The sequence below is a fragment of the Anolis carolinensis genome, chromosome 4 (assembly GCF_035594765.1).
Source record: "Anolis carolinensis isolate JA03-04 chromosome 4, rAnoCar3.1.pri, whole genome shotgun sequence".
Lineage (NCBI taxonomy): Eukaryota > Metazoa > Chordata > Lepidosauria > Squamata > Dactyloidae > Anolis > Anolis carolinensis.
This window is the reverse complement of record NC_085844.1, coordinates 167305286-167542607: the sequence shown is the minus strand read 5'-3', so window position 1 is coordinate 167542607 and position 237322 is coordinate 167305286. Positions and strand designations below refer to the sequence as shown.

Sequence of the window (237322 nt, the reverse complement as noted above, 5' to 3'; positions counted from 1 at the left end):
CTAACAGCCAGAGAAATCAGCCATAGCAAAGCATTTGAGGAAGCCATCTGGACACAGTATATTATTTGAGAACACAGAAATGCTGGACCACTCTAACAACCATCATGTCAGACTACACAGATAAGCCATTGAAATTCACAAGGTTGTGGACATTTCAACAGAAAGGAGGAAACCATGAATATAAACAAAATCTGGCCACCACTATTAATTTTTTTAAAAAAATCAGGACAGTAAATAAAGAACAACACTCAGAAGACAGGAATTCCAGACAAGAAACAATCAGGGCCAGCTAAAACCTCCCAACAACGGATTCCCCCAGGCAGGAAACAGCCAGGCCTTGAAGCTGCCAGGTCATTCAATGCTAATCAAACTGGCCAAATGCAACATTCACACTTGCCTCGGGTAGACAAGAGATCTTTCTCCCACCCTGAACATTCCACAGATATATAAACCCCACTTGCCTAGTTCCCAACACCTCACAACCTGAGGATGCCTGCCATAGATGTGGGTGAAATTTCAGGAGAGAATGCTTCTGGAACATGGCCATACAGCCTGAAAAACTCACAGCAACCCAGTAACTTGATTCTCTCATCAGCCAAGAGTAGGCCCATGCTTCCCATTGAGATGCTGGTAAGTTTATGCTGGTTAAAATTGTTCTTCATTTTAAATATTGCATTGCTCTTTCATGGTTTTTCTTTTGCACTACAAATAAGATATGTCCAGTGTTTTTAAAGTTTGAGGATCCCTGCTCTACACTGTCGAATTAATGCAGTTTGACAACACTTGAGCTGCTTATGGAATGCTGGGAGTTCTAGATTGGTGATGCACCAGCACTCTTTGGCACAGAAGGATGAGTATCTAGAAAAAATTACAGCTTCCACAATTACATAACTTTGAGTCACACTGTGGTGTCAAACTGCATTAATTCTAACTGTAGATGTGCCTCTGGAGATCTCGCCTTCAGGATGCGCATAAGTCAAAGTGGACTTTACAGTGGGTTTTTGATATCCACTGAGCTTTGGTTCTATGGTTACCCAAATCTGTGGGTGCTCACATCCCATAATATACAATGGCACAATAAAGTGTCCCCTGTTTAAAATGACTAAATCAACGTTTGCTTTTTGGAATAGTTTTAAAATACAGTAGAGTGTCCTGCTCACTTCAAAGGATCAGTCTGAACGCAGATCAGAGATAGCTGCTCTCAAATCCAATCTTTATTGAAGAACACATGACTTTGGAAAAGTCAAGAATGACCCAATGTTTACATACAATCATTTTTATCACCTCTGATGCTACGTAACACCACACGTAAATATCATCATCAATTCCCACCCCCAATATCACATTACTACCATTTTCACACACTAGACCAATTATAATTGTTTATATTTTCAACCCCAAGTTCCCAGGCATATTCTATCTTCTTCTGCCAGGTGCTTCTAGGGTTGTTTATGTTATGACTCCCAGTTCAGGGCTTGGTAATTCAGCCCTGTAACTGGGTTCCATGACATGGTGCCCTCCTTTTCTTCGTCCTCCTCTTCGGTTCTTCTTTCATCACAAATCTGAAACAAACCAAACAATAATTCTATGTGTCCATTTTGTCCAAAGTACCCCTATACTTTTTCAGTAAGCTACGATGGAATACAGGGTGTATTTTCCCTAAACTTTTTGGCAATGCCAACTGGAAAGTCACCTCGTTGATAACACCCTGTATTCTGAATGGTCCAATATATTTAGGGCCCAATTTTTTCGAAGGTAGCCCCAATTTGATGTTTTGGGTACTTAACCATACTAGATCTCCTTTCTCCAATTTATCGCCTTCCACCCTTTTTCTGTCTGCGAACGTTTTATACTTTTTGTGTGCTTCCTTTAATGATGCAGTCACTTGATCCCAGCATTCTAACATTTGATTTTTCCATTTCCCTGCCCCTGTTCTCTGTCCATTTTGGCAACTGGGGCAGAGGTTGTATTTCATACCCGTAAACTATTTCAAAGGGAGTTTTATTTGTTGCTGAATGTATAGTCGAATTAAAAGCTAGTTCTGCAAAAGCCAACCACCTAGACCAGTCATTTTGTCTCATGTTAGAATACATTCGAAGGAACTGCCCAAGTGTCTGCTGAGTACGTTCCACTGCTCCGTTTGTCATGGGGTGGAAAGCAGAACTTAGACTCCTTTCTGCTCCCAGCATTTCCAAAAAATTTTCCCAAAATCTGGCTGTGAATTGAACTCCTCTGTCACTGACCACTCTACTGGGACATCCATGAAGTTTGTAAATATGATTTATGTATAATTCAGCTAGTTTCTCCGCTGATGGTAATTTCGTCAGTGGTATAAAGTGGGCCTGTTTAGAAAATAAATCTAATACTGTCCAAATATAACGATGTCCTTTGCTGACCGGCAGTTCCCCTACAAAGTCCATAGCTACACATTCCCAAGGTCTGGTAGGTTCCACTACTGTTTGTAACAATCCCATTGGCTTCCCTCCTCTCGATTTATTTCTGGCACAATCATCACATTGAACAACATGATTCTTTATATCCTTCCTCATTCCTGGCCACCAACAATGTTTTGCTATTGCCTTTGTTGTTTTTGTGATTCCCGGATGACCAGCGCTCTGGTTATTGTGAAAACGCTCCAAAATTTTAATCCTTAATATTGCTGGGATATATAGTTTCTTGTTCACGAACCAAAACCCCCTCTTCTGCTCCCCCTTTTCCGAATTGGATGCGATCCACTGATCTCCCTCATAAGACTGTTTCAGTTCTTTTCCCCAATTATTTTCCCCGTCGAGTTCAAGAATAGCAGTGTTCTCTTTTTGTGTTTGCGCTCTTGTCCTGACCGCTAAACCCCATTGTTTATCAGAGAATATTGTCCCCTCTTTTGCTGCGGCCAGGCTTTCGTGTTGAGGCATGCGTGAAAGAGCATCTGCCAAGACATTTTGCTTTCCCTGGAAAAACTTTAATTGGAAATCGAACCTGCTGAAGTACTGCGCCCATCTAATTTGTTTGGGGGACAATTTTCGAGGAGATTTTAAATACTGGAGATTCTTATGGTCAGACCAAATTTCAAATGGGATTCCGCTCCCTTCGAGGAAGTGTCGCCAGCATTCTAAGGCTTTTAATATGGCTAATGCCTCTTTTTCCCATATGGGCCAACATTTTTCAGTTTCACTGAACTTCCGGGACAAATATCCACAAGGTTTTAAGTTCCCATTTTGATCCTTTTGCAATAGTACTGCCCCGTATGCACAGTCTGAAGCATCGCAATGGATTATGAAAGGGCTTTTGATATCGGGGTGTTTTAGGATGGGTTCTTCTGTGAAGCATCCTTTTAGGGTTTCAAATGCCTTTTGGCATTCCGGCGTCCAACTCAGTTTGGCGCCAGGAGCTTTCACTTTGGCTGTCTCCCCTTTTCCTTTTGTTTTTAAAAGTTCAGTAAGTGGCGCGGTTATTTGTGCGAAGCCTTTTATAAAGGATCGATAAAAATTTGCAAATCCCAGAAACGATTGCAACTGCCTCCTTGTTTGAGGTACTCCCCATTCTTTTAGGTCTGATACTTTAGACGGGTCCATAGCTAATCCTTCTGGAGATATCCGATATCCCAGAAAGTCAATTTGAGTCTTATTAAATTCACACTTGGATAATTTTGCATACAGCTTTGCTTCCCTTAGTCTTTGTAAAACTTCCCGGACCAATTCTACGTGCTTTTCTTTATCTTCAGTTACGATCAAGATATCATCAAGAAATATGAATACCCCTCGATATAATAATGGGTGCAGTATTTCATTTATGAGCTGCATAAAGCAACTGCCGCCGTTTTTTAATCCAAATGGCAAAATTTTATATTCAAAATGGCCGAATGCGCAAGAAAATGCAGTTTTCCAAGTATCCTCAGGTTTAATTCTTAATTTATGATACGCTTCAATTAAATCCAGTTTAGTAAATATACTCCCCTTCTTCAATACGGTAATTAAATCCTTTACTAATGGCATAGGGTATTTATTGTCCTTAGTAATTGCATTTAAATTTCTATAGTCGATACACAGTCTTAGGGAGTTGTCTTTCTTCCTTCTAAATAACACTGGGGCTCCTAGAGGAGAATTGGATGGCTTAATAAAGCCTCGGGCCAGGTTCTTATCAATATATTTCCTCAATTCCTCCTTCTCCTGAACAGACATGGGATATACTTTTGGTTTCGGTAAGGTTGCTCCTGGGGTTATTTCAATTTCTACTTCTACATTCCTCTTGGGGGGTAATTTACTCGCCTCTTTCTGATTGAAAACATCCACAAAGTCTCTGTATTCCGGCGGCAATAGCTGTGGGTCTATTTCGCCTGCTTCATCTCCCTCGTCCTCCTCTCCTGCTAATCTACTTATCTCCCATCGCGTCTGTTGTTCTTTAAACGCCAGGCTCTTCCCTCTCCAATCTACTTCAGGGTTTGCCTGTTCAAGCCACGGTATCCCTAGTATTACGTGGTATGAGGCAATAGGGGCTATCACAAAGGATATTCTCCCTTCCCATTTGCCTATTTTACATGGGACCCCTTGCATTTCCTTTGTAGATACTTCCCCAGCAGCAACTGATCCATCTAGCTGCGAAAATGCAATTGGGGAGTCAAGAAATGTCTGCTGGCATTTCAGTGCTTCTGCTAGTTCCGGAGTTATAATGTTCCTAGAGCAACCGCAATCCACGAATGCCCTGCAGGTGGCCCGATTCTCTAGCCCCGATAGGCAGATTGGCACTACTAGCATGCGTTTGTCTCGACTCACCAGCCTCTCCGGAGATTCTGGGGCTCGCACCTCCTCCTCCGCTCGCCTCCCGACTGCTGGCTTGGGCTTTGAGGGTTTTGGCGGCTCCCCCTTCCGGGCCCAACATTCTGCTGCTCGATGGCCCGTCTTCCCACATACAAAGCACCCCGGTTTGGGTTTGTTGTCATCTCCTTTGAAGGGAATCCCCGGCCTTGCTCCGGGCCTTTCCTGCTTCCTCGTTTCTCCTCGACCTCTCGCCGTCGGTCTTTGCTGGCCGCCGCCGCCCCTGAAACGCTTCACTTGGGCTAGGGTGGATTCAACGCGCCCTGCTAGTTGTATCCAGCCCCTTAGTGTTTCTGGGTCGTCTCTATGTGCCGCCCAACTAAAAATCTCGGGGCGTAGTCCCTCCTTGAATATTTCCACTTTGGTCACTTCAGACCACTCTGGTACCTTTTCTGCGAGATGGAGGAATTCCTCTGCGTACTCAGGCACCGTTTTGTCCCTCTGCTTTATTCCTTTAAGCTGGTCTCGAGCCCTCAATTGCTCCAGCCGGTCTCGGAACCGGTTTTCCAGCGCGGCGAGGAAGCGGGGCACTGACCTCAGGCACGGGTCGCTTCTGGCATGTAGTTGTACATACCAGCTGGCCGCTCCTCTCTTTAGTGTGTTGCCGATGGCCCGAACCATGCTTGCCTCGGAGGGGAATGTGTGTGCATTGTCTTCTATATATCCTTTGACGCTAATGAGGAAAAAGTTCAGTTCAGATGATTCCCCTCCGTATTCCAGTTTGAGATCTTCCCTCCTTTGCATCCATTCTACGGCCCGCTGCTGCTGTCTGGGAGGCATGGGGAAGGGTTGCATCGGGTTTCCTTGGACGGCTCCTTTTAACACGCCGCGCCCCACTCCGGCGGTCGTCCTGCGCGGCTCCCGAAATTCTGCCGCTGCTGTCGGTCCTTCCACCCACCCGAACTCGGGCCTCGCTGTAGCCCCCGCATCTCGCCGTTCCTCGCCGTACGGCACATTCTCCTCCCCTTCCTGGATCTCCGGCTCCTCTCCGCCTTCATCTGCTAATCCACTGGACCCAATTCCTCGCCCCAGTGGTCTGGACGCCCATTCGGGGGGTTGGAAGCTGGACAGGAAGTTCTATTGGAGTCGGTGGTCTCAGAGTTCCCCGAGCGTGCTGGTGCTCCACTTCGCGCGCCATTCTGTCCCGGAACTCCAGTTCCTGCCAGTATTCTTCATCCTCCTCACTCCTCGCCGCCATGGGACTCTGCGTTGAGGCGCGCTGGCCTCTTTGGCTCCAAACTCCTTCCTTACGTGGCTCTGTCTCGGTGCCATATCGGGTGGGTTCCTTCTGGAGATTTTCTTCCAACAGTGGCACCAACCTCCCCACGGTTTCCGACAGCCTGGATAAATTCGTTTCCAGGATGGATAACCGCAGGGCCACGGTCTCCGGCATGCTTCCTCCAGATCCCCAACTGGTTTCTGCCGCCGCCGGAACGCCTCTTCCTCCTCTGGGAATCCTCTGGGTCACGCCGTCCGGCTTGGGGTACCCCGTAGAGGAAGCTATGGCTTGCAACGTCTCTTCCGCCAACGGCCGAGCTCCTAGCAAAGGCCTCTCTGCTCCGTCATGGCTTTGATCTCCTTCTCCACTCATTATCACTTCACTGCGAATTCGCAGGAGGGTGAGAACGGGATTCTTGACTTAATTGTCCTGCTCACTTCAAAGGATCAGTCTGAACGCAGATCAGAGATAGCTGCTCTCAAATCCAATCTTTATTGAAGAACACATGACTTTGGAAAAGTCAAGAATGACCCAATGTTTACATACAATCATTTTTATCACCTCTGATGCTACGTAACACCACACGTAAATATCATCATCAATTCCCACCCCCAATATCACATTACTACCATTTTCACACACTAGACCAATTATAATTGTTTATATTTTCAACCCCAAGTTCCCAGGCATATTCTATCTTCTTCTGCCAGGTGCTTCTAGGGTTGTTTATGTTATGACTCCCAGTTCAGGGCTTGGTAATTCAGCCCTGTAACTGGGTTCCATGACAGTAGAGTCTCGCTTATCCGTCATAAACTGGCGGGCAGAATGACGGATAAGTGAAACTGATAGATAACAGGGTGGGTGCTTGCTCGCCCACCCTCCCACACTTACCAGGCTGGGTCCCAGCAGCAGCGACAGCAGCACTGTGTGAGTAAGAGAGAGAGCGAGTGAGGGAGGGACTTTGCCACCCTCCTTCACTCGCCCGCCCTCTGTCCCTCAGCTCCTTCACCACGCCAGGTCCCGGCAGCACCGGGGCCCGGCCTGATGAAGGAGCGAGCAAGGGAGGGCCTTTGCCGCCCTCCTTCACTCGCCTGCCCTCGTCCCTCACTCACTCACCCGGCTGGGTTCCGGCAGCACCGGCATCCAGCAGGGTGAGTGAGAGAGCGAGCAAGCGGGGAGGGCATTTGCCTCGGTTAATACGAAGTGTCAGATAAGTGGAAATCAGATAAGCTGGGGTCTACTGTATTTTCAAGCTGTGAACCATTGAATCTGGGTACAGAGTAGATACAGAAGGCCCGCTGTATCCACAGTTTGCATTGAAAGTTTTCACATACGTTAAACATTACAAAGACAAGAAACAAGGAAATGATAAAAAACTGAAATACAGTAGAATTAAAATTCAAGAATACAAAGAAACAATAAAGAGAAAAGGCAGAAAGGCAACTTTTGGTTTTCCTTTCCACATGTACTTTCATGCCTCTTTCACTGAAATTGACTGCATAGTCCCCTATTTCTGAACATCAGAAGCAAAAGTTGCCAAATCACTTAATTTTTTTCTCAAAAAAATCTATAGGGAGTTTCCAATCTTTGAAAAAGAGTTCTGCTGGCCCCTTCTCTTATCAAGCTAGATAATTTGTCAATTTCTGCTCAATCTATGAGCTTCATCAAGCATTCATGCATGATTCTTGTGTTCTTGTGTTCCTTCAAGCAGTTTCCAACTTATAGTGATCCTATATGGTTTTCTTGGCAAGATTGATTTAGATTTGCTTTTGACTTCCTCTGAGTCTCAGAAGGTCTGACTTACCAAAAGTCACCCAGTGAGTTTTCATATATTGAAGAAATCATTCCTTTTTAAGCTGCATCTCCATCATTCTGAGGAGAAGAAATCTGATTTTGATTGAATATTAATCTTTAAAATGCTTTGCATCAGTGTATGTATTTGAATCTATTTTTAAAGCTTCTGTTGTGTATCCCCCACAATAAGGCTTGATGGTGAATAACAACAAGAAAGGTGCTTTGTTTTGCATTTAGAGCACATGGGATCGTGCTCAATGTCCATTTCTCATCTCAAGCAGGCACAATTTTTTTTGCTGTATTGCGTACTGCTGTCTGTAAGTACAGTTAAAAGAGCAGATTTTGCTTGTCCTACTGGATCAGACCAAAACTTCCATTTAATGCCCTCTCTCCTTGGCAGCCAAGAAGTAACATATAAAAGCAATAGCCCTAAGGAAAATGCAGATTTAATAGAACCTATAGAAATGATCACAATGCACAAAAAGTCATAAGAATAATGAAAGTATCTGGTATTTGATGGATGGCTGTGGATGATGTGGGTTATAGTCCATCAGCAAGCATCAGGTTGAGGATCACAATTTTAGAAAAAGGAGCATCACAAAGGATTACTCGCCTAACTGAGAAGTAAAGGTGACAGTCATTTTGATGTTTAAAGTGCTTCACCTGATACTTTGGAGGCTGTTTTCCCTTGGACAAATAACAACAACAATTGTTTCCTTCATCTCATCACAGCTTGGGGTGGGATTCAACTTACCCAGATAAAACACAGTACCATTAAAATACATTTATTAAAATACATATAGCACAAGGATTGAAATACAATACTAATAATGTACATTTCAATTTCATAGTTTAAAATTGACTGGGTAGGCCTGCTGGAAGAAATAAGCCTTTAATTGTGTCATAAATTCTAACAGGTCATTTAGCCATTGGTTCTTTTCCAGCAAGTCATTCCACAGTCTTGGGGCAACCAATGAACAGATCCTCTGGGTGATCAAAGGTCATTTTTTTAAATCAAAATTCTGCTGTTTCCATATTGAAACCATGTTGGGATAGCTAGCTTTTGTTGCTTTCCATTACTTTTCTGTTGCTTTCCGTTTCCTTATGTAATCGTTCCACACATCTGTGGATTTATACTGAAACATTTAATTCTAGCTGATATTTTTCCATGCTTTAACTATTGTAATTTGAATTAATTCTATGCCTAGATTATGTTTGATAAAAATAAACATGTTTGACCAGTAGATGGCACCATCCCTTTATGAAAAGTACCAACCTGTCCAGCTTGGAAAAGCAAAAACTTAGGCAACAGCTTTTATAAGGACTAAGGACAGATGATCTCTAACCATATAGAGCAGGATTTAGGGCTGCAAGGGGTGCCTTGAATGGTATCAATGTGTGAATTTCAGCCCCTCCAGCCTAAGGTTACCAATAGTTTACTTGGAAGTTTGAAGCCAACCACTTGTTCTTTTTCCATGTCCTTCTTGGCTGGCTAAGAAAACCAGTCTGAATGGTTACATGCGGATGGAACATGTTCATGCTTCCTTGGATGGGGACTGTCCTAACTCGACTAAGACAAGTTTCTACTGGTTTTTAAAACCGGTTTGGATTCCACAATCCTTCATAATTTACCAGTCTTGAGCAGATTGTGGCAATAAATCCAGGCCTTCTTGGAAGAGTTGGATCCATTCTCCTTTCTACTCTAGATTCAGATCTGGTTTGCAGACGGCAGCAGCTTTGGTGGATAACCTATCCAGGGAACCAAACAAGGTTTGTACCAGAGGAGGTTGGGAGTCTCGTAAAAGCACTCACAGAAATGTCCATCCCAGGCATTGCCTGCATATTAGGAGGAGGATACAAAGATATTTCACGCTTTGGAGCATTTATAAATTAAAATACCAGTTACAAAGCATCAGGAAATATCCTACACTACTTTAAAAGGAAATGCTGAGCTAGCTGAGGCCAGCTAGGTGGCATTCCTATTGACTAGCGTGCACCTGCCTTATCCACAGGTGTTTGGTTCCAGGATTCCATATGAATATGAAAAAATGTGCACAATCAAGTCTATATTATTAAATGGTGGTGATGTGGACATCTCAACATCTCCCGGGAGCACATAAAAGGGTTTGCATTGGCTGCTGGTCACACCACTGCTTTCCCTCACAAACACACACAACATGAATTCACTAGCTGCAGCAAGACTTGCAGTGGTTTGTGAATACCCTGGGTCAACTCTTAAGTTTGCTCAGCCAAAGTCATTCCATTGCAATAAATGAACAATTCCAATATTCCTTTGGAACCTTTTCTAATGGGTTTGTGAATTTCTCACTTTGGTGTATATCTTAGGCTCATCTTTCTGGCAATTCCTTTTTTTGCTTTGGCCCTGCTCAGAAATGGCTTTTCTCTTTTGGAGCTCAGACTGCCTTGACCATGCTTCTGCTTGCTCTGAGACAATGTGTACACTCTGAGACTGGTTCATTTTTATGGACAGTGGTACATGGTAGATTGAAATGGGACCTCTCCTGGATCGGTCACTGTCTAATGTTAGAAGCTGCACACATTCCTGGAGAAAGGTTATCAGACCACAGTTATATATGCCTTACTTGCATCATGATTAAATTGGTTCTGTGTATCCATAGATTCTGCACCCACAGAGTCAGCTGACCATGGTTTGAAAATATCCCCCCTAAAATTTCCCCCCAAAAGGCATACTTTGATTTTGCCATTTTATATAAGGGATGCCATTTTACTATAGCACTGTATGTGATTTATATCAATGAGCATCCTGGACCAAACTTCTGCAGTTTCCCGGGGGCCTACTGCATCAATAAACACCTCTTAAGTTCCTAAAAAATTGTATTTCTAAGGAGATTTTAAAAATATGTTGGACTACAACTTTTAGAAGCCTACAGCTGCTACGTTGTTTCTAACTGGGTTTTTTATTCTGTTTTATGATACTTTGTATGCATTTTAATGTGATTATATTCTATGATGTTGACCAGGCTCATCCACATGTAAGCCGCTCCGAGTCCCCTTGGGGAGATAGAGGCAAGATACAAAAATAAGTTGCTGGTGTTGTTGTTGTTATTATTATTATCATCATCATTATTACAGCCAATTTGATGTAAAAATTGTTCTCTTTTCACATACTGCACATTAATCATACAGATAATAATGGGCAATCTTAGGCTGTTGCTTACTCAATACTGATGGAAATAACAGGAGACTATAAGAAAATTATGTACTCCAGAAATATTCTTGCTTACAGCATTTGAAACATTCACTAGAAGCCACTCTAAAATACAGGATTCTCAAGCAAGAAGATGTGCTAAAGTAGAGGCATATAAATAGTCCATCACTTTTTATTATTCTTATAATGAACATGATGGTACAGCAAATGTTGCATTTTACTTTCCACATCCTCAATAAACTTTTACAGCTGTCTTTATTGTGCAGGGATATAAATATAATACAGAATTGCATGGTACTGAACTTAAACCAGCAGCAGGATACATTTTGTTCTTAAACACGAGTGTCAAATTTCCCTGTGTTTGGTTCACGAGACAGCAGATCTTGCCTCAACCTTTTTAAGAGACATCTGTCATTGTGTATATAGACATTAACACTTATTATTTCCATAGCACCACTATTGTTATTTCTAGCATCCACTGAGGCTTCCCGGAGAAATGGGGAATGCTTATTTCTTCCATCCAATGGAGGCTCTTCCTACACTATGAAAAGCCTTGCTCCCCATGGATAATGACTGTAGGGTTGTTACTCAGAGAGACCTTTTTATTTATTTACTACATTTACATCCTGCCCTTCTCACCCTGAAGAGGACTCAGAGCGACTTACAAATTATATGTACATATAATATAATATAAATATATAAAATAGCATATTGTGCTATGCTATTATTAGCATAGGACAATATTAGCATTACATATTACTATATTGTATTATACCACTATACCGTAATATTAATCGTAATATTACATGTAACATATAATATGTAATTAATTATATTATATTGTATTATTATTAGTATATTGTATTACATTATAATATTATTATCAATATAATATGTATATACAATATATTATATTACTAGCATAGCACAATATAATAGACCTATAGGACCATGCAGGATGTTTTGATACTAGTTTGGCCATCTAGACCCAGACAACAAAGCCCATTAATTTCAGTAAGACCTAGATGCAACTAACTGTGAACTTGACCACAATGATTTATTAAGCTTGTCTAAATATGTCAGAAACATTATTTCTTCACACATAGCTTTTGAGTAAGTTTTTGAATGAATCAATGCATTTCAAAGTGTGAATAATCCTAAATTTGCATTATAGTACCAGCACTAGTTTCATGTAGGTGCCAAGGCATGGCTTGTTAAAACCTTTGAGGCCTACGTGATTTATTCTAAAATGTTAAAGTATATGGTTTTCAACTTTTAAAACTCTTTTAACTTATTAGTATGTTAAATATATATATAATAATAACTTTATTCTTATACCCCGCCCCATCTCCCCGAAGGGACTCGGGGCGGCTTACATGGGGCCAAGCCCGGACACAACAATATAAAAGCAAAACCATAAAACAGATCAATCAACAATAAAACATCAATATATATTTCAGTCTATTAACATTTTTGAAATTTTATTTAATATATTTACATATCTTTTAACATTTCACAGATAATTAGTGTGGACAAGTAACGTTAGAGTATGGTCAATACGGTAAAAGTTATTAATAAGAAAGGACACACAAGTTAGGAAACTTGCTCTTCCTTCCACCTTAACTCCATTTCTGTCTCATTCCTTGGTTTTCTTCATTTACATACAGTTTTCTTCATTTACATATCTTGCATTCAGTGTCCTTTGTTTTGTGACTGATTACTGATAAACATGAGTTAAGACAGCCTGCATGGTGTACAGTATTGGCTCAAGTATTGGGTTAGGACACTGGGAGACGAGGGTTTGAATCCCTGCCTGACCGTGGAAACCTACTGAGCGACCTTGATCAAATCACACTCTCTCAGGCCCAGAGGAAGGCAAGGACAACCCTTCTCTGAACCAATTCTGTCAAAAACTGATGATAGGTTCACCCTTCAGGTCAGGATAAATAAAATATTACTTGAATGCACACAACAGCAACACATGAGTTTAATTTGCAGATTTGACCACTGAAACATTTATAAGAGGATTCTCTTTATTAGAAGGAAAACAGATTAATCATATGGAAGATATGTTTCCTTTAATTTTTAATTTGACCCTGCTTTGCCAGTAGCTGACATTTATTTCCTACCCTGTTTTACCCTGGGAAGAATATGAAATTGGCTGGTATCTTAAGTGGACATTCAGCTTTAATACAGGAAATTCTGAAGCATTACATGTTTTTTTTCACACACAACTAAAAAGAACAGGACAGCAGAGTATACTTCTTTCCTGTAAGGAATTCATATAAGGAAGATTGATCTAGAAGGGCATCCGGCATGGATCTATGCTGACTACTTTTCCTTGGGCCGACCTGGAATGGCCAACACCACATTGGCTCAGGAATGGTTTAGATTGCCATCCCATCTTGGCTGCTGTGGAGGTGAGAGGGAGTCCTAACTATCCAGTAGTGGCAAATCTGGTTCGGTGGTACCGATTGTCCACTCTTACTGTTCACTCCTATTCTCCTTGTTGCAGTGCCAGTGGGCATGAATGGGTCATGTCCATCACTCATGATCTGGAACGCAAGATTGATATGGGAGGAGAGAGGGGAGGAAGCACCCTTTGCTTTCTTCCCTCCCGTCTGTGATCATTTTGTTGCTCCAACCAGCATTAGTCCAGGAGATGAGCAACTGACAAAAAGAATGGGAGGGGATAGTGAATGCCGTTCCATGTCCCTGGGCGACCCAAGCCTGGAGAACATGGGGTGGCTGTCTAAACAGTTGTGACCAGTTCTATCAGAACAAGCCCAATAATTCTGGGCTCTGGTAGAATTACTCCATGTCAAACATGATTTATAGTACAATATGATGATTTCTTTTTTTTTTTTTGTATGTGGCAAAACACTATTGTAACAATATTGTAAACAGGGCTTAAGTATGCAACAACATTTGTTTTATTTTAGTAATTTAAAAAGAATCTAGGCCTTATTTAAGAGAATCAAAACTCTTCCTTGCATGGTGAAGATCATTGGTGCCATATTTTATTAGAATCAAATTTATGTAAAGATCAGCATAAGCCATGCTTCATTATACAATATCAATGGTACCATGCAGAGTTGGGCCGGGGGGGGGGGGGGGCTACATATTGTGGTTGATTCACAAAGGATGCCCCACAATTTCTGATATAAAAAGCTGACAGAGGATGATCCTTGCCCACAGGTTTCAGTGCCAAAAATAGAATTGCTTTTATCACTCCCTGTTCCCTGAGTTTGACTCATCCTATGACTTTGATGTTCCGTGACTAGTTCTGAGGAAGCCAGTTCCCCTCCCACCTCCCTGATGCTGGATCATAAAGTATACAACCAAAGGAAACATGGAGGTCAGATATTTTATATCCCTAGTCTATGGCAAAACTTCCCTCAACGTGACTTGCAGATGGTTAGATGCCACGAATACATTTACCTGCCATTCACCAATAACCTTCCTAGATGGAAGTTCTCATACAAATGTCTTCCATACAAGAAGCAGAGAGGCATGCTCCTGGACATCTTACAATTGTTATTAAATTCTTAAATCTAGGAAAGTTATAAAAATTAGAGTTATATGGAATTTCACATCCTCTTTTACCACTTTTTATTCCTCAACTTCCCTTGCTAACTCCTTACTATACTTAAAGATTTATCTGCCAAAGTACTACATGCATACATGTGAAAGTGATGATCTATTTAGCATCATGCCCTCCAACATTCCCAATTTGACAGGGACAACTCTAATTGATTCTCCATCATCCCACTTTTTAGCTGTTTGTAGAAGGTCCCAATTCCTCTCTCTTCCTCCCACTTTCCCCATTTGTCCCCCACCGACTTCAATTGCTGTATGCTGAGTTAAAGTATAAAAACAATTTGCACTCAGGTGCTCAACAGGAGAAAAGTAAAGGATAGAATCATGCCTTTCTCAATAGGCTCAAATAAAAGCAAAGTGCTGCAGCCTCTCCTAGTTGGTGTATTCCTCTTCACCGATACCTTTTACCATCTTGATCATAGTGATAAGTTGGAAGGTATGTAGAAGCCCAAACAAATACCTAGGGTATACCTGAATTTGAAATTTGTGAGTGAAAATAACAAAAAAGCTTATTAAGATTTGTATGTCATCTTGTTTGCTTTCTGTTTTCCTACCTTTTTTATGCAGTGGAGGGGATTATTTTGACTTTGTACAATCTATACTGCTTCATATTTGCATAGAGATATCTCAAAATCCACCCCCCCCCAATCAACTGCCTTTTTTTCTTTGCTAACCTTAGTGAGATGTCACATGGATGCATTTGTATGATATTATGTATGTCTATAAAATAGAGATCATAAGCTTTATAACATGTACATATAAGGAAAATTAGTATTAAAAACAGGACAATCATGGGAGTGAGGGGAACGAAAGAAATATGATCAAAGAGGGTTCCTCTTGATCAAAGGTAGCCCTTGTTTGTCCGTGGTTCTCAATCTTGATTTCTCAGATACAACTCTCAGAAGCTCCGAACATGCTAATTGAGTTTTCTGGGAACTGAAATCCAATAATTTCTGGGATCCATATTTGGCATCACTATGGAATGCAGAAAAAGAACAAATGAATTGAACGGTTAAAACATGTGGTTTTTTCCCTAAATTTAGCCTATTGGTGGTATTCTGCATTAGTAACCTAAGAACTGAGAGGAGGGAGAAATACAAAAATATATAATGTGTAGCAGGAGATTGTATGAATGCAAACATAATTCTAGAAAATTGCTACAACTTTTATTAAGAACAATAAAATTTAGTTTTCTAAAAATCATGACAATTTCATTACGATTTTCCTAGTATTCTATTTTACCTTTGAATTGTAAACATGGAGTTCTCAAAAGGGTACTCCACAGCTGTGGTTTTCAGACTTCAAATGCCAATTTTCCTTATATTTCCTTCTTTTTTTTAATTAGAAGAATCTGTATTTAAGACAAGACAGTAGGACTGAGGTGGAAGAACCATGCTACATTAGAAGGAACTAATGCCAAGAGGAAGCATGGAAAGCTTCAAAAATAAGCTAGTCCTCTGGAGAAAACCTGTCTGATTTATGATTATGATCTGCAGTGTATCAAAAGGACCAGAGCCGGTAAAATAATAGCAAAGTGTACACATTAAGCTGAAATATAACTCAGTCGGTACCTCATCATTAAATCCAGCTGCCAGGAATATTGATTTATGTTTGAGCATGTTCATTTAAAAACAATAGACAAACAGAACTAGGTGGAAAATTTCCTGGCCTAGTTACATCTAATGAAATTTTTAAAAACTCGTACTTAAAATAATTGAGTGATATTTAAATATTCTTTGCCTCCATCTATTTTTATATGACATGATTATTCCATAGTAGGCTGTATACATTTTACATTGTCCCTGAGAGTGGATGCTTTTGAAGTCAGAAGTTGATGCATATGATTAATGCTACTATAGGGAGGGCTTATTAAATATTTTGTAATGAAATACCTGTGCTTTTCCTACCCATGATATTTAAATGGTATCTGTAAGATTTGCTATTTATTCCTTCATTTGACTGTCTGTTGCCTTTATGGAAAAGTCCTCTCAAGTTGCATCCTATCTTTACTGTCTTTTACTTTTGTTTATATCAGAAAAAGTGGAATCAAATGTATTTCCTTTTGTCTGAGAAATTAATTTCCATAAGAGTAGATCCCCATCAAATGAATGTTTTAATCGCTTAATGTGCAGACAGGTTCTTCTCACACATTTTGTGTATCTAAGTACAAACTATGGGTACCTCTATGCTGTAGAATTAATGCAGTTTGACAACATATTTACTGCCATGATTCAGTGCTGTGGAATCTAAGAGCTGTAGTTTGGTGAGGCACCAACACTATTTGGCAGAGGAGGGTAAAGACCTTGTAAACCTACAACTCCCGTGATTGCATAGCATTGCACCATGAGAGTTAAAGTGGTGTCAAACTGCACTTATTCTACAGTGTAGCTGCACCCTATAGCTCCTGGGCTCGTCTTTGGAGCAATTGTCACTTCTAAATTGGGAAAAGGGAGTGGTTGCCCCCAAACCTTCACCCAGCAACATGGTCTTTGCATTCTGGATGCATTAAAGTTTTCCTGATCTTTTTTCAAAGGGAGCCCCCTGATATACAGAACAGCTTTAAACAATACATTGTAACGTTTACTAAAGTAGCCTTCCTCAACATGGTACAATTCAAGGGAGACTGAGATTTATGGGAATCATGATGTAACATGCTTGGGCTGTGCCAGTCTGGACAGGACTGAGATGAGTTATAAACTAATACATATCTAAAAAGCAACTGTTTGTGGACTGCAGTAGATTGCCAATCTGTTTGAGCCCATTTTCTCAAAGAAGGGCACAGTTGGTAGATCAGATTAAGGTGCTGAAAACCACTGCTGACCACCTTCATCCCTTGACACCTAAGACCATTGCAGGATCCTGTTGAATTCCAAAACTGAAGATCTTGTTCTTTTTTATAAATAATTTTTATTAAGGTAATTTTACAATAAAGAAGTGTGAGGACGGGGAGGGGGATGTTTGGGGAGGGGGAAGGGATGTAGGAGGGGGAGTGGAAGGGGTCTAGGGTAGGTAAGTAAGGGGAAGGGAGATAAATGGCGTGACTATCTTGTTCTTAAGGAGCAGACCAACCCCACCCAAAGTATGTTGGACACTCCCATCTTAGGTCAAGAGAACTTTCTTTTGTCAGGACTGAGCTCAGTTTGTCCTGTGACATTTATAGTTGCCAGATATAAGGGCTTGACCCTGAGATTCAGGACCTGGACTTTTTCTTCTGGTCTTCAGAGGAAGATGGAGACATCTCAGGGCAATAAAATTGCTTTGAAATTTATGTATGCATTTCCCTCATTACATAAGCATGGTGTTTTGTTTTTCAGTGGCTACTCTGTGCAACTGTGGCTGGTGTTTAAAACATTATGCTTAATGACATTAGCATGGCTTTGCCTTGTAACATCCCTTTGGTACCATCATTGGGGACTGTTCTCTGTTCTGACTCTGAAATCTCAAAACCTGGGAGCATTTAGATCTGGCAAGCCTAGCAATGGCACCTGTAGCACGTATTATGGTCTCTTGGTGCAGCTCAACTCACCCCTCATACTAAATCCAAAGAACAAGGGCATCTGGTCAATAATAGTGATCTATATGAAAAAAAATGTTCCAATAGTATATAAACAACCTTTTCGCTTCTCTGTTTGCTCCCTGTCATTTGTCCATTCTGGTTTTATTGTGCACTCCTGCTGGGTTTGTCTTGGGTTTATTTGATTAACATTTATCGTCATTGTTTTATTGTTAATTTGCATCTTTTGTTTGTACACTGCTTAGAGAGTTTTAGTTACTGGGTGGCTTTTAAATGCAATTTAAGACATAAACAAGCAAACATATGTCTCACAGGAGGTCTGTAAGTTTAAACTGTAGTCATCTGTCTCTATCTTCCTTAGCTTATTTCCCTCTCAAATTCTGGTGGGGTTTTTTTCCCTTTCTAATCCATGCCAAGAAATAACTCCAACAGTGTAGGCTGTTCTTCTCCCCTGGCAAAGATCTGTGGACCAGATGCAGACAAGCTATTTACCACACAAACAAAAGGACAATTTATGTGAATAATACAGGGAAAAATTGACAGAACATGACAAAAATTGACGAGGGAGAGAGCCTTCTCCGTGGTAGCCCCCTGGCTCTGGAACTCGCTCCCCAGGGAGATCAGGCAAGCCCCCACCCTGGTAGTATTTAGGAAGAGCCTAAAAATTTGGCTCTTCCAGCAAGCCTTTGGTTAATGAACTCCCCATTCGGCCATTTCCTCATTTACTGCACTTTATTCTGCCGTACCCATACCCGTTTACAGTTACAGGGTCCGCCCTACCCAAGTTACCCCATTGTCGATGGCTGTATTCATTCAACTACATTGTGACTCAATATTTACACACTGCACTTTACCCAGTTCATTTTTATCCTTTTACTTGGGTGCCAAATCCATGTTTTAATACGTTTTTAACATTATTATTTCTTTTGTTTTGTTTTGGAATGTTGGATTTTAATAATTGTGTTTGCATTTTGATGTTTCTCTATGTTTTATTGTTTTATCTAGGCTTGGCCCCATGTAAGCCGCCCCGAGTCCCTTCAGAGAGATAGAGGAAGGGTATAAAATAAATTATTATTATTATTATTATTATTATTATTATTATTATTATTATTACATATGAAATGAAATTATTAACCAATTAAGTTTTTAATTATTTTAATTGTGCTATTGATTAAAAATAATTGGTAAAATTAACAACTGAATGCCAAGATTCAACTTAAATAATCTTTTAAAAAGAAATTTGAGCAAACTTTTATAATAAATACATATCAGAATAAGCTGAATTTGGGGAAAAAATCTTTTATAGAAAAAAATGTTCAGAACATGCCAGACAGCATAGCCTGTGTCGCTTCTTGTTTTACACCAAAATTGACTGTAGGCTACTTAGAACTTATATATGTGTGTGTGTAGGAGTTGTAGTCTATTTCTAAAGTTTTCTAATTAGTGAGAGTAATGTTGTCTCTCTTGGAAAAATGTTTAACCTGAAGTATAGTGTAGCGGGAACAGTAAAATGAGCTATCTGTTATAGAGAGTAGCAAATGAATGTATTTTCTAAGCCTTACTCACATTCTAATGGCTCTAAACTTTCCTCAGATGTAAGCACAGATTCATACCATACTTTGTGTCTGAATGAGAAAAATGCAGATCAGTTGTGAATTTCTGTTATCACATAGATAAGAAATTGTAATTTCCTTGTTCTGAATATTGTGCCTCCATTTCAAATTAGGTTTATTTCATGTATTATAGAAGAGTGATATTTTTCTGGTCAACCAAAATGCACAAAACACAAAGTTTTTGAAGTGCAACTGGCTTTTTCATCAGGCCAAAGATTATTTAAAAAAAAACATACAGCAGAAAGGAAAAAGTGACATTGTTGGAATCACAAACCTAAATTTTGCATCAGATGTTTTTATTGCCCTTTGTCTGGGTTCCATGAAAGGGTCATAAAAGGAGTGGCATCTGTGTGCATTGAGATCAGACCAAACCAACTGAGTAACAACAATGACAATGTCAGATATAAAATACAGGCCTATGGTTTCTATATTATTTTTTATTTCTTCTGTGTGACCAAAAAAAAACATCTGGCCAGATGAATAAGCCAGTGAATCATCAAAACCATGCATGATGTGTTTTGTGGATTTTGGTTGGCCAAGTAAAGTGTTGCACTTTAATGGATTTTATTGTATAGGCCTTTCAGTCAGGGGGGAGGAAATGTTGGCCTGCCAGATGTTTTGGATTACAGTTCTCATGTGCTAGACATTAATCATACCGGCTGAAGCCTTGGGGAGTCAAAGTACAAAATGTCTTTGTAGGGCTGTCTAGTCCAATCCTCTTTCATGCAGGAATACACAACGAAAGCACACTGAAAAGATGACCATCCAACCTGTGTTTAAAGACCTCCAAAGAAAGAGTCCATTATCCAAGTCAGTCTATTTTACTACTGAACTGTTTTTAAAGTCAAGAATTTCCTTCTAATGTTTAGGTGGAATCTATTTTCTTGGAATTTGGTTTCAGTAGAAAGCAGATTCATTCCATCTCCTACATGGCAACCAAATATTTTAAAATGGCATGTAACATTGATAACTGAACATATTCAACTCTTTAAGTTGTTTATCACATAGCTCAATTTCCATACATTTGACCATCTCGGATGACCTGAAACTGTTCCAGCTTGTCAATATCTTTCTTGACTTGTGGTCAGAATTGTAGGCAGTATTCCAGGTAAGATCTGACCAATACAGAACAGAGTGATACTATTATTTCCCCTCATCTGGGCATCATGCTCCTATTGGTTCTGGGGCCACCACTTCACATTGTTGACTCTTGTTGTGGTCTATTAAGACACCTAGAGCTTTTGCATATATAATGTTACAAGTCATGTTAAACGTTCTTCTCCTATTCTGCTTCTGAAGACCTTAGAGCAGGGGTCCTCAAACTTTTTAAGCCAATGACCAGTTCATGGTCCCCCAGACTGTTGGGAGGCTGGACTATAGTTTGAAAAAAAGACATGAGCGAAATCCTATGCACACTGCCCATATCTTGTTATGCAAAAAAATGAAGGAACAATATAATATTTTAAATTAAAAACAATTTTAACTAACATAAATTTACCAGTATTTCAGTGGGAAGTGTGGTCCTGCTTTGTGCTCATTAGAGAGTCAAGTTAATTGGGATTGTTGTGTGCCTTCAAGTCGTTTCAAACTGAGGGCAACCCTAAGTCTAATGTTTAGGGTGGGGGCCGGGTCAATGACCTTGGAGGGATGCATCCAGCCCACAAGTCTTAGTTTGGGGATCCCTGTCTTAGAGGTTTCGAATTGGGTAGAAACAAAACTGCTTAATTTGATGAGGGCATTCAGTAGGCTTCTTACATAGATTTACAACTAAACATTCACAAGTCATTATAGGTTGTATAATTAGTGGTGGCAAATTTACTGTATATACTCGAGTATAAGCCTAGTTTTTCAGCCCTTTTTTTAAGACTGAAAAAGCCCCCCTTTGTTTATACTCGGGTGAGGATCCTGGTTGGCTTATATTTGGGTCAGCTTATACTCAAGAATATATGGCACATTTATTATTTTTCTCTATTATTATTGGTATTATTACATTTATTATTGTACTCTATTATTGTTGCTACTATTACATTTATTTTACTCTATTTTTTTAATTATTATTAATAATACATTTATTTCACTCTGATCTTATTATTGCATTTATTATTTTACTCTATTATTACTTGTATTATTTTCCTGTATGTATTGTTATTACCTGTATTATTTTACTCTATTACGATTAAAAGGATACATAAGCACATTTACATTGAAGAAGATGAAAATAATGATTTAATCAGAGTTGGACAGTCTTATCTTAAATTAGAGCTTGATATAAATATTCAAAAACATTTAACCTACTGATGCCTCAATTAATGTAATTTTGTGGTATCTATTTTTATTTCTGAAATTTCCCACCCTCGGCTAATACTTGTGTCAATGATTTCCCAGTTTTCTTGTGGCAAAATTAGGGGCAAAATTAGGTGCCTCGGCTTATATTCGGGTCGGCTTATACTCGAGTATATATGGTAAGTCTTAACAGTGCACAATGTAAGCTCCTCAATGCAGTGAACTTCAGATGTGTTAAACTACAGTCTGGCTTGTTTGTTGCAGCACATGGAGTTTTAGACAAAATCATACTACACTGAGGAAGGCTACCACCAAAAGGTGTGATAATCTACTTGGCATTCTTCATCATTGCTGATATTGAGAGGAAAGTTGAAAATTCTGGGCAGCACTGAAGCTAAAATAATGCAAGTGTGAGCAGAGACATAGCATGCATTTCGTCTTTTAGGTTTCTATAGTGATTTGTACTAATGAAATGTCACAATTGTATAGACTAAAGGTGTGTTTTATTATCCTGCTGTAACTCATAAATGGAAAAACATCATAGATCACTCCTTTCAAACTTGCTTCAGACTTAAAACTTCAGCACTTTGAACTGAAGTTTTGCCTGCTCCAATACATGGTCACAGCCAAGAAACCGGTTCCGCAGGATGCAGTATTCAAGCCAAAGGCAGACTACCAGACAAAGTATCTTCAATTTAACCAAAAAATCTCTGTGTATAATTGAGCAGATATTGAACAGCCTTGTGCAGCTGAATTGTATGTCCAATGTTGTGAATCATCAGCTACAGTCTTTTGTATTCTGTTTGAAATGGAGTTTCCTATGTAATTAGGGCTGTCAGGTTTTAGAGTGCCAGCTGAAATCTCAGGATCTGTAGGTAGATAGCTAAAGCTCAGGGCGAGCAGCACTGGAGAAGGAAGCAAAATTTTGTGTGAGCGGAGGTTTGAGCTGGGCATTAGAGCTGTGTAAATTTTTCAGTCGTAAGATCAAATTTGTAAAATTCGTACTTACAACACAATATCTGACATGTGGGCGTGGCCTGTGCCAAAACTTAAGCATTGAAATTTACCCAATACTTTTTCGTTTGAACTTTGCAAACCTCGAAAGTCTCCCAAAGTCAATTTCATGTTCAGCACAAACAAGCAAAGCCAAAAAGGCTGCCATTCCTCTTTAAATTAATGGCCTCTCGCTATTAGGAAAGGGAAGCAAGAAGGAGAATGCAGAGTTTGCTGAGAAAGGGACTGAGAAAGCACAGAATTCTGGGGAATGTAGTTTGGGAAGGCAAGGAGCCCTGTGCTAGAGAATTCAAAAGGCCTTGCACTAAATTACATTTCCCAGGATTCTGCTCAGCATCAGAAAGTCCCAATCAGGATAGGGGAGAGATTTGCTCCTCTGTAGCAGCAGCCAGACAAATTGTTGAATCTGCAAAGAGGAGGACTGACAGATACTTCTAGTAAGTAAATCTCTGTGCTGGGCTGGGAAGAAACCCCCAAATCAGTGGTCCTCAACCTGTGGGTTCCCAGGTGTTTTGCCTACAACTCCCAGAAATCCCAGCCAATTAAGCAGCTGTTAGGATTTCTGGGATTCGAAGGCCAAAACATCTGGGGACCCACAGGTTGGGAATCACTGCCCTAAATGGAAGTTCTATTGGTTATTTGGCTAATATGAGAGACATTCAATGAAATAGCTGTTGTGGCTTTTTAAAAAAGTTTTTGTCAAAACCTTGTTTTAAAAATTCCCTAAAATTAGTAGATGTATGAATATTTCTGAAAATTGGGGGAATGAACCCCTGTTATCTTGTGTCATTGTATAGAAAATTCAAAGAGGTGGCTCTTATATTTTTTTAATGTTGTTTATAAAGAGTTTGAAAATTCCCCTAAAATCTGTGGATAAGTGAAAATTTCTGATGGGCTAAAAGTGGCAAAAGAGTTCTATCATTGTTTTACCCCAAAAGCTGAGAGATAAAGGAGCCCCTGAAATTTCCCCACTTGCACAATTACTATAGCAAAAAAGTTATGGAATTTCATTACTCTCATTATAGTAACACATTTTCACTAATGATACTTTAGAAGCACTTTAGAACGGAAATCCCAGTGCTCCCTAATTTTGTAATGAGTTTTGAAACATTTTATCCATCGATTGCACAGCCCTAGTGGGCATCCATTCCCACCATTTCTAACCAGCCCCATGGTTCCCTAGCTGAGCACAAAGGGGTTTGTCTGTGCACCAAAATGTTGGGAGTGAAAGGAAACTATAGAGATGGGTGATACATGTATGTATTTCTAATCATTGTGCCACCTGGATCGAGATAGTTCTTGAGTCTTCTTGTTGTATTAGCAGCAATATAGAGCATTGAAATGTTGTGTAAGGCCATAGGAGGAAACACAGAGAGTATCAAGATTTTCCTTAATAGCGATTCTGGTCCTACTTTACCTCACCTGGTGCTTCCATAGATAATACCTTTTTCTGCACACAATGGATAACCTGCCCTTTAACATAAGCTTTCCTATAAACAATCAAAGGCAACACCATATGTAAACATCCTTGCAACAAGTATCTCCTCATTCCTTAAGTATTACATTGGGGACTCACCCCACCCTTGCTTGAGAATTAAGGCTCTAGACTACACGCGAAGAGTGGTATCTCTCACGAGGGAAGTGGCATCTTCATCTGTCGCTTATGGTAGTTTCAAGGTGGATGGGAAATAATTTGATGTTTGCTCTACAAGGAGGGGTAGAATGAATTGGTCCAGGGGTAGGGTTATCAGTCTGTTGTTCTCTATATCTCATCATCATCATCATCATCATCTAGACCCAAAAGAACATTTTACAAAAAAATGGCATACTTCTCACATAATGCACTGTTTTCTACACAAAAAAAACTTTTGCACAGTTATGTTTTTTTTGGTTAAAAAGAGTCAATTATAAGGCATCTTAGGGCACTTGACCATTCTCTTGACATGTTGCCTCAATATGTACAGAGATAATATTTACTGATGACAAGAATGCATCTCTGTACTCTAGTCCCAAAAGTCATCATCAAAGATTCCCAGTGACTTTATACTGCTACAGATACATGACTATACAGATAGTACTTGAAAGGCATTGCTTATTACATCCCATCAGTGTGTCTTTCTTGAACTACAAAAATGTACCTGTCGATGGAAAGGATTACATCTCCCACTGGTATAAGATATTAGTGTTTAATGCTAGCCCTTTTTTAATTATTGAGAAGTTCTTGTCTTTCAGTACATTTTTGTCCTTACAAAGAAATTTAATTTTATAGTCAGCAGTGACTAGACTCTATCCTCACATTTTGTAATGAGATGTAAAATAAATTCCCAAGACATTGTACACCAAAATTGAACAGATTCACTTCACTAAACTTGCCCTTCATTTTATGTGCTTCTAATACAAATTTGTAGCTGTAACCCATTTTTGAAAACGATTTGAGGTGCTTGATAAAGTCAGGAAGATCTGCTGATTTTTTGGCCCAGAATAATCTTCCACAATGAAAAAGATATTAAAACCAATCAGCAAGAAGTCGTGCCACTTTAATTCTATTTTTTACCTTTTCATTACTGATCTTTTATATGTTTGCCAGTTCTGGTGAATTTATTGCAATGATGACATATAAAATCATCCCTAACTGATGGATTGTATTGGAGCAGAGTAAGGACTCTTTTTCTCCATTGTTGTAGACTTCTGCCCAGAAGCTTCTGAAGTTTCCCAAGCCTCGAGAAAGGGTTTAAAAATCTACAAATTGGCAACTTCTTATTGGTTTGCGGACGTGACTGGAGATTTAGGTAAAACAAGATGACATTAGCATATAGAATGTAGGTTTTCATATGTAGGTTTTCATCTCCCTATTGCCCAGGTTGCTCCTGCAGAATTCTGGGATTTGTAGTTTAGAACGGGGCTTTGGAATTCTCAGCTGGAGAGGTCCTGGCATCCCTAAACTACATTTCCCAGAATTCTGCAGGAGCAAACAGTGCAATAGGGAGACCAAAGCCTCCATTCTATAATGCTAATGTGATCTCATCCTAGTAGAAACTTGAATCCTGCCTGTAAAATTGCTGAAACCAGTTTAATGTACTCCCCTCCACAATCAGCATACAGCTCCATTCCCATCCTTCTGTCTACATTCAAGTCCCTTGTTTTGTTGCTTTCTTTGTAGTATTTGTGAATCTTGATTATATATTCAGTTTGGGATAGTTTTAGCATGTGGCCCAGATAATGGGCCTTGGGTGTGTGAGCTACTTGAGTTATGTCTGATTGAGGGACAGGCGGTCCATCTCACACATGCAGCAGTTCACACCCAGACAGAATTTTAATCCATTATTCCAAAAGTATACCCACCCAGGGCTGGATAGGCAGGCTCCCATCAGTGAGCAGGTGGCCTGATCAATGTCTGCATCCGAACCCGTGCTGGAGTCAAGCTGCTATAGCTGTACAGTCTGCTCTCCAAATTTGTGAGTTTGTTTTGCAAATTTGATTTCTCAGATTTAATATGATCCCTAGGAATCTCTGGGTCCTCCACTGCAACTATATGGTCATTTTTTGCTGGAAGTTGATCACGGAGTTGTGCTGATAGACCTCGAGATTCCTAAAGAGAACACCTTCCTGCAGAAAATGACTGTACAGTTATACTGGAGGACCTAGAGCAGTGGTTCTCAACCTGGGGTCCCCAGATGTTTTTGGCCTATAACTCCCAGAAATCCCAGTCAGTTTACCAACTGTTATGATTTATGGGAGTTGAAAGCCAAAAACATCTGGGGACCCCAGGTTGAGAACCATTGACCTAGAAGTTCCTAGAAATGTGTTTTCTAAGGTTAATATAGTTTTTTTTAAAACAAAATTGTGGCGATCCTGTGCCCCTCACCTCAGCAAATGTGGAGGGGTGACTGTAATCAAGAAAAACTTCTGGCCCTTTTTATCCCAGCAAATTTAGTTTATGTGATTACAGTTGGCCCTCTACATCTACGCCTGCAGATTCAACCAACCAGGGATTGAGAATATTTGGGGGGGAAAGCAGTGCAGGGCATCTCATCTCTGTGTTGTCGAAGGCTTTCATGGCCGGGATCACAGGGTTGTTGTATGTCTTTCGGGCTGTGTGGCCATGTTCCAGAAGCATTCTCTCCTGACGTTTCGCCCACATCTATGGCAGGCATCCTCAGAGGCATCCTCATACCTCACAACCTCTGAGGATGCCTGCCATAGATGTGGGCGATACGTCAGGAGAGAATGCTTCTGGAACATGGCCACACAGCCCGAAAGACATACAACAACCCCATCTCATCTCTCTCTAAGCCACTCTGGTACGCCTCATGAAAGGACTGTGGTGAAAGCAGCTCCAGTGTGCTCTCCTGCTGAGACTGAACACTGCTGAGGTAGAATAGAGAACAAGATGGAGGAAGAGCAAAAATAGGGGGGGGGGGGCTTGGACAAGAACCCCAGGAATGTATGGTAGACTCAAGCTTGGCAGAGGTCAGGGAGCCACTCTGAGATCTCTTTCCTTGGCAGCTGGTCCTTTTGCCACTGGTTGTTATGGCTTGGATTTGAGAATCCATGGATTTTGGTATCTGGGGGGAGTCCTGGAACCAATGCCCCATGGATTCTGAGGGCTGACAATATTGTAAGTGGTGCTTCGATTGCCGCTGAATCTACAATAAAATTAAAAACCTCACTAGACCATGAAGGAAATAACCAAACCTAGCTAAAAGAACAACCAAAGGATTAAATCCTTTATAAAGTGATTGTCTAATAATCTAGAAGTCCCCGTGTAGACAAGTGACTAATGTGGCTATTTTCCATTAAATAGCTAGTCTGGAAGCAGTTGCAATCTAAGACCAGACTCATGCAGCTCGTGTAGGAGTGGAACATGAAAGTAACTTAATCTATTCAGATTAACATCTCCTTTAAACAAAGGGTTGAATCCAGACTTTGTGACACTTTGAGCTATTAATCCAGCTAAATTTACAACTTTTGAGCTGTGATTAAACTGTTGTTGATTTCAGTGTATAGACTCTAAAGATTAAGTCTGGATCCAGCCTATCTGCTTCACCTGTCTTTAATTAAATAAATGTTCAAGACCATTAATAGTTTTCATTCTTTTAAAAAGAATAATACTAATCTACATAATGACATCAGATGCTGAAACTCCAAGCTCTCATTTCAGCTTCTTAAGGATGGAAAGAATATTTTGATAACCCAAATCCACTGATTCTAATTTTAGGAAAGCCAGCTTTGCACCTTACATACCTAATACATTAATAGATACACAGTAGGTATTCAAATCACTTTACTAATTCACATAAAATTCTTGCCAATATACAACACCACATACAAAATTATAACTTTTCATGTGGAACAAGTAGCATATCTTTGGTAAGGAATGCAGCTTCTCCTTATATATACACACACATTCAAAGAACTACAGGAAATGAATAAACATTTACAGTAGTCAGTATTTGATTTTACCCTGGTTAAGAATCAGTCTAAAAACAAGACAGGTTACTCCGGGTTGTTGTATGTCTTTCGGGCTGTGTGGCCATGTTCCAGAAGCATTCTCTCCTGACGTTTCGCCCACATCTATGGCAGGCATCCTCAGAGGTTGTGAGGTATGGAGAAAACTAAGCAAAGAGGTTAATATATATCTGTGGAAAGTCTAGGGTGAGAGAGGTCAGTGTGAATGTGTAGTTAATCACTTAAATTAGCATTGAAAAGCTTATCTGCTGTCTTCTTCCTGCCTCTGGGGCATCCTTTGTTTAGAGTCGTTAACTGCCCTTGGTTGATTCATGTCTGGAAACCCTCTGTTTTCAGAGTATTGCTTTTTATTTACTGTTCTGATTTTTGAGTTTTGTAATACTGGTAGCCAGATTTTGTTCATTTTCATGGTTTCTTCCTTTCTGTTGAAGTTGTCCACATGCTTGTGGATTTCAATGGCTTCTCTGTGTAGTCTGACATGATAGTTGTTAGAATGGTCCAGCATTTTTGTGTTCTCAAATAGTATTCTGTGTCCAGGCTGGTTCATCAAATGCTCTGCTATGGCTGATTTCTCTGGTTGAATTAGTCTGCAGTGCCTTTCATGTTCTTTGACTCTTGTTTGGGCGCTGCGTTTGGTGGTCCCTATGTAGACTTGTCCACAGCTGCATGGTATCCGGTAGACTCCTGCAGAAGAGAGAGGATCCCTCTTGTCCTTCGCTGACCGTAGCATTTGTTGGATTTTCTTCGTGGGTTTGTAGATAGTTTGTAGGTTGTGCTTCTTCATCAGCTTCCCTATGCGGTCAGTAGTTCCCTTGATGTATGGTAAGTACACCTTTCCTCTGGGTGGATCTTTGTCTTGACTCTCATGGCTTGTTCTTGGCCTTGCAGCTCTTCTGATGTCTGTGGTGGAGTATCCATTGGCCTGTAGAGCCCAGTTTAGGTGGTTGAGTTCACCTTGGAGGAGGTGAGGTTCGCAGATTCTTTGTGCACGGTCTGTCAGGGCTTTGATTGTGCTCCTTTTTTGACTTGGGTGATGGTTGGAGTTTTTATGAAGGTATCTATCTGTGTGTGTAGGTTTTCTGTAAACTGTGTGGCCCAATTGTTGATTGGGTTTGCGGATGACCAGAACATCTAGAAATGGCAGTTTTCCTTCCTTTTCTTTTTCCATGGTGAATTGGATGTTTGGGTGGATGCTGTTAAGATGGTCCAGGAACTTGCTGAGTTCTTCCTCTCCATGGCTCCAAATCGTGAAGGTGTCATCTACGTATCTGAACCAAACAGTTGGCTTTTTTGGTGCTGTTTCTAGGGCCTGTTTTTCAAAGTATTCATGTGATCCCGGCCATGAAAGCCTTCGACAACACAGGTTACTCCGTTTGCTTATTAGGCAAAATGTTACCTTTGTTTCTAACTTAATTGACCAGAACCCCATTGTGAACCACTCATTCTTGTAAGCATTTGTATAAAATGATAAGCTGGAGATAGACTTAAAAGCTATAACAAAATGCAAAGTTAAAACACAGGGTTTTGCTGCTCAATCATAATGGCTTCTCTATACTACAGTGACTAATGTTTGTTGTGGTGTGGTGGATGTTTTTTAAACACCTGGTGTGTAGAATGAATCATGCAAACCCCAACTGTCCTCAAGTAAATATTTTAATAATCTGGCCAAAGTTTAAGAATGAGACTTTAAAAACAAACACGCAAGCAAACAAAACCTAACAGCAATCCTTTGCCCATGGAAACTCTGTGTCTATCCGTATCCCAGAATGTATGAGAATGCACTGCCAAGAATGAGTCTCTCTGCCTCTTTCGATTGCACAGGAGGTCAAAATACCTGCACTTCACATGACAGAACATTTGCCTTTCAGTTTATCCTTCTTCCGCTGTTGCTTCGATTTCTTACCATCCACCTGGAGGCTTACACTTCTTCGCTTCTCCAGATTTAAAAGTTCTTGGAAGAGTTCTTGAACATTATAGTTCATTTTGGCAGATGTCTCCATGAAGGAACATTTCCACTTGGTGGCCAGGACTTCTCCTTCATTGGCATCCACCTCTCGCTGGGTGTCATCACTCTTGTTTCCCACCAACATGATGGGGACCTTCTGGATGTCTCCTTTGATCTGACAGATTTGGTCATAGATTGCCTGGAGCTCTTCAATGGATTGCCTGCTGGTAACAGAGTACACTAACATGAATGCATGGCCCTTGGAGATGGACAACCTCTGCATGGCAGGGAACTGGTGACTTCCAGTGGTGTCTGTGATCTGAAGGGTGCAGATGTTCTTGTCACAGCTGATCACCTGGCGGTAAGTATCTTCAACAGTTGGGATGTATGTTTCCCTGAAGGTTCCCCTTACAAAGCGAAGAACCAGCGAACTCTTACCAACACCAGCAGCTCCAAACACCACCACTCTATAATCGTTACTTTGTTCTGGCATGTTTCTTGTTCACTTGGGAGCCAAGGAAGAATCTTAAGTGTTTACATACCCCCTTGGAGAGTAGGCCTGTTGAGGAAAGACATCAGTTTAGGTACCAGAAAAGGTTCAAACATCCATCTGAAATTGAGAACAATTTTCCTGCCTTATAAAGCTGACTTATCCCCAACTGATGCCATCCAGATGTATTTGAATATAATCACTCTCGTCAATATTGCTCAGGTTACCTGGAAATGATAGATGTTGGCATCCAATCAGGCAAACCTCTGGTTTCTCAATCCATAGGCACATATCTATTAGCAGTGAAATATCTAATTTGCTTCTCCATCAGGAAAAATAAGACTATAATTGTCCATCAATGATTCTATTATTCTATCAGAGTGGAAATCAGCCAGCTGTCTGTGCCGAAGCAACAGAGCACCCAAACTAGTTGGCACCTGCCCAGGATCACCCTTTTCTATTTTCCAATTTCATTTGTTTTCAATTTCTGCTTCTGGGGTGGGGATGGAAGAAAGTTGTCTGCTAATCCCATGGTTCTGTTGCTTCCATTCTCATTTCATGCACACGCCCACACTGGCTCTCAAGAAGCAATCCAGCTGCATTACTCAGAATGACGGATGCAAGTGAATACGTACAACACATCATCACAGCTGCAGGCAAGCAAAGAAAACAGTTACCTGCCTTGGAGTCAAAATGACTGCATCATGAGCCTCCTGGAGGAAACAAAGAATGGGCACAAGCCTTTTTAACCTATAGTGTGGTTTGACCTACACACAATCCAGACTGTGAGTCTGTGAAAATGTAACTTATTTTAATCACACACTGTTTCAATTTTTATCGCATGCAGGAATTTGACTGCATGCATAAAAAACAGTAATGCACACGTGCATACAAAGTATCTCTGTTTTCTGGCTAGGAATAGCGACCAAGACCTAAACTTCTGTATGTGTGTGTGTGTGTGGGGGGGGGGGGGGGGTATTGGATTTCAAGCAGAGTCAGCATCAACCAGTTGACTTAAAGTCTCCAGCCTGTTGCAAAGGCTTCAGAGGGCAAGTGTGGACCTCCATATTTCTTTTGGTATTCTAACTCTCATAACCCTGCTGGCTAGGGCTGCTGGGAATCCAAGGCAAGCAATAGCCTGAGAGCCATGCTCACCATTCCCTGAACTAAATGTTTGTTTAATACTAAAATACTTATATTTCACGCTATCCAAGGATCTTGGGCAAGCTCACAATTAAATCATCAATTTAAAACAATAAATAACAAAAGTTTAAAGTGTTAGATAAGATAGATATGAAATGCAGTTGTCCCTCCACATTTATGTTTTTGACTTTTGCAGATTTCATTAAATCAAATGGATTCGATTTAAATGTTTTCTGTACAAATTTCTAGGTCCTCTAATATGATTCTGTGGTTAACCTTCACTCTTATTTTTACCCAAGAACACATCTCTAGGAATCTCTAGGTCCTCCAGTGCATTTCTTTGTCAACTTCATGATACAGTCACATTGGAAGACCTTGAAATTTCAAGAGATCCTCTCTCAGGTAAAAAAAAAAAAAAAGCAGTTTCTTCATTTACAGATCTGTTTTATTTTTTACTTTCATGGGGGCTCTGTGCCCCTATACCCAGCCAATGTGGTGGGCTGATTGTAGTCTTCCAACTTTAAACACGGTAGTTTAAAACCCACCAAAACAATATTTAATGATACAACCATAAACATGTACAGTCTGGATAAAATTAGTTTGGCTTGAAGTTGTTAGAAAAAAAAAAACAAGTACTAACTGGCCATGGGAATGAGTTTAACACTAGTGTCAATCAGGCCTCCAGACTGAAGGAATTCCACAACTGGGATGCAAGTTGTGGGATGTCCTCTCACAATCTGTTTTCCCCTAGTGATTTCTGTTCTAAGCTTTTTGCTTAGCGTGGAAACATTCTTCGGCCTTCTCCTATCCAAATATTAATCAGGGCTGACTCTGAATCAGGTACTTCAAGATCAGAAATAATCTGTTGCCTTTATTTGCAAATTACACTGTTATTAGGTTAAGACAAAAGAGTGTGGCTATCAAGTCTCTGCTTCCTTGAAGTCATAAGATCTCAGGAGATTTTTAGATTTCATGACTGTAAGACATTGAATGCATATTCTTCATCAGAAAACCACAATTTTCAGAATGTTATTAGAAAGTTTTTCAACACACTATTCGAATTTGGTAGTAAATTTAATGTTTGTAATATCTGTAGTAAAATTACATATTATGGAAACATGTTAATTCCAATATTAACAAACCACATAAGCTTCTACATATTACAAATACAAAGTTACATCAAAGTTTTTTTCTGATTAGAATTTTTCTGCCTCTGCCCCCACTTTATAATGTTTACTCACATGCCATAAAAATGCTAATGATTTTGGGGGGAAACACTATCTATGCTAAACTGAAGGAGGATAGGATAGGAGAAGAAATCCTATCATAGGATAGGAGAAGAAATCATCTGGACTGAGAAAGCAGGAATGCAAGCAGCAATCCTATGAAGGGAGGTGAAACTTGTTATTACAGTGTTCAAATGCTGGATAAGGTTCACTTGTTGAATGTTTCCTGCTCAGGTAGCTGTTAAAGGTGCAAAAGAGCTGCTCATTCCCTTAAAACAGTGGTTCTCAACCTGTGGGTCCCCAGATATTTTGGCCTTCAACTCCCAGAAATCCTAACAGCTGGTAAACTGACTGAGATTTCTGGGAGTTGTAGGCCAAAACTCCTGGGGACTCACAGGTTGAAAACCACTGCCTTAAAAAATTGCCAGGCCATTCAAGTATTCCTTAGATCAGGGCATCAAACTCATTTTCATCAAGGGCCACATCAGCCTTATTGTTGCCTTCAAAGGGCCATTGAATCCATGGACAGAGAATCCAGGGACACAGAAGAATAACTTTTTTTTTTGCATAGTGGTTGGTGTTCTTTTGTTTTTAACTGGAGGTAATGGGAATTGTAGCCCAACATCACCTGTGGCTCTGAGGTTGGGAAAAGGTTAAAGGACATTTTAAAGTCAGACGTCATATCCACTTGTCTTGTATCTAAATTCAAACCCCACTATCCTGACTAAACAGAACCAATTGCAGCCTTCCAGATGTGGCTGTCTCATAACTTCCATTAGATCTAGTTATGATGTCTAATTATGAGGACTATAGGAGTTGTGGTCCATCATCTGGAGGGCCACATAAAATGACATGGGGGGCCGGATTCAGGCTGCAGACACTGAGTTTAACATATGTGCCTTAGAGCTTCTGTATAATTCCACAATTATCCCATCTGTGGCCAAATCCTGGTGTCATTTTTGTCCCTTTCTCTCCAAGTTCTAACCCTTCTCCATCTGGAAATATGACCACAAGATTAGATTCATGTTGGATCTAGCCAGAAGCCCACCTAGTCCAGCATTCTGCAGCCCTGGTGAGCAATAATGCCTGTGAAAGGCACACAAACAGGTAATGAGAACAGTGGCACCCACCTACATATAGTATTCCTCAGAAACTGGCATTAAAAGATGAACTGGCTCTGTTTATGGAGAAAATGTATTGTTTGCATTACAGCTGTCACAAATCACTTCATCCTTCATTAGAAGAACTTACCATAGCCAGAAGCTGTTGGACACGATGCAAAGAACAAGCAAATTCAAATGCCAGCTTAGTCAGTACCATGTTGAATAACACTGGCTAAGTTACACCTTAATAAACTATAATAATAATAATAATAATAATAATAATAATAATAATAATAACAACAACAACAACAATAAATAAATAAATAATATTATTTATAAACCTTCTAGGAGTCTATATGCACTGTGGAATCATGGCAGTAGGACAATACCAACCATGGCTCAATGCTATGGTATCATGGGAGTTAAGTTTTCGTAGGTCGTCCACTGTCTCTCCTAGAAGGTCATAGTGCTTCACCAAATTACAACTCCCAAGATTGTATAGTATTGAGCCATAGCAGTTAAAGAGTCAAACTACATTAATTCGGCAGTGTTGAATGCACCCATAGGCAGAATTCCCCAATGTAGTACTCATCAGATGTTTTGAGCTATAACTCCACTTTGCTTACCATTGACCTGGAGTTTGGAAGGCACCAGATGGGGAATTCTGTTTTAAGACCACCAAAGATTAATTGTCTTTCTAATACAGGAATGGGCAACTGTATCCCTCCTGGTGGTCTTAGATACATTATTGACAAGGTTGACAGGGAATCTAGGAGTTGAAGTCCAAAATAGTACTCGTCTTAAGGGACAGGAAAGGGAGGAAAGCCAGTGCAATGGTTTGAGCATTAGTGTAAAGCTCTGGAGACCAGGTTTCCAATATCTGCTTGGTCATTGAAACCCATGGGTGAATGTGTGCCAGTCACATTCCCTCAGCCCCAGAGGAAGGCAAAAACAACCCCCCTTCTGAACAAATCTAATCAAGAAAATCCCATGATAGCTTAGAAAATTGCTTAAAAGCACAGAACAACAAGAACCACAACATACAGAAGAACAAAGGTTCCCACTGTCTGAACTAGCCAAAAAATTTCCACTGCCAGTGGCTTGGCAGAGGCAAAGGGTTTTACTTGCTCTCTGACCTATTTAATGGACTGATAATTGAAATTGGGAGGGATCTCCTGCGTACAAAGAAGGTGCTTTATTCCTGCACCTTGTGCTCTTACCCTGTAGCATAGGAGCAATCCTCGGCAAAGAACTGCTCAAGACAACAGCTAGTTAAATATTCCACGCTCCTGCCTTTTACAACACCCAATTAAAGTTTCATTGAAATGCAAGGGGAGTTTCTTCCAGGTAACTGTTGCTTAGGACTGTGATGCAGAGCTGTTCTCAGGCACACGCATGTTCTCTCTCACACAGGCATGGCTGCGAATATGAAATCTGTGTGGCATGTACGATCTGGATCCAGAGGGTTGGATTAGGGCTCTGGGAGACCAGGGTTCAAATCTCCACAAAGGCAGGGGAACTCTTTTGATGACAGGGCAAGTGAGGCTTGCTCTGGCTGGATCTACACTGCTATGTGATGCAGTTTGAAGTGCGTTACGATATAGTCAGTGCAAAGATAAAGGTAAAGATTACCCCCCTGGTATTAAGTCTAGTCGTGTCCGACACTGGGGGGTTGATGCTCATCTCCATTTCCAAGCCAAAGAGCCGGCGTTGTCCATAGACACCTCCTAGGTCATTTGGCCGACATGACTGCATGGACTTCCTGCCAAAGCTGTAACTATTGATCTACTCACATTTGCATGTTTTTGAACTGTTAGGTTGGCAAAATCTGGGACTACTAGTGGAAGCTCACCCCGCTCCCTGGATTCGAATTGCTGACCTTTTGGCCAGCAAGTTCAGCAGCTCAGTGGTTCAACCCACTGTGACACCGAGGGCTCCGCATGATATAGTGTAGACCCACCTAATACAGTTCAGTGCGGTTCAAAACTGCATTATGTGGCAGTGTAGATCTAGTCTCGACCTTAGAGGAAAATAATGACAAACCACCTCTGAATCAATCTAGCCAAGATCCCTTCTTTTCTGTGTGTGTGTGTGTGTCAGGAGACCTTTAAAAACTGCAAGTCGCTTCTGGTGTGAGAGAATTGGCCATCTGCAAGGACATCGCCTAGAGGACGCCCGGATGTTTTGATGTTTTTACCATCCTTGTGGGAGGCTTCTCTCATGTCCCCGCATGGAGCTGGAGCTGACAGAGGGAGCTCATCTGCGCTCTCCCTGGGTTGGGTTCTAACCAGCAAACTTCTGGTCAGCAACCCAACCTTCAAGTCATCCGTCCTGCCGGCACAAGGATTTGACCCACTGAGCCACTGGGGGCTCCTGCCAAGATCCCGTGATAGGGATGAAAGTGAGTGGTGACTTGAAGGCACACAATAACAAAGTGTGATTTTACCCTAAGGTTGCCCCCCAGATATGACTGGCCTCCTGCTGCCATCAGGTTATGGCAGTGGAGTCCCAAGATGCCTGGTGAGCTACAGGTTGATCATTTGGATGAGATCCGAAGTCCAGAGGGTGGGATTTGGAAGCAGAGGCTGGATGGCCATCTCTCCATGCTGCTTTGGTTTCATGTCTGGGTTGGACTGTATGGCCATTGGGGTCTCTTCCACCTCGACGAGGGACTCTAGGTGAGCCTCTTCAAGTGAGCATCCCTAGCACTGCCTGGGCAGGGATATTATTATATCCCTGGATGGAAGGCAGAGTCTGCCCGCAGCCTCCATCCTCCACCAAGCCCTCCAAGCAGGAAGGGAAGAAAGCGCCTGAAGTGTCCCTCCACCGCCCTTCAGCCCAGGTCCAGGAGGGCAGGCCTCCCAAGTAGCCCCAGAGGTCGGGGCGAAACGCCAAAGGCAGGGCTGGCTTGGGCAAAGAGGGGGACGGGGGGGGGGGCGCCCCTTCCTTCCTTCCCTCCCTCCCTCCCCCTCCCCGTCCCCGTCTCTTTACCTGGCGCTCCGGGTCCGCCGCACGGCTGCCTTCCCCACCAGCCAGGCGTCACCGGCGGAGGCGTGCCCAGGAAACGCGCTTCTCCTGCTCCTTTTCCTCCTCCTCCTCCTCTCGTTCTCCCTTTGAGCCCCAGCCCGGCGCCCATTCAGCAGCGGCAGCGCCTCCAAGCCTCTCTCTCCTGGTGAGGCTGCCGCCCAGCCCGACTCTGTCGCCCAGACCCAGGAAAGGCGGTGCCACGGAGGCATCCTCTCCTCCTTTCAGCTCCCCGCCTCTCTCTCAAGAACAAGACTCAAGGCGGCTGACAACAACACTGGGAAAGAATACAAGATGTCTCTATGAATGCATAAAACCTAATCCAAAGCCATTGATAGCATAACTGAGATTTATCAACACAAACGCCTGCGCACAGCGGGACTCCTTTGCCCACTTCACCCTGCTGAGGGGAAACGGTTTCATAGAAACAGAGAGACTCCAAGGGCAGCCACTCCAAGCAGGGAAACACAATCCAAACATTCCCAACAGATGGCCAGCCAGCCAATGTTTCAACTTCACTACACTCCGAGGCAGAACCCTGGTGGCGAAGTGTGTTAAAGCACTGAGCTGCTGAACTTGCAGACCGAAAGGTCCCAGGTTCAAATCCCGGGAGCGGAGTGAGCACCCGCTGTTGCTCCAGCTTCTGCCAACCTAGCAGTTCGAAAACATGCCAATGTGAGTAGATCAATAGGTACCGCTCCGGCGGGAAGGCAACGGCGCTCCATGCAGTCATGCCGGCCACATGACCTTGGAGGTGTCTACGGACAACGCTGGCTCTTTGGCTTAGAAATGGAGATGAGCACCAACCCCCGGAGTCAGACATGACTGGACTTAGCATCAAGGAAAACCTTTACCTTTACTTTTTTACACTCCGAGGCAATACCCTACAGAAGCTCTTCCTAATATTTAAGTGGAATCTCCTTTACTACAATTTAAATCCATTGCTCCAGGTCCTAGTTACCAGAGCAGCAGAAAACAAGCTTCCTCCCTCCTCAATGTGGCATCCTTTCAAATATTTAAACATGGATATTGTATGTGGATTATAATAAGTTCTTGGTGGTATGGGCATACCAAGCCACCTTGTCTGTCTCCTGAGAAATCTGTATAAAGACCAAGTAGCCACGGTAAGAACAGACCAGGGAACAACAGACTGGTTCAAGATTGGGAAAGGAGTACGGCAGGGCTGCATACTTTCACCCTCCCTACTATTCAACTTGTATGCAGAACACATCATGCGATGTGTGGGACTTGGTGAATCCAAGGTTGGAGTTAAAATTACTGGAAGAAACATTAACAACTGGCAAATAAAAGGAGAAAACGTGGTGGAAGTGACAGAATTTATATTTCTAGGCATGAAGATTGCTGCAGACGCAGACTGCAGCCAGAAATCAGAAGATGTTTACTTCTTGGGAGGAGAGCAATGACCAATCTTGATAAATTCAAGAGTAGAGACAACACATAGGCAATAAAGGTCCGCATAGATAAAGCAATGGTATTCCCCATAGTAACCTATGGATGCAAGAGGCTGGACCATAAGGAAGGCTGAGCGCAGGAAGATAGACACTTTCATTTCTTTCTTTATTTATTTGCAGTATTTATATTTCGCCCTTCTCACCCCGAAGGGGACTCAGGGTGGATCACAATGCACATACAATAGCAAGCACTAAATGTCATGGGACAAACAATGTATAGAGACAACCAAATATAGACAGAGACACAAAGGCAATTTAACACTCCAGCTTTTGGCTTTGTGAGAATATGTTCGATTCCGGCCACAGGGGGAGCTGCTGCTTCATCATCCACTGCAACACCGAGTCCTTTGATGGAAACTTCCTCCTCTTTCCGCATACTGCTGGAGATTTTTATGGCATAGTAAATTAGTTAAATCAGCCTCCCCGCATAAGCGGTACCTATGCAACAGTCTTTCAGCTGCCTAGGTCTAACAGCAAGCTGGACTATTTATGGTCAGGAGCTTACCCTGACCCGGGCTGGCTTCGAACTCATGACCTCTCAGTCAGTAGTGATTTATTGCAGCTCGTTACTAACCAGCTGTGCCACAGCCAGCTTTTGAACTATGGTGTTGGAGGAAAATTCTGAGAGTACCTTGGATCCCAAAAAGATTAAACCAGTCCATACTCCAGGAAATAAAGCCCGACTGCTCATTGGAGGGAAGGATGTTAGAGGCAAAGATGAAGTACTTTGGCCACATAATGAGAAGACAGGAAAGCTTGGAGAAGATCATGATGCTGGGCAAAGTGGAAGGAAAAAGGAAGAGGGGCTGATCAAGGGCAAGATGGATGGATGGTATCCTTGAAGTAACTGTCGCATTATTATTCCATTAAAAACATCTGCATTCACTTGCCAAAGAAAGTGGCAGAGCGGAAATCTGAAATGCTCCAAAATCTAAAATTGTCCACATGGGAGGCAGAAATAGTTTCACTTTTTTGTGATGGTTCAATGTACATAGCATTGTATTGTGTGAATAATACAGTAGAGTCTCACTTATCCAACACTCGCTTATCCAACATTCTGGATTATCCAACACATTTTTGTAGTCAATGTTTTCAATACATTGTGATATTTTGGCACTAAATTCATAAATACAGTAATTACTACATAGCATTACTGCATATTGAACTACTTTTTCTGTCAAATTTGTTGTATAACATGATGTTTTGGTGCTTAATTTGTAAAATCATAACCTAATTTGATGTTTAATAGGCTTTTCCTTAATCCCTCCTTATTATTCAACATATTCGCTTATCCAACATTCTGCCGGCTCATTTATGTTGGATAAGTGAGACTCTACTGTAATATGAAATATTGTTTATGAAACTGCCTTCAGGCTGGACGTATAAGGTTGGAACAAAACATAAATGTGTAGAGTTGGATCCCATCTCCAAGTTATTGTATTAGGTAAGAGTGAAGATTTCCCCTTGACATTAGGTCTAGTCGAGTCCGACTCTGGAGGGTGGTGCTCATTTCCATTTCTAAGCCGAAGAGGCAGCATTGTCTGTAGACGCCTCATGTGGTTGGCATGACTGCATGAAGTGCCATTACCTTCCCACCAAGCAGTATCTATTGATCTACTCACATTTCCATGTTTTCGAACTGTTAGGTTGACAGAAGCTGGGGCTAATGACGGGAGCTCACCCCGTCCCATGGATTTGAACCACAGACCTTCTCGTCAGCAAGTTTATTTATTTATTTATTTATTTGAAATATTTATATTCCTCCCTTCTCACCCCAACGGGGATTCAGGGCAGAGCACAACATATATACAGCAAACATTCAGTGCTGGAACATAAAATAAACCACAAATATACATAAACACTAAAATCAGTTATCTTCACATTAAAACCATTATTTTAATCTGCTGTGCTACCATGGGCCCTATGATATTAAGTATATGAAAATATTTGAAATTTGTTTTAAAATTTCAGAATATTCCAAAATCTAGGTGATACGTTTCAAAACTCAAGCAGAAAAGGTTTATTAAATGTGCTGCCTGAGGCAAATGGCAAGTACCCTTTGCCTACCATTGCTTCTTGAGCAAACCAATATGTCGAGTGGCACAAAGCAAATGATGCAAACACATGTGTCCTTTTCCAACATTTTCTTGTTGGTCATCACCCCATCATTTCCTCCTTAAGGCATTGCTTCACTTTGCTCTATGCTAGGTCCAGCTCTGCTATTATGAAGAGATTTAAATCCCATCCAAATCCAGGCTCCATAATTGGGGTGATGAATTCCTCTCCTTCATTAGTGATATGTTTTTTGAAAAAATAAGCCAACAGGAAAGGAGGCTTTTACAGCTTTATATTTAAAGCAATGATCTTTTCCCCAACATAGGATGTGGGACAGTAAAATAGTCAATCAAGAACAGAACCTATGCACATGGCCAGGTAATGTCTGGACTTCCAGGTATCATTGGATGCAAGTTTAAATCACCTTTAGCCAGCATAGCCCAGACTTGGGGATGATGGGGATGGCAGTCCAGCCACATCTGGATAGTCACACATCCCATAGTAGTAGCTTTAATGGTGAAATTTCTGTTTTGAATGCAACTACTGTAGACAGTCCTATACAGTGCAGCAGATATATACTTGGCCAGAGTGTTATTACCTAAAACTGAATATATGACAGAATACCATTATAGCCCCCAGTGGTACAGTGGGTTAAACCGCTGAGTTGCTGAACTTGCTGACTGAAAGGTCGGGGGTTCGAATCCGGGGAGCGGGGTGAACTCCTGCAGTTAGCCCCAGCTTCTGCTAACCTAGCAGTTCAAAAACATGCAAATATGAGTCGATTAATAGGTGGGAAGGTAATGGCACCCCATGCAGTCGTGCTGGCCACGTGACCTTGGAGGCCTCTACGGACAACACTGGTTCTTCGGCTTAGAAATGGAGATGAGTACCAACCCCCAGAGTTGGACACGACTAGACTTAATGTCACGATTAGACTTTACTTTTACCTGTGACAGTACACGATTAAATTACCTGGTTTGTGGTCCCATTATACCATAGAATCATTTTTGAAAACCGGCCGGGACTTGCTGTGGGTGGGGTCAGCGAAAGAGCACTCCCCACCCAGGCCATTCCTATGAAGACACTTATCCCTAATCTGTGGCAGTAAAATGAACCCTCATAAATTGAGGCTAAATTCTCCATCCGTTTACCTGATGGGTCCCCTTGGGAGCAACATGTGGACTGCATTCGGGGACCATGTTGTTTCACCATTGTTTGTGGTGACTTGGTCTTGGAGGGCCACTGCCTCATTTTATTACATAACAAATTCAAGTGTAAGGTCAAGTTCAAGTTCACGTGCAAGTTCAAATTTATATTCATGTTCTTACATTTGGTTGGTAGATCACACAGAGATTGATTGGTAACATATAATAAAAGTTGCCCATAGCTGACCCACAATGTTGTGTTGTTCATTGGTGGGAGGGCAAAAAAAAATTATTACTTTTTGTCCTGAATTTTTTGGAATTCAGTGCCACTGCCAGAGAGTTTATTTTCCCTTGACTCATATGCATAATTATAGATTTGAATCTAAAAAGCAGATCTGTGACTTGGTTTTGTCATGTAATTGTCTGAGTATTGGACTATGACTCTGGAAAACAGGGTTTGAATCTCTACTCGACCATCAAAACCCACTTGTGCTCTCTCAGCCTCTGAGGAAAGCAAAGGAAAACTCTCTCTGAAGAAATCGTACCAATAAAACTCAATGATAGATTGGTCTTAGGAAATGACTTGAAGGTCAGAAATGACTTGAAGGCAAACAACAACAACAGCAAGAACAACTAGGCTTTATGTGGATATGTTTTCCCGCATGTATTGTTTGGGCCAGCAGTATTTTTTGCAGTTACTAAAAGCAGTTATTTTAGTTCTATTTTCCCTAGAGAGTAGGGATGCTGCCTATATAAATTCCTCCCCCAGCCACAGTAGAAGAAAGAAAGAAAATGAATCATTTCAAGCACATGAATCATTCCTTACGGAGCAACTTACACATTACAAAGGGAATGTCAAGATCTAGCCACTTCATTTTAGAAAAAGAGATGCTGCATCTACGTTTGTCATTGCTCATCCTTATTTTTAGACTTGGTGCCAGGTCTCGTGTCTTATTCAGATTGCTACCTAACTGGCTCTTCTTCTGTTCCTTTCGGAGCACCCTGATATGCATGTTATTATATATGTTGACACAGCTGGCATAGATGCTTTAATAACACTTTTGTCCAATCCTGGTACAAGCAATACTGAGCTAGGTGGGCCAATGATCTACTCTGATACAAGGACATCTTTTTACACTTCTAAAAGTATAGAAGAGAATTATTTCTACTTTCTCCCCCTTTCTTTTAAGATGGTTTGTATAATAAAATAAATTTAATGCATAAGAGAAAGTTGGGATAGCTACTGTCCTTTTCCATCACTGAAAGATCTGAGAAGGAGAATAATAAAAAGACAAGATCCTACAAATTTTTAATCCAGAGGGATTCTAGTTAAGGTGTTATCCAGCGTTTATTCACATGGAAGTAAGTATGGAAAGTGGTCTATGTGGAGACAAACATACCAAAAGCTAATTTTTTATCGTGTCAGAAGCGAATTGAGAATATATTGCAAGTTGCTTCTGGTGTGAGAGAATCGGCCGTCTACAGAGACGTTATCCAGGGGACGTCTATGAGAGGCTTCTCTTATGTCCCCACATGGGAAGCTGGGGCTGACAGACAGAAGCGCATCCCATCTCGCAGATTCAAACTGCCGACCTTCAGATCTTCAGGTGAGCAGTTCAGCTGGCACAAGGGTTAAACTCATTGCTCCTCACCAGACGCTATTGAAAATGCTGGACTCCAATGTGTCTAAAGACTCAAAATCTAGCAACTATATATACCAATGCAACATGTGAGATTCTGTAGTCTAAAAAAGGAAACTTTGTCAAGCTTTGTTGATAAAAATGGATGTTGCTCCAACCTTTTTGAGGAACTCGTGGACAATGGGTGCCCATGTTCCAGCAGTCATTGGGGTGGCTAAAGTCAGTGTTGAGCACAGTAAGAGGGCTAGACCCATTACTTCTCTCTTTTTGCTACCTTTATCTCTCTGTCTCTCTTTGTCTCTCTCTCTCCTCTCCTCTTTCTCTCTGTCTTCCTACCCAGCTGGCTGACAGAGAAGGGGCAGTTTGGTTCTTGCAAAAGATTCTTGAAATCAGTCTGGCCAGTCCTACCATTGATGGTTAACTTGCTGATTTCTGCAGTCAAACTAAGGCAACACATACTGGTTTTCACAAGTTGAAAAGCCTCTTCTGATATGTTGGGAATCTAAATGAGATCAATAATCGAAGTAGCCCCAAGTCCACGCAGAAGAAGTCCAAGGGCATTAACAGCTCAGAAAGTAGGAGCATTAAAAAGATTTGTCCACTAGGGTACCAGGCAGAGCAGGATTCATATTTAAGGGTGCATTTATATTTAGAATCAATACAGTTTGACATGGCTTTACAAGGTCTTTAGCCTTCTCTTCCAAAGAGTGCTGTTGCCTCACCAAACTAGAAGGTAAAGGTAAAGGTTTTCCCCTGACATTAAGTCTAGTCGTGTCCGACTCTGGAGGTTGGTGCTCATCTCCATTCTAAGCCGAAGAGCCGGCATTGTCCGTAGACACCTCCAAGGTCATGTACCAGCATGGAGCACTGTTGCTTTCCCACCAGAGCAGTACCTATTGATTTACTCACATTTGCATGTTTTCAAACTGCTAGGTTGGCAGAAGCTGAGGCTAACAGCGGGAGCTCACCTCGCTCCTGGGATTAAGGCTAACAACAAGTTCAGCAGTTCAGCGGTTTAACCTGCTGCGCCACTAGGGGCAGGATTCCATAGCACTGAGCCATGCAATTAAATTGGTGTCAAATTGCATTAATTCTACAGTGTGGGTGCACTTGTAGAATTCTAAATATTGCACTCAGTGGACTTATTCTCAGTTAAGCATTCAACTCCAGGCTCCTCTCTTTGTTTTAGGCCCCTTCTACACTACCAGATAATCCAGGTTATCAAAGCAGAGAATCCACATTATATGATTTGAACTGGATTATTTTAGTTTACACTGCCATATAATCCAGTTCAAAGCAAATAATATGGATTTTATACAGCTGTGTAGAAGGGGCCTTAGTTAATCTGCTCAAGGCTTCAGCATCCTCATGAAATTGCTGACAAAGCAGGCCTGAAAGAATAGAAACAGATCAAGGACATCATGATTTATTTTCAATATTATATTTATAGATGACTTTGGAAAGATGTCTCAGAGCAACTGCTAGGTATTATAGTGAGGCGCAGTGTTATAGAGCTTGTTTGGTTACCTAACAGTCAGAAAGCCACATTCATATAAAATAGCTACACCGTCTTATAAAAATCTTGCACACAACTGAGGGCTCTTCCACATAGCCATATAACCCAGAATACCAAGGCAGAAAAACCCACAATATCTGCTTTGAACTGGGTTATCTGAGTCCACACTGCCATATATTCCAGTTCAATGCAGATCTGGGATTTTTTGCCTTGATATTCTGGGTTATATACTGTGTGGAAGGGCTCTGTGACCTCAGGCAGGGGAGGGGAGAGGACTATATGTAGCTTACAAATTCAGGAAATGCATGCATTTTCTAGTAGTTCAGTGACCAAGAAATTGCCGCAATATGGAGAAATCAAGGAAGCACCCTGATCCAGCAAAGAAGAAATACACCTATTTCCTTTGTAGGACCAGGACCCAGCAGCATCAGATTTACATTCTAATGATGCAAGAATTAAAGCTTGGAAAACCAGTAAATATTCATAGAGCATGGAAGTGAAGAATTTATGATTGCATGTTCTTCTCTTCCCTTTCCACTCCTTCCGCTTTTCTTTTGTGTTTTTAGATTGCAAGTCTGAAGGAAGGATTGTCTTGTGTTGTTTTTATCGATACATAAGTCATTCTGAGAGCCTGTGGGCTGCAGGAGTGCAGTATAATTGCCCTGAATGAAGGAAGGAGCCTATTTAATTATACCTCTGAGAGGAAGCAGTGCTTGGTAGTTGACTTTCACACTCATCCCATACAAAAAGAAGTGGAAGTCTAGCCTTGGGGAACAAATGAAAGGCTTCTGTTTGTATTTTTCAGCAGCAGACGTTTCTTAAAGGAATCAGCTTCCTTCACCAGAAGACAATCAAGCACATCAAGGTAGAGTCTTGAGCAGAAGAAGTTGATTATTATTGCATTATTGGATCCTCCAGTTGGTGTAAGACTGAGATCTTCTTCAGTTTCTCAAGGACCCTCTGGTTGCTATCTCCAACAGGAAAAACAGCTGTACTTAGCGAGATGGCAGTGAGTACTCAGCTGCTCCCGGAAGGCCCAGATTAATCTTGCATGTTCTTATACTGAACAGCTGCAGACTCACTGCTACTTATCCCACTGCTCTTCTCTCTTCTAGCCTCCGGGCATTCACAACTAGCCAAGATTACCATTAGATCAGTCACTTTCAGAAAAGTTGGATGGGTTTGTTCTCAGAACCAGGATCTTTGTTTTTGTGTTTTCACTTTCCAAAACTTTTAGAAACAAAGCCCCACCCCACCCCCACACACATGCGTATGCACACACTAAGTTCAGGAACAGTTATATTTTTGGACTAGAGCTTACAAAATCTGCAATGAAACTATCAAGGCTTGTTACCTTTTGTTCTAGTAAAAGAAGATAGCATGTTAAGTGGAAGCACAGTAGTCAGTGACTGGTATGAAACAGAAAGCTCTAACTTTCATTTTCTTCAGGATATTTTCATTTTTTGTAAGGAAAGATATCCTTCCCAAGTAGTCATTCATCTAGGGCAGTGATTCTCAACCTGTAGATCCCCAAATGTTTTGGCCTTCAACTCCCAGAAATCCTGACAGCTGGTAAACTGGCTGGGATTTCTGGGAGTTGTAAGCCAAAAACATCTGGGGACTCACAGGTTGAGAATCACTGATCTAGGGCCCTTTCCACACAGCTGAATAAAACCCCACATTTTCTGCCGTGAACTGGAATATATGGCAGTGTGGAGGCAGAGATTTTGGATATTAGACAACTTTATAGAGCAGTGGTTCCCAAGAACTAAAATATGGTCTGCGGCCTCACTGTTACTACAATGTTGCAACAAGAGCAACTGGTCTTGTGAAACTCTCTTATAGTGCTAAGGCAACGGGAGGTGAGAGGCTGACCACACACAAAAGGCATGGCCACAAGCCTCCTGACTGCTGCTTCTCCTCCTCCTCCTCCTCCTCCTCCTCCTTCCTCCTGAGCGGAGTCATTCCATGTGGCGCCTGGAAGCGGGGGTGCCTTGGTGTATTCATTTTTAGGCCTGTTCCTGGGGTTATTTGGGGTCCTTATTCAGAAAAATGCATTGGATATCTCTAGATTATTAAATATGGTTTTCTGTGGGTGAGCAGATGGCGACTACTGGATGGGATATATTCTGTATCAGAAACTAGAGCTGCTGTGGTCTATCCAATGCAATTTTCTGAATCAGAACCACAAATAATCAAACTGAATCTAAAGTTGACCAAAAACTGATTCGTAACACTTTTGGTACTAATGTTGGAGAGTGGTCTCTGGTCAAAGTTGCCCCTGGTCAAAGTAATCACTGATCAAAGTGGTCCCTGGTCAAAAAAAGGTTGGGAGCCACTGTTATAGAGAGACAGATTGGGCATAGATCTAACATTAGAAATGAGGGTACCACAAAACCAGTTGTAGACCTCCTTCAACCTCTCAGACCTCCAATTAGAAGTTCTTGAACATAAAAATGTTAAAGGGATATTGAACAGAGGAAAAAACCTGAAGAATGATACATCCCCAAATTCTAGTCTCTTAGCTGTGTTTTGAACAACGGCAATTGTTTCTTGGCACACTACATATTTTCAAATACTTCATCACAGCTACAAACAGAAAATGCTTCTTCTCATGCCTGCTTTACATCAATATTTTACTGGTCACAATGTAGGACTCTCACATGAAGTCATTATTCCACAGCAGTTGTGCAACCAACAATAGTGGCTACATTAAATATGAGCACCCTCACTATCACATGTCTCTCCATTTCAGCAGCTGTGCCAATTTGCCAATCTATGATCCTGTACTCATACTTTGGTGTAAGATGGTCACGAGACCCACTCACACTTCCAGTGCTCCATGATTTTTAAAGCAATTTAACACTTGGCGGTATTGTGGTGATAACTAGGACTGCAGATAAGAGGATCTGTGTCTGGCAAGAATATGCTAAACCAGATAGGCCAGGACAGAGAAACCAATTCACCAAGTTGTAGACAAGCCACAGAGGTTTATAACGATTTGACCAAAAAGGATGAAGGTACAGCAATTTTCCTCAAAATGTACAAGCATAAAGCATACAGAGAAAGCAAGATGTCTTATACAGTTTGACAGCTATTCAAAACTTCCAATACCTTCCTTGATTGGCTGAGAGAGGGGCCGGCATGAATCCGCGCTCTAATTGGCTGAGAATGCTGCTGATGTTGCCACCTTCAGGTGGGGATTCCCTTTTGTGGGGGAGTGACAGCCAGGGATTCAGCTGCTCTGAGTCCGATTCGGAGTGAGAAGGGCGGCGTATAAATGTGGCAAATAAATAAATAAATAAATAAATTCACAGGCTGGGGAACCAATTAGCTGGTGGGGCGTCCCCTGGGAGGAGATGTCATTTGTAAAGATAATGTTTACAGAAATGAAAATGAGTTCTTGATTAGCTCCACTGTCCAGTTCTGCATTTAACAAAGATATGGGCTTCTGCAGACAAAGACGTGAGACTCCTAAACAAAAAGTGATGATTTTGGGCAATCAAAGGTTGGGCTGTCAGTAAAGAGGTTATATACATCCTCTGAGCCTCTGGCTTATCCAGGCTGACATAGGAAACTTTATCTCTGTGTACATAAACAATGGGTTTTTCATTATTGTCTGTCTGGGAAATAGCCAGAAGGATTTGCCCAACCTTTCTGTCCAGGAGTTCTCAGCTGGGTTATAGGGAGGTGTCTGTCTCTGGGCTTATCTTGCTACATTTTATAAATGAGTTCATACATTTTATATATTTAAAAAACAAATACAACACACAGACAGATACAAGTAACACGGAAAGTTAAGAAAAACAGATACAGTTTACCAAAGGATTAAAACAATAAAGTCTTGGGGGAGGGGTGAAACTGCTGCTAGTCAGTTCCAATTTCCACTGTTACAGATCAGAGAAAGTTCCAAAACGTTTTTTTTAAAAAAATAAATAGAAATAATATGCTCATTGCAGAACCCTTGGTAAACTTTGCTTCTTTATGGGGGATCATTGTGGCCTGACAATAGTATGGTTAATTAAAAAAATAAAATATTACTAAATAAGATATTACTAAAAATAAAAAATACTGCCCCAAAAAGAGTGAGAGGGAACGGGGAGAGGAGGAGAATTCCACCCTCAGATGTCACTTCAGTGCTGCCAGAAGCAGAATGGTGCTATCATACTGGCTAGATGACAGGAACGTGGCACAATTGGTAACTTTTGATGAGCCTTGCCCATCAGTAGAAAGGGACAGTTATTCATAGAAAGATGGCACACTGGCAATGGGATGCACATGAAGTTGTGTTTCAATGCCAATTGGCCTCCTCTGCACAATGAAGTCCATACTAAACAAGGCCTTTTTTCAATATTCATATGTTTATCTGCTTATTTGTGTAAAACATAACACCACCTTTGCCCTGTTGACCTTTTTACAGCTATTGTTAGATTGAACAACATGTTTTGCATTTCATTGCTGTCCCACATTTGTATATGTGTATCTGTCTAAAGTAAAGGTAAAGGTTTCTCCTTGACATTAAGTCTACACATGTCTGACTCTAGGGAGTGGTGCTCATCACATTTCTAAGCCGAAGAGATGAAGTCAGCCACTGTTCTATATTTAATATAGCTTGAAATTAAAAATAAATGAATTGTATAACAGCACGGGGAAAGAGATTCCCACCTACTGCAATATTTCCTGATTCATCTGCAAATGTCACAAAGTCCCAGCAGCTGAGAATGAGTTCATCAAAGGCAACAAGATAGTGAGAGGCAACCCCCAGCTCATGCTGGAACAAGAACAGGAGGTAGTCATCACCAGGGACTGATCTAAGTTTGCAGTCAGTTTGTGCCAGAGGGGCTGTTCAGATCTATTCAAACCCACGGGAATTTACCACCAACGTCAATGGGATTTATGCTGAAAGGAGCTATTTTGTTGGCTAAGTCAGGCACCGATCTCTATTTAACTGAGGGAACTGCTTAGGATAGGCAATTTGTGGCCCTTCAGGTGTTCTCAGACCCTAAACTTCCCAATTGGTGACAGTGGCAAGAACTGATGGAGTCCAGCAGCATTGAGTGGGTGGCACATTATTTCCCCCCAGAATATGGCCTTCATAACCTTATATTATTTCTGTCTATACAGCTATTTAATTTGCTCTTGTTGCCAGCATTAGTCTATCTATTGTGTCTGCAAATTACAGCTGTAGGAGAGAAGAGAGCTGCAGGAATTACAAGTTGTTCCTGTGAATCTTTCATCTATGTCAGCATGTCAATCCCAAATAAGCTTTTTTTGCTGTCATTAAATAACCACTAAGATACACATATGGTGAGAACGAACTGAAGGCACCTTGATTCATCCTAATCTCCTCCTTCCTTTTTCAGCCCTTCCCTATTTTGTCACATACATGGAGGGCATTAAAATGAAGATTCACCCTTTTAGATGGGTTCAATTACACACAATATAGATGGAGAACATGATCAGTCCCTAGAGCATTATGGGTAGCTGGCTGGGTTACATTTGAACTCTGGAAAAAATTCTGATTTGGTCTCCGCCGTGTTGACTTGTGGATTCTGGGTTCTTCAGTAAAAAATAAAATCTTTCCCAAGGTCTGAGCCACATGTTTGAGTAAGTCCAACCAGAAACAACACCAGCGTTCAATTAGTCCAAAGCATTTACCATAACACAGGCATCAGGGGAACATTCAGATGAGAGAACTAGCGGTGTAAAAACAATCTTTCAAAACACTTCCTTAATGGTTTCCTCTTCAGGATAAACACAGCTGTTAGTCTTAATTTCTAGAACAGACATAGATTGCAATTTCAGAGGTATCAGCAGAAAGTTCTGTGTAGTTATATGAACAAATTTGGGATTTGCCTCCATGTACCTTAAATGTGCCATGGGATTAAGCCCAAATCCCTCAATGGGATGAGAAAGGACCCATATTTCCATTTCGCCTTCCTGTCCTGCTCTTCTTTTGACCATGGAGGAAAGCAGTGTGACAGCGAGAGCTCTGAAACTCTGGTCAGGATCAATGCAGATTAATGCACTTGCTGGCATCCTCCCCAGAGAGCAGGCGTACATAACCATGGTGACTGAAAGCCTGTCTCTCGCCCGCCCTTGCAACTGAGAACATTTCCACTTGTTGGCAGCGGCCTGCTGGCAAACCCCACCCTTCTGATTTACACGCACATGTGCGTTAACATGCCCTCCCATACGGAGTTACTGATGAATTGCCTTCTCTCCCCATGGGTCTGCTTTGCTGTGTGCAACCAAAAGACAAGCACATCAGACACCAGTGGCTTCCCATTCCCATTCCAGTCAGTTGGAAAATAGTTAATATTCATAACTATATCTTTAAGGTGGAAGGCAATGGGGAAGAAAATTAAGGCATTGTCCTTCCACATGGAAATTCTCCCTCTCACAAAATTTTCCTTCAGCTAGCATTGCAGTAACTTAAAACTTCAGTTGGAAATTTAGAAACAGATTTTAGGAAGGAAGGAAGGAAGGAAGGAAGGAAGGAAGGAAGGAAGGAAGGAAGGAAGGAAGGAAGGAAGGAAGGAAGGAAGGAAGGAGGGAGGGAGGGAGGGAGGAAGGGAGGGAGGAGCCAGAGCTACCAAGGGGATGTGAATGCAGTATGACACAAACAAATCCCAAATCCGAGGCAGTGACTGCTGGAAATTGCAATCTCCCAGGCCTTTCACTATTTATTTGTTAATGTATATATTTGCTAACCTGTATTATATGTGTATGCTGATTTGCCAGTTTGACTGTACCGCTTTGGTATGGGAAGGGTTATAGACATGTGATTGTACTGAGCATGTTCAGACTCAGGGCTCCATTTTGTATTTAGTATCTGCTATCCCCTCAGTGGAGATGGATGCCTGTCTGCTTTACACCTCAGTTAGGACTTCAGTAGAGAAGTATGACTTATGGACTACAGTGAGTACAACTATACCTAAAGACTATGAACTATTGATTAAGAATGATACCCTGTAAACTCAACACACAGAGAACTACATCTTATCTATAACTGAACTTTAATAAGAGATGTGCCTATACGGTGAATTAATACAAGATGTTTGTGGGTAAACAAAATATGATATTTTCCAAATAAGACTTTTTTTAAAAAAATCTCTGAGTGCATATTTTAAGCTAAGAAGTTTCAAAGGAGTGTATATCTTTTGGGCAAACTGCAATTATAGTTGCAATTTCAACTTCAAAGAAACACCCATCCTCTGCTAACCAAATATATTTTTGTAGTTGCAAGTCTTTGTCCTTGGCAGTTTAAAGACATGATTCTTCAGTCTAACAGCTGAGTTACCTGTGTGCCATTACATGAATGTTTGTGAATATCACTTGTTCAAAAGACTGAGTTCTAATAAGGTCATGCTTTTCTTGACTGGTGGTTTTCAAAAGGTGGTCTCCACATGTTCATGGACATTTGCCAAACGGATATGACATCTTTTTTTTCCTTTTCAATAAGGTTATGATTGCCATTTATTTCCAAAGGGATATTTGCCCAGAGATCGAGTGCAGTTATTTCCAATAGTTTATGCAGTTTATTTCCAAAACATAAAATACATAGAGCAGAATTTCAGAGCTTAGCAGGATTCTGCATCAGGCAAAGATACTCAAAATAATACAGGACAAAAATGGTGATTATGTTAGTCACAGGCCTACATTCTATCTGAGATGTTGTGACTTCTGATAGTTTAGAAAACACGTATCAGGTGCATACAGTCTTGCAATTATAAACGGCCCTTTAAAGGTAACCATTGTAGGACTCCCTTCAATACTAGAAATTGTGAAGTGAAGGAAAGAATGGGGAGACAGGATCCCTATTTGCATAAAATGCCCTCATCCCCTCATAGCTACATCCTTGTATCTTCTTCTTCTTCACCATCACTCATTTTCTGTCTTGGAAATTGAACTGTATGTGATTGTAATGGAAAAGAGCCATGTTGGATCCCCCGGAGGTAAGAGAGAGTGGCTGTTCCAAGACACTAGGGAACATTATTGCATTTATTTACACAAAGACCTCTAGAATACAGATTGTGTTAGCATTCTTTTTGAGGGGAAATAATGTTGGAGACTTAAGCAGCTTGTGAACCTCATCTTAACTTTTATATAGGTTAAGAATCCCTTCCTAGGTGCCCAAAATAATAAGACTCTAATATGTATCATGAACGTGTGACATCTTGTTCCTATCCTATAAATCATCAGCAAGTAATCTGCTCTTGGCTGAAACTATTCCCTTGATTTCTAGGGTTCATATTCCAAGTGGTACTGCTTATGTAGCTGAAGGGGTCTCGACACATGTATGGAGCAGATATATCTGGTCTGGGGGAGCACCAAGGTTTGTAGAACTAAAGTGTAGGAAGGAAAGAAAGAATGAATGTTCAGACAATTGACTCCTGTGACAGGTAGGGAATATAAAGTGGGGTGAGGGAAATGGAATGAGGTATCCTGGAAACTGGTGTATGTGTGTCTAGAAGGTGTTTTGAATAGGAGCATGCTTATACCTCATTTTGTTTCAGATCACAGTAACAGTTTTCTAAAGTCTACAGCAATTTTCCAATAATGATGTTGAGTCATTATTTAGAAAGCTGCAATTATACATGGAAGGTGGCTTACTAACCACTGCTATTTGGGGGATAAAATTACTTCCTTGGTTCATAGTGTATCCTGTCCCTTGGGGTCAGTAACAATAATGGCTTGGCACTAATGGAAACCTATTAAGTCCTGTACACAGTACACTAATGTTTTGCAGAAACATCAAAACAAGCCAAGAAAAAGTGACCACAACAAATGTACAAACTACAATATGTCCTGTGTTTTGCAGTTACTTGTTTGTTTTGATTCTTGATTGTAAAACTACACAGGTGTATTTTATTTTAAATTTTTCAAGGATACAATAATTGCTTCTGATTCGCTTTATTTCTTTTTTTGTAAATAGAAAGGTAAAGGTTTTTCTCTGATATTAATTCTAGACATGTCCGACTCCGCAGGTTAGTGATCATCTCCTTTTCTAAGCCGAAGAGCCAGCGTTGTCCATAGACGCCTCCAAGGTCATGTGGCTGGCATGACTGCATGGAGTACCATTACCTTCCCGCCAGAGTGGTACCTATTGGTCTACTTACATTTGCATGTTTTCGAACTGCTAGGTTGGCAGAAGCTGGGGCTAACAGCAGGAGCTCACTCTGCTCCCTGGATTTGAACCGCCAACCTTTCAGTCAGCAAGTTCAACAGCTCAGTGGTTTTTGTAAATATAAAAAAAAAGCAAGAGAAGACTTTCTTTTTATGACAATGCAGGTTCTCCAAAAGGTTTTGTGTGAATAGAAGGCAGCATAAAAATGATACCTTGCACAGATTGAGCAAATTTCCATTTTGTGGACAATGACATCTCCCAACCCTGGTAATGTGTAGGTTTTATGGCAGTGGGGCTGTGAATCCATGGAGCCGATCCTAATGTCCCAAAAAGGTTCAGCACCTTGGATATCTCATGTAAGGGTTCATACTAAAATCACAAGAAAGTTCATTGATATACAGATGGCTCTTCATATTGATAGTTTCTGTATCCCTAAATTTAGCCAATCTCAAAAGCCAAACTTGATTTTGCCACTGTGTATAAGACACTGTTTACTATGTCTTTGAACCTCCACCAAGGGCCCATTGTATTGCTATGGAAATCACTAGCCACCACTGCCTCTTAGAATCCCCAACCAATGTTTAGTACAAGGGAGTAACTTTTCCAAGTTCTGCATATTGCATAGGTGAGATTTCAAAGGGAGTGTTGTAATATTTAATAAATCACCCCTAGTTAAGTTTTGGGAAATCACTAACTTTCAGCTTCAGCTACTTTACAGGGCTCTTTCTTTTCAGGATACACACCATGCAAAAATCTGTAACTCTTTCAAGGAATCATCAGAAACAGAACATGGAAATGGTCATTAGCTTAGAAGGCATTCAAAGAGAATTAACCACATTCATTGAGACTTGCCACTTCATCACATGTACAGTAGAACCTCAGTAGTCCGAGTTAAACGGGCACACCTCAGTTCAGTCAACCTGGATCATTGGATTACGAGGTTTATTCCATGGGTTCAAGCAGCTGCTGAACGGAGAGGGTTCCTCTCCCTTTGGCAGCCGCCTGGACCCAGGGAAGCACGAAGCGTGCCAGCATTTGGGCCAGCCATTGAGCGGGTGAAGGGGGAGGGCCGCAAAAGCCCTCCCTGTTCACCCGCCCGCTCGTGCCTCGGCTCCTTCGTCACGTCAGGGGCCGGCATTACCGGCGCCCAGCGTGGCGAAGGAGCCAACCTTGGGAGGTGCCCCGTGCGTGTTGCTAGGTACCTAGCAACACACACACCTAGCCAGCCAGTGAGCAGGTGAACGGGGAGGACCTTTGCGGCCCTCCCCATTCAGCCGCTCAGATTGCACAGAGGCTCAGAAGAGCAGGGCTCGGACGAAGGGTTTTTACTGTACTAAATTCTACTGAATGCTACGCTTAAAATCCAGGAAGCCACTGCTCCCAACACATTAGTTTGGCTTCAAGTGTAGAAGAGAGCATTCCTTGTGTATTTTTAAGTGTGGTGGCCAGCAGTCTTTTTCAATGTTTCAGAAGGTGCTGGGGAACTGGATTTTTGAAATCATCTGGAAGTTCGGTCTTTTCTGAAATGCAGTGGCCTTCATTGGTCCCAGGTTGAAAATGTGGGAGGGAGGGTTGTGGGAGGAGCTAACCCACCCACCTCGGTAAGGTTCAAAACCTGGCTGCAGTAATGCTTTCAAGCAAGTATCCAGATCTTTGTGATTCAGAAGCTGGATTTCATTTTGCCCACATCTGTGTCAGGCATCCTCAGAGGCAAGTGGGATTGTTGCAATTGTCACATCAAGATAGAAGTCCTTGGAAATAAGGCTCACTGAGTTCAATTAAGTTCTAGTGCCTTTGTTCCAGAAGCATTATCTCATTATTATCAGAGGCAAGTAGGAATTTTGCAACTGGCCACCTTGGTTTTTCCTGGTAGTAAAGCTACAAAACATATGTGTTGGGCTTTAAATGCACGTTTGGTTCCAGATAGCTTTGCCCTTGGGAAGACTCAAAGGGAAACCCTGTGCCCATGCCTTCTAATAATACAACTAATAACACCATCTAGATTCTACACTGTACAAGAGGTTCAAAGAACAGCTTTTCTAAAATGTCAGATTTACAATTGCAGTTTACACAGACTAAGAGGCTGCTCTCTGCACAAAAGAATAGATACACAAATGTGACATCAAAAGAAGCATCTGAAAAAAAAATCCAACCCCTCAGAGCACTTTGTCCCTGCCATTCGAGTTGTCCTTCCTGAATGGAACTTCAAAGACAGCTTTGCAATGTGAAACACTTGAACTGCCATTCCCCAAAGTTCAACTTCACCTCCTGTGGCTTGAAGAAAGGGAGTTGAAAAAATACCCTTAAAATTACATTATGGGTAGATTCCTGTTGCTTACTGTAAATTAAAGTAGATCTATTAAATCAATGGTTCCATGGTAAGCCAATATATAAATAAATTCCATTGATTCAATGTGCCTACTCTAATGGAGGGGGGGTAATAATGATTGTAACAATCCACAAGGAGAAGCAGGCAAACAATAAATGATGTGTGCACACATATATAATTCAATCAGGGAGCTTATCCCGCTTCCCGAATTAAACCACTAACCTTTTGATCAGCAAGTTCAGCAGCTCAGTGGTTTAATATGCTGCGCCACTGGGGGCTCCTAGGCATACCTTAATGAGCCATATCCCACCCTGTTCAGGATCCTTTATCTAGTACACAACAGCATGCACTTTACAAGAAAGGAAGATAGGTGTATTTGGATTTAAAAAGATGGGTTATAGTGCAGTAGGAAGGACATTATTTCCTTATGGATTTCCCCCCTCTATTCACAATAAATCCTCCACTTGCACCAAATGAAAGATAACTTGTAATTAGGATGCTATACAAACCTTCTGGGCGTTTTATTTTAAATATAACTTAGTCAAACACTTGATTTAGAACTATCTTGGGGATCCAGCAATGCCCAGGTGATTTGAAAAAGACATTGCTTGTTTTGGGAAGTTTAGTAATATCTCTGAATGTAGGGTGAACTACAACTCCCATACGTATGTTACGTTAGTCACTAAGATTTCTGTGTGCCAAGTTTGGTCCAGATCTGTTGTCAGTTATGTTTCCTGCTCTTTGGATGAAGGTGAATTATTCTCAGATCCCAGATCAATCTTCCCCAAATCCCGCATGTTGGGTCTGTGTGCCAAGTTTGGTCCAGATCATTGTTGGCTGGGTTCAGTGCTCTCTGGATAAGGGTGAACTACAACTCCCAAAATTAAGGTCAATTCTCAAAAACCCCAGCAGTATGTTCAGCTGGTCATGGGGCTTCTCTGTGCCACGTTTGGTCAGGTCCATTGTTGGTGGGGGTCAGTTTCTCTGGATGCAGGTGAACTATAATTCCCTTTCCCCCAAACTTCTCTAGTATGTTCTACTGGTGATGGGGAGTCTGCGTGCCAATTTTGGTCCAGGTCCATCATTCGTGGGGGCAGCAGTGGCTTCTGGAAGTGAGTGAAGGTACTGAAAATCCCACCATCCGTGGCAACCTTGGTCTAGATCTATTGTTGGTTGGGTTCACTATGCTCCCTGGATGTAGGTGAACTACAACAACTATATATCAAGGTCAATTCCCCCCAAACTTGGTCATGGGGGTTCTATGTGCCAAATGTGGTCCAGGTCCATTGTTGGTGGGGGTCACAGCGCTGTGTCTTGATGCAGGGTGAACTACAACTTCCAGCATGTTGAGTCAGTCCCCCAACCCCCTCCAGTATGTTCAGTTGCTGATCAATTCCTGTTTGCTGTGCACCATAGAAAAGAGTAGGAAAGAGTTAAGGGAGAGGATGTGGGCGGGGATATGCAAATTCCACAACAATGAAGAGAGTAAGGAACACTGAGATGCCTGCCTGTGGTGGAGGAAACACATAAAATCTAAGATGAAATTATCCTCAAATTAAAGCACTTCTTGGTTGGTGGACCGTAGTGTTTGGGGAGGACATTGGCAGGGTTTGGGCTATGTGTTCATGGCGCTCGCTGTAACCTGCAATGTCACTGGAGGGAGTGCTTTTGGTGGCTCCTCTGCACTGTGGGTTATAGCTGTTTGTGGAGGCAGGAAGCTATCTGTGTAAGTGTACACCTCTGCCATATACACATTTTCACTTTTATTATGTGTATAGGTGGGATGGCTATGTATGGCCTTCAACTTCCTATCATCCCTTTTCAACATAGCAAATGGCTGTTGGAAATCAATCACAATCAGCAAAGGTTTATAGTCCTCAACAAGGATTAGCCTCCATGTCTGCCTCCCCCCATTTCTTCTGCTTGTTAGATTGGTACTTCTCAGGGACATACCTATTTTTATTTCAAGTATCTAGCGGCTGCGTCCTGCATTTTTTTCTTCTCCTGTAAACATGGAGACACAAGATGTCTCCAGAGAGATAGTTAGATAACTAGGCCTTAACTCCCCTATATTGAAATTTAGTCCTTTTAATAAAGTATTTCGTAATTTTTAAAGTCTGTCTCTGCTCCTGTATTGCTGAAGTTCATTCATCCAATTGCCATGCTCAAGAAGCTTCTTATTTGCTAAAACAGTTGCTGTTGATTTCTATTTCAAATGTTTTCCCTTCTTTTGAAATTACCCAACAATGGTTTTTTTAAATATATTTTTTATTAAATTTTTGCAGTGTTACAGAAAAAAGGGGGGGGGTAAACTAAGGGGAAAGCTGTGGGGGGAAGATGGGTATGGGTCACTGGTTGGGAGGAGAGAGGGGGAAAAGAAGAAAAAAAACTGAATAGAGAAAGAAGTAGAATAGAATGGGGCAGCAAACGAGGGTAAGGACCATGACATTCCCCTTTCTCTGTTTTAAACAATGTTCTGTGTGTGGTGGTGGGGGGAGGATCTGAGATTTTCTCTAGATAATAAAACCTTAGAACCATTCACTTCCCTGAAACAGATTTACATCTGTGAAGCGAGTATGGTGACAGCACTGCAGTGGAATGCATATGCTTTCCAGCAGATGTCAGTATTATCACAACTACCAGCATACTCTCTCTTCTACTTGATGTCAGTCTGAAATGCAGCAACATGTTTCTTTGCAAAAGGAAGTCAACAAAAGCCACAATGATGGTGTATTTTAGTCACAGCATAAGAAAGAGATGATCTACAGGATTCCCCATGCTAGTTGGAGCATTTATTTAAAAAGGAAAGGAAAAAAAGTTATCAAAGTACACACGCACAGCTGTACGCACAGCTATACCTTTCAGTTCCATGGATTAATGCATCACACAAGTAAACAGTGTTTTGTAGGATATATAAAAGGATTATCTACACCAAAAATACTTGTTAGTGTTCAGGGCTTCGCTCTCTCACACACACACATACACACAAACACACATGTACATATAGTTCAACTTCAACGCTGAAATGCCCTTTTTGTACCAAAACTTTACAAAAGGCAGTGCTACACTAGATTAGAAAAGAAATAACATGTTTGAAGTGTGAAAATACTAACAGAACTGGCTATGTATAATTTCAAGAACAAAAACTGCTCTATAAGCACTGGAACTGTGGGGTAAAACCTTGACTTGGGAAGCATGTGAAGTATTCGGATCTGTTTCCCAAGAATATCCATAGCAGCAGGAGCAAGAGATGTGTTGATAATGAGCGCTGGACCCAAAGGTCATTCACTCATCCTTTCACTAGGTTATCACTTTCTTATTGTTCTCAAGATAAAGTAAAGGGTGTTGTGAAAAAAAAGATCAGATCTAATGCAAGCCCCTTCCCCAAATAAAGATACACCATTAGTGAAGAGTATTTCCAGTTGCTCTTTCCCGATCACTACCATTTTGTAGAAGTGTACTTCAATGCTGGAAACTTCAGAGATGACTTCAAACATATGCTTGCAGGAAAGTAACGTCATTATTCTGTGTTGCGCTTTTGCAGTTTTGTGCCCAATTAGTTCTGCTTAATTAGTTACTCCTGGGCTTCCTTACGAGCCAGTTTGTAAACCTCTGTTGGTCCATCCACGTGGGTGATAGTGGTAGTAAGCTGAAGTTCTTCTCCGCTGTTTACTCCAAGATCACCTGAAAACAAAAAACTAAGTCTTAAATATAAACACAGTCCTGGGGTAGAAATAAGACAAGTACTCCAAAGCTTCAAGGAAAAAATTAGGTTTTGAAGTAGTGGAGGAAATTTAAAAGTTTCATTAAAATATAATCATCACCTTTATTTATATTCTGCCTTATCCCCCCAGAGGTAATTAGGGCAGGTTCCAAACATTAAAGGCAAACATTCAATGCCCAAACACAACAACAATACACCCATAATAACGAAAATTGACAACCCAACATATAAAAACAAATTATGACTTAATAGCTAAAATTAAATTAAAAATGCAACCTGTTATATTCAAACATAAAACAAAACAACAAACTTTTTTTTCGTGTCAGGGGCAACCGGAGTTGCTTCTGAAGTGAGAGAATTGGCTGTCTGCAAGGACATTGCTCAGGAGACACCCAGATGTTTTGATGTTTTACCATCGTTGTGGGAGGCTTCTCTCATGTCCCTGCATGGAGCTGGAGCTGATAGAGGGAGCTCATCCGCGCTCTCGAACCTGGCAGCCTTCAGGTCAGCAACCCAACCTTCAAGTCAACAAACATCGAACAGAAGCATTCCCAGTTCCTTGGGGGCAAATAGGTTGATCATTACTCATGATGTCTATTGAGCTGGTGGGGCGAACAGGGCACAAATATGGATGGTGGCGATTAATCAGAGGTTATAATAGTAGTAGTACCATTTATTCCTCCTCCTCCTCGCAAGCCAGTGAGCAAAGGTACGCCCTCAGCTGTTCTTGAAATGGAGCCTCCGGTGACTTGAAGGTTGGGTTGCTGACCTAAAGGCTGCCAGGTTCGAATCCCACCTGGGGAGAGCGCAGATGAGCTCCCTCTATCAGCTCTAGCTCCATGCGGGGACATGAGAAAAGCCTCCCACAAGGATGGTAAAAACATCAAAAACATCCGGGCATCCCCTGGGCAATGTCCTTGCAGACGGCCAATTCTCTCACTCCAGAAGCAACTCTGGTTGCTCCTGACACGAAGAAGAAGAAAAAAGCTGTTCTTGAAGGCGGGGGGGGGGGGGGGGAGGCATCTTTAACTCCTTAAGAAGGAAGTTCCAAGTGTATATTGAAAGTATACCTTCTTCTTTGGAGTGCTCAGAAAGATAAACTTTGAGCAGTTTTGTTACAGTTCTCCAATGCATTTAGGAACACTCAAAAGCAATAGTCCAGGTAAACTCAGATAATTTCTAGTGGCACAAGACAAGGATGCCCAGTATCTCCCCTTGAGCGTTTCGCGAATCTAATCTGGGTCAATGTACTTTACCATTATAAGACTATGCAGATGATGTTCTTACTTCTTTGATAAACTACTAAAAGAAAATCTCTGACTTAAAATAATCAATGGTCTATATTCTGGTTTCCTAACAAATTCACCATGATATGATTAAATGTACCATATTGCAGACATACACACACACACAATAGATTACACAAATGGTAATCTATTAACCATTTTACAATGCTACCTCTTTAGCTTCAGCTATTTAGGGTAACTTTTAAAAGACCTCCATCAACACATCCCACAGAAATACAATCCCATTATCTCACAGATGGCAAAAAAAATGAAACCCTGGCACCTCCCAAAATTCTCCATCCTTAGTCTCATCTCTTAATCAAAATGTTCCTAATCTCCAAATTATTTTTCCTATTTCAAAACACCCAGATTCAAGCATTGGCAGGTGCCCAGAAGCAAAGATCCTATTTTCCAAAATCAATGTGACACATCCACTTTGATAAAGATAGTTTGGCAACTTCATATATCAATTCCATATTGTATTTTCACACCTTCCAACTAAGCCAATTTGTACAAATACTTAAGGAACAACACTCCATATGGTGGATCACATCCAGAACATGGTATCTGCTGAATCTCTCTTCCTGTTGTCACAAACTACCAGGCACACATTGAAAAAGATTACTAATCCCTTTTTATATACCTCCTTATCTATCTGGCAAAACCTGAAGCACATTCTTGTTCCTGACCCCTCCCCATATGAACTTTCCTCCTACACTGACATTTTCAGATGCTGGAAAATTTACTGTGATGGCACACTGGGGTTAAAGGGAAACTATAATGTCTGGCTATTCCCAGTGGCTATCAGTATACCCTCTGATGTACTTCAGTTCTTTAAAATAAAGACTCTTGAGACAGGATAAAGTTAACCAAAATAAGTTTACTGGAAACAAAAGGCAAAGTTAACTTCAGTCAGGGTTCTTGAAAGGTGAATCAAAGTAATATATTACAAAGACAAAGTTTGTTGGTTGAACTTAGTTACATTGGTAATAAATACTTGACTATATTTGTATAATATGAGGTAAAATACTTGACTATAATGGTGGTAAGTCGGTTATAGATATAATACAGAACTAAGATGGTAAAGTACAGAACTATGGTGAAGTACACTATGCTATAATAGTGAATACAGTAGAGTCTCACTTATCCAACATAAACAGGCCGGCAGAATATTGGATAAGCGAATATGTTGGATAATAAGGAGGGATTAAGGAAAAGCCTATTAAACATCAAATTAGGTTATGATTTTACAAATTAAGCACCAAAACATCATATTATACAAAACATTTGACAGAAAAGTAGTTCAATACACAGTAATGCTATGTAGTAATTACTGTATTTACGAATTTAGCACCAAAATATCACAATGTATTGAAAACATTGACGACAAAAATGCGTTGGATAATCCAGAAAGTTGGATAAGTGAGACTCTACTGTACTAGGCTATAGATAAAGTACAAGCTATAATGGTAAGTACAGGCTATAATAACTATAGAGTAAAATAATCTAAGCTATGTTGGTAAAGTACTATTTTGGTGGTAAAATACTGGACTTTGCTATGGTAAATTAAGGTAAGGTACCTGGTTATTGATGGTAAAATACTCTAAGCTATATTGGTAATATATGTGCTAAGGATGCCTGTCTGGATTGCCAAGGCCAAGGAACCAAGACAATTTCTAGCCTTCTCCACTAAACTTCTGACACAGAATGAAAAGGAGGGGAAAGCCTTTCAGGCAAGCTCTGAGGGAAAAAGGGCTAAACCAACTGAGCCAGGCCTCTAGGGGGTTTTTAAACTCCACCCCTAAAACTAAGTACAAATGGAAAAATCCATACCAAAGGGAGAACCAAACAAGGAAATTAAGCAGAGGAGGAAAAAAGCTAGATCAAGACATCACATTTACACAATTCAAAATCAGATCCAACACCACTATCTACATGGAAAACATAAAGTGTTCTGAAAGGACACTACACAACAGTGCTTCTTCTTTAAAAAGTCTCCTATAAGAGAACACAGATATCATTTAAAAAAGAGCTCTTTGATTATGGAACATTTCATCCTCACAGACCAAGGTTTACTGTTAATCTTTTCTTTCTCTTTGTTGTTGTTTTCTCCCTTTCCTTGTTATTGGCTGGACTATTTTTTAAGTACATAAATGATGTAAACATCCAATGTACTATTAGTACCTATACAAGAGCTAACCAAATGTTCAATAAAGTTAAGGTAAAAAAGTATTATCAAAGTTGGAAAAACATTAAATACCCAATTCAAGGAGTTAGACTCTAAATGATAATTCCTGCATTGAAATTGGATTTGTTATCCAGAGCACAACTGTACTGATCCATAAAACAAAGCAGCCTTTCCCATCTTAAGGCTCCTCCAGGATTATAAGACTATCATCCCAAGCCACTGACCCAAGCGGCCTAGAGATGATATGACGTCAAGTCCAAAATGTCTAAAGGAAGCACCACATCAAATACTGCAAACAAGACTATACACACAATCCCAACAGATGACTTGAACAAACTTGTTCAGGCTCAGGACAATACATCAGAGTATACAGATGAGTAATAAATTTGCATGACTAGAATGGGAACTAGATTTCTTTCCCATTCCCCATCACATCCATGCCGCTAAGTCCTCACAATATGGGTCTCCTCCAGCTACACTGAGCAATCCTCCAGCAATCCCATACAAGGCCTGTAATCACAGATGTCTCCTAAACACAGAGAAGTCCTCATTCTCTAATTATTGGTTTTGAGACTCCAACCAAGGTACAGCTGTATCAAATATCTTCTCACCATTTGATTGATCTTCACCGTAGTTTTTGTGTGAAGGAGCATACAGGAACATCAAGGCAAAGACATAAAGATTCCACATCCCATAAATCCCTGTGAAAAAGGCACTGTTCACTTGAACGGTGAAGTCGCCCCATTTCCAGTGCCCTTCGGTCACCTACCCAGGAGGAAAAGTACAAAAAGTGTGAAATATATATCCATAGACTAAACAGAAAACATCAGAAGGCAAGCAAGAGTCCAAACATACATATGATTTATTATTTCTTTCCATACAGGAAATCATACATCCTATATTTCTTATCCCTATTCTGACATGCATGGCTTTATTAGTTAAAATTGCTTCCTTAGTGATATAAAGACAAGCAGTCACAATAAATGTGCAGTTTAAGTAACACTCTTAGGCAGCTTCTTCCCATTCCCATCCAAGATGGACATCAAGAAGTGCTCATCACGTTTGGAGGGGGGGAGGCAAACCCCCACATTTTAAATCAAGAGGCTCCTCTTGTTGATCCTGCCAAGACATCAGCGAGGCACCAAACCATAGTAGCACACATACCATCATGTAGCAACAACTGAAGAAATGCCCCATCAAGCTAGTTTAAGATTACTCACCTGACTGACAATGAAGAATATTACCGTCATGGCTGCACAGGCTAAGGTAATCAGCATCAAAAACTTGAACCTAAAAATCAGCCCCTAAGAGGAGAAAAGCAGAAAAGTGTGGAAAACGCAAACTAAAAGCATCTTTCAAATACTTAAATCCAGCTCAGGCCCTATCTACACTGCCATATAATGCAGTTTCAAACTGCATTATATGGGAGTGTACATGAGGCCTACATAATAACATTGTTGGGGCTGATTACTTTAGCAAGAAATGCCACATATTTTATGGCTCCCGTTTAACAATTTTCAGTAAATTGTATTGACAAGTCATACCTATATAGGCATCAATTCTTGGAGTAAAAGATACAAAAGCACAAGACTATGTTGGTGAACCCTGTACCATTTTGTTTCTATTCCCAAAACTTATTTCTAAATGAAAGTGAAGGAAATCTGAGAGAGAAGAGGGATGGGCGGTGATTCTCTAGCCAACTGTAGAACTAGCAACCCTTGTGACAGCATATGTATCCTCTTTCATAGAGACAGGAAGATGCTTGATTTTCCACTCAGTTACTTTATAAAACAGTAGTCTTTACCTTCTAGCTAATGTCTTCTCTGATGGAGACATCGGTGGCTAACCCATCTGCAGGTGCCCCCAAACTCCTTCCTACTTAGTAATATGGTTCTATAAATTCCCTTCCTCAAATGCATTGTAAAGCTTGCCTGAAACTTTCACCCAGCCCCTCAATAGCCGTGGCAGTGTTTATTTTAACTGAATGGAAAAAGGTTGACTCCTGGAAGGAATCTTTTTAACAGCTCTAGACGTTCTGGGGAAAGATCCATCCTCGCACTGAAACTGGGTAGCCAACCAGCTTGGAGATGGCCTGGCCTCTGGAGCCGAAAGATCTCTCACCTCATAATGAAGCCTTCGAGCTTTGGACATCGCTGGGAGGCTGGATTGCTTGCCACTAATGTTTCTGAAAACTTGAAACACCATAAAACACAGCAGCAAGAAATAGAGACAGAGGCAGATTCCAGCAACGATAATAAATGCCATCTGAGAAGTACTGTTAAGAAAACAGCTATTGCAGTAAGAAGAGACACAAATAATACCAGGTAAGTCACTTGGCATTGCTCAAAGAAAAACTGTTCTGTTTTTAATGAGAAGCTTCTATTTATAATATATTTGCAAGTGGGCTATGAAAGCATTAAAAAGGCACTGTTTTGTGTATGCCCCAGACCTCATGTGCTCCTGGGCTTTCGGTTCCTGAAATGCTATTGTTGTACAATAAAATATTGAAAATGTTTACGCAAATTGAAAACAACAACAACAACCTCAGATGGAATGAAAGATTAAATGGGATTTTAATTTACTTTAGTTGGGATCAGCAACTGGTTTCAGACGAATGAGAAAACATGCAAGACAGATGTCTCAACCCAGGTTTAGACACCAGTTAGGCCCTGATATGCTTCTCATCCTCATTACTCAACAAGCAAAATCACATATCCTTATGTGTGTGTGTGAATGTACTACACAGAATATCAAGTAAAAAGCATGCCAAATAATTTTTTTCTGCTATAATGATACCTCTAAATTCCCTTAAGGTAGATTCTGTAGGAAAGTACCTTTAAATGTTATTGTTGAGGGATTCATAAATCATGATTAAAGGATGGTCCAAATGCTCCAAAATTTTAAAATAAATTCAGCAAGCCCCTGCACAGAAAGCAGTCCTAGCTTCTAGTCTCCTTCCCTTCCCCGCATTACAAAAAAAACAAAAACAAATCAATGCCCTCTCTGATGCAAAAGGCAAAGGATACAGCCAGTTCTGTGCCAACATCTGTAGCCCAAATACTATAGAAAGGGTTTTTTAATTGCACCCCTCTGAAAATGGAAGAGAAACAAGAGAAAAAAATTATTAACAACCAAAGTATAAAACAAAGCAGAAGTTCCCTTTACAATCTGAGTCTTTTGATGGATTTTATTTGAAAATGTTTTCGGTGTTACAATATGCTACTTTCATTATATTCCAACTTGGCAGTATAGTGCCTCTGTGGCCCATTCAATCTAAACAAAGTCTAAGCATTTATACGTAGGTAGCTCCATTTACAGGGGGTAGAAGGCAAGATTGCACCCTTTTGGTTCTGCTGACAGAAGTCATTCCATTGGATCTTGGCCCATGTCTGCTTCAGGTCCTATGAGGAGTCTTTGTGAGGAATCAATTTCTACCAGACACCAGAAAGTAAGAGGACATTGTAGTAATGAAAGACAAAACGTGTTATAACAGACCTTGCAGGGAAAATCCTTTTTGAACTGCAATGTACAGAATCAATATGTCCACTGTTTTTGAAGAACAGTAAAAGGCACAGAAAGTTCACTTGATGCATAAGTCGGGGGCAAGTTTTGGAATCAAAATTATGGATTTTGACATGACCTGTCGATAAGTCAAAAGTCATTCTGCAAAGAGGGCAAAGTACCAATGCCGACTTAGAGGGCCAGCCATTCCTGGATGCTAGTGTCATTTCCCAATCCAGGCATTCATAAAAACCAGAAGTGGTATACAAGAGGAAGTTGGTGGGTTCCTTTAGGTTCTCCTGGGATGAGCTATGCTCTCACCTTTCACTATTCTACTCAGAGAAGAGGAATGCTACTTTTTTATTAGAGTTAAGGTGCAATACTATGACACATTAAAGCACAGAGGGAAGGAGTTATAGATGTGACACCATAAGTTTGATGGCAGCCACACATCTTGAGTAACCAGTTCTTCCTTTATACAAGTGTTAATTGGAAATCCAGTGCAACTTCAGCTCTCAAGGCCAGACTATAATGTATGACCTGATCTAAAACAGAGAGGCTACCTGTTTATCTTAAGGTAAAGGTAAAGGTTTTCACCTGACATTAAGTCTAGTCGTGTCCGACTCTGGGGGTTGGTGCTCATCTCCATTTCTAAGCCGAACAGCTGGTGTTGTCCGTAGACATCTCCAAGGTCATGTGGCCGGCATGACTGCATGGAGTGCCGTTACCTTCCTGCCAGAGTGGTACCTATTGATCTACTCGCATTTGCATGTTTTCAAACTGCTAGGTTGGAAGAAGCTGGAGCTAACAGTGGGAGATCACTCTGGTCCCCGGATTCACATCTCCAACCTTTCAGTCAGTAAATTCAGCAACTCAGATGTCTAACCCACTGCATCTGTTTTAAAGTTCTTACTGAATTTTAAAACAGTCTAGGAATACCACCTTCTCTCACTTTAAATAAGGAGTTTTTAAATTTTAATGACTGGTGTTAAGAATCAAAATGAAGCCATTTGATATCAAAATTGAAAAGCAAGGATGCCATGATTCTGTAATTTAGGTGTTTGAAAGTCATTACAAAGGCCTAGACCAAGTGTTGTGCAGCCACTATACCAGTGGTTCCCAACCTGGGGTCCCCAGATATTTTTGGTGTACAACTCCCAGTTTACCAGCTGTTAGGATTTCTGGGAGTTGCACTATACTGACAGTGAGATGTTACTCCCCTTCTCTTTCCTCGTTGTCCCCTGCACCCATGAAGGTTCTCCAGCCTTACATGGCAGTTTTTGGGTACATGGCAATTTGGTCGGAAAAGGGGGTTACCAGCAGACATCTAGCATTGGATAATGCCCTGTAAAAGGCAACAGGCTTGTGAAACAGGATGGCTGGGTTCATATAGAATCTCCAATATCTAAATGTTATTGTATGTAATGCAAACAACAAACAATCTTGGTATTTTCTTATTATTTTAAGCCCCTTCATTTTCTTCTTAAAACCAATCATATTAAAATTAAAAGAAGATTATAAAAAGGAAGCTCTGCAAGATACCTCTCACACATATCAAAGACAAAGAGACAGAAAGATCCCACAGCTATTGGTCCAACTTGTTTCCAGTAAGATGAAAAATGATTTCGTTCACTCTGGTCCTAAAAATTTAAAAACGGGGAAAAAATCAAGATGATTAGCAAATATGTGACAACACACAAAAATAACATCATTTTACAGGATAAGCCTTCCTTATCTGGAATTACAAAATCCTCATGATCCAAAATTGTCCACATGGCTGAGATAGTGATGCCTTTGCTTTCTGATGGTTTAATGTATGAGGGTTGAATGAAAAGTAATGCCTCCACCTTCGTAACTCCTCAACAGATGGCAGTACTGGTATGCTGCAGGTACTGGCTTGTTCAGTAGACTCCTCTACAGTTCCATTTGGCGGGAAGCCTTAGCATTGAACGGTTGGTTGTGTTGTTAAAGTGCAAAGTATGGAACTCTGCGCAGAGGGTCAATCAATGCGACTTAAGCAACATGCAGTCATTGAATTCTTGACAGCAGGAGGTGTCACCCCAAAGGAGATTCATCGGAAAATGTAAGCTGTTTATGGTGATTGTGTTGATATGAGTACTGTGCATTGTTGGGCAAGTAAGTCTAAAGATGTTGAGGTGGGAACATCTGACTTGTGTGACAAACAAAGAGTTAATAATAATATAATAATAATAATTTTATTTTTGTACCCTGCCACCATCTCCCCAGAGGGACTCGGGGCGGCTTGCAGATATAAAACCAGCATACAGTCATATCAAATACAAAAACACACAAATAAATTTGAAAGGCATTAAAAAAATCACAATAATTATAAAACACATGAAAAACACAGCTGTCACGGAGGTCCCGTGACAGTAACCACTGAGTTTCACAAGCAAAAGGTTGACAGATTGATTCAGGACGATCGCTGCATCACTCAGAGAGAAATTTCAAGCATAATTGGCATTTCACAAGAACGTATGGGTCACATTATTGCTTTGCTTGGCTATCGGAAGATCTGTGCACGATGGGTACTGTGAAACGTTGGTTGCGGAAACAATGTCGACTACTTCCATGACGGCTTCAGAAAACTTGTTAATCGTTGACAGAAATGTATCCAATTGTCTGATGATTATGTGGAAATGTGAATAGTGGTAGTTAATGAGCACATTCTAAGGACTATTTCTGTGTTTGATTTATTAAAAGATTTCCATCTAAACCCAAGTAACGAAGGCGGAGGCATTACTTTTCATTCAACCCTCATACATAGACTTTATTTTGTTCTCAAAAATATTTTAAAATATTGCATAAAATTATCCTCAAGCAATATGTATAAGGTAGACTTGGGCCTCAATTACAAGATTATACAAATACAGGGATGCCAACATTCAAAAGGATCCATAAATCCGAAATATTTCTGGCCACAAGCATTTTGGATAAGGAATACTCAACCTGTATTCCATGTGTATAAGGAGAGAGCCAGTAAAACAAGCAGTAACAAGGTAGAATAAGTGTTAACAAAGCACATCCACTAATTACTAACCTGTAAGTTGCTCGGAGCCTTTGTGGCTGAAGACTGGAGTGTAAATACTACAATAATTTCCCCAAGACAAATAAAGCATGTTTCTGAGGAACAAGAAAAGTCTTGCTCAAACAACATTATGTCAACCATTTGGTATGACTGTACTTACCATCATATGCTCTCCACAGAAGATGATCCAAAAGGAGAGAAGCATAGCATAAAAGACTCCTTGGCGAATGTCTCCAAAAAGTAACATCCACGTCCAGTCAAATCCAATAGAAAACCACTCTACTGGGATGTTTATGAAGGTCATGGAGATCCCAAGAGCAAAAATAACTCTAGAAAAGGAGTAAGATGTTCAAATTTCTTCCTTTCAGATAAGTAACCATTGCAAAAGCTCATGTGATAAAGGATAAAGACACCAGCTGTTCCTAGTCAAATTAAAATGTCAAATTAATTGTTGGTCCAATTAACGCCTGTTTCTTCTCTCCCCTCCCCCAATTTTTATGCAAAATTCAATGCAAGATTGGTCAGCAAGGTCTACTTTAAAAAGATACTGCTCTCTTAAAACTGCAAGCCATCAGTAAAAGGGATGACCAGCCAGGATCTGTCAAATTTCTGGAATGCTTGAAGGATTGGGGGAAAAAGGTGTGGAAAATGTAGCCTGTGCATAATGTGGGGCTTCCAATGCCATTTGTGAGTCTACCCAAAGACCCCCCCCCAGTCAGGGAGAGATGTAATTGTTTTAAAAAATTGTTTCCCCAATATCTAATGCTTCCCACAAACTGTCTTTGAGGGCAATATTATCCATTTAAAATAGGATAACTTTATTGTCATTGTACTATAAAATTAAATGCTTTCCCTAGCACACATCAAAAAACAACACATCCATCCCTCCACACTCCCATCACCATCACACAGCCGCCAATGCCACATCAATACGAAGTCGTAGAGTTTAATATAGTTACAGCTTTAGGATAAAAGCTATCTCTCAATCTGGTTGTCCTTATCTTTATCATCCTGTACCATCTGCCAGATGCTAATAATTCAAAAAATGAATATGCTTGGTGAAATGGATCCTTAAGAATGCTCAGATTTTTTTAAGGCTGCAGGACTTACAAAGTTCTTTGAATCAATGGGCAATCAATGATTCTCTATGCAGAAGTGGTGACCCTCTGGAGCAGGGGTCCCCAAACTTTTTAAACAGGGGGCCAGTTCACGATCCTTCGGACTGTTGGAGGGCTGGACTATAGTTTGCCACCAAGCAATAATAATAATAATAACAACAACAATAATAAAAAAGAGAGTTGGAAGGGACCTTTTGGGCCATTGAGTCCAATCCCCTTCTGCCTTTGTGCACCGAAAACACAAGCAAAGCATCCCTGACAGATGGCCACCCAGCCTCAATGTTAATAATAATAATAATAATAATAATAATAATAATAATAATAATAAGGATTTTAAGAGAAGAAGAGACCCCTTGGGTCATTTAGCCCAACCCCCTTCTGCCCTTGTGCTGTGGGGGCCGGATAAATGGTCCGATGGGCTGCATCTGGCCCCCGGGCCTTAGTTTGGGGACCCCTGCTTTGAAGCATCTTCTATCTGCCACTGTACAATCAGCAAACCATATACAGATGCAGTAGGTTAGGACATTCTCTGTAGCACAGTGATAGAAAGTGAAAGCAGTTTTTTATTCAGTAGTTGGTTCCTTAGAAGTCTCAGGTAACACAATCTCTGCTGGGACCTCTTAACCAACGCTACCTATGAATGCCCCAGGTGAGATCCTCCTTAATAGTGACTTAAAACTGGCCAACTGCTCCACTTCATCACCATTTATGACCAAGAGCTGAATTTCTGGTGTGTTCTTCCTATAGTCCACTATGGTCTGTTCCTGCTATAGTCCACTATGATCTCTTTGGCCTTATTGATGTTAAGAACCAAATTATTATCCCTGCACCATGAGAGCAGCTGATCCACCTCATCCTGATAGTCAAACTCATCTCTTTCAGAGATAAGCCTTACCATGGTTATATCATCTGAGAATTTGGTAATGATATTGTTCATATGTGTACAAAGTATAAAGCAGCGGACTCAACACACAGCCCTGTGGCATCCCAGTGTTGAGAGTGAGAGCTGAAGAGGTATGGTTACCTAATCTAATCCTCTGGAAACGTTCATAATCCAGGAACAGATCGAATATGACAATCCAAGATCCATAAATTTAGACACCAGTCTATGTGGGAGGATTGCGTTAAACACGGAACTAAAGTCTGTGAAAAGCATTCTCACATAGTTCCCCCTTCATTCCAGGTGGGTCAGAGCAATGTGGAGTGTGATGCCTATGGTGTTCTCTATCGATCTATATGCAAGCTGATGTTTGTTCAATGTGTGTGGAAGGCAAGAAATAATATGTCTGCAGATCAGTTTTTCAAGGCACTTCATGATGATGGAAGTAAGTGCCACTGCCATTTTACTGCACTTAGGGTTCTTTTTTGATAATCTCTCATTAGGGGATCTCCCAGAAAAGGCTAGATTCCAAAAGATAGCATAAGATGCTCTGGCCATTATCAAAAGAGGACAGGATCCTCCAAGTGGATCATAGAGATTCTCCTGAGAGATGGACTAGCCATTAGCATTCAGAGAGCAGCCAATCAATTTGAAATAAAGCCTGTCTGGGCTTGAAACAAGCGAGGAAAGCTATTAAAAGAAATCTACCATAAAATAATGAATTGTTCCCAAAATTAGCCAGGAGGGAGTGAGGGGTAAAAATAAGGGGTGTGGTGTGACTCTACAGGATCCTATTCAGGATGGTTGGTAAAAGTTCCCAACCCTTAGCACCTGACCACTGTACCTCAGAGAAGTGGGCCTACAACCAAATGTTGTAAGACAACAACCTTCACTATTTTTTACCATCATCATACTGGCTGGAATTGCTGGAAGACAGATTCCAATAACATAGAGGGTCTCAATTTTCCTATACAGGCAGTCCCCAAGTTACAAATATCTGACTTACAAACGACTCATAGTTACAAACAGGGGTGAGGCAACAGGAGGTGAGAAAAAGCTACTCCTAGGAAGGGAAGTTCGCTCTTAGAAGAATTATCATAGGGAAAAAGTGTATCCACTGAAGCTTTATCACCAATCCTTGTTTCAACAACCCAAAATCTTTGAAATCCAATTGTCACAGGGACAGAAAGTAGGAGCCATGGTGGCACAATGGGTTAAACCCTTGTGCCGACTGAACTGCTGACTTGAAGACTGGTGGTTCGAATCCGCGAGACAGGGTAAGCTCCCGTCTGTCAGCCCTTGCTTCCCACGCAGGGACATGAGAGAAGCCCCTGGCAGGATGGTAACACATCTGGGCGACCCCTAGGCAACGTCTTTGAAGACGGCCGATTCTCTCACACCAGAAGCGACTTGCCTCAATTAGCTTCTGACACAATTTTTTAAAAAGGGACAGAAAGTGAGGTAACATCTTCTGAATAGGGGCACAGACAGCAAAACAAACATGGGTGTTAAACCATCCCTATGTTATCCAAAACTAAATGGCGTTACACTTCAAAATGTGCCTGATCCAACGAACATACAAATTCAGCTTAAGAACAACCAACAGAACTGATCTCGTTCATAACCCTGGGACTGCCTATACCTATTTTAGGAGTTTTTGAAAGAGACTACTAATAATTTAGAACATTTATCATGTAGATATTTTACAGGAGGCTAGCTTTTTTTTTACAACAAAGGTTTTAAAAAGTCATTTAAACTTCTTGTCATCCTAGCACCAGCCAAATGCAACCATTTCTTTCCCCCCTCTTTTCAAATACATAGGGAATCTCATGGATTTTGAAGTCTACAAAACATCTGGGATTATTTTTGCTCACTTTTCCAGGAGTACAGGTGGCCGTGTCATCTGCGTGATCCGTCTCCAGTACCAAATCATGATAATGAGGATACTAGGTGTAAGGAAGGTCTTCATTGCAAACCATACCTTTGTAAACCCACCATTTTGATGGATACCCTGCAAGTGACAGCAAAGAATTGTCCTATTATTCATACTACCTTGTAACAACCCTACAAGATTTAAACAACAACTGTGTTGGGGAGAGGAGGAAAAATGGGTACCATTTCAATATTAGATGAAATGAGTAAGAGGATTCCTTAAGACCATTGTATGAATCAAAATGAGAACACTATTCCTCCCTATTGCAATTTAGGGTAAAAAAATAAAACTCTGAAGTTTGAAACGTTCCTCTTTGAGTTACAACTCCCAGAATGTCCAGACTATGAAAACAATATAGAAAGATATATGGCAGAGATAACCAATGAGAATATTCACAGGGAACATGGGTGGATCTGTTTAAGGGCAGACCAAGCATGTAATAACAAGGACTACTACATATCCTTTCTTTGAAAAACTTGGGTAGTATCTGTAGTATTGGTTGGACTTCTGTAGAACAGGGAGGAGCAACCTTCTTCCCCCCTTACAAACCCCCATGTGTCCCAGAATCAGTTCTAGAGATCTTAGTTAATAAAATATAAAGCATGGAAAAGTCATTTCAGTGCTTTTTTGCATGAACAGAATTTCTGCCAACTTTTTAAAACAAATCCAAAACACTCTTGACTTTGTATCTATTTTCTAATAGAGTCCATCACAAAGGTTCAGACCAGGCTAATATACAATATTAAACACTTAGTAAATGAAAGTTAAATCGCCCTTCCCAACACCTATTCCACATGAAATAAAATTTGGACACTTGAATTTAACTGTGTTAGACAATACTGTATAATCCCTGTACCCATGGGACCAGAACTTATGGTTTCATTTATCCACATCTACAGCATTTTCAAGGTCCTATAGTATGATTCTATGTTATTCATGGGCTGGAAATCCTTCATTCCAATAAGGTTCACTATTATCTTGCAGTTTCACATACCCAGATGAAGTTTGGGAACTGTAACCTATTTTCATGTTTTAAGGAGGAGACCAGAGACAAAGTGAATACATATTTACCACTAGACGGATATCTTTTATTTCACCAATTCCCACATTGATGCCCTTCTTCTCATTCACTGGAAGACGAATGTTGACAAGATAATACTTATGAGCAACAGTTCCAATCTCCATGAATGGCAGTACATCGCAGTCATAAAACTTCCCTTCATGCTCGTGCGTCTATTGAAAATCAGAGAACAGGAAGTCATAGTAGCTGACATCAATTTTCAAGTGTAAAACTGATTTACATCTTTTAAAATACCTTACATTTTCCAAAATGGCAGAATTTCCCCCCCTTACTCTTCATTAACTACTTAAGTAGTTAATGTAGTTAATGGGCTTGGGCTGTGGCGCAGGCTGGAGAACAGCTGCAATGAATCACTGCAATGAATCACTCTGACCAGGAGGTCATGAGTTCGAGGCCCGCTCGGAGCCTATGTTTGTCTTGTCTTTGTTCTATGTTTAAAAGGCATTGAATGTTTGCCTATATGTGTAATGTGCTCCGCCCTGAGTCCCCTTCGGGGTGAGAAGGGCGGAATATAAACGCTGTGAATTAATTAATTAATTAATTAAGTTAAACTAAACAAAAAACAAACATTATTAGTTCAGCAATGAGATACAAAGACAAAGAAGAGAAATAATATATAACACATGGAATTAATGCTTACTCTTCTACAGTCTATCTTTCACATGCAGGGAAATCTTTACTCTTTTGTCAATATGGTACAATAATTAGGAGAAACATGCCCTTGCAATTCTCATAAAAGAAGATAAACCATGAACATCTAGGAGAAAATCTATCTATACACATAATAAAAGTGAAAAATCTGTATGTGTATGTGGCAGAGGTGTCCATTTAAACAGACAGCCTCCTCCTTCATAAACTGCTTTAACCCACAGTGCTGAGGAGCAACCAAAGCCCTTCCTTCAAGGACATTGCAGGTTACAGCGAGCCACATCCTAGTGTTCCTTTCTCTCTCCACTGGTGTGAAATTGGCATCACCCCGCCCACTGCCTCTCCCTTAACTCTTTCCTACCCTTTCATATGGCACACAGCAACCAGAGAGAGAGGGGAGGTGTTTGGGGAGAATTCACCATGGTTTCTAGTAGTTGTAGGGACTGGGGTGTATAATTCACTTGCATTCTATGAACACTCTGAACTCACCAACGATGGACCTGGAACTAACTTGTATTGTAGTTCACCCACATCGTTATGTATTTTCTAATGGGAGCATTTATAACAAACAAAATCAAATACTGTCTTTTTTCTAATAAACAGTGTTACTAATTAATTAAATGATATTATCTAACACCCCCAAACAAACAATGCCTTTTTCAAAAAAAACCCGGGCCCCACTGGGTACCCAAACTAGTACTATATAACGAAAACCCACAGGTCACCTAGAAGAGGAATCCAGGGCCGAAAGAAAGCAATGCTGGAGTAGAATAAGGTTATGAGATTTCTGCAACTGCTTTGCACCTAGCAAAAAAACCCTATATATTTCACAAACATTAATGAAGCATATTATCTCTTCAATACAATGTTTGAGAGAGAAGTCTCCCTAATACCTATTTCTGTAAACCTCTTTAATCTACTGTTGACTGCAGTCGGAGAGCTCTTACTGAAAAATCCAACTATAACCTTCTATCAGAAGGAGCACAGTGAATATGCCTCCTTTTATGAGCTAACAAACACATCTTGATTTCAAGAAAAATCTTGCCTTCTCCTTGCATTTCCCTTGCTCTTATATGGTGACATCCAAACAGCTTTACTCTAAACATCCAACCCACATTTGTACTTCAACTATGTTCAAAAGCAAAAATGTACATAACACCAATTCATTATTAGAGCCAATTTTTAAAAAGATATCCTGACAATATCAAATATAACCAAGGAACCTACTTTTGGAGCTCCAAAACTACATTTCAGCTTCCGGGTTTCTGTTGCATGAGACATTTCTTCCCAAGGGCCACCCATGACATCACGATATGCCAAAGACACCTCAAGTGTAACTTCAGCATTTTCTTCTGCAGAAGAAAACATCAAACTTTTAAAGGAAATATAGTAAGTCTTTAGAGCAGCATAACCTTGTAATGCTTGACAATTTGCAACCATGCTGTAGTCTAGAGAACTGAAATCACATTATATCCAAGTGAATTAGACACCCCCCCCCCCCCCACACACACACACACTCTTTGCAGATGAAGAAGAGCCCGTCTCTCTTCTTGGATTAAAGAGTTTGGTTCATCAACCTTGTGGGAAAACTTACCTATCAAATAAGAGTATCAAAGGGACAAGGAGATGGGGATAAATTTGCTTCAATTTGGGATCCACTTATTATATACACAAAATTTGGAAAGCACGTCATATGAACCTTCAGAACAACAGCATTTGAACTAACCCATGTTAACTGTTCACAATAGGAAAAGGGACATATGAATATTATGTTTGGACTTGCTGATACTGAACTGACGTACAGAGTTCAATTGAGTTTAATTTTAATTGTTCATTTTTAAATTTTGTTTCTATGTATTTCCCCCCTCAATCTGTCTATTTCTAAAAGTTGTAATAAAGAGGCTTTAAAAATAAGTGCCCTACGTGATACCAGAGAGCCACACACACACACACATTCACTTTGTATGAAAGGATCCCCCCCCCCCCCCCCCAGTTTTTCAATGCATCAGAATAAAATCTGTTCTTGGGGGTGGGTTCCATTTGAGTTATTTTAGATTTAAGCCCTTCTTGCACAAAAATCCCCAAGTTCTCAGAAATATTCTATTCCTATAAACATTCCACTAATTCAAATATTTTCGACAGAAGAAAACTATGACAAGTTACTCTTGCTGAATTCATATTCTGAACTGACAACAGCGACACATTTCTTCCTCTTCTGACTGCAAAGCAAGAAGAACATTTTTGAGTAGTCTCTCTGTGTTCTTGATCGCATATTCAACTCTGGACAGCATGTCTAAGGATATACACTCCCAGCCCCCAACTCTTCAGATTGTTTTTTATAAGAGTCCCCAAATGCACATGCTTGGTGTATATGAAAACCAGTGAATGGTTTAAAATTATGGCCTTGGCTGCAATTTTCATACAAAGCCACAAATACCGCTTCCACTGGAGCTAAATATAGCTCATCATCAAGATCCAACTTCTCCCTGCAGCAAGCAGCTTCCTATTGATATTTTAGTTGCAGGTGTGAGTGCCATGGGTTGCTGAAGACAACCACTCCCCATTGTTTTGTTGTATATTTCTATCCTGTAGACGAGTAAGATGGCATCTTTGAAGTTCTACTGATCTACACATTTGACATTGTTTTCCAAGTTGTAATTTTATTGGGATTATGTGGAGAGATGCTCATCAAGAGTGCTGGGAACAGGCGTGGAAGGATTTTGTGGTTCTGGCTTGGTATTTATATCATGCTTGGAGGTGTTTCCTTTCTTATGCAGTACAGCAAAGTTGTTCAGTTTCTCCCCTTTTCAGTATATACAACTTGCATATGTCACATTTAAAATGGAAGTTCCCAAGATGAAAGTCACTGTGTTTTCATCTGGCAGGATAGCCTCCCTATCTATGGGGTAATATATTTCTGGACTTACCATGGAAATGTGAAATAAATGACTTCTGGTAGGCTTAAGGCCTAAAGAGAATTGCATCTCTTGATTCTACGATTAATTCTGGCATAAGTACACCATAGCTGGAGGATCTAGAAAATGCTTAAAATGCTTCATGCTGAGAATGCAGCATGAAGTCATGATCGCTATAATCCGATTGCCGAAAAACTTAAAAATGGCAACTGTAGTGGTAAATTTTTCCTTCTATTGGCTAAAAGTTCCAAACAGAACGCACAATTCTACAACTCCTTTTCCCTCCACAATCTTTAGGAAAGGAGAGAAACCATGCACCCCCAATGTCTCTACACAAAACGTAACTTTCTAATAGTTAAAAGTCTAAAATGTTTTTTTCTGGGATTTTTTTTGGAGGGGGGGGGGTTCTAGCTCTCACAATCCTTCATTGGGAAGATAATTTTCCAAGCTCTGGTTACTACCTTGATCCATTTATAAGGTTCACAAACTGGCACCTTTTCTTTGGTGCCTCCCCCTCCCCCCAGCCATATGAAATGCTCTTCAGTGGATGGATGCACATGCACCTGATTATTTTTAAGCAAGACTTTCATGACTGGATTTTCCAGGCAGACGAATTGCTCCTTTTAAAATGTGTACTCTTGCTATTATAAAACTTAAAAGTAATATTTATTGATATCTTTATGATGGTTCTACTGCAATTTGGTTACTTTGGCTAGTTTTATTTTACATTTCAGTGCTTTAAAACATTATCTTGTAGAAGGTTTCAAATTCCTGACTCAAAAAGAGGCAACGTGTGCCCCTTGCTGCATGACAAGCCCATCAACTCTACTTGGAAATCAGACCCTTTTCTAAATGATGGACTAGTAGTTTTAAAATAACGGAGCTAAGTTATAAACTGAGAATCACTGAGCTCACATCTCCTTAAATGTATGGTGCTCTATTGCAAAGCCCTTTCTTAATACTGATGTCTAGAGACAAAGCTACAGCATGGTGGCAAAAAGACAAGGGCAAGGAACTATTTTTCTTTCACAAACAATGTAGCTATAATAAAGCTCATCCTTCACTCTCAATCTAGAAAGAGAAATAAAAAGGGTGATGTTCTTTTCTCTTCCTTGGGAGACATTTTTGCTTCTCAACCATTATAGCTCTTTATTCTGGGCACTTCGGTAACTCACTGCAATATAGTTTATCACAGAAACATTCATCTTTGGTCAGACACGTTAGTCCTGGTATTTTGGAATACAGCACTATAAAAACATACACATCACCTGCCTCTAAAACAAAAGCAAACACCGCTTTTGCCTTTATTATATCTATAAATGCCCTTGAGGTGTTGCAATTTCTCACACTGGCTTTGTTTTTAGCTGCAAAATCTTGGCTCTGTATTTAACAAATACTTCACTCTCTCCTTGCAGATTAGACTCAGATACATCCAATTTCAAAGACCTTTGTTTATACCACAATGATCTAAAAACAGAAAAACTGTTCAGCACAAAGGTAACACTTGCTGCTGCTTTAAATACATTTAGACTGAGGACTTAAATGCTTCATTCAGACTGAATCATAGCTCAATTCAGATATCCAAAGAGCACCTAGACAAGTTTTCCTGACACAGCACTGTTTCTGCAGGTTAAAATGCACTGCATGTAGAAAAGATGAAAAAAAACCCACCAAATATTTATATAAGATTCTAATTCTCTTAAGAATAAAAAGGCTCTAGTTCCCCAAATGTTGCTGACCAGTCCCAATTACCATCAGCCCCAATCAAAGATGATGGAAGCTGCGGCCTAACAACGTAGAGGAGAACCGCAACTCTATACTTAATGATCCTGTTAACCCTATACAAAAGCAGTGGCTAATTTCTCTCTGTTATGGCATGTCTGAGTTTGCTGTTATCTTCCTTAAACTGTAATGCCTTGTAGTGTATTTATTTGAAGTGAGGTGTGACCAAAGCAAAATAGAGTGGAATCACTACTTGCCATCTGAACACGGTACTTCTACGAAGAAAATGAGAAACCCCTTACATTTGTGAAGATTCCACAATACTGGGGCTATTTCCTCCTCATTTTAAAGGACATTGGGTGGAGTTTTATGATTATTTCCAGAGATAGAGAGCATTTTGTGAGCACCTGGCATTTACAATCTGGACAAGAACTCTGAGAGTGTCCATGCCCACATCCTGCTAATTTGAAGTCACAGACTGATCTTTGCACTCAACTGCAGCCTGGAAAACTTAAACTTTTCAACTCTCAGAATATCTCATTACCAGCAACGAGATTCTTAGATACGTAGTCTGGAAAAAGTAATGCTTTCCCAACTCTGATTCAGGCTACGTTCCTCAGACAAGAATAGCAGGAGCTATTCATAAAATAAGGAACACAAAAGAACAAAGGGAGATCGCTGGAGTTCTGACTCATTGAGAGGAATAAGCTTGCTTACAAAATCCTGGAGTACCCTTCCTTGTTTCAGAAAGAGCCTTTTGTGCAGCTCCATGTCTTTCCGTTGCAATCGAGATTCTCTCATACTCTCTCCTGTGCTCCACCCCCTTCCATTCTCCTTCACTGCAGTCCCATCTAGTCAAATGTCAGGTTGCCGTATACAAACATTCCCTTTGAAAAGTGCACCCATTGCCTGGGTGACTAAGCCTTTTCAACAGCTGTGTTATTGCTGGAAGACGGTCAAAGTTATTCACAGGATATTTGTTTCATGAGGCTTGTGTGAACTGTGACTTGTTGCTGCATCAATATAAAACCGCAGATGCATTTAGAAATAGAACACTTATTCAATTGGAAGAAATATTCACAACATTTCACTGTTGAAAAGCAAATGAAAAGCCAACTACTTTAAAATGACACTAAGAAAGGTATTAAACCAGTTTAGCAAATACAAGATGTTTCAAACAAAGGATTATCATAAGCCATTGGCCAGGATTCAAGCAGGAGTCTTCTATAATCACCTGCTGAAAAATAATTTAGAATAGTTTTTAAAAAAATAAATAAAATAAAACTCCAAGAATCTTCCAGGTGGCATGGGCACTGGCTTAATCCTCCTTATTGCCCTGTACTTTTCCATTTCTGTTTGCTTGGAAATCAGAAGCACTACTTCACATGTTACCAACGCCTAGTGGGGACTTTGCCTTTGGAATTTATTTCCCAATATTGATGATGATACCCTTTTAAGCATCGGACGAAGACCTTTTTTTCTCCCAGTCTCCCTTAAATAAAAGACATTTTAATCTTAAGCCACTATAACGATCTCATTACTGCATTCTAGGATGCTGACTGATTTCCTCTGTTGTTTTATTGGCATTTACAGGACTGCTGGTCCTTTCAAGAGTATTCCTGCTGAATCAATGGAATTTGCCTATGTGTAAATTTCTCTTTTAGCAGCTAACTCACTAGTCCTATGTCAACTGAAATAAGCAACTGGATTTTGACCACAATGACCATGATTTTAATGTTTCCATCATTTTACTGTAGCCTTTTGTTGTTCAAAGTGTGATTTACAAGTAATAGTTAAATTTATTTTTAACATGGTTCCTCGTGATGAGCCATCTCACAAAGCAAAGATAATGCTGGGTGCATTTAGGAGAAAGAAGCGGAATTGCTCACTCCCACACTTCATGCTTCGAACCAACATAAATATGCTGCCCAACTAATAAAGACTTTTTCCTTGCTGTCAATCTACCAACTAGCACAGAAATAATTTATTCACGCACATAAATATTATATTAATTAATTTTGTTCGCAGCAATAACTGGATCAACTACAAAAATATTAAGTCACTGGAAAGACCTCATTTCCATAAGTATGCATAACAAATGCATCCTTCAGAAAGAAAAGCGCAGCACCCTTCAAGGTCGCTAAAAACATCAGTCTCCAAGATGTGCTTTAGAGCATCACAATCAATCTGCTTTATCTTGAAGGGAAAAGAAAACCACTGCAAAGATTTTTTTTGGAGGCATCCTGCCAAGACTGGGAGTATTCTTTCACTGCTAGAAAACCCTTTGCTGCTCTTTAAAGCAAGAATTTATAAAGACTCAACAGCATTACTGCCTAGTTCTTGGATTTCTGCACTATGCATAGTAAACAGTAATTAAACTGTGGTGAAACAGTGACTTAAGCCTCCCATTATCTTCGCTTGGTGATTCAAGCAGCCAAGGGATGCTGGTCAAAGGAAGCAATGGGAATGAGTCAAGCATATGAGTCACTATGGCCATGTTTATTCCATTGGTGTCCCCCAATCCAAGCTTTCTATATATGCCGGCAGACTCACTCTTTGAATTCTAATGTCAAACACCAAAATAATTCCACCCACAAGGAAACAAATGTGAAAAAAGTGGCTGCACATATTTTAGGTTTAGGTTTCTGATTGTGTATGATCTCCCCTGGAATAAAAATAGGAGATTATTACTAAAATATTGAAATGCTAATTGAAATGAAAGTGATACATTGGAAATTGATATTAAAAATATAGATTATAGGAATCCTAATGGATGCAAGTAACATGCTGAAGTAGACCAGAAGTCAGAAATGCACACCCCTCCAGACATTGTTGAAGTGCCATTCCTTTCCCCAATGCTAACGTAATTAATGATGTGAGATTCTGGGAGTTGCAATCTTTCAAATAATTAAGGACAGCATATCTGCCTCTTGCTATAAATCCTTTAAGGCCTATGAAAACACAGGATCACTAAATTACAAAAATAAAGCATGAACACAAACTTCATTGCAGAGGCACAAGAGGAATTAATGCCACTCATGCAGAGTGGCAGGTTGTGAAGTATCTGAACATCAAAGATACGATAAAAATGGATGGCAAAGTCACCCCTGTCCAGAAACAGAGACTGTGTCAGGGGCCAAAATTTCACACACAGAGGTCATTTCCTAAGTATAGTCTGTAAGATTAGCTATTATCACTTACAAGTTACAAATGAAGTCATTCAGAGCAGTGTGAAATAGTAATTATGGCACTGGGATTTAGGAGATCAAATCCAAATTTTCTACAAGCTAAGAAACACATTGGGTGTCCTTTGACCAGCCACTGCCAAAGAGATGTCCAAGAATGGAATATGCTATCTCAGAGTGTAAAAGTCTTTCTCTGGAGATTTTTAAAAAGAGGCTTGGATAGCTATCTGTCGGGAGTGCTTTGACTGGTTGTTCCTGCATGGCAGGGAGTTGGACTGTATGGCCCTTGTGGTCTCTTCCAACTCTATGATTCTATGCTTCCACTTCTCCCAATGCATCCCAAAGAAATGAGAAAAGAGTTGGCTGCTAGAGTGCAATAGAGGAAAAGTAGGTCAGATATATAACTAATAAATAATAAAGAAATCATTCTTTTGCAGAATGAGAAGAAGATCTCACCAGATCTCCAAGTCTTTCTGTTCCACACATATGAATGCTGTTGACCTTGATGTCGTTGCTAGTCTGATTTGCCTTTCTGGCACGTGACAATTACAATTAAAGCACCTAGAAAGAGATATAAGCAGTATTCCATACAACTGGTCAATACATCCACTTTGGTGGGTTCGTTTGGGCTAGTGTAACCAGCCACTAAACATATTAGGAATGGATAGAAGCAATGGTAAAAACAAATCCATGGTACTGGTATCCTGAGTTTCATTTACCTATGTGTGACAAAACACATCCTCTCTAAGTGTTTTCTAGGTCCTCTAGAGCAACTCTTTGGTATTCTTGGACTAAAAGCCTTAATTTAAATAGGGTTGACTATTATTTGTGGTAACATGTACGCTCACAAAATCTGGGAACCCTTGAACTCAGAAGCAATCACAGCTCCCTCAAACTCCCTCTTTCCTCTCAATAACTTATCTCTATTCCAGTTTTTCTCTGTCTTTCTCAAATCCACACTATCTCTGTCAAAACCCAATCCTAACTGGTTCTCATAGAGAAAAGCCTCTGCGTTGGTTCCTTTCTTTTCACCCACAGCTCCACTTCACAGTGGTCTCTGATTAAAGCAGTAGTTCTCAATCCGGGTCCCCAGATGTTTTTGACCTTCAATTCCCAGAAATCCTAACAGCTGGTAAACTGGTTGGGATTTCTAGGAGTTGTAGGCCAAAAACATCTCGGGACCCTAGGTTGAAAACCAGTGGATTAAAGGTTTTCATGTGTCTGCCTTCCACCAGACTTGCCCACCAAGTCCCTTCACAGCGGGACTTTAGGAAAGTTACTATTTTTCAGTGTTCCAGTCTTCATGGCTTTCAAAGGTCAAATAAAATATCCTTTACATTATGTAACATGATTTTTGTTCCTGGGTTACAAATGTTATTTCCTAATTGGTTCTATCATAAACAATGAAAAAAGTTTATTAAACTGGAAGAACTCACAACCTCTGAGGATGCCTGCCATAGATGTGGGCGAAATGTCAGGAGAGAATACTTCTGGAACATGGCCACACAGCCCGAAAGACATACAACAACCCTGGAAGAACTTTGTTTTTAAGGGACATCCTGCAGCACATTTTGGTATAGTTTTTCAATGGATATGTATCTCATAGAGTCTCAACCAATTCAACATAATTTGTAGCAGCCACAGAAACAAAGTTTCTGAAGTATAACAACTACAGTAGAGTCTCACTTATCCAACATAAACGGGCCAGCAGAATGTTGGATAAGCGAATATGTTGGATAATAAGAAGAGATTAAGAAAAAGCCTATTAAACATCAAAATAGGTTATGATTTTACAAATTAAGCACCAAAACATCACGTTATACAACAAATTTGACAGAAAAAGTAGTTCAATATGCAGTAATGCTATGTAGTAATTACTGCATTTATGAATTTAGCACCAAAATATCATGATATATTGAAAACATTGACTACAAAAATGCGTTGGATAATCCAGAACGTTGGATAAGTGAGTGTTGGATAAGTGAGACTCTACTGTACTTTCAAAGTAAGTATCACACAATTAAATACGAAATAACACTTTCAAACCAGGAACAGATTTTTTTCTAATTTTGTTACATAGTGTCGTTATACATTGTAAAGCAGAGAATAATTAACTGGAAAATATTTATGCACTGATGGAAAACAACAGATTCTAATATTGCAAGTATCAATGACTGACATAAAATGCTAGGAATGGCTCCATGAAGTTAAAAGGCATAACCAGCTTAAATGACAGTATCATTTAAGGAAGGGATGTGGACAAAGATAGTTGGCGCACTGGGTGACTAATGAAGCCTGCAGAGTCAAGAGAGCTGCCAGAGTGAGTCGAGGCTTGGATTCTAGCCAGTCTGTATTGTCATTCAGCATCTAGAAATGGCAAAGGCAGGGCAGTGTTATAGTCACTCAAATTAGAGTAAGAGAGTCGAGCCAAGAATGATCTCAAAGATGATTTTCATCTTCATGTTTCTCCTTGACAACAAGAGAAAGTTACATAGGGTTTTTTAGTCCTTAAGGCAGAAAGGGAAATTGTATTTGGGACTGCTGATATCAGATGAATAGTGAGTCTATTACCACGATGACACCATTAGCAGCAAACTTCAATTCAGGGATAACAAAATAAAATTTTAAAAACTATTTTAAAATTTATCTTCATATCTCCTGGGAATGAAGAAACGCAGCATCTCAAAACCATCATATTTTATGAAATGAAAAGATTTAAAAAACTGAATCAACACATGCATAATAGATTACAATTCACGAAGCATGTGCAACATGCCACATATTTAAGTACAAGAGTTAGATTACCATAAGTAAACTAGAAATGAGAACTTTCCCTTCCCTCACTGTTTTAGACTACCATGTCCACAATCTATGCTGGCTAGAGCTTATGACAGATGATATCCAAAACATCTGGACAGTCAAACATTCCCCAATCTGAGCCCCCAAAACACAATCCAACCACTACACAATTATGGAGGCAGTTATTTTCATTCTTAAAGTTTTGATTCTTGAGATGGGATATTGTTATTTCAAATGGAAATGTGTCCTTTGATCTCTAACAAAACTATACCCATCAGCTTTCTCAAGGGCGCTGAGATTATTCTGTAGAATAGATGAGCTGCCTCTCCCACTGGCCACTTTAGCTCCACTAGTCAGATCAGAGCCTAACAAAGGGAAATATAAATATGAGATGGCAGCAGCCCTACCACTCACAACCCCAGGATGACTTGCTTCAAATTATGGGGTGAGTACAGATATCCAAATAAATTTAGGCATCTAAGATTTAATCGAAGGAATAAATAAGACTGCACAATTTAATATGAGGAGCAGGTACTCTAGCAACCCCCAATCACCTCAAATGCAGTTTTAGTTCTGGCTCTCATATTCTCTCTCACACCCTCTTCATGGAGTCACATTAGTGTTGCCTTGTTTGTGACAGCAGAAGGATACCCAATGCAGTCCAGGCTACCAAAAGGTGTTTTGGAGGGGAGTTATCACCTGTCAACTTTTGAGATGATAACTACTGAAAACATAATGAAGACACAATGAGACAAACAAGAGAGAGGTTGGCAGGTGAAGAGCACCATGACAGCAGAGATGCAACTATGCATTTTGTACACACTGGAAGAGTGAGTGTGAATAAACTGCGCTGTGGGAGTCTACAACGTTTTTCAGGGATTAGAAAAAGATTCACCTCAATTCAGCAACCAGGAGAAACTATGGAAAAGTGCATACCTTGTAATTTAGAGTGACTTTCTTGGGCAATATGGAAGGGGATTAGAGGAAGTCTAGAAAGGCTTTCAGTCAGGGCAGTCAAACAGTCTCCTTCCCCAGGAAAGTCCCTAAGTGGCTCCAGGAGTGATGTCTTGATCCACAGTGTTTCATCATTGTAAAATAGTGCAAAACAGTGGCATGCGAGTTCTTTACTTTCATTAACATTTTAACATTCATGCATACTTTCCATCTTCTATAGTGATACAATTAAGGGCAGTTTTTTGAGATACTTACTAATCTGGTTGTCAGTCTTGAAAGCAATGTCCATATGCAAAATGTACAACATGAACTGGAACCAAGGACTCATCTCTTTGTTGGGAAGTGGCATGTGAACTGAAAACACAATGTTGCTGGCTTCTATGTGTCTGCCCATCGCTTCATCCAGATCCCTGATTTTTTCACACTGGTTTGGTCCCCAGGGCATAAACCATTTGTTCTTGTGGTGGTTTTTCCGCGTATCTATGCACTTTATTGCCACATAGGGCACAGCAGTAGTCGGACTTGGAGCTGAAAAAAAATATACACAGTCAATCCTCAAGGGTGATTTTGCCCATTCCTTCCTCTGAAATATAGTCTACAGCACATAAGTTTCCACTAGTGGTTTCCCACCCAAGAACTAATCAGGGCTGACCCTGCTTAGCTTCCAAGATCAGATGGGATCTGATGCTTTAGTATATTTAGGCTGCTAATGCTATACAAGAGAACATTAGCTCACACCACATACATTAAAAATTCATCACCCCAAAACAAAAATAGTCAAGCAAAATCTTGTGTCTATAATAATAGCATAACCTCATCTTTAAAGTTGCTGCCAATTCTGCAGTTAAAAAAACCCAACTCTCAACAAACAGATCCAAATGCTTTCTAGAAGAGTTATAAATGCCCAACAGAAAATCATTTCCTCCAAGCATGGACTCTCTAAGGACACCGAATTTAGAATTATTTTTCACATCACATGAGGAACAATCATAGATGGTGGCAGCTCTCTTCTAAAAGTCATTCCTCATGATGAAAGCAGGGATGAGAGCGTATGATTCAGTTAATGATTGGAATGAAGCTCCTTGTCTCTAGCTGGGGGGAAATATCTGGCAACCCCATTTTGCATTTTGACTAAGAGACTCCTGATCAAATGTTCTTATGCATTCAAGGTGCACTTTCTTAGAAGAGTACCATCCTTTTCATATTTTAGTTCCTCTGGTGTTCATACAATAGGTATTTGCATAATAATATATTTGGAGTATGTGCCTGCTTCTCACATTTGCAGACTTTCACAAACATATCCGCAACTTTGTATTAATACACCTTGTTGCACAGTCGACAGACAGTATGGAGGTATTTTAAACCCTAACACACATAAATGCCTTGCACCATATCTTAATAGTCTCTGAAATTCCTTGGCCGACCATTTCTGCTGTTGTTCTATCAAAGATCAAAGCCTTTTAAATTAAACAAGCTCTTGGCATAGAAAATGGGTTGCTATTGTTTATTTGTTCAGTTGCTTCCAACTTTTTGTGACCTATGGACCAGCCCACGCCAGAGCTCCCTGTCAGTCGTGGTTCAAGGATAACATCCATCTTGCCCTTACAAGATTGCCATTATTCCTGCTTTATGGCTGTCCCCCCTATAAGAAGTGTTTATGTGTTGCTCTTCTGTCCACCAGCACTCCCAAAACTATGTACAATAAAAATGAAAACATGGTTCAAACTATGTTTAAGGACAAATTTAAACGTTAATTTTAAAAACCAAAGGCTATACAGATTACAGGCATATCAGAGTTAACAAAGCTTTATAGAAAGAAGTTTATTTTTACAAAGTCTTATGTCTCTGTCTAGCAAGAAGTTTTTAAATAGCCTTGGTACCGGGAAGATGGAGAAATGTAAGCTGGGTTGCAGAATCATGTCTAGGGTCAACTATGGGATAAATGTTGTGCAGGGGGAAAGCAAGAGTCTACTATAAGCAATCCAGTTGGAGCAATGTATATCCCCTTTATAACACCCAAGAGAAACAGCAGCCTATGGAATCATTTACTGAGCACTTGTGAACAGAGAGGCAGAGAACCCTCATCAGCTACCACTATCGTGTTAAAAAGGTAAAAGGTAAAGGTGAGGGTTTCCCCTTGACAGTAAGTCTAGTCATGTCTGACTCTGGGGAGTGAAGTTCATCTCCATTTCTAAGCTGAAGACCTGGCGTTGTCCATAGGTCATGTGGCTGGCATGACTGCACGGAGCGCCGTTACCTTCCTGCCAGAGCGGTACCTACTGATCTACTCACATTTGCATTTTTTTCAAACTTCTAGGTTGGCAAAAGCTGGAGCTAACAACCGGAGCTCACCCCACTCCCTGGATTCGAACTGCCAACCTTTTGGTCAGCAAGTTCAGCAGCAGCTCAGCAGTTTAACTCGCTATGCCACTGCGGGTACAGAAAATAAAGTACAGAACTATTAACACCAAAATGGAAATTACTAGAAAAGTGGAGACTGGTATTGGTGGGGAATCATTCTAGAATAAGTTCTGGAACAAGAGTTGAATTGGTGTCTGAAAGATTCCAAATGTTTTTCTTTACTCACACAATGCTCATTCATTTATTTTTTAATATTCTTTCATTTCATACATATATTTAGTTCCAAATAAAAAGTCCACTGAAACAGTTTCAAGCTGCACTTCATTTTGTGGTGCAGAAGCCTAGCTCTACTCTTTCCGCATTATTTCTGCCAATGTTTCTGTAAAAGAAGTAATGCCCAGGAGAACATCTACTTCATTGACTGAAGTTCGCCTCCAATATAGTTATGAGTCCTCACAAGGAGCTCAAGAGAGATAAAGGCCACTTCATTGATTTTCATATTTTAATTATATTTGTTTACTACCATGAAGCTGGAAAGCCAATTTCTTTAATTTTTGGAAGAAAGGAAGGGAATAAATGTAATCAATTAAATAAATTCTAAAAATCAAACAGGTGTAATGAAAATCATGGCCATATAAATAAATTTAAGATGCTGTTGAATCTGTGCCATTCAGAATAATCAGAACAGGATTAGGGAAACACAGGAGAGATTCTACTACAGTTGGATACACAAAACAGCCACATGGTTCTCAAAAGGTCAGTAGCAATGACAGGCTCCACACATCCTGCTTTTTGTTTTGTCCCACAGAGCACGTACTTGTATCAGTAACTCTGGTCAATTAGCTGGTCCCATGAGCCTCTTAATCCTGCACATCAAGCAATGACCTGCTCCAATGAACCAAACAAAAGTATGTTCCTGGGCCTCCAGCCCACCACAGGGTTATTTTGCTTGCAGTTGACAGAAGGACATTCAACCAAGGAATAGTTATTGATTGAAGCAAAATCACTCCATACCTCACCTATATGCACCAAAACATACATATAACATATGTACACAGTCAATGGTCCATAGATTTTGGCTTAGAAGCCAATTGTCCTGGAACATTTTCCTTTTACTGAGTCCTCTGATTCTTTCATAGCACAAGACTTGGTATTAGACCTCTAAGTCAGTACAGGTAGTCCCCAGGTTATGAACAAGATAGTTTCATTTGTTATTAAGCTGAATTTGTACCTAAGTCAGAACAGGTACATTTTTAAGTGAAACTCTTATTTAGTTTTGGATAGCGTAGGGAAAGGTGTCCACCACTGAAGCATTTGTTTTGCTGTCTATGCCTCTATTCAGAAATCCATGCTTCTTGTTCCATATTCATCCAACTGATTTTGGAAAACTCGTTTCACAAACATTATATGTAAAGAACACAGATTTTGGAAAGTTTACTTCTGGATTACAAGTCCCAAAATCTCCAAGTCAACCTGACAAACAGATAAAGAGATGCCAGAGCTATAGTAATTTCTCCAAGCTGTAAAAAGAAATGGTTGTATTCTGCCTGGCTCCCAAGTTAAACACCACATTCTTGTATTTGAATAACATTGTTTAGCATAACACTGCAATTCCATTTAGTCCCTTGGTTGTTGTTCCAAAGAGCCCCACATTTCCCCACACTTGGTACAGCACTCTTTTCTACTGAATGGGGTTGGAGCCAAGCCAAGGAGCGGTGCTTGCCTAGCACACAATCCCTGACAAATAGTAACATACATAAATGGTCAGGTTTTCACAGCTGTAACTTTACTTGGGAAGTTACTATGGGCTGCTAGTACAAAGTTAAGACAAGACATGAATTCAGAGTGGCGGGACAGGAGGAGTTAACATTTTCTGTAGGGCACCATTTGTTTAACTGCTTCAAAAACAAAAGACCTCACAGAGTTTTATCTCAAGAGCATCTCTGGAATGTCTGGCTCTTCTTAATGCCTGGATTCAAGTCATTCATGCACAGGGATGGTGGTAACCTTCCCCTTTAGATGTTGGATGGTTTGTTAGGCAATAAAACTAAAAGCTGCTTATTACAGTTCAAAGCAAATGTAGGCAGAACAAAAGACTAGGGAAGTAGAGGGCAGGGAGAGTCCAAATGTCTTTTGAATACAGACAATGTCTCCAACGATCCAAATAACAGAGGCTGCCTTTCTTAGTACTGCTTGCTCTCTGGTGTTCCATATTTCTGTTAGTGTTATTTGAACATAACCAAAATGTTCAAATTCAGGTATTTTGTTCACAATCTTACTGAGTTCTCCATTTTGCTAAATAATGGAATCTCTGTGATTCATTGAGAAACAACTCTGCAATTTATTGAAGAAGAACTTTGCCACTAATACACGTTTATATATCCTTAAAATACCCTTTTCTTTGGCAAAATAAGAACACCACAAACACACATCACTAGTCTCGCTTTTCCATGTAAATGATGGTCATTAAGACGGTTACACTGGGAAGCCACCATAACATGAGTTATATAGTCTACTGCATTGCAGAAAGATGCCCCTGTTCTAGAGTGGTATTATAGTCAAGTTATTTCACCTTTCCTTAGTTGTAATTCAACTGCAAATAATATTACTTGGAGGGAACGGAGGCATAATTTGATTGGCATGATAGCACACATCAGGTTTTGTTAGTTATTTTTAGACTTTATTCATTTATATCTCACGTTTCCCCCAATATTGGGACCCAAACACAGTTTACAAAAGTGAAATTTGTTGCTGTGTGTCTTCAACTCTAAAGTGAATCTATGATAGGTTTTTCTTGGCAAGATTTTTTAGGTGAGGACTTGGGTTTGCCTTTGTCTTCCAATGAGGCTGAGAGAGTGCAACTTGCTGAAAGTCACCCAGCCGGTTTCTATGGTTGAGTGGGGAATCAAACCCTGGTCTCAAACCATGGCACTATGGCGGCTCTCATACATAGGTAAAATACATAAAAAGCTCTTGCTAAATTATTATTCTTGTAATTATTAATACTATTTTAATATCACTTTTCTCCCAAAATTGGAACTCAATATTGCTCTTTCTCTTTGTAGATGAACTGAGAAATCTCTTCCATTCATTTAATTAATATGTAAACAGCACTTTATACAAAGTAGAAAACTTCAAAAACCGTGTGACCAGAGAAGCACTGGATTTTTAAAAAATGCAAAGGATGCCTATGTACATGTCCAGCTCTCCTTATCAGTCCACGTAAAAGAGGCAAAGAATTAGTGAATGAACTTTAAGAACTGCCCACCTTAGCTACTTTTCTGTAATAAAATAGATTTTGAAGTGAGACTTGTTCATAGGAGGCAACCTCATTCTGTATGATCTTACATATGAAAAGGAAGCCAGAATTTTGACTAAAACCAGAATATTATAAGTCTTGGCATTTTTCACTATGTTCACAACTAGCCAGAAAACAGTGGTTCTGGAATGAAAACCATGTTCTTCTAATTGAAAGTTTCTATGGGCTGGATATTTATTAGCATCCATAAATAAAGAAGCCCTATTTTGTTCATGGATTATACTGAGAGCCAGCAAAGTACAGTATGTGTTTGGCTAAAGGTGTGAAAGTGTTTGATCTTTGTTGATTTACATTAACCCAGTTTCATTCCCTTCTCCCACAAACACAGACAATGTTTCAGAAGGTCCCCAGACCCTCCAGACCAGATCTGAGATGTGATAAAAGGCTGCAGGGGTAAAGGGACCACTTCTCATCTTCTGTGGATGGCAAACAAAACTCAAAATGTTTGCCCGTATTTACTAGGAAGAGCTGAAGGACGACATGAGATTCAGTCATTTGCCCCAACTCAGAAATGCTCATGGTTGCTGTTAGTTTCTTAGGTCTCTTGTAAGCATACTAACAGAATTCTTATTTCTTACTGTATGTTCCTGCAAGATTAGTTAACTCAGATCGAAGCCTGAATGTTAAGAAGACACTTGCCCTGTAGCAATACATTTGGATACGGCAGGCAGCTCTGCCACAAATTGGAATGTTATAGCTCTCTAGCACTTTATCCCCCTCAACCAAACCCGGCTGCAATGATTCACAGCCCCCAGGCCACAGATGTGGAAGAAGCAGGCTTTCTTTAAGAAAGCTGTGACAAGAGCAGCTGCTTCTCAACTTCCATCCAAATCTATTTTTTCCACTGTTTGAGATTCTCCACTTGGTTCCAAAAAATAAAGACCACTTACGCTGCATCAACAGCCACGGGGGACTCAGATCTTTTTCTACCTCAAAGTTTAAGCTTGGAATAGTTGTGATCATAGGGAGAAGAGAACCTTTTTGTGGTTGGGAGTGGAGGGGTGAGCCTTCTTGTGACAGAAGACTGCAAAATCCCAGTGTTGGTCCTATGATCAAGCAGAATTAGGTAGTCGATTTGAGATGTCAACATCTGTGTTATCACAAGAGCCGTCAAATTGTACAAAAAAACAAGGAGAACAGGTACTTGTGGGATAGATGTTATGTGTATGCATACATCTAGGCATATAACCTCTGGGCCAAAATAAGTGGTGTTTGTGTTATGTGCTGTATACATTAACACAGCAGAGGGAACAGTTTGTCATTATCCCTCAGGCAGCAAATATCTTTTACCAGTCATCATGAGAATAGAAGCAGGTTCCTCTGACTAGTTCCCTTTAGCTTTTCCTGGGATCCATGTCTAAAGTACAGCTTACGATGCAACAGCAGCTATACAGCTCCATTGTTATAGCTTCCTCCTGATTTAAAATAATGCTGAGAAGTCATAATGCATCACATATTTTGAGAACTAGTGCTTGCTGTATACTAGTGACACACAAAACATAATGGTCTATTTTTAAGCTTTATACAAACTCGCAGATTTTTTTTAACTCAACAGTGGCAACCAGAATTTCCGCCCTCATTTTCCACAACTCTTTTGGTATTTCAGATTATTTCCTGACCCTTGTTTCACACCCCAGTGGGTTCTTTAGAAAAATCTCAATTGCATGGTGTCTACACTGATTAAAACTTGAAGCCTATGACCTCATGCGATGTTAGCGACTCCCATGCTCCAAGAGCATTCTGCTTTTCTGTCCAATTACTCCCTTCTGTGCAGAGTTATCGCCAACAAATGAGTGCATACAATGGGCTTCTGCTTCATTACACTAACCAACAGCAGGATAGGAATAAACAAGCTAATTTATCATCCTAACCTCCTCTCCTCGCAGGCTTAGATCTCAAGAACCACTCTCTTGTTTGGGAAAGAATTTAATAATCTGCTAATGTGAAACTCAATAAAATTTTAGCACTTCAACCAGGTTGCTACTAGCTATTGTGACTTACCTTTAAGGTAGTTATTACACAAAAAAGCTTACAACAAGAACAACCCCTATGAATCTACCGAAAGCATTTTCTGAATAAACACGTATAGAACTATAGCATCGTTAGGAGTTTTGATAATTGAGGTGTACCTGTTCCAGTTATGCAAACATTTGCAAGTTTATATATGGGCAAGCAAGTACTATGTGTGTGTGTGTGTGTGTGTATATATATATCAATCAATCAATATCAGAAAGGCATGAGCAGGCAAAGATGCAGTAGCAAATTTTGTATCTATTTTAATACACTACGTTCTAAATCTACTTGGTAGCTCCTGAAAGGCTAATTCATTGAATAAATATAATTACTGAAATGTTAATTTAACAAGTTCCAAAACCCTAAATGACTAGATTTAAGCCAGGGATGGAACTATGGATCTTCCAGACATTGTTAGATTGCACATTTCAGCAGCTTTAGCTATCCAGCCAATGAGAAAGAATATAATCCAACATCTGAAAATATTTTGGAAATCACATTCAATGAAGTCCAGGATTATTCCATCTTTGTTTCTTTTCAGTGGCAGGTGACTTACATAAAATGATTTTATGGCTCCATATTGCTTTTATTCTTTGTTTTAAAGTAATGTTTTAACGGCTTTAATGTTGCCTTTAACTTTAGTCTCATTTTTTGTGATTTTTAACTATATCTGTTTTTACTATAATTCTCTCTATTTTGTAAACTGCCTCAGTTCCCAATTTAAGAAAATGGCGCAGTATGAGTGGACAGATTTGAAGAGTCATGTAATTTCCAATTCTGATTTAGGACCAAATGAGTGAGACATTTTGTATAATTCCTAATGCACCAGAGGTTACTGCAGGTAATGCATATGTAATGTAATATCTCCCAAATCTATCTAGAAAGAAATTTATCTAAACAGGATAAAAGTTATACCATCACAGATGTTGAAGATTGCTCACTAAATTGAAAATTAATATACTACAGTGTTAACTGAGATCCAGAATGGTGCAATGGTGTTAATATTGAATAAGGTCGGACGTTGGGAGACCAGTGTTCGAACCCACACTCATGGAAATCCAACTGCCCTCAGAAAAAGGCAAGGACAAACCACCTCTGAACAAATTTTGCCAAGAAAACCCATGACTGATTCCCCTTAGGGTCACAGGAAATTGTTTGAAGCCACAAAATAGCAAAAAACAAATGTGTTTCAACATATGTGAGTTATTAAAGGAGATCAATTAATTGGTATCTTCCCAAATTAAATTAAGTAAACTAATGATTTAATTTTTTTCTCTTTTTTATGTCAGGAGTGACTTGAGAAACTGCAAGTCGCTTCTGAGGTGAGAGAATTGGCCATCTGCAAGGACGTTGACCGGGGACAGCCAGATGTTTTTGATGTTTTTACCATCCTTGTGGGAGGCTCCTTTCATGTCCTCACATGAGGAGCTGGAGCTGACAGACAGAGCTCATTCGCACTCTCCCCGGATTCGAACTGGCAACCTTCACGTCAGCAACCCAAACTTCAAGTCAGCAGTCCTGCCAGCACAGCGGTTTAACCCATTGCACCACCGATCACAAGCAACAATTGAATCTACTTTTCACTAGGAAGAACAAAATTAATCACCACCTATTTGGTTTATGGAAGGTCTACCTTATATCATGCAGAGACAAAACTGCAGAAAGAGGGAAACAGCAATCAAAGTAAAATGTGATTATATTTTATTCTTTTGGGTCTTTTTTGTTCCCTCTTCACACACTGCCAGCCTTCCTGTGAATGGAGCAGGCTATAAATAGAAACAAATGAGCATTTTCCAGAGAGAACCAGGAATATTAATAGAAGAAATGAACAAGGTAAGAGAATATGTTACAATATATGAGTTTCCAGATTCACCATCAAGATGTACTTACAAAAAAATCTAGTGCAGTCTATCATATAGTTCAACTTCAAAACCATGGCCAAATGTTTTGATTCAAACTAGATGAAAAAATGTGGTCACAAAAACACTGAGATTGCAAAAAGCTTCAGGGAACAGTAACTGTCTGTTTACTTCTACTCAACAATCAACCCACCCACATTTTTTTCACATTTTACCATCCTTCTTAGACAGGTTATGTGACTTGAGAAAGGACATCACAGCCAAGATCAGTGAAAAGTAGAATTCAAGTCCCAAATCCTTTTGTTTGGGAGGAACATTAATATTTTTTTTGTTCAGAAAGGAAACTTGATCCTTCTGGAAGACTTTAGAGTAGAAAGTTTTTACAAATATGGACAGTAATCGGAGGACCACAAACGTAAATAAGAGCCACATATTGTCCTTCCCATTCTAAACCCATCCAGTTCCCAAATAGATAAAATTTGTTGATAGTAGGAAAATATGTCAAATTTAACTCTAGGTAACAACACACTTATTACTAGTTTAGATAAACTGTTTTATCCCTCATGCTGCTTACTGTCTTATACAAGCACTGGGGATGACCCAATGTTACGGTATTTACAAGAAGAGTTCCAGCTGTAGTTTTACCAGAATTTTACAGTGTCTCTGATCATGAGCTGGCCACTGTCTCTCTATAAAACTAGTATATTGAGATGGTAAACATTTCCCGTCTCTCAGGCATAATAATCTATGTGCATCTACTGCATAATGCCTGAAGGAATGTTAAAGCATTTCTGGTATGCACCCAAAGCCTTTTCATCTCAAGGAAAGCATTTCTATCTTGCCATAGTTAGAAAATAGTTAGTTTCAGGTGAGATAGGAGAAGACAAATGCCTTCCAAGTGCTCATATCAGTCAAAACCTTTAATTTTAAAATGAGATGGTAAACTGGAATGCTGATTTGCTTTTGAATTTTGCCATGAGACTAAACAAGATTTAATCTGGATCTGCCATAGTTCAGATTCATGATACACCTAAAGGAGTATAAACGTCTTCATAACAGGATTTATGAAGAAAGCAACTTTTTGCTTTCAATGTGAAAAGCAGTTTGTAAGTCTTTGTTAATATCAAGGTATTAATAAGTTTTAACAAAAACATTATTTGCTGGGAAAAGTAACATTTTTACAATAGACTACACTGTCAGAAGGTGAACAATTCAAAGAATGATGCTATTTTCGTGGGCTCAAAACCATTTATGCTTCTGGTATGGAGGGAATGCAGTAGCGGGAAGAGCCACCTCCACTGATCAGAGGCCACAAGGAATCTAATATGCTTTACTATGAGACACAGTATCTTATCATATATTCCTCACCTACTTAAAATAGAGGCTTGTCCCCAAGAAACTCCTTTTTCCTGATATATTTGCCTATTCATTTTCAAGAAAAGCCCTTTACAGAAAAACTGAAGTAGATATTGACTTTCTTTACCATTTCCTCTATCCAAAGACCTATATCGGCATTTAACAACTTGTAAATAAATGATGCTCTTCAGATGTTTTGGACTTCAACTGCCATCATTCCATTGGCCATACCAATGGAAACTGTAGTCTGAAACATCTGGAAGATGCAAATGCTGGAAAGGGATGATCTATGCCATAACTGCAAACTCAATTTTTTCAAAAACAGGAGGCAATGCATCTGTTGTTGTTGTCTGCCTTCAAGTTGTTTCTGACTTACAGAAACCTTAAGGTGAATCTATCACAGGATTTTCTTGAAATAATTTATTCAGAGGGGAGCTGCCTTTCCCTTCCTCTGATGCTGAGAAAGTGTGACTGAAGCTAAGAGAGTGAAACTTATCGTTTCACTCTCTTAAGGCAATCATAAGGCACTTTCCTTTTCTGCAGTGCCTTCCCAACAAAGCAGTAAATCCAAGTAACTTAAGCATTGACAAGATATATTTAGAAATCAATTACTAAATTACTGCAATTTACAAAAGATAACTGGAAAGATGAATAAATCTCTATCAGCAGTATGAATCAACAGTAGCCACACAGAAGGCTACAAGAAATTGCCTTTTCAGTAGCTGAAATGCTATTGCAGAGCTGTTTATCAGGAAAACTTGCCAAGCCTGCTAATTGTTCAGATTTAAAAATCCAGTCAAAACTATATTTTATTCTGCCAAACTCTGGGGCTGGACAGACAAGTACATTTATCATCTGCCAACTCTGGTAACTGAATTGTGATCTATACTGTCCCCTCCCCCTTGTTGCTGTTGTTATTTTAATTGCCTTTAAAGTCCCCTTGCCTTCAAAACAAGTTTGTTTGAAACCCAACAACAAAAAATAAATTTCGAATGTTAATGAACTCAATAAGTTAACTATCCACATGCCTCACTGATGCAGAAACTTCAATTCAATAAGGTAAATTCTCTCCCTAAAGAATGTAGCTTAGTGTTATCTTCTGGACTCCCTCCATGCAGAACATGCCTGATTTAATTCTAATCTTCACAAACATTGAAGAAAAGAATGCTACTTGAAATCCTCCCAGTCAGTGTTGCCAATAATGGGCCATCTCAACGAAAGGTAACGTCCTATGTTCTCCTTTCTCTCTGAATGATGCCAGCCACCACTGGGAAGATGGCTGTTTTCTTTACAAGCTACTATCCCTGTGCATTACTGAGGTCAGTCAGTATAAGTACTGCAATTAATGATAGGACAGAACAGCATCAGGAAAGAATGGCGGCCGTATCATTTTGTTGAACATTATTACAATGTAGTGAAAGAATCAGAACCAAACCATGTTCTGTTGTCCAGCCAAGGGAATACTGTGGTTCACTACATAATAGTCAATAGAATTTTATCTGAAAACCTCAGTATAGTGTTCCCTCACTACTTCGCGGTTCGCTTTTTGCGGATTCACTGTTTTGCGTTTTTTCAATAAACTCAAAGAATATTATAAATCATAAAAAGTTACAATTTACAGCCTAAGAAAGGGAGGAAGAAGAAGCTGAAGGGAGAGAAAAGGAGCCCAAGTGGCAACAGGAGAAGGAGGCGATTTACCAACACACGGTTGGTTAATAAAGACTTAAAATAGTGTATAACGACTGAAATAATGTATCAATATATAGCATTCCTACTTTGCGGATTTTCACTTATTGCAGGTGGTCCTGGAACCTAACCCCCACGATAAGTGAGGGAACACTGTATTCAAAGCAACCCACAAGTTGTAGACACATTTCTGAAGAATGTGTTCACAGTGCAGATATACTGAAACAGGAAGCCTGGATTATATTACGGCAGAAAACAGTGAAGTCACATAATCACTATGCTTAAATCCGGGAAGCAGGAACCCTTGGTTCACCAGATGTTTTGAACTTCATTTCTAGAAGTTCCAGTTAGCATGGCCAATGGTTTAGGATTATGGAGGTTCCAAATCAATGATACAGAAAATTGCCAGCTTTTGAGTCGTGCTCTAGAGGGTCCATCAAGACACCTTAATTTAGACATTTTAGCAAACTACTAGTATTCCTTACTAAATGTGCAATCTATTTTCATACATAAATAAATCTACATACAGAGGCCAGCCACATTAAAATAAGGTGAGATAAACATACTAGTTTTATCCTTGAAATAAAAAGTATGCAGAGTTTGTTATAACATGTCTCACATTTGCCCATAACAGCCTATTAGTGGTGTCTGGCAGACTCATGCTTGTCTAGTCTTGGAGAAAGTATTTGCAATATGAAAAACACCTTCATAATCAGAAATATCACCAGAATCAGTGGCTTACAGACAGACTCATCAAAGATAGTAGTTATTTCTGTGAATCAGAAGGGTTGGAGAATCCTTTTTGAGGCCCATCTACATTGCCATATAATTCAGTTTCTGAATTAAGATTATCTGCTTTGGATTTATATGGCAGTGTAGGTTCATATAACCCAGTTCAAATCAGATAAACTGGATTCAGAAACTGGATTATATGACAGTGTAAATCCAGCTTGAGAGTGCTACTATTTACCTTTTAGGAAAAAATGCCTAGAACATTTTTCCGAATACAGTTAGCCCTTGATGTTACAGGTTCAGTCACTCACAGCTTGAAAATATGGAGAAATGTTTTTTTAAAAAAATAAAAACTTTGATTTTGCCATTTTATATAAGACAGTGGTTCCCAACTTTTGGGCCTCCAGGTGTTTTAGACTTCAACTCCCACAGTTCCTAACAGCTGGTAAACTGGCTGGGATTTCTGGGAGTTGAAGTCCAAAACACCTGGAGGCCCACAGGTTAAGAACCACTGCTGTAGACGGTCCATGTTTTGCAGGCACATAGCAGGGTTGGGAGGACAATAGCTTTATAAACAAGCACCTTGATATCCCTATGTTGGGAACCACAGATATAAGGGGTGGCAATTTGACACTGTATATCAGGGGTCCCAAACTTTTTAAACAGGGGGCCAGTTCACGGTCCCTCCGACTGTTGGAGGGCCGGACTATATTTTTTTTAAAAACTATGAACAAATTCCTATGCACATTGCACATATCTTATTTTGATGTAAAAAAAACCCAAATGGGAACAAATACAGCTTCAATGTTAATAATCATCATCATCATCATCATCATAAAATTAATACAGGGGGTTGGAAGAGACCCTTTGGGCCATTTAGTCCAACCCCCTTCTGCCTTTGTGCACCAAAAGCACGAGCAAAGCACCCCTTAATAATTAATAAAATAATAATTGGCAGAAGAGGAGGGAACTTCCACCGCAGGGGCTGGATAAATGGCTATGATAGGCCGCATGTGGCCCCCGGGCCGTAGTTTGAGGACCCCTGCTGTATATAATGAGATTTTATTTATTCATTTATTTATTTACTGTATTTATATACCGCTTTTCTTACCCCTATGGGGATTCAAAGTGGTTTAAAACATATTGGCAAAATTCAATGCCTAACATACATGTAAAACCAAAGCAAACCAACATTTAGACATGAAAACATAGAATTAAAAACACCTAATATAAACATTAAAATCACATAATCCAAAATCGTAGACCGGGGCCATTTTAATTATCAATTGCACATATTCCCTATTTATTTATTGCACTGCACTGCTTTACTGGCCAAAAGCTTGGTCCCACAACCGTGTCTTTGTTTTCTTTCTGAAGGCCAAGGGGGAGAGGTACCCACAGATTTTTGTATTACAGGGGTCCTAGTAGAAGCCTCCAACTGCTACCAAAGGGCCACTGTACTCAGCAAACTTTGGAAGACTAGCTTTCTAGAAATTTCTCCTATTCTCTTTCACTGTAGGCAGTGCTACTTGAAGTGTTGTCTGAAGAAGTAACTGCTGGTTACTAGAAAATTCCCAAGAAAGAAATGATTGTACCCAATGGGCACAAATATGGCCTTTGTCCCGAGCACAGTGGAAAAAAATAACTGCCAACCTTCTCCATCAGATAATCCAAGAAGCACTTCTCTACAGAAGGGGTTAGAACAGGTATGGTTTAGAATAGGGGTCCCCAAACTAAGGCCCGGGGGCCACATGCGGCCCATCAAAGCCATTTATCCGGCCCCCACAGTGGCGGCTCCCTCCTCTTCTGTTGAGGAAGGCGCGTGTGTACCTTCCAAAGCTTTGCTTGTTTATAATGGTACTTTAATTATTATTATTATTTATTTAATAATTAATTATTAAGGGGTGCTTTGCTAGTGCTTTTGGTGCACAAAGGCAGAAGGGGGTTGGACTAAATGGGCCAAGGGGTTGCTTCCAACCCTCTTTATTACTATTATTATTATTATTATTGACACAGTATAACACAGCAAACAAGATAGATATGCTGGATTTCATATCACAAAATCACAAGTCGAACACCTCCCAAGTGTTTAGGACTGTGTAATATTATTATTATTATTAACAATATTGAAGCTGGGAGGCCATCTGTCAGGGGTGCTTTGCTTGTGCTTTTGGAGCACAAAGGCAGAAAGGGGTTGGATTAAATGGCCCAAGGGGTCTCTTCCAACCTTCTTTATTATTTTTATTATGATAATGGTGATGATATGATGATGATGATTATTGAGGCTGTATTTGTTCCCATTTTGTTTGCTTACTTCAAAATAAGGTATGAGCAATGTGCATAGGAATGTGTTCACAATTTTTGTAAAACTATTGTCTGGCCCTCCAATGGCCTGCGGGGCCGTGAACTGGCCCCCTATATAAAAAGTTTGGGGACCCCTGGTTTAGAATCTCCCTATAATTCCCAGAAGCTCTAGAAAAAAGTGGCAGTACAATAACATCTGGAGGGCCACACAACCCTCATACTTGATCGACTGCATTCTGAAAAGGTTGGTCCTAAAGAAAGTCATGAAGGGTTTATCTGGGAAGGTTTTTGTTCTCTCTGTTTGGCAGCAGCTTTGAATGGGCACATTATGTGAATGCAACTGGCAGTTTAAGTGCTGCTTCTTAATAAATAAAACAAGGGACAGATCTGCCCATTTGTGAAGCAAAGCAAGGAGTAGCTCCTGGGACCTATCATTTGCTTATAAGGTGTCAAGCAAGGATGGTGAGCACAGAGATAGCAGAACAATAGGCACACATTTTGGAACAGCCGATGGAGGACACTTGTAGAAGCTTGAAACAAGGGAGGAGCAGGCTAACGCAGGAGTAAGCCTCAAGGTTGGGAACTTTGGAAATAAAAGGCAAAGCAGCGTGCAGTATTATTTAGTTCTACCTGAACACAAAACAATAGAAGTTTGGGGAAATTGTTGCAGTAACTGGACCTTGGAAAATTGAATGCTGCAATTAATCTTCTTGATTAGCACTGAAAAACCTTGCAGCTTCAAGGCCTGTCTGCTTCCTGCCTGGGGCAATTCTTTGTTGGGAGGTGTTAGCTGCCCCTGATTGTTTCATGTCAGGAATTCCCCTGTTTTCAGAGATTTGTTCTTTATTTACTGTCCTGATTTTAGAGGGTTTTTTTTAAAAAAAAGTGGTAGCCAGATTTTGTTCATTTTCATGGTTTCCTCCTTTCTGCTGAAATTGTCCCCATGCTTGTGGATTTCAGTGGCTTTCAAATAAAAACCCTTTTCCAGGGATCTCTGCAAGTGATCTTTCCAGAACCATGGAACGGGAGTATATTGGAGGAGAAGAGCATTAAAAAAGAACAAAAAATAAGGGCCCCTCCCAATGTTTAAAAAAATGCTCAGCTTGGGAGGCAAACCTATGCCAAGTTTAACAAACAGCAGCGGCGAAAATGTTGGGAGAGGGAAGAATGGAGGAAGGGGAAGAGGGGGAAATTGCGTTCCAAACTCTGCAGCCCAACTCTCCTCCCTCGCTGCCTCTCTTTCTTTTTCTTCCTTTCCTTCCTTCCCTTCTTTCTGCTCCAACCCTTTCCCCGCCTTTGCTGCCTGAAATGCAACCTAAAGAGAGGCAGCCGAACAAAAAACCCAGAGAGAAAGAGAGCCGCAAAACACCGCGAAGTGAGGCACAAAGCACACAAACATTCCTTTCGTGGGCTGGAGCGGTTCCTATTATTGTTGTTATTGGGAGAAAGTGGGGGGGGGGGGGAGAAAGGAGGAGAGTAGATCTTGGAACTGGAAAGAAAGGAGGAGGGGGAAGGAAAGGCAAGGAAGCTCAACTTTCCAACGCCGAGCTTCCTCGCAGGAGCCAAGTCGCCATGCTTCGAGGGCTCTCTTTTCTCTTTTCCCCGCAAAAGAGAGCCACCCGCAAACTTTTCTCCTCCTTCCCTGGAGCAGGGGCGGCACAAAGAGGGCTCTCGCTGCAGCTACAAAGCCAGGCTCATTAGATCACCGGAGGAAGGAGACGAAAGCGAGTGGCCCAACAAGAGGGAGAGGAGGAAGGGAAAGTTCCCCGGGGAAGGCTTACCGATCAGACCTCCCACCAGAAAGGCGACGACTTGGAACACCAGCAGGGTCGCCCCGACAATGCAGAGCTTCTTGGTGCTCATGTTCTCGATAATTGCCCCAGCCATGTTGGCAGAAGAAGAAGCAGTAGCCTCGGCTCTCAGTCTCCCTTCCTGCAAAAGTTGAGGCTGCAAGGGATGGAGGAGGAGGAAGCGGCGGCAGCCGTGGCTCAGCAGTGATTGCCCAGAAAAGCCCTCCTCGGCCCGGAGCTGAGATTGTGGCCAAGCGGCGCCGCATGTGGCCGCTTTCAAGGCGGAGGGAGGGGCCTCAAGGAGAGAGGCCCGCCCCCTCCCCCCTCCCCTCCCTCTCCCTCCCCTCCCTCTCCCTCTCCGACTGAGCCCTGCAGCCGCAATCGGCGCCCCGCTCTCCAAGCCCAGGGAAAGGCTCTGGCAGAACAACTGGGAAAGGACGCCACTCCGGGAGGGTGCCTCAGGGACCTTGGAGAGTTGAGCCCCCTTTTTTTTCGTGTCAGGAGCAACTTGAGTCGCTTCTGGAGTGAGAGAATTGGCCGTCTGCAAGGACGTTGCCCAGCAGACGCCCAGATGTTTTGATGTTTTTACTATCCTTGTAAAAGGAGCCCCGGTGGCGAAGTGTGTTAAAGCACTGAGCTGCTGAACTTGCAGAAGGAAAGGTCCCAGGTTCAAATCCCGGGAGCGGAGTGAGCGCCTGCTGTTAGCTCCAGCTTCTGCCAACCTAGCAGTTCGAAAATATGCCAATGTGAGTAGATAATAAGTACCGCTCCGGCCACATGACCTTGGAGGCGTCTACAGACACCGTAGAAATGGAGATGAAGACCAACCCCCAGAGTCAGACATGACTGGACTTAACGTCAGGGGAAACCTTTACCTTTACCATCCTTGTGGGAGGCTTCTCTCATGTCCCCGCATGGAGCTGGAGCTGATAGAGGGACCTCATCCGCACTCTCCCCGGGTGGGATTCGAACCTGGCAGCTTTCAGGTCAGCAACCCAACCTTCAAGTCACTTAGTCCACTACGCCATCTGGGGGCTCCTACTTGAGCCCTGAAAGGAAGGAAGGAGGACAGAAGGATGCCTTGAAAAAGAGCCCACGGAACCCCTCGGATTGTACTTCGCCTTCCCATCCATGGGATTGAAGACTGCTGTGGAACTCCAAGGCGGAGCTTTCCAAACATTTTATCACACATTTTATTTATTTATTTATTTATTTCCATCATTTCTATCCCGCCCTTCTCACCCAAAGGGACTCAGGGCGGCTCACAATCTGGCAGAATCCAATGCCAATATACAATACAAAGGATTAAAACATGGGCAACTAAAACAGTTAAACAGATTAGCAATATACAAAAAATAAATTTGGAAGAGACCACATCTAGTCCAACCTCCTGACATGCAGGAAACTTCATGTTGGTGGCACACTTTTTAGAGGTGTATCGTTTTCGTGACACAGTAATTCAAGCCCCTCTAAACACCTTTGCAGAAGCATAGGAGAAGCTCGGCTTCCCATTAAACATCGAGAAAATAATAATAATAATAATAATAACAACACTTTATTTATTTATTTATATTCTGCCCTATCTCCCCAAGGGGACTCAGATCACAGTACACGTACACAACAAACATTCAATGCCATTTGGAGACAGGACAGAAAAGAGTAAGACAAACAGAAGGAGGTATGTAGTCTTGAAGTCCAGTTTTTTGGTGCCCTGGAGGTTGAGGTTGTGCTCAGATTCAGTCACAGGAGGTGCTGTTGCTTCATTCTCTATGACAAAGAGCCACCAGGACTTCCTCCTTCCATCTTCCTCTTGGTCACCGCATTTCTGGTCTTGTTCTTTATGATGTCGTAAAATACCTCCCCCGCAATTTGCGGTACCTAATTTCTCTACTTACAGCTTATAAGCTGTTTTCGAACTGCTTAGGTAAACAGTGAGCTGGGCTTGAGGTTGGGCGCTCACCCTGACTGGGCTTTGAACTGGCCACTTTCAGTTGGTAGATCTTGTTACTGCTGGTGATTTACCAGCTGTGCCATAGCCCAGCCCAAACCAAAGTGCTCTTCCAGCAGTCACCAGCCAATTCCTCTGCAATGCCAGGAATACAGCTTAATGGTGTAATGTTAGAAAATGTTGACCACTTCCACTACCTTGGCAGCCACCTCTCCATAAAAGTCAACATTGACACTGAAATACAACACTGCCTGAGCTCTGCAAGTGCAGCATTTTTCCAAATCAAGCAAAGAGTGTTTGAGGATCAGGACATCCATAGGGATATCAAGGTGCTTGTTTATAAAGCTATTGTCCTCCCAACCCTGCTATATGCCTGCAAAACATTTACTGTCTACAACAGTGGTTCTCAACCTGTGGGTCCCCAGGTGTTTTGTCTTTAAACTCCCAGAAATCCTAACAGCTGGTAAACTGGCTGGGATTTCTGGGAGTTGTAGGCCAAAATACCTGGAGACCCACAGGTTGAGACTCACTGGTCTACAGATATCACACTCAAATCCTGGAACGATTCCATTAGCATTGCCTCTGAAAAATCCTGCAAATCTCTTGGGAAGGCAGGTGAACAAATAATAGTGTGCTGGAAGAAGCAAAGACCACCAGCACTGAAGTGATGCTCCTATGCCATCAACTCCGCTGGACTGGCCACGTTGTCCGAATACCTGACTACCATCTCCCAAAGCAGTTACAATACTCCCAATTTAAGAACAGAAAATGGAATGTTGGTGGACAGGAACAGAGATTTAAAGAAGGGCTTAAAGCTAATCTCAAAAACTGGCATAGAAAAGGCACAAATGGAGAGCGAATGGAAGAAATGTGCCAAGAGGAAGGCACATCAAGCCAACCCTGACCAGGACCAACTTCCAGCTGCAAACGGATGTTCTCACTGTGTATCAAGAATAGGGCTCTACCATCACCTATGTATCCACTGCCAAGAAGGCCATCATACTTGGACAATGAGGGATCGCCTAAGTAATTCAGTTTTACTTGCAAACTGGAGACTAAACCAACCCTTTCTAAGAGAGAGAAACATATGGGAATGTATAAGGACACAAAATTTCTCAAGAAAATCGTTCACGTATATTTTTAAAAAATACTTGTATTTGCTTGAGTTGAAAGCATCATTGAATCTAATGCACATCTCCATTTTCAAAACCCTGAAACCAAAAAAAGTATTTGCTGACTAATGCAACACACAGCAACTAAAAGTGCACTCTTAGGACCTCTTCACACTTGCCTATTTTTGGCGGCAGCGATGGGAATTTGTAACTTCAACCATGGAGCCTGATGGCTCCCATCACACCCTGGAGATCTACTTCTGAGGCGGCTCTGTGGCTGAACTGCTGCTGCCACCAAAAAGAGTTTCAAATTATTGCAACCAGATGCTTCCCCCAGTGCGCAAACAGCCCCTGGCCTCAGTCATTCACAAGATGGAGAACCCAAAAACGTAATGAAATATTTTCCATTTTGCAATGTTACTGTTTTAGAATTGTTTATGGCTCAAAATGGTTAATAAAAACTGATAACTCACCAAACCATTTTTGTGTGCTTGTTGTCATTGTGTAATTGTTGCCATTGTGAAATGCACTGCTTTGAAATTGGGTCTGTTGTTTTAAAACACTCTGTTCCTTTGGTCCCACTATCTACAGATTTGAAGACCATGGAGTAAAAGAAGCACCTGCTCTTGTCTCCAGACAAAATGCCCCCAAAATAATTCATTTGGGCCCTTATATATACTGAGAATGTGAGCTGATTTGAAAATAATGTAATTTATTACAAAGTTATTCCAGAGTTTCTGCACACACACCGCCCCCCCCCAAGTTGCAAGACGTTCAAGTATGTAAAAGCTACCCAACAATACACCAAATCACTGTTTCTTAAACTGAATCCTGATCCCAACTGAGATTCTCTTAGCTTAATATCTAAAAAAAAAATTGGCCATAGTAAAAAGCTTCTGAAGGCTTTAGGAACAAAGTGCAGTGTTTACAGTGGACCCTACAGAAAATGCTTCAGTTGTACCACACCAAAAGGAAACCCATCTTGTTTAGCAGGCTTTTCAAATACTGATTTTTTTTATCAGTCTATGTTTGATTTTTGTAAGTACTTTATATACTGTACGTATATATCCGGGGTCACATAAAAATTTCTTAGGCAAAAGGAGTTCCAAGTGGAAAAAATGTTTAAGAAGCCCTTCACTTGAGTACAATGTCTCATCCTCAGAGGAAGGCAAAAGGCAATCCCCCTCTGAACAAATCAGGACAATAAATCCTTGTGATAGATTCCCCTTATGATCTATAAGTAAAAATGACATGGAGTGCACTACAATACTTGACATTATCATGAGCACTATCACAACTATGTAAAATCTTGGCAAAGGCTGCCCATCAAGGTACAGAACTATTATCAATACAGTAGAGTCTCACTTATCCAACGTAAACGGACCGCCAAAATGTTGGATAAGCAGATATGTTGGATAATAAGGAGAGATTAAGGAAAAGCCTATTAAACATCAAATCAGGTTACGATATTACAAATTAAGCACCAAAACATCATGTTATACAACAAATTTGATAGAAAAAGTAGTTCAATACACAGTAATGCTATATAGTAATTACTGTATTTACGAATTTAGCACCAAAATATCACGATGTATTGAAAACATTGACTACAAAAATGTGTTGGATAATCCAGAATGTTGGATAAGCGAGTGTTGGATAAGTGAGACTCTACTGTATATTTATTATGCACTTTTCCATCCAAAAATGTTCTGGTTGCATACAGACTAATACCAACATTTGCTATAACATATACAATCAAACCAGATGCAAATACAGTAAAATATTGTGCTATAGAATAGGGTCCCTGTAAGCATATGTTCAGCATAGGAATTTATGGTCAGTTCCAAGAAAACAAGTGACTTAAAGGGACACACAAAAATATTCACTCATTCTCCCTCTCACCAAGTGTAAGCCTAATTTGAAACTGTAGTCAGAAACTTCGCAAATCTACTCCAAATAACACTGTCATCATTGTCTCACTCATTCAGTCGTTTTCGACTCTTTGTGACCTCATGGACCAGTCCACGCCAGAGCTCCCTGTTGGCCGTCATCGCCTCCAGTTCCTTCAAGGTCGAGCCAGTCACTTCAAGGATACCCTCTATCAGCTCCAGCTCCATGCGGAGACATGAGAGAAGCCTCCCACAAGAATGGTAAAAACATCAAAAAAACATCTGGGCGTCCCCTGGGCAATGTCCTTGCAGACGGCCAATTCTCTCACACCAGAAGCAACTCAGGTTGCTCCTGACACGAAAAAAAAGCAGTCTTATAAAGAAGTAAACCTGATTACTCACTATAGGATCAAGTTCTGAATTAATGAGCTTGGAACTGAGCCACGCATACTTACCATTTTTAGCAGAAGAGCTAATTGATAGAAAGTTTATGATTCTCAGAACTCAAGACTAATGTTACATCTCTCACAGACATTTTAGGCTTAGCCATCCAAACATTTAAAAAAACACATTCTTTGTTCTACTGTGAAGTTTCCATTTGGGCAACAATGGAGGAAAGTAGTCACTTCAGGAGGAAGGATGTTTGAGGCACAGCACTCTTTCAAAACATGACTAAATTAAATCAGAAAGGATCCTTCCAGTCCCACCTCTTCATTTGTCTAATTTTATTGAAAGTCTGGAGATATTGTTAATAGTGACTGATTAAAACTGATCTTTCCAAGTAATTTGGTCTTTTAATGGATTTTGCCAATACTACAGTTTGGAAACCCAGCTATGCTTTATTTTTACTTGGAAATACCAGTCAGGACCAATACAAATACAGCAAAATACTCCAGAATATTCCATAAACCTCTTACACTCAGATGGAGGGAAGGGAGGCAGAAAAACCCAAAACATTGGTCAGACATTTGTGGCTAACCCACTCCCAAAGCAGAAAATGAAAACTGAATCTGAGAAATTCAGTCTGTATTTTCCATCCTGAGGTTCAATTGAAGTCCATACCTCAAGATTATAATATCCGACCTAATGTTTGGACTTTTCTATCTCTCCCATTGCCTATTTATATGGTCCACTTATGATGAAAATCTTTGGAAAACTCAAAACTTTGTAACCTGTGGCATTTTTGTTGATTTGATATTGGTACAGCTCAGCTGGAGCTCCTGATGATGCAGCGGGTTAAACTGCTGAGCTGCTGAACTTGCTGACTGAAAATTGCAGTTCAAATTCGGGGAGTAGAGTGAGCTCCCGCTGTTAGCCCCAGCTTCTGCCAACCTAGCAGTTCAGAAACATGCAAATATGAGTAGATCAATAGGTATCGCTCTGTCAAGAAGGTAGCGGCGCTCCATGCAGTCATGTCGGCCACATGACCTTGGAGGTGTCTATGGACAACGCAGGTTCTTTGGCTTAGAAATGGAGATGAGCACTACCTCCCAGAGTCGGGCACGACTAAACCTAATGTCAGGGAAAACCTTTACCTTTACTACTGCTCAGCCATGTTTTGTTGTTGTTGTTGACCATAATTCTTTTAAAAAACACAAAAAGAAAAACAGGCTATTCTTTTTTTTTCATCTAGTTCATTTAAAAATTCAGTCTGCATAAATGTTGTTGGTACTTGCCAAGAAAAGTATTGACAATATGTTTTGTGCTGCAAATATCATTAAAATCCCTGCATTAAGTTGCTAACTGGACATTGCTGGATTCTGCTTTTGTTCAATTAACTACAACTAGAGCTGAAAAAATCAGCAGACATTTTTCACATCAGGGAAATACTATCACTGCTAATGTTTATATTGTTAAAAAGGTGGGCAGTGATGAGATGTCAACTCTTATTCATACGCAGGAAAACTTCCAGATGCCCTTCTCACTTTAAAATGCACTGTTTCACAGTTATTCAAAACACTGCCCACTGCTTCACATTGTTTGCTAGAGATTCTTGGAGCGTCTTATGGCAATATTTTTGGTGAGTCAAATATGGGCTGGGCAGGAAATCCTTTAACTGCGAGTTGATGATTGCAAAGGACTCATATTCATACTCCAAGAAGCTGTAGGGATGAGAGATCAAATGCACCCCACCCTAAAAATCTGAAATTCAAACTTAATTTGCTCCTCTAAAAAAAATTAAAACACATTCTTAGATCATATCTGTCTTGCACCCAGTGATGGTACTGATATCTGAAGGCCTGAGGAATTGTAAGAGAGGGGTATCTGTATTTCTTGCCTGGATTTCCACCCAAATTGGATGCTTAAGATACTGTCATTGGATACTTAAGACTATTGTGAGCCTCTGCATATATAAACCTGCCTGAGCCATAAATACAAAGCCTTCAATTTGAAATAAAGGAGTCCATATATTTGAAGTTTCTGTTTCAGCAGTCAGCAATCTCTCAGCCCAAGTTAGATACTTGTCTGAACAAACGTTGGCTGGTTTTATCAGATCAGGCATGGAAAATGTCTACACAATGGATCTTGATTATCATCTTTGCCAGGGGGCCAGCCCAGCCTCCCTTGTCCGGGAAATGCCTGGGCGAGGTGGCTGAAAGGTGAAATCCTCTGAAACTCGTCTGGTTATATTCTGACACAAATCATACACATTGTGTGTGTTTGTATGGGATAGAAATCATACTAAAGGATACAAGGTAGGCAGAAAGTTGAAATAAAATATACAGTGTATTGAAGCGTTGAAACAATATAACTTGTAGAGGAGTTGCTGCTGGTGGTCTGTTTTCGATATCCTTCTTGTGGAAGTCCAGAAAATATTTTTTAAAGATATAAGAATTATATAATTATATAATATCCATACTCCAGGAAATAATGCCCAGCTGCTCACTGGAGGGAAGGATATTAGAGGCAAAGATGGAGTATTTTGGCCACATCATGAGAAGACAGGAAAGCTTGGAGAAGAGAATGATGCTGGGGAAAATGGAAGGAAAAAGAAAGAGGGCCCGACCAAGGGCAAGATGGATGGATGTTATCCTTGAAGTGACTGGTTTGACCTTGAAGGAGCTGGGGGTGGCAACAGCTGACAGGGAGCTCTGGCGTGGGCTGGTCCATGAGGTCACAAAGAGTCGGAAGCAACTCAATGAATAAACAATAATATAATAATTATATTTTTATTCTTATGCTCTTGGAGAAACTATAAATAATTGCTAGGAAGGGGTATCGTGTTCGACAACATTGTAAATGGATTTCAGGGTTCAAGGGGAGAGATACTCACAAAATCTAACTATCTACTTATCAGCTATAGTTAATAGTGAAACTCACAATGAAACCTGGGATTGGCTCTTTAAGAATAGTAATTTAACATACAAAAGGATGATGTAAGACAGTCTCATTTTCAATCATGTATTAATTAAAAATTCTAACTTTAACCCCTTTAGATGCTGGGTTGAATATTATCAATGGATTCGACAGTAAAACAGAAAACAGACCTCATCACTTAATCCCTCTATTAAACAGGCTGAATGAAGTATGTGAGGCAAAAATTGCCATTTTCATCTTTTAAATTCTCTCTAATTTTCTGGTACAGTAAAAAAGGACTAAAATGAGTTTCCAGACACTTCCACCTTTTCAAGATTGATACCTTTCATAATAATATAGCCTTAACAGAACTCATATCAGTAAGTGTTATGGGATTTCACAGTGTGGGGATGCATTTGTTTGGGAAGGTTTGAAATGCATTTCTCTGCTGACAGAAATAAATGCCCTGTGAGGAAAGAGGTGGTCTTGAAGGATAATGATGTGAACACCCCCTGCTGCTAAGAATATGAACAATCCATTCCAGGGCTTTGTGCATTTTGCTCTATCTCAGCTGCCAATATGAATTTTGCTCTTTACCTCTTCTGGCGGATTCTTCCAGCACACTAACGTTATCTCACTCTCGCCTCAATTAAGCCACAGACAGTTATCTCACCCAAGCTCCAAATACAGAGACATGCTGGATTATTTGTATCACTGCTTCGACTGAGCCAGACCAAATGGAAATGTAGTGAAGACAGAACAGTCAATGCTAGAGGGAAAAATATTACAGATCACATAGGACGTATATTACACTGGTTCTGAAATCTCAGCACTGGCTGCTGATGAACTGCTGGGCCCAATCCAAGGCATTACTACAAGTGTTACTGTGTGTAAATGACTTACAGACAGACCAAGTACTTGCACAACCACCTTCCCTACCACTGGTACACTAGGGAATCTAGCACAAGTGACAGACTGTTCTCAAGAGTAGTGCCTCAGTTATGGAACTACAGACACATCTACACTGACCCTTTATTCTGGGCCAGCTCAGAGTGTACAATACTTTATCCTAAATGCAATTGAAACAAGTGACCTTGTCACACAAGCTGTCTGAATGATGCAGTCTTGTCGTGTCCTGGCAGCGCTCATGTAGGGGGTGTAAGAACCTGTTGCCCCACACCCCACTTCGTCGCAGCTTTCCCCCTGCCTCATCACATGGGGGGAAGCCTGTTTGCAGCAGCTCAACCCATATCTTCTAATGGAAAGACGGAGGGCCCGCTGTTGTCCGCCACCACAATTTTTTCGGAGGCAGTGGCAGTTCAGTCACAGAGCCACCCCAAAAGTAGTTCTCTGAGGTGTGATGGCAGCTATTGTGCTCTGTGGCTGAAGAAGAAAAACCCCATTGCACCGCCAAAAAAAAAGAGGTAAATATGAAGAGGTCCCATGTTAAACCAACAACAGTCAAACCAGAAATGACAAATTTGATTTAAATACTGATAATCAAAGTAAACAAAGCCAAAGTAAAAAAACCAGATAGGATAAAAAAGAGTGACCAATAGCTCTAGGGCAGTGGTTCCCAACCTGTGGTCCGTGGACCACCAGTGGTCCCCAAGAACTAAAATATGATCGGCGGCCTCACCATTACCACACCAGTTGCAACAAGAGCGACTGGTCTCACAAAACCCTCTTATAGTGCCGAGGTAATGGAGATGTCAGGAAGGGAGAGGCTGACTACCCACGAAAGGCACGACAACAAGCTTCTTCTCCTCCTCCTCCCTCTCCCTGAGCGGAGCTGTTCCATATGGTGCTTGGAAGCGGGGGCGCCTTGGTGTTTTCGTTTTTAGGCTTGTTCCTGGGGTTATTTAGGGTGTTGATTCAGAAAATTACATTGGATAGACCACATCAACTCTAGATTGTTAAATATGGTTTTCAGTGGGCAAGCAGATGGTGACTACTGGATGGCACATGTTCTGTATCAGAAATGAGAGCTAAAGTGGTCTATCCAAACCAAACCAAACCAAACCAAAAGTTGACCAAAAACTGATTCATAACCCTTTTGGTCAAAGTGGTCCCTGGTCAAAAAAAAAAAAAAAAAAGTTGGGAACCACTTCTCTAGGGAATGATCCTTTTAATGCTGAGGCAGATCAAAGGAAACTAAGGTTTAGATAGGAAGCATGCTGATGTGATGTGCTGGCCAAAACCTAATAGCTCTAATCTAGATGGTTCTGAATGATGTACTGCACAGACACAGGTAAACCCGTTTGTGTGGCCCATAGAGGCCATGAAGAAGAAATAAATATAATTGGAATTAATTTGCACATTTTCTCAAAATTTACCATAGGCTTTTGCTGAAGAGCACCTTCTAATGTCTAAAATGAAGTTTGAATGATGGTTCCTTGCTCACTTTGTAGCGCTTGGTTCCCTTCAACTAGGCCCCTTGAAACTCCCATATCTGGAGTTTCTGGATCAAATTATGTGTCTGCAATTAAGCAGATGAAATAATAAGAAGACTGAAGCAAGTAACTGATTTTCATAGTTAGGAGAGGTGGATTACATACAAATGAAAATGGCTACTTAATAATTGTCTTGAATATCTACAGTTCAAACATTTTTAGAGAGCAGAGCCAAAACATCATCTTAAAACCTTGGAAAACTCATGTCCAGGAAATATATTAGTTCCACACTAATTCCCAAGTCATCCCACTTCCCTCCCACAAATCCTTTGTGTCTCCAAACATAATACACACCCACACATTAGTTGATGATGTGGAAACTATGACATTACATTTAAAAAAGAAATAAATAAATTCTCTCTTCATTGCATGCTCAAAAGTGGCCAGTGAAGAAACCTAATACATATAATTGCCCGTGGATGGACATCTGACAGCAAACTACAAAACAGCTTGGGGAGTTGTTCTCCATTTCTTATTTCAAGATGTCTGCAACAAATGTCAACATAGCCCAAATCAAGCAAACAAAAATTATTTTGCAATTGGGAGGGGTTTAAGAAAACTTTGTGATTCATGCAAAGCCTTGAGTCATACCCCACTTCTTCCTTCATAACATTTGCTAAACTGCTAAAACTTTAAAAAATATTGTTGTTCTGGAAACAGTTTTTACATTGGCGGAATTATACTTTAAGGTTTTTGTATTTTGGCATTGTATTACTTCATTATATTATCATTTTCTATGCTTATATTTTGATCTTCGTGTTATGAGGACATGGTCCAGAAAGGCTGCTTATAAATACTGCCAGATTGTTAACTGTTTTGAGTAGGACACAATAAACGTACATTCACTTCTCAAATAACTTTCTCAATCCAATAAAAAGTTTCAGGTTATTATTTCAAATAGGTTTTCATAGTAATCTACTTGACCCCTCCATTCAGCCTTATATGACTTGTTTCTCCTACACTGACAACCTGAGAAGTTGGACATGGGGCTTCTTTGTGCCAAGTTTGGTCCCAGTCCATTGTCAGTGGGGGTTACAGTATCAGTTACAGTATCAGTGAAGGTACTGCAAGTCCCATTACCCATGGCAAGTTTGGTCCAGATCCATCGTTGGTCCAGTGCTCTCTGGATGTAGGTCAAATACAACTCTCGTAAATCATGGTGAATTCTCCCTAAACCGCTTGTTCAGTTGCTGATCAATTACTCTGTTAACCGTGTGCCAAAAGAAAGAGTAGGAAAGGGTTAAGGTAGAGGTAGTGGGTGGGGGTCATGCAAATTAAGGAACCATGATGTATCAATTCTGGAGGAAAAACAGAACATCTAGGATGAAATTGTCCCAGCATGAAAGCCTTCACTTGGGGGGGGGGGGCAGAATGGTGTTTGTGGAGGACACGGGCAGGATTTAGGCTACATGTTCATAGTGCCCACTATAACCTGCATGTCAAAGGAGGGAGGGCCATTGGTGTATCCTGCTTAGTGGGAACTATAGCTGTTTGTAGAGGTGGGAGGCTGTCTGTATAAGTAGACACCTCCTCCACATACACACATACATATTTTTCACTTTTATTATGTGTATAGGTTATGTATATAGATGTGATGACTCTGCAGAGAGACACAAATTGCATTCTTACACAGATATTTGAGTCACACAGAACTCAATAAGGTTTACTTCCAGATCAACTCATAGATTTTGATTCAAGATGTTAACTGGAAATAACACCTATTGAATTCATTTTCATCTGAGAATTCTGCCTCATGGATCATTGATACAGCTTTCATATTTACTCTTGAAATACAGGTACATGATCAGGAATAGTTCTACCGTTGCATTAGAAAAAATTCCATCTCCAATGCAATGGTAAAACTATTTCTGATCATGTTTCTGGTGCTTGTTCAACAGCAGATCCTTCAGCGTTAATCAGCGTAACACAACAACCTGTTAAAAAACCTAACATGTTACCTTTCGGACCCCTTATTAAGGGACAAATCTCTTTTGAAATGGGTTGGATCTACACTACCATATAATACAGTTTGAATCTACATTCTATGGCCAGCATAGAGTATATGGGTCTGAAGTAACCATATAATGCAAATTCAAACTGTATTATATGACAGTGTAGATCCAGCTATAGTTAGAAAAATGTGGTCTAAAGTTAAATAAATGCCATTAAATAGATTAATATCTGAATCATATGTAACTATGACCCATTCTTGAATGATATATTATTCTGATAAAATGAAAGAAAAATTAATTTGACCATTAAAATATGCAGCTAAATTACTACAGTGAACAATACATTCAAATTTTTGAGATTTTCTTTATTTCAAACAAAACAGCTTTCATGGAAATTAAACAAAATGCCTAAGTTGTTTTTATAAAAAGGCATTTAACTACAAAACGTATGAGGTTATTGTCATGACTATGGCATGCTCCTGTGAAATAAGCTAATGCATAAAGTAAAAATAATAATAATGATAAATCCCTAATGGAGTTGATCAAGCAAGATGCCTGGCTTATGGAGTCTGGCTCTGGGCAAATAATATGACTGGAGAACATCAGCATTATGCACAGCTGAATTGCATGGCTAAAAAAATTACTGGTTGTAATGAAAGGCACATTTAGAGTGTCTGAGTTCCTCCCTCCCTCACCCCACCTATATGCACTAAATAAGATAGCTGCATATAAGAAAAACAGACTGGAAATGTTTAATTAAGGGTTGTAAATCCTGATGAAACCTTAACAGAAATATTCAGATTTTTACCATTTATAGAACAATTTCTTGCTTAAGACAGTGAGAGTAAAAACAAAGGAGCAAAAGGAACACCACTGCAAATATTTGAAAAATAAGTAATGTTTCATCAAAGGAAAAGGAACCTCTGTGGGAAGAACCAGATGCACTCTATATAGCGGGAACTCGCAACTATTAAACTTTTGTAAAGGGCTTGGCAGTTTTAGAAATGTTAATACTGTGAACTGTTGCCTTTTAGTAGATGGAAAACCTCCATCACTCCATGCTATAAACAAACTGATCGTAGGACGGAAGTTGCATTCCCCAAGTCTTAATGGTTATATTTCACTTTATAAAACTCCAAGTTCTTGACTAGTTCCTATCTGGATCAATCAAAATAAGTGGGACTTAAACTACTTGTGGGTGACAGCCCTAAGTGGACCATCAAATGCATATATTAAGTTGCCTGATTATTTAAATTGATGGGATTAATGTAGAGGTAAGAAATAATTGACACTATGGTATGGAAAACATATTTTGTAGATCTTCAGACTCATCCATGAAGCCAATATGGGTGAGCTTGTAGTACATTACACTCTTTTAATTACCCATATTGGCAAATATAATGAATAAAAAGCATAGGAACTTGTTTTCTATCTCACTAAGAAGTACTTTACTGCTTGCTAATTATTTCTTCTGTAAAATTTCACACACATATTTACTCATAGAAAATCCTGTTATATTTAATTGGCTTACATCCAAACTGCTCTCTCAAAAATTACGTTAAATTCAAGTATATTTTCATTGGTGGTATTATTATGAGCAGACAAATACATCTCACAACTAGGGTTAGAGATTTGACAGGGCCCAGAACTCAAAGGATAACTTGTGAACTCAAGACAAGTTGAATTCTCCCCAAGTACCGTATACTCCAGGACAGGAGAATGGTGTAGAGTTACTCAATGAAGCTAATTCCCTCTCTGGAATGTAGCAGCATAAGTAACAAAGATTGATAGTGACAGGGCTGCTTTCATGTCGCACCATCATCTGCCACCAGCTGTGCAGCAGAAAGAAAGAGCTCTCCAGAATTCACAACTTCCCCATTCCAATTATTCCGTCCTTTTCCTGCTGTGAGTAAATGAATAGTGCTAAGTATTGGCAGTGTGATGGTGCAGGAATTTGCAGATTTTTTGCAACCCCCTGGGGGCCAAACATACAGAGAGTAAATAGCCAGCAACCAGTGCTAAAATAATAGATCTAGGTAAGCAGAATATAGATTGTGATTATACAGGGTTACATATTAGTAGAGTCAAGTGCATGAAGTAAGGATACAAAACTTCACTTAATTCCCATGTGCAACAATGAATAATTTCTCCTTTTGGGAAGCAAACAATAATTTTTGCATATATTCCATCCCATCTCCCCCACCTCTGGTTATCTATTATTTTTTGTGCCAAAAGCAAGCTCTAAAACCAATGTGTTAAACAAATCTGTTTATAACTCTTCACATCTCACCCATATTTTATTCTTTGCTCTTAAAGCCCCACAGCTTTCTATGTTCTCTCTTTTAATTCCATTATCTTCCTAATAAACTTTTGCTTGCAAATAATAATAATAATAATAATAATAATAATAATAATAATAGTGCGGTTTTCTGGCATTGTATATTTCTGCCACTTCTGTGACTGTTCATTTGTATTTTGATTCCGTAGCCCACTTGTCGATGGATGTCCAGAATCAGCAGCATCCACCGCAGTCCTTTTTATCTTGGGCGACGACCGAGCCAGTATAGACTTCGTTTTGGTTTGATTCTCCATAATGCTAATGGGTTAGGTGCTCTTAGTTCCTCAGCTGAGACCTCTCTGGCTTGGTTGGACCTGCCGGTAGTTACACTACCGCCAGCACAGCTCTTAGCATCATGGGAGCAGTTAAGCCCCCCCGCCACGACAAGGTGGCACCTACGGGGGGGGGGGGTGGGGGGACAAGGTGGCACCTATGGGGGCCATACTTGTCATAAGATATACTGCTGGCATTATAAACTGGACACAGGCGGAACTGGACAATTTGGACAGAAAAACAAGAAAACTCATGACCATACATCATTCACTGCACTCTCGCAGTGATGTTGACTGGCTATATCTGCCTAGAAGATCAGGTGGCAGAGGACTCTTACAAGTAAAACAAGCAGTCAAAGAAGAAGAACATGCCCTGGCAGAATATGTAAAGCAAAGTGAAGAACCTGCTTTGATTGAAGTCAAAAATCAGAAACTTCTCAAAGCACAGTAGACAAAAAAAAGAAAACCGCACTACAAACTAGAGCTGACAGCTGGCACAACAAAACATTGCATGGAAAGTTCCTTGACAAAATTGAAGGAAAAGCTGATAAGGAGAAGACCTGGCTATGGCTCACGAATGGGACACTGAAGAAGGAGACAGAAGGCCTGATCCTTGCAGCCCAGGAGCAAGCCATCAGAATAAATGCAATTAAGGCCAAGATCGAAAAATCAGCTGATGACCCAAAATGCAGACTGTGCAAGGAAACCGACGAAACCATTGATCATATCCTCAGCTGCTGTAAGAAAATTGCACAGACAGACTACAAACAGAGGCACAACTATGTGGCCCAAATGATTCATTGGAACTTATGCCTCAAGTACCACCTCCCAGCAGTAAAGAACTGGTGAAATCACAAAAGTATTGGAAAATGAGCACGCAAAGATATTGTGGGACTTCCGAATCCAGACTGACAAAGTTCTGGAACACAACACACCAGACATCACAGTTGTGGAAAAGAAAAAGGTTTGGATCATTGATGTTGCCATCCCAGGTGACAGTCGCATTGACGAAAAACAACAGGAAAAACTCAGCCGCTATCAGGACCTCAAGATTGAACTTCAAAGACTCTGCCAGAAACCAGTGCAGGTGGTCCCGGTGGTGATGGGCACACTGGATGCCGTGCCAAAAGATCTCAGCTGGCATTTGGAAACAATAGACATTGACAAAATTACGATCTGTCAACTGCAAAAGGCCACCCTGCTGGGATCTGCGCGCATCATCCGAAAATACATAACACAGTCCTAGACACTTGGGAAGTGTTCGACGTGTGATTTTGTGAAACGAAATCCAGCATATCTATCTTGTTTGCTGTGTCATAATATAACAACTTTATTTTTATACCCCGCCTCCTTCTCCCCAAAGGGACTTGGGGTGGCTTACATGGGGCCAAGCCCAAGTGGTCACAGACATAGTAATAAAAACACATCAATTTAAAAACAGATCAATAAACATAATAAAATCACATTAAGATAAAACCTGGTTTAATAAAAAACCCGAAGAAGTTCATAAAAAATGACCTGGGCCAAAGAAAGTGTATAGTGAAGAATGTAAACTAGAGAAAGAAGTAAGTAACCCAGGGATATTATTATTGGTAAGGGGCTTGGGATGAGGTAAACATAGGAACTATTTCCAACTAAAGGGGTAAAATAAAGTGCAAAAGAGATGTTATCAATCACCAGGATGAACCCTTACATGAGGGCAAGGATCATTCATCAAAGGCCTGTTCGAAGAGCCAAGTTTTTAGGCTCTTTCTAAAAGTTAGGAGGGTAAGGCTTGCCTGATCTCCCTGGGGAGAGAGTTCCAGAGCCAGGGGGCCACCAAGGAGAAGGCCCTCTCCGTCCTCACCAACCACGATTGTGAAGGTGGTGGGAGTAAGAGAAGAGCCTCCCCTGACAATAGGAGAGGCCGTGCAGGTTCATAGGGGGAAATGCGGTCACGAAGGTAGGTGGGTCCCAAACCATTGCTTTGTAGGTGATTACCTGCACCTTGAATTGGGTTCAGAAAATAAACGGCAGCCAATGGAGCTCCTTGAACAGTGGGGGTTCACCGCTCCCTGGAATTCGCTCCAGTTAATAATCTGGCTGCTGAATGCTGTAGTTTCTGGGCCGTCTTCAAGGGCAGCCCCACGTAGAGACTGTTGCAATAATCCAGTCCAGAGGCAACCAAGGCATGGACCACCATTGCCAGATCTGATTTCACAAAGTACAGTCGCAGCTGGCGCATGAGTTTTAGCTGTGCAAAGGCCCTCCCAGCCACTGCCAAGATCTGAGCTTCAAGCATTAGCGCTGAGTCCAGGAGGACTCTCAAGCTGCAGACCTGTGTCTTCAGGGGGAGTGCGACCCTGTCGAGCACAGGTAGCCACCCTATGTCCCGATCAGACATTCGACTGACCTGGAGAACTTTTGTCTTGTTAGGATTGAGCCTCAGCTGTTCGCCCTCATCCAGGTCAACACAGCGGCCAAGCACTGGTCCAGTATCCGAGGGGCTTCCTTGGATTTCGATGGAAAAGAGTAGTAGAGTTGGGTGTCATCCGCATAGAGATGGCACCAAACTCCAAAACTCTGGATGATCTCACCCAGCGGTTTCATGTAGATGTTATAGAGCATGGGGGACAAAATAGAACCTTGTGGGACCCCACAGGTCAATGGCCAGGGGTCTGAGCAGGTGTCTCCCAGCTTCACCAACTGGGAACGGCCTTCCAGGAAGGACTGGAGCCACAGCAAATCCATGCCCCCAAGGCCCATTCCAGAGAGCTGTCCCAGAAGGATACCATGGTCGATGGTATCAAAAGCAGCTGAGATGTCCAAGAGAACCAGCAGGGTCACACTTCCCCGGTCCAGTTCTCTGCGGAGGATATCCACCAAGGCGACCGTCTCGGTACTGTACCCATATAAATAAAACTACAGTGGTGAAATTGCTAAATTTTCACACTACTGTTAGGCTATATGTATATTATTATATTTACACATTTATATTACATTTTGATGATTCATTTGCCCTTCCTTCTCCATCATTATATGTATCCTATTATGGCACAATATCACAGTGCTACTGTTGAGTGATTTGAACTCTGATTAAATCATGGGTTCGGGGCCCCCAGCATGTCTCAGTCAGAAGACTAAGTTAGAGTTTATTCTCAATTGCCAGAGAGGATGTCAACAGAGAAAAAACTCCAAAGTACTGGAATACCACAATTGCAAATAATTTTAATTTCGTTTGACAGCTATTCAAGAAACCCGTGCCAGCTCCTGACTGGTTCAGAAACTGTCTGGCTAGGACCAGGTCCTGAGTGACTCAGGACTCCATAGGACGTCACTGCTGGTTGGCTTTTTGTGTGGTGGGAAATTTAATAAGCTGTCAGTTTATTTTGAAGAGTTAGTTCATTTATTGTATACTACAAGAAAGTAGAGGAGAAACCTTTGGACACAATCGCCATGCAGGAATACAACTGTAAAGCGACTTCAAAATCTTAACAGGTCACAACTGAACAGCTATTGCACTGTAACAGCAAACCATTTATATAATTATGTCATCTGCAGATATCAAAAAGAAAATCCAATAGGATCTTCTAGTTTTAATACAGTTATAAAATTCTTTACATTTAATTATTGTCCTCCATTAGATTTTATTTATTTATTTATTTGCAGTATTTATATTCCGCCCTTCTCACCCTGAAGGGGACTCGGAGCGGATCACATTGTACACATATAAGGCAAACATTCAATGCCATATAACATAGAACAGAGACAGAGAAAGACGCAGAGGCAATTTAAACCTTTTCCAGCTCCCAGTTTCCAGTTTCCTGAGGGTATGCTTGATTCCGGCCACAGGGGGAGCAGCTGCTTCATCATCCACTGCTACGGCAACTTCCTTATTCCAACGGCGGCTAGATGATTTTTTTTATGGTGTCATAAATTAGCCTCCTCACATATAAGTGGTGCCTAAATTTTCTACTTGATAGATGCAACTATCTTTCAGGTTGCTTAGGTTAGCAACGAGCAGGGGCTATATTTTATTTTTAATTGTCGGGTGCTCACACCGACAGGGGCTGGCCTCGAACTCATGACCTCTTGGTCAGAGTGATTTATTGCAGCTGGATGCTAACCAGCCTGCACCACAGCCCGGCCCCTAGATGAAGATTTTAGTCATCACAATTTTAAAGAGAAGAGTTGAAATACCCTAAAAGTACATGTTTCATCTTATTTTATCAGGGTCAATTCTGATTAGTCCTTGGATGAGCTAGCCCCCACAAATACCAGCTGCTGTATATATATTTCAGAGAAAGGAACTGCAAAAAACACATCCGAGTATTCCTTGCCTAAGAAAACCTTATGAAATGCATAGGGTCACCAGAAGTCGACAGAAAACTAGATTAAATTTGAACCTGTGTATAGCCAGTCTTCTGTTCTTGAAATCTTTCTGGTTTTATAATAATAAGGGAGATTTGATTTATTTTATTTTATTTTTTTTACTTATTGAAGGGGTGAAAAGTACACTGAGTAGCAATAAAAGTAAACTCTGATTTGGCTGCAAAATGTCCAGACGCATGAAGTGTCTTGAGGAACTCACTTGTTCTTTGTTCTATGCATTAAAGTAAGTTCCAGGTGTTACATTAAACATCTCAGAAAAGTCTGCACCCGGAGTTTTCCTATAGTAATTAATGTCCAAGATGGTGACTGGCCTGGGACTCTCATTATACCCTTTAGGTTTTGCCAGATCTGGTGCAAAAGTGCTATTTTACTGATGCACTATAAATATTCTTTTTAAAAAGAGAAGTGAAAGATTTTTTTTGTTCTCATATATGACAGAATGAAAAAGAAATTCACATAAGGCTGGGAATAAACTGTTGCAGCTATCGCTGAAAACTATCAGAAAACAGTTCCAGTTAACACAAGTGTTATTTGGATGTTTGAGATAAACTTGAGAACTACAGTAACCATGTACATACCAGCAGAAATACTACACGTTTATATCTTCTGGGATTCACGTTTTTTCCCCCTGTGGATCAGATTTCTTTCTGTGTAATGCAGCTGGGGATTCCGGTTTGTTTATGCTCCTTCCGTACTGTATGTATGTTCAGACTGTACTTTTAAAATAGTTTTATCAGCCAGCCTGAAGAATGAATAAGTCATATTTTATGATAAAAATGTTCGAGCAAAATAGTCCCATTTAAAAGACTCCTGTTGTTACAGACTAAAGAATTTGATATTTTGAATGGTCCATGGGCTTTTTGGATACAGCAAAATAGAGCTGTGTAGCATACTGAAAAGAAAACTGCTGGTATCACTAGGTATAAGAGCAAAGGTTAAAACTGTACAGATGATTTCATTTTGTCGCATTATCCTCTTTTTTCAGAGGTTCAAAATGTTCTTTTCCTAAACTAGAGGCTCTCTGCTGAGCCTGGCTGGTATTCTGAAAAAGTACAAAACCATACAGAAAGGCAGACAAAAGAGGAAGAATCTTCCACATCAAATTGGGGGAAAGCCTTCTGACCCACTTTACTGAAGGAAGATTTCTAAGTGCTGCAAAGAAACCACAGGTGACCCTTGTTCAGAAATAGTTCAAGCCTACATTTCTATATAATGTATCTTATATGCTTCAGTAAAGCAACAGCTACATTTTAAGAGCTATCTTGCAGAGTTCTCACAATTCTTGTATTCCATTACATTCCACTTCAATTGGCAAGATCCCTGCAGAGTTGCCTCTGGCAATTCCTGGTGAACAAATGCTTCTCTTGCTATGAGTTCATAGTGTTAAGCTTACCTGAGGACGATTCAAGTAATGCACAAATGAGCACATTACACATAACCAGAAGAAGAGGAAAATCACTGAGATCATTTCTTAGATAAATAAAAATGCCTTAAAAACTTAACAGCCTGCTTCTTAGAATTCAAAGATGCAACATCAGATTGGAAAGGAACAGCAGAATTGGAATAGATCCACAGCATCACACTATATTCCAATAACATCGTCCACTATTTATATGGTTAATCTACTCACCTTTACTTTAGACCAGGGGTCCCCAAACTAAGGCCCGGGGGCTGGATGCGGCCCATCAAAGCCATTTATCCGGCCCCCACGGCACAAGGGCAGAAGGGGGTTGGGCTAAATGACCCAAGAGGTCTCTTCTTCTCTTACAACCCATTATTATTATTATTATTATTATTATTATTATTATTATTATTATTATTATTATTATTATTATTAGAAACACAACAAGATGAGTCTACAGCAGACACTCTGCTGGCTGTTGTACTGGATCACACGTCGGACACTTCCCAAGTGTCTAGGACTGTGTGATGTATCGGCGAATAATGCGTGCAGATCCCAGTAAGGTGGCTTTCTGCAGCTGGCAGATGGTAATTTTGTCAGCACCAATTGTGTTTAAGTGCAGGCCAAGACCTTTAGGCACTGCGCCCAGTGTGCTGATCACCACTGGGACCACCTTGACTGGCTTGTGCCAGAGTCTTTGTAATTCGATCTTTAAATCCTCATATCGTGTCAGCTTTTCCAGTTGTTTCTCCTCAATCCTGCTGTCACCCGGGATTGCAACATCGACAATCTATACTTTGTTTTTTAACACGATTGTGAGGTCAGGAGTATTGTGTTCCAAAACCCTGTATTATTATTATTATTATTATTATTATTATTATTATTATTATTATTATTATTATTAACATTGAGGCTGGGTGGCCATCTGTCAGGGATGCTTTGCTTGTGCTTTTGGTGCACAGAGGCAGAAGGGGGTTGGACTAAATGGCCCAAGGGGTCTCTTCGAACCCTCTTTATTATTATTATTGACACAACGACGTTGTATGACACAGCAAACAAGATAGATATGCTGGATTTCGTTTCACAAAATCACAAGTCGAACACTTCCCAAGTGTCTAGGACTGTGTGATGAATTTTCGGATGATGCACGCAGATCCCAGTAGGGTGGCCTTTTGCAATTGGCAGATCGTAATTTTGTCAATGTCTATTGTTTCCAAATGCCGGCTGAGATCTTTTGGCACGGCACCCAGTGTGCCCATCACCACCGGGACCACCTGCACTGGTTTCTGCCAGAGTCTTTGAAGTTAAATCTTGAGGTCCTGATAGCGGCTGAGTTTTTCCTGTTGTTTTTCATCAATGCGACTGTCACCTGGGATGGCAACATCAATGATCCAAACCTTGTTCTTTTCTACAACTGTGATGTCTGGTGTGTTGTGTTCCAGAACTTTGTCAGTCTGGATTCGGAAGTCCCACAGTATCTTTGCGTGTTCATTTTCCACAACCTTTGCAGGTTTGTGATCCCACCAGTTCTTTACTGCAGGGAGGTGGTACTTGAGGCATAAGTTCCAATGAATCATTTGGGCCACAGAGTTATGCCTCTGTTTGTAGTCTGTCTGTGCAATTTTCTTACAGCAGCTGAGGATATGATCAATGGTTTCGTCGGTTTCCTTGCACAGTCTGCATTTTGGGTCATCAGCTGATTTTTCAATCTTGGCCTTAATTGCATTTGTCCTGATGGCTTGCTCCTGGGCTGCAAGGATCAGGCCTTCTGTCTCCTTCTTCAGGGTCCCATTCGTGAGCCAGAGCCAGGTCTTCTCCTTATCAGCTTTTCCTTCAATTTTGTCAAGGAACTTTCCATGCAGTGTTTTGTTGTGCCAGCTGTCAGCTCTAGTTTGTAGTGTGGCTTTCTTGTACTGGTTTTTTGTCTGCTGTGCTTTGAGGAGTTTCTGATTTTTGACTTCAATCAAAGCAGGTTCTTCACTTTGCTTTACATATTCTGCCAGGGCATGTTCTTCTTCTTTGACTGCTTGTTTTACTTGCAAGAGTCCTCTGCCCCCTGATCTTCTAGGCAGATATAGCCGGTCAACATCACTGCGAGGGTGCAGTGAATGATGAATGGTCATGAGTTTTCTTGTTTTTCTGTCCAAATTGTCCAGTTCCATCTGTGTCCAGTTTATGATGCCAGCAGTATATCTTATGACAGGTATGGCCCAGGTGTTTATGGCCTTGATGGTGTTGCCTCCATTGAGCTTGCTTTTGAGAATTTTTCTGACCCTTTGTGTGTATTCTTTGCTGACCACAGTTTTCACATGTTCATGCTTGTTGTCCAGCTGTAATATGCCCAGATATTTATAGGCCTCTGGCTGGTGACACCTTATTTTTTGGCCATTGGGCATATTTATGCCCTCACTTTCAATTATTTTTCCCTTCTTCAAAGCCACTGTCGAACATTTGTCCAAACCAAACTCCATGTTGATATCAGTGCTAAAAATTCGGACAGTGTTGGTCAGAGACTGGATTTCAGTTTCCGCTTTCCCATACAGCTTCAGGTCATCCATGTACATCAGATGCGAAATTTTGTGAGAATTCTTAGATGTTTGATAGCCGAGATTTGTTTTTTGTAAGATTGTTGACAGAGGGATCATGGCAATAATGAAAAGCAGAGGGGACAATGAATCTCCCTGGAAAATTCCTCTTCTGATGTTGACAAGTCCATAGCTTTCATTTCCAACGAACAGTTCATTTTTCCAGTGCTCCATCATGTTTTCAGTGAAGGTGCCAACGTTTTTACTAATCCCGATGGCGTCCAGGCACTTGATGATCCAGCTGTGTGGGAGTGAGTCAAAGGCCTTTTTGTAGTCAATCCACGTCATGTGAAGATTAGCTTTTCGGCTCTTACAGTTCTCCAGAATCATTTTGTCAATCAATAACTGGTCTTTTGTGCCCCTGCTTTTCCATTTGTTGCCTTTCTGTTCATCTGGCAAGATGTTTTTTTCTTCAAGATAGTCTTGAATTCTGTCAGCTATGATGCCAGTCAGTAGTTTAAACATAGTGGGCAGACATGTTATTGGCCTGTAGTTTCCTGGTGCTGCTCCTTTTTCTGGATCCTTTTGTATCAGGTATGTTCTTCCAGTTGTTAGCCATTACCCTCATTATTATTATTATTATTATTATTATTATTATTATTATTATTATTAACATTGAGGCTGGGTGGCCATCTGTCAGGGGTGCTGTGCTTGTGCTTTTGGTGCACAAAGGCAGAAGGGGATTGGACTCAATGGCCCAAAGGGTCTCTGCCAACCCTCTTTTTGTTGTTGTTGTTGTTGTTGTTGTTGTTGTTGTTATTATTATTATTGCTCAGTGGCCAAACATAGTCCGGCCCTCTGTTTAAAAAGTTTGGGGACCCCTGCTTTAGACAATGTCTTTTTTCCCTACTTTTGTCCCTCCAGGACCATCAACCAATCTTAAAACTGATCCATGCCCATACGATTTGCCTTTCTATTGCTATTCACACATATAACCTGCTCAGTCAGATTTTAGGCACTTCACTCCATGCATTACTTCTTAATAAGCGTATGATGCCAACTTCTTTCTCTCAAGCTAAAAGGTGCTACAAGTACTGCATAATCCCAGATAAAACTGTTAAAGGATAACTGCAGCTAAGATGTATCAGAAATGAGGCATTAATGGCATGGTATTTACCCCTTTCCTGTCTAATCAACTGCTCATGAACTCAAAGATTAAACTTCTTCAGGCTGCATCAAAAATTGAAAACAATCTGATGTTAACTTTGAAAAAATCTCATGGAAAATCAGCCATGAATGAGCACAACAGATTTTTCAGTCATGGGTGAACATTGGCCATTTTGTGTTGTCGAAAGCTTCATGGCCAGAATTACTGGGTTGCTGTGAGTTTTCCAGGCTGTATGGCCATGTTCCAGAAGCATTCTCTCCTGACATCTATGGCACACATCCTCAGAGGTTCTGAGATCTGTTGGAAACTAGACAAGGGAAGTTTATATATCTGTAGAAGGCCTAGGTTGGGAGAAAGAACACTTGTCTGATTGAGGCAAATTGAATGTTGTAATTGGCCATCTTGATTAGCATTGAATAGCCTTGCAGCTTCAAGGCCTAGCTGCTTCCTGCCTGGGGGAGTCCTTTGTTGGGAAGTGTTAGCTGCCTTGATTGCCCCAAGAAAGATGGGAGTCGTAATCCAACACATCTAGCAGACATCAGGTGAGAGCAAACTGTAGCTAGCAAAAGGTATTACTTTAGACTAAGAAAGCTATTTTCTTACAAGAACAAAAGGAATTCAGGCTAGATGCTTCGAAGTCGAAGATGCTTTAGCCACTAAACTAGAACAAGAGAAATCCATTAATGTCATGTTTTTCCCCTTCAAATCATAAGATGATTGTTATTGTGTGGGTCAGAGGCCAGCCACTTTTTATTCCAAGTTCATAATCATATTGTGCTTCAGGTATGAAAGAGATAGATGAATTTGGAGACTATTAGCAGAAATTATGCCCTACACAGAAATTATGAGCACATCTACTAGATATCAGAAATATAATGGAATGATAACACATTATGGATCAGAATTTTAACAGCAAACATGCTACATCTGAACAAAAACAGAAGACTCAGGATTTCAAATCTCACAAAAGTAATATGTTTGCAATTCCATATCTTTTACCATGAAATTGGGGTGATGGTAAGGAGACTGTACGTCTAACAATGTAAAGATAACTGGACCACAATCTCAAAGAAGAATATAAATAGAAGAATATACTTAAGGAGAAAAAAATGGCCATGAAACGGGAAGTTTATAAATTAGAACATTGGTGAAATTCAGTTGATCCCCCCATGACTTTATTTATTTATTTATTTATTTATCTATTTACAGTATTTATATTCCGCAGTTCTCACCCTGAAGGGGACTTAGGGCGGATTACAATTCACATATACATGGCAAACATTCAATGCCATTAGACATGCAATATAGAGAGAGACACAGAGGCAATTTAACATTTTCCAGCTTCATGAGAGTATGCTAGATTCCAGCCACAGGGGTAGCTGCCGCTTCATCATCCATTTGTGACACTGAGTCCTTATATGTCGTAAATTAGTTAAATTAGTCTTCCCGCATAAAGCGGTACCTAGAATTTTCTACTCAAGAGATGCAACTGTTTTTCAAGCTGCTTAGGTGGGCAGTGAGCTAGGCTATTAACGGTCGGGAGCTCAATCCAACCTGGACTTCAATCCCATGACCTCTTGGTCAGTAGTGATTTATTGCAGCTGGCTACTAACCAGCTGCACCACAGCCTGGCTCCTTTACTGATCTCAGGCACTAGTCTGAGACCTGGAGACCATAATATGAAGAAACATTAATAGAAATAATACCGTAAACATTTATGAACTCATTCAACAATTTCATATAAATACTGAAGAGCATAGAATACAGAAAGGAAACATGCAGAACACAAAGTTATAAACCATGGCATTAAATAGTCATTTCCAAAATTAGGAAATTGTTAAAACAGTGTTCATTTTCCCTATTCTTTACAAACATAAGAATGCCTTGCAGGTAGGAAAACATCTCATTGGTCATGTACACAGTGGTCCAGGCAATCATACCTCTCTCCAAATACTGTATCACATTAAAGAAAGCCAATACATGAAAAAATCAGCATGGATAATAAACCACATGATGATGCCACTTTGTTCAATATATGTATATAATGAACACTTCACATTTTCTGGGATTAGGGTGCAAGGTCCCCACAAAAATGGAAAAGCCACAAATAAAAATCAGAGAGAAACTCTCTGTAGGAATTTCTAGATCCTCCAGAAGAACTTCATCCACTGGAGAACCTACAAATGCCTAGAGAATGTCATCTCCAGGAATCTGTAGGTCCTCCTACACAACTCTGTGATTAACATCTGCCAGAGGACCTAGAGATTCCTATAGAGAACATATTAATCAAACGTGTGAATCATCAAATATGCAAAAGTCAAACACTCAAAGGAAAACAAAGAGAGAAATGGAAGAGAAAGAAAAACCAGACATCATCAGAATTCAGAATAGTGGATATTGCTGCACTAAAAAGGAACTGTAAAAATACAGCTTTTCAGCTTTCATGTAAAAGATAGTGACTTGGGATTGGATATTGCGTATTTGTGTTAATCAGTTTCATTTATTGTATTAATTGTTTTAACTCATAAAGAAAGAGCAAGAACCATTTCCATTGACTTGATTTGCAACCTGCCACCCTCCATTCCTAAGATTCAGTATTTGTATTTATGTTAACAGGCCAACCACATCTGTCAATGCTGATTATATACTGGAAAGTCAGATTGCCACATTCAGTGTTGTTCACATTTTGTGTACCAATCTAAGAGTATTCATATGAAATGGTACAATTGGCCCTCTATATCTACGAATTCAGCCAACACAGCTTTAAAATACCTCCTCCCCACAAAAAAATAATAATTCAAAAAGCATATTTAATTTTGCCATATGTCAAGCATCATGCAGATGTGTAGGCATGCCTCTCTGTAGACTCCTGCTATTTCACACATCTTCAGGCTCATTCTGGCATTCAGAGGTGTGTGTGTGTGTGTGTGTGTGTGTGTGTGTGTGTTTGCCATTTCATATAAGGGATGCCATAGTACATAATGGAACTTAAGCATCTAATATTTTTGGTATCCGCAGAGGGTTGTTAAACCAAATCCCAGCAGATACCAAGGTCTCACTGCACCTGGACTAGGATGCAGTTGTAGAACTGTAGCATACAAATTGAGACTGTTATTGATAGGCAAAGAAGTTAGTAAAACAGATACTAAAATAGCAGTTTCTGACAGGATTAGGAAGAAGTGTAAGGTGTTCACCAAAAAGAAAGGGATGAGAGGAATATATATATATATATATATATATATATATATATATATGTGTGTGTGTGTGTGTGTGTGTGTGTGTGTGTGTGTGTGTGTATATATATATATATATATATATATATATATATATATATATATATATATATCTCCCCCTAATGCCATTATGAAGCGAAGTGAAAGGATAACCTCCTTAAACATTGTCAGCTATGCAATCATCTGAATGTTCTACCATAGATATATTTCTTGAATGTGCTAATTTTCTCCCTGTAGGCCAGTGGTTCTCAACCTGTGGGTCCCCAGGTGTTTTGGCCTACAACTCCCAGAAATCCCAGCCATTTTACCAGCTGTTAGAATTTCTGGGAGTTGAAGGCCAAAACATCTGGGGACCCACAGGTTGAGAACCACTGCTGTTGGCACATGTGAAAATTTTAGGATTAATAGCAGAAATAGGAAAAGTAAACTAAGGGAAGTATCTTGAGACTGGTAATATGCTATGCTTCTTTTATGCTTCTTTTATGATTTATGGACTTGGGTAAGTACTCCTCTTTAATATTTTATTAAAATTGTTTTATATAAATGTTGGAAATGAGCCTGGAGCATAGGGCTGGCACAGTGAACAAATAGTAATAAATAAGTAAAGCATGTAACTCCTTGTCCAGGCATCATATTTTCAGCCTTGAGTTGGACTGGAGATAATTGCATAAACTTACATATATCTAATATCAGGTTTACTCTACACAGTCTGCAAGATTCTAAGGCACCTATCCTTGCCATTTCTGTGTTGATGTTTATTTAAAATAAAATCAATTACTTCTCATTTCCAGAATACAGGCAGTCACCGAGTTACAAATATCCAACTTAGAAATGACTAATAATTAAGAATGTGGGTTAGACCACAGGAAGTGAGAGAAATCTACCCCTCAAAAGGGAAATTCACTCCCGAAAGTTATCATGGGGAAAAGGTGTCTTGACAGAAGGTCTTCACCAATCTTTGTTTCTACAACAAGCCAAATTTTTCAAAATCCAATTATCACAGGGACAGAAAGTGGGGTGAAATCTTCTGAACAGGGGCAGAGCCAGCAAAACAAACACTGCAGGGGTGTTAACCCTTCCCTATGCTATGCTATCCAAAGCTAATACATAGATATATGTATTAGGCTAGAGTTACACTTAAAAATGTACCTGACCCGACTTCATCTTAAGAAGAAACTTACAGAACCTATTTTGTTTGTAACCTGGGGACTGCCTGTACATGTGGTACAATATATTCCCCTTGTCATTTTCCTTCAACTACCCCAATTTTCTGATCTATAACATATTTCTTTCAACTCTGTCAAGCATTTGAGTGCACAAAGGAAGCAGTTTCGTTTGAATGTTAATTACGATAAGTAGAGTACTTTTGACTTACAACAAATAAGAGCTGTTGTTGTTTTAGAAGAGTTTTGGTTTTTCTCAAGATAATCGTACAGAACTAATTAAGACATGAGCTTTCTAAGCAATTATTTTTCAGAAGGGTGGTGAAGTGCCTTTGGGTATTATTTAAACACATATAAATACACAGAAACAACCCCCCACACCCCATAAAGAGAACATTTCTATGGAAATCTCATTTAAGATACTATAGGTAGGATATTGCTAGACAATATCCTGCTTCCTTTGTGCTGCCAGTAGTTTTTTTTAAAAATGAAATCCTCTTCTAGAGTTCATAAATAGGCAAAGAACTATCTGCAATTTTGTTTGGGCCACAAATAGATTTTTAGTGCCTTACTCTGAGTTTGTGAGAGGTTGTCTTTACCTCAGAGCAAGCAGCAAAGCAGATTAGGCTCCATTTCCCCACCTCCCCTGAGAATGGCGGCAGGTTGCAATACTTTACTGAGGGAAAGAAGTGTCTCAGCTCTTGCCTCCACTGCTCTTCCTTTCTCTTTGCCCCTGGGTTTCCTCTGTTGTCTCCTTCTCTTACAGAGGGAAAAACGCCATTCCTTTCCCTCATTTGTGAAGAGAAAATTAAGCTTCGCTATGAAAACCCCACAACAATTTCATGGTGAAGCTGCACTTCTCCTTTACTAGAGAGGGAAATGAATAGTAGAAAGCTGAGGATTTTTCCCACCGGCAGAGAAGATAAGAAGCAACCCAGAGACAAAGAAAAAAATAAGAGTGGCATAGCCAAGTTTCTCCCTCACAAGCAAACTTTTCCGAGTTGGCGGTATGGCCAGCAAATGGGAAGGAGACAACAAAGGCAAAGAGAAAGGATGAGTGACAGAAGCAAAAATTGAGGCTCTTCTTCTTTACTCTCTCCTTCTCCCTCTAAAATGGCTAATCCAGGGGTCCCCAAACTTTTTAAACAGGGGGCAGTTCATGGTCCCTCAGACCATTGGAGGGCCTGACAATAGTTTTTTTTTATAAAACTATGAAAAAAATCCTGTGCGCACTGCACATATCTTATTTTTAAGTAAAAAAACAAACGGGAACAAATACAGCCTCAATGTTAATAATAATAATAATCATCATCATAATCATCATCATCAAAATAATAAAGAGGATTGGAAGAGACCCCTTGGGCAATTTAGTCCCACCTCCTTCTGCCTTTGTGCACCAAATACACTAGCAAAGCAACCCTTAATAATTAATTAAATAATAATTAAAATACAGTTATAACCACAAGCAAAGCTTTGGAAGGCACGCACTGGGTGGAGGTGGGAAAGGTGCGTGCGGCACAAGTAAGGAGGGGGGAAAGGTATGCACCTTTCCCTCCTCCCTCGCCCTGTACGTGCCTTCCTCGGTGGCAGAGGCAGCAGGAAAGGTGCATACGGGACGAGGGAGCTGCTGCCATGGGGGCCGGATAAATGGCTTTGATGGGCCACATGTGGCCCGCGGGCCATAGTTTGGGGATCTCTGGGCTAGTCTAATGTTAAACTTTAACATAATTTGGAGCCCAAGATACCAACTTTCCTAATTAAAAGTCCATCATTCCTTAAAATGTAATCTCCGATCCCCACTACTTCAACAGCATCCCCAGGGCCACGTTTCTAACTGATACCAGCACTTCCAGCATCTTCATTGGATCTATTGGTGGTGTCCCCTTTGTCACTAGTTTATTTATTTATTTATTTATTAGTTACAGTACTTGTATCCCACCCTTCTCACCCAACAGGGGACTCAGGGTGGCTTACAATAAAAGCACATATATAAAATAATACAGAACATTCAATCAATTAAAATTAGTTAGTTTGGTAAGTTTGGTGCATACAGAAAGGAAACATGTAGGGATAAAACACCTGGAGGAGGTAATGGCCAATTCCAATTGCTTATCTGCTGTAGAGCTGAATGAGAGCTTCCTCTCTAAGGCTTAGGCTCAGAGCCTCTGTGAACCTCAACAAAGCATTGTGAAGGCTGCATCCGCACCCGGGGCACACGTTGGGCGGCCTGTTGTAACCGTTTCAGCAATCTTCCTTTACAGAGGATGTGCACAGTTCCTTAAAGGAAAGAAGAACAAATAAAACATGAGATATCCTTGGATACCTGATATGGGTGTTTTCCAGGAGACAAAATATGAGGTGGAGCTTTGTCTGTTCATTTTTTTCCTGAGGCTAATAAAACAGTTCTTATAAATGGAGTTTATGGAAATTTGTTGTCTAAAAGCAAGAGCAACTTTGATACACATGTTCTGGCTAACCAAATATAAATAACTTTAAAAAAATTATTTAGAGGTTATAATCCACCTACTTACTAACTTTCAACTCTCAATACAAAGCATGACTTGTTTTGTCTAGCTGATAGCTGGCCCCTTTAAACTACAGAATTACGGCACTATGATTCCTCTTTAATTGTGATGGTTCCATCCTGGCAGTTATTGTTTATGGAGTTGTATTCAGAACCTTCATCCAGAATTAATGAATCATGGAACAAAAACTTTATGAAAACTCATAATTAGATTTAGGCATTTCCATATGTAACTAATGCATTGTAATTTTGCAATATTTCATACAGTACTTACAGAAAATATCGAATACTTTTACAAGTTATACTAAGCTAAAACAAGTAGGAGTAAATGGAATATTACCCTTTCAATGCCTGCTTGTAAGTGTTATCCAACATGAAACTGTTCCATAATGAAAGCACCAATTATACACCACTAATTAAATGTTGCCTTTCTCTACCAGGTTCAAAGAATTAAAAGTGAGAATTAAACCAGTAGTTACATCTTGAAAAAAAATAATTAAGAGGAGACTATGGTGTACATAACAAAGATACATAATAAAGTCAGCTACTTCACCTATGCAACTACACCCAATACATACAAATTATTACTTACTTGTACTGGCATGAGAAAGCACCATGGCACATTTGGAAAGAGAAGGGAGAAACTGTCTGAGGGCTCTTCCAGATAGGGCCCATATACCAGCCCTGTTGTATTTTTACAAAAGCGAATTATTGCCCCGAATTCTTGAAAGGCCCGGTTCTAATGGGGTATGGACCCTGTAGGAACTCACTCCCGGATAGTCCTGGGACTACCCAGGTGTCCATCCCCACAGCCCACCTCGGTTCTTCAAGCTTCCAAAAGCCCAGAGAACCAAGGAGGGCACCCCCAAAGCCTAAAAAATAAAGGAAAACTTACTGGGTCACCATTAGGTTTCTCTGGAGCCCTCTTGGTATGTACCAATGATGCACCAGGAGGCAGGGGAAAGTCGCTCCTGGTTCCCCTCCCTCGCACCTCCCGGCATGTCATTGGTACATTCTAGGAGGCCTGCCCAGGGGCATCATGGTGACCCGGTTCATTTTCCTTTATTTTTAAGGCTTTTTGGGGGAGAGGGGTTGGGTGGCTCGATGCCAGCCCAAAAGTTTTCGGAATGGCATGGGGGCAAAGCCCATTTTTTCCCTGGGGTGTGGGGAATTTTTTATTAATTAATTTTTATTTACATATATTAACAACTTACAGTTAAGCAGAACACAAAAGAATTTTACAAGCACATAACCCCACCACCAAGGCCTGAACAAGTATCATTTCCTTTACCATAAGATTTATAAGTCAAGCACTGAACAAATGTCATATCCAAAATTCCTGACTAACAAGGTTGTATTGTTTTCCTTTTTCACTTTTTAGAACATATTTAATAAAAACTGACCAGTATAAATCAAAATCGGATCTGTTAGTTTCTCCTCTGAACACCCTCATTTCCACTGATAATTTATAATTTAAGGCTACATTCCATACCTCTCCATACCATGCTCCCAAGGATGGAAGGGTGTGGGAACTTAAACTCACTTTGGAGCGAGTTTCTTTAACCCACTCTGAAACAGGTTTAACCTACATCTGGAAGCGAATGTCTGTAAGAGTAGTTCCATTTTACTCTCCCTGAACAGATTCTGTTCCAGATGGTCATTTGAACTTAAATATGTGCAACTCTGTTTCCCTGTCACTCTTTGTGTCATGTCTTCTAAATCTTCTTTGTTGACTTGTTTGATTGGCAGCACATGCATGCTGGTGTTAGGATAACATTAAAAAAATATAATCACACACACACCTTCCTGGGCACTAAATCCTCTTGAAGCTGCTTCAGCTTCAGCAGACACTTACAGAACCATACAGGAAGATTACTATTCTGAACAAATATATAAATCAGGAAAAAAACTCTACAGGCATATCTATGCTATTTTCAAAGTGGCATAGAACGAAGTGAATTCAGTGTATAGGTGATTAGTTTGATAATCCTGGATCTGCTTTGAGACTCAGATGGTAATTACACTCACCGCAGAGGTTGTTCTCAAACCAGTTCCAAGATCCCCTCCATAATGCACGTGTGCATCAGTCACATGCTGCAGGTATCTGCACAGCGATTTGCATTCTGCAGAGCTGATTTCACCATGCAATATGATGTATGTTAGATCATGCTGATGATACATTTTGGACTCTATTTCAAAGTATCCATCAACTTTTTATCTTTGTTTAAAGGGCTTAAAGTGTGCCACAGAGTGCTTTCATGGTGTGTGCTGTATAGCTGCTGCACTTTGAAGATGCCTCCAAACTGCCAATGCAGATGTGCCCAAGAAAATTGGAAGCAACAAATGGATAAGGCCCATTCTGTCTGCAAAAATGAGACCAGAAGTAGATTGTATTACAGAACTAGTAATATAGGTCCTTTCGACACATTAGGTCATCAGATTTCCCATTTCTATGATGGTTGTGAAAGCTGTATAGTGAAGAAAGCTGATAGGAAGAAAACCAACTGATTTGAAATGTAGTGCTGGAGAAGAATGGACTGCTAAAAAAGACAAATAGTGTAAAAGAACAAGTCAAACCTGAACTTTCCCTGAAAGCTAAAATGACTAAATTGAGACTGTTGTACTTTCAACATATTGGAAGACATGACTCATGAGAAAAGGCAATGCTTGTTAATAAATGAGGCAGTAAGATACACTACATTAGAGAGACTCAATCAAAGAAGCTATATACTTGAATCTGAAATACCTGAACAGAGTGGTAAATGAGAGAGTGATTTGGAGATCTCTCATTAATAGTGTCATCTTATCAGCTAACAACAACACATACATTGGGTGTCCCAGAATCAATATACATGTTGGGCAAGTGAGCTTTTTAACAAAAGACCCTCCTCATAAATGTATAGCAAATTATTAGCAGCAGTGTGACCCAGCACCAGTAGCCAAAAGTGATAAAAAGAACAAAAATACACAGAACAATGTTCGTTAGAAGGCTTTTCTTTATAGAAAAATAATATGGTTGCACTATTTACAAGAACAAGGTTTCTAAAACATGAAGTTATTTATACACTTCTTTCTTTGCTTCCACGATGGGCTTCTTTCTCATGCAGATAAACAGCTTCTAACTTCACTCTTACAGAGTCCTCTTACAACAAACTTACACAGGAGTTTCACACAGTAGCTTTACACACAGCAGCTTTCATATGCTGCGTCTTTACACATAGCGGCCTACTTCACACAGAGGCCTCCTGCCGCTGTGACTGACTAACACTGTGGTCTACCTCATACTGAGGCATTCTTTCACTCCTCAGGATGACATTAGCTTTAACGGCAACAGACTTCGGCCTACTCACTTTTCTCAGAGCGATGCTAGCTTATTTAACCCTTTCAGTGCTTGACTCACATTTCTGTAATTAAAAATACTTAGTTAATTTTTAATATTTCTGACAATACACACCCATAACCAGGAGCCCCCCAGTGGCGCAGCAGATTAAACTGCTGAGCTGCTGAACTTGCAGAGTGAAAAGTTGGTGGTTTGAATCCAGGGAGTGAGGTGAACTCTCACTGTTAGCCCTAGCTTCTGCAAACCTAGCAGTTTGAAAACATGCACATGTAAGTAGATCAATAAGTATTGCTCTGGCGGGAAGGTAACGGCGCTCCATGCAGTCATGCCGGCCACATGACCTTGGAGGTGTCTATGGACAACGCCAGCTCTTCGGCTTAGAAATAGAGATGAGCACCAATCCCCAGAGTCGGATTTGACTAGACTCGGTAAAGGTAAAGGGGCAAATCTTTACCTTTATCTTTGGAGACTAGGGTTTAATTCCCTCCTTAGCAATTGAACCCCTTGGGGCAATCTTGGGCAAGTCACACATTCTCCATACCAGAAAACTCCATAATACAGTTTGCTTTAGAGTTGTCATTTCTTGGAAACAACTTGAAAGCATACAACAGTATTAATTACTAGTGACTGAAATTGAGAAAGAAATGCATTTTTAAAATACCGACTACAGCTATCCATATGGTTCTAATTACTGTATTTAGCTCTTGCTTTTAAGTGACGCCAGTTTTACCAAACAATTGAGCAATCCAGGTTATAACTCTGAGCATATTCACCAATGATTGAGATTTCTTTTGATTCTGTACAGGAAATAATTTGTGGTGATGTTTTAATTTATTTTTCTGTCTCAAGAGAGGGGAACATTGTTTACAGAAGTGCCATCAACTGGACAACAAAAGGAAGACCAAGAAAAATTGTCAGGAAGTTTTCCTTAATTAGGAGCTAATCTGGAGACCTCTGCAGGACAGTTAAGAAAATGCATGTTGGATTGCTGGATTTTTCCATTGTGCCTAAGAAACATATTTAGAGGTAGAACTGTTGGCTGTCCAACAAAATATAATGAATTCCCAAACCCACAAGTAGCAATATCTTTATTTGGCCTACTTGGGCTATCAGATGTGGGAACAGCATGTTTTTTCCTATGGTGCCAGGGTCCAATACATCCATCCATCCATCCATCCATCCATCCATCCATCCATCCATCCATCCATCCATCCACCCACCCACCCACCCACCCACCCTTCCTTCCTTCCTTCCTTCCTTCCTTCCTTCCTTCCTTCCTTCCGCTTGCTTGCTTGCTTGCTTGCTTCCTTGCTTGGAAATTACCACAGACCAACAGCCAGGGACCATCCAAAGTTCATCACTTTAAGTAACCCATGCTATAAGATAATCAAAGACAATATATCAATGTATTGGTAGTAGTAACATGAATAAATAGTAGTCTTTAGAGTGTCACAAAGCTCTTTTTCTGTTTTAACAAAGGACCATGTCTAAAGAGAGGTGGAATTGTCTTCTTAGAACCTTAGAACCTATGGAGGGGGAGAAAGTGGGGGAAAGTGGAGGGAATACTCATATATTGTTCCCTATTTTTGAGCTGCCATACCTTTCTGTCTTCAGGTTTAATGAACTCCCTATATGCAATGCTGAAAGCAATGGGTCTTACTTTTGAGTGCAGTAGGCTCTGCAAATATTGTAATAAAAGCTTTTGTTACTTGAGATAATTCTTCTATAGGGATCTCTATACCCTCCAGCATGACTCTATGGTTGAAAATGATCAGAGATTGGCTCTGGAGGACTAGATGTGTTCTGGCAGAAAATGATCATAGAGGCATGCTGGAGGATCTAGAGATTCTAAGATTGAATCTACAGGATCTGATCCCAGATTATCTGCTTTGAATTGAATTATATGAGTCTCCACTGCCAGGTAATCTGGGATCAAATCCTGGGATATAGAGTAGTGTAGAATGAGCCTTCGGCTCCTGTATAAAATCCAGATTGAACGGGATTATATGGCAGTGTGGACTCAGATAATCCAGTTCAAAGCAGATATTGTGGATTATCCGCCATGATATTCTGGGTTATATGGCTGTGTGGAAGGGCCCTCAGAGAACATATTAATCAAATTCACAATTTCTGGAAGAAGCTGATCAAAGTGTCACCCTGGAGAACCTAGGATGCACATCCATTGTGGTTTTAATGTGTTTTGACCCCACTTGAACTGCTAAGGCTCAATGTTATGCAATCCTGGGAGGCGTGGTTTGGTGAAGCATCAGCACTCTTTGGCAGAGCAGGCAAAAGATCTTGCAAAACTACAACTTCCATGATTCCACAGTATTGAGCCATGGCAGTTAAAATTATTTCAAACTGCAATGATTCTACAGTTTAAGTGTACCCAGAGAGAACAAATTAAATCCACAAAAGTTAAACCTGCAAATGTAGGAGGCGGACGATACATAATGTTTTTATTTATTTATTTATTTATTTACATCACTTCTACCCTGCCTTTCTCTCCGAGGAGACTCAAAGCGGCTTACAGTAAATAGGCAAAAATTCAATGCCCAAAAACAATGTAAAAACAACAATTCATATAAAACAATCTACAAAACAACAGTTCATATAAAACAGATACCATTACAAAATAAAATCACATTATATAAAATTTTAAGAATGTCCAAGATTAAAATCCATTCATCCAGAATCCTCAAGTCTTCGTACAGGTCATGTAAACTCCATGTTCTCATTCATTAAAAGCTTGCGTGCACAACCATGTCTTTAAGGCTTTCCTGAAGCCTAGGAGAGTTGTTTTTCAAAGGGTGCTCACGTTTTTGAAAGATTAAATTCACATAGCAAAAAAACTGAGTGCTGTAGCAGGTGAAAGAATCATGACAAAGGGCTAGTTTTGGGAACTCTGGGTGCATCTACATGAGATGTCCCCAAACTAAGGCCTGCAGGCCGGATGCGGCCCTCCAAGGTCATTTACCCTACCCCTGCCCTAAACAACTTGAAGGCACACAATGACAACAATCCTAATTAACTTGACTATCTCATCAGACAAAAGCAGGCCTACACATTCCATTGGAATACTGAAATTGTTCTTAATTTTAAATATTGTATTGTTCTTTCATGGGTTTTTTTTTTGCACTAAAATTAGATATGTGCAGTGCACATAGGAATTCATTCATGTTTTTTTCAAGCTATAGTCTGGTCCCTGCAAGAGTCTGACGAAATGTGAATCAGACCTTTGCTTGAAAAATGTGAGAACCCCTGATATACACCGTAGAATGATTGCAGTTTGGCCCTATATTAACCACTATGACTCAAATCTATGAAATAGTGGCAATAGTGGTTTGCTGAGGCATCAGCTCTCCTTGGCAGAGAATGCTCAACACATTGTAAAATGATGACTCCCAATGATGAGGAACTGGAAAATATAGATTTTAGACATATATTGTATGCACATTAGAAGCAGTGAAATGTAGAAAAATCATGCTCTCTCTGTACCAGACACAAAGAATGTGCAAGGGGTCTGTGTGAATGTACAAGCTGGCAGGATAGGGAGAAGGGGGGCTGTTATCTATACGTACATTCCATTAGAGGGAGAGCGGACTTCTTGACAAGGCAAAAGTAGGCCCCTGATTGATGTACTATAGCTGAGCCGTAGTTATCTGTAACTTGTTACAGGCTTTTAGAGTGCTTAGACAGGAAACTGTACCCCTGTTCATAATCTTAAGAAGTATATTACTTCTGCAGGAAGACCTCACTATTCCTTTGTATTTCTTTCAATTACATGTCTATCAAAAGCGAAGGGATGTCTCCATTTAATACTGGGATTTTTGTTTGGTTTTGAAGCTCAGAGGAACACTGGTGTCAAACTGCATTACCTCTATAGAGCAGGCACGGGCAAACTCCGGCCCTCTAGGTGTTTTAGACTTAATAATAATAATAATAATAATAATTTTATTCTTATATCCCGCCCCATCTCCCCGGAGGGACTCGGGGCGGCTTACATGGGGCCATGCCCAGACACGACAGCACAAATCAGATAAAACATTAAACCGAGCAGTAAAACTTCAACATGATTAAAAACAGTCATAAAAGTCAATATACACAATAATATTAAAATCCCGATTTGGGTCAAAAGATCCAGGCCAAGGTGCAAAGCAATATCAAGTTATCAAGGAGGGATAATTATACAGCAGGTGTAATACTTAAAGTGCTGAATGAGTCCAGTAGGCTGTTAGGACTTGCGGAAGTTGAAGTCCAAAACACCTGAAGGGCCGAAGTTTGCCTGTTCCTGCTATAGTATAGGATGTGTCCTCTGAGGCTGGATATGCACTACCATATCATCTAGTTTCTGAATCCAGACTATCTGCTTTAATTACACTGTTACACAAACCGGGGGAAAAAAATCTCTTTCTGGCTTGAAAGCGATTTCCTGTTCAATTGTGGGTACTTACTTTGAAAGTAGTTGTTATACAGTAGAGTTTCACTTATCCAAGCTAAATGGGCCGGCAGAAGCTTGGATAAGCGAATATCTTGGATAATAAGGAGGGATTAAGGAAAAGCCTATTAAACATCAAATTAGATTATGATTTTACAAATTAAGCACCAAAACTTCATGTTATACAACAAATTTGACAGAAAAAGTAGTTCAATACACAGTAATGTTATGTTGTAATTACTGTATTTACGAATTTAGCACCAAAATATCACGATATATTGAAAACATTGACTACAAAAATGGCTTGGATTATCCAGAGGCTTGGATAAGTGAGACTCTACTGTACTTAATAAACTTTGTTCTTGTGGCTGCCACAAAGTATGTTGACTTGGCTGACACTCCATGAGATATTCAGGTCCAGGCTATTTGGCTAATTCGGGTCCTGGCAATTTGGCTGACTGCACCTCCTTGTACGAACCTGCCTGGGCCCTGAGATCTTCAGGAGAGGCCCTTCTCTCAGTCCCACCTCCATCTCACGCTTGGTTGGTGGGAACGTAAGAGCGGGCCCTCCTTCTTGGTGGCTGTCCCTCGACTCTGGAACTCCCTGCCCAGGGAACCCAGAATGGCTTCCTCCCTGATGTCCTTCCCACGGCAGGCTAAAACCTTTTTATTCAGGCATGCTTTTAAAGATGAGTCAGGGGATGCAGTGGTTTTTAACTTTGGATATGTTTGATGGATTTTAACTGAGTTTTTGGAATACTGCTTGCGATTAATTCTGTTTTAATGTCTGTATATTTTAAATTGGATACCAATGTTTTGATGTCAAGCCGCTTTGAGTCCCCTTTGGGAAGATAAGGCGGGGTATAAATATAATAATAGTAACACTCATGGACAAACGATAGCAAAACGTGCTGCAGGATGTCCCAGACAAAACAAAATTTTGGCCATTTAATAAATTTTCCCCATTTTTTAAAATGACAGAACCAATTAGGAAATGACATTTGTGGCTCTGGAACACAAATCATGTTACATAGGGTTACATGAGTCTAGGGGCCCTTTCACACCGCCACATAACTCAGAATATCAAGGCAGAAAATCCCACAATATCTGCTTTGAGCTGGAATATATGGCAGTGTGGACTCGGCCTTCACACACAGCCATATAGCTCAGAATATCAAGGCAGAAAATCACACAATATCTGCTTTGAACTGGATTATCTGAGTCCACACCAACATATATTCCAGTTCAAAACAGATTATGTGGGATTTTATTCCGCTGTGTGGAAGAGGCCTCAGATAACCCAGTTTAAAGCAGATATTCTGGGATTTTCTGCCTTGATATTCTGGGCTATATGGCTGTGTGGAAGGGCTTTGGGATATCGGAGTCCACACTGCTATAAAATCCAGTTCAAAGCAGATAATCTGGATATAGATAATCTGGATATAAGGGGCTGAGGAAAGCATAATACAGTGGAGTCTCACTTATCCAACACTCGCTTATCCAATATTCTGGATTATCCAACACATTTTTGTAATCAATGTTTTCAATATATCATGATATTTTGGTGCTAAATTCATAAATACAGTAATTACTACATAGCATTACTGCGTATTGAACTACTTTTTCTGCCAAATTTGCTGTCTAACATGATGTTTTGGTGCTTCATTTGTAAAATCATAACCTAATTTGATGTTTAATAGGCTTTTCCTTAATGCCTCCTTATTATCCAACATATTCGCTTATCCAACATTCTGCTGACCCGTTTATGTTGGATAAGTGAGACTCTACTGTACGTTGGCCAGCCTGGTGTGAACATGGGAGGCTTCTTCACTCCTTGAGGGGGGAAAGCGAGGCCTATGAATCCCACTCTGTCCGCTGGACTGGGGCCTGGAGGAGAGAACTAGGCCGAGGCGGGCCTCCGCTCTTCGGGGCCTTTCCTGCCCTTCGCCTGGAGATGGCGCCCACACCCTCCTCCTCAGTGGGAGGCTGGCTGGCTGGCTGGCTGGCTCCATGGGCGGGAGTTCCAGGCCCGTCGGAGTTGAGCTGAGGGGCGGGAAAAGCCTCCTCTTCTGCCTGGAGAAGTTGTCACTCGAGTCTGGCGCGGCATAGCCCTTCTGGGAAAGTCAAGGCCTCGCAAACGGTAAACTTCGGAGCTTCCCTTGAGGCGGAGAAACTCGGGGGGAAAGTGTAGGGCTGAGGGCAAAGGCCTCGCGTTCCTGAGGGAGGCCCTTCCCCCCCTCATTTCGGGATATTTGCGTGGGTTTCTCTTGGCTCTACTGCAGGCATGGGCAAACCTGGGCCCTCCAGGTGTTTTGGACTGCAACTCCCACCATTCCTAACATCCTCAGGCCCTGCTTAAGCGGCTGAGGGGGGAAAGGAAAGGGCCTGAGGCTGTTAGGAATTGTGGGAGTTGCAGTCCAAAACCCTTGGAAGGCCCAAGTTTGCCCCTGCCTGCTCAACGCGGTAGAATTAATGGTAATTACACTGGTTTCAAACTGCATTAATTCTAGAGTGTAGATACAGCCCAAGAAAGGAATTACTACTTCAGTTTATAGTAACCATGGCCCCATCTACCATGATCATTTAATGCATTTTCAAGAAAGTGGTTTTGCAGTGCAGATGATTACATAGGACATCCTGGAACCAGTTTGAGACCCAGGTGGTGATTCACAAACCACAGACGACTGATGCACTTTAAGGACTTTCTTTGGTGTGCTTTTGTGGGAGTTTGTTGTCTGGCGACACCACAGTTTGAAGTTCACATCAAACTGCATTAAATGTATATATTGTAGATATTTTAGATGGAGTTCCATATCCCCTGTCGTTCCCTCCCTGCCCTGGGACTCAGGTCTTGCAATTTATGGCCCTGGTTTCTTTGACAGTATATCCATCCATGTGTGTCAGACTTCCAGTTTCCTGTGGACTTACGGCAACCTCACTAATTGCTTAGGGTTTTCTTAGGCAAGGGATCCTCAGAGGTGGTCTTACAGCCTACAGCAGTGACTATTTCTTGGCCGTCTTTCTGGCGTTACAGAAGATTCTTCTTCCTAAAAGTACATTGCTTCTTTCAGGGCTGCTACACCCAGGGCCCTTCTACACAGTCATATAACCCAGAATATCTAGGCAGAAAATCCCACACTATATGCTTTGAACTGAGTTATTTGAGTCCACACTGCCATATATTCCAGTCCAAAGCAGAAAATATGGGATTTTATTCAGCTGTGTGGAAGGGCCCTCAGATATCCTGGCTAGGGATTTCTCAGAGTGAAAGTCCAAAAGGTCACCTTCCCCCCATGCACTGGAACCGGTCTAGCATTAGGGGTTGAGAAGGGACAAAGGTCAGATATTTCTGTCTTCAAGTCACCTGTTGACCGTATCAATTTCACAAGGTTTTCTTACACAAGGAATCCTCAGAAATACAGACCATCTAAGTACTAACCAACAATGACCCTGCTAAGCTTCCAAGAACAAACAGGATCAAATGCCTTTAGATCCAGGGCCCTTCCACACAGCCATATAACCCAGAATATTAAGGCAGCAAATCACACAATATCTGCTTTGAACTGGATTATCTGAGTCCACACTGCCATAGATTCCAGTTCAAAACAGATAATGTGGGATTTTATTCAGATAACCTACTTCAAAGGAGATATTCTGGGATTTTCTGCCTATATGGCTGTGTGTACGGGCTCTGGGTTATCAGAATCCACACTGCCATGTAATCCAGTTCAAAGCAGATCATGTGGGATTTTATTCAGCGGTGTCAAAGGTGCCTCTATTTACAATTGGCCCTCTGTATCAATAGATTCTGGACCCACAGATTGAACCATCCACAGCTTGAAAATAAAAATGTGAATGACTGACAGAGTTTAGGAATCTCTTTTTTAAACTAATCTCATGGTTTATCACTTTTCTGAAGCATTCTGTCTGAGAATTCTAAATTTGCAAAAGACTAATTTGAACGAATACATTCGAAGACTTCTATCTCTTAGAGGTTGTGTACACATTCGGAAAAAACCAAAATGTTGAGGTATTTTTGTTCTGTATTGTCAAATTGTAAGTGATAAGATTCTTGCTTAAGTGCTCTTTCGCAACTTTCCCACACATAAACTTCTGTACATATAGAAACAACTGTCCAAATCCAAATGCTCCATGGTTGTCTGCCATAGTGACAGGAGAGTGACCCAGGCCTGATCTATCCCCTTTCCCCTGAATTGGTGAATACAGGAAAAACAGATGTGTGGACAGCAGACCAGTTCAAATTAGAGCCAGCCATATTGACTACACTCACCTTGAAGTGCAAGGTTGCTTCAGAGTTTTACCTGAAACATTCCCAAATTGTCTGAATAAAAATGTCCTTTGGTAACTGGTAGACTACCTAGTGCCTGGATGGGTGTCCAACTCCTTTTCATAGAGGGCCAAATCAGCCTTATGGTTACCTTCAAAGGAGCATTGAATCCACCGGCGGAGAATCAGTGGATACAGAGGGCCAACTATTTTCTTGTTACATAGTGTTCGGTGCTCAGTGTTAATCCAGTTTTGGTCCCTGCATGTTATTAAATGACAGCTCCCATCACCTTTGATTAGCTGTCATGCAAAGAGGGGATGGTGGGAATTGCAACCCAATAGCACCTGTAGCACTGACGTTGGGGGATGTTAAACATTTTGAAGTCAGACATCATTTCCACAAGCCTTATATCTAAATTCATACCCCACTCTCCTGAATTAACAGAACAAAATGCAGCTTCCAGATGTTACTGTATCACAACTCCACCAACTCTAGTTGTATGTGTTGTCGAAGGCTTTCATGGCTGAAATCACTGGGTTGCTGTGAGTTTTCTGGGTTGTCTGGCAATGTTCCAGAATCATTCTTTCCTGACGTTTCGCCTGCATCTATAGCAGGCATCTTCAGAGGTTGTGAGGTCTGTTGGAAACTAGGCTATTGGGGTATGTATATCTGTGGAATGTTCAGGGTGGGAGAAAGAAGTCTTGTTTGTTTGAGGCAAGTGCGAATGTTGCAATTGGCCACCTTGATTAGCATTGAATAGCCTTGCAGCTTCAAATCCTGGCTGCGTCCTGCATGGGAGAATCCTTTGTTGGGAGGTGTTAGCTGGCTCTGGTTGATTCATATCTGTTTTCTGAGTGGTGTTCTTTATTTACTGTCCTGATTTAAGAGATTTTTAAAATACTGGTAGCCAGATTTTGTTCATTTTCATGGTTTCCTCCTTTCTGTTGAAATTGTCCACATAGTTGTGGATTTCAGTGGCTTCTCTTTGAAGTCTGACGTGGTAGTTGTTAGAGTAGTCCAGCAGTTCTGTGTTCTCAGCTAATATGCTGTGTCCAGGTTGCTCCTCAAGTGCTCTTCTACGGCTGACCTCTCTGGTTGAATTAGTCTGCAGTGCTTTTCATGTTCCTTGATTCGTGTTTGGGCACTGCATTTGGTGGTCCCTGTGTAGAGTTGTCCATAGATGCATGGTATACAGTAGACTCCTGCAGAGGTGAGAGGATCCTTCTTATCCTTTGCTGAATGTAGTGTTTGTTGGATTTTCTTAGTGGGTCTGAAGGTAGTTTGTAGGCTGTGTTTCTTCATTGGATTCCCTATATGGTCAGTTGTTCCCTTGATGTATGATAAGAACAGTTTTCCTTTGGGTGGATCTTTGTCTTTACTCTCATGGCTTGTTCTTGGCCTTGTAGCACTTCTGAACATTCCACAGATATATAAACTCCAATTGCCTAGTTTCCAACAGACCTCACAACCTCTGAGAATGCCTGCCATAGATACAGGCAAAATGGAAAGAATGCTTCTGGAACATGACCATACAGCCCGGAAAGCTCACAGCAACTCAACTCTAGTTGTGATGTCTAATGAGGAGGAATATAGGAGTTGTATCCAGCATCTGGAGGGCTCCATAAAATGACATGGCAGAGTTGATTTGTCCCGTGGACTCACATAACCTTATGAAGGGGTAGTTGTCCCTAGTAGGGAATTCCAGAGCTTTTACTAAGAAAGTTCTCCATCACTGAAATGAAAGAAGGACTTTTCCCCAAAAGAAACCACAACTTGGACAGTCTTTTATGGGAAAACACAGTCCTCTGTGTTAACTGGGAGTCAGACTTTTCCACTTAAGTCTGTAATCTTTAATCTGTTTTATGACGTTAATGAGACATGCCGCATTATCACAGGATATCTACGTCCTACACCACTGGAGAAATTATACTACTTAGCCGGCATTGCACCACCTGACATCCGCCTGGAAGTAGCAGCCAACAATGAAAGGACCAAGGCATTGACATCTCCGGCCCACCCCCTGTTCCGATATCAGCCAGTACGCCAATGCCTTAAATCAAGAAATAGCTTTCTTAGCCCTACAGAGATACTTGCAGACACACCTCAGCAAGCGAGAGTCCAAAAGTGGCAGGTTAAAGCCTGGAATCTTAATCAGTGGCTGACGCCAGATGAGAGACTCCCCTCTGGGCACACAGAAGACTGGGCAACTTGGAAGGCACTGAACAGACTGCGCTCTGGCACCATGAGATGCAGAGCCAACCTTAAGGAATGGGGCTACAAAGTGGAGTCCGCAACATGCAACTGTGGAAAAGAGCAAACCACAGACCACCTACTGCAATGCATGCTGAGCTCTGCTACATGCACAATGGAGGACCTTCTAACAGCAACACAAGAGGCATTCCAAGTGGCCAGCTACTGGGCAAAAGACATTTAGTATTAATGGCAAGGTTTTTTTTCTTAAATCCATTACAACTTGTACCCTCGGTTTGCTCTGACACAAGAAATAAATAAATAAATTTATGACGTTATATGAAATGCAGTCAATGTCTGCTCCTTTTCATGGGTCTAGTAATAAAAAGGAAAACAAATCAAGACAGAATATCTCCAAATTTACCAGTTTATGTTTACAAATATTCATGTTCAGTAGAGTCTCGCTTATCCAACATAAACGGGCCGGCAGAATGTTGGACAAGTGAAAATGTTGGATAATGAAGGATTAAGGAAAAGCCTATTAAACATCAAATTATGTTATAATTTTACAAATTAAGCACCAAAACATTATGTTTTACAACAAATAGACAGAAAAAGCAGTTCAGTACATGGCAATGTTATGTAGTAATTACTGTATTTATGAATTTAGCACCAAAACATCACAATGTATTGAAAACATTGACTACAAAAACATTGACTAAGAAAAGGCAGATTGCATTGGATAATACAGAAAGTTGGATAAGCGAAGGTTGGATAAGCGAAGGTTGACTACTGTATTTGAAGAGTTAGCTGCTAGATAGTTGAACTTTTGATATGTACTGGCTTATCCTTTACAAATTCAGGGTGTACATGGAATAGGGATTTTAAAAATAAATCATCCACATGTTTATACCATTTCAGGGTCATGTGGAAGCATATTGCTTATACCCCACTCTTCCGATATCTACAGTGTCCTTTATCTACATGTTGTGCCCCTTTATTTTGGGCTTCCAAGAACAAATACCAGGAACTTTACATGAGAAGACAGAAAACATGGAACTTACTGAACTGTGAGGATGGAGTAAAAACTGCCAACATGCCTCCAAGCAACATGATACACTGCTCCTCTGTGAACTTCAAAACAAAAAATGAACAACAGCAAACAAAAATCCCAGTATTAAATGGGGACATCCCTTCCCTTTATAGACATGTATTTGAAAGCAATTCAAGGAACAGCAAGGTCTGCATTCAAAGGTAAAATATTTATTAAAAATTACAACCAGGGGTACATCTACACTTTAGAAATAATGTAGTTTGACACCACCTTAATTGCCATGGCTGTGGAATCCGTGAGGCTGTAGTTTTATAAGGTTTTTAGCATTCTCTGCCATAGAGTGCTGGTACCTCACCAAACTACAACTCCTAGGATTCCATAGCATTAAGTTATGGTAGTTGTGGTGTTAAACTGCATTATTTCTGCAGTGTAGATGAACCCCAAATTAGTCTTTTGTTTATCCAGTTCTTTAGGAATAGTGTATTCATGTTAAGATTCTGTAAAGTAGTTATCCCAGATCTTAACCCATGGCTTATTCTGTTGGTTTTAAGTGAGCTTTGCTGATTTCAAGTGTAATCACTCTGCAAATTTTCACTCTGCATATTTGACATTTATTAAACTTTATCATATCTCCAGAAAGGGTTAGAATGATTTATCAGCTTATGTATAGTTGATATTTATTTTGTAGAGGAGGGAATGGTATTTAGAGCAACATTAGATATAGGTAACATACTGTAACAAACAGGAGCCCCCTGTGGGACAGTGTGTTAAAGCGCTGAGCTGCTAAACTTGCAGACTGAAAGGTCACAGGTTCGAATCCAGGGAGCGGAGTGAGCACCCGCTGTTAGCTCCAGCTCCTGCCAACCTAGCAGTTCGAAAACATGCAAATGTGAGTAGATCAATAGGTACCGCTCCAGAGGGAAGGTAACAGTGCTCCATGCAGTCATGCCGGCCACATGACCTTGGAGGCGTCTACGGATAACGTAGAAATGGAGATGAACACCAACCCCCAGAGTCGGACATGACTAGACTTAACGTCAGGGGAAACCTTTACCTTTACCTTAACATACTGTAAAGGCATCTAGTTTGATTATTTCTTTCAAAGTTTAACTGCAATATATTTTGCATATACTGTATTTGAGAACTTCCTAAAGCGTATTCCCCCTTTTAATTTTGAATGCAATTATATATGGTGACTCATGCCTTTCTAAAATTGTTGACACTTTTGGTTAATTGGTAAGGCAATGACTCACCAATTTTATGGATTACTGCTGGAGAACCATATGGCAACAGTCCAAAAGGCTTTATGCAAAACTATTAGCATAATCTGAAAGAAAGGTATTAAAGATGAAGTCATGACTGCATGTTAGAGCTTTTTTTTAGTTTAATAATTTCCACAATGTCTTTTGAGGAAACTAAACTCCAAACATCACATAATGCAATCTATATACATAAAAATGTAATGTTCGTTTTACTATGGAGTAAACAACAAAGCTACTGAACCGAATCACACCAAATTTGGTCACAAAAGACATAGTCATCCAAAATATGTCTTTCAATCAAAAAAACCCTAGAAATATAGTCAAAATTACTATGAGGAAGAGCTTTTCTCCCCTTAACTGTTAGTTAGAAAAGTTGACTCTGCTGCCTTTAGCTCCCCCCCCCCCCCCGCGCAGCCTTTAGGCCCCGCCCCCTTTTGTCCTAGCAACTCCCTCAGCCAAGATGGCGCCCAGGACACAGGCAGTTAGGCCTCTTCAACACAGCCTATAAAATACAGATTATCTGATTTGAACTGGATTATATGGCAGTGTAGACTCAAGGCCCTTCCACACAGCTATATTACCCAGAATGCCAAGGCAGGATAATCCGCAGTATCTCCTTTGAACTGGATTATCTCAAGTTCACACTGTCATATAATCCAGTTCAGTGTGGATTTTATACAGCTGTGTAGGAGGGGCCTCATATAATCCAGTTCTAAGCAGATAATATAAGATTATAAATATAATATGTAATAATTACTGTGGTATAATAATACAGAACAATATAATCACTAAAACCAGGACAGTAAAGAAAGAGCAACACTCTGAAAGCAGGAAAATTGGGAATTCCAGAAAGGAAACAATCAGGGCCTGCTAACACTTCCCAACAAAGGATTCCCCCAGGCAGGAAGCAGCCAGGCTTTGAAGCTGCAAGGCCATTAAATGCTAATCAAGGTGCCTAATTGCAGCATTCATACTTGCCACACCGAGACTATTAATTGCTCTTCAAACTGGCCAACCAAGGATTCTGCAAGGTAGAAAGCGGCCAGGCTTGCAAGCAACAAGGCTATTCAGTGCTTTCCAACCTGATCAACCAAGATTTCTCCTAGGTGAAAAATCCCCAGGCTTAGAAGCCATGAGGCTACTGAGTCGCATTCAACCTGGCAAGGATGCCCTATGTAGAAAGCGGCCAGACTTTTAATCTGCAAGACTATTCAGTGCAATTCAAATTGGCCAAAAAATCATTCCCCTACAAAGGAAGTAGCCAGGCTTCAAAGCGGGTCTTTGATTGAGGGTGCTACTCCAGCTACTCCAGAAAACAGCCAGGCTTTGAGGCTGCAAGGCTATTCACTGGTATTCCACCTGGCCAACAAATGATTCCCATAAGCTGCAGCAACGTGTGGCCGAGCACAGCTAGTAATGGTATATTAATCCTGTTTTCAGGTGGACTCCCATGATAGCAACAGATCTTAGGGCACAGACAAAGAAAGTGATCAAGCAGTTCTACTTTTCATCAGCGAGTGATTCCAAATGTGTCATTTTCTTTTATTTGTCAAATGAATATTGAAGTAGCAGAAAATTATTTTAAGTCTGGCAGAAAAGAAACACTTCTGCTCATAGTATCAGTAAAGAAATATTTTCATGCTTTTACAGCATTTATATCTACACTGTATAATATTTTCCCAAATTTGGAAAAAAAAATCTGTAGTTCATACTTACACTTACATCTCCAGTTTAAGCAAACATTTTATTATTGCTTTCTTCCTGGTCTTTAATTACATATCCCTACCAAAAGTAAAATTTTGGTGTCTTGGTTTTTAGGCTTGTTCTCGGGGTTATTTGAAGTATTGATTCAGAAAATTGCATTGGATAGACCATATCAGATATGGTTATTGTGATTTTCTATGATGAAGGAAATGAAGGCTGGTATATGACATATGTTCTGTATCTCTAAAACTAGAGTTAATAGAGAAAACTGGTAACATTTTTGGAATCAGAAGGTCAAATATTTCCCAAAACAGGTCTCACATTTAAAGCACCAAAGTATGTGTTGGCCAATGTAATGTAATTAACTCAGCAAGGTTGATGAATATCTTGCATCTCTTTAGGTTAGTAGCTTAACCTCACTATTTTCTCAGTAGATGTAGGGTCATTGATATATGCACTGTGTTAGGTTTTAAGCTCCTTATATGTTGGAACTGAGCTTTATTGAGCCTTTCATTTTAATATCAGGTACTCAGAATTGCTTGAGAAGTTCAGTAAAGGAGGAGGGGAAAATGCAATATATCGTCACACCCAGAAGAACAAAAAGTTGCTTGTTCGTGAACGCTTAAGGATGCTGCTTGATGATGAACATTTCCTTGAGCTTTCCCCTTTTGCAGGCCTAGGTATGCCTTATGGGGATGTTCCAGCTGGAGGCTGTCTCACTGGTATGTTTACATAAGGGGAATTAATGATAAATATGGTTATTAACAATACTGCCAACGTCACAGCTGCTTCATTCTTACTTAATGGGGATAAATCAGTTTTAGCCTGCCATTGATAATTATGTTATTTAATTTATATCCTACTTTTTCTGTCAAGGAACTTAAACAACTACAGCAAATTAAAACGAAATAAAGCTAAAGGCTATATTATATAAAAGTTAAAAACAGTAAACAAGTCTATTAAAAGCACAAATTTAAAACACCAAGCCAGAAGAATATTATTTGTTTTCTGTTACTGTATGCACTGGAATACTGAATTGAAAACACAGTGGACTAGATCTCAAGTGCAACAATTTGAAACCCAGAAAGACTATTGTAGACCAAGCTTGACTTGACGTTAAATATTAAATGAATCATTTCTGTTAGACCTTAAATCTCATAAATGTGTTTATGGTAATCATCCTTCAAGATAAGAATAGTACTTGTAAAGTTCATTGCATATTTAAAATGTAATTTTTGTTACAATAAGCAGAACTAATTATTTCTTTGGGGCAGATGATATTTCTTAGTATAATTAATGGTTTAAGTGATGTGCTGTAGACTAGAAACAGAGTGACACACTCATGTCCACAGCTGATTACATCCCAAGTCTTTTGCAGCATATAGAAAGTTCTAAACTGCAGAAAACCTGATAAGACAATTACAGAATGTTTCCATGTAAATCATTTATTATGAATATGATAAATTGTGATTTTTTTTCCTCACTGGAAGATCTTTGCAACATTCATCCTGAACTTCATTTCAGGAATTGGCAGAATATGTGGGATTTGGTGTGTTTTCTCAGCAAGTGATGCAACAGTGAAAGGTGGGACCCTTTTCCCAATTACAGTAAGGAAACAACTAAGAGCTCAGGAAATAGCAATGCAGAACAGACTTCCATCTATTTATCTTGTGGATAGCGGAGGAGCCTTCTTGCCACTTCAGGTAAAAATATGTTCTATGAAATAAATTCTAAACCTTAAGTCATCAAAATGATTCAATTTAATGTTATTTCATTTATTTATTAAAGTTATATCCTGCCTCTCATTGTATAAGATCCAAGGTGACTTATAAGCATTTAAAAACTGGATTGTACACAATTTTAAAAAGAATTAAACAACAGAATTTAAAATTCTTTTAAAAATTTAATTGTTTTTAAACAATTAAAAACACAATATTGCAATAATGTTAAAATAATACAAAGCAGAGTACAGCCTTCTGTATTTACTGCGCATAGAACCCTACAGAAGTGAAAAACTGCAAATAAAAATTTACTATTTTTACCTGAAAGAATACTTCTCCAGGAATGTCTAGGTCCTCCAGCACAGTCCTATGGCTAACTCCTAGTTGACAAAGTGTTACTTAGATTAGTTGTGATATGAAAAATGGGTAAATATGAAGTGTGATTAATTATATTGTACTATTGATACAGAGTTGAGTTTTGAATTAACTGTAACACTGAAACTCTTGTTCTTCCTTATTCCTGTATTGTTAGGCAGAAATATTTCCTGACAAGTCCCATGGAGGTCGAACTTTTTACAATGTGGCTATGATGTCTTCATTAAGAATTCCTCAGGTATAACAGCATAATAAGTGGTCTGTTTTAAAATGTCTATTCCAGTAGAATTTAGAAAAATAGTTTATAACTGTTTAATCGAGTATTTAAAAATATTTCCAAAGGAATATGTAGCATCTTACATTTGAATTCTTTTTTTTGCTACAATCCTTTTACCTGATATGATTTAGAAACAGTATGATTGATAAAACTATAGTTATTCATTTAGATCTTTGTTGTAAGCATGTATACATACTTTTATATAAGTCTCTGCAACACACATCAGAAGTATAGTCAATCAGTTATATCAGAAATTCTTCCTTCTGATGGCTCACTATATAAAGAGCAAAATGCAATTCACATTCAGAGGGTTGTTACATGTTTGGAGCTGGGCACCTATCCACTTTCAGTATGTTACACTGACATTTTTTACCTTCAATATTTTAATTAAAAGTTTTGACAATAAAAACACGCAAAACAATACTTTAAAAAAGACTAGACAACGATTGCTTAACAAACCTGCATCTCTACATATAAATCTAAAACTACCAACATATACAAAAAGTGGATTTCCAGTTTATCCTTCATTGGTTTCTCTATAAATTTAACATTTTTTTCTTACAGTATGTTACCCTGGCATGATAGTGCTATCACTTCACAGCAGGTAGTGCCACTAGAAGAGCCTTTGCCCACCTCCTAGAATCCAAGGCGGGATGATATAAATCACAATATATGAGTCCTACGTATATGGAAAGAAGAAATGTACACAGTATACCTAACTTACCTAGAGATCTATCCTTGCTTTACAATTTGAAATGTACTCTTGATGCTTTTGATATATCTGTGTGTATATGCCTGGAAGTTATGACGACCCAATGAATTTTGTAGGGTTTTCTTAGCAAGGACTACTTAGAGGTTCTTTGGCTAGTACCTTCCTCTGTAATGCTCCTAATCCAGGGACTAACAAGTTCTGACCCTTCTTAGCTTCCAAGGATCTGGTGTTTTTAGGATATGTATTCCTTCCTAAAATAAAAGTTTTGATATACTTTTTTGATGTTTCCTTGTAGTGATGAACAAACCAATGGTTTTCATAAGAAGTACTATATGTTTTGAAAATCTACAACTAAAGATTAGCTTTTACTTCCCGTTTCCTCTTTCTTAACCTGTGTGTCCTCTAGGTGGCAGTGGTGTGCGGTTCTTGTACAGCAGGAGGTGCTTATCTTCCTACAATGTCAGAAGAAGCAGCTATGATAGATAAAATTGGCACCCTGTTCCTTGCTGGACCCCCTTTAGTTAAAGCTGCCATAGGAGAAGACATTAATTCTGAGGAGCTGGGAGGAGCCATGCTGCATTCCACGTAGATATTGGTTTCTTTTTCTCTTTATGTTGATTGTACTGTATCTTCAAGGCTTCTATTCTCCATCACTAACTTTCTCTGTTTCCTTATGCAAACAGGTTTCTTTTTATTCTTGGTCTTGGGTTTTTTTCTCTACTGATTTAATTTCTATTCTCTTGTCACTTTTATTACTAAATTTCTCTCTTATTTCTTCTATTTTGCTGGAGGGGATACACATTTTCCTCATTTTTATCTGCCTCTGTAACACACTTGACAGCAACCACCTGAACTTATTCTTCTTCCTCAGTGACACACTGTGCAACAGTCATCTGAGTCCCCATATTTTTATTCTTTCCTCAGTAAGATGGGCAGCCGCCACAGGGTTTATGTTCTTATTTTTATTGGTTTTCTCCTTTCTTCCATACTCTGAACTTCCTTAAATCCTTCAAAATAACTGGAGCAGATGAAACTATTTCTAATTGGTAGTTAGGAAATTTTAAACTGATGGAAAAGGGGGGAAGGACTAATGAATCCAACAAAAAAGAATGTGGTTCTGCCATTCCCTTCCATTCTCTTCCATCCCAAGAATGCCAAGTTGAACCCAGCCTGCTTTTCAATTGGAAGGCAAATGCCTCATTCAGGAAGATTTTTCTTAATTAATGTGCTTTAAACTATGTTTCTAAAAACTTTTTAAAAATTATGTGAGTTGTGATATTGAAATGTGAGTTTTCAGCCTGGCTGTGAGTTGCTTTTATGGGGAAACAGTATATAAATTTAAGAAATGTAATTCTAGACATATTTATGTTCTTGTTTGAAAGTCTGAAAGCCTTTCAAAGAAGCCATACTAATTTGCTATATGCTGTGTTCCAGAATCTGGAAAAAGGCTGATAAAACCAGTAAGAGACAATAAAATTGCTAAACATCATGATCATATAAACATATAGATTCAGCACATTTAAAAAGTCAGTAAAACAATAAAATTAATTAATTAATTAATTAATGTGTGCTTAAACAGGAATTTCTTTATCATACAGCAGAATAGGTATCAATTTAACCTGCCAGGGTAGTTTCTCATCTCTCCATAAATTCTGCTTCTTCTGTAGTTAAAATAAATAGTTTTTTGAAATAAATGATCTAGCCAGATGCACAAATGAGTAGGGTTTTTTTTTAAACCCCAAATCACATTAATGTCTCATTATAATTTCCCTCTTTTGATTTATTTTTGTCTTTTCTGTGGTTCATTGTACCCTTTGTCATACATGAATGAAATCTGTCTTTCAGGATCAGTGGGTGTGTTGATTATTTTGCATCTTCAGAAAAAGAGACATATGAATGTATTAGAAATACTATTTCCATGCTGAATTATGATATTCCTGCAGAAGAGACTCTGGAGTTTGATAGTCCCTTGTATGATTCGGATGAACTTTTGGGCCTTGCGCCACAAAATTACAGCTGCACTCTACATATAAAATTAGTAAGAAAAGCTTTCTTTTTTATATATGTTGCATGACCGTAGTTTGGAGAGTATAAACTCTGTAGTTTCATAATATTTTAATATTGAGCAATCATTTCAGACTGAAGGAATGTATCCATCTCACTTTCCCCCTCTCTTTTTAAATAGCTTGTATTATTTTTTTACTTCTCTTCGCACTGTTTTATAGATTCTGAGTCGTATGATCGATGGTAGTAGATTCCACGAATTCAAAGCGAATTATGGAACAACGTTAGTAACGGGATTTGCCTACATAGAAGGGTAAGTCTAAAATTTAAAACAAACAGACTAGCTTGCTTGGATATTGTATATGCAGAGCCAAGTGTTTATAGGCTTATTTTGAACTACTTAGGAAGCAGTCCTAGTTAAACATACTGTACCTGAGAGTAGGTCTTCTAAATTCAGTGGGTCTTACTCCAGAATAGACATTAATCAAATTTCTTCGGCAGTGTTTCCTTTTTTAGACTTGTCAGAACTGTTTTCATTTTATTATTTGTGTATTAAATTTCGTTATATTTCAGTGCTCAGGAAAGCTTTTGTGTGACTTTCCAAACAGCAGAGCTCAAAGATATTACTTCAATCCATGAATTAACAATTTGTTTGAGAAAATTAATGAAATTGTCAATAGCCTAACTTTAAGGTTGGTGATTGTTGTTTTTATTTTGTGCCTTCAAGTAATGTCAAGTGACCCTATCACTGGAGATTGTCAGGTTGGACTGAAATTTAAACACCTTTTTCTGAAAGAGATCAGTTTTGTGACTTATTCTTGTGTTGCTGTCTAATTCTCACTATGCTTTATCTTTCATTCTGTCTTTATTGCATGGACCAAATACAAGTCTCTTTTATAAATGAAAATCCTTTATGGTTTGCTGTAAAATGTGTGGTTCAAGCCTAATTTAAATATATTCCAAGTGATTGGAAGAGGGGTGGACCTTTCCAGCCAATAACTAGTTACAGAGCATCCAATTCTGTAAACTGTCAGGTTTTGGGAAATACATTTTCCTAATAAACAGCAGCATATTGTTGCTAGGAAAATTTTATTTATCTGCCATCACCACAATCAAATAACACATTGTGCACCTTCAAGCCATTTCTGACATAACAGCAACCCTAAGGTGACCCTTCCAAAAACATATCCTTTACAGATGTGAGTTGTGAAATATATGTGTTCATTTTGGCTGCTGATCAGCAAAAGTATGATGTTGCTTATCCTGTAGAAGACATTTTTTTTTTGGTTCTTGTAATATTTTGTAGTAGTATAGTCTACTGACAGTACTCTTCTAGGCCTTAAACTATGGCTCTTCAACCTGTGGTCCTCCAGGTGTTTTGGACTTCAGCTTCCATAATTCCTGACTATTGAACAAGCTGGCTAGCTGGGAGTTGGAGGCCAAACACCTGGGGGTCCGCAGGTTGAAGAGGTCTGCCTTAAACTATTGAATGAAGAGCAAATCTGCCAAGTATTAAGAGAACAAGAATTTAGCCCTTCTATAACAATGTTCTTGTGAGACTTGCTTAAATCAACATTAGTTCTACACAGTGTGCTCGTCAATAGTATCTTGTACTCAGTTTCTTTACATAAGTTTGTATTCTGGTAATACCAGGAACCTCCGGTGGTGCAGTGTGTTAAAGCGCTGAGCTGCTGAACTTGCAGACCAAAAGGTCGCAGGTTCGAATCCGGGGAGCGCCTGCTATTAGCTCCAGCTTCTGCCAACCTAGCAGTTCGAAAACATGCAAATGTGAGTAGATTAATAGGTACCGCTCCAGCGGGAAGGTAACGGCGCTCCATGTAGTCATGTCGGCCACATGACCTTGGAGGTGTTTACGGACAACGCCAGCTCTTCGACTTAGAAATGGAGATAAGTACCAACCTCCAGAGTCGGACATGATTGGACTTAACGTCAGGGGAAAACTTTACCTTTACCTAATGCAACACCAAACATAAGATGAGAACCATAAAACTGCAGATCCAGTGAAAAATACTTTTGTATATGTTGTTATAATACAAGCTGTGATGTGGTCGTTTCAGTGTTGGACTGTGACTTCTGAGATCAGGATTTGAATCTCCATTTGGCCACAGAAACTCACTGGTTTACCTAGGTCAAATCACATTCTGTCGGCCTCAGAGGAAAGCAACTACAAATGCAAATATTGCCAAAACATCATGTGATATTTACATTAGGTTGCTCTATGTTGGTAAAAGACTTGAAGGCACACAACAACAACATGATATATCAGGTTTCAGTTTATCAATAAAATTATATTTAAACAATCAACTTCTTTAAACAAAACAATATATCAGAATGATGAACAGGTTGCTTCACCAGATATGTAGCTATTTCTTTCTGTGGCTGGCTGCCCTTCCCCTATGAGGATCCAATGGAATTCTAGTGTCAGTATCGAGGGAAGTCATAGCCCCACTCTATTCTTCTTTAGTCAGATATTACCTGGAATACTGTGTCCAGTTCTGGGCAAAACAATTCAAGAAGGATATTGACAAGATGGAATGTGTCCAGAGGAGTGCAACCAAAATAGTCAACTTTTGGAAACCAAGTCCTATGAGGAATGGCTTAAGGAGCTTGGTATATTTAGCTTGGTATGTATGTTAAGGCTAATCGGGGACATGATAGCCATACTTAAATATTTGAAAGAATACCACTTTGAGGAGGGGACAAGCCTATTTTTGCTGCTCTGGAGACTAAGACACAGAGCAATAGATTCAGATTGCAAAAGAGATTCCATCTAGACATTAGGAAGACCTTCCTGACTGTAAGAGCTGTTTGGTAGTGAAATACACTACCTAAGAGCCTCCTTCTCTGAAGGTTTTTGAGAAGAGGCTGGATGGGCATCTGTCAGCAGTGCTTTAATTGTGTTTTCCTGCATGGTAGGGCATTGCACTGGATGGTCCTTGTGGTCTCCTCCAACTCTATGATTATGTGATAATCACATAATCATAGAGTTGGAGGATACAATTGACAGAAGCCAGAAGGTGTCTTTGGTATAATGGTACTTTAATAGTTTAGTCCTACCCAGTATGTAGTGAGCTACTGACTGGAAAATCCCAGTTTGCCAGTTAGTTCTTTAAACCTAGTCTAGGATTAAGAGCCTAGTAAATAATTGAAGTACAGAATGAAAAGCCTGAAGAACTGCCACCTTCTGGCTTCCGTTAATAGACTAGCTAAGCAGCAGTAGGTTTCATTCTCTAGTGCTTTCACCACCCCTAGAATCACTCAAAACATTTAAAAAGCTCAAATAAATATTTAAAGTCCATTTTGTATGTGAAAGAAGCCAATAGCAGCCTAACCCTTTCCCTTAATGTTAAGCTTCCCCCTGAGCAGTGTTAGAGAATGAATCATTTTGCTAAGATGGATAAAGCATGCTACAAACGCAGGCTCTTCATTTCCTCTGAGATGAAAGTGTGCTTATTGAAATACTTTTTCTGTTATGGCAAAAAGACAAACTGTGCCAATGAGAATATGAATAGATACATTTTGCTTGCAAAAATTTTGCATGAAAATTAATGAAGTTCCATGTTTGTTCCTTATTTAGGATTCATTTTCTCAGCAATTAAGTAGATTTCCAGATAGGATTGCCGTTAATCAGAAACGATTTTACAGCATTCAAGATTAACAACATTTATTTATTTATTTATTTATTTATTTATTTACAGCATTTATATTCTGCCCTTCTCACCCCGAAGGGGACTCAGGGCGGATCACATTACACATATAGGCAACCATTCAATGCCTTTTAACATAGAACAAAGACAAACAAACATAGGCTCCGAGCGGGCCTCGAACTCATGACCTCCTGGTCAGAGTGATTCATTGCAGTTAATTGCAGCTGGCTTGCTCTCCCGCCTGCGCCACAGCCCGGGCCTGACTTTTGAGTCAGTTACACAGATTATGGGTACAGAGGTAGGGCTTTATCCTTTACTGTCCGTCTGTTTTTTTCACATGTTCAGATTGATAAAGAAGCCTCAACTCATTAAAGACCAATGTATACCCAAGGTATTTATTAAACGAATATTGTAGAAATCAGGTAGTGTCACTGATACAAAAGAGTCTGGACAGACTGGTGTCCATAGGCACCACATTGGGGGTCTAAGGCTAAACAACAGTGATCCAGTGAGCTTTGTAGTATATTAGGAATTGGGATAAGTCTGCTAGGCCAAAGTATTACTCTCCACATTACAAACATGTTACATTGTGATTTCAGTGTGTGTATATTTGGCTATGTTTTAGCAACAATAGTTTGGTCATTGCTCGGTCAAAAGGATTTATTCAGTATAAAAGATAACACTGTGGTTGTACAACAGCCATTAATAACTCCACTCACCAATTGACCTTTTCAAGCATTTTCTATTTTATTCATTGGTTAAATGTGCATCCTGCCTTTCTCCCACTAAACCTCAGTGCATTGTATGCAATTATATTCCTCCCTACTTTATCCTTATAATTAATTTCTGTGGTAGGTCAATATAAGACAATGTGATTATCCCAAACTCAAAGCTAATCTGGACGGTGAATCTGTATCTCCCAAGCCCCAGGTCAATATTTTAACAATTATACTATACTGCTTTTTTTGTAATTCAATCTGATATTGAATTCAATCAATAAAAGGACCCTCCCTGAAAAAATAGAGTTTGAAAATGAGAATATATATATTCTTCTGGAAGGGTTTTTTTTCCCTTTCCTCCTTTCCTGGAATACAGCAGATCTGATTGAGCTAAGCGGTAGGGCAATACTTATCTCATTTTCAGTTTTTGTTCAGTTCTGCTCATTAGTTATTTCTCTTCCTTGTGCAAAGCTACTTCTCACACAGTTCTGTTTGCTGCTCTCCCCCAGCATTATCCTGCTGGTACGCAGCAGAAGATGACCTTAACTTCCAATCTTCATAGTGACATTATTGTCCTTCCAAGCACTTCCCTGTCAACACATTTCTGTTCCAGTTTATTCTAACTTAGCATATACTCTTTGGTTTTTAATTACCATATATACTCATGTATAAGTTGACCTCATGTGTAAGTCGAGGATGAGTTTTGAAGCCAAACGTATAGATTTAGATATGGCCCATGGATGTTGGGGGTTATTCTGCAGAAAAGGGAAAGCACCAAGGCTGCCTTGGAACCAGTCACTCCTAGCTGCCATCACAATTTTTCCATCCAGGCATCCCAAAAGGCCACAAGTGGTACCATGGTGAAGAAAGTAGAGGGCTCCTGCTTCCTTTAGGTTCTCCCAAGAAGGACTAAAGTCTCACTTTTCACTATTCCACTCAGAGAAGGGGGTAGTTCCCCTTTTAAAATAAGAGTTAAGATGCAGTACTTATGTTGATTTGTGAACAAGTTGACCCAAGTATTTTGGTTTGATTTTTGGACTTGCATATGAGTATATAGGGTATATATGCACTTCCTCCTCTTGAAACATTTCAGACTGTATCCATTGCTGTGGTGAGGGGGCTTGCGTGTTCCAATGAACCTGTGGGCACAACCACTGGAGTCATGCACTCCCAGGAGGGGCCACAGGGGAGGATCTAGACCAAGCACAATCCGAAGACCCTAAGTTCTCAATGGCGGAGCAGGCGGAGGATAACATGGTACATGTTACAGTTGCTGTGAAGGCAGAAGAAGGCTGCAACAGACTGACAAGCCACTGTTGTGTTAACCACACCATTGCTGGGACCTCACCCTGTGAAGACTGTGTGTTGACTGGTCGTGCATCAACCTCCACACATTAAAAAAAATCATGCACAGGCGTCTTCCAAGAAAAATAAAAACTAACCAACAAAAGTCCCATGGCGATCAGCGAGTGGCGACGGGGGCAGGACTGTGAAATCCGGAAGCCCCTAGTCACAGACTGGCACATGGGCGGTGGATATGGACTCAGTCGTTCTACCTCAAGGTCCGAGGCAGTTGAGTAGTCTGGCAGCTGTATCCATGACTGAGCAGCCCTTTTTAGGATCCGCTCTGCTCACCCCACATGGGAAAGGGGCTAGAAAAGGTGCCCTAAACATAGTCTGCCTCTCTTACCCTGACTGGACTGCCGTGTCCAGAGGGGTCACCACTCTGCGGCCAAAAAAGAGAAATTAACTTCAGAATGTGGAACATCCGGACACTGTTGTATAACACCGACAGCGAACGCCCCGAATGCAGGACTGCTATAATTGCAAGGGAGCTGGGATGCTTTAACATTGACATAGCAGCCCTTCAGGAGCCCCGGAGAGCAGGAGAGGGACAGCTGAAGGAAGAAAAAGGAGGCTACACCGTCTTCTGGAAGGGTCTGCCTGAAGAAGAGCGAAGAATACATGGAGTTGGCTTTGCTATCAGAAATGACCTGGTGAAGCACCTGACTGAAGCACCCACTGGCATTAACGAACGACTCTCAACCCTCCGAATTAACCTTGCCAAAAACCAACAGGCAACCATCATATGTGCCTATGCACCAATACTAGATGCTGACGAAGACGTCAAGGAAAATTTTTATTGTCAGCTGGACACTATCCTACCGGAGATACCTAAGGAGGACAAAATCATCCTCCTGGGGGATTTTAATGCAAGAGTTGGACGGGACTCCGACCTGTGGCCAGGGATCATAGGGAAAGACTGAGTCAGAAATAGCAACTCGAATGGCCTCTTGCTTCTCACCAAATGCGGAGAGCACAACCTTGTCATCACCATCACACTGTTTTGCCAGAAAAACAAGCTCAAGACATCATGGAATCACCCCCGGTCAAAGCATTGGCACCTCTTGGACTATGTAATTACACGTGCCAGAGACTGCCGCGAAGTGCTTCTCACAAGGGCCATGACAGGTGCCGATGACTGCTGGACAGACCACAGGTTAATCCGATCCATGATGGCTATCAAGATCGCCCCAAACGCAGACTCCAAGGAAGAAACATAAGGCGCAAAATGAACACCCAAGCCCTTCAGGAGCCCTCCAAACAACACTCAAGGATCATCTACTCACAGAACACCCCGAAAATGTTGAGGAACATTGGAACAAACTGAAGACCTCCATCATCACAGCCTGTGAAGAAACCATTGGATACCAAACTAAGAAACATCAAGACTGGTTTGACGATAACGACCAAAAGATCCAACAGCTAATTGATAACAAAAGGAAAGCCTTCCAAACATGGCAGAGAGACACCAACTGTGCTGCTAAGAAAAAGATCAATGCTAGTGCAAAAGCTGAGGTCCAAAGAAGGACCAGAGAACTCAAGAAGATCTGGTGGACAAAGAAGGCTGAAGAAATCCAACACTTTGCAGATACCCATGATGCTCAGGGATTTTTCAAAGCCACAAAGATAATCTACAGACCAAGAAACCATGGCATACAGCCTCTACGCTCATCAGATGGAACCAAAATTCTGAAGGACAAAACATCAATTTCACTACGTTGGAAAGAGCACTACCAGAACCTGCTGAATCGCAGCTCCAATGTGGCCGAACAACAAACCAGGGATGAGCTTGTAGCACTGCCTAGTTTGGAAGAAGTTAGCAATGCAATCAGCCAACAAAAAAACAAAAACAAAGCCAGCGGACCTGATGGGATCCCTGCTGAAATCTTCAAAGAGGGTGGACCTGAGCTGATACAACAACTCTACCAGCTCATTGAAAAGGTGTGGGTGACCGAGAAAATCCCAGCAGACTTCAAGGATGTCACCATCATCACCCTTTTCAAGAAAGGGGATAGAGCAGACTGCGGAAACTATTGCGGTATCTCCCTTCTAACCTCTGCTGGGAAAATCCTCGCAAGAATCCTTGCAAACCGCCTTCTTCCTCTCTCAGAAGACACCCTCCCAGAAACCCAGAATAGCTTCCGCCTCTCCAGAGGAACAGTGGACATGATCTTCACTGCTCGATAGCTCCAAGAAAAATGCAGGGAACAAAATCAACCTCTGTACATGGCATTCATTGACCTTGCAAAGGCATTTGACACAGTAAATCACAGTGGTCTCTGGACCATCCTCCAAAAAATCGGGTGCCCTGACAAATTTGTGAACATCCTGCGGCTCCTCCATGATGACATGATGGCAACAGTCTTGGACAGCAACGGCTCCCAAAGTGACCCATTTAAGGTGGAATCAGGTGTCAAGCAGGGATGTGTTATTGCCCCTACCTTATTTTCCATCTTCATTGCTATGATATTTCACCTTGTTGATGGGAAGCTTCCCACCAGAGTGGAAATTATCTATCGGACAGATGGCAAGCTATTTAACCTCAGCAGACTGAAAGCCAAAACCAAGGTCACCACAACATCTATTATAGAACTCCAATATGCTGATGACAACATAGTCTGTGCACATTCAGAAGAAGACCTACAGGTCACTCTAAACACCTTCGCAGAAGCATACGAGAAGCTCGGCCTCTCACTGAACATCGGGAAAACCAAAGTGCTCTTCCAACAGGCACTAGCTACTCCCTCTGCAATGCCAAGAATACAGCTTAATGATGTAACATTAGAAAATGTTGACCGTTTCTGCTACCTTGGCAGCCACCTCTCCACAAAAGTCAACATCGACACTGAAATACAACACCGCCTGAGCTCTGAGAGTGCAGCATTTTTCCGTATGAAGCAGAGAGTGTTTGATAATCGGGACATCCGTAGAGATACCAAGGTGCTTGTTTATAAAGCCATTGTCCTCCCAACCCTGCGAAACGTGGATGGTCTACAGATGTCACACTCAACTCCTGGAGTGATTCCATCAGCGTTGCCTCAGAAAAATCCTGCAAATCTCTTGGGAAGACAAGCGGACAAATGTCAGCGTGCTTGATGAAGCAAAGACCACCAGCATTGAAGCGATCTCCTATGCCATCAATTCCGCTGGACTGGCCACGTTGTCCAAATGCCCGATCACCGTCTCCCAAAGCAACTCCTCTACTCTGGACTCAAGAACGGGAAACGTAATGTTGGTGGGCAGGAAAAGAGATTTAAATATGGGCTTAAAGCCAACCTTAAAAACTGTGGCATAGACACTGAGAACTGGGAAGCCCTGGTCCTTGAGTGCTCTAATTGGAGGTCAGCTGTGACCAGCAGTGCTGTGGAGTTCGAAGAGGCACAAATGGAGGGCTTAAGGGGTAAACGTCCCAAGAGGAAGGCCCGTCAAGCCAACCCTGACCGAGACCGCCTTCCACCTGGAAACCGATGTCCTCACTGCGGGAGAACATGCAGATCAAGAATAGGTCTCTTCAGCCACCTAAGAACCCATCTTCAAGACCCCACGACTGGAAGACCATCATCCTCGAACTACGAGGGATTGCCTAAGCAACTGCTTAATTTTATGAAGCTGAATTAAATACCTTCAAAAACATAATGGTAAGTAATGATCATTAACAGAAGTTGAATCATACTCAAATGGAAGATGTCCCTTGCATCTCCAGTAAAACTGCTTCTGAAGGTTTCAAAAGTGTGCAGAATTTTACAGAGCTAGCTGAAAACAGAAGAAAATTGGGGAACTTCTTGAGTTAGCTTCCCTTATGTAAAGGGTGTTTTTTATCTGCGTTATTAGCATTCAACATGTCATGCACAAAGTAATCATACTTTTCCAACTTACATCTTCAAGGGATTTGGTCAAGTGATTTTCCAGGAGTGCTCTGCTCTCTTTGTTCATGCTACACGTGGTAGAAAATTTTATTTCATCTAAACATTTATAACTGCAGGCAGCCCCCAGGTTATAAACATCCAGCTTACAAATGACTCCTAGTTAAGAACGGGGGTGAGATAACAGGAAGTGAGAGAAATATATCCCCAGGAAGGGAAATTCACGAGATGGGGAGGGATGTGTGTGTCTCTGCTCAAGCTTTCTCATCAATCCTTGTTTCCACCATAGGACAATTTTTTAAAACTCCAATTGTCACAGAGATAGAAAGTGAGGTGAAATCTTTTAACCAGGGACATAGACAGCAAAAACAAACACCGAAGGGTGTTAACCCTTCCCTATGCTATCAAAAGATGATCATATATACAAGAAAGCCCCGGTTAACTGAGCCCCAGTTAACCGAGTCTCTGGGTTATCCAAGGCACCACCGGGGGTGCCCCTCCCTCTCCCTCTCCTTCTCTCAAGTTTGAAAGAAGGAGAGGGAGAGGGAGGAGGAAGCGCCCGGCAATCGCTGCTGCCTAGCAGCCATGGTGAAGCACTTCCCAAGGGGCGAAGCCCTGGCAAGCCCCTCGCCATCGCTCCAGCCTAGACAGGAGCAATGGCGAGAGGCTTTCCAAGGGGCGAAGTCTTGCGGAGGGATGTCCCTGGGTGAGACTTCGGCCCAGGCAAGCCCCTCGCCATCGCTCTGGCCTAGATAGCAGCGATGGCGAGGGGCTTCCCAAGAGGTGAGGTCTCCTCGCCCTATCCGAGCCATTCAGTTATCCAAGATGGGGCCCGCCCCTTTATCTCGGATAACAGGGGCTCTACTGTATGTGTATACACACACACACACACACACACACACACACACTAGCTGTGCCTGGCCACGCGTTGCTGCGGCTTTTGGAAATCATTTGTTGGCCAGATGGAATAGCAGTGAATAGCCTTGCAGCCTCAAAGCCTGGCTGTTTTCTTTTTTTGGTGAGCTGGAATCCAATGGAATAGGCTTGCTGCTTGGGAGGCTGGGTGCTTGCGTTCTAGGGGAATGGTTTTTTGGGCTGCTAGAATTGCAATGAATAGCCTCACTACTTCAAAGCCTTACTGCTTGTTACCTAGGGGAATCTTTCGTTGGTCAGCTTCAATAGTACAGAACAGTATTGCTGCTTCAGTGCCTGGCCACCTTCTACCAAGGTTAATCCTTTGTTGGTCTGGTTGAATTGCACTGAATAGCCTTGCAGCTTCAATGCCTGGCTGTGTTATAGCTAGGGGAATCCTGTTTCGCAAGCTGGAGTAGCTCCTTCAATTAGAGAGCCGCTTTGAAGCCTGGCTACTTGCTTTGTAGGGGAATCATTGTTTGGCCAACTTGTATTGCACTAAATAGCCTTGCTGCTGGACTTCCGGGTGAGCGCTGATGGCGACGGACACGATTTTCTAGGGCTCTAGAAAATCACTCGATGTTGCGCCAGTTAGTGCCATCGGCACTACCCTCCATCGTGGATTGAAACGAGAAGGGGTTGCCAAACCAGTAGAACCCCCGATGACCCCAAAGCTTCTTCACTCCTCAAGAGTGAGGGAACGAGCGGGTCCGGGGGCTGGTTAGCAAGGCGTGCTTCGTGAAGCGGAGGAGACTCGGCACAAGCCGGACACCGCGCTCATTTCAACACAATGAAGATGGAAAGAAAATGAAGTATCCGGACTGAAGGGGGGCCTGGATAGGAATGTAAGTAGATATTTTTGGATCGCTAACTTTCATGAAAAGTACTCCAGGCAAATAATAGAGATAACAAACAAATATAACCAGTGGAATATACGACCATCCACTTTCGGGTTCGTTCCAATGATAACAAAGGGGCTAACCAAGCCTTTATAAATCAGCCAAAAGGTGAATGACGGTGGTCACTAAAGGTGTGGAAAGTATTGTTGAAAATAAGGCATCTCGCATTATAACAGTTTTTTTAGAGATCGGATTGGAACTGAGATAGAAGTCACCTGAGATAAATTATTTGGACCACGCAATAGATGTCGTACCCCGCTGCCTCCTTAAGCCCCATAATATAAAATATATAAAGAAAGTGCTTTGGCTCTTTATCATCACAGAATATACAGAAAAGGGGGACCACAAATACTGCAAGATCTAACTTAACAAAAAAAAAGAAGAAGTCTGCAACAACCAATACTGACCTTGGTCTGGTGAGATAGATAAGGTGTTGTGTCTACGAAGCTCATCCCACGCCCGCCTGCGCGAGAGCTGGAGAGTAGTCTCCACCTCTAGCTGGTTGCGGAAGTAACTCCTGGAAACAGGAAACGGAGGGGAATGCTAACTAAGTAGCACACACCAAAGAGTTGTGTATCACTCGGAAGAGGTCCAGACAGAAAGGAATTAAAGAACCATTCAAGGAAGTGGTCATCCCTGAGTTGTATTGGTGCTGGTGAGACGCACAGTAAGAGAAGGGGAGGCAAGGCATCCGTGGACTCATAACCACATTCGGGTGAAAGATAAACACTTTCTTATTAAACGTCAAGGAAGCTACTAATCCTGTAATCAAATAAATACTATCTAAAAGCAGGCAAAATGGCCACACCAAGAGGAAAGTTTGATAAAGATTTTAAAGTAATAGCAAGAAGAAATTCAATTCCAGAAGACCCTAACTGGAGAGATCTATTTAGGGAAATACAATCCATCTCAGCCAAACAAGACCTTCCCCAAAAGGAAATACATGAAATGGCTATAAAACATGATACTTATCAAAAGCAAATACAAGACGACATGGCTGATTTAAAGAGAGAAATTAAAGAAGACATAAAGATGATTAAATCAGAAGTACTAAAAAATGCTCAAGAGATTTCAGAGCTAAAGCTACAAAATATTAAAGTGGAGAAGTCTCAGATGAAATTACAGAGAAAAATAGACTCAATTGATTCAAAAAACAACAAATTAGAGAAGATCCAAGAAAAGCTGGAACAAAATGTAACAGATTACCAATTAAGACTGAAAAATATACTAGAAGATCCAAAAGAGAACATCAAACAAGTCACGGTTCAAATAATAGCAAAAATCTTAAAAGTGTACAGAGCAGGACGCCACAGAGCAAATTGATATTGCTCATAGAATCCATACAAACTATGCCAAAAAAATAAGGTAGCGAGAGACACGATTGTCCATTTTGTCAAAAGAGCTACAAGAGATGAAGTTTTAAAAAAGTCCAGACTCAATCCAACGATGTATAAAGAAAAGAAAATCATGATTTATAAAGAGTTCCCCCAGTCTACCCTAAACAATAGGAGAAAATATTTTTTCTTGACAGATGAATTAAAACGTCTGCAAGTTAAATTTAGATGGGAAAGGCAAGAGGAATCAATGCTGACATACAAGGAGGAGAAAATCTGGATAAAAAGTGAAGAAAAAATTAGAAAAATAACAAAAAACAAACCCCTGTGAGGAGACCTCGTTGAAAAAATTAAAAAAAATTTACATAAGGAAAAGCCAAATTTACAGTTAGAAACACTCGCCAATAAATTAAGATGGGCACGACAGAATTCTTTTGAAAATGCGAATAAGCCGGGGAAGTGGTTAGCCAGAATAATAAGAAAAAAGAAAAATAAACAACAGATTATAAAAATCAAATCAGATGGAAAGGATTTATTCCTGGATGATGAGATAAAGAGGGAATTTGAAAAATTCTATAAGAAACTGTACGAAAAAGATAAAGTTAATTTAGAAGAAATAACAAATTATATATGTAATCAAAAACTACCAAAAATAACAGATGATCAAAGATTAGATCTAAACAAAGAAATTACTATAGAGGAAATTAAAAATGCTATTCAAAAATTAAAGTCAGACAAAGCCCCAGGCCCAGACGGCTTCACAGCCGGCTTTTATAAAATTGTACAAGAAATAATCCAATTTTTGAAAAAACTGATGAATAAGGCTCTTAGTGAAGGAAAAATCCCCGACTCTTGGAAGCAAGCAGAAATAATTCTAATACACAAAGAGGGACTGGATCCCAGCAATGTAAGGAATTACCGCCTGATCTCGTTATTAAACAATGATTATAAAATTTATGCAAAAATATTAGCGGAAAGATTTACAAATTTCTTAAGAGACTGGATCTCAGAGGATCAGGCAGGTTTCCTACCCACCCGTAGTACAAAGAACAATATTAGGATTATTCTTGACGCGATAGAGTACTATGATCAAAATCATCAAAAAGAAGTCGGCTTTCTAGCCTTAGATGCGGAGAAAGCATTTGACAACGTCAATTGGGATTTAAAAAAAAATATTATTTAAAGAATTAGACATTGGAAACCAATTTTTAAATGGAATACAGTCAATTTATTCAAATCAATTTGCAAGAATTAAAATAAATGGTTTACTTACAGATAAATTTGAAATACAAAAAGGAACAAGACAGGGATGCCCACTGTCCCCCCTAATTTTCATATTCATATTAGAAATTTTAATGAGGTCCATAAAAACAGCGGAAAATTTAAAGGGTGTGAAAATAGATAAACAGGAGATTAAAGTACGTGCCTTTGCAGATGACGTGATTTGCATTTTGGAAAACCGAAAGGACAGCATTAGAGACTGGTTAAATAAGATCGAAGAATACGGTGCAGTGGCCGGCTTTAAAATAAATAAGGAAAAAACAGTAATCCTCACAAAAAATATGACTAAAAAAAAAGCAAGAAGAGACAAAGGACATCTCAGGCCTCAATATCATCAATAAAATTAAATATCTAGGAATCTGGATTGCAAACAAAAACAATCAGTTACTAGAGCTAAATTATGGGGCAAAATGGCGGGTGATAAAAAAAGATCTGTAGGGATGGAAGCATTTAAATTTATCACTCTTGGGGAGAATAGCCATAATCAAGATGAATCTCCTACCCAAACTATTATATTTATTCCGTAACATCCCCATAATTAGAGGCAAAAAACTATTTAATGATTGGAATCGGGAAATAAATAAATTTATATGGCAGAATAAAAAGCCCAGAATTAAATTCACAACAATGACTACCCCGAAAGAAAGAGGAGGCTTCGACCTACCGAATTTACAACTATATCACGACGCGTGTGCCCTGGAATGGATAATTGATTGGGTCAAATTGGAAAAAAATAGAACATTAATTTTAGAGGGACATGATTTGCGGTGAGGATGGCATGGGTACCTATGGCAAGATAAAGTAAGAATTGATAAACAATTTGGTAACCACTCCATTAGATCGGCTTTAAATGCAACCTGGCAAAAATATAAACGATACCTATATGAAAAAACTCCCCTCTGGTTTTCCCCACTGGAAGCATCCCAACGCAGACTACTTGGATGGCAAAAGTGGCTGACATATAAGGATATTATTAAGAAAGGAAATAGGACGGGGGACATACCCCCCATAAAAGAATGGGAGGAAATCCAAAAAGAATATAAGAATATTACATGGCTTCATTATTATCAATTAAAAGAATGTTATAAAAAAGATAAAGTAATAAGCTTTAATATAACATCTAACTTCTGGGATAACCTTCTTAAAAGAGAAAAGAAAATTATAACAGTATTATATAATAAATTGTTAGAATGGAATACGGAGACTGACGTTATAAAAGAATCAATGACAAAATGGTCCAGAAATATGGGCAGACCCATAACAATGGATGAATGGAATATTATTTGGAACAAAAAGACAAAAATGTGCTACTCAATCGAGCTAAAAGAAAATTGGCTAAAAACGGTACATAGGTGGTACCTGACTCCAAAAAAGCTAGGGCATATGTATAAAGACAGAAATAATATTTGCTGGCACTGTAAGAAGCAGGTTGGATCATACTTCCACATGTGGTGGAACTGTAAGATAATTAATAAATATTGGAGGACAATACATAAGGAATGTAAAAAAATGTTTAAAGAGGAATTTGACTGTAAACCAGACTATTATTTATTAGGACTATATAGCTTTAAGAATGATAGTGAAACAAATTTGGTAACAGAAAAAGACAATAAAGAGAAAATATTCACCTATGCTATCACTGCAGCCAGAATGGTACTAGTAAGAAATTGGAAAGGCGGGAATGAACTTACTAAAGAGCAGTGGCTGGAGAAATTAATGGACATCAAAAATATGGATAGATTGACCTTCCTAACAAGAAAAGCCACTGGAAGACCTATCAGAGAAACGAACTGGTCACCATTAGCGGAATAACTACAAGAAAAGATGACTTGTTGAAACAATCAAGATCAAGAATGGAAGTTAGAAGATTGGAAGTCTACCTTCTCCCCCTTTCCCCCCCCTCCCCCCCTCCCGGTTAGGGCCCCCTTCCCTGAGTACTCATCCTTCCTGCCTACATCTCCTCCCCCCCCTCGCTAATTCCCCTTTTCCCCACACAGCTTCCCTTTAGATTATCTCCCTTAATTGTAACATTGCAAAAACTCAATAAAAATCATTATAAAAAAATAGCCTTGCTGCTTGCAAGCCTGGCCGCTTTCTACCTTGTGGAATCTTTGGTTGCCCAGGTTGAATGGCAATTAATAGTCTCGGTGCTGTAAGTATGAATGCTGCAGTTAGTCACCTTGATTATCATTTAATGGCCTTGCAGCTTCAAAGCCTGGCTGCTTCCTGCCTGGGGGAATCCTTTGTTGGAAGGTGTTAGCTGGCCCTGATTGTTTCCTATCTGGAATTCCCCTGTCTTCTGAGTGTTGTTCTTTATTTACTGTCTTGATTTTAGAGTTTTTTTAATGTTCTGTTTTATTATACCACAGTAATTTTATATATTATATTTATAATCTTATATTATCTGCTTAGAACTGGATTACATGAGCCCCTTCTACACAACTATATAAAATCCACACTGAACTGGGTTATATGGCAGTGTGGACTCAAGATAATCCAGTTCATATCCAATACTGTGGATTATGTGCCTTGGCATTCAAGGTTATATAGCTGTGTCGAAGGGCCTTGAGTCTACGCTGCCATATAATCTAGTTCAAATCAGAAAATCTGTATTTTCTAGGCAGTGTGGGGGCGGGACTTAAAGGGGCTTAACTAAATGAACTGGAAGGCACCCTAGCATAAAGGACAGATCGGAGACTGTATTTGGGAAATCAAAAGTCTCTGTGAGGAAAGGAAGTCTTTGAAGTCTATTTCAGTTCTGGATGGTTATTGCCACACAGTATAAAGTCCCGACATGACTGGATTCTACATATCTTTGTACTAACTTTAATACAATGTTGGCATGACACTGTCTTGTATGGTTTTTAATCTAATTTGAATACGATTCTGATGTGACTTGAATACAGTTCAGACATGACTTCAGTTAATACAGATCCGACATGACGTGAATTTCTGTGCACCTTCTAGCTTCCTATGCTTCCTTCCAGGGCTACGCTAATTGAAAAATCCTAACTGGCAAAAATAACTGCCATTTTGAAGCTGGCAGGAGCTGAAGTTAAGCTCCGCCCCCTTAGAACCTTAAAAGGACAGGGCAGCAGGTGAGAGCCTTCTGGTGGCATGACAATGGCTCTTCCTTGTCCTCTAATTTGGACTTTATTTTTCTAGAATTTTTGATTGAAAAACATACCTTGGATGACTATGACTTTTGTGGTGAAATTTGGTGTGATTGGGTCCAGCAGTTTTGCTGTTTACTCCATAATAAAGTGCCACATTACACACACACACACACACACACACACACATCTATATATATAAAAGAGTGATGGCATCACGGCGATTCACAAAACAACAAAAGTACAGGCCCCCCAACCTCAAAATTTGACAACACAACCCATCATCCACGCCTCAAGGTTGATACAACAAAAAGAAAAGAAAAATAAAGTCCTAATTAGAGGGAGAGCAATAATTTTTTTTATCCAATTGCTGCCAGTTTAGAGGGCTAATCTCTGCCCACTTGGTTGCCTAGCAACCAACGGACAGCCAGGTTTCAGTTAGGGGACAGGCAGATTTAGGCCTCACTTAGGCTTCTTCCACAGATTATCTAATTTGCACTGGATTATATGGCAGTGTAGACTCAAGGCCCTTCCACACAGCTATATAACCCATTTATAATCTTATATTTTCTGCTTTGTACTGGATTATCTTGACTCCACACTGCCATATAATCCACTTCAGTGTGCATTTTATACAGCTGTGAAGAAGGAGCCTCATATAATCCAGTTCTGAGCAGATAATATAAGATTAGAAATATACAGTAGAGTCTCACTTATCCAACGTAAACAGGCCGGCAGGATAAGTGAATATGTTGGATAATAAGAAGGGATTCAGGAAAAGCCAATTAAACATCAAATTAGGTAATCGTTATACAAATTAAGCACCAAAACATCATATTATACAACAAATTTGACAGAAAAGGTAGTTCCATGCGCAGTAATGCTATGTAGTATTTACAGTAGAGTCTCACTTATCCAACACTCGCTTATCCAACGTTCTGGATTATCTAATGCATTTTTGTAGTCAATGCTTTCAATATATCGTGAGCCCCCACTGTTAGCCCCAGCTTCTGCCAACCCAGAAGTTCGAAAACATGCAAATGTGAGTGCATCAATAGGTACTGCTCCGGCGGGAAGGTAACGCCGCTCCATGTAGTCATCCCACATGACCTTGGAGGAGTCTACGGACAACGCCGGCTCTTCGGCTTAGAAATGGAGATGAGCACCAACCCCCAGAGTCAGACACGACTGGACTTAATGTCAGGGGAAAACCTTTACCCTTGACCTTAACTACCACCAATTCCTCAATACTTTATTTCCCAGAACACCAGACTTCGCCACAGCAACGCGTGGCTGGGCACAGCTAGTCTATATATATAAAAGGATAAAGTTGCGGGCGCAGTGACTATAACAACAAAACTAAACATCCCAGAAATACGAAACTTGGCAACACAATGCAAAAGCCTTGCCTCCCGGTTACAACAACACAACCACACCACAAAACCCCAATCCGGACCCACAAAACTCACAACAACACATCATGACTATAACAACACAACTAAACGCCCTAGAAATACAAAACTTGGCAACACAACGCAAAAGCCTTGCCTCTTGGTTGTAACAACACAATCACCACAAAACCACACTGGACCCACAAAACTCACAACAACGCATCGTGACTATAACAACACAACTAAACACCCCAGAAATACGAAACTTGGCGACACAACGCAAACGCCTTCCCTCCAGGTTGTAACAACACAACCACACCACAAAACCACAATCCGGACCCATAAAATTCACAACAATGCATCGTGACTATAACAACACAACTAAATGCCCCAGAAATACGAAACTTTGCACACAACTAAATGCCCCAGAAATACAAAACTTGACAACACAATGCAAAAGCCTTGCCTCCCAGTTGTAACAACACAATCACAGCACAAAACCACAATCCAGACCCACAAAATTCACAACGCATCATGACTATAACAACACAACTAAACGCCCCAGAAATACGAAACTTGGCAAAACAATGCAAAAGCCTTACCTCCCGGTTGTAACAACACAATCACACCACAAAACACAATCTAGATCCACAAAACTCATAACAATACATTGTGACTATAACATCACAACTAAACGCCCCAGAAATACGAAACTTGGCACACAACTAAATGCCCCAGAAATACAAAACTTGACAACACAATGCAAAAGCCTTGCCTCCCGGTTGTAACAACACAACCAAACCACAAAACCACAATCTGGACCCACAAAACTCACAACAACGCATCGTGACTATAACAACACAACTAAACGCTCCAGAAATACAAAATTTGACAACACAACACAAAAGCCTTCCCTCCCGGTTGTAACAACACAACCACACCACAAAACCACAATCTGGACCCAAAAAACTCACAACAACGCATTGTGACTATAACAACACAACTAAACCGGATGGCCATCTGTCTGAGAGGTTTGGGTGGGGCATGGAGTCCATGCATTTCAATTAGAGGCCTCTTCCTTCTCCCTTTCCCCACCATCCAACCTACTGACCCAGTTCCATGGCTCCACAGGCAGGAAAGGCTGGGATGGATAGAACGAAGGAAGGAGGGAGGGAAGGGAAGCGAAGGAACGCCAAGTACAAGAGCCCTCCCTCTCTGCCCGGAAGGCCAAGAGCAAAAGGGAGAGAAAGACCATTGATCCGGTTATATTTACCCTCCTTTCTGACCAGTGTGTTCTTATCCACGAGCTCAGGACCGGAGCAGAGAAAGGGAACAGCATAGGAATAAAGGAAACAAGGAGAGCACCCACTCTATCTATCCATCCACTCATCTATCCACCCATTCACCCACTAATAATAAACACCTACACAGGCAAGAATCAGACATGCACTGAGTCTACAAGGCCATTCAGTGCTCATCCACCTCCCCAATCCCTACATTCACACTTGGCCTCCAAAAAAACAATTACAATAATAACAATGACAACAACAACAATAAGAATCTACACCATCACAGGCAAGAAGCAGCCAGGCACTGAGGCTGAGAGGCCAGTCAGTGCTACACTGGGCCTCCAAAAAACAACAACACAGTAGCATCTAACTTATCTAACCTTCATGACCACTACAACAACAACAATAATAAACACACAGGCAAAACAAAAAAAAGACTATTGTACCACAATAAATATATAAACCGCACTCAGCAGAATCAGACATCACGATTAACAACAAACCAAAGACAACAGGGATCTCAAGCAATTATCAATCAACAAAAAAATTGAAGAAGGTAACAGACTTCAAATACTACTACTAATGTGAGTATAAAGAAGGGTGGAGGTCACAGCATAAATACAACCTAATGTAGACTGACCAGCACCACCAGACTAAGCTACAGCAACGCGTGGCCGGGCACAGCTAGTATCTATATATATAAAAGAGTGATGGCATCATGGCGACTCACAAAACAACAAAAGTACAGGCCCCCCAACCTCGAAATTTGACAACACAACCCATCATCCACGCCTCAAGGTTGATACAACAAAAAGAAAAGAAAAATAAAGTCCTAATTAGAGGGAGAGCAATAATTTTTTTTATCCAATTGCTGCCAGTTTAGAGGGCTAATCTCTGCCTACTTCGTCTCCTAGCAACCAAGGGACAGCCAGGGTGCAGTTAGGGGACAGGCAGATTTAGGCCTTACTTAGGTTTCTTCCACAGATTATCTAATTTGCACTGGATTATATGGCAGTGTAGACTCAAGGCCCTTCCACACAGCTATATAACCCATTTATAATCTTATATTATCTGCTTTGCACTGGATTATCTTGACTCCACACTACCATATCATCCACTTCAGTGTGCATTTTATATAGCTGTGAAGAAGGGGCCTCATATAATCCAGTTCTAAGCAGAGAATATAAGATTGTCAATATGCAGTAGACTCTCACTTATCCAACATAAACAGGCCGGCAGGATAAGTGAATATGTTGGATAATAAGAAGGGATTCAGGAAAAGCCGATTAAACATCAAATTAGATAATCGTTATACAAATTAAGCACCAAAACATCATATTATACAACAAATTTGACAGAAAAAGTAGTTCCATGCGCAGTAATGCTATGTAGTAATTACAGTAGAGTCTCACTTATCCAACACTCGCTTATCCAACGTTCTGGATTATCCAACGCATTTTTGTAGTTAATGCTTTCAATATATTGTGATACTTTGGTGCTAAATTCATAAATACAGTAATTTCTACATAGAATTACTGTGTACTGAACTACTTTTTCTGCTAAATTTGTTGTCTAACATGATGTTTTGGTGCTTAATTTGTAAAATCATAACTTAATTTGATGTTTAATAGGCTTATCCTTAATCCCTCCTTATTATCCAACATATTTGCTTATCCAACGTTCGGCTGGCCTGTTTATGTTGGATAAGTGAGACTCTACTGTACTGTATTTACAAATTTACCACTAAAATATCACAATGAATACAAAAACATTGATTATGAAAAGGCAGACTGCGTTGGATAATCCAGAACATTGTATAAGCAAATGTTGGATAAGTGAGATTCTACTTTAATATGAAATAATTATGGGATAGAATAATGCAGAACAATATAATCTCTAAAACCAGGACAGTAAATAAACAGGGGAATTCCAGACAGGAAACAATCAGGGCCAGCTAACACCTCCCAACAAAGTATTCCCATCATCAAAGTCTGGAAAATCCTCTGTTTTCTCAGGGCCACAGACAGTAGAAGCACATAAAATATCGCAAGCAACACCACTCTGAAAACAAGGGAATTCCAGACAGGAAACAATCAGGGCCAGCTAACACCTCCCAACAAAAAAATCACTCAGGGAGGAAAAAGCCAGGCTTTAAAGCTGCAAGGCCATTACATCCTAATCATTTTTCCTAATTGCAGCATTCATACTTGCCTCCAACAGACAAAAAAACCAATCAGAAATATTGTATATTCACAATCTTTAGGAAATAATATCCCCTGATGGCGCAGTGTGTTAAAGCGCTGAGCTGCTGAACTTCTGGACCGAAAGGCCGCAGGTTTGAATTGGGGGAGCGGAGCGAGCCCCCACTGTTAGCCCCAGCTTCTGCCAACCCAGAGGTTCAAAAACATGCAAATGTGAGTGCATCAATAGGTACTGCTCTGGTGGGAAGGTAACGCCGCTCCATGCAGTCATCCCACATGACCTTGGAGGAGTCTACGGACAACGCCGGCTCTTCGGCTTAGAAATGGAGATGAGCACCAACCCCCAGAGTCAGACATGACTGGACTTAACGTCAGGGGAAAACGTTTACCCTTTACCTTAACTACCACCAATTCCTCAATACTTTATTTCCCATGCCACCATACTTCGCCACAGCAACGCGTGGCCGGGCACAGCTAGTATATATATATATACTAGCTGTGCCCAGCCACGCGTTGCTGTGGCTTAGTCTGGTGGTGTTGGTCAGTCTGCATTAGGTTGCATTTATGCCGTGACCTCCACCCTTCTTTATACTTACATTAGTAGTAGTATTTGAAGTCTGTTACCTTCTTCAATTTTTGTGTTGATTGATAATTGCTTGAGATCCCTGTTGTCTTTGGTTTGTTGTTAATCGTGATGTCTGATTCTGCTGAGTGCGGTTTATATTTTTATTTTGGTACAATAGTCTTTTTTTTTTTTTGTCTGTGTAGGTGTTTATTATTATTGTTGTTGTTGTGGTCATGAAGGTTAGATAAGTTAGATGCTACTGTGTTGTTGTTTTTTGGAGGCCCAGTGTAGCACTGCCTGGCCTCTCAGCCTCAGTGCCTGGCTGCTTCTTGCCTGTGATGGTGTTGATTCTTATTGTTGTTATTGTCATTGTTATTATTGTAATTGTTTTTTTGGAGGCCAAGTGGATCGGGGAGGTGGATGAGCACTGAATGGCCTTGTAGCCTCAGTGAATGGCTGATTCTTGCCTGTGTAGGTGTTTATTATTCGTGGGTGAGTGGATGGATAGATAGAGTGGGTGCTCTCCTTGTTTTCTTTATTCCTATGCTGTTCCCTTTCTCTGCTCTGATCCTGAGCTCGCTGATAAGAACACACTGGTAAGAAAGGAGGGTAAATATAACCGGATCAATGGTCTTTCTCTCCCTTTTGCTCTTGGCCTTCCTTGCAGAGAGGGAGGGCTCTTGTCCTTGGCGTTCCTTCGCTTCCCTTCCCTCCTTCCTTCCTTTGTTCTATCCGTCCCAGCCTTTCCTGCCTGTGGACCCATGGAACTGGGTCAGTGGGTTGGATGGCGGGGAAAGGGAGAAGGAAGAGGCCTCTAATTGAAATGCATGGACTCAATGCCATGGGGTGCTGGAATTTGTAGTTTGCATCCAGTCCAACCCCTTTATTTTTGTCATGGAGGAAGACCCCACCCAAACCCCTCAGACAGATGGCCATCCGGTTTAGTTGTGTTGTTATAGTCATGATGTGTTGTTGTGAGTTTTGTGGGTCTGGATTGTGGTTTGTGGTGTGGTTGTGTTGTTACAACCGGGAGGGAAGGCTTTTGTGTTGTGTTGCCAAGTTTCATATTTCTGGGGCGTTTAGTTGTGTTGTTATAGTCACAATGCATTGTTGTGAGTTTTGTGGGTCCGGATTGTGGTTTTGTGGTGTGGTGTGTTGTTACAACCAGAAGGCAAGGCTTTTGCATTGTGTTGTCAAGTTTTGTATTTCTGGGGCGTTTAGTTGTGTGCCAAGTTTCGTATTTCTGGGGCGTTAGTTGTGTTGTTATAGTCACAATGCGTTGTTGTGAGTTTTGTGGGTCTGGATTGTGGTTTTGTGGTGTGGTTGTGTTGTTACAACCGAGAGGGAAGGCTTTTGCGTTGTGCTGCCAAGTTTCGTATTTCTGGGGCGTTTAGTTGTGTTCTTATAGTCATGATGCGTTGTTGTGAGTTTTGTGGGTCCGGATTGTGGTTTTGTGGTGTGGTTGTGTTGTTACAACTGGGAGGCAAGGCTTTTGCTTTGTGTTGCCAAGTTTTGTATTTCTGGGGCGTTTAGTTGTGTTGTTATAGTCATGATGTGTTGTTGTGAGTTTTGTGGGTCCGGATTGTGATTTTGTGGTGTGGTTGTGTTGTTATAACCAGGAGGCAAGGCTTTTGCTTTGTGTTGCCAAGTTTCGTATTTCTGGGACGTTTAGTTTTGTTGTTATAGTCACTGTGCCAGTAACTTTATCCTTATATATATATACTAGCTGTGCCCGGCCACGCGTTGCTGTGGCTTTTTTTTAGTGATGTTGGTCAATCTACATTGGGTTTTATTTTTGTTGTGACCGTCAACAAAAATTATACAGTATTATTTATTCATTTATTACATTAAAGACATATGATAGGATATTACGCTATAACATATACGACTATTTCACAATATTAGTAGTAATATATATATATATATATATATATATATATATATATATATATATATATATTGTTTTGTTTTGTTATTAGTATTATATTGTAGTGTATTATAATATTATTAGCAGTATTATATGTATATACAATGTATTGTATTATATATGTATTGTATTATTATATATATTAATATATTGCAAATTGGCCCCAGAGTACGGAATGGCCTTGTAGTTTCAAAGCTTGGGTGGTTCCGTGTGTTAGAGGGGGGGAATGCTTTGTTGGGAGGTGCTAGGTGGTCCTGATTGTTTCCTGGATGGAATTTGTGTGTTTTCAGACTGTTGTTGTTTATTTACTGTGCTGAGATGAGAGAGTGATGAGTACGGAATGGCCTTGTAGGTTCAAAGTGTGGGTGGTTTCCTGTGTGAAGGGGGGAATCCTTTGGTGGGAGGTGTTAGATGGCCCTGATTGTTTCCTGGATGGAATAGCTGTGTTTTTAGAGTGTTGATCTTTATTTACTGTCCTGAGATGATATTGTTGTGTATTATTGTACCACAGTAATTATTTCATATTACAGTAGAATCTCACCCAACATTCGTTTATGCAATGTTCTGGATTATGCAATGGAGTCTGCCTTTTAATAGTCAATGTTTTTGGAGTGAGTGTTTTTAATGTATTGTGATATTTTGGTGGTAAATTTGCAAATACAGTAATTACTACATAGCATTACTGCGCATGGAACTACTTTTTGTGTCAAATTTGTTGTATAACATGATGTTTTGGTGTTTAATTTGTATAATGATGACCTAATTCGATGTGTAATTGGTTTTCCTGAATCCCTTCTTATTATCCAACATATTTATTTATGCAACGTTCTGCCGGCTTGTTTATGTTGGATAAGTGAGATTCTAGTGTATATTTATAATGTGATATTATTTGTTTAGAAGTGGATTATATGAGGCGCCTTCTGTTATAACAATAATAATTATTATAGTCTTGAATGATTATCATTGTGATAAAAATAATAACTACTTATTATTAGTTGTTATTATATTGTTGAATGATTATCAATGTTATAATAATAATTATTAATTTGTGAATGATTATTACTATAATAATAATAATTTTCTATTATTACGATTTGTTAATACATTGTTGAATGATTGTCAGTGTTATAATAATAAGAACTGACTTATTATGAATTATTATGTTCTCGAATGATTATCAGTATTATACTAATAATAAATTAGTATTATTATTGGTGATTATTACATTCTTAACTGATGATCAGTTATTATATTAATAATTATTACAGGGAAGGGAAAGGTGAGGGCGATAGGGTTTGAGAGGGGAAAAAGGGGGGCTTCTGAGGCATTGGAGGGGTTGTAATTTGTGGGTGAGAACAACAACAACAATAACAACAACAGAAAAGGGGGAAGCTCAGCCTGGGCCAACTTGGGCCTTCCCTTGACTTGTTTTGGGCGCCAACTTCCACCCTTCCTGGCCTGAGGCTCTTTCCTTTTCCCCATCAGCCGTTTAACCGGGTGAGGGGGAAAAGGAAGGGCCCTGAGGCCGGGAAGGGCGGGGGTTGGCGCCCCAAACAACTCGAGGGGAGGTCCAGGCCTGCTCGAGGGCCGTGCCCTCCTCTTCCCCCCTCACCTTGAAGAGCTTGAAGACCTCCGAGAAGAACCGAGAAGGGAGGAGGAGGAGAGAGGGTGAGGCGGGGGGCTCCGCGGGGCCTTCCTCGCATTGGGGGGAGGGGAGAGGGGCGGGAGGAGGGGGCCTGAACGGCAACCGGGGCCCTCCATGGGCCCTGAGGGGGGAGGACATTGAGGGGGAGAGGGCAGAGAGCGACGTGAGGCCCGCACGCCTCCCAGCGCGGCCTCCTCCATCCCGCGCCCAGCAAGGAATCGGCCTTCCTGCCTTCCTTCCTTCAGCTCTGAGGCGAGGTGTGTGTGTGCGCGCGCGGGAAGGGATGGGGGGGTGCGCGCAGGCGCATATCGCCTGTTGCAGTTTTTGGCCGTTTGTGGCCCTGTGATTGTGTTTGTCATATAAATGTGTTGTATCTTACTGGAGCCGCGCGAGCGCCATAAAGGGTTGAAGCATGGTGTTTTTGCGCATGCGTACTTAGTTTTGGCATTTTTTGGTGTTGTGATAGTGTTTTATGTGTAAATTTGTTGTATCTTACTGGAGGCGGGGATGATGGATTGCGTTGCCAATTTTCGAGTTTGGGGGGGCTGTAGATTTGTTGTTTTGTCCATCGCCGTGATGCCATCACTCTTTTATATATATAGATATAGACTAGCTGTGCCCGGCCACGCGTTGCTGTGGCTTAGTCTTGTGGTGTTGGTCAGTCTACATTAGGTTGTATTTATGCCGTGACCTCCACCCTTCTTTATACTCACATTAGTAGTAGTATTTGAAGTCTGTTACCTTCTTAAATTTTTGTGTTGATTGATAATTGCTTGAGATCCCTGTTGTCTTTGGTTTGTTGTTAATTGTGATGTCTGATTCTGCTGAGTGCGGTTTATATTTTTATTTTGGTACAATAGTCTTTTTTTTGTTTTGTCTGTGTAGGTGTTTATTATTATTGTTGTTGTTGTGGTCATGAAGGTTAGATAAGTTAGATGCTAATGTGTTGTTGTTTTTTGGAGGCCCAGTGTAGCACTGACTGGCCTCTCAGCCTCAGTGCCTGGCTGTTTCTTGCCTGTGATGGTGTTGATTCTTATTGTTGTTGTTGTCATTGTTATTATTGTAATTGTTTTTTTGGAGGCCAAGTGTGAATGTAGGGATTGGGGAGGTGGATGAGCACTGAATGGCCTTGTAGACTCAGTGCATGGCTGATTCTTGCCTGTGTAGGTGTTTATTATTAGTGGGTGAGTGGATGGATAGATAGAGTGGGTGCTCTCCTTGTTTCCTTTATTCCTATGCTATTCCCTTTCTCTGCTCCGATCCTGAGCTCGCTGATAAGAACACACTGGTCAGAAAGGAGGGTAAATATAACCGGATCAATGGCCTTTCTCTCCCTTTTGCTCTTGGCCTTCCGGGCAGAGAGGGAGGGCTCTTGTCCTTGGCATTCCTTCGCTTCCCCTCCCTCCCTCCCTCCTTCCTTTGTTCTATCCGTCCCAGCCTTTCCTGCCTGCTGAGCCATGGAACTGGGTCAGTGGGTTGGATGGCGGGGAAAGGGAGAAGGAAGAGGCCTCTAATTGAAATGCATGGACTCCATGCCATGGGGTGCTGGAATTTGTAGTTTGCATCCAGTCCAACCCCTTTATTTTTGTCATGTAGGAAGACCCCACCCAAACCCCTCAGACAGATGGCCATCCGGTTTAGTTGTGTTGTTATAGTCATGATGTGTTGTTGTGAGTTTTGTGGGTCTGGATTGTGGTTTTGTGGTGTGGTTGTGTTGTTACAACCAGGAGGCAAGGCTTTTGCGTTGTGTTGTCAAGTTTTGTATTTCTGGGGCGTTTAGTTGTGTGCCAAGTTTCGTATTTCTGGGGTGTTAGTTGTGTTGTTATAGTCACAATGCGTTGTTGTGAGTTTTTTGGGTCCAGATTGTGGTTTTGTGGTGTAGTTGTGTTGTTACAACCGGGAGGGAAGGCTTTTGTGTTGTGTTGCCAAGTTTCGTATTTCTGGGGCGTTTAGTTTTGTTGTTATAGTCACTGCTCCCGCAACTTTATCTATCTATATATATAAAAGAGTGATGGCATCACGGCGACTCACAAAACAACAAAAGTACAGGCCCCCCAACCTCAAAATTTGACAACACAACCCATCATCCATGCCTCCAGGTTGATACAACTAAAAGAAAAGAAAAATAAAGTCCTAATTAGAGGGAGAGCAATAATTGTTTTTTATCCAATTGCTGCCAGTTTAGAGAGCTAATCTCTGCCCACTTGGTCGCCTAGCAACCAGCCTGTCAGCAAAGGGACAGCCAGGGTTCAGTTAGGGGACAGGCAGATTTAGGCCTCATTTAGGCTTCTTCCACAGATTATCTAATTTGCACTGGATTATATGGCAGTGTAGACTCAAGGCCCTTCCACACAGCTATAGTACCCATTTAGAATCTTATATTATCTGCTTTGCACTGGATTATCTTGACTCCACACTGCCATATAATCCATTTCAGTGTGCATTTTATACAGCTGTGAAGAAGGGGCCTCATATAATCCACTTCTAAGCAGATAATATAAGATTATCAATATACAGTACAGTCTCACTTATCCAACATAAACAGGCCGGCAGGATAAGTGAATATGTTGGATAAAAATAAGGGATTCAGGAAAAGTCGATTAAACAAATTAAGCACCAAAACATCATATTATACAACAAATTTGACAGAAAAAGTAGTTCCATGCACAGTAATGCTATGTAGTAATTACAGTAGAGTCTCACTTATCCAACGATCTGGATTATCCAATGCATTTTTGTAGTCAATGCTTTCATTGATATTTTGGTGCTAAATTCATAAATACAATAATTACTACATAGCATTACTGTGTATTGAACTACTTTTTCTGCCAAATTTGTTGTCTAACATGATGTTTTGTGCTTAATTTGTAAAATCATAACTTAATTTGATGTTTAATAGGGCTATCCTTAATCCCTCCTTATTATCCAACATATTTGCTTATCCAACGTTCTGCCGGCCCGTTTATGTTGGATAAATGAGACTCTACTGTACTGTATTTACAAATTTACCACTAAAATATCACAATGAATTTAGAACACTGACTACAAAAACATTGATTATGAAAAGGCAGACTGCGTTGGATAATCCAGAACATTGTATAAGCGAATCTTGGATAAGTGAGATTCTACTTTAATATGAAATAATTACTTGGATAGAATAATGCAGAACCATATAATCTCTAAAACCAGGACAGCAAATAAACAGGGGAATTCCACACAGGAAACAATCAGGGCCAGCTAACACCTCCCAACAAAGTATTCCCATCATCAAAGTCTGGCAAATCCTCTGTTTTCTCAGGGCCACAGACAGTAGAAGCACATAAAATATCGCAAACAACACCACTCTGAAAACAAGGGAATTCCAGACAGGAAACAATGAGGGCCAGCTAACACCTCCCAACAAAAAAATCACTCAGGGAGGAAACAGCCAGGCTTTAAAGCTGCAAGGCCATTACATCCTAATCATTTTGCCTAATTGCAGCATTCATACTTGCCTCCAACAGACAAAAAAAACCAATCAGAAATATTGTATATTCACAACCTTTAGGAAACAATATCCCCTGATGGCGCAGTGTGTTAAAGCGCTGAGCTGCTGAACTTCTGGACCGAAAGGCCGCAGGTTTGAATTGGGGGAGCGGAGAGAGCCCCCACTGTTAGCCCCAGCTTCTGCCAACCCAGAAGTTCAAAAACATGCAAATGTGAGTGCATCAATAGGTACTGCTCCAGCGGGAAGGTAACGCCACTCCATGCAGTCATCCCACATGACCTTGGAGGAGTGTATGGACAACGCCGGCTCTTCGGCTTACAAATGATGAGCACCAACCCCCAGAGTCAGACATGACTGGACTTAACGTCAGGGGAAAACGGTTACCCTTTACCTTAACTACCACCAATTCCTCAATACTTTATCTCCCATACCACCAGACTTCGCCACAGCAACGCGTGGCCGGGCACAGCTAGTCCTTTTATATATATATAGATATATCTCAGAACCCATTTTGTTTGTAATGTTGATGCACAGAGCCCTCTATATCTCCTTTTTACTTCCTAATTAAAGACTAGAAATAGAAGAAATTGAAATTTGATAGTTTAATTCTGCAGAACAACTAAGGGGTGAGTCTTACAATCAGGCCAATCCAAGATAACATCAAGGAGAGTGCCACTTTTTTCTGTCTCTGAATCAGGGTTTTATAGTCTCAAATTGACACAAACACGCGTACGTACACACGAAATCAAACATCCCTTTTCTGTGTGTAATTTTCCCTCTCAGCTTAGCACCTCTGTTGTCTCTTTTGTGTTCTATAACAGTCCCGTGTTGCCAAGCAACCCTGTGTTTCTGAAAACAATTTCTACTCGTTTTCTCCCTCCCTCCCCTCCCATCTTCTGTTTGGTCAGTCTGATCTCTTTCTATATCTCACCCAGATATCTTGTCCTGGCACTTCGCAACGCTTTAGTGAGTGCCTCTTAGAGATGGTATTATAAATTTGCAGTACTAAATGCCTAGAGGAGAACTTACTTAACCTACACAGTTTTCTGTTCTTGTTAGACAGCTGGTTGGAATAGTGGCTAACAATGGTGAACTGACGCACAATGCTTCTCTAAAGGGATCTCACTTTGTACAACTTTGTAACCAAAGAAACATTCCAATCTTGTTTGTGGTCAATACAGCTCCAGGTGCAGCAGCTCCAAGCAGTCCAAACCAGGTAAGATAGCCAATGGAAAGCACATTCTAGTGGTTCTAAGTCTGCTCTTTCAAGAGCCTGGGCTCTGCAGTACACATAGGCAAAGTCTAAAGTTGTTCCTGACCTTCTCCTTACAAAAGGCTAGTGAGCACCATGCAAGGAACAACTATGCTACATTAATCTGCGTTTTTAAACTCTGATTTCAAACTTTTTTCTAATTTGTTCTTTTATAACTTCTTAATAGGGAACTGCGTTTCCCCTTCCCAGGGCATTTGTGCCCCACTTTGTGCTGGTCATGGACCGTAGTAAAGAAAGACTACCAACTAGGATGGCAATAGCCTTTTAAATGGAGTTCTGGGAAAGGTTTGGATCATCAGGAGATAGTTTATCCAGAAAAGCAACATTATCTGTCTGATGGAGAGTGCCATGAATGGGTTGACTTCTATGGCCACCCATCTGGGCAAGAACCTGTGGTAAAAAGATTTATATATCTGGTAGAGACCCTTAGTTCCTCCAAACTCATCCCATCTATTTCTTTTTCACCTTGCATTGGTAAAACAGTCTCATTTTAAAGGATATTCTGACTATTACATTTTGAGACCACAAAGAACATGAGATAACTTTGATATGTAAATATAAATCTATGGCATTTTTGATGGCTAAGAGTTATTTCACAGCAGGATACACTGCCTTGGAATGTGGTGGAATCTTTGCTTGAGCTTTTTTTTTTTAAAGAGGATGGATGGCCATCTTTGGGAAGTGCTTTGATTGTGTGTTCCTGCATGGTGGAATTGGGTTGGACTGGATAGCCTTTGCAATCTCTTCCAATTCTGTGATTCTATGGCAACACTTTGCATTTTAATTTAGGCAGTGGACCATGCTAACAGATTAAAGGCACATGCCTCCATGATGTCTGCAGTTGCTTGTGCTGCTGTTCCCAAGATCACCCTTGTCGTTGGTGGCTGCTATGGAAATGACTCCTATGCTATGGTGAGATCTTTCAGTATGATCACTCATTAGGTCATAACTGGAGATAATCAACTTGCAGCTTATAACATACAACTGTTCTTTGACACTTTGCTGGTGAGCAGTCTTTGAAATGCATTAAATGAGGAACCAATGTTTACATTTGACTAAAGTTTCATTGCATTAATGTAAGTAAAGTTGTATTACACAGAATTCAGACAAGTGTTGATATGATTACTTGCACTTATTACCTCATTAGGCAATTATTTTGGCACGTTTTTGTGTCTATGCTACACACTGCTTTGTGCTAGAAAATGGAGATGTTAAAATTATTTTAGATGTCCACCTTGGAAACATTAGAATATATTCCAATTAGAACAGGATCATTGAATCAGTTGTTGAACGATCAGTCGACCCTTCTCTATAATCCAGTGTTTCAGCCTCCTCTGATTGGGACTATCAATGGGATTTATCAATGCTAAGAATATGTAACTATCTTGAGTTTGTTTTATGTGGGGAAAACAATTGGGTATAAATGTAATAAATAAAAAAAAAGTAAAAGTGGCTATTGGAATCGTAGTGTAACTTTAAAATGGTACACATGGGAAATTTCTGTGGACCTCTGACGCTGGAAGTATGGTTCTTAGTTGGATTATATATATTAAATAATTTCATATATATTTTCTAGTGGGTCACTCTCACTGGTTTGCAGGAAATAACTGCATAAAAGTGTGACAAAATATTGTGTTCTCAATGTGGGTATTCCTCAGTATATAATTTAGATCCATACCTGTCAGAATACAATACTGTGAAACCCGCAAAGGCTTACGTCATTACTTCTAATATTTTAGTTGTTGTGGCTGCTGAGTCAGGAAAGCTGTGTTTTTAAACTTAAACAGACAGGCTTTTTATTGTCTTCTTTTGAAGAAATAGTTCAGCTGTTTTAAAGAGGATTATCTAATTTCTTAATTCCGTTGGTTTTGTGTTGTTTGTATTCAGTGTGGGAGATCATTTGATCCAAACTTCCTGTTCCTTTGGCCTAATGCAAAAATTGCCCTTGTGGATTCAAGACATTTGCCCACATTCTCAGCAACTTGGGATGATGACAGTTCAGAAACAGAAAATCATCTTTTAAAGGAAAAGTATGTAGATTTTAAAAACTTCCAAATCCTTCAGTATTAATAGTACTGAAATTTCTGTTTGGATCCTCTTTGCTTCAAGTGCCTATTATGTTATCTTTTCAAAATAAAATGTATGTCTTTTGTTTAAATTCAAAATCCAGGTGTTTACATATATTAAGTCTTTGTGTGTTTTTGTTGTTCTCCTTATTTATTTATTTTGTGTCAAAAGCATTGCATAATAAATAAGTTTAAAAGTAATAAAAATAAAGGAATCACAAACAGCTAAATAGTTTTGGACCAAAAGCGGGCAACAGCAATCGCATTATCCGTAGCTTTAAACAACTCCTCCTCCGTGCATGAGGCAGGGCATTGTGGGCAAGCATATATATGAGGAGTTGTTTGTTCAGCTCCACAGTCATACAAGGTGGAGGATTCCTCCAGATAGTGCCATCTTGCCAGGTTGTCTTTTGATCTGCCCACTCCGCTTCTTAGTCTATTTAGGGACTTCCAAGTTGCCCATTCTTGGTTTGCCCCTGGAGGCAGACCCTCATGGGGGGCCATCCAGTTGGAATTGCCAGGTTTAGCTGCCCAGAGGGACACCCTCGCTGTTGCTGGGGAAACATCAAGAGGAGTGGTGATTCTCATGAAGCCCTTCCTTGATTTGAGTCTGGTGGGAGTAGGCTGATAGTCATGCAGTGGGTGGCTTTCACAATGTTCGACCTTATTTCTCTCACAGTTAGCAGCAACTTCCTGTCGCACATCAGGGGGGGCAATGCCAGCTAGCTTATAGAGTTTAGCTACAGGTATAGGTTTAAGGCATCCTGTGATTATTCTACATGTTTCGTTCGGTGCTATGTCCGCCTGCTTCGCATGGGCAGACTTGTGCCAAACAGGACAGGCGTACTCTGCAGTTGAGAAAGACAAGGCCAGGGCTGATGTTCTTATTACTTGTGGGTCTGCACCCCATGCACTGCCAGTCAGTTTCCACAGGATGTTATTGCATGCAGCTACTTTGTGCTTGGTGTTCATACAGTGTTTCCTATATGTTAGTGTTCGGTCTAAGGTGATACCAAGATATTTAGGATGGAAACAGTGTTCGGGCTCTTGGCCTTCCCAAGTAACTTTCAGTTTCCTGTTGGCTTCACGGTTATGTAGGTGGAAAGTACAGTTCTCCTGAGGCGATGTGTAATTTGTATCACTTCCCTTTAGGAGAAAGAATCTCTAAAGAGTTATTTGTAATTTTACGTAGAGATTAAAATGCTACCTTCTCTTTTAAAAATATTCTTACTAAAATTTGTTTCTTCCCAGGCTAAAGAAAGAAAGCAATGCATTTTACTCTACAGCCAGGATTTGGGATGATGGTGTAATCCTGCCTCAGAATTCAAGGAAGGTATGCTCTATTATTTGTGTATGCTTGTATAAATATTTCCTTTTGCCCATGCCTTCCTAGCCCCAAAATTTTGTTCATGATTTTTCACAGCACTTGCTCTTTTTTGTTATGATCACATAATTCATCTCTCCCATTCTTATGTTGAATAATTTTAATACTAATTAGTTTTATTCCATATATCTTGTATATTAAATAGTGTTGTCTAATCTGTCCTATTTTCTGATCTACCATTACCAACAGTATGAAGTTTCTTTTGTGCCTTTGTTTTTATTTCCTTTATGAATGTCTAAACTGGTGACTTGCCTAGAAATGTATAACCTACTATAACTTTTGAAATTCCTTATTTTTTCCACCAAGGATGTTTAGATTATTGTCCCTTCCTTTTGATCTTATGTTCTCTCTGTAATGATGACAACTAGGCTGTAGCTTCAAGAAGTAAATGGAGAAGTAGCAAAGGCAAACAATTTTAATTCTTAGTTGGGAGTACAATAACTTGTAGCTTCAAGATGGTAATGGAGAAGTAGCAAAGAGATAAGGTTTTACTTCTTAGTTGGAGGAACAAGAAGCTTATGTAAGGCTTTTTCATATTTCTTTTCAAAGGCAATTTATCATTTATACTAAAGAACTTTGGGAGTGAAGATGCTTGTGAAGATTTCCCATCTCACGTTGTCTTCACAGGCTAACTTAAAACATAGTTTTGTATTGATTTGAGCAATGACAATTGTTTTAAATAGTTTAATGACAGCACTGTGCTCAAAGTACTTATCTATAATATTCTTACCGATGTATTTTTGTATTTTGGCAGGTTATTGCACAGTGTTTAAGAATTATAAAACAGCAGAAACACCAAGTCATGTCCCCGCAGTGGCTACCTATGTCTGTCTTAAGAATGTGAGCAGGAATGCCTACATTTAACTAATAGAATGTGAACATTTGACTACATTGATACCAAATGCTCAGAAGTTGTATTTTAATGCAACACAATATCATTATGATATTGAAGTATTTAAAAGTAGCTGGTTTCAAGAGATGTGTCAGTTCTTCATTGTGCTTTGTACTTCATTGGCAAGATATCTCAATCGTATATGAAACGTGATCATGAAATTCTTACTCAATTATTTGTTAGATGCTTTCCCAAGATTGAAGGCAGTTTACATTAATATTTTGGGTTGGGGAATAAAAATAAATACAGAAGGACAGTGTAAAAATATGAGCAAGTAGACTAATCAGCCAAAACAAAAATTGTTAGACCTCTGAAAGACCCAGAAAAGGGTGCTGAATTCATCATGAAGAGATTACTCTTGACTAACTGAAGTAAAACAGTATTTCCAACTGTGACAACTGATAGAGGAAATATGGGTAGCTTAGGTGATTGAAGCTGTGGATAAGGCAGGAAATGGAGAGCTGTTTTCAAGGATACGACAAACAGTTTTCATTGATTTTTGTAATTCTGACAGAATTTTGCATCTATCTTGAAGATGAAGATTGCCTTTTATGCAAGAAAGATTCTTGAGTTAATCCTTATTGCCAATAAGAATAAATGGATATTTTCCCCTCAGAATTGAGGGAAGGTTTTTCAAACGTACTGTAATGTAATGATTTTATGTATTAGCCCTATTGTCTTAAAGTGTATGAATTCATCATGCTTAGCAGAATTAGAATTCTCAATTTGTATCTGAGCTGATTATTTTGATAAATGGTAAATTGCAACTTCCTAATCCTCCGTTTATATGAGAATGTTATCTGCTGAAAAGAATGTGTCTCCCTTCCCCAGTCCCTTGGTTTTAAAACCTGAAGGATCATGTCTGTATCTTACTAATGAATCAAACCCCTAGGTCATAGAATAATCAGTGAAAGTATTTTGACAGTGTAATATTGATGCTCTGTTTTATACGATTTTCCATCTTTCAGATTAGTAATAAAATACTGTCAATTTGCATATACATTTATTTAGACTACATTAACATGGTTTACAAAAGTATGCCTGCATTCTGTAAATGTATATTGAAATGTGAACTAATTTTAGAAACCTTAGGCAGAGTTTAGGATTCAGGGGTGGGCTTTTTTTATCCAGAAAGGGAGACTCTCATCATAGGCCTAATGAAAAGCCATCATGCTTTTTTGAAAAAGCCATGGAAAGTAACTGGGATATTTATGTCCACTTCTGCCCGGGCGACTTCACTCATGTCCTTTGCGCTCAAGATCAAAAGATAGGCAGGTTTTGGTCCATTGCCAGGGCTAACGATAATGCTCAGAACAACACCTAAAAAAATAAAGGAAAGGAAAGGAAAGGAAGGAATGGAATATGTGTTACCTCAAGTTTTGATAAACACTAAGAATAAATCACTGCCTTATATACTTTTGGATAAGTTGAAAATCTTTGACAAAAAAATCGACTTATACGTGCAGCAGTGCTGAAATAGGGACCCAGCATGAAGGCAATGATGCGAAGCAGAGGTAAGAAGCACTCCCATCATATTGCCCATCTCTTGCTAAAACCAGAGAAAGAAAGGCAGTTCTCCCTCCCTCATTGCCTTTTTTGACCTGAATAGCAATGTAGGGGAGCCATTTGGGGTGCCTGAGGTGGAGCACAGTGGTGGCAGCCATTTTTAATAATGGCTTTCTTCATACGCTTCTCTGTAGAGAGACTGCAGTTGAAATTTTTATTAGGGGCTTACTGTAAAGCCTGCATGCCCCTATTAAATAACCACTGAACTATCATGAAGTTTTGTTGGAAAGGAGGAGGGGAGGTTTGTCACTGCCTTCTGCAAAGGTCAAAACAGTATGAGATGTCCAAGGTCACCCAGTGGTTTCCATTGTTGAGTAGGCATTTAACTTTGGGTCTTAAGCAGTTCTAGTCCAACAATCAAAACCACTGCACCACATTGGCTGGCCATCAAAAACTTCCCTTGTGAAAATTTTTTGAAAACTGAAAATAGATTACCATCATCCTCTTCTAGGGCATCGGGGTGAGAAACAAAAATTGGTTCCGAGGGGTATGCATCTGGTTCTTGCCATACCCAAGTTTCTCTAGTTTTAATATTTATCTTGCAAAGCTAGAAAGAGATTATAGGTGAAACATTAACTTTTGTTAATTTATTATTCACATATGTAAACTGTTTAGACAAATAAGAGTCATTATCATTATTAATACCTTAAATTCATGCAAAATGTTTATCCATATTCAAATATTTGGCTCACTCTTGGAATATGGTAATAACTGTTCCAAAGGCATGGTAATATAATGGTAGAGGACAAGGGTTCTGATGTGATTTAATTGATTCAGAAATAAAGATTTGGGCCTTAGAATAAATATAAATTGGCATTACCGAGTATAGTTTGTTCTAGTGAACAACAAGAAGAAGAACTTGATAGGGTTTGGATTTGATCCATTACCGGTGATAAAATTTATTCTCTTTTTTGCATGGCTTATATATTGCTTATTATGTTATAGTATCAGAAGGTACCAATTGTTGATACATTTTTATGTAAAGCATATTTGCATTTGTCAACTTGGGCATATACATAATATTTTCATGTAGGAAGTGGAGGGATTAAGATATACTTCATGTTTGAGTTAAACAGATAATTGGATCTTATAATGTATTCAAGTTTCTTCTGGGCACTTTGATAAAACAACAAAACAAGTATCAAAAATAGTGTTCAGATTGGGCACTGCAGTGCGACTTCACATTTTCATACTACTGTTAGCCCTGATCAGATTTGTATCCATGTTTGCTTTTTAGCAAGTGTTAGCTTATTTTACATATGTCCATTTGAAATGGTTTGATGAACATCCATATAATGCTTACCCTGTCTGGAACAAAGTGATTCAATCCTAAGCCGTATGCAAATGTGTATGGTTTCCCAGAATACTTTGTATAGTTTATTTGTGGGAACTCAAAAGCTATAAAACAAAACAAATATTAGTGAATTATTTGCATTTCCTCACCAAGCTGCTTTGGTTGTTTTTGACGGAGGTTGGTCTTACCTTGACGGGGCCCTGAAAAAATGACTTCTGGCTCTAGCCAAATGGTTTCGTCACTGTTCAGAGTGGCAGTAGCTGTGGTATTGGGCAGTGTGATTAGGTTTTTGCCTGTATCAGCCTACATGAAAGAAAGGTAAGCTAATGAGGAAAATAGCAGCTTTATATTTCTGTAAATGAACAAGGAGAGAATGAAGCTATTCTCATGTGTTTCACCCTTGATCCTAACAGTGTGACTTAGGAACAGAATTAAGGGTCTATTTATACATTTAGGATCAAGTTTGAATAGGCTCATTTCAAAATCTGCTTTCTCCGGGATGAATTCATCTGTGGCTCTTTTTCCTTGGAAAGGTTCAACATTCCTATGAAAGGATAATGTGATAGAATTCACCAACTTATAGCCTGATTTGTTCACCCATCAACAAGAACTTAATAGTGTAATGTATCTTTGCGTACACTTTATGGGTAAAAATGTACACCATGTACATGCAGTATAGTAATGTCATGTTCTCTTCGCTTGTTGGGGGAGGCCCTCCTCTCGCTCCCACCACCCTCGCAGTCACGGTTGGTGGGGACGAGAGAGAGGGCCTTCTCTGTCGTGCCCCCCCGGCTTTGGAACTCGCTTCCTAGAGAGATCAGGCAGGCCCCTACCCTCCTCTCCTTCCGAAGGAGGTTAAAAACCTGGCTCTTCCAAAAGGCCTTTGACACTTAATTTGTTGTTGGACTGATCTATCTGCCCATTTTATAATAGCCCCATTCTTGAGGTGTTGCCAATGTTATTTTGCACTTTATTGTCCATTTCAACCGTGAAATACCTTCCCCATTCCGGCACATTCTGTACTGGGTTTTATGAATTAGTCTCCTGTTTTAATATTGTATGCTTCATGTCGATTTTATTGATTGTTTTACTGATAATTGAGGTTTTATTGGTATAATTGTTTTATTGTTGTATCATTGATATTTGATTGTTTTATCGGGCTAGGCCCCATGTAAGCCGCCCCGAGTCCCTCCGGGGAGATGGGGCGGGATATAAAAATAAAGTTGTTGTTGTTGTTGTTGTTGTTGTTGTTATTATTATTATTATTATTGATTCTGGAAGTGGAAAATGAGAAAGCCATAACTTTCAACGCAGAAATAGCAAAATAGCACTAGTGTTCATATTTGACTCTATGAAAGTTCAAACTGACCAGATAGTTTATAGACCTGCAGGAGTTGACTAAAATGTATCTTACCTACACTGTCAGCTAATGTTGAAGTTCAGTGTGAAGAAATTAAATTCCACTTCAAAAATATCCTTGTTAAAATATGCCATAGATGAATAGGTTACCTTTTCTATATTTAGAGGAAGGACATATCGCCGAACTTCAGGTTGAGGAGCTTTTTGTGCATGTTTCTTCACTTCCTCCCAGTTATCTCGTAAATTGGCTAAATATAAGTAGTTATAAATGAACTCATACCTGCACAAAGACAAAAACACCACAGTGTGTTGAAAATAAGCAGCTAGTGGGATGTAACATAGTTCTATATTTGAATCCAGTTCAGCCTTCTACACCACACTTGAATGGTTTGAATGTTGGACTGGAAGTTGGGAGATATTTGTTCAGTCCCTTGCTCAGCCCTTTTGAAATTCACAGGAGGAGGAGTACCACAGACCTTAAACTCATTGGGAAAAGTGGGATATTTAATTGTACAAATTTTTAAAAAGCTGCCCTTTGCTTGTGTGGTCCCATACTTACTTCCTTTTGTGTGGAGCAGAATTACTCCATGATTGTTCATATGAACTGGTTTGTGCATTTGAACTGGTAATTTCTGAAGCTGCATGGTATAATAATTGTGCTATGACTCTGGAAGCCAAAGTTTGATTCTCCGCTTGGCCATGGGAAACTAGTGAGTAACCTCACTCTCAGCCTCAGAAAACCTCATGCAAAGTTCACCTTTGAATCGCCATAAATTAAAAACAATTTTAAGGCACACAACAAGAACAACAACACACATGAGAAGAATAACAGAATAAAAAAACATAAGACGCAGTTCAGTACCTCTCAAACTCCTGACATGGAGGACCTTAGGGTGTAATTTTCTGTGTCAGAACTTACCCCTTCCAAGTGCAGAGATCTACAATCAGAAATCCATTCTCTTCATAGGTATTAATATGATGGAAGAGGTTGAAGGGTGAAGTCCTGTATTTGATGTTGAGGTATTTCCCCTTTTTCTTGTCAGCTACATGCATCCAGACCTTTTTTAAAAAAGCATCTTTGAACAGTTTCAAACAATAAAATTGTATCTCCTGCATAATTTGCAGAGAAAGCAAGAGAGTGAGATCACGGCACAGCATCACTTACCCCCATGCTTTCATTGGATTCAAAACAGTCCATGTAATTGGCTCCCCAAAGACTCCAGGAAGAAAGGAACTTGAGCAAGTTAATTTTTACTGGAGTTTCCACAAACACCAAGTAGTTTGGAGTCAGTCCAAAACTGTTAGGAAACATGGTTGAGTGTTGTTTGTTATTTGCATAGATGTAAATGACATTATAAAACTTTTTTTTTTCGTGTCAGGAGCAACCGGAGTTGCTTCTGGAGTGAGAGAATTGGCCGTCTGCAAGGACGTTGCCCAGGGGACGCCCGGATGTTTTGATGTTTTTACCATCCTTGTGGGAGGCTTCTCTCATGTCCCCGCATGGAGCTGGAGCTGATAGAGGGAGCTCATCCACACTCTCCCCAGGTGGGATTCGAACCTGGCAGCTTTCAGGTCAGCAACCCAACCTTCAAGTCACTTAGTCCACTACACCATCTGGGGGCTCATTATAAAACTGTATGCTATAATTATTTGGAAAATTAACATGCCCTTTCTGATTAAGTTAGTATATTATGGTTAATTTGTCAATATCACATGAAAGCTCAACAAGCCTTTTTATTTAGGAAAAAATAAATTTCTTCTAGAAATGGGTATGTTTTAAAAACTAGAATAGTCCTATGGGAACCCAATATTTAAAGCATAATGTTTTGCTGCATATTAGTGCTGCTGCATTTTGGGATCCTATATGTTTTACTGGGCTTGTCCTGCTCTGATGAAACTATCTCTAGAAATTGCTATTTCTCAGTGTGGATTCATTTTATGACATACCCCCATTTTAGGAAGCTTTGCAAAAAGCAAAATAATTCATTTTTATAAGAAGTTGACATTTACCTGTGTACATAAGATGGCTTAAATCTGTCACTGCAAGGAAACTGAACCACCACCTCACACTTGGTCATTGGATCTTTCCTGTCTGAAAAAGCATTTGAGAGCAGATGTCATCTACCAATTTTTCTTACCCAAGCTAATTGCTTAGCATTGCGGACAAGGGGTGCATCTACGTTGTAGAATTAATGCAGTTTGACATCACTTTATCTGCCAGGGCCCAATGCTTTGGAGTCATGGGAGTTGTAGTTTGGTGAGACACCAGCACTCTTTGGCAGGAAAAGCTAAAGATCTTATAAAACTTCAATGTCCAGGATTCCATAGCATTCAGCCATGGCAGTAAAAGAGGTGTCAAATTACATTAATGTTACTATGTAGATACACTAAAAAACAAGAAACTGGGTGTTGTATTTCAGTGTGTATTCCAGCTCTTTAGAAATTGTTGGTTTCAACTCCCAGCATTTCATATCACTGAGTATGATGGCTAGGGCTGCTGGGAGTTGCAGTTCGACAGCAGCTAGATCAGCGGTTCCCCAGATGTTTTTGGCTTTCAACTCCCAGAAATACTAACAGCTGGTAAACTGGCTGGGATTTCTGGGAGTTATAGGCCAAAAACACCTGAGGACCCCAGATTGAGAACCACTGAGCTAGAAAAATGTAAATAAGTGTTCTGTCTTTGGACACAAACATATTTCTGAAAGTTGGGGTTATTATAAGAAAGAAAATCATTTTGATTATCACCATACATTTGAAATGATTTGAAGGCGCACAACAACAGAGATACAAAAAAGTTGTAGAAATCCTATGACAAATAAAACAAATACAAACAATGTTGGCAAATTTAATCATGGAGAGTGACCATGTTGTAATATGCAAATGTTTGCTGATCATGGTTGGAAATGCACAGACCTGCTTGCAGGGGAGGAATTCGTACAATATTGTAGGCAATAGAAAAATTCTTTCCAAAGCAGTTGCCAATATTATAAACTGTTCCATCATTTTCAATGTGGGGGTGTGCTGTTACTCCATTGACTGAAACAATTTTGCTGATGTCCACCTGAAGAACATAACAGAGGTGTAATTGAGGGAGGGCATTAATTTGTTTGGGACATTTTATACGTATCATGTATGTAAAAACACACTTGGTGATAACCTATACATTATTCACTCTCCTGAGTTAAAACAAAATGGCACCATACCACTAGAACAGTGGGATGTCGGGCTATGTTGGGAACCCCAAAGTTTCCATATTTACAAAATGTTTTTGGCAATGAAGGAGGAAACTCAAGGAGTCTATACACGCACAGCTGGAAACAAAGATTTATTCTTTGGCGTGTAGTGGGAATTCCATGGAATAAAGAAAAAAGAATAAATTATCCCGGACAGGGGCAAGAACCTTGGATTTTTTACGTATTTTTCCAAAAGTCAAAGGAAGATATTTATGTAAGTCACTTCCAAATGATGGAAGTGATGAATAAGAACATGAGGCTTAATTCTGAATGAGTATGGGCAGAACCTGGAAGTAATGAGCTAAACACATTTTGTATTGAGGTACAGTTTGAATGACAAGATCAAAATAATGCAATTTCAAAAGTAACAAAACACGGGGAGCAAAGTTACATTTATAAGCATGAGTTAATGACAATTTTAGTTTTTGATTTCTAAAAGGAGTTTTAGAGGCATTTTAAGTAGAATTGTGCAAGTTTTATGCTCTCTTACCAATTAAGTGAGAAGTAATGCAACAAACTGTTGAACAGTGTATGTAATATTAACAAATGGTATGCTAGTAATTAGTTTCATAGTTATTTACTAATAGAAATTAATACTTAATGATTTGACAGTGGGTAATTCCTATATCCTTGGTTGGAATAGTGGATGTTGCAGTTGAAGACGAAAGAGATCTTAGGACTTCATCAGATGGTCTTTGGGCTCCATTTTCCTGCACTTAGGAAATGGAGCCGTATGATGTAAGGGTACTTCTGGTTGGACTCCGAGGCGCTTTGTTTCCTAAGTACATGAAAACAGCTCAGAGACCATCTTCAGGAGTTGGGTGCTAACCAACTCCAAACTGGAGAAAGCAGGGGAAAGTAGGGCGAAGAGGGGGAAAGGCGCTGAAAGGACGTGGGATGGCTGGCCATCGCAGAAGATGGGGAAGATGGTAGGGAATGGTGTAAGACGGTTCTTTTCGATTTCCCCTACCCGTCTTAGTCCTTAGTCTCTCAGTCCAGTGACAGAGAGCCCACTTTTTCAAGTCAAGCTGGAAAATTGCTATCTAAAATTCTGGAGTCCCACTGCTAGTCTCTGTTAACAGTTCTGGGTTAGATGGCATAGTATAATTCAGCTTCCTATGTTGCTATGGAAGTTTCTGCTAAGGAAGTTGCTATTATTAAAATGTCACCTGTGAAAGGTCTCTAATGGAGTACCAACTATGATATATTTATAGGAAACTCTTGGCAATTTAGTGGATCTCCATAGCACTTCCTCAGCTATAAACCTAACATGGTCAATTTATTTATTTATTTACAGTATTTATATTCCGCCCTTCTCACCCCGAAGGGGACTCAGGGCGGATCACATTATAACACAGATAGGGCAAACATTCAATGCCCATAAACACATCAAACAGAGACTGAGAGACACACGCAGAGGCAAGTTAACGTTCTTCTGAGGGGATGTTCGATTCTGGCCACAGGGGGGAGCAGCTGCTTCATCATCCACACTGACGGCACTTCCTCATTCCAACATCGTAAATTAGTTAATCTTGCCTCCCCACTTTATAAGTGGTACCTTATCTCCTACTTGATAGATGCAACTATCTTTCGGGTTGCTAGGTCAGCAACGAGCAGGGGCTATTTTTTATTTTTAATTGACGGGTGCTCACCCCGCCACGGGCTGGCCTCGAACTCATGACCTCATGGTCAGAGTGATTTAAGGCAGCTGCTCAACAGCTGCGCCACAGCCCGGCCCCCTAAATCACAAAAGCAGCTCTGAATGCAGAAGTGCTAATAACCATAAAATTGTCCTTTCAATGACATTTGGTTCTGTTGTCAACTCCAAGAGCATCATTTTTGGCATTTTTACTAATGTATTCTGATAGCATGAACTTTGTAAAATATTTATTGCAATTGCTCATTGTTTGAGGTATGAGATGAAAAATAATTTTCATTTTAAAGGATTCATATCACCATACGCCAGTCCTGTTCATCTCTTGTTTTTTATCCATCAATATATTACCTTTTTGAGTGTTTCCAAATTATCCGGATTGATTTTTGTTAAGAAGTTTGTCTCAGTGCAGGCATAAAAATCTTCTCCCACTGGATATACATTAACCAGAGCATTATCAGTGACTTCCACGCCTTGGAAGTAGGTAAAAAATCTGCCAAATAGAGCGCACAAAGATTATTTCTTCCACCATATGAAGTAAACAATTAATTAAGCTGCCAGTAATATATTTTAATTTAATTTTTACCTGGAAAATATATTCTTGCATGGATCGGGATAAGCATATGTTCCAAATTCTGTTATGACTATCCTTTTCTCAGTAATTGCTCTTACATAGCAATCAGTGCGGATAAACCTATAAAGAATTCAAAATAAGGCATACTGTAGAAGGTCTGCATGGATCCCACATGCAAGTTACCAATCCAAATGTTATTCTTTGCTCTTTCAAGGTTATATGCAATAGTCACTCATGTCGTTAAGCTGGATCACATAATAGTAATATGTGTGACACTGACACATCCAATATCCATTATGTGAATGATATACAAGCTCTACATCTCATTTCTCACTTACACTTCATATAATTTTTGTTATAAACAGAAAGTTAGCATTAGCTGAGTTGTTGAAGCTGAGATGTTGCACCAAATTTTATTGACAACAGTAAGCATGTACTTACCTCCTGTAATAAGTGACATGCCCCTCTTTAATTTCAAACTTGTGAAGAAGGGCTTGTCCATCAAACAAATGATAAAATGGCTCTGAACCAACTTCAAATAGACCAGGCCCACATCGGAGCAGACTGCCTCTAAGCCAGACTGGAATCCTGCCTGTTGAAAAGACAGAAAACAGGGTTGTCAAATGCTGAAGAGCCTGAGACTTGGAGCTGTGTGCTTTTAAATGGTTTTTCAACAGGACACGTGTTTGCTTTCTTTTTCTTTCTTTTAAATTGGTCAGTGCTACTACATTTGTAGAAGTTTACCAGGGTGACCCAGTTCAGTTGGCTGTTTGAAGCTTTCCTAATAAAGTTATGCAACACATCAAGTCAGCCAAGTTTTTTGGCATCTAAGGCAAAACCCCCACAAACAGCTCTCTTCCTCTTTATATAATAATCTGATGCCTGAAGGATATTTCCATTTTATACACTCCAGTGTATATACATTTTATACACTCCAGGCTCCATCAAGGGGTCTTTAGAAGAGTCCTAAAGACTTGTTTGTTCTCTGTGACATTTCTGTCCCCATTTATTGTGTTTGATGCTTTTATAAACTATTATTACACTGAAGCATTTTACTGGACTGAATATTCTGTTGGACTGATTTTTAAAAATAACGAGTCTTGATTCTTTTTCATGGTAGTCTAATCTTATCATTATTTACATTTATATGGATTTCTGGAAGGAACCTTGGAAGGTATTCTTATCCTTGAATGTGGCTTGTTGCCATATAAAAAAAAACCTTGGGAAAATAATACTTTTTTCTTAAATCAAACTTTGATTTAAAAATAGCAAATACACCCAAGTAATAAAAATTGTTAGGAATGATAATATGCTGTGTACCATATAAGAACTCTATACAAAACCCATGCTTGCTTGAAAACATTGTATCTAACCACATAATAATGGCTCAAGATAATACCATTCCAAAAACTAACCTGAGAACATTAATATGTCTTATTATCTTTGTTTGGATTGGCATACATAATAAACACAAACCAATAAGTAAGGAAGTTTTTTTGAGTGTCTAATTTGATGTTAATTTGTCCATAAACATGAGTGGTCATTTTCTCCATCAGTTGTTTAAGGATAAGTTATGTATACCCTTCCACTTATGGGAAAACACTCATTTCACAAGGAAATGAATAATTGACTGATTGGTTCATTCACCATTGAAAAGGCGTTGCCTCTGAAATCAGAAGCAACTCAGAGAAAATATGGTAGTTTGATTCACTTGTTGAAAATACTTGCTGTCAAAATGGCTCAGGTGAAAAGCTGATAACCAGAAAATTGTGATAAAGTTGAAATTCAATATTTTTCTAGGATAGTATCTCTGGTAATTGATATAGTCTTTCTACTGGCATAGAAAAGGACAGAAACAGACCTGTGACATGTGTAGTTATTGGTGTGGCCAATTCCTCCACGGTCTCAAAGAGTTTCTTGTATCCACCAGCTGGGTGTTCAACTCTGAAAAAGTGTTAAGAAAGCCAAGTGTGAGCAACTCTGTATTCCCTATGTTTTTGAGAGCAAGAATAACTTTTAGTTGGGCTAGAATTCATTTGACTTCAATGAATGGAAGTCCAAGTAATTGTGGGGAGAGCATATGATCTTGTAGCAATTTCCAGATAACCACTACTAGTCAGTCCTCTTGAGTACAGATGGACTGGTGAATTTCTGGAACAGTGTGATTTTAACTTACAAGAAGGGAAGGCAGCCAAGAAAGAAACTGACTATATTTAGCATCTCATAACTCTTCTTCAGCCAAACGTGGTCTGCCTCCTTGTGACCAAATTACATTAAATAAGGATTAAATGCGTAAATGATTCTTCTTACATGTGCCAATCATGATACTCCAGAAACATGACAATCTTGATCCTCAAAGCAAATTTAATTTTCTTGCATACCCTCCTCTCCTCTATTTGATTCAAAGGATGATTGCAATTATTTATTTATTTGCGACATTTATATCCTGCCCTCTCACCCCGAAGGGGACTCAGGGCGGTTTACAAGTATATATCAGGTCATCCTGCCCAGTATCCAACTATGCTTGCTCAGTTGAGCATTGACCACTTTTGGGGGAAGTAGGGGAGGAATAGTAATCTTCTGTGCTCCATAGTACTGTACCTTTGAAAACTGAAGATTCAAATACGGATCTGTACCACTCTGTGGGGACAATTACATCTCTCAAATGACAGCAAAACATTTGAGAACACCTGAAGTAGTTTTCTGTCCATTACATAGAAGGCTCATTTGATGCACTTCTGTGTAAAAGATTTAGGTTTAAAAAACCAAGGGGAGTGGAATTCGTTTCTCTTAGGAATGTCCAACTTTCAGCGCTGCCTATTGGCTTTTATATTCAGTATCCTCCTGCAGATAATTTTAGCAATATTGAAAAAGGATAATAAATGGCAGCACGTCTTTACACCTGACAAAAACGGCAACCACAACTCCACTCCCTTGTTTATTTAATTTGTATGCTGAGAAAATCTTAAAAGATACTTACTGGCTGGACATTTTCTTCAGAAGAAAGGATTTGAACTTTCCCGAATTCAGCACTGAATATAGAGCTGAGATGTTCACAGCCTATTTATATGAATGTTGGCTTTTACTGGCGAGAACACTGGCTTTAAGGAAACCTATGAACCAATTAGCTTGGCCATGCAAACAGAAGTGTCTTTCACTACTCAAATCCTCCTGAAGCTTTATGAGATTTTGGTCCTGCTGTTCAAAGGTCTTTGAATGTTTTTCCAGACTTAAATCTCCATGCAGAAGTGGATTACAAGGAAACAAGGGAAAAGAAAGCAGACTAGTCACACAGCCTGTAACGTGCTCTTGCCTTGGCAACAACTCTTTGCCCCCTTATCCAAATGTCCAGTTTAGGTGAATTGGCCCTAGGAATACTGTCATTTCCAAGAGTCAAGAAAACATGCAGTGGTTTCCAAAGCAGCATCCACTCATGCTGTTCTTTGCAATGGATAACAAAGAGACATTTGCAGCAGATACTTTGAGCAATTGCTAATTTATCAGGATTTAATCTCTTAGTTATGTAGACTTTTATAGGACAAGTCTTTAAAAGTTACATTAAAGAAATCCACATTAAAGAAATCCACCCACCTTTTTAATCCCTATGATGCTACAATTAAGCAATATTGCAAGGGAAGGGTTAGACTGGGGGTAATTCCCAATCTGCCAATTGGGAAGGTAAGTACAGAGGAATGCAATTCTTAGCACTGCTTAGTGATTATTTCATTTGTTTTTCCATTGTATTGTGTATCTCAGAGTACATGGGCTTGAATTCTATCGACTAGAGATGATCTATTGAATAGTCCAGTTAGCATACAGGTAAAGATAATTGAATCCGTGGATATACTCTAACTGAAGGACTACTCTGACTTCAGCAGTGCTTGTGGGTTAACCTCCTGCTTGAGTGAACTGATATGGCTTAGAACATTCACATTGCTGTGCTTCCTGAGCCAGTGCCATAGCCTTTGGGATGAACATTGCCTAATGGCTTTCATGTCAGTAAAGCACTGAAGTTATTCTGGATTTTCTTCTGAACTTTAGAGAAGGTACCAAGGTGCTGAAGCATTTCCACCAAGGCTCAGGACCATGGGAAACTTTGACAATATTGAGAATAAAATCCAGAGTGATTTGCTATCCTGCTGACATGAAAGCTACCATTGGTTGCTGATAGTTTTGAGAGCTGTCTGGTGGACTAGGTTTAAAAATTTACAGTGAATGGCAGATGACCCCCCCCCCCCAATTCAATATTACTAGAGGGCAGAGAGTTCAGTGCTGAATGTATAGAGTATCTAATAGTATGAAAATAAAAGAGCTTAAAAAGATGAACAACAATAAATAAAGTGCAGGCTTTTGAAATCAGCTAAAATTTGATTCCAGCACTTTAACACAGTTCCTGTAACGTTCATCTATCTGCGTTATCAAGTTGAAAACAGGTTTTATTGAACAATCTTATCACAGATTTATAAAATCAAATTAACTTAAATACTGACAAATACATGTTGTGAACACAAAGGTCCTGGAACAGATACATGTAAAGAGATATAAGAAATGTTTAATTTAATTACAGAACACACTTAGCCATAACTTAAACTCAGTAAACCTTGAAGGATAGAACAATAGGATCCAGTAAAACAGTGGTTCTAAATCTGTGGGTCCCCAGGTGTTTTGGCCTACAACTCCCAGAAATCCCAGCCAGTTTACCTGCTATTAAGATTTCTGGGAGTTGAAGGCCAAAACATCTGGGGACCCACAAGTTGAGAACCAGTGCAGTAGAGGATGATCTACTGTAGGTCCTCATCAAACACCTCCACAAAAAACCAAACAACTACATGGCCATGTGGATAGAAACAGAAGAAAACTGTGCTGTACTTGTCAAGCAGCTGGACTGATTTTAAGTTTCAATTATACCCATTAATATGAATTGAAAGAAAAAGGGCAAAGTCATTGTACATCTAAGCAGCCGTTAGCTGTACATTCCCAATTATGTGAAAAGATTACAGTGCCACATATTTCACGGATACCCATAAAAGCAATGAATTGATTACTCCTTTAAGCAATACGTTTTCTTCCCATAAAAGGCTTGATTTGCAACATCAGTCAGTTCTGTGATTATCATCATTTGGGATATTGTGGCTATCCTCCATGGTTCCTCTACATCTTATACTCTGGAGTACAGTAAGTACAAAATGCAAAATAACACCAAATCAAACACATTCATACACAAACACAGCTGTCTACATAAACAACTTGTTGGGAGTGTCTTACATTTTGACTGAAGTGAATAAATGGTACATACTGAAAATGAACACAAATACCAGCCTATTATGGTACCTAAAAAACTATGACCTTCCCCAAAACAGAGCACCAACATTTTTAATTTTTTTCATCAGTATTGTTCTTTTTTGCTTTGGTTATATATTGTCACCTTTCCTAAATTTCAGTCAATCCACGTACAATTCATAAAAACAAAAACAAAAATCTATTTACAGTTTTGGATTATTTTGTAAACAGTGATATCTTTGTTTCTGGATATGGCAGGAAGAAACACCTTATTTTATCATAATAAAAATTCACATTTGTGTACACTGGCTCACTTAAACATTGTGTAGCAGACTGAATTTTGTCATCACTCATGTAAAGCGACACACTAATTTCTCAAGGTGCGAAACTTTGGCTTTCGTAGGCTGAGCATTGGTTGCTTAATTTTGGGCTTGTCTTCAAACAAAATGGCTTCACTTTCTGTTGTTGGAAATCTGTCCTGGTAGATCTGTGGATATTCTTTCTGGAACTGAAATGCACAATACCATATTACTTATAATGAACCTAGCTATGCACCTATACTAGGAAAAAACTAGTAAGTTTAATATATACTTTTTGCTATTTATTTTTATAGAAAAGAAAAACCATAATACAACTATAATAAAGTGAGCAAACACTGTACTAATCTACTTATTGCAATAGATACTTTATAGGACACAAATCTTGTAAATATTGACATCATTTTAGAATGAAGAATGAGCAAGAAGTTGGGGTTTATGGACAATGCCAAATTACTTAGGATGATGAAAAACGAGACAGACTGTGAAGAGCTCTGAAAGAATCCCTACAAATGGGGCAAATGAGGAATAAAATGGAAATCAGTCTTCAGTGGAGCAATACATTGCTGGGCCCAAGGTAGAAGTGCCTAACCAGAGATTTTGGGGTTCTACTGGACAGATCAGTGAATATGTCAGTTTACTATGCTTCAGTAATGAAAACAACACATTAGGTGTTGGAGATCATTAGGGAAAAGGATGAATATAATAATGAAAAGACCTCAGTGTGATACAGCTTCATGAATAAATATAACATGTAGCCATATCTGGAATACTGTGTGCAATTCTGGTCATTTTTATCAAAGGCAGAAGATAACAATCAGAATAAGGAGAATGGTGAGGCATGCCTACAAAAAAAAGGCTAAACTTTAGCTCCTTTTACTAAACAGCCCCTTTTAGGCCCATGTGATAAGGCATAACCTTCCTGGTTTCTAGCAGATTATCTCAAGCACCTCATTGATTTGGCTGTGCCATTTTGGGCAGGTTGACTCACTCTCCATCACCATCAGCCATCAAAATTAAAACGGGGCAGGGTTTCCAAGGATAGAAAAACTGGAATTGGGAACTACTGGGCATGTGTGAGAACTACTGTATTGCCAGACCATAGTTCAGCATCTGGTGAATGCTTATTCAAGCAACTCCAAGTAGGAAGCTGCCAAGGGCTAAGGAACGAAAGGTTTTGTCTGCACTTGGAAAAGAAACAATGGTTGGTCTTCTACTTCATTCCATGGCTACCAGGCTATACAAGGTCTTGTGTTCATCTCTTTGTACACAGAACAGCGCCTGTACATCTGTATCTTGTGTATTTATGTTTGTGTGCATTCAGATGAGATTGATACTATATTTGTTATCCTTTTTTGTGTACAGCAGAGAGCCAGTGCTTTAGTGGTTTGAGTGTTGGATTCGGACACTGGGAAACCAGGGTTCAAATGGCCACTTGAGAATCCACTGGGTGACCTTGGGCAACTCATACTCTCTCCGTCTCAGAGGAAGGGGGGAATAGCAAAGCTATTCTGAAAAAATTCTGCCAAGTAAATTCAGATAGGATCACCGTAAGTCAGAAATGACGTGAAGGCATAAAACAACAACATACAGTCAGAATGCCTGCATGTAGACTCATAAGATTGCATGGATGAAGAGAGCCTTCACTGTAGCTTAGTGTCATGTGTCATAGCTTCCAAAACAATGTTCAGCCCAGTACGTACCTAAGAAACCAGCATTTCCTATTAATTTCTAAACGTATTTAACTATGTCCATGCTTAAATTGTACTTGTATGACTGAAGATGGAAACACATGCTAGTATATATGGGATAACTACCCCAAGATTTAACTGGGTGGCTGTGATATTCTGTGGCTAGGATGGATCACGATATTATGGTTTAGCCTAACTTTGCTACAAAATACTGGCTGAAGATCGTGTGCTATCTGGAATAAAATAAAGAATCTATTCAATGATTTGGCTGAATTTACAAAACATTTCTAAGCCCCCAGGCTCCATTCCTGCAAGAGAGAGGACAGGGAACACTTGACAATAAGGTGGCAATTTAAAAGCTATTTGTTTAGAGCTGGGCTCCAGTCACAAGATTTGCTTAGCAGATTCTGGGACAAGTACAATTTTGTATTTTGTTCTGAGAAATTTCCCCAAAGTTTTCTGCAGAAGACTAGAAATCCTTTGTATTAAGCTCTGCCAAAGTTGTGGCACTTTGCTACAAAGCAGATTACCATAAAGTGTGGGGTCAGATGACCTTGAATAAACCAACTTCAGCACTCAAAAAAAGAGAATACTTATTCAGAATAGTATGGGTGTTTGCATAACAAGGGGCACACATTTTGGCAGGAATATAAAAGTAGAGGCAATTGCAAAACCACTATACTAGGCTTTGACCCCCTTCAAGGCTGCAGTCATGTGAACAGCAATTTAGAATTAAACCTCATTGAACTGAGATTTACAAATTAATGTGCATAAGGATCGGGCTAGCAGGCTGTGGAAAAAATTGGGTAATATCTACTTTATTTATTTATTTATTTATTACATCATTTCTACCCCGCCCTTCTCACCCATCAGGGGACTCAGGGCGGCTTACAATATACATCAGAAACACAGTTGACATCAGATTAAAAGTCTTCACAAGATTAAAAATTACAATGAAAATTAAAATATAAATTAAAAACGTGCATAATTATACATCTAAATATACATTTAGGCTTTCTATTATGCTAAAACACCATCATTTTAAAAGAAGGACCCAGCACATCTGGGACCATCAACCTGACACTAAGTCCAAGAGTATATGTCACTGCCAGGGGTTCTAGGATGCTATTGTTTTCTGTTAGAAGATTGGGAAGCAATCCTATTCATACCTTCAGCACTACGGCCCTAAAGAAGTACTGCATGCTATACCTGTGCAAGGGACATTTGGGGGCAGAAAGCAACATATGACTTGTCACCAATAGATCTGGTGTTCTAATTCCTTAGCACAGCTGCAGCCCCATCTCAGTAGAATACCAAATTACTAACATGAAATGAGAAAGGCAACTGAGAGACAGAGCCACATTTATTTCTTGCCAAGCATAAGATGTTAAGGACCTCTTAAAACACAAGCAAGTTTTACTAGAGACACATCGCATTACCTGCTTAAGTTTTTTCTTTTTGTCTTTCAGAGATAAATGCTTGTCCTTAATAATGTTTTCCAAAAGTTCAGCAACTGCTGCTTGAGAGGTATAGATTTTTTGCTCATCAAATTCCTGAGATGTTATTCTCTTGCAAAAGGAGTAAGTCGGGAATATGGTGCTCAGTTCATCACCTAAATTTTCCACCTGTAAAACAAATAAGTCAGTGAAAATAGAACGTGGTATTTTAGTTTTGATATTGTAAAATATTATAAATTTTCCTCTTTTTGATGTTTTAACCTTCCCCATTGTTTAGGATTTTTTTCTTCTATGCAATAATAATAATAATAATAATATTGAAGAAGGGAAAAATCATTGAAAGTGAGGGCATAAATATGCCTAATGGCCAAACAATAAAGTGTCACCAACCAGAGGCCTATAAATATCTGGGCATATTACAGCTGGACAACATCATGCATGAACATGTGAAAACTGTGGTCAGCAAAGAATACACACAAAGGGTCAGAAAAATTCTCAAAAGCAAGCTCAATGGAGGCAACACCATCAAGGCCATAAACACCTGGGCCATACCTGTCATAAGATATACTGCTGGCATCATAAACTGGACACAGGTGGAACTGGACAATTTGGACAGAAAAACAAGAAAACTCATGACCATTCATCATTCACTGCACCCCCGCAGTGATGTTGACCGGCTATATCTGCCTAGAAGATCAGGGGGCAGAGGACTCTTACAAGTAAAACAAGCAGTCAAAGAAGAACATGCCCTGGCAGAATATGTAAAGCAAAGTGAAGAACCTGCTTTGATTGAAGTCAAAAATCAGAAACACCTCAAAACACAGCAGACAAAGAATCAGTACAAGAAAACCACACTACAAACTAGAGCTGACAGCTGGCACAACAAAACACTGCATGGAAAGTTCCTTCACAAAATTGAAGGAAAAGCTGATAAGAAGACCTGGCTATGGCTCACAAATGGGACCCTGAAGAAGGAGACAGAAGGCCTAATCCTTGCAGCCCAGGAGTAAGCCATCAGAACAAATTAAGGCCAAGATCGAAAAATCAGCTGATGACCCAAAATACAGACTGTGCAAGGAAGCTGACGAAACCATTGATCATATCTTCAGCTGCTGTAAGAAAATCGCACAGACAGGCTACAAACAAAGGCACAACTATGTGGCCCAAATGATCCATTGGAACCTATGCCTCAAGTACCACCTCCCTGCAGTAAAGAACTGGTGGGATCACAAACCTGCAAAAGTATCAGAGAATGAGCACGCAAAGATACTGTGGGACTTCCGAATCCAGACTCACAAAGTTCTGGAACACAACACACCAGACATCACAGTTGTGGAAAGGAAAAAGGTTTGGATCATTGATGTTGCCATGCCAAGTGACAGTCACATTGACGCAAAACAACAGGAAAAACTCAGCCACTGTCAGGACCTCAAGATTGAACTTCAAAGACTCTGGCAGAAACCAGTGCAGGTGGTCCCAGTGGTGATGGGTACACTGGGTGCCGTGCCGAAAGATCTCAGCTGGCATTTGGAAACAATAGACATTGACAAAATTACGATCTGCCAACTGCAAAAGGCCACCCTACTGGGATCTGCACGCATCATCCAAAAATACATCACACAGTCCTAGACACTTGGGAAGTGTTCGACTTGTGATTTTGTGATACGAAATCCAGCATATATATCTTGTTTGCTGTGTCATAATATAATAATAATAATAATAATAATAATAATAATAATAATAATAATAATAATAATAAGGGCCTGATTCTGGCAGCCCAAGAACAAGCCATTAGAACCAATGCCATCAAAGCCAAAATTGAAAAGTCGATGATAGATCCCAAATGTAGACTCTTCAAGAAAGCAGATGAAACAACAGATTACATCCTCAGCTGCTGCAAGAAGATTGTAGAGACAGATTACAACCAGAGGCATAACACTGTTGCTCAGATGATTCATTGGAACTTGTGCCACAAATACCATCTGCCTGCAACAAAGAACTGGTGGGCTTCCCAAGCCGGAAAAAGTTACAGAGAATGAACATGTCAAGCTACTCTGGGACTTCTGAAATTAGACAAGACAGAGTTTTGGAGCACAATACTCCAGACCTCACGATCATGTTAAAAAACAAAGTATGGATTGTTGATGTTGCAGTCCCAGGTGACAGCAAGATAGAGGAGAAACAACTGGAAAAGCTGACACGATATGAGGATTTAAAGATCGAATTACAAAGACTCTGGCACAAGCCAGTCAAGGTGATCCCAGTGATGATTGGCACACTGGGTGCAGTGCCTAAAGACCTTGGCCTGCACTTAAACACAATTGGTGCTAACAAAATTACCACCTGCCAGCTGCAGAAGGCCACCTTACTGGGATCTGCATTATTCGCCGATACATCACACAGTCCAATGTGTGATCCAATACAACAGCCAGCAGAGTATCTGCTGTGGACTCATCTTGTTGTGTTTCAAATAACAACAACAACAACAACATTATTTTTTTATCCCACCACCATCTCCCCAAAGGGACTCAAGGCGGCTTACAGGGGGACCACGCACAACATAAAAAAAGATTACAAGTTAAGACACAATTAAAAACATAACATATAAACAATCTAATTAAAACAATTAAAACCAGCAGACAACATAAAAACATGCATCAACCAACATCAACAACCAGTAACCAGGAAATGTTGGGCATGATCAGATTCAAGAGGACAGGGCAAGGACTTGTGCAAAACCCATATATAGGGCCAGGGCTAGAGGTAAAGTGCTGAAAAAAACCTAATCAGTAAATTAATGCTGGGCAGTCATGATCAGGGACTGAACTATCATTCAATTGCGCACTGGAACAACCAGCTTTTCAAGTCTTTGCGGAAGGTGGACAGAGTGGGGGTTAATCTAATCTCCCTGGGGAGGGAGTTCCAGAGATGAATTATAATAAAATGTAAGCTAAAAAAAGTCATTTATCAGGAAAATCAGTAAAATTGCAGCAGTGGCTATAGTAGAATCACCCTGCTGAAAAAGCATTATTTCTTGAGGATGTGTATGTCTGCACATGTGGTCATTCATCTGATACACAACGACTGTAACAAACAGCAACCCTCCTATACTGGTTTAAAAAACACTAGTACCATATCTAGTCACACATTTATTTATTTAACATCCCACCTTTCTCTCATGCTGGGATGCTTGCTATAGTTTACAAAATTTCAGTAAAACACAGCAATATTTATAAACATCTGTTGAAATACTTTGAACATAGCACTGTAATAAAGAAATAAAGCATTCCAGCACCTCCTCTTAGGCACAGTTCGGCCTGCCTGAATAAAATGATCTTTGCCTGCTATGTCAAAAAATGAGTCAGCCTAATCAACATGGGAAAGGTATTCTATAGTCTAGAAGTGGCCTCTGAAAGGTACACCTGAAAGTGGTGGAGCTAACAAAAGAGCCTCTCCTGAAGATCTTCAAACCTAGGTGAGCTTGCACATATATGTACCTCTTTGGATTATTGCTCTTCCTTACATACAGGGAAGAACATTGCCTGGGATACAGAACAGGAATAACACATTAATCCAACATGTTTGGTTGAACTTAGTCAAGCATAAAGAACCATAAGACTATGCACTTTAAACAAAAGCCTTAGGCCTGTATCCAAATGAAACTGCATGAATGCAAAGCCCATTAATGCTGATGAAAACTGTGACGGCGCGAGTGGCGCCATTTATATGTCAAACTATAAGTTTCAAGATTTGAATTGCTGTATCATGCCTGATTTTGCCCTTACCCTGTAAATGTAGTTGGATTGGTTATTTATATCTGTCAATCAATGTTGTTTGTACCTGTTATATTGCTCACTCAGCAAAACTGTTTGGCTCCACCTCTTCCTGGAGTAGGACTGTGTTTCCTCCTTTTCATTCCACTCTATCGGATGGACGTGAAAGAGAGGCTTGGCTCTGAAAGCCCTTCAAAAGTTACCTCTCAGCACCAATTCTGAGGTTCTTACCCTTCTTTTCCAGCAGTGCTGAGAGAAGCCTTCTTTTCCAGAAGTACTGAGAGAGAAGCCTTCTTTTCCAGAACTGCTGAAAGAAGCCTTCCAGAAGTGCTAAGAAGGGAAAAGAAGGAGCCAGGAAGGGCCTTGAATTTGCCAAGCCCATAGTCTCCTAAAGATAAAGAAGTCAAAAGAAGCCTGCCTTTGCCTCCAGAGGGAAGCCCAGCCTTCACAAAATTGAGACATTTGCAAGCTTTCCCGCTCTTTTTGCATCTCAAGCCACCAGCAAATTGCTACATTCAGCTCTTGTAGCTGCAGCAAGTTCAAGCCTTCTGCAAAGTGGATACATTTGCTAGAAGCCTAGCCTTTGCAAAATTGAGACATTTACAAGCTTTCCCGCTCTTTTGCATCTCAAGCCACCAGCAAATTGCTACATTCAGCTCTTGTAGCTGCAGCAAGTTGAAGCCTTCTGCAAAGTGGATACATTTGCTAGAAGCCTAGCCTTTGCAAAATTGATACATTTGCTAAGTTTCCCGCCTTTTCTGTTTCTCAAGCCAGCAAATCGCTACATTCAGCTCTTGCAACTGCAGCAAAATCCAGGTTTCTGCAAAGTAGATACATTTCTCCAGAAGCCAGCCTTTGCAGACCAACCAAGCCTCTTCCAGAACCCAGTTTGCAAAGCAATAAATTCCAACCTTCTGCAGTTCCTGCCATTTCTTCAGAGCCTGCTGCAAGTTTATGAAAGCCCAAGCTTAACTTCTCAGTTAAGCAGCTGTTTTAATTGTCTTGTTTAAAATATTGCATTGCCCTTTTGTGTGCCTTTAATTGTATAGTTATATAGTATTGCATTTTGTACTGTTTGAAACTTGGGATAAGTTTCCTTTTGAATTACAGAATGTCAAGTCATAGCAATGAGATTTTGCAAACAAGGGTCAAATCCCCCCGCCCAGTCAGAGAAAGGCACCCCACAGAGAAAACAATGCTCTGTCTTTTGCAGCAGGAAGGCCAGCTTAGGTAGAGGTTTAACAGAGCTTGGCAAAACCTGCCAACCATAGCTGATGCAATAAAGGCATCCCTTTGCCCAAAGGAAAAGGAAATTCTTAGGCAAGAATTTTTAAAGGCCTTCAATAATGGGAGTGCTATTGCAGAAGAAATAATCTATGTACTGAACAAAATTAACACTCCAGAGTCTTTAGATAGGGCTAAGGAAATTTCTTTTAGCCTACAAGAAGAGAGGAGGCGCTACAGCGCAGTTCTATTTGAACCAGAGCCCAGTTCCTTATTCAAAGGTGCAGAAGAAAGGGTTCAAGGCTCCCCATGTGTAAGCCTTAGATCCAGTCTGCTCAAGATTCCATCTAATGATGCTAGCCTTAAATCCAAGCATTCATCTAGGCGTAGCAGTTCCTCCCAATCCACACATTCATTCATCAGTACTTCTTCCAAAGCAGCCCACTACAACAGAGAGGCTGTCCGTTTGAAAATTAGAAAAGAGGTTTTAGAAGCAGAGGCGTCTGCAGAAATGGCTAGGCAAGACCTTGCCTTCAATGAAGAGGAACTCCTCCTTCAACAGGCTAAAGCCAAGCAGAAACTGCTTCTAGCTCAGGCTAGGGCCCAACAAGAAGCTGGCCTAGCACAGGCCAGGGCCCAGAGAGAAATAGAGCTTGCAATGGCTGAAGCCAAGCAAGATGAGCTGCAACGGGATCTAGATCTGCTTCAAGTAAAAAGAGACACAGCACAAAAGATAGTCAGAGCTAACGTTCTAGCCAAAGCCCTATCACAGGAACTAACCCAAGAAAACCTTAGTTTCCTGCCAACACAAGAGCCTACAGCAAAGGTTTCAGCACATCTGCAACTGAAATCACCTGTAGTGCAGAGTCATATCTCCTTTCGCCACCTTGAAGATTGCTCACCTGTTCCAGTGTTCGCCTGCCCATTCCTCAGAAGTACAGCAAAGCACGGCCGGGAGAGTGCCATCATCTCTGTCAGAGTCCATCCCTCTACTTAGGCCTCAGAGATACCACCTGTCTACTTGGGAACGAAAGGATGACGTCTTTCAACAACATCCAGATGCCCATTCAGATTGGCAAGGCATGGCCGGGAGTGAACCACCACATTCATCCTTGCATACCAAGTCAATTCTCCCATCGCTGAAGATGAAGGCTTCAGAGGTGCTGCCTGCCAGCAATCTGCTGAACCCAGCATCGCCTACCATCACGACAAGATGTGTTCAACCGAAGAACATTGAGTTTGTCACGCCACATCACACTACTCAGATGTACCCTTACACACTGGAGTCTCAATTGGGTTCCCTCTTGAGAAATCCAAGAAGAGACATCAGAGACAAAGGCGTCCAGAAATTCACTGACCGACCGGATGACTACCTTCTGTGGAAAATCACCTTCATGAGGGCCATTCGAGATTTCAAGCTAGAAGCAGATGAAGAACTGTCCCTTCTCATGGCGTGGCTTGGACCCAGCTCAGCCGAGCAAGTAAAAAGACTTTATGCTGCTCATGTAGCAGACCCCCAAAGAGCTTTGTCCACAGCGTGGTCTCGCTTGGACCAGCGCTTCGGTGCGAGCACTGACATAGAAGCGTCCCTCATGGATCGACTCAACAGGTTCCCATCACTGAAGATGAAAGATTGCAAACAGCTTTGGGACTTTAGTGATCTTTTACTAGAGCTAGCTTCAACCAAAGGAAATCCAGAGCTGCCAGGTTTAGCATGTCTGGACCAGCACACGTCGCAGAGTGCCATTCTCTGCAAACTTCCTTTTCCTCTTCGAGAAGCTTGGGGGAAACAGGTGTTCAAGTACAAAGAGGAGAATGCAAATGTATACCCGCCCTTTACCTTTTTGGTGGATTTCGTCACTAGAGCAGCCCGTGAGAGGAATGACCCTCAGACAGGTCTTCTCGCTTTGTACCAAGACCTAAAACCTGAAAAGACCTCCAAAGAAGACAAAGCCCAGGGCAAAGATCTTAGAAGGAACTTGAGTGTCAAGATGACAGATGCAACTCCTGCAACTTCTGCTCAACCAGTCAGCAACAACACCATATCCTGTCCCATTCATCAAAGGCCACACAGCCTAGCTGAATGCAGAGAGTTCGCAAAGAAGCCTTACAAAGAACGACTCCAAATAGTTCAAAAGGCCAAGGTGTGCTTTAGATGCTGCGGCGCCACTATTCATTTCTCCAAAGACTGCAAAGAAAAGGTTAAATGCCAACACTGCAACAGCATCAAGCATTGCTCTGCAATGCACAACTTCGATTCCCCTCAATTCAAAGCAAAGTCAAATTCTCCTGCCAAAGAAGAAACCAAAGAAGAACAAAAGCCTACAGAACCTCAGGTAGCTCTCAAGGCTCCTGCGGTTGCCTGCACCAAGCTTTGTCAAAATAGCCACAAGCCCAGGATTTGCCACCCAATCTGCCTGGCAGAGGTGTATCCAGACAAGCAGCCGTGGAATAAGAAAAGGGTCTACGTCGCCTTGGATGCCCAAAGTGATGCATCTCTTGCAACCCCAGAGTTCTTCGACATGTTCGATCTTCATACCGAGACAATAGATTACACCATATCCACTTGTTCTGGAAAGAATAAGACGAATGGCAGAGTTGCAACAAAGTTCAAAATCTCGCCTGTCGGACAAAAGGTCAGGTACGATCTTCCTGACCTTATAGAATGCAGCCTGATTCCCAGGAACAAAGAACAGATAGCCACGAAGGAGGTGGTACAAGCCCATCCTCATCTCAAAGGTATTCAAGATCTAATTCCAGCTTTGGACTTGGAAACAGACATCGTCATGCTTATCGGTGCAGATTGTCCCACACTGTTCCGTGTTAGCAACCAGATTGAAGGTCCTAAGGGATCACCCATGGCCCAGCAGTTGCCTTTAGGATGGACGGTGTTAGGCCCAGTCTGCCTGAACAAGATGTTCCAGCCTGTCACTAAAAGGCCTTCACTAATGCAAGGATGTGCCAGCCACATCTCAGTTTGCTGCCAGGGAGTAATGCCCGATTACTCTTCCATCATCGAAGTCACAGAGAGAGATGAGCAAACAGCTTTCTCTAAAAATGAACAGAAGTTCCTTGAGATGATGAACAGCCAAGTCACTCAAGTCTCTGAAGGTAATTGGATAGCACCTTTACCTTTCAAGCCGGAAAGACCATCTCTACCCAACAACAGAGATGTTGCCCTTCATCGTCTCCTGTCCTTAAGAAGAAGGATGCTAAAAGATCCGAAGGTAAAGACCCAGATCACCCAGTTTGTGGAAGACCTCTTCAGAAGCAACTACGCTGAACCAGCCAGCGTGTGTGCGGAGGGAGAAGAGCAGTGGCATTACATATCCACTTCAGAAAATCCGGCAGATGTGACATCCCGAGGAACATCAGCCGCAAAGTTGTCCAAGTCATCCTGGATCACTGGACCCAAATGTCTTCAAAATCCTTCCTTTCCAGAAAGCATTTCCGTGCTCAAAGACACTGAGTTGCCAGAAATTCAGTCCTGCAAATCTACCATCGATGGCCAAGACTTATCAAGGCAAGGTTTAAATCCAGCCAAGTTTGAAAGATTTTCAAAACGGACTAGACTTCAGGCAGCCATTGCCAGGCTCATACATTACATCACTACAAAAAACAGTGGTGCAATTCAGCCCCAAGATCTTTCGAAAGCCTCAACAGTCATCCTGAGATCCACTCAAAGACAGTGTTTTTTAGAAGAAATAGCTTGTCTAGAAAGAAAAGCATCCTTGCCCAAAAATAGTTGTTTAAAGGACTTGAACCCCTTTCTGGACAATGAGGGTCTCCTTAGGGTTGGAGGTAGACTAAAAGGAGCAAAGATTAGATCCTGTGTTAAAAATCCTGTTATTTTGCCACACCATAGCCACATAGCTCTGCTGTTGACACAGCATTTCCACACAAAGGTCAAACACCAAGGAAGGTCATTTACTGAGTCTGCCCTAAGAAACTATGGGTTTTGGATTGTTAGGTGCCAACGTAAAGGTTGGGGATTTGGTGTTACTTAAACAAAAGATGCTCCTAGATACCAATGGGCTAAGGGTATTGTGTCAAAATTATATCCTAGCTCTGACAATAGAGTGCGCAAGGCCCAGGTTAAGGTCGTCTCCAACGAAAAGGTTTCTTTGTTTGACAGGCCTATCAGCGACATGGTTGTGTTATTTTCAGAAGACATACAGTCTTAAAGTTATTAGAGTTAAAGGTATTTAACTCCTTTTGTTTAGATTTCCGAAAGTCCGGAAATCTAGGCCGGGAGTGTGACGGCGCGAGTGGCGCCATTTATATGTCAAACTATAAGTTTCAAGATTTGAATTGCTGTATCATGCCTGATTTTGCCCTTACCCTGTAAATGTAGTTGGATTGGTTATTTATATCTGTCAATCAATGTTGTTTGTACCTGTTATATCGCTCACTCAGCAAAACTGTTTGGCTCCACCTCTTCCTGGAGTAGGACTGTGTTTCCTCCTTTTCATTCCATCAGCAAGTTCTCTATCGGATGGACGTGAAAGAGAGGCTTGGCTCAAAAAGCCCTTCAAAAGTTACCTCTCAGCACCAATTCTGAGGTTCTTACCCTTGGGACTCACACTTCATGTTCAGGGCCAACCTGAACAATGTTGAGGAGTCTCAAGCGCCTTCACATCAGTCCTTTGGCAACAGAGGAAGACTCTTGTCTTCAGATATAGGTCATTGGACTGAGGCTGAGTTTGCTCCGGCATTCACAGCCAGAGAAAGAGGGATCTGGACAAGCTTCATGGACTTAAACAACCAAAGACTGTAATTTATATTTTCTTTTACCCCCTTTGTGAAGAATAAACCCAGTTTTTGAGTTAACTACAGTGTTTTGGTCCTTGGGAGTTCCAGTTTCCCTAAAGGAGGGCAAGAAGCAATCCCCTGGGGAAAGATGTCACGTCCATGCCTCTTTCACTAAGAGTACAGCCCCAGGCGCGACGGCACAAAAACCCTTCAATTTCAGTAGTATCTCTGGACATAACTTTTGTTTGAACAACTACAGATTTTTTTCCTTACCTGAATCGTTTTTATTGTCTCTATATGATCTTGTACTGCAATCTGCAAATAGGCTGGGACTTCTAGAATTTCTTGATGATGATCCATTAGAAAGGAAACCAATCTTATGGCAAGCAACTCATCAAGGTCTACTTCTTCTGCACAGCACAAGACACATCGAGAAAAAGTCTGTATCATCTGGAAATATTTAAATGAGCAGTTATGAATCAAAGGGGACCAAGGATAGTTGTAACATTCTTATTCCACATTTCTTCAACTCCTTAGATCAAATCTGTATTTAAGTGCTTTCAAGTAGTGGCAGGTTACATGGAATTCCATGCAGGTATGTATTATTTACCTGCCAACTTATTCACGCAGATGAATAGGTTGGCAAGTATAAAATAGACCTGCTCATTAAGCATGTAAGTGCACTTTCCTAGCCCTTGGAGTGGTAATCATTATCATAAGCAGGCTACTGGTTCTGTACTGCCCATTTCTTGAACTCCTGAATTTCAAGGCGTTTCTTGGCATTTCAAGTTATTTTGGGTGGGAAGCTTGTGCCAGAGGACAGATTATCTCATGAAAGACAGCCATTTGGAAAATAGGTAGCATAGAGTCGACAACTTTCACTTTCTACCCTTTCCCTCAATGATACTAAAGAATTTTTTTTTGAAAAATCAGACTGATTCATTAAGGACAAGGCTACCAATATCTAGTTGTAATGGCCACATACATGTCTTGAATGTGTCTCTGTATATAATCTACGATATTTGGAAACAACAGTGGGAATGGTATATGGCCCACACCTCTAGCTAGTGGGCTACTAGTGGACATCAGGCGGGCTATGTGGGAATCAGATATTTGATTTGACAGAATTTTTCTTATGTTCCCGAACAAAGCAGACTGCTCCGGGAAGGCTCTGGTCTTCCATCCTTCCAATTACACAGAAAGTTTCCAAAATTCTTGCTGTGTTTGAGTTTTGATTTTTTAAAATCAAACAAAAAAAGAGATTACTTTAACTGCAGTGATGACAGCACTCAAAAAAGGAGAATTACCTGCAATATGGTTTATAAAACAGAATTTAAATGTAGTAGATAGATACTCTTCTGGGGAGCATGCAATCTTACCAAAGATCTATTGCCCATGACATCATGAAGTCGTGGCATATCAACATTTTCGCTCATTCGAGAGATCATGCGCATTAAAAGCTGAAGTTTCCTGCGATTTGGTGGTGGAAGCAACAGGCAGCAGATCTGCAGTGCTTCAATTGCAACTCTTTCTAAATGAGGTTGTAATAGGTCTAGGGGAAAAAGCATCAGGAAGAACTATCATTCTCAACAAACATAATGCTCCAATAAAGCAAATGAAGACCAATTGAAATGGACTCTATAACCTAATTGCATGAGGAATGAAATTCTGAGAGACTAGTCTAATGATTTATCACCATCCAGTTTTTGTTTTTCCTTAAACATTTCTTTGATATGAAGCCTTAAAGTTGTCTACCAGTTACACATGCTGGTAATTCTAAGGAATTTGGCAGGGAAACACTCTGCGGTACCATACTCTACTGAAAAACAGATGCTGGTGTTACAAAACATTCAGTTAAATATTACTTAACTTCACAGGCCATAGGATCTCTAGACAAGCCTGGTTGAACCTGTTTAGTAATTTAAAAACCCTGGGTTGGCAAAAAAAGGAAAAGCAAACTAGTTAGTTAAAAAAACAAAAAACAAAAACAAAGCCATAACAAGTAACATGCTCTGGAAAGCAATCTTACGTGATGTGCCAGTCAACATAAAGGAGCGGTGGGAAAATGTGCTTTCCAAAAGTTGTGTTGAACTTTTGCAGAGTCTTTTGTTGATGGCCATATCAGAATCCCCTGGTTTGCTTCCTATTTGAGCATTCACTTTGGAATTACTTGCAGTTTTTTGACCAAGAGAAAATACTGGATGTGGTTTCATTGTGATCTCTGCCACAGGAGCATGTATGTCGTACCAACTGCATCTGCCATTTCCACGTAAACTCCGAGACCGATGAAGTTGCCTTGGTCTGTACTCTGCACCATGAAGCACTTGGTCAGGAAAATCTGATGCAGACATTCTCCTAAAGCCATTGGTTTGCTTTTGGCTAATGTTATTTGGATAAAGATCCAATAAAGAGTTTGGTTTATGCAAGAATTGGTTTTCATTGCTTGTGAACGGCCTTATATGAGAAAGTGTTTTTAATCCATCTTTACTACACTTGCTTGAGATGGTTTCTACAATTCCCTCCAAAGATCGACACCTTGCCTTCAGGTTGAGGTGTGGAGCATGTTGATTTTGCAATCTGGAAATATTCTGACAACTGCCACCTGCCAGCTCATGAATAGAGGCACGTTTACAAGCCACAGGATAGTGCTGGAACTTTATACTACATCCTTTTGCAGTTCTACAGCTTCTTGAAGCTGCTTCAGAAGTCTCAGTTCTATCTTTTTGGTCAGTCTCACGGCGGAGCAAACTTAGTAGAAGACATTCAGTTGACTTGAAAGAGTTTAAGTGGGGAGTTTTCGAAATCTCCAAGTCATTCCGGGGACCTGATTTTCCATAGGAATTATTTGGAATTGTGATGTAGCCACACAAAACTATTAGAAAATGAAATACAAGTTCAGATGCAGGCAGTTTAACAAGACAAGATGGGTAACATGACTAGAAGAGTTAAGGTAAAGACAAAAATTCAGTGTTAGTGAGACTGAAAGAACACTTGCTCATTCTTAAGATACATACAAGAAAAAACATACATGCAACAGTTAGCGCATATATAAGATGAAGGACGGATAATATTTTTCCAGTATTCCATTCAGAGTGTAGGAATGATATTGCTGCACAGAACAAAGTCATCCAAAATTATAGCAGATTACTCATTATTAGAAGCTATTTTCACTCTGCAACTAGAACAGATTGGAGTAATTTTCTCAGATTCATAACTTTTTACTCCAAATTCCGAGCCCTCAATTGAAATTATGTGGCATCCCAATCTAGGTGTATACATACCCAAGATATTGACAAATAATTCATAGTACTGAAAAGAAAGCAAAGGCTCAGGGAGACTAAGAAAATAGTCTGCAACTGTTTTGAAGACGTCCCGTTCAAAACCCACATATGTTGGATGGCCCATGTCATTACATCTAGGCCCTAAAGTGTAAAAAGAAAAAAATGTCACAAATATGGATTGCAATTATTCATAAATTACAACAGGAAACCACACTAGAAACAATAATAATATAATAATAAAACCTTATTTGGATACCGCCAAACCTTATTTGGACTCAGGATGGTTTCCAACATAGGTAAAGCATTCAATTACCAGCACAAAAGCACACAGCAACAACCATACTAAAACATCAACATAATTATTATTAACACAGCATACTCATTAGAGTTAAAAACCAGATTCAGCACTAATCCATTGGGTGAAATTCAACTACCAATGGACAAGATTCTAGGGTGGGCCTAGACAACTATGAGAGGCTGGGCCGGGCTAGTGCAGCAACGTGACATAGAAATGGGGGGTGGATAAAGTGCAAACTGGTGGCCAGGATAGAGCCTGGGTTACTCGATTTCAAGACTTGATTGAGCAGCTATAAGAAGGATTAGATGATGTATTGGGTCCGGGGGAGTGGGTAAAGTGCAAGCAGGGTCCTAGCCAGTGGCCAGGGTAGGATCTGGAACTAATCATTTTCAAAGGCCTGGTGGAACCACCAGGTTTTCAGGTCCCTGAGGAAGGAGGATAGTGATGGGGCTTCCCTTATCTCTTTGGGGAGGGTGTTCCAAAGGCGGGGGGGGGGGGGCACCACCAAGAAGGCCCTCTCCCTCGTCCCAACCAACTGTGCTTGGGACGATGGTGGGAGTGAGAGGAGGGCCTCCCCGGAGGATCTGAGAGTCTGCGCTGGTACATGGGGGAGATACGATCGCAGAGATAGGCGGGGCCCGAACTGTTTAGGGCTTTATAGGTCATAACCTGCACTTTAAATTGGGCCTGGAAACGTATTGGCAACCAGTGGAGGTGTTTTAATAGGGGTGTTGTACATTCCCTATAATTAGCCCCACTTAAAAGCCTGGCTGCGGACCTTTGTACCAGTTGAAATTTCTGGACCGTCTTCAAAGGCAGCTCCACGTAGAGCATGTTGCAATAATCCAATCTGGATGTAACTGAAGGTTTCTTTGGTAAAACTCTTATTTTCACCATTAATTATATAGCACTAATAGAATTAACTTCCTAAATGCATTGAAGATTGAAAAACAAGCTAGTTGCATGACAGAATTATTAATTTTTGGGCAGGTGGATCCTTCATATACAATGGCATGGCAAGTCTTCAGAATTGTCATATGATCAAGTATGTCACCAGGATGGAGTAAATGTTTTGAAATCAAACTAGCTGGCTTTTCTTCCTTTCTTCTGCTTGCCATATCTTCTAAAGTTGGGTTATACAGAATTCAGAACAGATCCTAAGAGATTACCACAGTCTACTATTTTAGCTATTTCAACTTTTACTTTTGCTTGAGCATTTGATATTAAAACTTTTTTCCCCTAACTTACAATTTGCCAAACATTTCATAGCTGACAGTACCCAGTGAGGGAGGTCTTCTGTAAGAAGTAAAAAAGGCAATTGTTAAAAAATAAGTTTTCATGATTGTTACAAATGTCAGTCATATCTAGAGTTCATATTTCACCATGGAATTCAAGCAGTGTCTCATTTCTAAACCTCACTATAATCATTCAATAAATGTTAAACTGAGATTTATGCCAACAACTCTCCAACTGCCCAAACTCACTCCCTTAATAAGCTTCATAGCTGAGTATGAGGATTTGAATCTACTTCCTGCAGTGCTTGAAGCTGCTGATTAGCAGGTTTAAAATATGCAGAATTAACATACTGTTCAGACTTCATTTCATTTTTTCAGTTTCTAGACTGCTTTTTAAAATAATTTCATGCCATCATGAACTTAGATTCTTTTCCTCTATTTGTTTGGTTGCAATGCTAAAGCATATTTACTTTGTCATTCTACTGTTATTAATAGAATTTCCCTGTGGGATCCAGTTTTTAATGCTAATGTTATATTCCCAGGGTGCTTCCATATGGAAGGTTCCTATTACTGACAGTCAAGATACATTGTACCAGCTTGTACCAGGACAGGAAAAAAGATAGAAACAATGGGAAACAGTAAAGGCTCCTCTGAAAACAAGACTAAGTGAGACTTTGACGAAAACATCAGTTGGAAGCACCCTCAAACAGAATTTAGATTATTGGCAGTTAGGATTATAAAAGATCCTGTGAAAATTATGTTATAAGACTTGCCTGATTGATTTTGAAGAAGAACAACACCACGTTTACTTGTATTAGTCATGTTGTATACTATATACTGAGGAACAACTTGTGCTGGGTTCAAGATGTCTTCCAAGGACGATATTCCTAAAATAGTTTGCAAACTGTGGGAGAACAGAGAAGATGATTCCAAAACTGAGTAAAACAATATCTGGGAAACTTTCAACATAATTCAGGGTTCAAGTTATCCAAAAAAGGATAAAAATGATCTCTTCAACATATTGTTCATGCCACAGCCTGTGAGTCCAAGCCGTGTTCCACTACAGAATCCCAATAAAACATCAAAAACCTTTCTTGGTTTAATAGCACAAGCTTTTGAAAAACATCATTGATTAATAATGGCTCACTGAGCTTGTATAAATAGGAATATTTTTAACCAGTAAAGCTGACATGCTTGCTTAGTTATAAAGCTCAAAATCATTTATTAGGGTAAGACCATCATAATAAATGAAGTTGACAGTAACAGAATATGTTGAAGACCTTATCAGAACATATTGACTCAGTAAACAACAATTTCATTTTGAGGCTTTCTTGGGAAGTGAAAACTATATATCACTCACTGTATCAGAATGATGTTTTTCCAGACTTCTTCAATGTCTGCTTGGGTTATCTGCCTCCTATGTGCTGTCTTTCTCTTCTCCTCTCCCACAGTTTCACTTTGTACATTTTCTATGTTCTCCTACAAAGCAGTAGTAACAAGTGTGTTACAAACATGTATACCTACAAACTTCCAATCCAGAGAAGGGGAAGGGTAATGGGCTAAAAATATCACCTCATTCGTAGCAGTTTTTTCCACACTCCTCAGGAAGGTGGCTATTCTAAAATTCAACCCACCACACAAGCAGTCACTCCAAACAGCAGATGACTTTTTTTTTAATAGTGATTTTTATTGTAATATATAAGTAATGTATACAGTGAAAGCGAGGAAAACATTGGTGAAAGATTAGAGAGATTAAAGTACAAGATGAAAACCAAGGATTGAATAAGTAATAGAGATAGTTCAACAAAATAATAATAATAATATTTTTTTTAAAAAAACCAGAAAAAATAATAAGAAAAAAAGGAGAAAAAAAAAGACTTCCCATTGTCGTCTTGGGATCTACAGTCGTAATTTTCTTTTTTGGTAGTCTTTCCCAGTCTTGCCATCTTAATATCATAGAGGTATTTCAAACGTTGGATATGTCTATTATTAATGTGTATCCTTCTTTTCGAATAAAGTCTTTAAAACCTGACCAGACTGTTTTTTCCTTTTTATCTTGTAACTTTTGTGTTAGGCTGTCCATTTGGATTATATCAAAAAGCTTTAAGATCCAATCTTCTATAGTGGGAATATTTTTTTGTTTCTAAACTCTTGCTAGAATGAGTCTTCCTGCAGTCCCTATTAAGAAGAGTACTTTGTCTTGATTTTTGTTCAACTTTGTGCTAGATATTCCCAGCAGGTATGTTTCTGGCAGTAAGGGGAGATTTTTTCCGATAATTTTTTGTGTCGCATTGTGTATGTTGTTCCAGTACTTTTTAATTCTTTTGCATTTCCACCATTGATGGATAAAGGTTCCTATTTCTTTGTTGCACTTCCAACATTTATTGGAGGTGTCTTTGTTGGGGTGTAATACCATCTGTAGAATAATTTGTACCAGTTTTCTTGGATTTCAGTAGCTGTGGTAAATTTTAATTTTTTATTCCATATTTCCTCCTATTGATTAATATATATACTGTGCCCAATATCCCTAGCCCATTCTATCTGACAATTTTTAATTTGTTCCTCTTCCATGGACCATTGTAATAGAATCTGATATAGTATTTTTATGATTTTTTTCCCTTTTTGCCTTATGATTTCCCAGGGGCCTTGACTTTGTGCGAATCCTATTTTTACATCTTCTTTGTAACATTGACTTATTTGGTAGTATTGAAACCACGTTATTGTTCTGTATTCTTCTTTAAGCTCCTCCTGGGTCTTAATTATGTATTCTTGGTTATCTGATTTCTTCAATATATTATTATAAGTAAGCCAGTTCTCTATTGCTAGTTCCCTCTTGTGTTTGGCTTCAATTGGCGAGATCCATTGTGGGGTTTTTGTATATCTGATTTTGTACTTTTCCCATACTCTAATTAGAGATGCCTGGATGTAGTGATTACCAAATTTTTTCTCTGTCTTCCTCTTTTCATACCACAAATAATTATGCCAGCCTGAACGTAATTCATGTCCTTCGAGTTCCAATAATTTCCTGTTTTTCAATGTAGCCCATTCTTTGACCCAAACCAGATTACAAGCCTCATAGTATATTTTTAAGTCAGGTAATCCTAGACCTCCTCTTTTTTTATCATCCATTAGTATTTTCATCTTAACTCTTGATTTTTTGTTTTGCCATATAAATTTTGATAATTCTCCATTCCATTTTTTGAAAAGATAATTATTTCTGATTATTGGTATTGTCTGGAATAAGAAGAGTAAACGCGGTAAAATTGACATTTTAATAATGGCGATCCGACCTAATATTGAGAATTTTTGGTGTTTCCATTTCTCCAAATCTTTTCTGATTTTCAGCCATAATTGCTTAGTTGTTTTTTAGTAATTGTGCATTACTCTGTGTTAGAAGTACACCTACGTATTTTATTTTATTTTCAATTTTTATTCCAGTTTTTTGTTGTATAGATTCTTTAGTGATTCCATCTATATTCTTTGTTAGAATTTTTGTTTTTTGTTTGTTCAGTTTGAAGCCAGCCAATTTCCCAAATGCTTCTATTTCGTCTATCCATCTCTCTATGCTGTCCTTTGGGTTTTCAATAATACATACAACGTCGTCTGCGTAGACCCTTAATTTGTAATTTAACTTTCTGATTTTAGCCCCTCCAAATTCTTATCATTGTTTATAGATCTTACTAATGTTTCCATTATTGTAATAAAGAGTAACGGAGAGAGGGGACACCCGTGTCGTGTTCCTCTTCCTATCCAAACAGCAGATGACTTGTTATGACCATCTCCCCCTTGTAATGAGTTGCCTTCTTGTTTTGTAAGTCTTGTTTATTACCAGTTTACTTAAAATAGGGGTGGGAATCACAAAGCCCACAACTCCTAGCCACCATAGATAGTTTTTAAGAATAGTGTGAAGAATTATGGAAACTGTGGCCCAACAACTTCTGGAATACTGAATGATTTCCATCCTGGCTTTATGTAAACATACTATAATCACATTACTGTGAGACAAGAAGGCAACTGGTTAAAATATTAACTTAATGTGCTGATATCTGTCATCTCCAAATACTGACCATAAATAGTTATTCTCAGTCACGATGGATCCTGGAATGCAGAAGCGTCTTCAAATTATGAACTCCTCTATCCTGAGAACCAGTTTTCTGAAGAGCCCACTGTAAATGTTGAAAATAGCAACCTTCTGCAAGCCTCCCATACTAGTAATTTGTCATGTATATAATTGAGATTACTTACTATATTGTATGTATATATTAGTATGCAGTTTTTCTCTTAACAAATAGTAGGGTGCGTTTTTCATTGAGGTTATATAATATAAGTAACACCTTTCTTTGGAGACAGGAATAAAATAGTTAATGTGTGCACTGGAATCTATATGTTTACACATGAGTAAGTCCTATTTTATTCTCTGGGCCTTACTCCTAGGTGTCCAAGCGCAAACAAATTCATAATCAATAAAAAAAACCCCTAATACCTGACATTCCTGGGAATTATATTTTTTGGGAGTCCTCCTGGAATGGTGTGGTAACTTAAACACACTTCCTGACTCTTTAGGTGCATTCTCTGTGCTTTCTCTCAGTGGACATCGTCGTGGCACAATTTTAACTGGAGACGCTGAAGGAAATCTATAATTTAACACAGAAAAACTCACTATTAAATATAGATATGGGGATTAGTTTAATCAAACTTTTACAGCTTCTGGGGCTGTCTCTATATTGAACTAAGGTTTACATTTCAAGGTAAAAAAATATTTGAGAAAGTGAAAATATTTGAAGTCATGAAAATCAGTAATTTTTACTGTACCAAGAGGAGACATCTGTTGTACATAAGAATTGTAGGCTGAAATGTAGGCCAGAGATAGGTAACTTGTGGCCATACAGATATTCATGAACTGCAACTACCAATTCTGTCCCATAAAACCTCTACAGTATAAATCCAATACCTTGAGTTTATTCCTTGAAACTGGCTCTGGTCAAATGTGGCTAATTTTGAAGCCCATATGTTATTTAAGAGCTAACATTATGAATACATTCATGACACCATTCTTAATAGTACCTCACAAAAGGGCAGCTGGGGGAGTATGGGATCAGCCAAAGAATTCAATCTATTTTCCAATTCCCCCCCCCCCCCCCCATATACAGTAGAGTCTCACTTATCCAACACTCGCTTATCCAACATTCTGGATTATCCAACGCATTTCTGTAGTCAATGTTTTCAATACATCGTGATATTTTGGTGCTAAATTAGTAAATACAGTAATTACTACATAGCATTACTGAGTATTGAACTACCTTTTCTGTCAAATTTGTTGTATAACATGATGTTTTGATGCTTAATTTGTAAAATCATAACCTAATTTGATGTTTAATAGGCTTTTCCTTAACCCCTCCTTATTATCCAACATATTCACTTATCCAACATTCTGCCGGCCCGTTTATGTTGGATAAGTGAGACTCTACTGTAACGATATCTTACCTATATAAGTTATGGTTGTCATCCAGATTTTCTGAGCCCCATCTTCCTTTTACATCCTCAATCACATGGTTTTTGAGAAATTTCCTTAACAGCTGAGTCGTTTGCTGCCTGGTAACTTCGGGACCAAAATTATTGTTATTCCTGAGCAATTCATGAAGCCAGCTGATTGCTTCTGCTGCTGTAAAACAATTCCCATATTTTTTGAAGTGTTGCCTGTGTTTCCTTCGTGGCATCTCTGCTCGAAAATATTTAGTCACTTCATTCCACTGGAGGATTGGGGGGAAAAGGATACATATGTTTTAAAAACATTGCAAAATCAAAGAAAATTCAGTAGAATTCACATTTATAATTGTTCACGTGACTGTTCTCCACCATACAGATAACCTCTGTACTGTGCACCACTGAATTCCTAAAGCAAAGCAGAATCTACATTTCTGCAGAGTCAAATCTGTGCAGTGTGTGATTTATGAACGTAGACAAAACCGTTAATTTTGCAGATAAATCTATGGCTAAATTAGAACTCATATTTTCACTTGCCATTTAGGGAGAACACAAACTTATTAAGAGCTACTTCCTGACCTTTATTTATTTTGTGTCAAAAGCATTGCATAATAAATACAGTAGAGTCTCACTTATCCAACGTAAATGGGCCGACAAAACATTGGATAAGTGAATATGTTGGATAATAAGGAGAGATTAAGGAAAAGCCTATTAAACATCAAATTAGGTTATGATTTTACAAATTAAGCACCAGAACATCATGTTATACAACAAATTTGACAGAAAAAGTAGTTCAATATGCAGTAATGCTATGTAGTAATTACTGTATTTATGAATTTAGCACCAAAATATCATGATATATTGAAAACATTGACTACAAAAATGTGTTGGATAATCCAGAACGTTGGATAAGCAAGTGTTGGATAAGTGAGACTCTACTGTAAGTTTAAAATTAATAAATTAAAGGGATTACAAGCTGCTAAATAGATTTAGACCAAAAATAGGTAACAGCAACTGCACTGTCTGTAGCTTTAAACAGTTCTTCCTCTGTACATGAGTCTGGGCATTGTGGGCAAGCCTACAGATGCTGAGATGTTTTTTCTGCTCCACAGTCGCCCAAGGTGGAGGATGATTCTAGGCAGTGCCATTTTGCCAGGTTGTCTTAAACCGGCTGTTAGGATTTGTGGGAGTTGAAGTCCAAAACACCTGGAGGGCCCAAATTTACCCATGCTTGGTCTAGATGTACCCCTCGATTGTGTCATATCTGCATCACCAACATGACTTTCAACTCTGGGATATCTAGTCAAGGCATTACACTGTGTGTCTGAAAAAAATGTGTGACAGATAAGCACGCACGCATGCATACTCACACAGACACTGCTATCAGTAAATGAAGCAACTGCTTGTGCAGGGCCTATCATCACAATGATTAGTCTCCAGTGTTAATATTGTATGTTTTATGTTGATTTTAACAATTGTTTTTACAGTAATTGATGTTTTTATTGGATAACTGTTTCATTGCTGTGTTTTGATATCTGATAGTTTTATCGGGCAAGGCCCCATGTAAGCCGCCCCGAGTCCCTTTGGGGAGATGGGGCGGGGTATAAAAATAAAGTTATTAATTATTATTATTATTATTAGTGATGTAGACCTTGAGAGCTAAGCCAGATCAGCACTGGCTGGTATTTGGATGGGAGATCACTAAGTAAGACCAGCTGCTGTTAGGCTCTACTTCAGAGGAAGTGACTGGCAAAACCTTTGAGGATTCTTTGGCTAAAAAAACCCTTGGCTAAAAATGGATATAAATCGAAAGCACAGACTTGACACCTTGGGAACTTATGGCTAGAACTTCCAGAGTTTGGGTTGCTGTGAGTTTTCTGGACTGAATGGCCATGTTCCAGAAGCATGGGGAACTAGGTAAGTGGGATTTATATATCTGTGTAATGTCCAGGGTGGGAGAAAGAACTTTTGTCTGTTTGAGGCATATGTGAATGTTGCAATAGGTCGCCTTGGTTAGCTTTGAATAACCTTGCAGCTTCAAAGCTTGGCTGCTTCCTGCCTGGGGGAATCCTTTCTTGGGATGTGTTTGCTGGCCCTGATTTCTTGTCACACTTGCCTCTAGCAGACAAGAATTCTTTCTCCCACCCTGGACCTTCCACAGATATATAAATCCCACTTGCCTAGTTTTCAACACCTCACAACCTCTGAGGATGCCTTCCACAGATGTGGCCGAAACGTCAGGAGAGAATGCTTCTGGAACATGGCCTCACAGCCAGGAAAACTTACGGCAACCCAGTGATTCTGGCCATGAAAGCCTTCGACGATTCCAGAGTTTGGATTCCCAGAATCCCCAGCCAGCTGTACTATGTTGCCTAGGGGATTCTGGGAATGGCAACCCAAAAAGAAGGCCCTGCCAATGAATCTCAGCTGCTCCAGGCTGTATTTAAGAGACATGGACTAGCAAAACCCACCTCAGGGAATTCCTTGCCTAAGAAAACCCAGTGAAATGCCTGGGATTTAAATACACATACACCTAGAGAGGCAGCACCACGGCAAAAGACTCCTGACAGCACTCTTGGCGTCTCCCACGCCGCTTCTCGGCCCTTCTTACCAGTTTCGTGGCGCGATAAGGGCCTGGGGACACCACCCGGCCCTCCATGGGCGACGGAAAGGAAAGACGGCCTGGCAGCCCCTGCCAACTGCTGTCCTGACAGACAGTTTGAACGGCGCCGCGCCGCTCCTGATTGGACACGCGCGGGACGCCACGTGACCAACGCTGAGCGAGCGGCACGGTGAAGCCAAGACGCCAGCGTGCATCCCTTTGTGACGTCATGAGAAGCGGGCTGCGATTAGACTCCAACTCCCAGCTGCCCTGCTCAGTGTGGCCAATTGTGCAGCATCATGGGACTTGTAGTCCAACAAAATATAGTAAAGGTTTTTCCCTGACGTTAAGTCTAGCCGTGTCCGACTCTGGGGGTTGGTGGGGTGCTCATCTCCATTTCTAAGCGAAGAGCAGGCGTTGTCCGTAGACACCTCCAAGGTCATGTGGCCGGCATGACTGCATGGAGCGCCGTACAACTCCTACAATTCCAGTAGGCTGTTAGGAATTGTGGGATTTGAAGTGCAAAACACCTGGAGGGCCTAAGTTTGCCCATGTCTGATCTACACCATAGAATTAATTTAGTTTGACACCATTATAACTGCCATCACTCAGTGATGAAATTCTGGGAGTTGTAGTTTGGGTAGAAAATTTAGGAGATGGGAAAGACAATAATATGCTTTACTTCTCCAGAACAAAACCCCAATAACCTTCATCAGTACTTAAAGTTTGTTATGTTGGACAAGTTTGCTCTGGATGCATCATCGGTGGGGTTCAGTGTGCTCTCTGGCTGTAGAGTAAACTACAACTCCCACCATGGTGAGCCAGTCCCCTCAAACCCCTCCAGTAGGTTGAGTT

The 237322-nt window shown here is 40.2% G+C and overlaps 5 protein-coding genes and 1 non-coding gene across 12 annotated transcripts; 1 reads left to right on the top strand and 5 right to left on the bottom strand.

Annotated features, from left to right (window-relative positions):
- Positions 1-30142: 30142 nt before the first annotated feature.
- diras3 (DIRAS family GTPase 3) lies at positions 30143-30945 on the bottom strand. Its single transcript, XM_062978176.1, has one exon. It carries the CDS (start codon positions 30943-30945, stop codon positions 30349-30351), a length of 597 nt encoding a protein of 198 aa, XP_062834246.1. The 3' UTR covers positions 30143-30348.
- A 28550-nt stretch (positions 30946-59495) lies between these two features.
- wls (Wnt ligand secretion mediator) lies at positions 59496-172057 on the bottom strand. 3 transcript variants are annotated; one of them, XM_062978174.1, is made up of 13 exons: positions 171953-172057; positions 136331-136528; positions 87964-88236; positions 77361-77485; positions 75476-75637; positions 74346-74482; positions 70634-70802; positions 68967-69064; positions 66950-67013; positions 66045-66188; positions 65144-65227; positions 64535-64688; positions 59496-60409 (listed from the first exon to the last, which is right to left on the bottom strand). In XM_062978174.1, exons 3-13 carry the CDS (start codon positions 88151-88153, stop codon positions 60300-60302), a joined length of 1437 nt encoding a protein of 478 aa, XP_062834244.1. In that variant the 5' UTR covers positions 88154-88236; positions 136331-136528; positions 171953-172057; the 3' UTR covers positions 59496-60299. The 3 variants fall into 3 exon arrangements, with proteins under 3 accessions (XP_062834244.1, XP_062834243.1, XP_062834242.1); XM_062978173.1 differs by lacking the exons at positions 136331-136528; positions 171953-172057 and adding an exon at positions 105120-105406 and having other exon boundaries at positions 59496-60423; XM_062978172.1 differs by lacking the exons at positions 136331-136528; positions 171953-172057 and adding an exon at positions 105120-105403.
- mir5413 (microRNA mir-5413) lies at positions 117625-117708 on the bottom strand. The gene is given in 1 exon segment (NR_130013.1): positions 117625-117708. It is a non-coding gene; the product is annotated as a microRNA mir-5413 (primary transcript).
- On the top strand, positions 146516-199490 carry LOC100555942 (methylcrotonoyl-CoA carboxylase beta chain, mitochondrial). Of its 3 annotated transcripts, none has more exons than XM_062978170.1 (13): positions 146516-146693; positions 151953-152285; positions 155577-155731; positions 156576-156754; positions 157305-157385; positions 158543-158721; positions 159982-160174; positions 160362-160453; positions 190838-190994; positions 191841-191963; positions 192939-193081; positions 194369-194450; positions 195256-199490. In XM_062978170.1, exons 2-13 carry the CDS (start codon positions 151957-151959, stop codon positions 195343-195345), a joined length of 1803 nt encoding a protein of 600 aa, XP_062834240.1. In that variant the 5' UTR covers positions 146516-146693; positions 151953-151956; the 3' UTR covers positions 195346-199490. The 3 variants fall into 3 exon arrangements, with proteins under 3 accessions (XP_062834240.1, XP_062834241.1, XP_062834239.1); XM_062978171.1 differs by having other exon boundaries at positions 146517-146693; positions 152002-152285; positions 155577-155773; XM_062978169.1 differs by having other exon boundaries at positions 146517-146693; positions 155577-155773.
- Positions 194899-208233, bottom strand: rpe65 (retinoid isomerohydrolase RPE65). 2 transcript variants are annotated; one of them, XM_003225837.4, is made up of 14 exons: positions 208054-208209; positions 206935-207017; positions 205515-205665; positions 205086-205193; positions 204851-204992; positions 202526-202673; positions 201623-201704; positions 200778-200910; positions 200532-200671; positions 199763-199892; positions 198442-198556; positions 198263-198357; positions 197395-197506; positions 194899-196713 (listed from the first exon to the last, which is right to left on the bottom strand). In XM_003225837.4, the coding sequence occupies exons 1-14, from the start codon at positions 208062-208064 to the stop codon at positions 196562-196564; spliced, it is 1602 nt and encodes a 533-aa protein (XP_003225885.1). In that variant the 5' UTR covers positions 208065-208209; the 3' UTR covers positions 194899-196561. The 2 variants fall into 2 exon arrangements, with proteins under 2 accessions (XP_003225885.1, XP_062834245.1); XM_062978175.1 differs by lacking the exons at positions 194899-196713; positions 197395-197506; positions 198263-198357; positions 198442-198556; positions 199763-199892 and having other exon boundaries at positions 200550-200688; positions 208054-208233.
- A 1255-nt stretch (positions 208234-209488) lies between these two features.
- On the bottom strand, positions 209489-236652 carry depdc1 (DEP domain containing 1). 2 transcript variants are annotated; one of them, XM_062978167.1, is made up of 12 exons: positions 236477-236652; positions 233866-234131; positions 232865-233015; positions 229742-229860; positions 229155-229285; positions 228395-228442; positions 226849-226989; positions 225597-226439; positions 224947-225119; positions 223841-224017; positions 213801-213986; positions 209489-210861 (listed from the first exon to the last, which is right to left on the bottom strand). In XM_062978167.1, the coding sequence occupies exons 1-12, from the start codon at positions 236522-236524 to the stop codon at positions 210721-210723; spliced, it is 2424 nt and encodes an 807-aa protein (XP_062834237.1). In that variant the 5' UTR covers positions 236525-236652; the 3' UTR covers positions 209489-210720. The 2 variants fall into 2 exon arrangements, with proteins under 2 accessions (XP_062834237.1, XP_062834238.1); XM_062978168.1 differs by lacking the exon at positions 225597-226439 and having other exon boundaries at positions 236477-236650.
- Positions 236653-237322: the final 670 nt, after the last annotated feature.

Excerpts from the sequence above, each read along its gene's own strand:
- depdc1 (XM_062978167.1), bottom strand. The coding sequence starts at position 236,524 with ATGGAGGGCCGGGTGGTGTCCCCAGGCCCTTATCGCGCCACGAAACTG. Across the intron at positions 233,016-233,865 it reads GACAACCATAACTTATATAG|ATTTCCTTCAGCGTCTCCAG; the intron begins GTAAGATATCGT and ends GTTAAATTATAG. Across the intron at positions 228,443-229,154 it reads TCTTCTTCAAAATCAATCAG|AAGACCTCCCTCACTGGGTA; the intron begins GCAAGTCTTATA and ends TACTTCTTACAG.
- diras3 (XM_062978176.1), bottom strand. The coding sequence starts at position 30,945 with ATGCCAGAACAAAGTAACGATTATAGAGTGGTGGTGTTTGGAGCTGCT.
- LOC100555942 (XM_062978169.1), top strand. The coding sequence starts at position 151,957 with ATGTGGAAGCATATTGCTTATACCCCACTCTTCCGATATCTACAGTGT. Across the intron at positions 160,454-190,837 it reads GGATTTGCCTACATAGAAGG|ACAGCTGGTTGGAATAGTGG; the intron begins GTAAGTCTAAAA and ends TGTTCTTGTTAG. Across the intron at positions 190,995-191,840 it reads CTCCAAGCAGTCCAAACCAG|GCAGTGGACCATGCTAACAG; the intron begins GTAAGATAGCCA and ends ATTTTAATTTAG.
- wls (XM_062978172.1), bottom strand. The coding sequence starts at position 105,225 with ATGGCTGGGGCAATTATCGAGAACATGAGCACCAAGAAGCTCTGCATT. Across the intron at positions 67,014-68,966 it reads GTCTTTGATATGTGTGAGAG|AGGGGTGCAATTAAAAAACC; the intron begins GTATCTTGCAGA and ends TTCCATTTTCAG. Across the intron at positions 66,189-66,949 it reads ATGTTGGCACAGAACTGGCT|ATGGCATTTATTATCGTTGC; the intron begins GTATCCTTTGCC and ends AGTACTTCTCAG.
- rpe65 (XM_003225837.4), bottom strand. Across the intron at positions 201,705-202,525 it reads AATTCCTCCCCTGCAAGCAG|ACAGGAAAGATCCAATGACC; the intron begins GTCTGTGCATTT and ends ATGCTTTTTCAG. Across the intron at positions 200,911-201,622 it reads AAGCCATCTTATGTACACAG|TTTTGGACTGACTCCAAACT; the intron begins GTAAATGTCAAC and ends GTTTCCTAACAG.